We start from the raw sequence: 280,332 nt of genomic DNA on the forward strand, positions 1-280,332 counted from the left end.
GGTTAAAGACTCGGAGCCATAGGGTTTTGGGGGAATAACAACATCACCCTTTACAGCCAGGCAAACAATTGCAAACCCACAACAGCCTCCTGCCATCTGCAGTGTCACCCTGTGGCTTAGGAAAGTTGCTGATCCAAGCAGGTTTGTGCTCCAAGATTAGCAGACCCTTTACACCAGCTTACCTGTCCATCACTGGAGAAGCATTTTGTCCTGGATCCTCAGCCACTGAGACATGCAACACCAAGCACCGCAATGCAATGTGTGCTGTAAATGCATACACACAGGTCCTCTATCCTGATGGAGAGAGGCCTCCAGAAGGGGCAACCCACCCGTGGAGCAGCTTCTCACCAGTGGCAGTGGCTGTCCTCTGACGTGGGTCCCACCTCAAGGATAGGCGATGCATGGTCAGAGTCCCCTGCAAGTGCTCTTGGGTGCCCACCTCCTTCAACTTCTTGCTTGCATGGGCCACTCCAACTGAGTGGGTGCTCTGGGACCCTCCATGCCGTGTCAAAAGCTTCCTATGTCCCTTTTGGCCAGGGCCATCCTTCTCCTTCAGAGTTTCATGACTTCAGGAACATCCTCCCAAGACCTTAGTTCCTCAATGAAGGTCTTGCAGAGCTCCAGGCTGCTTCACTCTCAACTGTCTCAGTGCAGAGATGTACTCACATCTAACAAAGTAATTGTAGGGATGGCATCTTAAAGCTCTGCCCTTGGATTAGTGGGATTTAGCTCCTGGGATCTGCCCCTGCAGAACAGCTCCTTAAGTCTCTCTGCACCACAGAAGGGATAGCTCCTTTTCAGCCCTCTAAGCAGCAGAGACAAGAGCTATTTTAGGTTTGGGGTAAGCAGAATACTTGATTTTGGGCTTTATCATCCTGCTGATGTGTTACATTCCCCTTTTCCCTGTTTCTTCCTTGTACTCACCATGACACATACGCAGCTTTATACACTTCTTTCTCATTCCCTGGGTCTTCTAGATATCTCCCTATAGCTGAGTCACCCAATAACCCTCTCCATACTCCCAGACACTTTCTTTGCCCAGTGGACCAGGCAATACAACTCATGTGGAAAGACCTCGCATGTCTCAATGCCTGTCTTAGCTAGGAAGCCCCTTGAAATAATTTAGCTGAGGCCACAGAAACGCTTGTGGCCTAGAGGGAACCATTTGTAATTCAGCCTTTTTAGCAGTATTAACTTCAAATGCATCATATAAATTATACACATCTCATTGGTGTGTGTATGTTCAGGAGCAGTTCTTCATGACTAATGATTGAGGGAAGCCACAAAGACTTTCAGATTCAGTGGAGAAAGCAGCTCTCGTCATTCATCACATTAATTTCCTCCCATTCATTCATTTCCTTGCACAGCCCAGATCCAGGATGGTTCCTGGACACGTGATTCATTGAAGACTGGTACAGCTCAAGATAGCTATCAGGAATTACCAAATAGCTTCGCATTTGGAAAGTGACTCAAAGGCACGCTAACGTCAAGCTTAGAGCATTGCTTTGCATGCTATGAGTGCATTAGGTTTTGACACTGGGTTTTAATCAAACCATGGCATTCAGTGAAGTTTTTGGAGTCTGTTTTTGCTTAACTGCACTTAAAAGTTTGGTTTATCCATCTACAAATACACCCACGTCTCTATGTGTATATCATATACTCACTGCTATCTCATTTCTCTTGGTATCAACAGTGGTGCTGTACAGCTTCATTCCACTCAGAGCCAGCAACAACAAGGTCTCCTAGACTAGCTGCAACAGTCACTTCTATAGGAGTGTGAGGTGTTCCTGCCCATGGCAGGGGATTGGGACTGGATGATCTTAAGGTCCTTTCCAACCAAAACCATTCTATGATTCTATGTCCATAACATTAAAATCTCCTCTGTTGAGGGTCAGGCACCCAGCAATGAAAGACTAGAAAATAACCAACTTGGAGGTCTGTTTATCAGGGTAATTACTCTGACCCTTAGCAGTTCATACTTTTCCATAGCCAAGTGGGTTGAAACCTTTATCATTTCCTCCCTTTGCTTCTGCTTCTCGTTTGACAGGGCAAGAAAAGACCCTCCTGCAATCAGGTAATGATAGTGTCAGGAAACCACCCTCCAAAGGAAAAGCCGGTTGTTCCAAATGACTCCAAATGTCTGCCCCATGCTCAGGCTGTGCAGGACTGGGGATAACATTCTTGCTTTTGCAAAAGGAGTCCTGGCACTGCCTGATTTGCCTTATTAATTGCAAGCAAGGTAAATCAAGCAGCAGAGGCAAAGAATAAAAGGTGTTGTTAAGGTAATTCATCTGGCTGGAATTAGCATTAAGGTTTAAAACTTTGCGTATGCCTCCAAACCTTGCTTTTTTCTCACCTCTTCAGCTCATCATTCCTGCCACAGCCGCATCACAGAGCAAAGATCTCTTTGTAATCCCGTGTTGCCTGCACACCATCAGATCAATTCCCAGTGCTCTGCCGTACTCACTGGAGTGAGAGATGCGTGTGCCTGTATAGACATAACATTTCCCACGGGCAGGTTAAGCCACAGCTGTATCACTTTGCTTTAATTTTTTAGGGCAGAAGAGGGTGCTCTAATCTCTTGGTCTGACCTCCCACATCAGCCTTGGCCAAAGAGCTGCTGCTGCTCCGAGCTCTTCAAGCATCCTGGAAATGAAATGTGTTTTGTAATGAATTATACCTGAGGGTACAGCTGAATAAAGCTGATTTCTCTGGAAACCTTCTGCAGGCAGCAGAGAGAGACAGGGAAAAGGCTTGGCTCCTGTTCTGCCTCTTCCTGCAGAACGGTCTCATGTCTCCACTGATTAATAGAGAAAACCAAGGGAGAGCAGCATGGCAACACTTTGTGTTAGCCTTTCTTCGCGTCCTCTGAGCCTTAATTAAAAGCTCCAGCCTTGGAGGGATCAACCAGGTTCCCACATCTATTGTTCCAACTGTTAATTACCCTCAACATGAGAAATACCCACTTAACATCTAGTGTGTCTGGCTTCAGCTTCCTGCAACGGGCTCTCACTCCGCCTTTGCCTGAGAAGCAGAGCACCAGAAAGCACAATAAATACCACCTCCCTGTAGACGTTTGCAAACCATAATTAGCTCACATCCCAGTCATCCTCTGAGTAAAAGAAATAAACAACTCCACAAGGCTTTTGCTATAGAGCATGCTGTCAGGATCGCATCCTTGCGCTGCTCTTTTGACATTCATTTTTCATTTCCCTTCCCATTGCTTTATTAAATGCCTCGCTTTTCAATGCTGAATATTGATGTGATGGCATCTTTTATCACCTATTTGATTTTTCCCCACTTCAGTTCTATAGCTCAGATGAACACAGACGCGACATCCCTGTTTTCAAGCCTGTCTCTGCTTTCCCTCATGCAAACATCTGCCTTGGAAGCATGGCGTGAATTCTCTGTTCCCACTTGTATACAAACCCGTCTGCTTTTAGTTTAGAGGATCCTTTTCAAATCTGTCCATTTAATGAGAGCCCCAGACCAATCTGCGTGTCATGAGAATAATGATTTTTCTGTTTCTTCCAGGTAATGTGATACAGATATTGAACAGCACTGGAAAAAATGAGGTCCCAGAGGCTCCGCTGGAAAACACCACTAAAGGAGGCTCCTCATCTACTATTTTATTTCAAAACAGCCATTAATCACATTTTATTTTCCTTATGACGCAGACACGTTGACTGCAGAGCACTGATTTTCTCTCTCAAGATCACCTTTCAGCCGGATGACAACTTGTAGGCATTTAAGACAACATCACCACTTGACTTTACATGCCAGACCTGTGACTCGATCACAACAATTATGTAAAGTCATCCTGTCAAGATTCATTATCGCTTCAGCCTCACTGCCTCGCATTAGTTAACCCCTCCATCCCTTAATTCTTTACAAGTTCCTCCTCATTTTGTCCTTCCCGTGGCTTTGATTTGCTTGATGTTAACCCAATCTGACATCAGTTTCTTGGTCATGCAGCACAGTTTGATGCCTCATGGTGTTGGAGGGGCTGTTTTTTGGGTGGAAGAGTGTCCTGCTGTGCCATATTATCCTGTTTTCAAGTTGCAGCCCAGCATGTGGAATGCCTTTTCCTCCGGATTGTCTGGTTTTCATCAGAGCAGCTACATGTCTTTGCATCAGAGCAGTTGCATGTCAGCCCTGAAGAGTCCTGCAGAGTCAAGTTCAAGCGAGTCCACTTCCTTCCCAAACTGCCCAGATTTGATTTTCTTGGAATCTGATTTTGTAGCCTGTAAGATCTGAACTCTCTGGCACTGGTGTTAGTGGAATATATGACGTTGCATGTAGTTTGAATAGTCAATATTAGAGCTGGCAGGAAACAGTCTCATAGCACTAGATGAGATATTTATACATTTATTTATTTAGGCATCAAGACCCGAGTGCTTGACAGCCTTGTCTCCAGAAGCTCATTATATAGCAACACATAGAGAAACACTCCTTTTCCAGGGGACATTTCCAAACCTCTTAGAATCCAGCTACGATTCAACCTAAGAAGTGGCTACTGTTCATCATTTCCTCTACATGCAGGTTAGAGAGGCTGCACTTTAAATAAGCAAGTTAAAGCCAGATACTGAAGGAAATGGAGCGTCTCGTGGCGTTAACTGAAAAAGCACTTGCCCAACATGCCTCAAAATGTTCTTCTTGAAATACGTCAGATTCAAAAACACTTCAGATATGTCTGGATTGATGTCTGGAGACCTTAGAAACTGCAGGTGTCTTATCTGGGAATAAAGATATCAAGTAGGCCTGTCTCATAAGCAGGGAAGCTGAAAGCAGATGAGTGTTTTACACATGCTTAGCAAGCCTGGCCCGCATGGAAAAGCCTAGAAACCAGACACAGCAGCTCATTGACAATGACAATTCCATTGATGGTCTTAACAGAAAACCTGAGGGGAACAGCAAACCCACCCAGCACTTGTAAACTTCAGGAAGCTTGTACTTCCTTGGACATTTAACAAATCAATCACTTTATTGCAGTGAAGAAAACAAGAAAAAGGCTGAAAAAAAGGAGTAAGAGAAGAAAATATCACACTGAATCTCCTGGCAGACAAAGAATGATGGTTTTTGGCCAACCCTGCTCACGGTGAATGGTAACAAGACTTCCAAATGCGTCAAAGGACTCATGAATGGCTGGCTGACGTTCTGGATGATGTCTTACCCTGTGCTATGTTGCACACTTTCCTGCAACCACATAACCTCACTGAAGCATTCATCAGGTCCTGCCAGATCTGATAAATGGCATTTATGCCTAAAACAAAGCTTGAACATGACATCGAGTTGCATTTTCTTTACACCACGGCTTTAAAAACCCTACAGAGCAAATAATCCCAGACCATTTTCTGTCCCAATAGGTCTCTCATAGCCATTGGCATCTTTGACAGCTTGAAGAAAATAACCAGTTTACAGCCTTATCTAAACATCTGAGCTTTCAACTGTCTGCTGGAGAGACTTTAGCTCAAATACTGAACCACAGCACAGGCCATTCAGTACTGGTGTTACATCTTCCTCCAGCTCTCACCTTGCCTATCTCAACGTATACCTTCGTCTCCTGTTATCAGGCTACATAAACATGTAGCTGATATTTGATAGAACAGCATCATTAGCATCATTTAAAGGTTTAGAAGCTGAGGAGAGACAAAGTTTAGCTATCTAACCTATGCTGCATAAGAAATGCATGTACTAGACCCAAAATTTTATGTTCTTTTTAGTATGGGATGAAACAAGACCCAAGAGGTATATTGCCTTTGTTGTGCCTGTAGACTTCTATCATGTAGGCCAGCATTTTTAAAGCAAGGTCCCTGCATGGTCTGCCAGATGTTACATGTAAGATCATACAGGAGCAGGGAAAGACAGCACCCCAGGCTCTCAGCTGCATGTGCCTGTAACCCTAAATCATTTCTCTAACAGCATCTCAGCTCCCCAACACCCTGTTGCCTAAGAGCATTCCTGTCACAACACGCTTTATTAGCTTACCAGCTGCATATGCATTAACTTTTTATATCCCCATTTTCTAACACCACTTCATCATAATGAGGAGTTATAATACATAAATAAACTTATTAATTAATATAGAACATGATTTAGGTATGAATTTCCTTTGATAGGTGGAAGGTATAGTGGGCAGCAGCCTCCAGCAATCTGATGGCTTAATCTCTCCTGCTTCAGTTACATATATACATTAACTTTCATATATATATGTATGTATATATGATACACACACGTGTATGTATATATTTGCATGTATATATATCTTCTGGGCTGCTCTGGCAGCTGCTTTGCATTGCAGCAGGCTGGAGAGTCCCCCCCTGGCTGCAGCCTGCCTCTGCTGACTCCCTGCAAAGCCCATGGCCTGCCTGAGCCTTACCACTAATCCCCTCTGGGCCCACAGGGTTGTGCAAGTGCTCAATTTACTGGTAATTTACTGGTTTTATTTCAGGCTGGCAGATCTGCAGGAATTTCTGCTGACCTTTTCTTTTAAACTGTATTTAAATCCTTTCCGAAGGAAATAATTTTGATTTCACTTCATTTCCAGAGCCCGAACAAAACTTAATGAGGGTCAATGGACCAAGTTTCAGAGCACACCTATTTATTTAGCACCTTTTGGTTGTCATACAATAGAGATGACTATTTCCAAGGGACATTTGAGCCACACGGACTGCTGCAGATGGTTATCTTGTCATGCTGCTCAAATCACTTAACACAGCTAGAGAGACACATCTGTTAAACACATTAAACAACAAAGGGTTAAAACTCTTCCATGAAGCTAAGATAACAGAGCAAAACATCTTTTTTCTTCGCCTCCTGGGGGTAGAGAAACAACCAGTCCTAATTGCCACCCAGCCATCAAAATAACCAGCAATACCTGCAATGCAACTAACCACAGAAAGGGGAAACAGAGATGAAATAATCAGTTGCTCTCATCCACCTTCATGCCAACCGTGTGGGTTTTTTCAAAAGGAATTATAATTCAATGGAGGTGTTGCTCAAAGGATAAGTCCCAGGGTAAACACTGTTGTATTTCATACCCAGACTCTGCAGGAGTCCCAAACAAGCCTCTAGATATTAATCCCTTCATCTGAAACACGCACATCCAGGCTAACGCCTCCCTAAGTCCCCATTATCTGTTGCTGCACAGTGTGGTACCCTACAGCAGGGCAAGCGCTGCATGCCCTGGGAGAGGAGACAAAAACCAGACCAAAACTATCAGTGCAAACAAGCCCTGACCCAGAAGGATTGTGGAATGGTTTGGGTTGGAAAGGACCTTAAGGGCATCCAGTTCCAACCCCTTGCCATGGGCAGGGATATCCAGGCGTTTTAGAATAGCAGCAGCCTGCTGTGTTCTGGTACAGATGTTTAGGGTGGCCATCACAAAGGGTCCTTTCCAGACTGGTGAGAGAAGAAACAGCACATTCCTCATGGGAAAGGACATCCTTCAGTAAAATTTAGCCGTCAAAGTGAAGTGCATCTGAGGCTGAAGAGCTGGGATTTTCAGCAGTTAGGGATCAGCACAGCATCACTGTGGTTCATGGAGCAATGTGAACAGACGAGGAGTCCCAAGAGCTGCAGCTCAGTTCTTTTGGTGCCCATATAATGGAATTGATAACATCTTTGTCTCTTGGGGTGTGAAAGTGCCTCTGCTAATTAAAATTCCCTGAAGACCTACATCTTCTAAGCTGATAATGATAAGCCTCTCAGGCTGTGTGTTGCTCTGTTACCTCCAGCACTGCTATGGATGGATAGCAGGTGAGATCCGAGAGCTCTGCATGTCACAGTGGAAATTGTGGATGCTTAGAGCCATGGAAGGAAAAGGCAAGAGCAACATTCAGGTCTGGGGAAGCAGTGAATCTGCCTATGGCCAGGGCAGGCTGCAGGGACCTGAAGAGAGAGCTGCAGGGAGATTTATCAGAGGGGGGTCAGCAAAGCCCCTTCATAAACTGCCCTTGGCTCTGATGGGCTGGTTCTCGCTTTCCACGCTTCCAGTTTCATTGGCCTTTGATCCCTATTAGAGACCAAGAAGTCCCACATCTGATCCGAGCCCAGACTCCAATCCTGGAGCAGCCAGTTCTCATCTGACCTTTCAGATTGATGTCAGAGCACTTCTGTGAGGCTTGCAGTGCTCAGGGGTGGGCAGACAGAGAGGCCCGATGAGAAAACACCTTCCCAGGTTCTAGGACTGCCTCCTTCTCAGATGTATTTAGCAGGGGCAGGCCAATGGGGAGGGCAGTTTGCCTTTTCCTACCAGCACTGACAGCTTCATGCTGTGAAAAAAGAGAGCCAGTCATTGCCTTTCTTCTTCTATCACTTCACCTCCTGTGGCTGTCTCTAAACCAGACCATGTCATCTTATACAATAAGACACTAGAGCCTGGGTTACCTTCTCCTGTGTTTTAAAGAGGACAAACCCTTCCAAGCCTGAATCTGGATCAGCATCACTGCGAGAGACTGAAATACTGAGTAGATAGTGCAGCAAAAGAGCTGTCACTTCTGCTTCTTCCCTAGGACCACAGGCACACGTGCAAGCCATGTTTTACCCCATACTGGGCAACTGATGTTGCTTTTCCTGAACACTTGACTGCTTAGATGAGGATCTGCCAAAAGATTTCATACAGGGGGGATCTCAAGGATTAGTGTAAGTATTCCCTCAGGTATTCAGCTGATGGAGTGAAGATGCTCATGCACAGCAGCATCAAAGTCTGGCTCTGGGCCTATCTCAACCTCTGAGCTTTAGCTTCTGAGTGGAAAGGCCAAGGGGGAGTTCTTCTGGGCTAGGAGGAACCTCAATACAGTTAAGTACATAAGGATAACTGTAAGAATTAACATTTCACACATTAGCTCAGGTCTATGTATTGAATCTGGGCTGATAAAGGCTCTGTCTGTCTTCTTGGGGGGTTTCTGTTGGTTGTTCTACTGTGTGAAAGCTTCTATGTCGTGAGATGCAGTGGGGATGGCTGTGTAGATGCAATGCATACGTGCATGTTCTTCAATGTATAGCAAGGCAAGTCCAAAGAGGTAGAGGGTACTCCAGGAGGTGGGAGAACTGGTTTCAGGGGTTTCTGCTTGTCACAAGCCTTGTGTAAGACCGTAGGAAAATCATTTCACCCACACAGCAAAGATAAAGCTTCAAGGCTTTAAAGGGGGAGGTATGAGTCAGCCCTGAGCAAACCATCATGTACCAATTAACAGTTTCTTCTTCCCATTCATCATCTCTATTTCTTATTCCTCCTTGTGTTCACCACCTTCTCACCACCATGGACAGAAGAACACCCATCTACAGTTGCCTTGTCCTGCTCCCATCCTCAGGTGCTGGCTGCTTTGCCAAAGCCCTGACATGGGGTAACTTAGAGCAAACCCAGCGTGTCTATGCCCTGTGGTGAGCTGTCCACATGCCTCTGCAGTTCTTAGCCCCCAGCCAGGGGCATCGCATCTTGGGCCTTCCCTTTCATCTCAGCTGGCCTCAAGCAGCACAGTGGGTATTAAAAGTGGTTCTGATACCGGTGGGGCTTATTTACCTTCCTTCTTCCTTGCTTCTTCAAGATCAAAACAGCCCAACATCTGGTTGCACTTTGCTGCCGCTCTGGCTTATGTCATGTCTTCCTTCCACAGCCTTTGTTTTCTTTATTAATCACCTCTGAGCCAACTTAGCTGACACATGGAGTGCTCGTAGCCCACGAGAGTGCGCTCCCTCGCTGGAACACTGCATGCTTTTCCAACTGGCTAAGCCAGAAAGCAACTCAGATGGGGTTCCTTGATCCATTGGGATGCCCTTTGAGCCTCCACTCACACCCAAATCCCACTAAAGTCCCACCCTGGGAATCAGACATGATGCATCAGCATCTGGTCGGTCAAAGGATGGGGTTTTTATACAGGAAAGGGATTTCTGTGGGGCACAAGCACTTGTAAGTGAAACAGAAGAGCACAACAAGAGGGATTTATACTCCCAGCCACACATTTTACTGAGTGCAAATGTGATTTTCCAGTTCATCATCCAGACTAAGCTGTCACCAGCAGGATTTTGACCCTTAAAGCGAGCTGAAATCAGTGCTGGTAAAACACATTTCACCACCCTCAGCTTCTGCTTTCATAGCTGGGGACCGCCTGTCCGAAAGAGCCTCAGATACTCCACGAAGCCACTGAGCACTGTTTGTTTCTCCCATTAAGCAGTGAGAGAAGAGAGGTGAGCCTCTGTCAGCGCTTCGTTTTAATTAAGCTTCCCCCGTGGTGAGCGTCTGAGGATGACAGGCAGTTCAGAGGACTCCCCAAATGCCACACTTACATCCACTCCTGATTTGATGCTATTCTAAGGCTCTTTTCGCTGCTCAGATGATCACTGGGTCATATGCATAAGAGTCCTTGTGTTAATCAGCGTGTCAGAGCTGCAGCCCCCTGCTTACCCCACCCTGCAGCTGCAAAGTAATGCTATAAAAACACTTAATGAAGCTTAATGCCTGGAAAACACCCAGCTTCTTCCTCCAGGGAATGGGAATGCCCTCAGCTGTGATTAAAGTGATGCTCAGAGCCAGTGGCAGGGCAGAGGGTGGTGGTGTCTGCTTGGTATGGTGTGTCTCACACATGGCTCTGTGCTGGATAGCAGTGGAGGCTGTGATTCATCCATCGTCCTGATGCATTAGGAGAGAGGAAGAAAGGCTGCTGTCTCCATTGCAGTAAGGCCAAGATATCATAGAATCATTCTATGTGGACCACAGAATCAAACAATCAGCGACACTGGAAAAGACCTTCAAGATCATCCAGTCCAACTGTTACCCCAGGACTACCAAATCCATCACTAAACCATGGCAAGGTGAAGCCCCTGCTTTAAAACTGGGAGAGACGAGTGGCCCAGCACCCTAGCAGTGGAGCTGGGTACTGTCCCAGGGAGCAGTCTCTTTGGTTGAACAGCAATGGACGTGGGTTGAGAAGCTGGGACCTCCAAAGATGCCTTGGCCATTGAGTTTGTCCCTTCTTTCCTGACATCCTTTGAAACTTCCTTTCCTCCCAGCACAGCCCTTCAGCTGTAAGAAACAACATCCCAGCTGTTCCTGGTGGCAGACACATCCCCTGCAGCAGCACTGGTGTGGGTCTGAGCCCTCTGACTGGTGCCAGGACATGTTTCCATGTCCACAGGGTACCCTAGCTCCTGCACCAGTTAATGTTATTGGAGCCATCAGGGAGAAAAGTAACTCAGCTCTCCCTAAAACACTGGAGCAGCTCAATGGAATTATTCCCCCCAGGGTATACAGTGACACATATGATATCCTCTGGGCCTAACACATCAGTGTGGTGCCAGATGAGCCTCAAGTAGGAGCTGTATGCTCTGCTGGAGCTGCAATGCCCTAAACCATCTCCTGTTCCACTAAATACCCATGTGTGGTCACATAAATCAGCCTTCCCTCTTTCCCTAACACCCTCTGAGGTCCCCAAGGTGTCCCATCTGCTCTCTTATTGACTTTTCAAAACAGGCAGGGGTCTCCCATAGGTTATGTCATACCTGTCATCAACACCATGCAGATGTCTTGGATACCCCAGGGTATCAAACTGTACATGGGCAGCTCATCTGAACCCAGATGTGCTCCTTCCCCTCTTCCAGCCTATTAAAAGGCAAGATCCAAGCCAATGGCTACGATGCTTAAATCTCTTGGGAACCTGGAAGTGCCTGCAAAGTGAAGGATGAATGGCACCTCAGCTCAATGTGAATTAAGCAGCACCTGCAGATGACAGCCTGTGCAGAGCACAGCGGTGGATGGACAGACATCCACATCATTCACACTGTAATTGGCATCCCCAGGAAACTGCTGAGCAGACTGTGGAGACCAGCTATGGGCTTCTCACTTCATTAGTGAGGGAAGGAGGGGGAGAACAGGCATTTTATCCCATTATCCCCATAGATAGGTGGGGAAGGTGATAGGGGAGGGAGCACTGATCTGCCCAAACGAGTAGCACAGCAGTGACCAGGGAGCATCAATGAGGATGGGGACTGGGAAGGGTGGGATGGCAGAGACACTGGTCAGAGAGGAAAACCACCCAGGAAGAGTACGGTCAGATGCAGTGGACAAGCACAGAGATGCAAGAAGAGACCAAACAAGCACAGTCTTGAAAGGGGAAACCAGAGAGAGATGTCTTAGCTCTGGATGGTCCTCCCCGTGCTGTGATGGGGTGTAGAAAGCCTGGGTCCCTGCACTGGGATGCAGCCTGCCACCCTGCCAGGGTGAGTGATCAGCCACAGTCCTCATATCCCAGTGTAAGTACTGAATTCCCAGGGGTATAAATGGGAGATTCCTTCTGGAAATTAAAGCTGTGAGCAGCCCAGATATATGCCAGGGGAATCATCTTCAGATTTTACCAAAACCATTGTGGAAAAAAACAAAAAGATGGGAAAAATGCTGATTACTGGGTTTTGGATGGCATGGGGATGGACACTGAGAGACTTAGTTTAATATCTTGCTCATACAATGCATTATCTTGACGTTGAAAAGCTGAGGCACCATCACTTTAGTCATGGTAGTCAGTGTTCAGTGACATGGGGCTGAGCTGGGAGAGCTGCCCAGAAAGAAGGGGCTTAAAAGGAAGCTCCCACCACACCTCAGCTTGTGCAGATGGGAGCTAATGGGAGGGATATCACCACAAGTTAAACCCCCCTGAGATGCCTCCAGGTCCAAGTAGACAGGCATGTGGGTACCACTGTATCGGAGCAGTCAGGGATGTGTCAGAGGGATTGCTTTGGATCAGTACCCAACGTTGTGGTCTTCCACAGACCTCTTAGCATCCTCTGGCCAAGCCTTGCTGTCTCTAGCACTGTATTTAAAGGCTCCTTTAACTGGTAAAACACGTTACATCTGCAATTGCCCATCATCCTGAGCAGGGAGACACTGCGACATGGCAGGGTTGGGGTGCTGGTGCCTGGCTCCTTGCTGTGGACCTGGGTGTCAAAATGAACCCCCCACATGGATTAGGTGCTGAAAGAGGGGGATGAAAACACCTCTTGGGATGCCTCATTCCCCATAACATGTAGACAATACCTTCTCAACTCACAGAATACGTGGAAATGGTGAGGCACTCCATTGCTATGGCAACAGGAAACATTGAATTATGGGTGGATGGAGATCTTTATTCATTGGTGTTTCTGCCATGCACTCATCCAGGAATGGAGCACAAAATGCAGTCGTCACTCCCTGACCACGGGGCATGGTGTCCTACGAGGGTTTTATGTACCTTTATCAGGCTTCTTTATTTCTAAGGTCTTGTAAGATATACACATCTCCTCCAGAGTTTGTTTAGTTGGAACTGGCTTGTTACAAACATCCAAAGACGGGCACGCTAACCCCTATTATTTCATTGTCTGGCAGAAAAACGGGTAAACAAAGGAAAAGCAAATCATTCCCCTGAGTGGACATCTGTGCTGATGCTCCCAGCAAGAAATACAGGAAGGGTCATGCTTTGCAGTGAGCTAACGTTTGCAGTAGGACAGAGAACCGCATTAAAGCATCTATTGTGTGCAGAACTCATCCAAGCTCTCACCCTTGGAGCTGAACCCTCCAGCTGGGTGGGCACCTCTGTTCACAGCGTCCATCTCTTCACAAGGAAGCCCTGTTCCAGGGCAGAAAGCACTTCAGAGGGAAATGAACCCCTGACACCAAGCAGTGACTAAGCAAAGACATGGCATAGTTGTGAAGGAGGATAAAGTTATTGCCAGCCAGATTTCAGTGTGTTCCATCACAGGGTCAAAAAGCAGTGTGTTTAAACTCATTTAGCTAAGCGACACTTCAGAGGGAGACTGGGAGAGAGGACTGGCTGTGCAATGGACAAAAATAAATGTCTTCACAAACCACGCAGCCTGGAGCTCTGTAATGTTGGTTTAGAACTCTGTGCTACGTGAATGTGATGCATGAAGCCAGACACATCAGGCTGAGGTCTTTGGGTGTTTCGGAATGCAACAAAGACAGATTGATGTCCAGGATTCCCAGAAAATTGAGGTTTGATTAAGGGCAAGAACATGGCACACTCTAGATGCAAGAAATACAGGAAGAAGGTGAGGTGAAAGGAGGTGGTTGGACTCTTTTCCCAAGGAACAAGGGATGGGACAAGAGGAAACGGCCTCAAGCTGCACCAGGGCAGGTTTAGATGGAGCTGAGGAACAATTCCTGCCCCAGAGGGTGCTCAGGCATTGGAACAGGCTGCCCAGGGCAGGGCTGCAGTCACCGGCCCTGCAAGGGTTCACACCCCGTGGAGACGAGGCCTCAGTGCCATGGGGCAGTGGTGGCCTTGGCAGTGCTGGGAAATGATGGGACTGGATGAGCTTAAAGGGCTTTTCCAACCTGGTTGGTTCTGTGATTCTAAGGCAGAAACAGAGCTGGAAAAGGGGGAGAGGTGGCTGCCCTGCGTTGCTGTCTTGTTTCCTTTGACAGTCTGTTGTGTACATAACTGACAGATACACTTTGAGCAGCTGACCTTAGCAGTTGGTCTCTATGACTTACGTGTACTTACCAGGTTTGGTCTGCATCTATCCCAACAGTATAACCCATGCCAGGGTACGGTCTCTAGCACGGTTCTGCAGTTGCCTGGTTTGTGTTGGAAAGGACCTTAAAGCTCCTCCAGCTCCAACCCCTGCCACGGGCAGGGACCCCTTCCACTAGAGCAGCTTGCTCCAAGCCCCTGTGTCCAACCTGGCCTTGAACACTGCCAGGGATGGGGCAGCCACAGCTTCTCTGGGCACCCTGTGCCAGCGCCTCAGCACCCTCACAGGGAAGAGCTTCTGCCTAATGTCCAATCTAAATCTGAATTGTTTTTCATGCCAGTGAACAGATGAGGCAATGCCTAAGAAGTCTGGAGGACAGCACAGGCCAATGAAGCAGCCTGAAGGGGACCACTCAGTTCTGGAATGAGAGATACAAGTTGTGTGACACAGTCTGAGCAACATTATTTGACCCCAGAGCTAGGGAGTATTCGCTAGCAGAAAAGATGAAGCCACATAGTCCAGAGAGGTTCATGGAAAACCACCACCTTCCCAGAAACCTATAGAAAACTCAAAACCTTTAGCAGAAATGGCCAAAAGCCACAAGAACTAGAAAGCCATATAGCTAGAAGGCAGAAAGAATGAAGGACATGCATATATGTGGGTACCAGGCACTGATTATGGTTTTTAACTCATCCCATTGCCTTTATCAGTGGCTGGATTTCCATTTAATGTTGGTTAAAGTGGGTCACATCTCTAAAGAGCAAGGCATAAATGCCATCTCCTGGCTATCATTGCTCCATGCCAAGAGCTGCTTTACAGGCAGCAGCAATTTGCTGTGAAGTGAACACTTATGCTTACCTTTGAAGCAGCGTAATCTCCATGTATGTCTCGAATATATGCAGGGGATCATTAAATTTTGATTGTGCAATTCTGGAGGGAAAAAACCCAAACCAAACCCAAGCTAGCAAAGCAAGATTTAGACTATAAATGGGATATGCTTACCTCCCGTGTTCTATTTTGACTGGAGATGAAGCGGAGGTGCTTTGGAGCTGTTTACCCAAAAGAAAATTGAAAGAGCTTTGTTTGAGAGGAAAGAGGTGAAATCTCAGAGGTCTTTGTCAACACCCTTACCATAGAATCATAGAATGGTTTGGGTTAGAAAGCACCTTAAGATCATCCATTTCCAACCCCCCTGCCATGGGCAGGGATGGCTCATACTAGACCATATTGCCTGAGGTTCTGTCCCTTGATGGATAACTTTCCAGATGCTTCTAATAAGCCATAAGGCACCTAATGGACACAGTTCTACATTAACACCATCAGCATTATTAGAATGCTTCATCAGTTTTGGTCTGATGCATTTTCCTACAGATACAGGGAGAAGGAGGTACAGCATAACAGCAGTTAACGAATAACAGAGATGGAAAGAGGGCAGCAAATGGAGCTCACAGCAAGTATTGAGCAACACAAAGGTTTGGCGTGATTGGATTTGGCTTTGTGGCTTGGTCCATTATAAACAGAGGGGTTGTTTGCAAAGCTTCAGTGTGGGATTAGATTTCCCAGCTCTTCGAAGCCTGAGGGTTGCTTGGATGGAGAGCAAGGGTTCGGGCTATTTGCTAAATAATAGCAGCAGCTTTTAGTTGCTATGTTTGACCCAAATATTTCCTTGGAAACAAAGCACAGCAGAAGCTTTTGCCAAGTCAGATGAAGCTGATTTGAAACCACAATCAAAATGTAAGTAGCAACAATCATTTGCAGGGGAAGAGAGTTACAAAATCCCAGTTAGGTAACATGCAGGTGGATTTACCTACCTGGGCTGCTTTTAGATCATGATCCGTGCAACCATGAGCAGTGGAGGGAAAGGGAGGATTATTTGCTCTTTGGTGATGAAGACGTTCCTGCTCTCATGTTTAAAGCAAACAGGAATTGCATTTCTTTTTGCATTTGTTTCTTTTTGACTTGGTGCATGGAGAAGAGAAGCTGCATGGAGACCTCAGAGCAGCTTCCAGTGTCTGAAGGGGCTACAAGGATGTTGCAGAGGGGCTCTCCATCAGGGACTGTAGTGATAGGACAAAGGGTGATGGGTTCAAACTGAAACAGGGGAAGTTTAGATTGGATCTAAGGAAGAAGTTCTTTACTGTGAGAGCGGTGAGGCGCTGGCACAGGGTGCCCAGAGACGTGGTGAATGCTCCATCCCTGGCAGTGTTAAAGGTCAGGTTGGACAGAGCCTTGGGTGACACAGCCTAATGTGAGGTGTCCCTGCCCATGGCAGGGGGTTGGAACTGGATGATCTGAAGATCCTTTCCAATAAAACCATTCTGTGATTCTATGATTCTATATCACCCAAAAAAGAAATGTCCATGGTAGCTGCTCCTCAAGTATAGCCCATAGCCAAGCTCTAGCTCAGCAGGTCTCTAAATCTCTTGCTATTAAAAGCTTAGGATGTCTGTTAGGAAAGATTCTCTTTATCTTCATCCATTACACCTTTTTCTACAGGTTCTTAACCAGATACATCAGAGACTAGACACTGTTTAGCTCAGAAAAAACCTTCTTTAAGCATTTAAATTTTATTAAATCGCAGATCTTTTTTGTCCACATCACTACTGTAAGAACTTAAACCCATTTTTCTGGGATATGAGCTTGTGTCTGATGAATACAATGTCCTAAGAGCTGTCATTCCAGCTGGCATGTGTCATTCTGTGTCACAGCAGTTATGTCTGAGAACTCTGCCAAAATGAAACAGGGTGGAAAGATTTGACCCTGATAGGGAATTGCCAAGACATGGGAAGATGAAACTGCAGCTAACAGATGTAGTAATGATTTTGGTAATTATTAGCTTCCTTTATGAGTCTGCATTTTATACTTTGAAATGAGTAGGGCTGACATGGTGGGAAAGAAACAGGGAGCAGGCACGTCTTCACTTGCAATCAGAAATGGCATCTTGGTGTGAATGGCTAGTAAAACCAGGTTCTGGCTCACTCTTCTAGATCATCACACCCCCAAATGAACCCACATAATCCTTACTTTTGCCTTTTTAGATTGTCTGCCAACATGTTCTTATCCTATTGTGCACACTGTGTCTTGTGTTCAATTAGAAACGGGCATAATCAGTGATTATTATTAATGATGGCCATATGTTTACAGCAGCAAAGCCAGGAAATAAATCATATTCTCTGCAGTAAAATGGCCACAGGGTATTCAGGGCCTGGTGGTACCCAAGGCTGCTATGGTTAGAACACGGTGTTCCCTTTAGCCCAGAGCATCCATGGGTGCTCTTGCCAGGCTATTGACACCTACCCCACTGCTGCCCCAAATAATCAATGTGCAGCAATAGACAGTTAACCAAAGCTGAGCATGTTTCTAAACTAGAATTGCTGCTGTGGGCACCGCTGGGAGTTGCTCTGTTTGTTTCAAGGCTTTGCTGCTGTCTCAAATGGTTTTGTTTGCGCATAATGGATGTGGGCTACTTGCCTCAACCTGTGTCTTACCGAAGGGGATGTTCTCCAGCCCTAACCTATAAGTGAGCCGGTGATGCTTTGGCTTGCTCTGTGACAGATCCTGTGTTTTCTGAAGACACCAGGCTTAGTTCTCAGTGTATCAACAAGGGTGGTGTCTATTTTAGGCATTCTCATCTATCTCAGCTACTGGTGCCTTAGCTGATGGAGGAAGGATCCTTACACATGTTGCTCTTATGAGAAGGCTGTCCCAAGTACCTGAATGTACAAAGCTCAAAGCTGGTCAAAACTGGGCCCTAACATAAGAATGTGGACCTGTTGGAACATGTCCAGAGGAGGCCATGAAGATGCTCAGGGGGCTGGAGCACCTCTGTTATGCAGACAGGCTGAGAGAGTCGGTTCTTCCTGTTAATGTGGCGCTCAAAGAAGATGTTTATTCAGTTTTGTAGGTAAGGAGTGATTTGTTTCCTGGTGCTGGCTAAGGAAGATGTAGGACTAGATAGTTTATTGCACAGATGTTTGTGACAAGCAAACAGGCATGTAACAGAGCCAGAATTTATCCCTCTATAACATACCTTCTTTCCAAGGAAGGACTCTCCATTGTATCATTTCTGGCACCTTGGCATCCCTTTTAGCATGCTCAGCGCTGCTTAGCATCTTGTGGGCTGCCAAGTTGCCAGGTTGCACAGTGATTCCTGGAACTGATGTGGGGCAATGTTGTGAAATCAACCATTTGCTGGTTACCTCATCTGCCCAGTCTTATTTTTTAGGCCATGATCCTGTGGTTTCACCCTGTGAAGGTAGAAGTCCCAATGCAAACACCTTCAGATTCACTCAGACCATAATACAGACCCTATTTAACGCTTATTTTGTTTTGAACTGAAGTGAGAGCAAAATGTCAAGATTTGATGGCAGTTGTTAGAGGAGATTGAAAATGAATATTTGGGAAATGATATCTCAGCTTCTCATTATTTTGTGTGTTTCATAAGACAATTCTCTAGCATTATTATCTGGGAAGTTTAGGTAGAAATAGGTCCCCTGTTACTGGGGATTTCATCTCCTCCTGTTCAGCATCAGATGTCATATGTGGTTACTACAGCGGTGGCTCTTTCATGTTTGCAGACTGAAGATGGCAATGCACAGCAGGTTATAATCAAAAGCAATAAAAATGTTGCTCGCCCTTGTTTCCTAGGGAAATGAGTACTGTGCAATGATGCTACCTTTGCTGTTGCCTCCCTGTGTCTTTACCTGCCTAACCATTCAGTCTTTTTTTTTCCCCAGGGAGTTTTGAACGTGCTGCCCAATTTCAATCACTTTTGACAGAAAGGTGGAGACCCTGGAGGTATTCTATACCCAAAGGGTTTCTGCTCATAGTCAATGGAGAAAACCTTTACTGGTTGTCCAGAGGGAAAGTCTATAGCAAAACCTCAACTCTTACGAGGCACTAGGGAATCAACCATAAGACATGGACCTTTAGAAAGGCAGGTTAGGGTAATTCCGTTGCTCTGAGCCCACATGTTAGTGTGAGATACTACTGCAATGAATGTGGATGAGGGAAAGAAGTACAGAGGGATTTGTCTCCACTGGAAAAATGGTATTTTTAAGTTAACTCACTTCATACAATACTCAGCCATTTGCAGAAACAGTTGTCCATTTTGGTTAAGGGCCTCTTTTATACTGATGTGTAAGGCATTAGACAGCAAACAAAGCTGGAGTTGGAGGTGTGTGGAGGATCTTTGCCCATTGCTTGTTCTCACTGTTGTGGTAGTTGGAACAAACCCTGCCATCCTGAGAGAAGTGTGGTAGAAAAAGAGAACTGACAACCTAGGCTTTGGGCAAAAGGGAAGAGGTGAATACTACAGGAAAAGAATATATTAGCTTGGAGCTGCCCTAGCCAGCAAGAAGCAGGTTGCTTATAATGCACTTTGAGGCTTTGGGTTGACTTCCATTGAGCAAGTTAATGTCTGCTTAACTGTGATGTTTTGACTGACTCCAGCCTTCAGGGACAGCGGTGAGTTTTACTCTCAATGAGCCATTTGTGGGGAGTTTGTGAACTTCTAAAGGTGGATCTTCCTATTACATCTTACTCTTGAGAGTATTGTGTTGCTGTTCTCCTTACCCCATGCAGGTCATGGACAGAAGAAGTGCATCATGTGGCAGGAGGATGTCCATAAGGACATAGGCCAAAAGGGTGTCCAAGGGTTGTTTTCTAACAGCAGTCCTTTAAGCCCTCTTGGAGCACCCATCCTGCATAGGAGACCCTCTTGTCATGGCTACTGCCTGCTCTGTGACCCCACAGCCCAGTCCAGCTCCTTGCATAGCCCTTTCTTTGTGTCCTCGTAACATCTCTAATTCCTTAGGGATATCCAAGATCTTTTTGTGACACCCCCCCAATCATCTCTAAGCTCTAAAGAGTTGTGAGGCATCTGAAGAGAGCCATTCTAGTGCTTTCATCTGCAATATCAGCCTGAATCCTCCTTCATTAGGCCTGGCATACTTCTGTCTTGGGCTTTGCCTGCCCACACAAGGCATTAAGCAGTGCGTTGATATAACCTCCCCAATACACCCTCACAAGGTCCTTCTGAAGCCCTTTGACATGTTCCTCTTCCAGGATAACTCAGCAACGACAAGTCCCACCCAGGAGATACGATTGCACACTTGAAAAGGAGGGGTTGTTATGAAGTGCTTGATGCAATTTCACTAAGTAGGATATGGCAAAACAACTCATAGAAAATCAAAGAGGACACATTTCCCCCCAAGAAGCCTTGTTCAACGTGAGAGTGAGGGTTTGACATCAGCCTTTTTAAATTTCCTTTCCTGACAGTTCTGAAGAGCTTGGATAAAACTTTTCTCATCTCCCGAGCAATCTCCTAAGACATCCTTTCTAGGAAAATGCTAACGTGTGGTACCTGAGTCCTCAGCCACACAGCCTGTATTAGCCCTGGGCTATGGTGAGGGAACTGCAGGAGGGAAGCCAACGGACCAGCCACAAAAGCTGAAGCTGTGACCCTTTTTCTATGCCATGCTGACTCAGTGTAATTAGCCCCAGGCCATCTCCAGCATGCCAAAGCAAAGGAGCAGAGGTGAGCTGTACTTCACCCATCCTTCGTGCAAAGCAGATGTGTTCGCCCTATAGCAGAAAGAAAGTGGGGACGCAGGTGTTTCGAACCCACATTTCTTGCCCATTCCACATCATTGCTCTAAGAAACTCCATGGACTCTGGTCCATAGAGCTGATTTTCTGAGGTTGTTTCAACACCCACAACATGGACCAGAAGAACATCCTGCATTAAAAGGCTCTTGACCATCTCCTGGGGCATAGAAGGGTGATGGTATTGTCCCACAGAGAGGGCTCTCCTGCTCCCTGCAGCCACACTGACTCAGCATCAGGGGATTTTCAGGCTCACAATTCCCTGCAGCAGAAGAGCAGTGCTTCTTCAGTTGAATTTCTGTCCACCCTTACACTGCAGTGCATGCATACATACACTTATGTGCAGTCCCTGAGCAGTCCCCTACAGCCAATGCACCCTGCAGACCTCCCACAGGCCCACCAGGATCAGAGCTCACCGGAGCCAGATCCTGGGACTATCCCAAGCCCTCATCTATGTGCCTGACAGGTTCCTTTGACAGCCAAGCTCAAGGATTTGTCTCCAGGTAGGCAGCTTCAGTAGAGCCCTTTGAGGAAACCAGTCTGCCATCTGTCTGTGTCTACCTATGGCAGCTTAATGGAGAGTAATGATCCTCCATGAACCCTTTAAATGAAAGCCATTAACTGATCTGATGAGGGAAATTGAATTATTGTCTCAAACAATACTTCCAATTTACCTGCCAGTTCGTCTCGTCCAATACACAGTGAATACAGATGTAGCCTCTGTCGGTCACCAAGTCGCAGGCAGAAAGAGATCCTTCTTTCTGGCTACCCAGGAGCGTTAAAATCATAGAATCAATGCACAGTTTGGGTTGGAAGGGACCTTAAAGCTCACCCAGTTCCAGCCCCTGCCACAGGCAGGGACCCCTTCCACTAGAGCAGCTTGCTCCAAGCCCCTGTGTCCAACCTGGCCTTGAACACTGCCAGGGATGGGGCAGCCACAGCTTCTCTGGGCACCCCCTGCCAGCGCCTCAGCACCCTCACAGGGAAGAGCTTCTGCCTAAGAGCTCAGCTCAGTCTCCCCTCGGGCAGGTTCAAGCCATTCCCCTTGGCCTGGCCCTACAGGCCCTTGTCCCAAGCCCCTCTCCAGCTTTCCTGCAGCCCCTTCAGGCACTGGAGCTGCTCTCAGGTCTCCCCTTCAGGAGCCTTCTCTTCTCCAGGCTGACCCAGCCCAGCTCTCTCAGCCTGGCTCCAGAGCAGAGCTGCTCCAGCCCTCGCAGCATCTCCATGGCCTCCTCTGGGCTCACTCCAACAGCTCCCCATGTTCTAGCAAAGTCCTGGGTCAGTTTCTGACAGATTTTTATAACTCATGTTCTCTCCCTGTATCCGAACTGATTTGAGGTCATTTTTCCTTGTTTTCACTGGCAGGAGATGTGTCCATGAGCTGCTTTACCCCAGGCTAAGCCTCCCCGTGGGACCATGCTGAGGGTGCAGTATCAGTGGTCACAGACCCAACCTGAGACTTCCAGGGAAACTGAGTGTATTGCCTATACAAACACTAAACATGAAAACACAAAGATAGAGATGAGTGTGTGGCTTCAAGGATGTGTAAGAGCAGGGACTCTAAGCACTCCCAGCACTTAGCATGACCTCAATCCTCTGACAGGCAGAACAGCAGACTGGAAAGGAGATCTTACATTGACATTTTCTAGTTTGAGGCAATACCTAACAAATTAGCATCCCTAAAACTGGAGTACTTGGAAACTGATTTGGTGCCCAGAGCACAGGGGTGCTTTGTGATGGCTTCCCGCAATATGTAGAGGACACAGAGTAACTCATCAATGTGTTAGAAGTCATATTTCTTTCTTACTCATCCTGCATCCAGTTATGGGCAAAGGGGACATTCTGTCCTTGATGATGTTTGATGAAGTAGATTCAATCAGACAGGATACCGACCCTGATATCATAGTGTTAGCCCATCTATCATGCAGGGTTTTGTATCTGTTGGTCCTTGGATAGGTGTGTCTCCCAGATTTTCTTCCCTGTTCATTCTATTTGGTTTCATGGTCAATAACCTTGTGCTTGGTGTGTGCAAATCTCATAATAGTTTGGTCTAACAGGAAATGTCAGCTAGCATGGATCTCCAGGAATGATAGATATCCTGTCTCTGGAAATGGCAGGGCCACAAACGGGACCTGTCTGCAAGTACGAAGTTAACACAGTGTTAACAGAATTTAAAACACCCCACACAGCACACCTTTATTCCTTGTTTCTGTAAAACCACAGCAATACATGGAAAACAGCAGTAAAGAAGGAGGGAATAACATAGGGATGATCCAAGCGGGGAACACAAGGATGAAATCTTCGGTTTGACTCTGGTGTCCCTGCCCATGGCAGGGGGTTGGAGCTGGGTGATCTTAAGGTCTTTTCAAACCCAAACTATTCTATGATTCTATGATTCTATGACTCCTGTTCTTGCTTTGTGGTCTTGGTGAGAGCCCATTTTAAACATCTCTTTTCCATGCTGCTGCTTTTCTGCCTCTGCTTCCTCACCTTTCATTCTGAATGTGTGCTGAGCTCCTTCCAGCCTCCTAAAAAAGTATAGACACCATTAAAGGAGAGGATACTAACCTTCAAATACCCTCTTTTGCACTGCTGCCTGTCTCCACCAGTTGTCTCTTAACTCAACAAAGACCTTCTGTTGGGGCTGCTTGTGCGTTTAAAGGTTCTTCAAGTGCGAATGCAAAGGTTCTTCAACAGGGGGCTGAGGCCATCAGAAGACCCAAAGGAGACAACCAACAATGAGAACACACAACGCCTTCCAAAAAGCTCAGCCTGCATTCCCAGACACTGCGCAGAGCTCCTTGAAGACAACATTTTGATTTTTATTTGGTTTTTTTTTTTGGTGTGTTTTCTCTTTCTATAGGAGGTTTTCTGATGCTGTAGTGGCTGGAAAGGCTCTTGGTGCAGGCTTGTGCTGGAAAACATGCTCTATATAATATGTGCTGCTGTTGACAGAACTTACAGATGACTGAAGCTCATCAACAGTAGCAAACAGCTGGTGTTAGTCAAGATGCAAATTAGTTTTCCATGGCAGGCAGCAAGGCACAAATAATCATCCCAAAACACAGCAATGAAGACCTACTTCTGTCAGTTAGGATTGTATGCGACACCAGGACATAAAGCCTTCTGGCCATATGGGAATGTCTTGCTGGAAACAACAGCTCAACTATGATCTCTTTGGGTCCAAGGTTCTTTCTCTTGGTTCCCACAATAAACATTGGTCCCTACAATTAGGATGAAGCTAAATCAGTAAAACTGAATCGCACATGTCTATAGAGCATGAATGGTTTATTTACTGCCTGAAGCAAGTGTTTCAATGTTCACTGGCCTTTTTGGTTCAGATGCCATCGGAAGGCAGAGCTGGTCCCTAATTATAGACATCTGTGAGTAATGCATTTCACAGCTGTTGTGCTATAACAGGCATGGAGAGGCTCGAAGCTCAGACAACAGCCAGTGTTGTCACTGAGTGCTGGATGCTTGTTGCTAGGTCTCTGCTTGGCAAAGAGCCTGTGGGTTGCAGCTGCTCAGGCTGGGAGGCAGGAAGGATGCAAGTCCCATGGGACAGCCCAGTGCTTGTAGAAGGACCAGCTGTACCTGGGATAAGAAGGCAACTCTGTTTTCTACACCTGTGCCAAAGGGAGGTTCCTCCCATAGGGACACAACAGCCCATGTCTCCGGAAGCTGCAGAATTGTACAGAAAATAAATTTAGCCCAAAAATTCCCGAATTAGAGTGAATTTACCTGTAGCCCTGATCCAGCTCTGGGGCAGCAGCACAAGAGGGATGTGGAGCTGCTGGAATGAGGGCAGAGGAGGCCACAGAGATGCTGCGAGGGCTGGAGCAGCTCTGCTCTGGAGCCAGGCTGAGAGAGCTGGGCTGGGTGAGCCTGGAGAAGAGAAGGCTCCTGAAGGGGAGACCTGAGAGCAGCTCCAGTGCCTAAAGGGGCTGCAGGAAAGCTGGAGAGGGGCTTGGGACAAGGGCCTGGAGAGACAGGCCAAGGGGAATGGCTTTAATCTGCCCGAGGGGAGACTGAGCTGAGCTCTTAGGCAGAAGCTCTTCCCTGTGAGGGTGCTGAGGCGCTGGCAGGGGGTGCCCAGGGAAGCTGTGGCTGCCCCATCCCTGGCAGTGTTCAAGGCCAGGTTGGACACAGGGGCTTGGAGCAAGCTGCTCTAGTGGAAGGGGTCCCTGTCCGTGGCAGGGGTTGGAACTGGATGAGCTTTAAGGTCCCTTCAACCCAAACCAGTCTGGGATTCTATGAAATAACCGGAAAGAGACAGAAAGAAGAATATTGCAAGAAGGAAAAGTTCCTCTCTTTATCACTATGGCCAGTCTGTAAACCCCACAAGGCAGGAATGCCTGCACGTATCGCACAGATGGAAACACTCTCTAGTAAGTCAGTGATGGTTCTGAGATACCCTGCGCCCTGCCTGCCCTCTCCAACTCTCTTTTGTGTCAAGCTTTCTCTTCTTTTGTCCTTGCAGTTGTCACTCTTCAAACGTCCCTGGCTCTCCGTGACTCTGGAAGTGGCGATGCCTCTCAAATGTAAGTCTGCAGGGTCAGAAATAGGTGCAGGCTATAAATAGTGTGATAACAACCGGCAAATAAACTGAATGGCCGGGCTGCATGGCAGGGGGGGGCTGTCATCATGTGTGTAAGATGTTGCTTTCCTTGCTGCTGGCAATGCAGGAACAGCGGCTGCGAGCCATCCATGGAAAGCATCCAAGTCACCATGTGCTCAGATGAGGAAGAATTCAAGCTCAGGCCCCCATTCCTCACAGCCCCTGCTATTTCAATCTCCCTTTTTTGTGTGTGTTTTAAATAGATCGGATCTTCAAATAGCAGTGACTTCAGAGGGTAGTTTTCAAGTAAAACTAAATGATGGGCTGTGGTCTCCAGGCTTTCGAGTCCGTACTGACAGTGACTGTGTGCCTGACTCAGGGCCTGGTCTCTCATCACAACCTTTGTCTTGATCCAGCTGGATCAAAACCAAGACACTTAGGATACAGCACCTGAATTATTTGGTGCTGGGCTTTGTTTTGAATTGAGTGGCTGGGTTACAAAGCCCGGGTAGATGATGAGCATCACTTGGATGAAGCACATCCCTGTTCTTCAGGGCACCTGGAATGGACTCAGACACAAAGCCCTTGATAGCATGGTGTCTGGATGGAGACAATGGGCAACAAATGGGTCACAAAGCAGAACTTGCCTTCTGTTTTCAAACACAAATGATGGATAATAGTGTTTGTGGTATTTTACAGCTCGGATAAAGAAGCTCCAGCAGCTTTCACCTGGTTGTAAGTGTCAGATTACCCTTAACCAAAACTTCCTCTGGAGAAACCTCCTCTGTCAGCCAGAACTGATCTGTTTATAGGAGATCTGACCACATTTGTACTCTTGAATTAAAACTGAGCTTGTTAAACAGGCCAGGTCTGAGTCTCAATAATCGATCTGTTACTGCAACCATAAAACAGGGACAAGGGAGAAGAAGGACCAGCAGTCCCTTGAAAGCAAAGCCACTTTCCTGTCAGACTGTTTCTGAGTTGCAGAACCTGCTTCCCCCCGTAAGCATCTTCCAACATCACTGTCAGCCACTGAAAAAAATTTGAAACAAAAACACAACTCATAATCTCTGTTAGCTTTGCTAACCAGGACATTGAGTGATTCAGAAGCTGAATTAATGGATGGAAACTGGCTTTGAATGCTGCAAAACATTGCAGCTGTTAAAAACATCTGCAGTTCTGTGCTCTGAAGGAAGGAGGATCCAGATTTTCTGGACAGGGCGTGATGCTGACTGGTCTCAAAGCAAACATTATGATGTGCAACGTTGTCCACACGATGAGGTGCTCAGCTCCCCATGCACCAAGTACACTGAGCACAGGCTGATGCATCTTTCTCTGACAACCAGTCTTCACTGTTGCTAGAAGTAGGATTTGGACTGGAGCAATATCCATAAATTCCACGGGACTAGCTGCTTGGATTGGTTTGACTGTGTCCCTCCAGGGCTGATTCAACAGTCTGGTTCCTTCAGAGTTGGTGTGGAGATGGGAGCCTATGACAAGTCTCCCTGGTAGGGTGGAGCAAGCACATATTTTCTAAATGATAATTAAGCAAACGCAGTCCTCTGGTAATTCATAAAACAGGGAGAGTGCAAGAAGTCCTGAAATTCTTGCCTTCTGGCAGAAACACTGGAGAGCATCATGCTGTGTAACTTTATACAGCAAACCACGCCATAACCCAGCTTCCCTATGGGAATAGCTGCTAAAGACAGTATGGGAATGGATGGGTAGCTTTTAAAGATGGCATGTTAGCAACCAGGGGGGGATACTGGGGTTCAGCATCTTTTCCAGTAAGGTCCATGAGAGCAGACATGTGCCTGTCTATCCGCACATTGGTTCCCCTCCACAGGCAGAAACCTGGTTCTCCAGGGCATGTATGTGCCTGACGGTGCAATCAGCTAGATCCTGTTACACTGGCAATGCAAAGCAGGTGAAGGCAAGTCCATTCAGTCCCACCAGCATTTCCCTGTTCCTCACACATCAGCAGCTTCGTGGCATCAGAGGTTTCTTCCACTTCTGACAAGGGAATGTCTTGGGTTTAATCATTGCTTCCAAGAAATGAGCAGATGAGGGAAACCATTCGCATCACCTCCTTTCCAGGATGGGCACTGCCCTATGTTCAGCTTGGAGAGGAAATGAGGATCATAAACAATCATACCCCACAAACAAGGAATGAAACATTCTTCCCTCATAACACTGGAGAACTGAAAGGGATTAGTAAGGCAGCATGTGTAGGACACATCAAAGCTTTCAGCTCTCCCATAGCTCCTGCAGAGATGCACCCCCTGCTCTGCAGACACATGATGGAGAGATACACGGTCCTAAGGTCCTTTCCAACACTAAACATCCAATGATTCTCTAAATGGAGACATCTGGCCCCCAGCATGGGGTGGCATTGGAAATCCTTCTCCTTATCCTTGAGGAGAATACCAGCTCCACTCAATTAAATAACTCCTGCTACCTAACACTGCAGAGATTTGAAAGCCTCCCCCCCTGAGTTCCCTCCTCCTCAGGTCCCAGATCCTGTGTTGCTGGGGCCCCTCCGGTGTCTCATTAGGTTTCTTTTATTAAGGCTTGATGTACAATGAAGGACTTTGTAGTGAAGTGACAGAGGGCAGCCAGTTCATGTGGACTCCTTGTCTCAGGCTTTGTAAGAGCTGGTATTGTGAAAGCATTTGACATGCCCACCGACACAAATATAAAGGCAATTTAATGACATATTATATTTAATTGGGGGTGTGGAGGGGAAAATAAAGAAGGAAGTGCTTGGCTGAATGGGGGCCAGAGGACTCAGGTGGGAATTTATTGTAGTGGCTCCAATTGCCCATAGCAACGTATTGTGTAGGAACCCAGCATCCACTGCAGAGGTGATTAAGTGTCTAGAGGTGAAGGCAGAAGAGTTGTTGAATGGGTTGGGGAGGGAATAACAGCTCCAGGTGGGCTCGAATTCATACAGGTATCTTAAAGAGAAATTCTGTAGCACCTCAGAGCAGGCTATGGAGAGGTAGAGGTTTTCATGTTCCATCACTGAATGTTTGGTCTGCATAAACCATGAAGCACCTCTAAAGTACCTCTAAAATCATGGAGCCTCTAAAATCGTAGGATCATAGAATGGTTTGGGTTGGAAAGGACCTTAAGATCATCCAGTTCCAACCCCCTGCCATGGGCAGAGACACCTCACACTAGAGCAGGTTGCTCCAAACTCTGTCCAACCTGGCCTAGGACACTTCAATTTTATAAAGCTGAGCAGCACAAAACCACTGCTGATCTCAACACATAAGAAGCCAAAAGCTGTGAATTCAGGTCTGGACTTCATCTATGCTGTGGCTGCAGTGGAAGTTCAAGACTTGAGATGGGGAATATAATTTGGGAAATCCAGTTGGATGCTCAGGATCCTCTGTTCCAGCCCTAAAGCGTGTGGTCCTGAAGGTGACAAAGCACTGTGGTGGCCTCACAGAGACAGAGCCTCAAGAAGAGTCTGAGGGGGACTCTTCATCAGGGAGTGTAATGATAGAACAAGGGGTGACGGGCTCAAACTGAAACAGGGGAAGTTCAGGTTGGAGATAAGGAAGTTTTTCCCTGTGAGGGTGCTGAGGCGCTGACTCAGGGTGCCCAGAGAAGTGGTAAATGCCCCATCCCTGGCAGTGTTCAAGGCCAGGTTGGACAAAGGGGCTTGGAACAACCTGCTCTAGTGTAAAGCGCTCCTGTCCATCGCAGGGGGTTGGAACTGGATGAGCTTTAAGGTCCTTTCCAACCCAAACCATTCTATGATTCTGTGGTTCCATGATTCTATGATAATACACAATTGATTCTATGATAATATTCTATGATTCTATGATAACACACAATAAAACCACTGCCTTCATCCAAGGCAGTTCTTGTGCCAATGGTGGTTGTTGTGCAGGTTGATTCCCAGGAAAGAAAACATGTCTCTCCCGGGTGCTTATTGAAATAGAGGTGGCTGATAGGTGTGAAGTGATCATTAGTTGCCTAAAAGGAAGCATGTATTGCATGAGACAAAGGAGAAAACAAGACATTATTTAGAATCACAGAATCATAGAATAGTTAGGGTTGGAAAGGACCTTAAGATCATCCAATTGCAACCCCCTGCCATGGGCAGGGACACCTCACACTAAACCATGGTACCCAAGGCTCTGTCCAACCTGGCCGTGAACACTGCCAGGGATGGAGCATTAACAACTTCCCTGGGCAACCCATTCCAGTGCCTCACCAGCCTCACAGGAAAGAACTTCTTAATGCCTGCTTCCCCTTTCTGCCCTCAAAAAGAAGTTTCCTGCAACTTCATTTCAAGCTTGGGAAGGGAAAAAGCTTTAAAACCATCTTCCTGGGAGGTCCCGATGAACAGGGCTGTCAGAGCAGGCAGGCAGTTGCCCTCCTGATTTGAAATCCAGCTAATTAGCTCTGAAGCCCAGAGTTTCAGATCTGAGCAGGGCTCGAAGCTGCTGAGCTTGGTATTTCCAGGCCTGTCAGCCCAGGCATTAGAAAAGCAAAGAGCTCAGTTGCAGAGGGGGAGCACTGGGCTTAATGAGGCACCCTGGGGAAATTTGGCAGAACCAGGAAGGAGACCGCCTTGATGGCAAAGCCTCCCTCATCCGGCCTCCTGGTGGGAGACTGGGATGCAGAGCAGTGCTAACAAGGGAGTAATTCCTCCTCCCAGGGTGCCCGCAGGGATTCATGAAGGCTGGAAGCAGACAGCAGCATCAAGAAGGCTTCTGAAGGAGCACAACTGTAGAGCCAGGGCACCATCTTGAAGCAACAGCATCTTCCCAACATCCTAGGGCTTTGAGCTGCAAGAGGATGCGATGGCATGGTCTTTTGGGGATGCAAAGCCAAGCATAGATGTTGTCCCTGATTCTTGCGCTGGGCTTGGGATAGCATCAGCATCATTTGGAGACCTTTCTCTGAAGCTACCTGGATGTAAACAGCTGGACCAAGCCAAAACCTGTGTCAAACAGTGCCTGAAACCAGGACAAAAGCTGCATTAAGAGGTGTCTAGACACTTATAAGGTTCTCCTGTATCCTCTAAGGTTGGTAGGGCACCTGCCAACTGACTACCATCAACTGAGCTCAAAGTAAGACAAAGGATCATGGGGATATACCATGGGTGTAGGACATCTACCCATAGAGAAAGGACTGAGGGATTGAGTTTTCATAAGATACAAATGGGAACCATTCTAGAAATCAGGCACCTAAGACCCATTTGAGGTCCAAATTTCTCCATCAAAGAGTTTATCACATCTGGAATAAAGATGTGGAAAGATCTTCCACATCTGTGGAAGGTATGCTGCCTGTACCCAAGGCAGGCATAGGAAAGCAGGCCTGAATGTGACCAAACTACAGTACAATTCATACTAGGACGGTGTGGCAGAGAGCATCCCCTTTGTTCTCTTGCATGAGATCACTTACATGTCTGTTTCCTATTTCAAATGCTCCCTAAATTAGTGCAAGGGGTCTTGGTGCCAGGCATGGGAGAAACATTCCCTCTGGGACCTCATCTTGTGCTTGCAAAACACGTCATGACCATAAAACATAATTTTTATCCCTTAGCTCCAAAGGAAGAGATAAAACAGAGGCATGGGAGAGGGTGTTTATTGTGAAAATCACTACAACAGGGGCCATCAAGGAGTGATTTTCACTTCAATGCCTCGCTGGAGAAACCTCAGCTCAAAGAAAAGTCTTAACAGAAAGAAGGAGGAAGGCAATATTATTCAGGTAATCTAAGGTTATGCTTCAGAGAGCATAAGGAGTTTACATGGGTGGGTGAGAAAGCTGCTTTCACATGGCTGAGGGTATTGCACAGCTCACTGGCTGCATCCTGGGAAGAGCCTCATCTTCCCAATGGGCAGTTGCTATCTGAGAAGATGGGATTAAGCGGAACAATGGTCTGACTGGACCACTGGATTGTAAGAACTGGCTTTGTTTGAGTACCCATTCTCTTCCTTTGCCTCCCCTTTGAAAACACACATCAAGACAAATCACAGCTCCCAGTCCTACCCAATGTGCTGCTGCTTGCATTAAATGATAGGGCATGTACAAGCAAGTGCCAGAAGTGCTGGACCTTGCTTCAGCTGGGTGTTTGCACTGCTGTGAGTAAGTCGTGCTACTCAGCACAGCTACTGAACTAGATAAGAGACAGAAAGGAAGCCCTTATCTCAAAAAGCAATGAAAGGCACCCATGTGTTGGTTCTGCAGTTTGAACTCGGCCTGCCACATTGAGGCCAGGCTTTGTATTGAGACAAAGTGGTACCCTTCAGATTTAATAGTGCAGTCATATTCCTCTGGTCAGAAACAGTCTCTGCCTTGGCTTTTGCTTTGGAGAAACTCCTAAGCATCAGGCCAGGAAAACATTTAAACATATTCTTGATTTCAATCATGTACAACTAGTTTTTATTTTCCTTTAAGCTGTTTTCCTCTTTGCCATCAATTCCACCTTAAAAACAAGTTCCAGGGTGTCCTGTCACCACCACAACCTGCTGTTTAATATGTCCTGCCCTGTTCCTATCTTGCTCCTTCTAGAAACAACATACGTTGTTGATAGGGGGTAAATATTGCCTTGCAAGATTGCAAGGAGCAAGATTTGTAGGGAAGGAACATACCTTTCATTAGGCCAACTGCTTCAGCTTGAAAAGTAACGAGAGTTCCCAGGAACATCAAACATTTGACTTGATGGTGGATTCAAACCGAGTCACCAACATCACATTGCAGAAGCAGAGGCAAACTCTGACCTATCCAAGAGCACGCAAACAAGAAAGATATGGACCAACACATGAAATCATCACCGTTTTTAAGATCTGGGTAGACCAGAGACAGTCAATCTCTGCAAGTACTTCTAGTGTGATTTGGACATCACTGCTCTCCTAGTACTTTCTGCTCTATATGACTTAGCTGAAAACATCTATCACTCCATTTTGTATAATATGAATATCCAAAGGATCTCCTAAGTTTTGCACCAAATAACCCTATCCAAGCAGGCCACCTCCCACAGAAGCCTTGTCTTAGGCGCATCTCCCTGCGCTTGCTCTTTGCAACCAGCTTGCCATATGCCTTTGCATGATGAGCACCTTCTGGAGACCAGACTCCGTTCAGTAAAGGATTAGCAGTAATTAAGCAGTGTTTATCAGCCTGGCCCCAACTGGACCTCCCCTGAACTGAACAGGAGCCACACTGGATCTTGCCTCTTTCCATTTCTGGGGCTAATTATTGCCAGCTAAACAGCACCAGGCTTTCCCTTTTTCTCTTTGCCATGCTTGTTAGCATTGTTTCTTCCAGCAGCTTTTCATCCCAATGGAGGCAATTGTGCCTGGCTGACATTTTAATTCTTTCCAGCTGCATCTGAACAAAATGACATGAATTAAGTGGAAGGGTTTGGGGAAGAGGGGGAAGGAAGCTGCCAGCCCCCATCGTCCCCAAACCCACAGGGGGGGGTTTGTGCTCAGTGAAGGAGATGCTCAGAAGATGCCACAGAGAAAGGTTTTGGTGCCACGCTGACACCGTGGTCTGGTCCTGAGGATGAATGGAGCACTTCTCCTATGAGGAAGGGCTGAAGAGTTGGGATTGTTCAGTCTGGAGAAGAGAAGGCTTCAGGGAGACCTTATTGTGGTCTTTTAGTTCTTAAAAGGGGCCTATAACAAAGATAGGGAAAGACTTTTTAGCAGTGCCTGTTATGATAGGACGAGGAGTGATGGTTTTAAACTAAAAGAAGGGAGATTCAGGCTGGATGTGAGGGAAAAGCTCTTTACAATGAGGGTGGTAAAACACTGGCCCAGGTTGCCCAGAGAGGTGGTGGATGCCCCATCCCTGAAGACATTCAAGGCCGGGCTGGATGTGGTTCTGGACAACCTGATCTAGTTGAAGATGTCTTTGCTCTTTGCAGGGGGCTGGAACTGGATGAGCTTTGAAGGTCCCTTCCAACCCAGACTATTCTATGTTTCTATGCTTCTATGCTGTGTTGCAGCAACACCACCCCGCTGGACCTCTTCCCTTGAAAGACATGGTGGGGAAACAGAGGTGAAGGACTTGCAAGGTCTCCCAGCAGAGCAGTGGCACACATTTGCCTTTGCTTAGAGAAAGTTTCCAAAGCAATCTGCTGCTGTGGGCCCATACTTTGGTTTAAGGTCCCCTGTACCCAAATAAGTGAAGCTGAGCGAGCTTTTGCCCACCCTATGAAGGGTCTGCAGCTGAACTATGCTGGTTAAAGACACATAAAGAGAAAGCACTGCCGAGTTGTGGATCTGTTTAGCAATACATAGAAATCCCAGCCACAAACTAAGATTTCTCTGGGTAAGACATTGCATAAATACAGATTGGAAATCCTGCTTATACCCCTAACATTATTAAGAAGACCAAAGAGGTGGACTAAAATAGCGTAATTAAATATTGGGTGCTTTTTAGGTCTTAGGGTGCTTTAGAGTGATCCTTCCCCTCTACCCTGCTCTCATGAGACCTCACTCGGAGCACTGTGTTCAGTTCTGGTGTCCTCAACATAAAAAGGACATGGAACTGTTGGAACAAGTCCAGAGGAGGCCACAAGGATGCTCAGGGGCTGGAGCACCTCCCGTATGAAGACAGGCTGAGGAAGTTGGGGCTGTTGAGCCTGGAGAAGAGAAGCTGCGTGGAGACCTCAAGGCAGCTTCCAGTGTCTGAAGGGGGCTACAAGGATGCTGAGGAGGGACTCTTCATTAGGGACTGTAGTGATAGGACAAGGGGTGATGGGTTAAAACTGAAACAGGGGAAGTTTAGATTGGATCTAAGGAAGAAGTTCTTTCCTGTGAGGGTGCTGAGGCACTGGAATGGGTTGCCCAGGGAAGTTGTGAATGCTCCATCCCTGTCAGTGTTCAAGGCCAGGTTGGGCAGAGCCTTGGGTGCCATGGTTTAGTGTGAGGTGTCCCTGCCCATGGCAGGGGGGTTGCAATTGGATGATCTTAAGGTCCTTTCCAACCCAAACTATTCCATGATTCTATGATTTCAGAAGCTGAGCCCTTTAGCGTAAGCCAGGAGAGGAAGAGATGTCAAAAGAGGAATTAAAAGCAAAAAAGTCTTAGCAGCTGGTATTAGCCACAGGGAACAAGCTCAGACTGGTTCAGTAAACCACAGGACAACACAATTAGGCTTGTGCTGGATTAAGCCTGCCCTGAAACCAGAAACCGGAGATGTTTGCTTGCCACCCTTGTGTTACTGCAGCCTCATATTAGAGAGCAGGTATAGCAAAGGGTTGGCCTTTCAGTGGTTCCTCATTCTAGCACCACACTCTTGGTCACACCACAACTCCCAGCTTCAAGACAATGGGAGTCTTGCCTCCTTCCTTGCCGTTTGGACACCTACCCATCATGTTGGCCCTTCTTTTCACCTTTAGGAAGACAGATTGGACAGATTTTCCAGGGTCTTGCAATGCCTGATATTCATAGTCCTTGGTTGTTGTTTCACGTCAAATATATTAAAGCCCAGCTTCTGAGGGCAAGGAGCTTGTGCTATGGTCTGAAGATGCAGCTATGGTAGTCACCAGAGCTAGCATGAGACTACCTGACTCAGACACCAGTAGCACTGTAACTGCATCAGCTGGATCATAGAATCATAGAATAGTTAGGGTTGGAAAGGACCTCAAGATCATCCAGTTCCAACCCCCCTGCCATGGGCAGGGACACCTCACACTAAACCATGGTACCCAAGGCTTCGTCCAACCTGGCCTTGAACACTACCAGGGATGGAGCATTCAAAACTTCCCTGGGCAACCCATTCCAGTGCCTCAGCTCCCTCACAGTAAAGAACTTCTTTCTCATATCCAATCTAAACTTCCCCTGTTTAAGTTTGAACCCATTACCCCTTGTCCTATCACTACAGTAAATCCAGCATACCCAGGAGCTTCCCATTTCAGCACATAACAGGAGACAGGAGCTGGTGCAGGAGGTGGCAAGAAATTGGAGATGAGGGGAAGTGCAATGGACCACAGAGAAATCAGATGTGGGAGATGAAGAAAGAAGGTGGAATAGAAGTGATGGGCACAGACACAGTCCCCAGTGAGCCCACTGTCATCACCTGAAATGCCTGTGCTTCCTTTTCCCCAGCCTCCAAAAAGGTAACACTGTTGGGTCTGGAGAGCCCATCCCAACGTTGGACACCAGACCAAACTGCCTACATAGGGAACTGAATTGCTTAAGGTTGTGCTACAGAGTGGGGCAGCTCAGAGACACTCCTGAAAGGTGATTTGGATCTGAGCAGCCCCACATCAGTTTCTGGAGGTACCTATTTCTCGTCATTAACTACAGAATCATAGCACCATTTAGGATGGAAAAGACCCTTAAGGTCATCAAGTCCAACCATTAACCAAGTCCACCACTAAACCATATCCTTAAGTGCCACGTCTACACGACTTCTAAATACCTCCAGAGTAAAGCACGTCTGAGGTCCCAAACCCACACGCCTCAGGAATTTGAGCTGCTTTTAGTGGCAAAAGAAGGGAGAACCATGCCAGTGAAGAAATGAAGATGTTTTCCATAAAGTCTCAGTGCTAAATTTTTCAGCTGCTTTAGAAACTAATGGGAAGAGCAGACTTGCAAAACCTACCTTTGTGCCTTTCTTCCCTCTGGAGTGCAAGACCCACTTTTCTAGGTGCTGAGGGCTGCTTTCAGGTGGTGGAGTTGGTGTCTCCAGCACCAAGATGGATGTGATTCTGGCAGGCTTTCAAAGCACCCATCCTAACACCTGAGGAAGTGCCACTGAGATGCGCTGAACTGAGAAACCAGAGGGGGAAAAGGCTGTTTCCAGCCTTTCCCATTATTTTATCTTTCTTTAAAGATGTATTTGAACAGCTCTCAGCAGGGGTTGGAGCTATGAATGCTTCCAGGCTTTCATTCTGCTGCACAGCTTACAGTGTCTCCACAAATCCATGCAGATCTTGCAATAAAAACTGAGCTTCAGGGCAGTTACTTACTTATTGCATTATTCTGCATCCCTGTACATCCTTACGACTCTAACTTTGAAAGGAAGAAGCACAGAAAGGAGGAGAGGGTGAAGGAGACAATAAGCATTTCCTGATGTAGAAAGGGCTGCTTGTTTGAGGTTTTTTTCCTTGCAGAAAGGATCTCTGTCCAGTGAGTCAAATTCCTTGGGGGATTTAAAGGAATGTGACACTACCCCTCTGTTATTTCACTTAGAGGCCTTGCACCTCAGGCTGTGGTTTCTTGATACGCTTTCTTTTGCAGCAACAGCAGCTTAAACAATTGCCTCCCACCCCTTTTCCCTTACCCCTTCCCAAGTGTTTGCTCCTGCCATATCATGGTGCGGTGCCGCAGAGCTATGGATGGGGAGGGTAGGATAAAAAGAATCATGGAGACAACTGATCCCCCCAAAAAAACCTGTTTTGGCTATGCTGCTTTGTTGGATCCATTCCTTGGACCAGCTCTCGGCAGAGCAGTTGTGCTGGCAGGGGAGAAGCGATGGCATGCAGCAGCAGGAATCAGAGGCAGCAGAGGGAGGGAGAGCTGAAAAGCCATCAAAGACAACGTACCTTGAAGCTAAAGACTCAATTAGTGGCTTTTCGTGCAGCTGCTCCACGAGGAAAATGGTAAATCACAGGTCCTGCATCCTCCCCAGTATGCTGCCATGCTTGGAGCATCTGTGGTGTCGATGCAGAGCTCTGCCTTACTTTAGGGACCCTGAAGGAGAGAAGGGAGGACCAGAGCACCTGAGATCTATATAAGAACGTTTGGAAATACTCAGCTCAAGACCTGTGCACCTTTAAGCCACACCTGTGTATTTCTAAGCCCTGGGTCTAAGGAGGGTTTTGCAATGTGTGGAAAGAGGAATAGGATGAGCATTGTAACACCTCTGGAAATGTCTCCAAGCTCCTGAAGTCAGTGTAGAAATAGCCTTGGCTATTCAAACAGACCAGCAAGGTGGAGATAAATGGGTGGTAGAAGGCTCTCATGATGCTACCATGTGCTCCCGTGAAGGGCACCAATGGAGGGGATGGGATATAGTGAAAAATGATGGTGTGCAGCAAGCACAGGGGCAGTTCTGATTTAGGTGCCAAGATGAATGAGGCAGTGGTGGAGCTGTCTGAGTAGAGGAAGGACTTTCTGCCTGTCTTTTGGTGAGGAGCAGGAAGGTCTGGAGGGGGAATGAAGCACGGCTTTGCAGGATGGAGCCAGAGGTGATGCTGCTTGATCGAGAGCTGAATGTGCTTAAGGGACCCTCCAGGGATGATCACTCAAAATGACATTCAGAAAGCACCTCTGGGACACTCCCAGCCCTGCACAGCACAATGCATCTTCACACAGCGAGATTGAAGAGTGGGTGATGAATGCCAACAGTGCAGGAATTCCCTTTAAGGGCAAAAAGGCAATTAACTTTGGAAACAAGGATTGGGGCTGAATGCACTTGGGTATGTTGTGTGCAGGGCTGGATTCGAAAGGAGCTGGGTGAGATGGCCATGCAGCACCCATGGATATGTCTCCCCATTGAGCGTGAGCTGGGGGTGGCTGACTGTCCCAAAGCTTGGTGGGACAAGCCACTGCAGGAAGCAATGAAGGAAGTCCCCAGAGTCCCATTTCTGACCCCAGGAATGAAATGTGGGGGTAGAAGTTGGTCCTTAACTTCAAGCTCAAGCGCTGAGTGCACAAAGGACTCAAAGGGGAGAGAGGCTCAGCATGGCAAAGGTGAAACTGCTGCATGTCTATTGGAAGAACTGTGTCTGTGCCTTATGGTCTTACTATCATAAGGACATGGAGCTGTTGGAACAAGTCCAGAGGAGGCCACGAGGATGATCAGGGGCTGGAGCAGCTCCTGTGTGGAGACAGGCTGAGGAAGTTGGGGCTGTTGAGCCTGGAGAAGAGAAGAGACCTCAGAGCAGCTTCCAGTATCTAAAGGAGGCCTATAAGGACGCTGGGGATGGACTCTTCATTAGGGACTGGAGTGATAGGACAAGGGGTGATGGGTTCAAACTTAACCAGGGGAAGTTTATATTGGATATGAGGCAGTTCTTTACTGTAAGGGTGCTGAGGCACTGGAATGGGCTGCCCAGGGAAGTTGTGAATGCTCCATCCCTGGCAGTGATCAAGGTCAGGTTGGACAGAGCCTTGGGTGCCATGGTTTAGTGTGAGGTGTCCCTGCCCATGGCAGGGGGTTGGAACTGGATGATATTAAGGTCCTTTCCAACCCAAACCATTCTATGATTCTACTATGAGGGTGTGTTTTGCAGTTAGCACTTCCCTACTTAATACACATGAATACATAGAAAAGGAAAACATATAAAACCCTTCCACTTTATGAGAAGGCCACCCAGACAAGCTGGTTGTCTGGTGGGCTCTCCAAGCTATCTTGCATATTTAGGCATAGCCAAGGTTGCCAGCACAGGGTTTGTGCCTGTGTAAAGAGGAGACAAACCTCCTCCAGCCTTTACCACACCGTATTGATTTGGTTTTGAGACTTGCTTCAGCTGCAACACCACTCCTGTTTCAATCCCAAACTTTTTTGCTTCCCAAATCATTTTGTTTCCAAGACCAGTTTGTTATGCTAAGCAACAGCAATATCCACACACTTACTGGGAGGTCCTTCACAGAACACAAGCATTTATCCGAACAAGTAAGAATAACCTAAGGTCTTTCCCTACCACTTCTGAACACATTGTTCCCATTAAAGACCAAGGAGGATGCTCCACTGTGATGCAGTGTCATGGGGAGAGAGTTAAAAAAAGGCTTACTGGGGAAAAGCATACCAAATTTTCTTCCAGGGTTCATGTTTTAACATCTTATGACTCAAAAATGCCTTCATTGTTTTCAGGCTGTTTTGGCACCATAGTTTCCCTTTGCCTTCTGTTTTCAGCCCAAATTGATTTTGAAGCCAAAGCTACATCAAAAGTACTATTACTGAAAGGCAATCACACCTTTGCTCAGGGGATGCTGTTGCCTGTTCAAGATTCCTGGCTGGTTTTGGCAGCAGCCCTGACATTCGTGTTGGTGGGTGGACGTGAAGGAAGACACTGCTCCCATGTGAACAAGTGAAGATTAATGTCTGTCATGACAGCCCTATTCAGTACACCTATTGTCAAGCCAGCTCATGTTCCTGCTCTGAACTGCCTTCTGTTGGGCTTTCTCACTGTCAATACTTCGCGTGACTGTACTCATGATCTGAGCTAAGGTCCTGAAGAAGACAGCAGAAGGGTTCCTAGGGAAAGGTTTTGTCTGTCAGTACCTGCAGGACTCAAAGGCAGTCTCTTGGCTCATGCCCTGGAGAGTTCCCCTTGTTTCCTGCAGTCTCCGTTGGTTATTCGAATAGATGCCAGATGATTCATAACACCTAAGTCTACAAGTTTAAAGCAGATCAGTGTTTAGTCCAAGTATTTTCTCTATAGGCAAGGGAGATTTCCAGAGCATAAAATTCAGCCAATCCGATTGGGATACGTACACTAGCACAGTTTGAATCAATCTGCACAAGTGCCTTTCTCTGTCCACCCACCAGAAAAGAAGCCTTGGACACTTGGCCTTCCAAAGACAAAGCTATTTTCTCTTCTGGTATTGTACATTTCCACAGACCTTTGTTTCCTGTGAGTGCTTAGAAAGCCATTTCATTACCTTTCAGTGCAATTCTGCTATCCAATTACTCTGTTCATAAACAAAGATAGGGTTTTTTTAATGATGGGCCAGAAAAGGAAAGATTTCAGGAAACAGCAGGAGGTTTGGTTTAGGAATATGAAAAATATAATAGTTTTTCATGGTTTAGAGCATTGCTGCAGTTAAACTTCTGGTTTTGTCAGCTTTCTGTTATGTAGTTCATCATTTGGAATTCATTTGGAAATCACTTGCCTTAGAGAGAGAGTGACCAAACTATGGGTTATAGTCCTGAATCTTAACTTGATTCAACCTCTCTCTGAAGGCTGAAGCAGTTTATATCAGTCAGGAAAGGATCCCACCTCAGATACCTCGGTTAGAAATCCATGACAAGTAGAATAAACTTGGGCCTTGCTGGCTGGATTATCTCCAAAGGGCTCAACACAAGCCCATCCAAAGAAGCTGTTAAGAAATGTGGCTGAGGTTGAAAGCCCTGGGCTGGTCTGTAAAGTGGTACCTCCCCTCTCCATGACATAAAGACATGAATGACAGGACTGCAGGGGTCCAATGCTGTCAAAGTCTAGGGAGCTGTCAGCAGAACATCCCAGCATTGACAGGAAAGCCAAATTCCATCATTCTATCCTGACATCTTGGTGCTTGCATCTCAGATGGATGAAGCTGGGGTTTCAAACTTCAAAGCCTGGCTCTCTGGTGCCTGAAAACAGCTTGAGCAGGAAGTGATTCATTTAGGCTCATCCATCTCTGGATGCCTATCCTCCAGGGAATGGAAGCAGAACCCTCTGTTAGCTTGGGTCATTCTGGTCTGAACTTGGAGTGACACCAACATTACTGGTGTCAAAGAGATGAGGCTCTGGTCAGATCCTCATAGTTTCTCAAGAGGAGCCACCTGTATTACCCTAGTGGTAAGAAAATGAGACCCATCTCCTTAAGAGAGTCCTCATCCAGTGTGGCCTCTTATTTCAGCCCCATGTTTAACATGAGTTCAATACCACATTCAATGCAAGTTCAACACTGGGATCACAGTTCCCTCACCCTCCTCTTCCTGAAGAGCCAAAGCCCACCGCATGTTCCACATGGTGCAGCTGCACCTTTTTCTTCACCCCTGGTGAAGAAACCTCAATCCTACACCATGGAGTTCTTCAGTTGTCCACTTCCTATTCATTTCAGCCACTCGTGTGGCTGATTCTGAACTGTGGATACTTATTATTTCCTGGAAACTGTTTGAGATCTCCCCCTTTCAGAGCACCCAAGATCAAACCAACAGCCTCCAAGGCTACAAAAAACAAATAGAATCATAGAATCCCACCTTGGTTTGGGTTGGAAAGGACCTTAAAGCTCATCCAGATCCAACCCCTGCCATGGGCAAGGGCACCTTCCACTAGAGCAGGTTGTTCCAAGCCCCATCCAACCTGGCCTTGAACACTGCCAGGGATGGGGCAGTCACAGCTTCTTTGGGCAGCCTGTTCCACATACATTGTAAGTTGTTAGCTCTGTTGGTGGAGGCTTCTTTTGTCTGTAAATCCTTAATTTTGAGCTAAAGAATCAGCTTTTCCAGACAACCCTGAGTACCCCTACCCTCTGTGGGTAAGCAGGCACGTACTACACAGAGCAAGGACTTGCCATGCCCTTGGAAGAGGGAGCCAACGAGGACCACACACATCTTCCATTGAACCCTGCAGCATCCAGGTATGAAAGGGACAGGGCAGGGGGCACTGGGCTTTCCATGTGGCCAGTGTTGAATGGATGGAGCTGGCAAAGCCGGGTTTCACCAAGGCAGGCACTTGCAAGCAGCAGCTACTTTTGTTTATCGAGTTCCTTGCAACCGTGTGAATTAGAGACTGGATCATTAGCTTCACAATGAACCAGAACGCTGATTTATTTAATGAATGTAAATGGTCTTTTGTTAGCTAATTAAATTAGGGAAATGAGAAGTATTCATTATAAAATGGATAGCAATGAGGGAAAAAGCTTCTGTACTCCAGTGACAGCTGTAATGCCAGTCTTCCCATGCCCGTGCCTCTCTGTAAAAGCTTCCAATCAAGTTTCTGTCCTTGAGGGCAGGTTATTACTATCCTGAATACAGAATAATCTGTACTCAGCCATGGGTTACTGGAGGTCTGTAAAGGTCCTGAACCAAGAAAAGTGATGGACTAGGCTTCATTTTCGAGTTACTCCCATGTGCATCCAGACTAAGCTGAGTGGTCTCTTTGAATTCCTATCAGTGTAAACACAATCATTTGCATAATTAGTAGTGCAATGAGCTATTTGCAATCATTTCCACTGGCATCTACCAGGAGTCAGTTGCTCAATGCTTTGTAAATTCCCTGGCTTGAAAACTCCTCTTCTGAACTACCTGCTTATGAAAACGCATCATGGTCCTTCACCAGTCAAGTTCAGTACCTAGTAAGTCCAGTCCTAATGTTATAATACTTAATCCAGAGACAAAAAACATTGCCTTCACACAAAGGCCAACACAAGTGATCCCCAGCTGTGGGTTTCAGGACTGTAAAAGAGCCAGAACCACAGCAAGAGTGGATTCTGGTTCTGTTGTAGCAGCATTATGAGCTTGCGTGCTTTGGGACAACACTGTAGAGGACCTCAAGGTTTCAAAGACACTCTCTCACTAAATGATACTTGTCAATATTTCAGCTTCACAATGCTGGATTCCCAATGAGTTCCTTACTCTGTAGATACTGCTCATCTCAGGAACCCCTTCTCCCAAGTAACACAGTGGCTTTCAGGTACCACGATGGCCAAATGTTGGGCAATCAATCTTAACAATTCCTTTCAGATGAGGTATGTTTAAGATAATAGAGCTCATAGAGGAATGGCATTTATTTCATGCCAAAGCACATAACTAAAAGCCAAAGTGTCTTTTGACAGGTTTATAATCCACCTGTGCATTGCCATCCATGTAGGTCAAGCCACATATTACTCAAGACTCCTCTTAATAAGCAACTTGAAGACTTTCAACAGCCTTTTGGTAGGCTATTAGCAAGTAAAGCAATAACAGCACTATCACAAGCCACTGTCTATCCAGAGCATCAACAGATCTCTATTCTCAGGAAATAAATCAAATATAAGACTTTAAGCTCCAGGGAAATCAGTTCCATCAATTAAACCATGTAAATGACCAAGGTTTTCAAATCAAATAACTCACAAAAGGCCACTCCTCACCCAGGGGTTATGGAGGAAGTCGCCACATCTATGACTGTTATTAACAGGCATAAGTCTGTAAAGATTTAGATCTATGCTTGAGTTCTCAGGGTTGTATGTCTACATGTGAGGCAGTAATTAGAAAGCAGTGATGATTAATATGCCTGATTAACTGCACTATTAGAAGACAGGCAATGCAATTACAGAGTCTTTTGGACATGTGGGATCCTCCACTCCATCACCAACTGAATAAAATACAAACAGAATCAATCAAACGAAATGGGAAAACTGAGTTCAAGGAAATGCATGGGAAATGTCAAAGACAGATCCATTCTGGGTGGCTCTGATATCAACAACTGAAGTGTAAAATTAAAAAGCTGAAGGAGATAAATGAGGCATGTCACCAAATCAAGGGAATCTCCCAGCACAGGCTCTTACAGCTCCCTTTGGTCTGCAGACTGTGTTGTGGGGGGAATCATAGAATGGCTTGGGTTGGAAGGGACCTTAAGGTCATCCACTTCCAACCCCCTGCCATGGGCAGGGACACCTCACACTAGACCATGTCCCCAAAGCTCCATCCAGCCTGGCCTTGAACACTGCCAGGGATGGAGCATTCACAACTTACCTGGGCAACCCATTCCAGTGCCTCAGCACCCTCACACTAAAGAACTTCTTCCTTAGATCCAATCTAAACTTTCCCTGTTTCAGTTTGACCCCATTACCCCTTGTCCTATCACTGCAGTCTCTAATGAAGAGTCCCTCTCCAGCATCCTTGTAGCCCCCTTCAGACACTGGAAGCTGCTCTGAGGTCTCCACGCAGCTTCTCTTCTCCAGGCTCAACAGCCCCAACTTTCTCAGCCTGGCTCCATACAGGAGTTGCTCCAAGCCCCTGATCATCCTCGTGGCCTCCTCTGGACTTGCTCCAACAGCTCCATGTCCTTCTTAGGTACAAAGTGGATAAAGCCATACTTGAGTGATCTTAAATGAGACCTGCCTGATAAAGAGCCCTTTTCTCTGACTCTGCCTTTCCTCCCAATACCTGAGATCAGAGATGCTCATGAACTAGCTGCCAGAACTAAGCATTTGCTGATCCTTAGGATGTGTATTGAGAAAGCTGAACACAGCGAAAAGAATCTGCAGACTAAATGAAAAAAAACCATCTTCCAAATAGAATGAGACTGTTGGATGGAGCAGGCCTTCAATTTCCTGATCTTAAGAATCAGGATTTTCCACTCATGGTTCTGTTGGTTATAACTGAAGATGAACGCAGGAACCTCTTTGCAGCTGGGGAAGTGAAACCGAAAAGCAGCTGGTGTATGGCTTGTTTGGGATGACACAAGCAGTCAGCATTGGAGCCTGGAGAGCCCACACTCCTTAGATGATAAATGTCCCTATAGCAGTGTCCTTGGACAATTGTATTATGGGTGAGGAAGCTTTTCACCAGTATAGCTGGCATTCATGAAATTCCTCAAATGCTTTGAAATGCCTTAGATACTTGCATATTGCTCTCCAGCCTTGCTTAACCATGCAGTAAACAGGAAGATGGGCTCCTATTGATATCTTGGCTTGATCTGGAAGGATATTGTGATAATAATCATCCAGGGCATTGTCCCAAAAGATCTGGCTGAGCCAAGCAAATTGGGACTTTTCCCATGCCATAGCCATTCAGGCTGAATCAGCCCAACATTTCCCTGACCATAGCGTTTTACCACATGCTGTGTAGGGATAGTTGTGCCAGCATTGCCTTTCCCCTTCCCCAGGCTGGATATAAAAGCAATCCAAGCCAAGGAACTCTGGCTCTTTGGAATAAATGGGAAACGTTTTCTAAATATGGGAAAATGGATGTACTAAAAGGAGTGCAGCTGGGCTAAATATTGTGCATGATGCAACAGTACAAGCAAGGCTGAGGAGAAGGGAGGGAAATAAGAGCCATTCATATGGAAGGAAATTGCTTGCTGCCAGCAGGCGTATGTCAAAGGAGCACTCAGTCTAAAGGCATGAAGAAGCTGTGCAATTGTAAGACCCCTGTTCCTGAAGAGAATTTGTTTTAACCAACACTGACGAAACAGGGAGGGGTTTTAGCATTGAAAACAGGTTTTCTCCTGCTTCTCCAGCACCCCTCTGGAGCTGGGCCGTGGTTTGCTGTGCTCAGGCTCCTCTCTGCAGGGATACGGTACTTCCTGAGCTCCTGCCATTCCCACAATGTTCCCACAGTCACGTTCTTCTTTCTGTGTTTTTAGTGCAGGATTATTAAATCACTCACTCAGAGGCTAGGAAGCAATGACAGGGAGGGTCACACATCTGCAGGCTCAAGTCCAAGCTTCCAGCTAATGACTGGAGCAGAGGTCTAGCAGTTAGGAGAGGTCCCTTGGAGGCTGATGCTGGAACAGCAGCGGCGTTTTGCTGGGAAATCAAAGGTGTGAGACTCAAGTTGAAATCCATTCTGGTCAACCCCAGTGAGCAGGCACTTAGCTATGAAGCAAAGGAGCCAGAGGTGTTATATTGCCCATCCAGCAGCTCCATGTGTTCTTGGCTACTTTTTATCCCTTGAGGGCTTATTCTTGGAAGCTGTATTTGAGAAGGACATTTGGTTGCACAAGAAAGGTCTGCTGAATAGGAAAGAGTGCATTGACCTGAAGGTAGAGACAGAGGTAACAGAGAAGTGATTTACTCTTGGAATGCATGACCTTTTGCTTTTGGAAATCAAAAAATTGATGTTTTCTCTGAAAATATGCTTAGGCCAATTACAATTTACTGGGCTCTGTTCAGAAATAAGGGCAGGATAGAATCATAGAATGGCTTGGGTTGGAAAGGACCTTAAGATCACCCACTTCCAATCCCCTGCCATGGGCAGGGATGCCTCACACTAGACCATGGCACCCAAGGCTCTGTCCAACCTGCCATTGCCTAACGAATTCCTCTGAGATGAACATGTAGGAAATCAGGGTCTTGCCTGTTTTCATTTCCCTGGTATTTCACATTAAAGATGCAAGGAAGTGTCTGATCTTGCTCACCTGAAGGACAGCAACTGCCAATGGATGGGGACAAGTCTAGATGGCCATGAATGAAGATGGAGATGAGGAGGAAAGGAGCACTACAATGAGTTCCTTCTCATAGGTAACATAAGGATGCAGACTGGATGTTGTACAGAGAAAAGGGCAGCTCAAGTTAAGTTCTGGACCCTTTAACACAACATTATGTGACCATGCCCAGCAGCCATCAGGTTAAAACCTAACCCAGCTCCACGTTCTTCCCACTGCATTTACAACAAGCGGCTCTCTCACATCCCAGGGATGTGAGATGTGTGGCTACCCTGGGCCAGCACAATTCACAGTCAGTCAGGGTTTGATTTTGCTCTAACCAGAGCTTTCCCACACAATGAATCCTTTGACCTCACTGGGCTCCATGACGTGCACCTCTGCAATTTTCAGGGCCTCAGCCAAAAGCATGGGAAAGCTGACGTTCCCCTCAAGGGCATTCCTACATAGGAAGACCAAGGGACCTTGAATGCTACAAGAAGGCAGCACTTTTAACGCAATGAATAAAGTCTCTGTTGGCAAAGAGTCAGCAAAGAGCTCTCTGACACCGCAGGGCTTTGCTGCGAAATGAACGGCTTTGTCAGGACAGATAGTGTAGATCTGTCCCTTTTTATTTCTCTGAGTTCCCACTGGGGAGATTTCATTAAACCAATGTTAGACCACGGGCGTTAGCTGTGTTTGCAGCATATAATTAGCTGGGAAGGCTGAAAGGAAGATATCTGCTGTAACCTTGGCCACTGGGCTGCACGTGGCTGTGAGCAACTTTAAGGGAGATGCTGCATGGGCTGTGGAAATAATGATTTTCTCCCTTGAGAGCCTGTGGAAGCTGTTCTTTGCTTTCACAAGGACTTCTGGAAATGGCGGGTCTTTAATTAGCAGATCCCAAACTGGGATCTCACTACTTCACAGCACCCTGGGCTGCTGTATGACCGATGGTTAAGTAAAGGGAAAACAAAGGGCTGCCCCTAGGGACATGCCCACTGACCCCACAGTGAGGGCAGGAGCCCTAATTGGAAGCTGAGATGATTTAAGACCTGAGGGCATGAACGCCTTTGGTCTGTATTCAGGGCACACATTTGGAAACCAATTATTCTTGACAGGCACGGGTGATTCAGACCAAACCATCTCAGTCTGCAGAATGGGGTGAAGTTAGTGCCAGCCATGAACACTTGAAAAGGTGATTTTAGGGCATATCCACAAGCTTCTATCCATCCCTGTTTGGAGCAGCAGGCTGGACTGCTATTTCCTGAGGTCTTTTCCACCCCAAATTATCCTATCCTAGAACCAAATATCAGGTTGGAAGGACCTCAGGGATCATCTGGTTCAACCTCTCCAGGCAAAGCATGACCTAGACTAGATGCCCAGCACCCTGTCCAGCTCCATCTTAACAGTGTCCAATGCTCAGAGTCACCACTTCCCTAGGGAGATTATTCCAAAGGCTCATTGTTCTCAATAGGAAAATGTTCACAAGTGGGAATTGCCCCAGGAGTAACGTTTGCAAATCACCCCTCGTCTTTTCTATGTGACTCCTTGTCAAAAGGGAGTCTCCATCTTCTTTGTAGCCACCCTTCAACTAGTGGCACATGGGATCAGGTCTCCCTGAGCCTTCTCTTCTCCAGCTGAACAGTCCCAGCTTTCTCATCTTTTCCTCACACACTGTCCAGTCTTTGTGGCCCTTCTCTGTGACCCTTTGTGGATCAACTTCGTGGCCCTTCTCTGGACCCTCTCCAGCCCATCCACAGCTTTTCTGTACAGCAGGACCCAAACTGAACCCATATTCCAGGGGTGGCCTTACAAGCACTGAGCAGAGTGGGACAGGGACATCTTTATCTTTGCTGTGATGTTCCCCAGCACCCTGCTGGCTACCCTTGCCCCAGCTGCTCACTGCTCACTCCTATGGAGCCTGTGTCTCCCAGGATCCCCAGGACCCTTTTCCAGAGCTGCTCCATCCAGGCAGATCCCAGATTGTGTTTTCCTAAGTGCAAGGCCTTACACGTACCCTTATCCACTTGTACACTTACCCACTTACCCACTATACACCTATCTCCATCAGATTCTTGTCTGCCCAAATGATCCTATGAAAGGTGGGAACCTCAAGGTCAGTTTCTCCCCTACATGCAGACAGTCAGTAGGATCTCGGCATGTCCCAAAGACACCAGGGAGGGCTACTGGCATTACCTTGTGTCAGCACTATACAGTGAGTAAACAAGCCTGCGCAGGCACTGACTGCTGCTGCTGGCTATAGAAAGGGAATGGGATGACATCTCTTTATGGCCTCAAAGGCAGTTTGCATCCCATACTGCACATGTACATTCCACAGAACTTGGGGCAAATCCCTTTTGTGTTCCTCAGGCTGTTGGGTCTCCAGATATGGGCTCCTGCAGGATCAGGACTTGCATGGACATTGGACATCCTCTGATGTTTCATTATGTCTCATTTTAGGCACACCTTGTCTTAAGGATCTTTAAAAGAGGACACTATTTTCTGTCAAAATATTCCCTCTGATGCCCCTCATTTTCCTGCACAAACCAGAAGCATTTTCCACTAAAAGACACTCTGTAGTTTCACAGTTTATTACTGGTGGTTAAAGAGCTCTTGGTGCATTGGCGTCACTAGCTGCAAATATGTTATTCACCTTTAAACTGAAGCTTGCTCTCAATTTTCCCTTTGGATTCCAGAGAGGAACACCGTTTGAACTCCAGTGATACGCTCTGGGTGAACTCTCCTGACACAGCAGCTGATGGTTAAACAAACAGAGCTCCCCAGCATGAACTTTGCAAAGGAAAAAGTCCTTGTCCCACCAGTGAATAGGCAGAGCTGTCTCATAGAAAACACCCCGCATGCTCAGATCAGCCTTGAGCAAGATGCTGTATTACAACTGCTCTCTTCTCACCATAGCCTTAGCAATATGATTGTTTGATACTCGAATGTGTCATTGGCCTAGCAATTTCTTAGTTTGTAGTCAGTAGAAAGTGCTTCTCAGCAAAGAGAAATAGATGCTGCCCATGCCAAGCACTGACCAAAATCATTTTGCTGTTAGTTTGGAGACTGCTCCTTTTCATAGAATCATAGAACAGTTTGGGTTGGAAAGGACCATCTAGTTCCACACCCCTGCCATGGGCAGGGACACCTCACACTAAACCATGGCACCCAAGGCTCTGTCCAACCTGGCCTTGAACACCGCCAGGAATGGAGCATTCATAGCTTCTTTGGGCAACCCACTCCAGTGCCTCATCAACCTCACAGTAAAGAACTCCTTCCTTATATGCAACCTGTTCCAGTTTAAACCCATTCCCCTTGTCCTATCACTACAGTCCCTGATGAAGAGTCCCTCTCCAGCATCCTTGTAGCCCCCTTCAGACACTGGAAGCTGCTCTCAGTTCTCCACGCAGCTTCTCTTCCTCATGCTGAACAGCCCCAGTGTTCTCAGCCTGTCTCCATATGGGAGCTGCTCCAGCTCCTCATCATCCTCACGTCCCACAGTCAAACCCTGTTTCTTTATGTCTTCACAGCTTATGAGGGAGGTGTTGCTCAGTGTGAGTAACACGAACTGACCTTTAATGTGCTCAGATGTCACTGGGAGTCATGCAAAGTCTTGATCAGGATGGTGCTTTTCAGATAAAGCTTTGATTTCTTTAGCTTCATGAATGAATTGAATGGGCATCTTCAATGAGAGTATGTGTGCCCCGATCCAGGTCACTCAACCTGGGCACTCGCAGGGGATGTTTGGACATGTGTCCCTTCTCCCAGTAAGCCCCAGTGTCCAATAGTTCACGTTATAAACACTCCCTCTTTACTCTTTTTACCCAGAGTAGGACATTTTAATCTAAATCCCACTTGGAATCTGAACGTTTGAGGTCATAAGAGCAAAGGCAGAAGATTGACAGGGGTTAACTCCGGTTGTCTGAACACAGTTCAAGGCAAACAAAGGGCATGAAACTCCAGGTCAGCTGAGCCAAACCTGGTCTGCAATAGAAACAGTGTCTTATTTATTACCTACCTGATAAAGCTGGAGTTAGTAAGCATGATGTTGTGTGTGCCAGCTTCTCTAGGGCTAAAGTGAGAGCACCAAACCTTGAGAACAATCCTGTTGCACTTTGCTAGACTTGAACCTCTCACTTGTAGGGTAGAGGTGATGCAAATGAAGGGGGAAAAGGTGCTTATTTCCAAGAGACAGGGAAAGAAAATGATCTGTGGAGAGGAAGGCTGAGATCATGCTTGCGTCCCAGTTTAACAATGCCTGTTGGACTGGTAGAGCAGCTGGTGTTGCACGAAGCAGCATGACTGGACAAGATATATTTTCACTGGAAATCTCAAGGGTAAACCTTGTTCGCTCTTGACTTCATTTCCTTCATTCAAAAACCTTGCTTGCCCAAGAGTGGAGGCTGTGACGGCAGAGCTTTCTTATCATCCAGCTTTGTCAACCAGTCAAAACGCTGGTACATCTCCGTACCTACGTTTTGTTCCCCCTCTCACGACTCTTCGGGCTCTTCCATGACCTTTATTCTTCTATTATGTAAGTATTTTGCAAGTATTTACAAACCCAACGACAGCAGAATTTTATCTCGGCAAAGGGAGCCGCAGCAGTGATTTTGCTTTCTGTCTTTATCAGCTGACTCCAGCCTAGAAGCTTCGCAGCACGGGGTTAATCTTGCATCTCATGAACTTCATAAACTACAGGCAACAGGTCAGGAAAGTTCACAACTCTTTTTATCTGTGTGGGTAAAGGCAAAGTTCACTATGAGGCAAAGAAAAGAGCGCTCAAATAGAGTAGATGCAACAAAACTAGACTCACTGGGGCTCCTTTGGGAGTGGTTGGATGCATTGGAAAGGATAGGCAGCATTTGCACACCAGCTTTTCTGCTTTTACCGCCTGTCTGATGATCCTGAAGGATTTATTGTCACAGGAATCACTCAGGAATAACTACTACATGGGGAAAACTAGCCGGGTTCAAAGCAGGATTAGGTATTTCTAAGGGGAATGAGAAGTGACAGAAGTAGAAGAATTTAATAGGGCAAAAAGAGAGATCAGAGGGGTGCAGAAACTAAATGAAAGGGTGAAAAGTTCACAAGCACCAGAGATGCTGACATGCTTTGACCACCCATAGCTGCCTCTGTGCTGCAGGATCTGCCCTCAGGGTGGGCTGCTCTGGGATTATACCTTGGAGCAAAGCCCTGCACCACCCCTGCTTTGCCTGAAGGCATCAGGGTTTAGGTGTTATCCAGGACAAGGCAAAGCATTAAATGTGCTCTCTTATGGCAACTGCTTTGTTAATGTATGTGGAGCCAAGCTTTACCCTGACACCGACATCTTCAGGAAAGACAAAAGAGCTTTTCCTTGAGGAATAAGAACCTCCTCGAAGAGGAGGACCTTTGTCTCCAGGTATTGATTCATTCAGGTCTCCCATGGTCTTCAAGACTTGAAGGCCCCAACCTACTGTTGGTACCTTGAGGATGTTCAAGACATACCCTTAACCTCAATAATGGCATTTAAGAGGAAACCCCAGAGAGGGTCTGTGCTGTCTGCAGTGATCTTCATGACTTCAACATGCCACCCGTCTTTAGGAGACGGGGTAGAATTCCCACTCCCAGCATCTTGCCCAGGGGCATCTCATTTTCCACTGGGGCCTCCAGACATTTTCCATGTTATAAATAATAACAGAGCTTCATACCTGCAGATCCAGTGCTGTCTAACTGGACTGAGTGATGTGTGTATTCCCACTGCATCTGCAAGGACTTGTAATTACCCTTGAGTAACTTTTCCTAAGGGCATTTTGGGAAGTAAAGCCATAGTCCCACCTTAAGCTTCTCTCCTTTGGGCAAATTCCCACATATTTCAAAGGGAGGAGGGGAAAAAACTCAAGGAGAGACACTGTTATTTGTTTAATGAATCTGCAGAACTGCATTTCTTTCTGGGAATCTTATTAAAAGTCCCTTCCTCATGGAAATGTGGCTGGTGAAGTAGGTACTTTGTCAAGTCGGAAAGGAAAAGAGAACAGATCGGAAGTCTAATCACATTGAAACCATATGTGCAGCATATGTCAGCAGTTACAGAGGGCTTTACAAAAAACAACTACAAAACCTCAGCCTCTGACTTCAAAGGGGATTTAAAAGGGCCAAAATTTTGATCACTGAATTTCGGCCCCTTAGGGAAAAGTCTTGGGGGTTTTAGGGTTTTTTCCCCCCCCCTCCCGTGTCTGTTATGAATAGTTTTGCTACAGAAAACTAAGCAGACATCCCTACCATACAAAAGAAATCCTATCAGCGCTGGCTTCCTCCCTGGGACCCTGCAGATCCCAGCACACACTGAGTCAATCTTTTCACAAGCCACGGCTCTGTTTTAAAGCCCAGTCCTGCCTTTGAAAAGTGTCTTTATTCAACAACAGCACCATGGGGCTCCGTGTTTCCTGCCTCCCCTAGTTTCGATATGACATGTTCCTTGTTTGCTCTTGCAAGCGGGAATGGTCTTCAAGGTTGAGACCAAAACATCATTGTGAATTGGAGGAGTTAACACAGGCCCTTTCCCTTTTCATCTACAGCACTTACAAGGCGTTCTCTCACAACACTTCAGTGTGTAGGCTGGTTGTAACACCCCCTTCATGACCTTGATCTTCTTTATTGATGTGGGGTATCTTTATTGCAGGAAGGCATGAGTTCTGTGCACAAACTGAAGCTGTTGAATTAGGTCCTGCACAAACACCCTTGAGCTAAATGCTTGGAGACCTAAAGGCAGTCTGTAAAGCAAATGGGGGCAAACTCTTCTTAGCTCCTGGCTTAGCACACACCATATGTGTCTGCAGCAGCCTTTGGTGAAAAGTGTCAGGGTTAAGTCCTCCATGGGAGCCTTTGCAGTGCTAAAGAAGACACAACACTCAAGCATGGGAAGATCCCAGCTTTCCCATCACCTACAAGCTTTCCCAGGGAGGAGACAAACCCCCTTCCCAACAGGGTTTGGGGATAGCACAGACGTGACAGACACCGGGATGTGTGAGCAGGGAGGTGTTAAATCCCAGCAGGATGCAACTCATTGGGGAAACTGGTTCTACCGGGATGGTGCAATCCTCTGAGCTCAAACACAACCCTTCTTCCTCCCACTCGCTCCCACCATGAGGCTCTGTGGGACAGTTGCATGTGTCTGTGAGCTGGAAAGTAGTAATTAGGAACCTCTTGGAAAGGAGATGGTGGAGGAGTTGGTTCAGGGGAGGTGAGGCAGATACCTGGAGTCTGTAGGAAGCAGGGTTGTGTGGGTATGTGGACTCTGCATCATGGACCTGTGGGAAAGGACACGTGTGGGAGGGCGCACTGGAACAGACAGGATGGACAGGGAACAGGAATGAGCCTCTCAGCTAGTCCCAAGCCCACTGGGATGTTTGGCTGACCCCATATCCTGATGCCCCTGCTGCTCTGCTGAGTAGAAGACAGAGGCACAACTCAAGATGGGGTTCCTAAAGATGCCTGGTGTTGCAGACATCACACTTTGAGAAGCAAAGCTCAAGGGCAGACTTAGGGAGCAACCTGAACGTGTGGTCCCTGTACAGACAATGTACCTGTGGCCAACGATTATGGAAGGGGCCAACTGAGGGGAAGTTTCTATTAGACATTGTGAATAGAAACTGCATTTTATGCAGACCTCCTTAGCGGCAGAAGGGTGCAGGAAAAGATCAGATTCTCTCAGGGGACAGGGGCTGGGAGCAGAGTTCCTGCCCTTTCTCATGTGGAAGCTCTCCAGCAAGCCCCATGCACCATCCCCTCCTCATTTGATAGCTGTCAAATATGAATTCATCCTGATGTCCCAGATAACTTCCCCTAGAACACACCTTTCAAATCCCTACACAGCGCACACCATAGGAGAACCTCACCTGACGCTTGCTTCACTTAACCTTCATCTTTGCTCCTCTCTAGCACCAAGCTCCAGCAGATACACCTAAGGGTCATGATGTCCTACAGCCCAAAATACAACTTAGTGATCTTGGATTGTCTCTGCTGCTGTTTTCAAGGCCCATGGGAAAGCCTTCAAGCTGAGAATCCACATGGAAAAGCCCCTAACTTCTACTGACTCTTTGAGGCAAGGTACCCACCAGAAGTGTAAATTTGAGCTGGTGGGAGACCAGAAGGGGACAAAGACCTCCCTTTTAGTCTGCATTATGACTTGTCGCTGCTGTTATGCCCTTACACTTGCTGTGTTCCAGCAGTGCCAATTCATTCAGTAAAATGCATGCCATTTCATTTAAAGACAGAGCTTCTTGGTCATCTGCAAACGTTTACCTTCCAGTTCCAGAATGAAGGAGGTATCAACCATTGAAAGCCATTTACCTTCTATTTAGAGAATGAAGGAGGTATCAACCATCGAAAGCCACTGACAAAAGTTTAAAGCAGGCATTCAATGCTCAAAATCCAGATGAAGTTTTAAAAAGCATTTCTTCTTTTTACATTTCTGCTGTTTTTTTAAGGAAAAGCTGCCTTGTGGTAGCCTGACTCATGAGTTCAGTGCACCTGGGAGCTGAGCACACTTCAGCTTCGGACTGAAGATTGGGCCTGCAAGATTACAGAAAGAGTTCAAACAAGTCCAAGGAAAATGAGTTAAGGATGCCGGTTGTGACTCATAGGAGCCCTATGAAGTAATGTTGCGTGTTTGACCTAGAGAAATAAGAGCAGATAACTCCATACAATCGCTTCATGCATAGAACCGTAAGCACAGCGAGAAAGGCTGTGCAGGTTTGCCCTGGTGGATGGAGCAGGGAAAGGGGAGATTAAATTTAGCTGGCTATTAGGAACAATTTCCTGAGAGTGAAGACAATTAGGCAGTGGAACTGTTTTGCCTAGTGAGGTAATTACTGCACAAACACTAGATGGACGCCAGCCAAGATGAGATAAGTATAGTGGAAAATGTAGTACAAGGTCTCCTCTGATGAGCCCACAGGGGCTGGCTTTGCTGGCAGCACGCCCGGCCGAGCTGCTGGAGGAAACTTTCCCTGGAAATGGCTCCACACAACGAGGGCTTTGCTAGGGAAGGGAAGGCAGGACCAGCGCTGGCTGTCCCGGCCGGGCAGAGACCAATGCATCAGCAACCCCTGCCATAAAAGCCTGCAAGGAGCTGAGTCAGGAAATTAGAGTTGATTAAAAAAAAAACAAATAGTGGCTTTTGGGGGAGGAGCAACTCTTAGGATCATAGAATCAGTGATGTTGGAAAAGCCCTTTAAGCTCATCCAGTCCAACTGCTCCCCAGCACTGCTGAGCCCACCATTAACCCATGGCACTGAGGCCTCGTCTCCACGGGGTGTGAACACTTGCAGGGACGGTGCCTGCAGCCCTGCCCTGGGCAGCCTGTTCCAATGCCTGAGCACCCTCTGGGGCAGGAATTGTTCCTCAGCTCCATCTAAACCTGCCCTGGTGCAGCTTGAGGCCGGTTCCTCTTGTCCCATCCCTTGTTCCTTGGGAGCAGAGCCCAGCCCCTCCTGGCTCCATCCTCCTCTCAGGCACTTGTAGGCAGCCATCAGGTCCCCCCTGAGCCTTCTCTTCTCCACACTGAACCCCCCAGCTCCCTCAGCCCTTCCCCATCACACTTGGGCTCCAAGCCCTGCACCAGCTCCAGTGCCCTTCTCTGGCCCTCTTATTTAGGTTCCTTAAAGCCTCTTGCTGTTCCAGATGGTGCTTGGGTGTTTCTGCAGCTGTTGGACGTGCTGGGTTTTCTCTGTTCACTGACACATGTGGAGTGCTTGTAGAATCCAGAGCCAGGAGAGCTCCCAGAGGACAGGTTTTTGGAAGAGGTCACAGTGCTGGGAGCTGAGCACTCGAACATCTGGGCTGCTGCAGTGTCTCCCAGGAGGAGGAAACGTGGCTAATCCACATCATGGCACTTTGAGTGCTTTTGCCCACAGTGATCTAAGCACTGACACATCAGGGACAGAGACCTTAAACTGATATTCACACTCACCATGGAACTTGCCTGCCCGTAGCAACACCAGCACATTCCAATCCTCCAACGTGCCTAATAAAACAAAACCTACAGCTCTCCCCATTTGTTCATACGTTTCACCTCTTTAATGGATGTTTTTTGATGTCAAAATGAAAGTATCCATAGGACCATGCTATTAGAGGGGTTTCCTAGCAGGGAAGGGCTGTCTTTAATACCTCCATGCCCACCTTTTCCAGTAACTCATGGAATGGGGACAACCCATTGCATGAGGACCTCTTGCTCATGATACTCCTCTTCCTGTGCTTGCTGGAGGAGTATCATTGACGTTGATTCCCAGCCTGAATCATTAGGTTTAATGTCCTCTTTAAAATATGTTTTCCTTGCTATGACAATATATGGTAACTCCTTCTCTTGTAAGCAGAGTGAGGGGATGGGAGAGGGACCCTATCCCACTGACAGACAAGGCTTCATCTTAGCAGAAACCCCAAAAGTGCCTCTGTACCATGGCCTAAGTCTGGAAGGGAAATGCATTCTGGAGAAAAGAGCAAGCAAGTCACTTTGGGCTGGAAATAGAACACCATGGAGGTACAGAGTGATGCTTTTGGGGTACCCAGGAACACATCTGGGTACCACACAGCGTAACCTAACCCTGGGGCTGAACTTAGTCTCGAGTGTCCCTGGTAAATCCCAGGAGGACAGCTCACAATTCAGCAGCTACTCTGTTAGTGGACATAACCCTGGACCTCACTCTCATATAACCAAGTAAGAAGTTGTTCGAGCTCAAACAACTGGCTGTGTGTAAAAGGGGATGAAAGAGAGAGGAGAAGATGCAGGTATAGGACTAGGACACCTACCCACCATTGCACAGAAAGGATGGGAGCAGAGCAGTGCTCAGTCTCAGCCCTGGGTTTTATGTGGCACGTACTCTCCTTAATGCACTATATTGTCAGGTGCTTTCCGCTGGAAATTAGGCCACTTAATCAAACTGCTGTGTTGTCCAAAGGTTTGTATAGCAGTATATTTACCTGCTATATCAGTAGGCAAATACCTGTATTTATTTACCTGTCTCTAAATAGGTTCAGCCCTTCCCAGGAAGGGGACAGAAGGTGACCGTTCCCACCAGCACCACTGCTGCTTTTAGGGAAGCTCCCCAATGTGGATAAAGCCACCACTGAGCAAACACCGGGATAAAGGATGCTTAAAATCCTGGCACCACCCTTCTCTTATCCCTCCACGTTTGACATGGAGTCAGGAAGCAGAGGAACTGAAGCCCGTAAGACGTGACTAGAGTGAGCATTATGTGCAGGAGGTTGCAGCAGAGCCGCCCCACGGCGTTTTCCCCCATAGGAGCAAAGTGAGGACCACATCAGCCCAAGGAACATCCTCTCGTCTCCCTGCGGCAGCACTGTGCTGCGCCTGAGCTCTTCCTCCTGCTCCTCAGCTACTCCAGTGTGCTTTGCACAGCAGATGGGTCATAGATGATGAAGGAAGAAGCAGCCCTCAAAGTCTTAATGCTGTTGTGTAGGTCAGGCTTTGCAGGCAAACCAAGGAGCAGCAGAGCTGCCATTGTCCATGCCAGTCTGATGATCAGCAAGGATCTTGCTCCTATCAGCTTCTCCTGCTTTCCACCAGGTTACAGGAACCATAGCAGGGAAAACAGGGTAAAAATGCTCCAGGAACCACCAGCATACATCCTGACACAAGTGGCATCTGTCAATACTGATTTGGCTCCTAGTCTCAAAGCTGGTCCCCACTTGCAGGACCTTTCTTGGCTTCTAGCTCTACCAGAAGGACAGAGACCAGACTTGCACCATCCTTCTATGGTATAAACCAGGGAGAATGTCTCCTTTTGCTGGAACAGGGCCAGAGAAGGGCAGAGGAGCTGGTGCAGGGCCTGGAGCCCAAGTGTGATGGGGAAGGGCTGAGGGAGCTGGGGGGGTCAGTGTGGAGAAGAAAAGGCTCAGGGGGGACCTGATGGCTGCCTACAAGTGCCTGAGAGGAGGATGGAGCCAGGAGGGGCTGGGCTCTGCTCCCAAGGAACAAGGGATGGGACAAGAGGAACCGGCCTCAATCTGCACCAGGGCGGGTTTAGATGGAGCTGAGGAACAATTCCTGCCCCAGAGGGTGCTCAGGCATTGGAACAGGCTGCCCAGGGCAGGGCTGCAGGCACCGTCCCTGCAAGTGTTCACACCCCATGGAGACGAGGCCTCAGTGCCATGGGGCAGTGGTGGCCTTGGCAGTGCTGGGAATGGTTGGACTGGATGAGCTTAAAGCTCTTCCAACCTGGTTGATTCCATGATTCTATGGTTCAGTTCAGTGAAGCTGCTTCACTGACACGTTTAGGCAGACTTTTGCATTAATTTATTTGAAGGAGAGTTCACTATGGAACACTACACAGCTGCATTTTTCAAGCAGTAGCATCCAAAGACTTGCACATGGGCAATATCCATCCTGTGGACTGGAGCTTCCTTTGGGCAACCTTCAGGTTAGCTTGCAGAAGGCTAATCTCCCTCACCCCTGGCAGGGCAGGTTAAAGCAGCAACATGCTGGTGGCCATGTCTAACTCTAGGGGATGATGTCTCCCACAGCCTGACACCCCTTTATCCTCCACCCTCAAGCTCAGAAAAAGATGGAGGACTCCTGTCATTGCCTGTGGTGCCTTCACACCAAAGTTCCTGGGATGGAGAATGGCTCTTCCAAGCAGGATCTAACCAGTGCTGTCTAAGGCAGTTTCCACCAAGCATTTAATATACACTGTGCTGCCCTGGGAATGCAACCCAACCTCATCCCTGCTGTCTCTTCTGCTCCTAACTATGGTCTCTTCAGACATTTCAGATATTTTTACCATGATCCCACATTCCTTTCCTGACTAGGAGCCTGCTTTTGACCTTCTTGCTGTAAAGCAGATGTTTCCCTTTTGAGTGCTCTACTTCCAGCTGTTTGCTGGATGGATTCATTCTGTCTGTCTGTGTTGGCTTTGTGGGGTGGGCTTCTCTTGAAAGCAGTGATCACAGAATCCCAGAGTGGTTTGGGTTCAAAGGGACCTTAAAGCTCATCCAGGTCCAACCCCTGCCATGGGCAGGGACCCCTTCCACTAGAGCAGCTTGCTCCAAGCCCCTGTGTCCAACCTGGCCTTGAACACTGCCAGGGATGGGGGCAGCCACAGCTTCTCTGGACACCCTGTGCCAGCGCCTCAGCATCCTCACAGGGAAGAACTTTATTGCTCCTCTTTAAGCTGTTCAAACTAGTGAGGGTTATGTGAGTTAAATCAGGTTGAACAACCTGGTTTAAAGTGCCAGGATAACTGGAGCTCAGTTCACAGCCCCTCAAAACCCACAGGGAACCTTGTCCATCATCCCTGATGTCTCACTGATGCCCATGACCCTGCCATCCCCTGCTTGGGTACCCATGGAGGAACCACATGAAAGGTCCAAAGGGCTCTTCAGTCACCTCTGTTCTGCTCCAGCTCACCACACAACCCACCACCCTACATGGAGAAAGGGACCTGCAAGACCTGAGGTTGTTCTTTAACCGTTGCCTCACAAACCTGTGTTTGACTTCACTCATATGACCCCCATATCCCTTATGCACCCCTCTGGGACACGGTGATGCCTCGGTCAGGCATCACTGAGGCAAAACCAAGAAGCAAAGATGCTTCAAAACACTGCGAAGTCATCCTGAAGTCACTTATGGAAGGAAGCAAGAAGTGCTTGTTCATTGCGGGCCCCATTCATCAGTATTGCCTCAGCTCTTGCTAATCTACAACCCAGGAAGGTTGGATGGGGCAGGTTAAGGGAGTTCATGCTGTGAACTGCAGCCTAAGCAAATAAAGACTGTGATGAATAATTAACAGGAGCTGTAATATTGAGCTGTCCTATGAAGGGTGGAAAGGAGCAGGGATGATAAAGAGAGGATATCAGGCTTATAAAAAGAAGCAGTATTTTCTGACCTTGACTTTAAGCCTGGACTCTACCTGTTCTTCTCATACAAGCAGAAGCCAAAGCTCTCCTTCCAGGGTTATCATTAGAGGAGAGAGGCAGAAAGGGGGTTTTTGCAACACGCTTTGTAGGGCATCCAGTGTGGTCTGCATATACCCTGGTTTGCCTTATGCAAAGAGACACAAAAATGGGGCGTAGGGATGCTCAAAGGTGAATTAGGTACCCAAGCTCCCATTTATTGACTGCTGGTGAGGCTGAATCCCCCTTTCATTTCTCTAGAGAGCTTTTCCCCACATGTGAATTTCCTGTCAGGATATTGCTAGGAGCCAGCTCGGAAAGGCCATTGGCATGAGAGAAACGCTCTCTGCTCGAGCCAAAACCACCGAGAGGAATGTTTTCCCATTGTGTGCATTGTGCCTTTGCTCCATTGACTCAGAGCCATGTTTCCTGCCCCACTGGATAGGATAGAGTAGAATAGGATAGGGTAGGATAGGATAGGATGGGATGGGATGGGATGGGATGGGATGGGATGGGATGGGATGGGATGGGATAGCGTAGGATGGGATAGGATAGCCTAGGATAGGATAGGATAGGATAGGATAGGATAGGATAGGATAGGATAGGATAGGATAGGATAGGATAGGATAGGATAGGAGTCTCCAAATACCTAAAGGGGCTGCAGGAAAGCTGGAGAGGGGCTTGGGACAAGGGCCTGGAGGGACAGGCCAAGGGGAATGGCTTGAACCTGCCCGAGGGGAGACTGAGCTGAGCTCTTAGGCAGAAGCTCTTCCCTGTGAGGGTGCTGAGGCGCTGGCACAGGGTGCCCAGAGAAGCTGTGGCTGCCCCATCCCTGGCAGTGTTCAAGGCCAGGTTGGACACAGGGGCTTGGAGCAAGCTGCTCTAGTGGAAGGGGTCCCTGCCCGTGGCAGGGGTTGGAGCTGGATGAGCTTTAAGGTCCCTTCCAACACAAATCAGGCTGGGATTCTATGAAAATACAGGAGGCAAGGGAGGACACTATGCTCTCTCTTCAATGTAATACTAAAGAGGTATACTTAACCTACTTAGTTCTTTATTTCATTCATAGGCTACTTCATTCCTTCAAGCAAAATATCTTACACTTGCTCCTCATCTGGTGACGCATGTTTTCAGCTCGTGTATTTGACTCTGCTCCTCTGCCCAAAGACAGCTTGCCTTTTGGGCTGGAAAGGACAAGCTATGGCTCCCCTCAGATTCAATAATGTAATATTCTCCTGTATTTTCTATAAAGAAAAAACAAGGTGCTGGTGTAAGAAGTTTCCAGCGTTTCTCATACCGCTTCTACACATGTGGAGCCGTATGGATTAGTGAAGTGTTTTGATCTCGTATTACTCAGAGTCTGGTTTATGTAGTCAAATACAAATGAAATCACAACTTCTTGTGTTCTCTTTGTCCTTCTCCCTCTCTCCCTGCATCCATCCATCTCCCTCTGTACCTACCTTTCATCTGCGCCATCCTTGCAGCATCCAAATGCCTTCCCTGTAAATTCAGTGGCAATGGAGAGCTCCTCAATGAACTTCCTAAAGGCTGTGCAAAGGTTGACATGGTTAAAATACTTTTTCAGTTTCAGGGTTTGGAATTTGAGATTTAATTTATCCATTGGTTTAAGGTTTTTATAGGGTAAAATCAACCTACAGTGTATGGGAGAGTTCTATAGAGAGTATGTGTAGGTCCTCAGCATCATAAATGTTCCTATGAGATTTATCTGAGGTTCTAAACCAAACCCATTGCTGTTGGTTGGGTGAAGCTCTGTCTCATGGGATGTCCTCCAGTCTTGGATTTGAGGACTTCCTGTGCCTCTCTGCTATCCTGTTCCCTGGGGAATTTATCACTCTTCTTATTTCTTTCTGGTCTGCATTTCTCAAGTTTCAGTTTGGCAAAGTAAACCCCTTAAGCAAGAGCAACAGCTTGTTGGGATTGAGATCAGTTTACATAGAGGTGCTGGGGTAAAAGATACACATTTTTTCCAGTACTGGAAACAAGGACTGGTTCATGAGAGGGGTCAAGGCAGGGCCTTAGGGAGGAAAGATGGACGTTGGCTTCCTTTTCTTTCTCTCAGTGGGGGATAGCACTTAAAGGAGTCAGCAAGGGAAGATGTGACCCCATATGTTTCTCTCAGGGACTGTAATGATAGGGAAAGAGGTCCAAATTGAAACAGGGGAAGTTTAGATTGGATATAAGGAAGAAGTTCTTTACTGTGAGGGTGGTGAGGCACTGGCACAGGGTGCCAGGAGAAGTGGTAAATGCCCCATCCCTGGCAGTGTTCAAGGCCAGGTTGGACAGAGCCTTGGGTGCCATGGTTTAGTGTGAGGTGTCCCTGCCCATGGCAGGGGGTTGGAACTGGATGGTCTTAAGGTCCTTTCCAACCCAACCCATTCTGCGATTCTCTGACTATTCTATGTGTGTGCAGAGAGCTGCACCAAACTTGCAGATAGAGCTGAGAAACGCCCGAGGTGCCAAGCCTGAGGGACCTGGGTTCTGTCTGTAACCAGTGCTTGGCTCTGGAGCTTGGTTTTGGCATGGAATCCAGCTCTTTCTCAGCCACACTTAGGGCTTCACAGAGAGGTGGGAACCACCAGAGAGACCTAGTAGCTACCTTCCCATCCCAGCTAATCTCCCTCTTCTCTCTTCTGTCGTCCTGTTGGTATTGCAGCTCTTTCTATCCCAGATCTTCCCATCTCTTCCTCCTAAATCTGGAGCAAAGGATGGGGAAGGTAGAGGAGAACAGTGGTGGGAGTGGTGTCAGTAATGTGATGCACTAGTGTGGGAGAGGAGTGAAGACCTAAAGCTCTTTTAGCCCTCTCTAGCACACAGGGATTTAAGAGGTTCTTTCTACCACTGGTACCTCTGGACCCAAAGCACGAGCTGTCTGGATTGAATAATGCATAACCTCTGCCCATGTGGGCTTTTCTCCATGCATGTCCCCAGAACGCCATTAGACACATCTGGTTTGCCTGCAGGGTGCTGGGGCTTTGGTAGGGATATGTTTTGTTCCTGCTTTTTTTCCCTAGGGCATGATGAGGGAAGGTCAGCAGGACACGGAGCAGCATGTGATGAGCCAAGGGTGGGGTAAGAAGAGGAGAGGACAAGCAGTGCTAGGGGACACACAAGGAATTCTTTGTAAACTGAGGAATTTTGTGGTTTCAAAAGCAAAATGTCTTCACATTTGCCTTGCAAACAAAATATATGTGTGCCTGTTTCTGCTTTATTCCTGATTTGGTGTCTAGTGGCAGCTCTGGCTCTGTGGAAAGCTGGGAGCAGTATTACTGGTCCTGGTATGTGAAGATGAACTTGTGGTCGAGGGCCAGGCCAAGGAATCTGGCTCCTCTGCCAAGCCCTGCAGTGGGTTGGCTGCTTTGGATACACAGCATTGCAATGAGCATCCCTGGGGCTCAACACGTTCAACCACCAAGCAGTGTCCAAGGGCATCTGGCTCCAAGGAGAGTGAGAAGAGGGAAAGGAGAGCATGCCCCTGTCAGTTTGGAAAATGTTGAGGAATGGCTGGAAAAAAGCATTTTCCTGGTGAGTTGGACACTTTTTGTGCTGAGGATTCACAGCACCTTCTATCAAAATCTTATCCAGAATATAGGCTGAGACTCTGAGCATCATTAAATTGAAGACAAGAGCCTCTCTCAGCTCTCTTTAAAGAAGTAAGAGCCTAAGCGCAGTCAGACACATCAGATACCTCATTCTTTTGGCTCATTCATCATTCCCTGGGCGTCCTGGCTGCATCGTGGTGCTCCAGAGCTGAACCAGATCTTCTGCCATGTGGCTCATGAGCTCCCACCTCCATCAGCTTTAATGAGGAGCAGAGACAGCAGCACATGATGAGATCACAGGTTAGTGTATTTTAGCTGGTAGCCCCTGTATTGTACTTCATGCATGTGTGATGTGTCATGTTTTGTCATGTTAATGCTTGCAAAGCCCTTGAGATCCTCAGGAGTAGAAAGGATTTGGGGATCAGGTAACTGCACACATTACGTATATCCATTTGCTGAGTGGGGAATGGACTTCAGCCCAGGTTTAAGGGAATTTTAGGCTTAAATGCATCCTGGAGACATCCCAGTTTGTTGCTTTTATGTAGTTCAGCTATGACAGCACCTGCTGTAGTATTATTCACTGCTTTATTCATACCAAAACTCAGGAGAACCCCCATATCTGCAGAGTAATACAAGGTGATATTTTCCTTCTGGTTTCTGGTTTGATTCCTCCCACCTTCCACAAGCTGTTACATGTGGGCTGTAAGCTGCAGGCTGCCTGTTTTGCTGAAGGCATCACTGCTATTCCAGGTGGAGTTTTCCTTCCATACTCTCCGTATCTATTCCATTTCAGCAGCTGAGCTAATTCTGAAGGATTGGGTCTGCAGGGGTGGGGGGTGAAAGGAGGCAGCCACAAAATCAGGGAGGCTTCTGAGCCCGGCAAGCCAAAGCGATCTCTCCTTTCTGTACGTGTCCCCATGGTTTTATTGTCTCCATTGGTCTTGCTTTCCAGCTGTGGGTTTTTATTATCCCAAGAAGAATGGTTTGGCTAACAGAGACTTCTCCCTGCAGACAGAGGGAAGGAACAAGCCAAACTGATGCTGCAGATGGAGCTTCACTTGGATCTGCTCACAATACCAAAGGGAAATAGAGAAAGAAAGGAGTTTCTTAACAGAAGCATCTACTTTTTTCCCCCACGCAGTTGACCTCTTCTCTCAAAATAAGAGAAAATGTAAGTGGAAGAAAAGGAACATAAGTGGATAACTCCATAACTGTAAGAAAAGCAGCAGAAGGACAGACCTTCAAGTCCCATCAAAGGCACATTCAAATCCAGTGGCTTACAGCATATTTGGGTTACGTCCTTTGGAAGAAATGGAAAAGATACTCAGGAGAGGCACCTACAGCACCCAGTTACCATGGGTTGTTGTGAGACCTGGGATGGCTGAATGGCTCCTCACTCCTTGAGCAGAAAAGGGGATCTGAAAATGACCCTTTTGCCCCTTCCTCAGCCATCAGATAGGAGTCATCACCAACACAACTATGGGCATAGGGGGTAGGGAGGGCACCAGTTATTATGGCAGTCTGGTGATATGGGTGACCAGGACTGACAATGAGAGCTATTCTGGATACAGAAACATGATTTGATCTTGTTTGGTTTTGGTCAACTGCCTGGGTTTGCTGACCAGATTCATTCACTTCATTGTGCAAGCATTAATCCAGAGCAGCAATGCTTCCCTGTGTGGTGAACAGCCAGACTTCTGCCGTCGTATTGGGGTGCAGAATGCATAGAATCATAGAACCATAGCATAGTCATGGCTCGAAATGACCTTAAGATCATCCAGTTCCAACCCCATGCCATGACCAAAGTACAGTGCCTGTTGGCCCCAAACAGGCTACTCTGCCTTCAAAACCACCCAAAACTTTCCTTTTCCTAGATCACTCCTGAGTTATTGTGCTAATATAAACTCTACGCTTCTCCCCCAGATCCCAATTCCTCCTTACAAAGGATCCAGATGTATTCCTAGGCTCCACACATTCACTTTTCCACAGCTGCAGGACTCAGTGCTGTGCAGCAGTTTTCATTTCCAAAGTGTTTCACAAACACACACAAAGCTGACTAAGCCTTGCCAGACCCCATCCTTTGCCAATTGGATTGAAGGGGCCTCTGAGGAGCACGGCTGCAGAGGTGCAGTTTCATTTTCAATTGCATAAGCATTTGGGGGGAGGTTGAGAGACAAAGGAAATTGTTTTTCTGTCGCTGCTGAGATTTTCTGCCTATTTCTAAGGAGCATTTGCAATGTCTATTTGTTCGGAAAGGCAACAGCATCCTAGGTGCTGGTGACAAGCTCCCCTCTGAGAGTGGAAGGGCCCCAGGGGAAGTCAAGAAAGGTGATATTTAATGCCTCTCCAGTTTTAAAATGTGCGACTGTAAGAAAGTTGATATCCTGTGTTTAAAACCTGCAATCCATCTTCCTCCTTCCACCCCTACCCCTAAGGCTGGAGGGAATTAGAGCAGGGGTTGCAGCTTGCACAGATTAACAATTCTCAATGCAATAGATCCAATAGAAAAGCAAATTGTGCTCTATTGGACTTGTCATGCCATAACCCTCTCCTCTCACGTCACCTGGAAACCCTTCCCAGTAGTGGGATCCTCAATCCCACTGTCTATGCCACTGATAAAGGTGTTGAACAGGCTTAGCCCCAACACCGACCACTGAGAAACACCGCTCATCACTGGTCTCTACTTGGATATCAAGCTGTTGGCCATGACCCTTTGAATGCAGCATTTCAGCCAATTCCTTACCCACTGAGTGGTCCATCCATCAAATCCATGCCTCTCATCTCTGCAAAGAGCTGGATTTTCTATGCTCTCTTTGTATTTGGAGGTCTGTTGTATTAGGAAACACGCAACCAGATGTGCACAGGCAGCTTGGAAAACCTCTCCTGTGACTGATAAGCTTTATCACTTTTAATGTGTTTTGATGGAAAAAGGAAGTGGAAATTGCCACTGAAGTCACTTCCCATGGAAACCATGAACCTTCCTCTACTCACCATCACAGTAATGACCACTGTGATTTAATTAGACAGCCTCTGGGTACTGAAGTCTGTGGGCCAGAATATTTTGAATACAGGAGGCCCAATGGTCCAGATGCCATCACTTACCTTCAGCTCTCTCCTGCATCTATTAGGATTGTTCATTGTTAGTGTCTGAACCGCAGCTTAGGAGAAAATAAGTCTCTATTTAAAACACCATCACCAGATGTGAATCTATCTGGAAGAAAAGCTCAGTTTTATCATGGAAGTCTTGGCCTGGGCAAGAATATGTCCAAGCAAATCATGGTCTGGTCTGTACCATCTTGCAGTCTAAGCCAGTGAATGCATCTATATCTTTTCTGTGCAAGACATCACTCAGAAGCTTAAGCCACCCCTGAAGGCATAAGCAGAACAAGAAAATCACCAGGAGATGAAATCATGTGTTGGCAGCTCTCTGGTCCGACCATGGTTTCACTGATCATTATGTCCTGTCGAGCAGCTTTGGTGTTTTTATGCATCTCATTGATTTTCCTAAATGCAGACCCTGAGCTATGTAGTTTTTGAGAACTGTCTATCAGTTTCTTTCATAACTAAGTGTATACTTCTATAAAGGGATCGACTGCTCCTGTAAGAGGCTGTGAGTCAAGGAATGGAGGTCTCCTGAGAAGAAGTGCTCTGGCATAATCACTCCAATATTGGTGGACTTGATAATGAGTGAAATCATGTTGGTTTAATGATGCAGCAAGTCAGCCTGAGTGAACACACTGCTTCCTTCCAGCTGTGGGATCTCGGGATCGTTGTTGGGACGTTGGCTATGGCTGGTTAAGAAAAAGTATCATCAGTTAAAGATGGTTTTGTCCTCTACTCCAGCCCTGGCTAGGCCCAGCTGCGGGAAGAGTTTTGCAGTTCAATCTGACTGATGTCTCAAACACATGGAAATGGCCGTGGAGGCTGGAGAATGGCTGAATGCTCCACAGAGCTTCCGAGATGGGCTCCTGGTCTTCCCTCTCACCCCAGACCAGTGAGCAGCACAGCTCAGCTATGCATCCACAGCTGCCAAACTGGAAACACCCTCGAGGGACAGGTAATTTGGACATCATATTTCTTTTTGTTCCCCAGATGAGTGATACTGCCTCCATGTGCAAAAGGAATAAGGACTTCTGTGAACAACAGGAAACTAATGCCCGAGAGCATCATCACAGCAGTGATCTCTGCCTCGCTGTGATTTGATGTTGTGCACCAAAACAAGTTGCAGAGAAGGGAAAACATGGATTTTATAAATATGGAGTCTGAAACAAGGCCCCAGCTTATGAGGCAGATGTGAAGGTGAAAGCTGGGAGCACAGAGGATGAAAGCAGAAATAACAAGCACAAGAATACACTGCGCCACGTGGGACCGGGAGGGGTTGAACTGGTGAGAAGTTGAGCAGTTGAGAGAGGTGCATCGTCTGATCACCCATGGCATTTACAAGGGGTCACCAGCTGGTCACACACACAAACAGATGGGCCACATGATTATCTATCTGCTAAAAGGCACAACAGACTCACTGCTGGATGTGAAAGTCTATGGCGTTGCTGAAGGGCAGCAGCGATCCTGAATTACTTATTGGAAAGATGACAAACACATTAAAGCCCAAGGGGAAGAGGGGTGACATGGAATTTGATCCTGCTAAGTTAAAAGGCGAGTCTTTGAGAGAAGGTAATGCTTGGAGAGTGTTTCAGGCCATTACTCTGGAATGATAAAGAAATCTCAGTAGACACCAGATGGGCAATATTTAAGGAAGCAATAGAGAACACAGTAGGGAACTTACTGGGAGGCCTAAGCAAACAAGGAGCTGGACAAACATCAAAACAAGAGCATTAGAAGGGAAATGCAAACAGAGCCAAGGATTATGGGAGAGTGGAAATAAAAGCAGAGGGAGATTTCTATAGGCAAGGAAACCTTTTCAGGGTATAGAGAAGCACCGGGAAAGCAAGGTGTGAAACTGAGATGGAAAAACATGGGAACAATAGTGCTGCAGTGCTACGAGCACCAAAAGGTGGCCTGAAGGCAAATGTGAATGAGAAGGTAGAGCCATGGAAAAAGTATTTAGCTGAACATTCTCATCTACCTGGACACAGTCCTGCTAGACCAAGATCAAAAAAGCCATCAACTATGAGCCCATGTCAGATGATGAAATAGAAGGGACTACATGGCATCAACAGTCCCTTTTAGCAGCGTTATGTCCTGGGACTGTTAGAGATCCATGAAAAGAGGATGCATCAAACGAATGGTCAAAACTAATGCACATTATTACCATCAGAGAAACTATAAAGACATATTGTAGGGCAGTGGGAAAAATCATACTGGAAGTAATAGTTGGCTCATTAAAGTCAACTAACATAGGAAGCAATAAATGGGAAATGCTAAAGTGTGGGAGGGGGCTGGATTAAATGCCCATGCTCTGACTATGCGTAGAAGAGTGAGGATGGCTTTAAAGGCTTTTGAAGCTATTCCTTTATTTTATTTTGAGAGAAGCACCATAGAGAGTAACAAAATCAGCCGTGTTTCATCTAAAGGCATTGTAACTGCAATTGCTCTGTGGAACAGTGGGAGCAGGGAGAAAGTTAAGTAACAGCTTCAAGTCAGAAAGTTGGGCAGAGTGACTGTTAACATTTCATCACCTTCCCATGCAGTGTAGTAACAACCCAAGCCGAAATGGCTCTCATGGCAATGGATGTTACATCATTAAGATCCTTATCTGATGCAAATGACACCAAGCAGTCAGCAGGCAGATCAGAATTGGTGGTGGTGGTCTTCACACATAGCAAAAACACTTCTGTTAACACAAGCTTCCAATAGACACCGAAATGGCTGATGCAGGAGTAGGGACAACAATTGGTGAGAGAAAAATGCAGGAAGAGAACAAAAAGGTTGGTTTGTGTTTCTCAGGCAGCATGAGCATATTTGGGAACTTCTTTCAATGATGCTGTTGTGTAGATAGTCACAGCCTTAAAGATTAGGGGTGTCTTCATAGAATCACAGAATGGTTTGGGTTGGAATGGACCTTAAGATCATCCATTTCCAACCCCCTGCCACTAGGCCATGTCCCCAAAGCTCCATCCAACCTGGCCTTGAACACTGCCAGGGATGGAGCATTTACCACTTCTCTGGGCGCCCTGTACCAGTGCCTCAGCACCCTCACAGTAAAGAACTTCCTTATAGCTAACCTGAAGTTATGTTGCTGAATCTATGTATTTAGCTTGTTTTTCTATTAAATTCTATGATTCTAGGTTTTTGCATGACTTCTCTCTGCCTTCTCTCTGTGCTGCTGGCCAACAGAGGGGCTCGAGGGTAATTCCATTTCCTTAGGCTTCAAAACTGCAGGTTTCCCCTGGGATTCTAGTCACTCATTCACCTACAACATCTAAAATCAGAAACCCTTTGGACAATAGAGTCCAGCAGCCTCACCAAAACACTCGGTGGGAGGAGGTTATAGGCAGAGAGAGAGAGCAGAAAATCTTTGTATCATTCAGGGGAAAAGATAATGAAACATGGCCTCATTACAGCCTCCAGAGACAAACATGGGTTTAATTTAGCAGGAATAATATGTACAAGCCCCACCAGCCCAGCAAAGAGACACCTCAGATGTTCACATGTTGAAGCACAGCGATGATTCCTGTGCTTTTCTATCTCCTCGCCTTTCTATCTCAGGATAACCCGGATACCTTCATCACTCCTGTGAGGTAAGAAAAATGCAGCTTTTCCCTCCTGATTATCCCACTCTTTGCTGCTCCCTGACATGCTCTGAGGCATCAGTGTGCTTCGGAGGAAACAATGGGGCTCCAGGTTTGGGATTTGGGATTTGGGATTTGGTGGGAAGCGAGCTCCTGATGAGCTTTGCTGCAGGCAGGAGTGCAGAATAAAAGTGCACAAGCGAGAGAGACAAAACCCAGCAAATAGATGCAGTTTTGGCCATGGATATGGATTTTCCCACCTTTGGGCCATTATATCCATACCTTGCCAGCTCTATCTCACAATTTGAGACAGAAAACATCCCATTTCCATCTGTAAAATATTTCTGCCCCATCGTATCCAACATAAGAAAGCCCCAGAAGGAGAAGGATGTGGAGGGCTTCTAGAGGAGGCCATGGAGCTGCTGCGAGGGCTGGAGCAGCTCTGCTCTGGAGCCAGGCTGAGAGAGCTGGGCTGGGTGAGCCTGGAGAAGAGAAGGCTCCTGAAGGGGAGACCTGAGAGCAGCTCCAGTGCCTAAAGGGGCTGCAGGAAAGCTGGAGAGGGGCTTGGGACAAGGGCCTGTAGGGACAGGCCAAGGGGAATGGCTTTAACCTGCCCGAGGGAAGATTTAGGTTACATATAAGGGGGAAGTTCCATGGCAGGGGATTGGAACTAGATGGTCTTTAAGGTTCTTTCCAACCCAAACCATGCTATGATTCTGTGTAGCTCACTCTTTGTAAGATGATGTGAATCTCAGCATTGCTGTCTGCTTGCTTCATTATAACCCCGTCCTTGGGCTCACAAGGCATCTGGGTATTGCTGGGTACGTATTTTGGAGCATGAACAAACAGCCAGTGGATCGATGCTTGCTGGTGCAAACTTGCTGAGACAAAATATTAGCTTCATTTGTTAAACTTTAATGATTGACCTGGCTGACAAAGCCCAGAACGCAGTAACTCCCAGTTCTCCAGGCTTGTTTAGCTATTGGTTAATTACACTTTAAGCTCAATGAACATTATCTCCTTCAAAATACATCCCAGCCACTCAGTTAAAAACACATGCAATCAAACCTCAGAGGAATGCATCACAAACATAAGGCCCGTATGAAGTTGGTTTGAGTGACAACCCACTAGGCTTTGTGGCGCCAGTGGTTCTAAAGCTGCTTGCAAGGAGATGCCAACCCATGAAGTCAGCATCCATCCATCTTCTGGGGAGCTTGGCAATGAGGGAAGACTGCAGCCTAAACAGAGGAGCTATTAAAGCAGGAAAAGATGCATATGTCATCTTGTCTGTGATACATACCATGCTCGGTTACCATAGCAATGGACGTTATAGGTAGCTTCAGAGGAGGGAGTGATTAGCAGACAGATAAGGGAGAAGACTGTGCTGTACCCTCTGCAGTCAGGGTATTTTCATTCAGATTATAAGAAACAGGATCTAGATATTAAACAGTAGGTGTTCCCATTCTTGTCCTAATCTAACTTGAAAAGCATCAGCAGTGAGGGCATCCCTTGCTTTCCACGGCAGGCAATTGCACCAGATGACAGATTTTCCCAGTATTTGGCCTCCTGTTGTCTTTATTTCCCACTATATGGCGCTTAATCTTCTCAAGTGACAAGCAAAAGCACCCTGAGTCAATGTTTGCCTTTGAAATTTGGCTGCTCAAAGGCTAACTTTATCGAGTAATGATTTTGTGCTTTGGGCTAAAACTTGCTTCCAAGGCTTCAGCGCGCAGGTGGATTCTATCGTTCAAATTAAAAGGAAAACACATTTATAACCATTTTATCTTCCACTAGAAAAGCAAAAGAATGGAAAAAAATATTCCTTTTATTGGGACTGGAGTTATTTTCCTCTTTTAGCCTGGTTCCTGGACAAAATGTTGCCCGTGTGGTCTTTTCCTAGCCATTAAGCATCCACACTTTTAAGCATGCCGGCCAGTATCACCCCACTTTCAGAAAAGGGTCTTTGCCACTCTATGGGGGTAGAAAGTTCCTACAAGATTCATTAATATCAGCAACCAGGGAAAGGAGAATTAAAGGCAAATTAAAGGAACATTAAATGCAAATTAATCTATGTTAATGGGCCTGTTAATGGAAAGGCAATTCCTCACTCATCCGGCAAGGCAGCAGCCAACTGATCTGTCAGCAAATGCTTCCTGGTCCACCAGCCTCAGAGTCCTACCAGAAATACTTCAGGTTGCCCTTTCCTGACCAAACCTGTAAGGATTACTGGGAGGAACTGGGAATACTGCAGGGTGCAAATAAGCAGGGGACTAGGAAACCAGGTTTCATTGCCAGGGAGCCAGAAAAGTGTCAACAGCCTTCTCCAACTCAGCATGAAAATAACCCTAAATATACTCTATTGTTTCCTTTATTTTCCACAACACAGGTCGCTGCAGGGCTTGTTTCAGCAATGTGCTTGTACCCACACATGTAACAAAGGCCACGAGTGCTTAGCGAGCAATCCTCTGCAGAGGTGAAGTCGATGGAGCCTTAGGAAATACAAAACGTTGAGTGAGTGTTTAAGAGCTTTATGTTTAAGGGCTTTTTTAAGGTTGGACTTTGGAGTTTTAGACCAAAGACATCCAGAGGTCTCTTGCAGCTTAAATTACACCTTGAGTTTGCATCTTGAGAGATGTCCTCTGTTGTCTGTACTCTTACCTTATTCCTCCTTAGTTCTCACTGTGTAAATCAGACTTCTTTTCCAAGCCATATTCCAAGAGGATTTTCAAGTCTCTGACTGTCTGGATAAAGAGCCTCAATCCATGATTCAATGTCCTTCTGGAGGATGAGACGACCCCAGTAGGCTGCAGCATGCAAGCAGGGTGCTGGTTCCCCCAGTGCACCATGCAGACTCTTTCACTATGGATTGATGGGGTAAATATGGGCCACACAATCTGTCTTTGATTTCTACCTTCTCAAAGGGATTTGGATTCTATCCAGCTTATGGGGGAAATAAAGATGAAGGAACCTCTGAGGACTTGAGGTTCCAAAGACATGGAACTGAGCGAAACTGAAACATGACTTCAGAAAGATGCTAACACCTCTTCAATCTACAGACTGACCTGCTGATACCAATGTGAAGGTGTTAAAAACACTGAGAAGAAAGATAGAACAAAGATAAAAAACCCTGTGTTTTACTTCTTCCCTTGGGGAAGGAAGTCTTACGAACCATGCATGGAATTACCATGGTTCATAAGATGGAACCATCAGGTTTCAATCTTACAAATCATGATGACTCCAGGTAGCATTCAACAGAGCTGAGGATGTGACCTTTCATGAAGAGATTGACCTCAACCTATAGACACCATTATAGAAACAGGGTCTTCCCACCCATTGGCCTTCCCCTCCATGGCTTAGCCACAGATGACAGCAGAAAGAGCTTAGGACGCATTGATTTCATCCATGTAAACCTAAACATTTATTAACTCAAGAGCTGAATATTGACTGGTGTCAAAGGGAAGTCGATATCTGCAATGAGAGACTCAACGTCTATAGAAAGGAAACAAAATGGCCAGTGAGCAGCTTGCCAGAAAACAACCACCCACTTGCCAGGAGCAGTGAGATGGATAAAAGCCCACATTTCCCTTGGGCAAGCTATTTAGGCTCCATAATACCTGAAAAGTGGATATTTGGCCCCAGTGTGGTGATGAAACCATCACAAGTGTCCAGGCCTCCTCTGTTGTCTGTAAAGACAAGGGATCTGGGTTTGGTTCAGCGGACCTGAAGGAGACCCTTCTTTTCTGCATCAGTGGATGGGACTCAGCCGGTCTCATAGAAGACTCGGTACTCCTACACAGTATTGTTAGTCAGGTTACTGAACAGCAAGGGGGGAGAGCTGCCTTCCCTTCCTGCTGCTGGATTTTGGTCAAAACAAAGAAAAGAAGGACTCCTCAGCCCAAGGGAGCCAAAATCCATAGATCCTATTAGCTAAACCAGTGTCAAATCCACCAGGCTATGGGGCAATCGGGTGAAGGGACAACAGGGGCAAGAGATAAACAGTGAAGAAAGGACTCTCCTCTGTCCCTCTTCTTCAAGCTGGGTCACTAAGCACTAAGGAGAGCAAAACTCATGGGGAAAGGCAGGAAGAATGAGCAAGAGGAACCTGGACCCTTACCAACTGCCATGGGGCTTCCACCCAAAGGAGCTGGATTCTGCCTCCTTTCCTGAATATTCTCTGTGCAGTTTTCCTACTGGCCCTCAATCAAGAAAGCTATAAAGAGGTGACACAGTTTTCCATACGAGTCCATTGTTCAACACACAGACCAAGCGAGTTGGCTGCAGTCAATCACTGATGAGACTTCCATCTGTAAGACATGGTCCAGTGACAAAGGATAAGCATGGACCTACAGGACAACCTGCATTTTTGACCCAGGCTGTATACAGCAGCTTGCAATGTGTTTCCAAGATTCCCAGTGTCATGGGTATAGGTGCAAATGGGGTCTTAAGTCTTGCTTGTTACAGGAGTTCAAAACATCTCTATTTCTAGCTCTGACTTACCACAGGACTCCTACAAGATGGGAAACATTCCCAGAGCAACATTCCCACCTCTTCTACATATTCCCAGTGGGAATGGTGGCTGTTGTGTGCTGCTATTCTAACTTCTTGCAGTAGCTAAACCCTTCCACAAGTAATCATTGCTGGCTGCTGCTGCGGGTGCTTCCTTCTGAGAGATGCCACCAAATGCACTCAAGCTTCCTAAGACATCTGCTCTATTTCAACCTCAAAGGAGAGAGTTCATGAGCAATGCACTACACAATGGGAAGGCTCCTTCCTCTGCAGGAATACCCAGGGAGGAGGACACATAGAAACATAGACTCACAGAATGGTTTGGGTCGGAAAGGACGTTAAGATCATCCAGTTCCAAGCCCCTGCCATGGGCAGGGATGGGGGAGAAGATCAGAGCTGGGGATTGCAAGGCACCCATCTGGGTTTGTGGCTTTTCTAACAGTTTGGTACATGAGAAATCGCCTTTCCTGAGATTGCATAAGAAAAGGAAGGGAAATGAGATCTCAGGGAGGGACTCAAAGGGGCGAAACTCCAACACGGGCTCTTCTTACTAATCCAGTTTATGTCATCCTCATTCACTCTTTAAGTCCTCTTGCTAAGTATGTGTCTATTAGAATTCATTCAGGAGGAGCTCAGAGTGACTCAGATACCTTTCCTTTGGCTTAAGAGGATTTTAGGCAAGATAAACCAGGCAGGATGTTATCAGATGTTGAGAAACAAGGAACTGAGCTGGTGTCTTCTGGGAACAGAAGGTCAGAGAAAGGCTCAGAATGGCCCTGAAAGAACCAAGCTGGGAGATGTCTTATGGTATTCAGACCTGTCTCTGCAGTGGTAGTCTATGAGGGCTATTTGGAGTGCTGCTGTTACAGCTGGAAAGGACCTTCAGATCATCTAGTTCCACACCCCTGCCATGGGCAGGGACACCTCACGCTAACCCATGGCACCCAAGGCTCTGTCCAACCTGGCCTTGAACACTGCCAGGGATGGAGCATTCATAAATTTGCTGGGCAACCCATTCCAGTGCCTCACCACCCTCACAGTAAAGAACTTCTGCCTTATATCCAATCTAAACTGCCCCTGTTTCAGTTTGAACCCATCACCCCTTGTCCTATCACTCCAGTCCCTAATGAAGAGTCCCTCCCCCGCATCCTTGCAGCCCCCTTCAGACACTGGAAGCTGCTCTGAGGTCTCCACGCAGCTTCTCTTCTCCAGGCTGAACAGCCCCAACTTTCTCAGCCTGGCTCCATACAGGAGCTGCTCCAGCCCCTCATCATCCTCGTGGCCTCGTCTGGACTTGTTCCAACAGCTCCATGTCCTTTTTATGTTGAGGACACCAGAACTGCACACAGTGCTGCAGGTGAGGTCTCACAAGAGCAGAGCAGAGGGGCAGGATCACCTCCTTCGACCTGCTGGTCACGCTCCTTTTGATGCAGCCCATAAACTTCAGACCAAAACCCAAAGTTTAAAGATCTTTCTTTATCCAAATCCAGAGGTTTTAAGCCATGTTCATGTTTGTCAGTTCTTCCTCTCACATCACCAGTCCTGGCAGCGCTGATCGCTGGATTTTATCTCAGCCTGAGGGTTTATTTCCCAAATCCTCCACGTTCAGACTGGCGTTTTGCTTTCCTGAGGCCAACTTAGACACGGCAAAGGCCAAGCACGAGGCATGGAAACATGAACAAAGTGGAAAATAAAACAAAAGCTTCCAGCATAGCAGCTTCCCCTACCCACAGCTACACAGAGGAACAGTGCGCAGACCTGGCCGAATGGAACCTTAGGGCAGATTGCTCATGTCTGGAGATATCACCACCACCTTGAAATAGAAAATCACAACCCAGATTAAGGGGTTTTCTAAGGGGTTTTCCTAGGGTTTTCCCCATAAGCACTTGGCTCCGCTGAGGCCTGAGCAGAGATTTCCCTGCCCATGGCAGGGGGTTGGAACTGGATGATCTTAAGGTCCTTTCCAACCCAAACCATTCTATGATTTCCTCTGTCTGGCTCCCAAGGACGGCTCACCCCTCCTTGGCAGAGCTGATGGAGTCTGATGGTGATCCCAAAAAGCAGCTCCTTAGATGTGGATGCAGTGAGCACGTAACCCAGATAAGCCATGCTGCCCAATTCAGAGGGTGCAGAGGAAACACTGCGATCTCCTTCTGATGCCCCCAGGACCTCCTGCCTTGAGCCCCAGACCATTAATCAGAGCTGTGTTTGCTGGGGGGGGGGGGGGGGGCAGCTCATGGAGTGATGTGCTCAGAGAAAGCAGAGCAAAAACCCAGCCTTTTTGCCACCTTTTCATCACAAAGAGATGCTAAACGCAAATCGCAGCAACACGCTTGCCTGAGGTTCACAGCCTGAGAAAACTTTGATCATTGATGTGGGGCCTGTGGCGGATTTCAAAGCACCAGAGCTATGAAAAGTAAGCACAGGGAGCCTGATTGTACCTTCTTAACCTAAACTTATTAAGCAGCAAGCAGCTTCACAGCTTGAGACCTGGCACAGGCCACTAATCATGGCTAGCACATGAGGGGAGCGGCGTGGGAAAACTCATGGACCCTTGAGGTCCTTTTTGCCCTGTCCATCACCACCACACTAGATAGGTTCCTGGTTCTTTTCCCAGTACCAGCATCATGACTTGAGCCATCACTGAGCCATTATACCTGATAATCAAGAACTTCTGGTGCGGGGCTGCTCTTTCACAGCATCCTTGCAGCAGCACCAGAGACCATCCTCCAGTGACGGGGTCCAGATTTCTCTACTCGCAAACTGTGGATTTTTTACCTTCTCTTTTTCTCTCTTTCCCAAGTTTTATCCTATTTCAAGGCTTGCACCATACAATTGATAATCCCCACTCTCCTGCCTGCTGGCGTTGTTCAGACCTCGGTGCTGCCTTGTGCTCTGCATCCTAGGGTGCTGGAGCTGACATCGGCTCTATAGTCCTGGAAAACCGGGTGTAGACAGCATTCAGGAATAGGATCAACTCCTGCAAAAGAGGTCAGGGCTGGAAACAAGGCAGTGCTGTGAAGGCAACTCCGGAGTGATCCCCAGGAAAGAATAAGGACAAGAAGGGGTTTTACCCAGGGGGGATGCAGAGCATGCAGAGCAATGTGTGCGTGTGCAAGGCCTGTTTGTCACCCCCCTTTTTCCCCCATAAGAGGGGATCTGCGAGCTCAGGAGTGGCACAGCCGAGCGCAAGTCCTGCCTCTTTCTTCCTCCTCCTCCTCCTCCTCCTCCTCCCAGATGTTCCCTTGTGTGCAGCCATCTGTTGAGCTCCCTCCTCCTGCGAGGAAGGGGCAGCCCGTTTGCCCGGCCAGCTGCACGCCTTGGACGAGGAGGAGGAGGAGGAGGGAGGAAGGGGACACCCGGCCCCAAGCCCCTCTGCTGCCGGCTCCCGGCGGCGCCCGCTCCCCTCCGTGGGACCCGACCCCGGCCCCGGTGAGTCGTGCCCCCCCCAACCCTCGGCACCCCCAGTTCTCATTATTGGGGATGGGAAAGGGAGGTTTGAGCCCTCCCTGCTGCCCCCCTGCAGGTCCGAGCCGAGCGCCCGCACTGGGGGTATCTGCAGGGACCCCCTCCCTCAGCCTCCGAAAGGGGAAACTTTGGGCTGTGATGAGTTGTAGGGGCTCAACGAGGCGGGGGGGGACACGACATCGCAAAACACTTCGGGTGCGGCAAACGGGGAAGCACAGAGGTTTGGGGTGGGGGTGAGCTACTTTGCCACCACTTCTGCCATTCCCACAGCGGGATTTTGGGGTGCAGAGGGGGCGTGAGAGCTCCCTCCCCTCCCACCGGGGCGGGATGCATCGTTTCCAGGCGGGGATCCCTTCCCTTCTCCTTCCCCCCCGGTGCAATGAGGAGCGCTGGGGATTGCCACGGCTGCAAAGTAATCCGAGCAGCAGCTGGAGGCTCCGCACCGCCTCCCGTGCCCGGCTGCGGGGCTTTGATTTCAGCCAGGGCTCCGTTCTCCCCCCTCGTTCCCCGGGCCAGGCGGTCGAGGGGAAGGAGAGAAGCTCCTTGGTCGGGTTCTGGTGCTGGGAGGCTCGCTGGGGTTCGAGGTAAGGGGAGAAAGGAGAAGGGGAGGGTGGTAACGCTCGGATGGGGTGAAGAGGCTGGAAGGGGGCAGGAGGAGGGGGTCTGCTCCCCAGGGGCTGCGGAGATAAAGGCAGGGCAAAGCTCCCCTGCCTGGGAGTTTCCCATGGTTGTAAGTGGATTAAGCTGGAGGGGAAGGTGTGTTTGGGGAGAGGAGGGGAGGCAGCAGACCGGGGTTTATTTGTTCTCGTATTAGAAGAGAGAAAAGAGAGACCGAAAGAGAAAGAAAAGGAAAGAAAGAAAACGAACGAAAAAGAAAGGAAGGAAAGGATCTGGTAGTGACTCTCGAAGAGGGAGGTCACAAAGCTCGGCGCTCCCCTGATAACACACACACCCTGTAAACTTTTTAAGCAGCTCCATGGAAACTTGTTATTAACGCTGCAGTCATTTAAAAGGCGCAGACCACGGCGGGTTTGCTTAGCCCAGGGAAGCACAACACGTGCCAGCCCTCTGGAAACAAAAGGGTCCCTCAACTTTGCTCCTATGGCTCGGGGTTTGGGGTGGTCGGGAGGAGGAGGATGGAGCTGGTGGTGGGTTTTGGTGTAGGGAAGCGGCATCGCCTCCGTTAACCGATGCTGTCCATCGCGGTGAGCTAATGGGGAGAGGGGGGGGGAAACACGGGTTCATCAGCGCAGCTGGGCGAGGAGCCTCCAGTCTCCCAAGTGGAAGCATTTCCCCGTGTGTCTGCCATGATAAATCAGCTGCCGTTAGGCTGAATAACCGCATTCAGGCCGGTTACAGTAGGAAACTTGTCTGGGTGGACACTGTGCCATTGCTCTGCAGAGAGCAGCCGGGGCTGGTGGCTGGCGTTGCGCTGAAATATCGCATTGAGCGCTTGCTCCAAAGCTCTCCTGGCAGCCGCGGGGGCTTTAGAGCAGTGATAGAGAGCAGAGGGAATGCCAGGAGAGGCACTGTGGAAAGGCAGGGTTAGACCAACGCCTCGCTGATCCCCCCGGCAATGAAGGAGCACACTTGGATGTGTTAGATGCTGCAAGGACCCAGGGGGGCTCGGGTTGTCTCTGGGGCAATTTGCAGGCTAAACTTGGCTGGCTGCTCGCCCTCGAAGCTGCAAAGGCAAAGTGGGTTCGTATCTCCCATCGACCTCTCATAGGGCACAGCTTGTGTCCTTTTGTGACCCATGGAAGCCAGTCCCTATGCCGGGGAGGACATGGGAATGGGAGGTGCTTGCTCATGTGTGGGTTATAAAGGGCCCGGTGAGGTCCTGACCCGTGCTCAGCCGTTTCCTGTCTCACTCCAACACAGGATCCCTCTCTGGAGGTGGTGGGGTGAGTGATGCTCAGGACTGGGGTAGGAAGGAGGTTGGGTGGCAGCATCCGGACCATGGGTTTTCCCTTTGCAGTATCCCAGAACAGGTTTTCCCTTGCAGTATCCAGGACCATGGGTTTTCCCTTTGCAGTATCCCAGAACAGGTTTTCCCTTTGCAGTATCCCAGAACAGGTTTTCCCTTGCAGTATCCAGGACCATGGGTTTTCCCTTTGCAGTATCCCAAAACAGGTTTTCCCTTGCAGTATCCAGGACCATGGGTTTTCCCTTTGCAGTATCCCAGAACAGGTTTTCCCTTTGCAGTATCCAGGACCATGGGTTTTCCCTTGCAGTATCCCAGAGCGAGCTGTGCTGCGGGGAGACGCTGCTGGTTTGTGAATGAATCCGAGCAGCTGCTGGCGGAGGCAGTGGGGAGCAATTACAGAATGCCCGGAGGGAATGAGGATGTGAGGGACATCCCAGGGGATGTTAATATCTGGCAGCGAGGTGGAATGGAAGGGAAGGCTGCAGGGTCAGGGGGAGGGTCTCCTGCACCCGGTATTCCTTAAGACTGAGTGCAAGGAATAGCCCAGCATTGAATGGGTGGCAGGAAAGAGCTGTAAAACAAAACACCAAGCAGAAGTCTCCCATGTTTTTGAATGCAGGATAAAGCATCCTGTGTCGCCCCATCCCTGCAGTGACAAGCAGCGTGTGTCATCCCGGTGGAGACAGAGCTGGGAAATAAAGGTAAGCCATCGTTTTCCAGAGGTTTAGAGTTTCCCCTCCATCCCTAACTGCTTCTTTTCCTCCCCTTTAATCTCTTTTCCCTCCTCCTCCTCACTTGTCAGCTTTTGGTGGGGAGAAGCAGAGGCTGGAAGGTGGGATAAGGCAAGGCATCCTCACCCTGGTACCCTGGGAGCCGTGGTGCTGCCAGACTTCCCAACACCGGAGATGCTGAGAGTTGGGAAGAGATAAAGCCTGGCTTGAGCAAGCTGATTCTTGTCTTAAAACTTGGCACTGATGGAGGTGAATGGATGGAGGGCTCAGCCATTTACTGCAGGGAAACTTGGTGATTTTCAGGTGTATTGAAGTTTTTATATGTATTTCTTTAATTTCTTGGGAATTTCCATCATTCCTTATTGGAGTATTCATGATGGGGGAGGGGGAAGGAAATACATGCTCTGAGAATCATCCCATCCTCCCCACACACACACTGCTTGCAGACACTGCCAAAGATTAAACCAACCTGGCTGCCTTCGCACGGGACGTTCCGGAGTTGCATTAACCAGGCTGGAATTCTGCCTGTCGCAGCAGTGGCAAACTGGAACGAAGCACTTTATCTTTGCTGTGGCTGAGTGCAGGGCCATGTGCTGTGTGTAACAGCTGAGTGCTGACACTTGTGGGCTTTATTCTCCTTCCCTTTTCCCCTCTGCTGCTGCTTCTTTGCTCTCTGTGTATCCGTGATGCTGACTCCTCTCTTTCCCCCTGGTTCATGTCCAGCAGCTCAAATAAGGACCTTTAGGGCTGTTTTTTCACTCTGAGTAAGATAACCCTCATTGGGAAATGCTGAGACTTTAAGGCAAAGCCCTGCTGCGGCAGACGGGTCCGAGCAGATGCGATTCCTCACCCCTATCACGTCTGAGGTGACAAATGCCTGCAGAGCAATCTGAGTAGGGCAGGACTTGTCCCTGACCCCAAAATCATTCATTTTCCTCCCAACCTTGAGAATGAGATGTCTGTGACAGGGGGCATGGAGAGGCTGAGCTTCACACAGCAGGATGGAGGAAACCCTTCCTCCAAAACCCTTTAATCATACGATCATAGAATCCTAGAGTAGTTTATGTTGGAAGTGACCTTAAAGCTCATCCAGTTCCAACCCCTGCCATGGCCAGGGACCCCTTCCCCTACAGCAGCGTTCTCCAAGCCCCTGTGTCCAACCTGGCCTTGAACACTGCCAGGGATGGGGCAGGGGTATGTGTGGGGATGCTGTGATTTGGGATGTCTTCCTCCGCTGGTAGTGAAATCAGGTCAAATTGGGTCAGGAGGTGGCTTAATAGAGGGTTAAGTGGTAAAGGAATACGGCTGTGTGTGACTTTGAACATCTTTATGGTATAGCAGAAGTGCCACAGATCTGTGCCAAAACCAGGGGAACAGGGATGGGGACAGGATGGAGCCAGGGAAGGTGAGCAGCATGAGTGGGCAGAGGTCCCTGGAGAGCCAGACCTACTGTTGGCAGCCACTGGGACTGCAGCCACACTTCAGAAGGCCATGGACAGTGATTTGAGGGACACTTGGATACTTCCCCACCACAGCCACCTCCCCGGATGCCCCTTTCCCTGTCCCCCAGCCCAGCTGCCCGTTTCACAAAGGGCAAAGCAAGGGTGGTGTCTGCAGAGCATCCAGGCAAGGCAGGAGCTGGACGTGGTGCATGAAGACAGTGATGGCATTTGGCTGGACCAGTGGTGGCAGTGGTGGTGTTGTCTGCGGGCTTCTATGTGGGGTGAGACTGGGATGTCTTGGCTCGTGAGTCCTTCCCAGTTAATCTGATGGGATTTGGATCTGGGAATGGTACCACCATCCCCACATGGGAATGAGCACCTCTGGGGTTAGTCATGTTTCAGGTGTCTGGAGGGAAACTGAGGCACACAAACGGGGGGACCCATACTCATCAGCAATATGAAATGGGTCCTGCTGGGGATGTAGCTCTCCCAACCCATGTTAGATGAGTTTGCTCTCCAAACCCCTGCACCAGGAACTGCAGGATCCTGGGCCAGGGAAAGAAGGCAAAGAGCTGAGGAGGTACCACAACATCCCATCACTGGGGCAGGGAAGCGTCACCTAGGGTGGGAACCACAGCGGGGATGATGCCCTGGTGGTAAGCCCTTTGTCAGCTTTACCCATTCCCAAACCCCCCATTCCCAAACCTTTTTGGAGACCCACAGGGCATAAGGAATGTCTTGTGTGCTTTGGTGGAGTGGAGGCAGCTCCTGAAGCCCTGGCTGATGCTCTACGGAGCGGTTTCGCTGCCATTCATTGTTCACAGCATCACACTGCAAGAGTTATTGGGGGGGGGGGAGAAGAAAGGCTGGGAAGGGAAGGAGACAGGAGCCTCCAGCTGTGCTGTTTGGCACAATAATGGCCAGGATTGTGTGTATTATCTCCTCGGTGGAGGGTCTGCAGCTGCACGCTGAGAGCCACAGGCAGCAAAGAGGCCCAGAGATCATTGTGTATGAAAAAGACCCATAAAACCAACCACAGAAATAAAGCAAAAGCCCACAGAGAAGCCCTGGGTGATGGGGACAGCCTCATGTTGCCTCCTTGCTTTGCCCTCCATTATTGAAGCCAGCAGCCCCGCAGGGTTGTTAGAAGGGAGGTTGGGAGCTGCTGCCTTTCAGAGAGCTAAAGCTGCATGGGGTCCTCCTCAAATCCCTCTGCCAGGGCCCAGCTGAGGTGGATTTCTTTCCCTTCTTCTTTGTGCATGATTCTGGCTGGTGCTGCCTCTGCTTGATGGAGTCAGGGAGAGCACCACAATCAAGACACACAAGAGGCAGAATCTGGACATCTGATTTGCAGACACCTCTGTTTCAAGGAGAAAGAGCTGGAAAGCCCTTAGAGGTACAGGATCATGGAAGCATGGAATGGTTTGGGTTGGAAGGGACCTTAAACCTGCCACGGGCAGGGACACCTTCCACTAGAGCAGCTTGCTCCAAGCCAGTGTCCAACCTGGCCTTGAACACTGCCAGGGATGGGGCAGCCACAGCTTCTCTGGGCAACCCATTCCAGTGCCTCAGCACCCTCACACTAAAGAACTTCTTCCTTATATCCAATCTAAACTTCCCCTGTTTCAGTTTGAACCCATCACCCCTTGTCCTATCACTGCAGTCCCTAATGAAGAGTCCCTCCCCAGCATCCTTGCAGCCCCCTTCAGACACTGGAAGCTGCTCTGAGGTCTCCACACAGCTTCTCTTCTCCAGGCTCAACAGCCCCAATGTTCTCAGCCTGGCTCCATACAGGAGCTGCTCCAGCCCCTGATCATCCTCATGGCCTCCTCTGGACTTGTTCCAACAGCTCCATGTCCTTCTTATGTCGAGGACACCAGAACTGCACACAGTGCTGCAAGTGGGGTCTCACAAGAGCAGAGGGGTAGAACCACCTCCTTCAACTTGCTGGTCATGCTGGGATGACAGGGATGCTGTGAACTACTCAGCCTTGGTGGGCTGTGTCTCACCAGAAGGGGCAAAGGCATCACCATGGGATGCTTTACCTTCCTCCAGCACCATCCCTTCTCTCTCTTCTTTCCTTCCTTCCCCCTGCCCAGCTCATCCTCCCAAGGAGAACCCACCATGTCCATGCATGCAGCATGATCCTTCTGCAGCCAGCTGGTGTGATCAAATGCAAACCAAGTCAGGAACGTGGGGTTCATCCATAGATATCAGGCCTTTCCCTCATGGACCAGACAGCTGCTGGTGGGTCCTTGCAACCTGTGCTCTCCTGGGATGGGATATTGTATGTGGCATTCCCCAGTTGGGCACAAAGACATGGCTCTATTAACAGAAGCATCCATCACGGGTAGGTTTCCTCTCCTGTGCTGTACCTGTTGGTGCTTCTCACTGTCCCTGTGTACGGTGCTCATCCCAGAGTGCGTTCCTCTTGAATTATATCATGTCCCTGGGAGCTGGAGTGCTCTGATGCAGCATTGTCATAGCCAGAGCTGGCACAGGAACTGGCTGGGGGTCAGGTGTGGAGAGCCTCATCAAGGGCTGAAGCTATAGAAGAACCTTGCTAGGATCATTTCAGCTTTCAGTAATTGACCAGCTAAGAAATAAGGCCTCGGTTGGTTTATGCTTTACCTACTCACATCAGCTTCCTGCTCTGACACCAGCGTGTGCAACCTTGACGTTGCAGATGAAGCTTCCAAGCTGATCCTTTGCAGAGGGATATGCAGCCCTGGAGAAGGAGGGTTTAATCCTCCCAGTCGTTGCTGTGATTTGAGTAAAGCCTGAGTACTCACAGCCTCCCTCTGGGCATCACTGTGAGGCTTTGAGCATTGGTGATGATGGGGGAAGGGGATCTGTTGGTGGCTTCACCAAGTCCCTCTACGGCAAAATACATTAGAGCTGGCTTAAAAAGCAGTATAAAACTCTCCTTTTGCTATGAAGTGCCAAGCCAAAGGGCTGCTCTGTCCTCCTGCTTGTGCCAAAAGAACTCATTTGCACTCCAGTTCTGGGATGTGTCACTGGGTTTATGATAAAAGATCCTATTTGGGCAGAGTTTGAGGAGGTTAAGAAAATATTTGTGTTCCCAGCTGAGATGAGGGCTCTGTTGCACTCAGTGAGTGCTGGGACAGTGAGACCTCCTGTTCCTGGAAATGCTTATGGCGAGAAAGAAAAGAGGGAGGATCACAATCAGGGCTCATTGAGGGTACAAGGATTTGGGGTGATGCTGCAGCAGAAGAAAGCCCTGAGGTCCTGCATCCCTTGTCTGATCCCGTGCATCCCACGCCGCTAGACCCGGTGTGCCACCACAGACGCTCCCAGTTTGAGCCATCCTTCATCTGGCATAGCCAAGAGGCAACAGTGGGGCTGGGATGCTCACACCCCGTCAAGCCCCACGAATCCCCCCATAGTGCTGCCAGGAGGTGCCACGCTGCTCCAACACATTTCCCTGCCCGCAGTGCTCCAGAGGCTTGGCAAACTTCACTTCCTTTCGGGAACGCCTCCTCCGGGCACAAGCACAGCTCAGCGTGAGGCTGGTGAGCAAAACCACTTCCAAAAGCCACAGGAGACCCTTTCCCCCACCCCAATAAAACTGCTGTTAACCTGAGAGCTTCCTGGGCTCAGCAGGGAAGGGGGATTTTTGTGCTGCAGTGATTTCATTTCCCCATGCTGGAGGCAGCACTGACTTTTTCCCTACTCGAGGGGAAATTCCTGGGAGTTGAGCTGGTTTTCGCTTCCAAGATGTGGCTTTTGGAAGCACGTAGCTCTTGGGGTGGCAGAACCTGTCCGTATTTCAGCTGTGGAGGTAAATCAGCTGGAAGTACTGTATGGGTTGGCAGACCTGGCCGCACAGGTTTCCTTTTGTCAGAGCCCGAAATACACCACGCTTTGATTTCCTCCTTCGAGGGGGGATGAGGGATGCTGGAGGAGGGAGGTTGCACCAGGGGAGCAAGCTCTTAGCTGTTTAAACACTAGGATGATAAATTACCTGTTGCCTCTTGCAAAGCAGATGGGATTTGTGACACGAAGAGTTGGAGCAAAGATTATTTTAATAGGTCTCTCCAGTTGTTTTATATATAAAAAAAAGGCATCAGATTTTTCTTTCAACTTAAAAAAAAAACCCAGTGGAGCAGAGGCTGTTTCAGCCTGAGCAAGGCACGGCACATGTTTGGAAACAAGCCCATAGTGTGGAGCTGTATGGTTTGGAGCATTCCGTCTATATCCATCTTTCCTGCAACCTATGGTGGGTTGAGAGGCTGCTTGGGTTTGGCTTTGGGGTTGTGAAATGATTCTGATGCTCGACAATCTGGCTTTGCTCTTGCCAGTCTTACCTAACCCATCCCTGTGACAGCTATGTGTATATAATAGCTATGATATATAACCTGTCAGTAACAGCTACGCAAATCTCTCTGAAGGATGGGTGGGATGCTGGATAATCATGGAGGTTTTGGCTCAGTAGTTTATGTCTGGAGCAGAGAGAAAGGGAATGGAGATACCTGAAATCTGGGGAAAATGAGGAATGGTGTCTTGGTTTTTGTGTCCTTGCTCCTTCTGGCTGCCTGCAACCCAAATTCCATGTTTCCTGCTGAGATCCACATCTCATTGCTCATGCAGGGCAATGGGGTTCTTGTCCGTATCTGGGAGCAGCACTTGGACCCCATTCATAGCAGTTCTGTCCCCTCTTGAAATCACTTGAACGGGACCAAAGCACCTCCCACAGCAGATAAACCACTGGCTCAAGATCTCCTTGATTTGTCTACCTGCTGTGATCCCTGGGGACCCCCAGTCAAGGAGAATAAATCCCATCCTGAGCCCACCCATCCCCATCGCTCTGACCTGAAGGTCTGCCTTAAGCACAACCACGTCTCCACATTGCAGAAGCAGAGATGACTTTTCTTTCCATTACCAGTCTGGTGCCTATTGTATCTTATTTTTCCATAGCCTGGTAATGTAGATTCCTGATACCACTGGGTTAATTACTTGCTGACAAGTCCTCTTTTGGGAGTGGAGCTCTTGGCTGAATGCAAAAGAGGTGCTTTTACATCTGTTATTAGAAATCATTAAAGCAGAAAGAAATTAATAGAGAATTTTTTTCTTTTCCTTTTTTTTTTGGTCTTCATTCCCTGCATTTAATTCTGATTTTCCCCAGTAAGATGGAGCAAAAAATGTTCAGCACCTGCAGAGTGATTTATCTCCTGTTCAGGCCCTTGGTGTCTCTTTACATTGAGCCATAAGGGTTAAAGCCACCATCCCAGTGGCTGAGTTTCCCCCCATCCCAGTGCTTGCATGCACTGGTGGGGTAATAAGGTGAGGAGAAGGAGAGGACCAGGTTGCAATTCCCCTTCTTTATATCCTCATGGATAACTGTGACTGACTCTTCTCTTTAAGTAGCATTGCACTTCCCATTGATAAAGCCATCCGTGTGATGGGTGATAACTTACCACCTACAAGCAACTTGTGCAATGGGTCCTGATGGAGGGTCTGTGAAATCAAATTGAATTTAGAAGAGCCAAGGGGCTAATTCTCATCCTGCTGTCACTGATACCTAGAGTAACTCCACTGAACTCCTCCAAACCTGTCCATGGACGTGTTCAAGGCCATGTTGGATGGGGCTTGGAGCAAGCTGCTCTAGTGGAAGGTGTCCCTGCCCGTGGCAGGGGTTGGAACTGGGTGAGCTTTAAGGTCCTTTCCAATCCAAACCAGTTTGATTCTATGACCTAAGCAAATACAGGATCAAACTGAAACAGCAGGTACTTCTTGGATTCTCATTACCTCTCCTCTCCCTAAATCCAACAAATCACAACACTGAGTATAAAACCAGGACCAGTTCTGCAGAGCGCACCCCAAAACCAGCAGACAACACAAGATAACATATGGGTTAGAAAGCCCTGTTGCCATTCACACCAAAACTCCTTTGTGAGAAGCATTAATTGCTTTAATAAGCTTTATAGAGGGGGCAAAAGCAGCTTGTGGGGAGGAAGAGCCGGTCTGAAGCAGGCAGAGCAAAAGCCTGGATGACCTTTACTTTCAACTGATTCACACACACAAATAAGAACCAGTAACCTTGTCAGCAGCAATTCCTTTATCATGTGAGGGGTGTGTGCCTCTGAATTGAGGGATTAATAGTCTCTGGTCGTAGGCTGGTTTGAGCTAGTTTTGCTGCCTGCTCCCATTGGCCTATGGGATCTGGAGACTGGGCTGTGATTGCATCTCTGGTGTAATTTGGACTCGGCCTGGGAGAGTCCGCACTGGAAAAGTGGAGCTGTTGCTAGAGCTGCACTTTACTCAGTAATTATCCTTATTTTACAGAGTAATTCATGGGAGGAAGGGAAGGGAAAGGTGTCTGAAATGATTTTGTGCTTGGAGAAGCCACTTGGGACCATCCTGATGCTCTGCTGCATCCCAGCTGCATCCCAGAGCCTCCCAAGTATTTAAAGAGAGAACGAGCCAACTATCTCTCTGTGTTTTCCAGCCTGGAGGATTTATGGCCTCTATCAGCCTATGCAGCTTGTTTCACTTTCCAATAACTTTCCCTTTCCCCTGCCCCCAGCAGTGATTGCAGCCAAGTGGGCCTTGTGGGCCTCGCTATAAAGACTCTGCTTTTCCTTCACTTGGCTGATGCAAGAGGAAGGAGACGATCCCCAGATTTTCCTCCTGATGAAATATTGCTGTTAATCCAACTCCTCCGTCCTTCGTTAGAACAGCAGCTCTGTTTGGGATAGGTGAATTGCAGCCCTTCCTTTTTGCCTCTCCCCTTTAAAGGTTGCTCTATTTGCTGTTTAATTAATCCAGCAGAACACTTGGAAATGACCAGGATCTGTCCTTAGAAATGCACAGATTCATGTTATAGATTCACAGAGTGCTTTGTGTTGGAAGGGACCTTAAAGCTCACCCAGTTCCAACCCCCTGCTATGGGCAGTGACACCTTCCACTGGAGCAGCTTGCTCCAAGCCCCATCCAACCTGGCCTTGAGCATCACCAGGGATGGGGAATACCTGTCATACCTGATCTGCTCTAATTGTGGGGTGCTATTGGAAATACAGGTCCTGACTTCCTGATTCCTGTCTCAGAGCTGGTAAACCTGTGGCTGGGCAGCCTGATTTGCTGGAAAACTGTCCCACCAAAGGAGAAAAAGGAAGATTAGGATCTTTTTGGATGAGTGAGCTGAACTCATTCATCCTGGGTGCACTTTGTTGCTGGACAGGACTTGGGTTTGGAAGATGCAGCCAGGGATGGGGTGGGAAGCTGTACCAGAGGGAGAATGGGCCTTCTGTTCCACCATGGACAAGGGAGAGATGGGGCATTGCAGGGATGGATCTGGTCTTAGGCAGGTTTCATCTCCTTCTGAAGTAATTAGTTTCACTTCACACCATTGTAGACCCAACCTGGGGTTACTGCACTTCTTAGTTATGCACCTTAAGCTTCATGTGGTGACTTTAGGTCCTCATCCATGACTTCAGCTGCATTTCAGCTTTGGGAAGCTGAGGGGTGCAGCATAAAGAATGAGGTGTCCCCTTTCTGACTCCCATCAAACAATAAACTTTCGAACATCTCCCCCTTCTATTTTTAATTAGTCCTTGATTTTTGGCTATAGGGATTTCCAGCTTGGTGGTTGCCAGGACAACTGGAGGAAGCCTGGGTAGCATCCTCTTCATCTCTGCATATCCAAGGAGGGGACCAGTCCCTGAGGAACGGGCTTCCATCCAAGGTGGGATGTGTTAGCACATCTCCCTTGGGTGGAAACGAGGTGGAAAACTCTCAGCTGTGGATAGGGGAAGACAAGTGAGAAAAGTCTTTAAGGAAGAGGAGAAGGAGGAAATCCAGCTCAGTAAGAAGTGTGAATTGGCAACAGCGCCATAACAAGGCTTTCCTCTCTCCCACACCACCCCGCTACCATCAGCTGAGACGTGGGTTTCCTGCAGTCTGGTTCTCAAATCAGATTTTGATGGGGTTTTCTTGGGCAGGGAAGCCTCAGTGTGAGGTTTCTACCCATGTACTGCCACACAACAGTGCAGGGGATGAGCAGGGCAGGAAGGAATCGTGCATTGAAGCATCTGCAGGCTAAGGGAAGGATGTGGGATTTGGGGAGAAGGCTAGTACCGCAGTTGCTAGGAGCTTGGTCCATCACTGGGTCCCTTTGAGGTTGTCTCAGGACATTTGCCATGCAGAAAGGATGAGCAAGATAGAAAGAGCAGAGACCTGCAGCCACTCTGGGTAGCGAAATGTGGGGGATGATGCTGCACCCCAACAGCTCCTGTTGAAATCAGTGGGTACAATGAGCCCCTCCCCAGACCTCATTTATTTTACCCCTGGGATATCTCCACACCACAATAGTTATAAAAATGCTCAATGGCTGAACCAGCCCAAGGGCTGCTTTCTCCTGATGGCTTTCCCTTTACTATCCCAAGTGCTGGTGCCAGTGTTTTCTGATCCATGGTGTTTCCTCCAGGTGAATCTCCCCTGTGCTTCAGCAGGATAATTCATCTCCCTTTTACAAGGGGATACCTTGGCTTCCTGCCTTTATCTGCGGAGCAGCTCGTAGGCAGCAATCCAAAGGCAATTTGATGCTGTTTCAAAAGCATGCTGTACACAGATGAACAGTAAATGCCTGCAGCGTGTTTCTTTCCTCCTTTCAAAGAGCACTATTGATTGCTCCACGCAATGACAAAGCATGCCTGGACCTGACTAAGCTCTTCCTTGATTATCTGGCAATGCAGGAGACTCTTTTCTTGGAGTGGAAGGTGACCAGCACCTTTATTTCTCCTATCTTTTATCAGAGCTATTGGCCAAGTGGTCTATTTGCCTATGAACGCTTCATGCTGCTCCATAAGGGAGTTTTTAGCTGGTAGTAATGGATTGCAGCTCATCAGCAAAGCAATTGCAAGCAAGTAAGGGAGTATTTGGGGCAGTGCTGGAGGATGGAAGAGGCAATAGATGCTGTGCAAATAGCTTAGCTGAGCTTTATGTCCTGCATTTCATCTGTGTAATGTCATGTCTTTGACGCTGGCTGCAGCAATGTGTGGTACAGTGGGAGTCACTTTATCTGCCCACTTATGGAGATCATTTCTGTAGCTGGTTGGGAATGGAATTCCCATGTCAGAGGGGTTTAAGCAGCTGCATGTGGAACCTCTGGCTTTGATTCTTATCTCAGTTCAAGGAATCATAGAATCCCAGACTGGTTTCGGTTGGAAGGGACCTTAAAGCTCATCCAGCTCCAGCCCATCACGGGCAGGGACCCCTTCCACTAGAGCAGCTTGCTCCAAGCCCCTGTGTCCAACCTGGCCTTGAACACTGCCAGGGATGGAGCAGGTACAGCTTCCTTGGGCACCCTGTGCCAGCACCTCAGCACCTTCATTATAACGTTTCTTCCTTATATCTAGTCTGAATCAGCCTTCTTTTAGTTTAAAGCCATTCCCCCTTGTCCTGTAGCAGGGCTACAGGCCCTGCTAAAAAGTCTGTTCCTAGTTAAAATGGGACTTTGGAAGTTGCCCTCTTGCTTTTCTTCAGGTGGCAGCAGGAGCCCATGAAGGTCTTAACAGTGCTGAGAAAGCCAAGTCTCACACTGATGTGTCTTTGGACCTGCTGAGGTCTGATCCAGCTCCCATCAGAGCCAACAGGATGCCATGAGGAACCGAGCTGGGCTTTTGAAGGAGAAGTCAGGAGACACTTTCCCTGTTGCAACATCAAGTGGGAACAGCTACTGGGTAGGATTTGAGAGAACACCAGTATCATAGTATCACAGCATCCAAGGATACAAGGGACATCAAGGATCATCTGGTCCAGCCTCCCTTGGCAAAGCATGACCTAGACTAGACATCCTAGCACCCTGTCCAGCCCATTCTTAACAATACCCAGCGTTGGGGAGTCACCGCTTCCCTGGGGAGATTATTCCAATGGCTTGTTGTTCTTACTGGGGAAAATTTACCTCTTGTTTCCAGTTGGAATCTCCCCAGCAGTAACTTGTGCCCATCACTCCTCGCCTTTTCCATGGGGCTCCTTGTCAAAAAGGAGTCTCCATCTTCTTTCCAGCCCCTCTTTAACTCCTGGCACATGGGAATAAGGTCTCCTCTGAGCCTTCTTTTCTCTATGCTGAACAAACCCATCTCTCTCCGCCTGCCGTGAGACTGAGCTGACATTAGTGCAGGTGCTTCCCTGTAGCGAGACATTTAACATTTGAGGTTTCGCTTTTTGAGTTCCCAAATTGCTCCCTGCTGCTGTAATTTCCCCTGGTAATGAAACATTTCAGCGCATTCCAAGCGCAGCTCCATGGAAAAAGGAGGATTTAGTCTAGGAGGGTCTGCAGAAGGGAGCGAGTTATGGTCTGCCTGCACGAAACCAGGGGGGATCTGCCCTGATGTCGTTAAGAAAGGGGTATCTGGAGACGTGCCTGCAGAAAGGGGCTCTACCCCTGTGTCCCCTCTGCACACAGATGTGTTTGCTCAAGAAACAGTTGAGATGGGCTGGGACTGGGGCTCATCTCACTGATCCTCTGTTGTTTCTATGCAATAATGCACCCCAGAGGACTGCGCGTTGGCCTTTAGCAACGCGCCGGTTGCAAGCGCGTTGGCCGCAGTCCCAATCTCTGCTCTCTATTTGCAGGAGCTACCACCAGACAAGTCCTATCAGTGATCGGGACAATGTTTTGGCAATGCTTTGTGATCCTTTTACACGTTGGCAAGTAATCCCTGGGAAGGAGAGCAGAGCCAGTGCTGGAAAGGGAGAGAAACCGCTGCCAAAGGCTGGGTGAGGGAGGATGAAGTGTGAACTCCTAGGAAATGGCCCTGGGAAGGTGCAAGGGCTGTGGGGAAGGCGCCTCAGCCAGATCAAAGAGTGTATAGGAAAGATGATCCCACCAGGAAGTGAATAAAGTGCTTTTAAGCGGCGGTGGGAAAGGTGAGAATAGAGAGCAGGGGGGCTGAGATGGGGATGGGAACGTGCATTTTAAAGGGGGTTTATTTTCTTTGGTTAAAGGAGTGCTTGGCACGTGGGTCTCTTTATCACCATGAGCAATGATGGCTCTGCTTGCTTGGTTTGGTGGGAGATTGCTGGCCTCTTGTAAGGCATGAGGAGCTGTCACCCATGACTGCAATGGGAACCAGAGGAAAGCCCTTGTTGACCTGTAGGATCTGGCATCCAATTTAACCCCTCCAGAGATGCAGAGCTAAAGCTGTTTTAGCTGGCTGTTGAAATCACTGCTGCCTACAGTTGTGTAGAAGATGTGTTAGGATGCGATCAGAAGAGGCCAGTGAAGTGCACATCAGCTCTCTTCCTCCCTTGTCTGTGATGATGAAGGGACAGAAACACCTTAGATGGAGGAGGTTCAAAACCAGAGTTAGGGAGAGCTCCCTGCTTGCTGCCATTGTTAATCACAGAGAATTCTTAATGTAATTAGCAAAGCCTCCCCAGAGGCTCTGTATGAAACAAACTGACTCCACTTGATGCCTGTGCAGGAGGCTGGGCCCACCACAGCAGAGTCTGGGTTAGACTGAGTGGTCCTTAGTTCCTCTGCTTCATCAGGCGAGGAGCCAAGGGGATGTTGTCCCTCCTGCCTGCCACCAGCCTGAGGAGCACTGGGTTTAGCCACCTGGTACGAAGCAATGATTTTACCTACCTAAACACTTCTGTATTAGCATCTGAAGTCTAAGCAAAGGAGACGTGCAGTTCATTTGGGCAGAAGGCAGCTCCTTTCTAGCTGTTCATCCTGGATGATGTTCTGATGATGCTGTTCTCTCTCTCCTCTATAGGAAATTTGAATGGAGCTTTGGTTTTTCCTTTCCTGATAAGGTTTTTGGACACCTAAGCCTCCCACTGGGTGCACAGCCTAAATGATTTCTCTAACCTCTCAGTGCAAGACTCCCAAACGCATGCCCTGACATGAAGACCTCTGTGTGCTGAAGTTTGCCAGGCTCTAAATGACTCAATGTTTGAGCTGTCATCTAGCTCCTTCTGTCGTCCACTCAGAAGGATAGATCTTGCTGATAGGCAAGTTCTTACTGTTCTTACAGCTGATTTCCTGTTGGTTCTTAACTTGGTTATATCTTCAAGACTGTTGACCCTGTTTGTTTTCTCCATTAAGTTCCCACTGGGGTTCATAACATGAAAGACGAGGTGTTTGGCACATCTATGCTGTTTGAGGTTATACTTAATCTATCCATTTGGAAAGACAGAAGAGAATACTGTACAACTTAAACAGTTACACATCTACAGCAGTTAAATCTATTTCCTTATCTTGTTTTCCAGGTCAACAATGCAGTTCCTAGCCTGGTTCAGTTTGCTGCTTCTACTTCCTTGTTGCAGTACCACCAAGACCTGCTTCCCCGGCTGCCACTGTGAAGTGGAAAGCTTTGGTCTCTTTGACAGCTTTAGCCTGACCAAGGTGGACTGCAGCGGGATAGGCTCACACATTGTTCCCGTCCCAATCCCTCTGGATACCTCCTACTTGGATCTATCATCAAACAAACTGGAAACAATCAATGAATCGAAGCTCACCGGCCCTGGATACACCACCTTGGTGAGCCTTGACCTGAGCTACAATAAGATTGCCAAGATTTCCTCCACAACCTTCTCCAGGCTTCGATACCTGGAGTCCTTGGACCTGAGTCATAACTCTTTGGAAGTCCTTCCGGAGGACTGTTTCTCCAGTTCTCCTTTGGGCGACATAGATTTGAGCAATAACAAGCTCTCGGATATAGCGATGGACATTTTTGCTTCAAAAGGCCAAGGAAAACCCTTGAATGTGGATCTATCCAATAATATGCTCAGCACAATTACGAGACACCGTGAAAAGAGCATCCCAAATATCCAGAACTTGAATCTTTCTGGGAACAGGCTGACGTCTGTGCCAAACCTTCAAGGCATCCCTCTCCGATACTTAAATCTTGATGGGAACCCCATAGTCAAAGTTGAGAAAGGAGACTTCATGGGGCTGAAAGATCTGATCCATTTATCCCTCAGTGGCCTGCATGGCTTGGAAGAGTTCTCTCCTTATAGCTTCAAGGAACTACCAGCCCTCCAAGTACTGGATTTATCCAACAATCCCAACCTGAAGTCACTGACTGCTGAAGTGATCTTTGGGCTGAACTCCCTACAAGAGCTCAACCTCTCCGGCACAGGCGTGTCGTCCTTGCCAAAGACTGTGCTGAAATACCTGCCTTCCATCAAAAGCATCACCTTGGGGAAGAACATACAGTGTCTTAAGACCATCAAAGAAGGACAGTACCACCGACAAATCGGGCTGACCAAGAAAGAGGTCCTCAGTTGCCACGATAGCCACGGATCCGTAGCAGCAGCACCTTATGTTTTGTGATGAAAGCTGGGGAGAAGGTGGGGAAGGGAGGGTGGGGGGCCATGGGGTTTGTACAGGATCGGACTGAGAGGGTTTGCAGTGTGCCTTTTGTAAGACTGCCAATAATTTATATATTTGTATAAGCCAATATTTGATTGTTTGTGGATTTTATAAACTCTCAAACCCTGGCTCACGTCATCTGCAATGCTCCAGTTTTTACCCTTGAGGTCCTGCACGCTGCCCCTTGGCTCAAGAGTGGTGATGCTGGATAATGGGGACCGAGCTGCTCTGCAGGTCCCAGGGCAGAACAATAGTCTGGAGCAACCTTTTGTGTCCCAAAACAAGGTCATTTGTGTCCACACCAAAACACATTGACTCTATAGCTGCTTGCTTACAAACCCATGCACCATCCTTTTGTATTAACTATTACTCCCCAAGAAGTGCCTTCTGGATGTTGCCTTCATTAGCAGCACCCTGGTCCCTGTCATGCACTTTCAGTCTTGAAGAAACCTTTCCAGACAAACCTGAACACAGGGTGCTCCTAATGGGCTGGTTTTTACATGTTATTTGCATGTGCGTGCAATGACCATTAAGACAAGAACTTTCCCCACTGTTTTCTCCCTGTTTTCCCATCATTTCTTTAGATCCAACCTTTCTAACCTTAGCGAGCCGTTGCTCGGAGATGATGCTCAGCAAAGCAAGAGGGAAGCAGAGGGGTTTGCCAACAGCCACGTCTCACCCAGGAACCAGCCTCTGAGGAAGCAAATTGAGTTGCAAAGTAAAGAGATCATGTAGCCTGGCATAAAATAGTAATAAGCATCCCTCTTCCCTTTCTGGGAAAGCTTGGAAAAAAACCTGAGCAGGGATCCCCATCTCGACAACCTTATCAAACCAAGCCCCACAGGATGTGAGACTAAGCTGTTTCCATGCTGATGTTCCCCATCTGAACACAACATCTGCAGCTCAGCCGGGAGCATGTGAGGCAGTTTTCAACACCAAAACACTCTCCGGAGCATGCCAGGAGGATTGACACTGATGCCTGCGCCCCTGCAGCGCTTTGCCTATCAGGGGAAAGATCTTGTTGGGTTTTAGTTCCATGTTGTGGCTTTTCTTTCTCTCCCATAGCTCTTTGGCTGCCAACCGCAGTCTGATAGAAAGCCTGGTCCTTAGAGGTTTGCTCATGTTTTCCTTTGTTTCTGAGATGCTGGAAAAGCAAAGGGGAGCCCCCCTGGTCCCTCTTCTTTTACTGCTTTTAGAAGAGGGGAATGCTCCATCCCTGGCAATGTTTAAAGCCAGGTTGGACAGAGCCTTGGGTGACATGGTCTAGGGTGAGGCATCCCTGCCCATGGCAGGGGGTTGGAACTGAATGATCTTAAGGTCCTTTCCAACCCAATTCTATGATATATGTACTATGGTAGAATCAGGAGGAAATGAGGGAAGGCAGCACAACTCGACTCAGTGCCATGTATGAAGCCTTCAACTTGCTTATAGGAGCTCCTGCAGTCTGGTCCATCTCTGGTATGCTCTGTTCAGGGGATGGGAAGGATGGGGCTCCAACTTGGGCTTATCAACAGCATGGTCTCTAAACCCAGACTTACATGAAGTTGACTTTCAATGTCTGAAACTCATTTAGGGAGGTCCATGTAAAGATGATGCAGATATAAACCCATCCCCAAACCTTCCTTGGGAGTGCTGGAAGAAGCTCAGGCTTCATCCTCACTCCCCTAAAGGTCTTGGAAATGGAAACCCTATTAGCCAAAGGAGCTGCCTCCAGGGATGGTTGAAACTCACTGAGCCCATAAAGGAGCCAACACCTCGCTTTGGGTGCTGAAATCACTCTCCCACATTTTCATCGACCTCCTTTCCTTTGGGGACCTTAGGGTGGGATTTTAACCCTTTCCTGTCAGTGCTGGAGCTTTTTGCCCCTCTCCTGACTCTTTGCAATGCTCGAGCAACCTTCACAGGCACAAAACCCCATAGATTTTCTTAAAAAGGCAACAGGACTGCTCATAAGCAGGGGTCTGGAAGGGAACAACAACCAACTGAAGCGCAGGACGGGGGTAATTTGGGAGGAAAGGGGTGTTTTTAGTGAATTTTGCCTTTTTAAGGGAATTCTTTTCTGCTGGCAGAAAATACAGGTTTTTTGTTTTTTTTTTTTTAAGGAATTGTTTCATTTTATAGGTCTACATAGATGAACTGCTACAGACATCACAAACTGTCTTTGTGCCACTGTGGTAAGTTGAAAACCCAGTGTGACAATGCAGTTGAAGCCTGCAACCTCACAATAGCTGGTAGCTAAGCAAGCCTTGGCAGAAGCTGGCAAGTCCCGTTGCTGTGTTAGTGTTGGGCTTATTTTAAAGACCCTCTGCAGCATTGTAAGGCTTTGTGATTTATCACAACGTAATAAAGTGATTTGGAGGAGAATAAACCCACATCCCCAAGGTTTATTGCCTTAGTGCTGGGAGGGCAGTAGCTGCTGGGGCCAAAGTGCAGGACTTGCTCTGCTCAGCCCTACCAGCCTCATGAGTGTTGTATCTCCAAGCTGGGGTCAGGGTTTGTCCCGCTGTGTTTGGCTCATTGGGGTCCTCATTGGCAGAAAGGCTTGAGAGCATCACTGGTTGGTTCAAAGGATATTATGGACTCATGGCAATGAAGTACCATAAGAGCAAATTTCCTGCTCCAAAGCTTGGCAGAGAAGGTTGGACAGAGCCTTGGGTATCATCGTCTAGTGTGAGGCATCCCCGCGCATGGCAGGGGGTTGGAACTGGATGATCCTAAGGTCCTTTCCAACCCAAACCTATGATTCTATGGTGGGGAATCTCTTCATGGGTTTGGCCAATCTACAACATGGTCTGCTAGGGTTGAAAGGCTGGGTTTGCAAAGGGGGTGATGTGGGGGGAGCCCATAATCTTGTTTCATACAACCAGGGGGTTGAAAGAAGTGAGTGTTCTTTACTGTGAGGGTGCTGAGGCGCTGGCACAGGGTGCCCAGAGAAGCTGTGGCTGCCCCATCCCTGGCAGTGTTCAAGGCCAGGTTGGACACAGGGGCTTGGAGCAAGCTGCTCTAGTGGAAGGGGTCCCTGCCCGTGGCAGGGGTTGGAGCTGGATGAGCTTTAAGGTCCCTTCCAACCCAAACCATTCCATGATTCTATGATGCTATGAATGTGTGCAGGAGTGAGGCCATGGCATGGAAAGCTGCAGAGCCTTCAGCAGTGAGATACACGTGGTCCAGTCCCAGCACTGCTCTCTGAGGAGCGGGGGCTGCTGCATGGAGGGCTAAGATCATGCAGAGCCATTGCAATAAGGAATAAACAGAAGCCTCTCAGGAGGGCTTTGCCTGCTCATAAATAGCAGATTTAATTCTAAGCATTTCTCAGTGCTGTGTATAAGAGCAGAGCCGCAGTGAGGAAACCTCAGCCTCTGGGAAGCTGCAGTGTTCCCGGTCCTCCCAAGCCTGAAGGAACAATTGAATCTTCCACCCAGGCAGGCAGAGCTGCAGGCTGCTGGGAAGAGGCTGTTCTGAGTGGGGAGGCAGAGGTTCTCCATCTGCTTCCTCTGAGATGGGTCCAGGAGGGGACAGATCTTGCTCTCAGCACTGTTATGGACTATAAGTGAAAGCCCATCTCTAACTCTTAGAGGTGATTGCTCCTCTGGTGTCCATGAGGCTGTGATCATGAGCCTACACCACCATACCCCTTCTGGATGAAGAGTTCCTCCCCAGCATCCTTGTAGTCCCCTTCAGACACTGGAAGCTGCTCTGAGGTCTCCACGCAGCTTCTCTTCTCCAGGCTCAACAGCCCCAACTTTCTCAGCCTGTCTCCATACAGGAGCTGCTCCAGTCCTGATCATCCTTGTGGCCTCCTCTGGACTTGTTCCAACAGCTCCCTGAAGCTGCTGTCAGCTTGATAACAGTGCAATGGACTAAACCTTGGTGCCATGCCAGGAGAGCTGGTTAGCTGCAGGTTCCTGCTGTCCCCAGGACCAGCTCAGCTCTGTGGCCAGATACACTTGCCCTGGCAAGCAAGATGGGCGTTTTAATGAGAGCCTGAGTATATTTAGAAGCAGGAAAACCTCAGTGCAGGCCAGGCAACAAGGACAGACAGGGTTAGAGAGGGGAAGAAGTGGCTGAGCTGGCATTTGCTCGCAGTGCTGTGTCTCCGGGAGGGTCATCAGCATCTCACCCCTCTTCCGAGCACATTGGGAAAGACACCAAGGATTGCTCCCCCTCTTCTGCCTCATGCCCAGGGCAGCGTTAGGACAACCTTCTCTTTGTGTTGGGCATCTCTTGGTATCTAAAAGCTCCCATTTTCTTCTCCTGGCTGTCAGCTGTCAGCCTACAGAAATCCCTCACTGAATCATTATGTGACTGACTTCATAGCAGTAGGTGCCTTCCCTGTTAAACATAGATGCTCCTCTCTATGTTCTCCATTCTGCAGGAGAATGGAAAGCACGGATGCACTCGTGCCATGCCAGAAAATAAAGCTGCATGGCTGGGCATAATCCCTCTCGCTGCCCCGGGAAAGCTTTGGGGCAGCATCCTCTGTCCCATGCATGTAGCTAGAGGCAGCACCGCTGCGCTATTCCTGCCCTATTTCCCCATAGGCATCCCCTTCCTTCCCTTTTTGAGTGGACAAGCAGACCTGGGAAGCTGATGAAAAGGTGGAAAAGTGGAGCTGAAACTAGGCCATCAGATAAATCCTTTCCTGTAATAAGCAGGGAGCGGGAGCACCGGCCCTTAATCCCAGCCTTTGTTTCCTAGCATTTGTATGCCTGTGTGCATGCATCCCTCAGTGCCAAAACAAACCCAGCCCCTCCTGCCCCATCTCCATCCCTGCTCTGCCTTTCATTAATGGCATTAGAAATGGTTCATTCTGACACACAGCAGCACCCCTTGGAAGCAGCAGCCTGCAGTGCCAGGCACTGAGCATCCTTCAAACCCCATTGCTAGCCACAAAGGGGGTACGGGTAGGGGATGTGCTGCTGCTCTATCCCCTCCAGTGGTCCGGCCTCCACTCTGGATGCACCCCAATGGAATGAATCAGCATGAAACAACCCAAACTTCACCCCTGGAAACTTTCCCACCACTGTGGTGATGTTCTTTTACCCCAGCACTGCCCTCCTGGACCTCTGCACCATGTTCTCCCCTCCTCTTCCCCATTAGCAGTGATGTGTGTCACGGTGCTGGCTGGTAATTGAGTGGGGCCGTGCTGGGAATTTGAACCTACATTTCAAAGAGATTGTTAACCTCCTTTTCCCTTCTCTTTGAACTGCTTTGCTTTATTGTAGGTTAAAGGAAACACACGGCTTCTTCCTCCCAGGGCCTCTTTTGATGGCAGCATGGCACATTAGAGCTGGTGGGGTTTTACCAGCAATGATGGTGGCAGCGTGCTGCTAAGCAGTGTGATGATGTACTTCAGTGGGATCGAGCTGTCCCTTGATTTCAGAGCTGGATGCAGATAAAGGAGTGATCCAGGGATGGACAAAGGACTGGCACAGGCACTAACATCACTGTCCTGGCAGCACATGCAGGGGGTCTCAGCTGACAGAGGACTACATATTATGGGTCTCTCACCCAGAAACTAGGTTCAAACCCCAATGCCATGCTGGGATTTCTGGGTGGGATTGGGCACAATTTATCCAAGGAGTGTTTCCATGGATGGATTAGGAACCTGGAGAGGGGCTTTGGACAAGGGCCTGTAGGGCCAGGCCAAGGGGAATGGCTTGAACCTGCCCGAGGGGAGACTGAGATGAGCTCTTAGGCAGAAGCTCTTCCCTGGGAGGGTGCTGAGGCGCTGGCACAGGGTGCCCAGAGAAGCTGTGGCTGCCCCATCCCTGGCAGTGTTCAAGGCCAGGTTGGACACAGGGGCTTGGAGCAAGCTGCTCTAGTGGAAGGGGTCCCTGACCGTGGCAGGAGTTGGAGCTGGGGGAGCTTTAAGCTCCCTTCCAAACCATTCTATGATTCTCTGATTCTCACCAGCTGGGACAGGACCAGTTATGATGGGAAGAAAGTCAGGGATGGAGCAGAGCTCCGGCATGACTCAAAAATGAAATCTGGGGTCTTTTATGGGGCTCACAGTTCTATGGCTCTGATGAAAGCTGTAGGTCTTGTTTTTCACCTCTATTATCACCTCATTTGAGCTGTTTTTCACCTCAAATGAAGACAAATCTGACTTCATTTCAGCCGCCCTTGAATTCGGATGGAAAGTCTTCCATGTCCTCACAGCTCTACTACTGTCCCTAATTCAGCCACACCACTTGAAGTCCCATTCTGCCAATGACTGTCCTTACCTTTTTGTAGGATTTATCCATACAATAATTACCACAGCTCAGAAAATCCCTAGATTTCAACTGAGCCCTGCTCACCAACCAAACCTAAGCTCTAAGCTTCAGCTATTGTGAGAGGGAGCACATCAGCATACGCTTCAGTCCAACACTTGCATTAATACATCCTACCTCGTGGTTGCTATGAACTAAGTGCATATTGCTACCACTTTAGGCAGCATCCGTTGCTCACTGCAATTATCAAACATCTGAGGACTCAAAGTATAAATCAATCTGTGCTGCTCCATCACCTTTAGGATACTCCCAAAGAATAATATTGCTTTGCCCATAGTCACTGCCGTGATTTCTCTTATTGCTTCAGTCAATGCAAAACCCAAAACAATGGAGAGATTTCTTCCCTGGAAGAACTGGGCATCTCTGAATGCAATTCTCAGACCTGCTAATCTCTGCCTAAGGTAAGAAACTCCTGAAGAGGGAGTAGCTGTTCCTGTGAAATACACCAAGGCAAACAGATTCCTGTTCGGTGCTTACCTGCGGGAACACAAGGGGCAAGATTTTCCCCCTGTTTTGCTGCTAATCCTAATCACCAGAGTAAAAATCACCCATTTTCCCCAGAAGCACGTGTTCAGAGAAGTTTTCTCACTTCGATGTATTGTAAAGTGATTGCTTATCTTAAAACCCCCACCAAAACTAACCCAGCAGCTGCCGGTTTGTCATAGTGCCATTTGGAACCTGCATCCTAGAGACCACAGAGGTGAAAATCCCCTTCAATAAACAGGAAAGGAGGAGGGAACAGAACACATCCCATGGGAAATGCCTTTGTAATCCATGGTAGCAGTCCTCCCACAATGCTATTTTTACCTTTGGCTCTTAAATGTCCTGTGGCAGCATCCTCAACCTCCCAAGACCAATGAGCCTCCATGGGTAAATTGGGAAGAATCGTGCCCCAGAGATCTTGCAACCAGAGAAGACCTCTAAAGAGGATATTAACACAGAAATATGGGAAGAGTAAGACTGTGTTTCAGTCAGTTTTCCCAAAGCCTCATCATAGAGCTGCATTTTTGTCCTGGTTACTTTAGGAACCCACAGTGGCTCCATATAGCCGATATCTGCTTGCTTTAAGATTGCCCTAATGGTGTGTCAAGCCTTTTGACAAGTCTAATGGGCTTCTTCCTTTGGATGCAATTTCACAGCTAGGTTTGAATTCACCAGGAAGACACCTTTTCACCCCAAAATATTCCCCATAAGAATATTCTTGTCTCTACATTTGCTCATCAGTTATTTCTACAGTCACACAAGCAGTGTGATCCACAGGAGGCATGTAGACATTGGTGATGCCAGGGAAAGAGGTGCTGGGGGGAAAGATGGGAAAGATGTCTATGGGAAAGATCTCCACCAAGCTCAAAAGGGGTTTGGGTTTCATTGCTTTGGGAGGAAGAATAGTGCTTTTCTGCAGTGACTCTGCAAATACTGATTGCTGGGTTTCAGCAGCCCCTGAAAAGCATCATCAGGTCCTTTTATGCATGGAGAACATCTCCCATTCACAGCCTGCAGTCCACGGACAGCTAATAGAGTAAGGAAAAGCTCTGTCTGGAATTGCTTCATCTTCCCTCTTCCTGAAGCAAACATCAGAGATATAAAGCATGTCTTGTGCCAGCATCCCAAAGTACAGTAGAAGCACCAGAGCACACAAAGACCCCATCCTGGAGTCACCAAGGGGCTATTGGAATTGTGCTAACAGCCCCAGCAGCCTGATGGAAATGGGGTGGCAATTCCTTCATTTCCACTGTTTGAGCAGAACATAAAGGTCCCCAGCACAACCCTTGTGTCAGGACATGTCCCCATTTCAATGCTGCAGAAGAGAAGACTGTTGCCCCATGTGAAGCAGCAGTTTCACCTGGCAGAGCAGAGCTTTGTGGTTTCCAGCAGAGCTCTGGAGCCAGTCAAGCACCGTGAGCCTGGTTTTAAATCCAAGCAAGGAAGTCCTGGCTCTGGGCAGGGTTATTAGCTTTGGCTCTGAGCTCATCTGATCCCTGGCCAAGGCATTCTGGCTGCGGCAGGACCTGCCTGGCTTCTGTCCCACCAGCTTGGGTCTCTCCTCATCACACGTCCCTGCCTCCTTGGTTCAGCATGGATGGAGCAAGCTTGTGTGCCTGCCCGACTGAGCAATGGGGATAGCTGCAGACTTGGCAGTTAGAGGCTGTTCATATTCCAAACCTCTTCCTTTATCCAGCTATCCCTCATAAGGAATGAAGGTGTGACAGGCAGAAAGAAGGGACCTTACCCCAAAGATGCAGTCACAAGGTCATGAAACTAATGCTGAACAAGCAGCGATGCTGCATACCACCTACATTTGAACTGCTGAGCCCCTGATAAAGGCTGGGTCCTTCCTCTTTAACCACCTTCCAGTACCAGGCACAGCCTGGGATGCAGCAGATAGCATTTTTTATCAGCTTTGCAGGAAATTAAATGTTGGACCTGCTTTTCTCCCAGTATCTGCTACACACGGCAGGTTAAACAGGGAGCATGCACACAAAACAAAGAGGATGCTCTGCTGGGAGGAGATAAGGACAGAAGCTGCCCCATGATGGTGGCCTTGGACAGCAATTGTCCAAACACTAGATAAATAGTGCTGGCAAGAGGCAGAGCTTCTCAGCCTCAGTCTCTTTGGACTGGGACAGGCAGCAAGAAGGCTCAGAAGGGTCTTGGGGTCTGGTGATGGTGGGAGCCAATGGATTGACGCCCTTCATAGACACAAAGCAAACAAACAAGCACACCTAACTGCCAAGGGGGATGTCAGGGTGACATGGGTTACAGAATCATAGAATCATAGGATGGTTTGGGTTGCAAGGAACCTCAAGATCATCCAGTTCCAAACACCCTGCCATGGGCAGGGAAACCTCACACTAAACCATGGCACCCAAGGCTCTGTCCAACCTGGCCTTGAACACTGCCAGGGATGGAGCATTTATCAGTTCTTTGGGCAACCCATTCCAGTGCCTCACTGCCCTCACAGTAAAGAACTTCTTCCTTATATCTAACCTAAACTTCCCCTGTTTCAGTTTGAAGAGTTATATCTGCCTGTTCTGAAACTGCATGCATTCATGGGGGAAAAGAAGTGATTAGATGCTACTTCTATCTGTAAATATTTATACCTCTTCTGGCCTTGGGATAATTTTGTTAGCTACTGCCCATCCTTGTAGTGGTGGGTACCAACTTTGCTCCGGATGAGGGTCCAGTGTTAGCATCATCAGGGATGGAATTCGTTGCAAAATACAAAGCACAGCAGAGTGCCCAGAGAAGCTGTGGCTGCCCCATCCCTGGCAGTGTTCAAGGGCAGGTTGGACACAGGGGCTTGGAGCAAGCTGCTCTAGTGGAAGGGGTCCCTGACTGTGGCAGGGGTTGGAACTGGATGAGCTTTAAGATCCCTTCCAACCCAAACCAGTCTGGGATTCTATGAGTCAGATCATCAGAGAAGTATCACAGCCTCCAAATCATCCATGCAAAGAAACAGAGCTTCACCAGAGAAGAACGCATCCTTCAGGACTAGGCTGATCACTGGATGCGCTCAGCAGGATCACAGCCAGTCACTCAGTCTGTGTTTGGAAGAAGGCAGCATGAGGAGGTGGATGGAGCAGAAAGCTAACCATCTGCAGCAAGGGAGAATTAGCTGCTGTAATGACATCTTTCAAATCAATAAGCCTGGAGAACTCACTGCCAGGAGCCATCAAGAAATGACCCGAAGAGCCATTAACATTAAACCTAACAAGTCTTGGGGAAGAGGAATGGGCTGATACAGGGCTTGGGTCATGGCAACATGGGCAGAGAAGAAGGGGACAACCAGAAGGGCGAGCACCATCTGTTCTTGTTGAAACAACCGAGCAGTTAATTTGGGATTTCATCAAGGAGCTTGTAATCTGGACGAATGCACATATGTCTATAAACGCAGTCAGATGGCAGAGCAGAAACCCTTCATCAGCATTCATCACGTTTCGGGCTCAGAGCTGCTGATAGAGGCAGCTGTGGCAGTTTAATACATCACAGTTCCTCCCAGGCATTCTGCTTCTTTTCCTTCTAAACTGCTTTAGATGAGATTAACAAAACATGCATTAAACGGTGTCAGAACTGGCCCCCTGACACATCTTGAAACGTGGCTGTAAAGGGATGGGGTTATAACCCTATTCTTACCAGGGAGGGCTGAATGTAGACATCAGTAGCGAAGCAGATGGAAGTAGGTCCAGGCATGGAGGATTAAAAGCCCAGAGGCAGGCTCAAGAGGATGGGCTGGGGAGGAGGCAATGGAAGGGGGTGCAAAAGGACTTTAAGGGGCCTGAGACACGGATGGGGTTTGCAGGAGCAGTTCAGAGGTCTGTAGAATAGGATACGTATTGGGGTGATACATAAGTGAACACAGAGAAGGACAGAGTCACAGGGGTGCCAGTCTGGAGGGCAAATTCCTTGTCAGAGAGTATTTCACCTCTAAAGGGTGAGAAACTACCTTGAAATGCAGTGAGTTGGGGATGGGGTTATGTGTTTATGCCCCATCCCTGGCAGTGTTCAAGGCCAGGTTGGACACGGGGGCTTGGAGCAAGCTGTTCTAGTGGAAGGTGTCCCTGCCCATGGCAGGGGTTGGAACTGGATGAGCTTTAAGTCCCTTCCAACCCAGACTATTCCATGATGAACTTTAAGGTCTCTTCCAAACCATTCTGTGATTCTATACTTCTATAGGTGAAAGCCAGGGAAGCTCATGAGCCAGAAGAGGCCCACCAATGTCTTGGTTATCCAAGCGAAGAAAGGTCCTGCAGGAAGGACACTTTCTTGCCTTAGTAGACAGTAGGCTAGGGCTGCTAGGAGGTGACAGTGGCAACACACCAGAGGCTGGGCAAATAGCAGAGGGTCAGGGATTCGGTGCACAACCAGTCTACATGCAGATTTAGGGATGCAAACCTTATTCATCAAAGAGAAGACTGAGAGGGGCATAGGGCAAAGCTGTCTGATCGAGAGGTAGAGGTTCTTCAGCCATGCTGATAAGGGGAATAAGAAGTCACAGTGGGTGAAAGATAGCACTAGATTAATTCAGCCTTTGAAGTGGACACCAAATCACTGCTATGAAGGTAATTAACTATTGGAAGAGCTCATCAGGGAGGCTGCCAAGTCACCAGTGCGTCTTCTGTAATGAGGTATCTATGAAAGGAGATGCTCTAATCCAGCTTCAGGGAAAAATCTATTTTCTCTATACAGAAGGTCAGATAAGATGATCCTCGTGCTGCCTTTTGACTGTGCAGTCAGTGAATTTAGGAAGCACAAACTCCCCTGTGTAGGGATCCATCTTCATCTGGTACATGATGTGTCAAGCAAATCAAGGGGAAATGCATAATACAGGCTGCAATTCCAGCTCCAGAGCATGCCGCCAATGCTGGGAAGAGAGCTCAGAAATTCCTGGCTCTTACTCCATTAGCCTACTGGAAGATGGATAAACCTCCACGTTCCTTCAAACCCCAGATGAGTCACAGAACTACTTCGAGGCTTTTGGGTTTGCCTGGTATTTATATTGCAACAGCAATAAGGAGACGCAGTCTGACTGTGCTGAACTGATAGGGGATGGATGGATGGATGGATGGATGGATGGATGGATGGATGGATGGATGGGTGGATGGATGGAAAGGTGCCCTCTGCCCCAACAGGGTTTAAAGTCTTTCTGAGGACACAAAGCAAGAAAGATAGGACTCATTTGTCACCCAGCAGTGGCAGCCAGCAAACACAGTCCTCCACCAACTCCATGAGATCATGCAGCCCATGTGCCAGAGAGAGGAGGCAGACAAGCAGGCAAACCTTGGAAGAGCAGAAAAATGGAGTGATTGTGATGGAGAAAAGGGGCACAAGCCCCAAAAGGATGTGGCCAAAGCCAGGATCTATTCAAACAAGGCAAACTTCTGGATGGTGTCATCGCCAGGGAAGAGAATGGCCAAGAACCACCCAGAATAAGGGCTGGGAGTCATCCAGCCACATGGAGAAGTGGCAAAACGTGCCAGATGCACCAGCTCTTGAATGTGCTTCTTTCTCCCTGATGACTTTAAAGGGAGCCAGGGATGATTGGCCTAGATGGAGATATTTACACTTGAGGAATCAGAAGTCCAAAGTGCCAGAGGAGGCTAGGACTGAACCAGCCACTGCAGAGAGGGAAGAGCTTCTGCCTAAGAGCTCAGCTCAGTCTCCCCTCGGGCAGGTTAAAGCCATTCCCCTTGGCCTGTCCCTACAGGCCCTTGTCCAAAGCCCCCTCCAGCTTTCCTGGAGCCCCTTCAGGCACTGGAGCTGCTCTCAGGTCTCCCCTTCAGGAGCCTTCTCTTCTCCAGGCTCACCCAGCCCAGCTCTCTCAGCCTGGCTCCAGAGCAGAGCTGCTCCAGCCCTCGCAGCAGCTCCATGGCCTCCTCTGGCCTCACTCCAACAGCTCCACATCCCTCTTGTGCTGTTCGCCCAGAGCTGGATCAGGGCTGCAGGGCAGATGCTCCTGGATGTGATATATGCCCTAGAGGGGAAAGAATAGGAAAGAAAAAAGGTGAAGCTAAAACATGACAAGAAATCCAGAATAAACCCACTTTATTACGGACAGAAGAACACTGTTCATTAAGCCACAGTGAAGTCACTTTAGGTGGTTTTCATTACTTGGTGATGTGGTTTTTAATCATCTCACTGAACCCCCCCTGGAATATCCCTTTTGCTTCAAATAGAACTGACTTTAATTCTTTTTATCTCCTTGATTTTGGTCACTAAACCACAAAATCCAATTTCAATTCAGGTCTCTTGGAGAGCCCTGGTGACATGGAGGCCCCTGCTCACTGTGCGTCCTGTGCAGGTGGGAGCAGAGGGAAGGGAAGGGAAAGGGAAAGGCAAAAGGAAAGGGAAAGGGAAAAGGAAAAGGAAAGGGAAACAGAAATGGAAAGGCAAAAGGAAAGAGAAAGGGAAAAGGAAAGGGAAAGGGAAACAGAAATGGAAAGGCAAAAGGAAAGAGAAAGGCAAAAGGAAAGGGAAAGGGAAAGGCAAAAGGGAAAGGGAAAGGGAAAGGGAAAGGCAAAAGGAAAGGAAAAGGGAAAGGGAAAAGGAAAGGGAAAGGGAAAGGGAAAGGGAAAAGGAAAGGGAAAGGGAAAGGGAAAGGGAAAAGGAAAGGGAAAGCCAAGGAAGGAAAGGAAAAGACAAGGACAAAGAAAGGACAAGGACAAGGACAAGGACAAGGACAGGAAAGGAAAGGAAAGGAAAGGAAAGGAAAGGAAAGGAAAGGAAAGGAAAGGAAAGGAAAGGAAAGGAAAGGAAAGGAAAGGAAAGGAAAGGAAAGGAAAGGAAAGGAAAGGAAAGGAAAGGAAAGGAAAAGCTTTAAGCGCTGCTCCTGTAACTCCCTCTGTGTTCAGGGCTTTCTGCCACAGCAGAGATGAAATTACAGCACTGGAGGAAACTCAATGAAATAATGATTCCCATTTGGGTTTCTTTAGCATAGAGCTGAGGCCGTGTCCAACAGGCACATGTGTGCATCAAGCATTCCTCCTGGCACCAGGCAGCTCAGACCCAAACTGCTTTGTGCCAGTGGGCACAAACCAGGAGTGGAGGGCAGAGACGTGGCTGTCTGTGGTGCCAGCAAGGACATGGGGTCAGGGATGGTCCTTCAACCCTCAGATGGGTCCATGGCCGCAGGACCACTGCAGAGCTTGTCATGCTCTGCACTGCACAAACCTATCCAGGGAAACATCCCTCATCCCAAAAGATCAGGTGGTGACGGAGGGAAGATCACCCCATCACGGGGCTGCATATCCTCTATAAGGCATAGCCCTCTGTCCCCAGGGAGAGAGGGATTCCCTCCCCAAACCAAAAAGCCACCAGTTATTGACACTTCACAGTAAACTGGGATGTAGCAGGGAGGTATTTCTATGTTTGAGACATGGAAGAACCACCCCTGAGATGTCCAAGCATCTCTAGCAACCAGGTGGGGAAAGGGCAAAGAGGCAGGAAGGGATGGGAGAAAGCCCCAGACATGGAGCAGGGCTGTGATGGAGGCTCAGGAAGCAACCACAAGCTCCACCTCCGGTCTGAGGGTTCCTTTGTGCTTGCAGAAATACACTACTAAAAGAGCTGATTTCCCCTTATTTTGGCCACAGGGACTTTGCTCCTGGTGCAGGACAAGTCTCAAATGAAGAGTGCTAAAGGAGGGTGTGAAGCCCAGTGTGACCAGGGAGTCCACAAAGGCATTTATCCCCAAGTGCTTCCTTGACATCCCATGTTCTCCAAAGCCAGTGTCATTATCTTCCTTTTACTGATGGGGAAACGAACACAGGACTAAAACGTGCCCATAACATAAGGAATAAGTTCCTGCCTGTTCATTCCCAATGGACACCCTGCAAGCCCAAACCTGTCATTATAAAGGCCAGTATTGAAAAGATGGAGTAAATTAAGGCTGGCTTCATTTGCAGGCAGAAAAAAGATACTTGGAGGAAGCAGCAGATCTTGGGTTTCTGAGCTGGGCTGCTGAGAGCAAGAAGAGAAACACAGCTCTTTAAGTTTTAATTAACTCTTTCAATGTTAAAAGATTTCATGCTAATTCCTACAATCACGCCAAGAGGTTCTGCTCAACCACAGCCAGGGAGCTTTCAGAAATTGCTGCTTTCATAGAATCATAGAATCACAGAATGGTTTGGGTTGGAAAGGACCTTCAGATCATCCAGTTCCAACCCCTGCCACGGGCAGGAACAGCTTCCACTAGAGCAGATTGACCAAGGCTCTGTCCAACCTGGCCTTGAACACTGCCAGGGATGGAGCATTTGCCACTTCTCTGGGCACCCTGTGCCAGTGCCTCAGCACCCTCACAGTAAAGAACTTCCTCCTTACATCCAATCTAAACTTCCCCTCTTTCAGTTTGAACCCATTACCCCTTGTCCCATCACTACAGTCCCTGATGAAGAGTCCCTCTCCAGCATCCTTGTAGCCCCCTTCAGACACTGGAAGCTGCTCTGAGGTCTCCACGCAGCTTCTCTTCTCCAGGCTCAACAGCCCCAACTTTCTCAGCCTATCTCCATGCAGGACCTGCTCCAGTCCCCTGATCATCCTCGTGGCCTCCTCTGGACTTGTTCCAACAGTTCCATGTCCTTTTTATGTTGAGGACACCAGAACTGCACACAGTGCTGCAGGTGAGGTCTCACGAGAGCAGAGCAGAGGGGCAGGATCACCTCCTTCGACCTGCTGGTCACGCTCCTTTTGATGCAGCCCAGGATATGCTTGGCTTTCTGGGCTGCGAGCGCACTGAAGCCGGCTCATGTCAACATGAAACAGGAGCTCAAAACTGAGAACTCGATCACTTTTACCTTGATTTTCTGCCCAGTTCCTATACATGCCTCTTCCTTTTTATTACAGCTCCATTTATCCTGTGTCTGACTTTTATCCTGCAGGTATTTGGGATGATTTGGGGGAGGAAAGCAGGGTGTGAGCACCGTCCCCTAAATCATGACTCTTCCTATTCATTCCTCCCTCACCCTGACACGTGTTAACAGCTTGGCAGGGAAACTGCTGTACAAATTACTATGCTCAGCTGCATGTGCAGCTCTAGAGATCCTCACACCATGATCACAGAGCCAAACAAAGCCCACAGGACCCAGAAGCCCCTTCTTCATCCTTCTTCCCACAAGGATTTTCCTGGGATTACCCAGAAAGGGAGTGAGTTGGTCCCTACAGCTGGTTCACAGAGGGCTGGCACTAACAAGATGCTCACTGTATTAGGTTTAAAGGAATAACATTGTCAGCCACAGCTTCTGCTGGGTTCTGGCAGCTGATCTCAGATGGTGCATAGCTGTGGTCTTAGGAAAGAGCATTAAAACTGCTTGAAAACACTGCAGCTAATTGCACTGTCACGACATTAGCGCGGCAGTTTCCAAACACTCAGAACAAAAGACTATTGTCACTTCTGGCAGCTCCCAGCATCATCATGCAGGGCTGAAACGTCCACATTTTCCCATTTAATGGGCATCTAAGGAGTGTTTTTCATAGGCTGGCCGAGCACGACTGTTCTGCCGGCTCCAAATAGCCAGCGGCCAAGTGTGATTTGCTGTTGTGTGTTGCTAGGAAGGCATGCAACCTTATGAGTGGAAAGGCAGCTCCAAGCAGCTTAAATGGGCCCACATTACTCACCTTTAGGTGGGTAAGATTAAGGAACCCGTTCCATCATCTTCTGCATGGCCAGGAGCTGAACTAGTACCTATTAAACCCTTCTTTATACAGAGGATTTTTTGCTCTCTCCCATGGTAAGCAGAGGACTTGAGGCTGGAGCTGTTTCTCCAGCATCAGCAATGAGATGGATTTCATTCCTTTAAAACAAAGAGCTGCCTGCTTTATTTTCCAGCTTGCCACACTCCCCCTTTTGGAATAGATAGGATTCCACCCTGGAGAACAGGGAATCTCAATGTGCCGCTTCTTATTAGAAAGGTGTTCAGGAGAAAAGAGGAGGGAATAAATAACCTCCTCATAAATCATTTGCAATGGAAGGGGAGGGGAGGTTAATGATTTTAAATGGATACTTTGGCAAGTCCTTTAATGAGAAGGAGCAGGTAATTGCGTTGACCTTGGAGATCACATCATTCTCCTTGGGCCAGAGGAAAGAAATGATGAAGCATTGCTTCGTGCAAGCTAAGCAAGGGGAGATGTTATAGAAGACTGACACAGCCAATACCTAACCATGGAACAGGGTATTTGCTGTGTTGTCTCTCTGTTTTCCTACCTCCTAAGTGATTGTTCTTGTGCCTCAGTTTTCATTTGGATGGGGTTTGATCCCTTGCTCCTTTCTGTAGAGGCAAATGCAATGGATTGGAGGTTGGGTTCTGAGTTTTCATTGCATCCACAGGTTCATCCAGATGCCAATGGGCTCCAGTGAGACCTGCACAACACAAAGCAACAGAAATAATGCCCCCAAGTCAAGCTGCTTCTAGAAAGCAGCCTTCCACCACCCCAAAAAAGGAAGGAAAACTGCATTTTCCAATGGAGCGGAGTAGAGAAGTCCTCAGGGTTCACCTCTGAGCCTCATCCAATGCCATCATGTAATCCCTCAGCTGGGTTACACCGAGCAGGGGTCTTTACGATTTAGAACCACTTAGTATGAAACTCTGACTTCTTTGAGAAGACACCTTCTTATGACTATTGAAGGTCTCTATTCCATGAGAGAGCTGAGCACATGGACTCAAAATAGAGATAGCTCAGGAGCCAGGATAAGACACAACAGCAGGAGGTAGGGATTTATCTTATCCTGTGTGGACACCTCCATTCAAACAAGCGCTGCTGTTATGAATCAGCTCATCTAGGGGTGAAGATCTGAAGATCACAATGATCACAGAGGTGAAACAAGTCCCACTGTGGGGCTGTTCAAAGAAACAGTTTCTTCCCTTTCAGACAACTTCGGAGCAAGCGCAAGATGAAATTACTCCCATTTTCCTTCTGATTCCACTTCATTTCCACACCTTTCTCAGTTCTACCTGGTTTTCCCCATTGTAACAAAGGTGCAGGAAAAGATGGGAAGAGAAATAAAGCTATGAGCCAATCTTCTCCCCATTTCTCATTTTGCCAAAGGTGTGAGGCCAGAGAAAGAACAATTTAGGACCTGAAGCAAAGCCTCACTGTAGGATTGCCTCCTTCAGAGAGTGATGCTTTGGGCAGATGCTGTTTTAAAGGTGTCTTAAAGGTTAGGACTGACATTCTCCTCTGCAAGAGCTGCCTGACAGCTTGTCACACTGAAGTTTTGCTCTTTCTCATGTCACCTGGCAGAGGAGACAGTTTTCAGCAGCATCTATCACCTGTGTTCATTACAGTATTACCCAGACAAATGAGGTGTGATAGGTGGGCAGCAGGAAGGTGGCACAGTGAAAAGCCGAGGTTTTGATGGAAGCAGTATCTGTTATAGGATGATAGGGCAAGCCTGAATGCCAAATACACTTGAGGTATAAGAAAGTCTGCTGTTAAGGGTGTGAGAGAACGGGATCCTTGCTCTTCTGCCATTTATTTTGCCCCAGGTTGCCCCATTTATGACACAGAGACTTTCTATGACCATCCTTGTCTATGACAAGCTATGACCATCCAGTACCAACATCTGAGCTTTGTCTAAACCTGCCACGCTGACCCCTCATATCTCCATCCAAACAAACTAATTCCTTGCCTGGCAACATCCCAGTGGGAACTCCTGCTGGCTCTAAATAAAGCCCAAAGGAAGTTTGTTAAGAACTGGAAAGGGATGGTTAAACAAAACTAAGCCATGTGAAGCTTGTGAAGGAGATTGTGGGTTTGATGGGATAAGGAGCTGCTGTTCTGCAGTGTGATGGAGGAGAGGACTTGGCCTGGTGGGAACATGAGCATGCCAGCTTCCTCCTTCCCTTTCATTCATGCCAACCAAACCTCAGAGGTCTTCCTTCTGCTGCCAGATCTCAAAGGACTGATCAGTGAAGACCCATGTAAGCCCAAAGCCTTATCCAAAATATCTCTGCTACATCTGGGGAAGAAAGTGGGGAGGCCATAAAAAGTATAGCTCAATAGCTATTACTGATTAGCTACAGTGTAGGAACCTGGAGCAGGGAGGAGAACTGTAAGCTCACAGCCAGCTCATTCATGTTGGACCGTTTCCTTCCTGCTTTGGGTTGGACGTACTCTAAAGAATGGCCTTGCTGAACCTGGGCTGTAGTCCAAAGTAACTTAATTGACTGTTAACACAATTGCAGATGATAGCAGAGGGCATTTCTCAGTCTACCCTGAAGGTCTTATGCCTCTCTTTGCATCCACCTTTTCTGCCTGCCTACTGCTGTAGCAGGGTGATTACAGCAACCCGGCTCCCCATCCATCTCCTGCAGCAGAGGTTTGCACAGGGGGAATCTTCCCCATAAACCCACTTGTCTATAAGCATTTCTGCTATCAGATTCCATCCAGAGAGAGGCAAAAAGAGCTCAAACGTGATGGACATGAACAGGAGAGACTGAGAAATTACTTCTGCTATCAGCTGTAATTGTGTTAACAGGTCCCCCCAGACCTGTGAGGATGGAGTATATGATCATAAGAGAAGGAGACCAGAAAGAGGGTGTGCAAAGGTGTTATTGTGCTTATGCGGGAGAAAAATCATCCCAGACAGGTTTGGGTTGGAAGGGACCTTAAAGCTCATTCAGTTCCAACCCCTGTCACGGGCAGGGACCCCTTCCACTGGAGCAGCTTGCTCCAAGCCCCTGTGTCCAACCTGGCCTTGAACACTGCCACGGATGGGGCAGCCACAGCTTCTCTGGGCACCCTGTGCCAGTGCCTCAGCACCCTCACAGGGAAGAGCTTCTGCCTAAGAGCTCAGCTCAGTCTCCCCTTTGGCAGGTTAAAGCCATTCTCCCTATCAATCACTGCATGCCCTTGTAAAAACAGAACAAACACCTGATAGTGGAAAGGAACAGCACAAAAGTGTGTGTTTGAAGGAAAACAATCCCCAAACCCCATCCTGATTATTTTCACACAAATTCCTCCCCATTCTTGTTAGAAGGGAGCACTTGGAGCTGCCCTCCAGCATCACGGTGGCAACCAGCCACTTATATAGCATGAGCTGAGCAAGGCACCGATCAGCTCTCCCAGGGAGGACAATCACTATGGATCTAATTAAATCCTGTCACGCAGCTCTGCTTGGCTGACCAGGCTCCCTGGGAATGAGATGACCTCTGCTAATGTCATCTGACAACGATCAGTGCATCAGGGCTAAATCTCTATATAGGACTCGACACTTGCCCAGAGATGGGCACAACAGCCGGAGCTCTGAAGGTGTAGGAGACCTGGAAACCCCAGTTGTGCACATCTGGTTACCTCTTGTCCCCAGAGGCAGAGGATGCTGCCTGCTGCCATGTGTGTCAGTGAGACAGCAGGCAGAAATGGCTGGAAAACTGGGTCTCCTCTGTGCAGAAGCATCTTCTGGAAACATGGGACCACTGCCTACTTCAACTCCATTGGTCCAGCCTTTAAAAGAGGAGGTGGTTATTTGGAAATGATAACTCTTCTTAGATAAGGGACAAAATATGAAGCTATGACCTACACTTTGCTAATAATCACTGTGCTGATGTTGCTGTCTCCCTACCAGTCGCTGGAAAGGATTCTGAGGCAGATGTCTCCTCTCCATCCATGTTCCAGGGCTGCAAACAGTGTGGCTGTGCTCCTGTCCCTGTCTCTGCATAGAGTTGTGTCAGGGCTAGTTAGGGCATCTCACAAGAAAGAAAAGATCAAAGTTAATAGAAACGCCTTAGGGAGTAAAGCAGCTATTCCTGCCTGTGCCCATAACCAGAACACTGAGGAGTACCTTTTCCTTCTGATTTTATATTACTCCACTTACTTTTTCTCCTCCTTTTCCAGCCTAAAAATGTCTCATCTGTCCAGAAATGTCTGATCCCCTCAGTCATAAAAACTATGTTCCAGTTATTCAGCCTCAAACCTCAGTTTGTAGGATCCTGCCTTCCTGTAAATCTGTGCATCGCCGCACGCATAACAAGAGCACACTGCTCTAGTGGAAGGTGTCCCTGCCTGTGGCAAGGGTTGGAACTGGATGAGCTTTAAGGTCCTTTCCAACCCAAACCATTCCATGATTGTGGTAGCTATGTCCTGGCAGCTCCATACAGCTTGGAGCTCTAAGGGAGATGACAAAGAGCTGGTCTAAGAGAAGCTGCCCATTGTGGCAGAGCTATAAACATCTGTGACACTGTGATACAGCCCCTGCATCTCTGCCTGTGCTATGGGGGGATGAACATTACTGACCTCAGCTGCCTCTTGGGAATGGTTCGTGCCCTATGTTATCCCTTAAAACCTGCTCGGGAATTCAGCAGAGGTGTGAGCCAAGCCACAGAGCAGTCTGGCAGCATAGCAAGAGATAACTGAATGGATGCTCCAGGCCCTGGCACTAATTCATTGATTAAACCTGAATAATGGGAGCAGATCTTTGATCAAATTGTCCTTCATAAGATCCCTGAAGGAATGAGGCTTGCAGAAAAGGGAGAGGAATCTCCTTAACTAATGGTGCTTATTAGGAGCATTTAAATAATGTCTGTGAAGGCACATATAGCCCTTAGGAGCAACAAAGGACCAGGAAACTGCTGTCATCTGGTGGCAAACACAGGCCTGGGTGACCTGATGGATGGATGGATAAGATGGATGGATGAATAGATGATAGATAGATAGATAGATAGATAGATAGATAGATAGATAGATAGATAAGATAGAAAGAAAGATAGGTAGATAGATAAAATAGAAAGAAAAAGAAGGAAGGAAGGAAGGAAGGAAGGAAGGAAGGAAGGAAGGAAGGAAGGAAGGAAGGAAGGAAGGAAGGAAGGAAGGAAGGAAGGAAGGAAGGAAGGAAGGAAGGAAGGAAGGAAGGAAGGAAGGAAGGAAGGAAGGAAGGAAGGAAGGAAGGAAGGAAGGAAGGAAGGAAGGAAGGAAGGAAGGAAGGAGAAAGAAAAGAAAGAAAGAAAGAAATCTGCAGTGCAACTGAGGTTGAATCAGTGTGATGGACTTAAAACTGTCATAAATTCCCAGGTAAATAACAAGGAACACAAAAACCCCATTACTTTGTGTGGCAGCAAGAGCAGAACTGAAAACCTCAGAGAGCAGCTGACAATACGAGGCCTCTGCTTGTTTTTCCCTTTAGTTGCTTTTTTAATATAAAAGCTGGTTTTAATATAAAAGCTTTTAAAATAATTTTCTTGGTGCTGCATTGCAGAGCTCCCATAAATCTCTCAGGATCACGTTGTCTCGTCCTCCACACCAGCATCCACAGTTCTCTCCAATCAAACAATAACCACAGTATCAAAAGCCAATGTTCTCATTAGTGTGATCAGTTGATTACTCATGTCCCTGCAATTAATTTAATGGATGTCTGTTACACAGCAAATGCTTCACCTGCTCTGTTTCCTCTCTGCTTCTTACTGGTCCTACATGTGGAGGGTCTCAGCTCTCCTGGCTCACATCCTATGTGATGCAGGAGCTGTATCTCCAACCCATCCTGCCAGGTGAGCACTCAGATGGGTTCTGTGACACCCATGGCCTGGGGTTTTGCAGCACAGCCTTGAGTAGGAGAAACTGCAGCTGAAACTTGATTAAATCTGGTACTTTCCTCACTGTGTCCTTCTCTGTTCTCATTGCTGACGGGAGCTTCAACCCTTGGCAGTGTTCAAGGCCAGGTTGGACACAGGGGCTTGGAGCAAGCTGCTCTAGTGGAAGGGGTCCCTGCCTCTGGCAGGGGTTGGAACTGGATGAGCTTTAAGGTCCCTGTCAACCCAAACCATTTTATGATTCTATGAATCTATGAACCTATGAATCTGTGAAACTGGCCTTTTGATTTTATTGCATATCGGGTCATTACAAATGCTGTAGTCTTGGAATCCAGAATCCACTGAGGTCATTTGGGGATCTTCTTTTGTTCTGAGAAGACACTCAGAGCAATCTGGTCTTGGAATCCAGGTTGCATCTGGTGAATCATCAACTGACCTCATCAAGATGAGCACCTCCCATATGAAGATAGGCTGAGAAAGCTGGGGCTGTTCAGCCTGGAGAAGAGAAGGCTGCTTGGGGACCTCAGAGAAGCTTCCAGTATCTGAAGGGGGCCTATAGGGATGCTGGGGAGGGACTCTTCATTAGGGACTGTAGTGACAGGACAAGGGGTAACAAGTTAAAACTGAAACAGGTGAAGTTTGGATTGGATATAAGGCAGAAGTTCTTTACTGTGAGGGTGGTGAGGCACTGGAATGGGTTGCCCAAGGAAGTTGTGAATGCTCCATCCCTGTCAGTGTTCAAGGCCAGGTTGGACAGAGCCTTGGGTGCCATGGTTTAGTGTGAGGTGTCCCTGCCCATGGCAGGGGGTTGGAACTGGATGATCTTAAGGTCCTTTCCAACCCAAACTATTCTATGATTCTAAGACTCAGCCATCAAGCTGTGGGATCTCCATCTAGGATGTGAACGGATGATTCCTCAAGCTCATTAAAGCTGGTACAAGAAGATGAGAGCTTTGTTAATCTCTCAGGAATGACATGAAGACTGGAATGACATCAAAGACCTTGGGAAAACATGAAGAGCACGAGGTGCACAGCAACACTCAGTTGCTCAGCTCAAAGTCACTTGAGTGTAGCAGCATTTTCTGACTTCTGATTGTCTATCTGGGAGTGAAATAGTGACATAGTTCAAAGTCAACCAGTCTGAGAGGATCCTATGCATCCATTCAAATCCAGAGGTCTGGGAGGCAGAGCACAGCAATTAGTGGCTACTTTGATCCTTCTGAAAAGGATTTCCAGACATGTAAAACCTGTTATTGAAGAAGGTTTCCTGAGAATGCAGCTTCCAAGGAGGCTGATTTGAAGCTCATTCCTTGGTGATGGTGATAGCCCAGATGGAAGATACCCAAGTTGAGTCTTTGATACGAAAATAGGTAAAGAATGTGGGAGGGAGGGAGGGGAGGGGTTGCTTTGTCACCTTCAGGCTGCTCACTAGGAACTGGTCTCAGGAAGGAGTCCTTTTAGTGTAAGTACTCTCTCTTCAACGTCACCTTTTTGAGCAAACACACTGATTTGTGTCCCCAAATTTCCATATTTGAGGGATTTTCTTCTTTTTCCTCAGGTTACTTTTTCTTCCCAGTACCTCTACATTGTTTATTGCACCAATTGTCTCACTTTGTCCTGTGTCCCCAGTGCTGGGCAATTTGATTCTAATGCTGATGCTCTGCTGCATCACCTCCAGGTATCTTTACTGAAAACAATGGACTAGATTCTTTGTCTAATCGAAGCAATAGAGTTACACCAATAGCTTCGGCTTTTACCTTACTAGTAAACCAACCTGCTTACCCCACCTGAAGATCGAGCCATATGATGCTACTCAGGCACCACGCCACAATAGTGCAATGGAAAATCAAGGCCACCTAATACTGGTAGGTTTCATTACAGCAAAAAGATGCTCCTTCGAGTTGGAATTACAACAAAGACGTTCATGTTCTGATCTGAGCCCTCCAGCTCAATGTATTATCTCTGTGAGACAGAAAGATATTAATTCAATGTGTAAAGAATGTCTGGTAAACTGCCAGGTTTCCTTTTCTTCTTTTAATTACTGAAAAGGAAGATGGGGAACTCGCCTCCTACCTACGATCTGGAGCTAAAAGTATTTCATGATGAGGAATAACTTGAGCAAACATCCTTCCCCTCATCTCTCACAGTTCCTCTAGGCTCATTTTGATTTATTTCTTCTTAAGAACAAATCCTGTGGTGTTAATAAGGAAGGTGATAAAAAGAAATCAGTGCTCCATATCCAAACTGATGTACTTCTGCGCTAAGCCCAGTCTTGCCAGGATGCCTCTTAAGGTCTCAGTTGTCTTCCTCTCTGGTTTGTATCTTCTTTAGTGGTTGCACATCAAATAAAGAGGGGGAAAAAAAGGAGAGGTGGTGTGTAAGGTGGGGAGATGTAGAGAAGGAAAGATACAAGACAAATGAGCTCAGCAATAGTACGGAATAGGTATTGGTTTGCAAGTGTGAGAATTTCAGTCGCTGCACTTATGCTCTATCCTAGTTCTGTCCTGATGTTTAATGTCTCAGCCTGCCACAACTCTGCCCTTGGGGCAAACAGGAATTGTTCATTATCATTATCGATGCCATTGATTGAGCCCTACGCGTTCCAGCTTTGAGTTCATCCGTCTTTTCAATGGTTGCATGGATTCTATTTCCCTAGGAACAGAAGGAGGCTCCAGGGCATAAAGGGATGAGCTCCCACGTGGTGTGGAGGGGGTCACCCGGTCACCCCCAATTGCTGCCTGTGGGCTTGTATCTGTCTTCCATGAGGGTTCCCCATAAAGTGGTTATTGGTCTAAAAGCCTCTCCACAAGGACTTGCACTCTTCTTGCTTACTTTCAACCCCCAGTTAAACAAGCAGCCGCAAGCTGTCATGTTCCTAGCGCTTGAAGACACGAGCACAAGGCCACTTACTCTGTCTTGCGGTGTTACTCATCATCTGCCTGCATGCATCGCCTTTCCAGCCTGCAGATAACCAGAGGTGATCTAGCTCAGGCTCATCCTCTCTGCTAAACTCAGCCCCATAACGGTGCTTTTGCCCAACAACAGATTTACACTCAGGCAATTGCTGTGGCTCAGATGATTTGTTGTAATCTGCTCATGCAACAAGCGCCAACCATTTCCAAAGCTGTTGTAACCGCTCGCTCCAAGGACAGCAATTACAGCTTGACAGCAACACCATTTAGCTTTAAAGCATAGGCTCTTCTAGGCTCCTTGAAGAGCATCGCTGTCTTTAAGGCTGATAGCAACAGGTTCTTGACCTCCATTTGGTTCAACAGCTCTCACTGAGGAGAAATAGGGCTCTAGTGTGGTGCAGTGGCTTGGAGACACTGCATTCAGATGGTCCTTTTGCAGCAGGGATGTTTACAGAGCAAGGGGCAAGACATGGAAACGTCACCCCATGTTTAATTCACACCATAAAAAGAGAGCAGTTTCCTGCCTGCATTTCCATGAGCAGACATTCCTGACTTGAGGGAATTAATGAGCTTTATCTTGTTCTCCTGCATATTTGGTATCACGCTTTGTCCTAGGGCATTTAAAAGAATTAGGTTGGGTGGTTGTTGGGGTGGTTTTTAACCCATGAGAAATAGATGCGTCGCCTCTTTCTTTACCTTCGATTTCACCAAAGGTTTCCATTTGTTCAGCCTATTAAAATCCAGCAAAGGGAGGCATCTGAAAGCTCTGCTGTGCCTCGCAGAGCTCAGTTGCAATGGATTTCACAGGCCACGCTGCCCCTACAAAAGAGGAAGCTGTTTTGCTCTCGCAAGACCTCGCTGAAATCCATCAGCTTAATTAGGGACTGGTTTTGCAAGGGTGGGAAATAATTATTGTGCATACAAAGTGGAAATGTCCCAAAATTGCCTCATTAATGTTGATTCATTGTAGCCAGCGCATAATGAGTGGAGACCAAAGCCCCTTGATGAATGGGGCTCCCTCCACACCACCACGTTCCGCATCCATAATAGCTGAGCACAGCTTGCTTTACGGGAGCAGTGGTGTGGAGGAGGCAGGGCCACAGGCATGCACATGGACCAACATGGTGGGGCCACCCAGGTCCTGTGTAGGAGCCCAAAGGTTGGAGCCTGGGGCAAAAGCCACAAATTAAGGGAAAGGAAAAACTGGGGATTGATGTTGGGAATTGTCTCCAGTGAGGCTTTGGCTATCCTTTTATTACCACTGGCCTCAGATAGCAGTTTTCCCTAGGCCAGGAGTCTCTCTTCACTCCATGAGTCTTGGCCTGTGGCTCAGGGATAGCACATGGTCCATGGCACCTTTCAGCATCAGGAAGCACCAGCACCAGCCCACACATGCTTCTTCCAGATGGACAAATAATCAAATCCCAGCATGGTTTGGGTTGAAGGGACCTTAAAGCTCCTCCAGTTCCAACCCCTGCCATGGGCAGGGATCCCTTCCACTAGAGCAGCTTGCTCCAAGCTCCTGTGTCCAACCTGGCCTCGAACACTGCCAGGGATGAAGCATTCATAAACTGGGTGTACAACTGCAATGACAATAAGAACCAACACTCCTGAGTCTGAATCATGATGGAGGACAGGATTTCCCATCATCAGATTGCAGGACAGCCTGAGGTTGTGTTGCCTCATAGTGGTTTTCAACCTGGATTGGACAAACTTCTCCATGGAGCTACAGACTATTGCACAGCAGTTGAGATGGCTAAGCCTGTTTTTCCTACTTTCCACCAGCTCTTTGGGAAGATCTCATGGACTCAAAAGCATCTGCAGACCAGAGGATTAAACTGCTTTTCTGATGCACCACACAGGAGTGTGACCTTCAGAGGAAACCAAAGCACTACTCAATCCATCTGGGGTTAATGATTGTGTTAAACGGATCTTTATCTCCATTCTTAAATGCTTGTGAAGAAATACTTTTGCTCATTAGGGACAGGAGACTCATTTAAGTTTTAGTGGGGCTGTATCTCAGCCCTTTACAACTGGCACAGGCAACCCAAGTCAGCGAGGAGTCGTCTCATTTGATTTTAGAGGCACGATCCATCATCTGACTTATCCTAAGGCAGGCACTTCAGATGGGTTGGGGAATTGCTTTAGCAGTGGCAGTTTCTCTTCAGTGACTAAAAACGGGCACTGAGGGTGACTCAATCAAATGGAGCTGCTTGCATTTAGACGGGTGAAGGGAAATGAAGTTAATCTCACCCCATGATGGACGCGGCTTGCACAGAGCAAGTAGCAGAGGATAGCAGTACAAGGGTGATGGGTAGGGTCAGAAGAAGGAGACCAGCTAAACAAAACACAGTCAGTGCTCCAACTGCAGAGCTGCTGCTCGCTCTGTGTGTCCAAGGGCTCAGAAAGGCTCCCCAGAAGGGTACAAGATAGCAGTCTTGTACCCTTGTACTACTAGACAGACCTCTCCTCCCTGCTGTGAGATCAAAACTGACCCCTAATTCTGAGGCTTCAAAGCATGATCAAATGCCTGTGGTTGGGTCTGCTGGCATTTGCTGTCTGGATTTTGCCCTGCTGATTAAGCCCCAGTGTTGCAATGACTATTGCAAATACAAATAATAATACTCTTGTATTGTGTAGATACATCATGGAAGTAGATGCCGATGGTATCAAGAAAGCAGAGGGTGAAGCAGGAAAGAAGAAAGGAGGGATGCAACCTGCAGACCATGCTCACAGCCACCCAAAGAACCAACTGATTGCATTTGGAGCCCTTTGACACTCAAATCACTGCAATTCAGTCTTAATGACAACCAGGGCATCTTTGCGACCCTTAACGGGTGGTTGCCCCATTATTCCATGTCATAATGTCACCTTCTGCTACAGCACAGCGAGGGAAATGTCTCTACTGCAAGTGGCTTACTGGGTACAAATCTTCCTGCCCAATTTCTCCTGACATTAATTCAGCAAAAGAGACAATCTGGTTAAAAACCATCACAAGCCCTGGGAAGAGCTGAAATAAGCAGTGAGCTGCACTCTCTTCTCAGGACCCATCTGTAATCAGGAAAACCAGACCTGGAGGGACATCTTTCCTAGGGACTGAGTGTGATCTGAAAGCCTGGATCCCTCCAAAGCAGTCAGTAAATGACAGTGCAGGCTGAGAAAGGGGGGTTGGAACTGGCTGATCTTAAGGTCCTTTCCAACCCAAACCATTGTGTGATTCTATGGAAGAGATATTTAGCACTAAAATAAGATCTTATCCATCCCTGAGCCAAATGTTTCCTCACCCAAGGAGAAGACCACTGATTCTAAGGCGAGCGATGCTTTGCGTGTTTGGGTTGTAACCAATGGCAAGGAGGAATGAAAACAAGGAGAGTATGCAGGCTGCACTTCTAAGTGAGCAGTTTTGGATCAGCCTCTGTCTGACGACTTCCTCAGATGGATAGGAACTTTTAGAAGAGGCTCCTTTTCCTTCTATCCCAAGGAATGAATCCAAATGGGAGCTCCACTTTAAATGGAATCCTTTCTTTCTTCCTCTGGAGAGAAGGAAGCCCATTTCCCTCCGTAGACAGAGAGATTTATACACACAGAGGCATCCAGAGCAGCAAATAACCCAACCATCTGGCTTTCAGGCTCCACAGAGCACATGTTCAAAAATATCCATCTAAAAGAACAATTTTACATGGGGGTGCTTAGAAAAGAGGCCTCTTTCTTCCCCACTGTGAACCGGGTGTTGCTGGCAGGCCAGCAAGGCCCTTCTCATCTCAAACATCCGCGTTTCCACCTCCTTGCACATGTAATTTTGCACCTCATTGCTCCTAATTGAGTGCTTTTGAAAACCCATCCTGCAGAGCTATCCATTACCTTGCCATGGCCACAGTGTCAAAGCAAATAAGTTCTCAGACACTCCTGTCTATAAATAATTCTGCTGCTGTGAGGTTATCCACAGGGAGCGTTGACAGCTATCTCATTACTGGTGTATTTCTCCATTTTCTATCAAATTGCTTGTTTCTTCCCCATGCTTCTTCCCAAAAGGAAAGGTGCAGGAGGATCACAGAGCTTCCTAAGCAGCATTACCAGCATCTTCTTCCTTCTATAATGGATGCTACATCCATCGCGGATGGATGCCGTCTCCAGGAATGAGGCTTGTGGTCACCTAAAATCCTTCTGGAGGGAAAGGCTGTTAGCTCTGGTCACATATCCAAACCCCAGCTCTGGTAATGATATCCTGCTCACCCAAATTCCCCCTTACAGTCTCAGCAGGACGCATGGCTCTTCTCGCTAAGCAATTGCACAGCATTAGCACCCTGCTGTGGTTTAGCTCAGAGGCAGCTGCATTTTGCTGGGGAAAAGTGATTTCTGTAAATTCAGCCGTGAAAAGCAGTTGTGAGCTTTGGAGCAAACAGTCTGGTGTTGGCTTTTCTTGGGTGAGCATCAGCAGCTTGGTTTCCAGCAGGGAAGAGTTGCTGCTGAAATGGGAGCTTGGGGGACCCACAACACAATAATCAGTGCAGTCATAGCAGCTATTGAACAGAAGAACTCAGAAGCTGCCAAGGGCACAAAACCCCCAGCTCGAATACCCAAGCAACCATAGAATCATGGAATCAAACAGGTTGGAAAAGCCCTTTAAGCTCATCCAGTCCAACCTTTACCCCAGCACTGCCAAGGCCACCACTGCCCCATGGCACTGAGGCCTCGTCTCCATGGGGTGTGAACACTTGCAGGGACGGTGACTGCAGCCCTGCCCTGGGCAGCCTGTTCCAATGCCTGAGCACCCTCTGGGGCAGGAATTGTTCCTCAGCTCCATCTAAACCTGCCCTGGTGCAGCTTGAGGCCGGTTCCTCTTGTCCCATCCCTTGTTCCTTGGGAGCAGAGCCCAGCCCCTCCTGGCTCCATCCTCCTCTCAGGCACTTGTAGGCAGCCATCAGGTCCCCCCTGAGCCTTCTCTTCTCCACACTGAACCCCCCAGCTCCGTCAGCCCTTCCCCATCACACTTGGGCTCCAAGCTCTTCACCAGCTCTGCTGTCCTTCTCTAGCCCCTCTCCAGCACCTCAATGTCTCTCTTGTAGTGAGGGGCCCAGAGCTGAACACAGTAGTCGAGGTGCAGCCTCACCAGTGCCCAGTGCAGGGGCACAATCACTGCCCTGGTTCTGCTAGGACCATGCCCCAGGTAAGGCAGACAAACCTTCACCTCTTGCTTCCCCATAAATCACTGCCATAAAGTAAACAGCACAAGGTTTCTACACCGCTTTTGAGCCAAAGCATCAAGTGCTTGCACTCTCTGGTCTCCACCACTGTTATATTTAGTCCATAATTAAACAAGCAAAGAACATAAATAGGTGACAGCTTAAAAGCACTTTCTTACTCTCCTCTTCTTGCTTTGTAAACACAGCCCTTACTTCTCCCATAAACTACAGAGGGCAGCTATAACTCACTCTCCCCTTTCTCTGCTTGGGTTCAGGGTATATTGCCATCAGCTGAACTGCTTTATTTTTTGGCCTTGGAATTTGTCTTTTTCTATCAGAAAATGGCTTTATCCATCCCTGAGGAATGCCAGGGACATCTCTGTGCTGGAATAGAGTCATCAAAGTGCTGTCCTCAAGTCCATGCGGTACAAGGACACACCGATGAGGGCTACAGGTTATTTAGGAGCAAGTTAGAGGGAAGAATTAGTTGAGCTTCTCCATGAGCACATCAACTCTGATGAAAGAAGTTAATACAGTTTTCATCTGAGTTTGGAAACATGCTATTGGTACAGAAGGATAAATGGATGGAGATGGGAGATGTTCTAACACACACGACTGGAACTTCGGCTTGAGCATTTGGCCTTAGAGAAGCTTGAAGGTGAAGAGAGCAGGGTGGGAAAGGCCTGAGCAAAGAGGGTGCTTGTGCTGAGGCGCCCCTGCCCTGGGATGTGGGGCAGAAGAGCGAAATCTGGGGTCTTAGAGCACCATCTGCTGGCACCTTCCCCCACGAGGAGATGGGGTGGGCTGGGAGATAGCCTTTACCATGGCCAGGACTGCTGGGGGGGCTTTCTGAGAGCAGAGAAAGGCTGCTGGAGAAACTACGTGGTCTCCTTTGAGCCTCCATGGGGGCTCAGAGCAAGGGAAAACAGGAAAACCCACTCCTTGCACTGCAATTGGAACAAGCGCTGAGGTGGGGTGGGTACCATCTACTCCACAGAGAGGGCAAGGGATGGAGAAGGGGATGACAGCTCCTGTCACATGGAAGAGAGGGCCAGACCAGGCTGGTTTGGGTGAGCCCAATATCCCAGCAAGGGTTTTGGATTGTTTCAACACAGTGTCTTTGTTACTGGGCATCACTGGGAAGAGGGCAGACTGCTTCCACCCCATGCTGGGAACCAGCAGGCTGTTGGTAGGAAAATAGGTCTGGTAAAAATCCTTGCTGGAAAGGGGAAAAGATGAACCTCTGGACTTGATGATCTTAAAGGTCTTTTCCAACCTGGCTGATTCTATGACCGAGGTCTACAAACACCTTACAGTTGGTGTGTAGAGATAAAACTTGGTTCTCAGTAGAAGCTTAGGCCTGTGGAGATAGAAAGGATATCCTTCTCCACGGGGACCAGTGCTCCTCTTTCACCAGCCACCCATCCTGTAATATCCTTCATCAATCCTTTTCTCACACCTATAATTTAGATGGGGCCACAATGCAGGAGCATTTCTCACATTAAATAGACAGCGTTGTGCTGAAAGGAGGTAAACTTTCTGCACACAACAGCAGAGCAGGAGTGCCTGGGAGGACAGTCAGAGAGGACAGGTAAGGGCCATATTGAGTTTTACCTGCTGCATATAGTAAAAGGCAGCTGGGTTTTGATACGCTTGGATTAACAAAGCACAACATGCGGCACTGGAAGTGTTGCTGCTGCCACAAAGCTGATGATGGGACCGTAGTCTCTCTGCTTTACACACAACACAGGCTGAAGCAGCTAAATTACTGCTGTAGTAAAGCTGGTTGGGAGGCATTCATCAAATATGAGTCACCAGATCATCATCTATTGAGCCTTTCACTGTTCATCTTCCTCTCTGCTGCTGTGCATCCTACACTGTGGGAAGGTGATGGGGCAGAGCTGGAAGGGGGGTGACTCTCAGCTCTTGGAATGGTGTGTTTTATCCTCACTGTCCTATGGGAGACCTTTTAGGTAACTGTCTTCTATCTACCTGCACACAGAGTATTCCTAACAGTTGCAGTGCTACAGCACTTTTGCAATATCTCTTTCTATCGTTGCGGTGATTTCAAGTCATGATTCAGTCCCTAAGGGAAGGCACCATGTAAAGTTATAGGCAGAGCCTGCCCTGAAGACCTACACATTGTGTAGGGGATGGACATGTAAAGATTCAAGGCTACACATGTGCCCAAGATGGAACAGAAGGTTTTATGGCTGAGCTGGTGACAGACTTGATTGCTCCTGACTGTCAGCATTCACTGCATCACCCCATGATCATCTGCAATCCAAATTTCCCTCCGCAGCTGTCCCTGCCCTAATTCACTCCAGTTGTCTGTTTAATTAAAATATGATGTGTGGGACAATTTATTAACACAGGCTGCACTGTGAAATCACTGCTCTCCACTGCAAATTCCAATTTCAGGCGAAAAAAGCAAAGGAAAAGCTGTAGGCTTTTCTGTTTCAGTGAATAGTTGCCTTTTCATGCAAAGAAAGTCTTGAAGGAAAGGCCTTTGGTTTCCTCCTGTCCTGACTGCATTGGTAAAAGATGCTAAGCAGGGCTGTTTTCAGTGACTTGCTATCAGTTGCAGTGCACTGGGATCCATTCTCCCCCCATAGGATAATGCATATGGAAGATGTAAGCCATCCTGAGAGCTCCTGCTTGATGCTAGCCCTAAACCAGGAAGGGATGATGAATGGCAGGAGGAACACAGGATGGAAACTGAAGCCTCATGGAGAAATGAATGCTCCAGGGATGTGGAAAGTGCTTTGGGATGTGGAAGATGTCCTGAGATGCAGAAGACACCAGGGTTCAAAGCCTGGTCTTCGAGCTGAACTCCCTCTGCTACATCTATACATGCTGCAGGGGCCTTCTGCAATGTGGTACTTCTCTGACAAGGCACTTGCAGTCCTATCATGAAAGATAAGCCCTTTGTAATAGGAACCCATTTTCCCAGGTAACAACTGACAGGACAAGAGGAAACAGCCTCAAGTTGTGCCAGGGAAGGTTTAGAATGGGTATCAGGAAAGACATCTTCACTGAAGGAGTTATCACGCATTGGAACGGGCTGCCCAGGGAAGCAGTGGAGTCACCAATGCCTGGAGGTATTGAATAGACATGTAGATGTGGCACTTAGGGGCATGGTTTAGTGGTGGACTTGGCAGTGCTGAGTTAACAGTTGGACTCAACGATCTTAATGGTCTTTTCCAACCAAAACAATCCTATGAGTCTGTGTTAAATCAGGGCCCACCAGGAGCCCTGGAGAAGGGCTGCAAGGTCTGAATCAGGTCAGGGCACCAGGTCTTACCAGCCAGCAAAGAGAGTAAAGTAAATGCACCCAATAAATGGGTAGTGCAAGACTGGTATGTTCAGCGAGAGATGCTTCAGATGCGCAGGAAACGATCTTCAAAGCCTGAGCTCCAGCCAAGACACACTTGTATGTATGTCCTTCCCTGGAATTGCATCCATTAGCACAAACAACGTTGCTTGCTGTTGTGGCAGCTCTCCACACCATCAGTGTCTCAATGGCTTTGCAAAGGAATAGTGTTTTGTGAGTATCAGGACTTTTTAGGTGCCTCAGATTAGATAGCTAACTGAAAAGTCATGCTAACAAATTCAGCCTGGTACTAGGAGGATGAATGCAAGAGTAGCTGTTGCTGTTGTTCACCAGCATAGCTATGCCTGTGCTGCTCAGGGTTTCAGCTGCAGACTACATTTGCATCCAAATATCCCTATTTGAATAAAAGACCATGCTCTGGTATTGGCTTGAGATAACTTTGAGGAAACCCTAGCTTCCCAAATGGGACCTGACCCCACTTAGCTATTTGATCAGCTCCTTCTGCATGACCCTTCTATCCTTGCAGCAACACTACATGATTAATGGATCTTTCTAGGAAGGGTTTCCAGGATCACCTGTCTCAGGTACAGGGATCGTGTGAAGACAAAACAGTGAGCACATGTGGGCTGGATCCACATCATCTGCCTTCCAGTATCTGAAGGGGGCTACAAGGATGCTGGAGGGAGACTCTTCATTAGGGACTGTAGTGATAGGACAAGGGGTGATGGGTTCAAACTGAAACAGGGGAAGTTTAGATTGGATATAAGGAGGAAATTCTTTACTGTGAGGGTGCTGAGGCACTGGAATGGGTTGCCCAGGGAGGTTGTGAATGCTCCATCCCTGGCAGTGTTCAAGGCCAGGTTGGACAGAGCCTTGGGTGCCATGGTTTAGTGTGAGGTGTCCCTGCCCATGGCAGGGGGTTGGAACTGGATGAGCTTAGGTCCTTTCCAACCCAAACCATTCTGTGATTCTATGATTCTATGAGCAATGGATCTTTCTAGGAAAGGTTCCCAGGATCACCTGACTCCAGGACATCTCAGGTCTGCAGACAAATCATGTGCAGGCAGAACAGTGAGCACATCTGGGCTGGATCCACATCATTTCAAGTCATCTGAAATCTTAAACCAGTTCTGTCCAAGCCAGCCAGCCTGGGTGCTGTGTATAATCAACAGGAACAGAAGGAGACAGTCTCACAGCAGGATTAACGTGACCCGGTTTAGACTTCTACTTTAAGGTTAAATTATAGTCCTCACTGACAGTAATGGGCACCTGCAGGAAGCAGCCTGGATGGAAACACCTACTCTGTAGATATTTGTATTTCATCCAAAATTCGACCTCTGAAGTGTTATAATCTGAATGTTGCATAAAGGGCAAAGAGGAAGCACATCACGTATGTAGGTAAAGCCAAGAGTTTATTGTTAGTGTAATTGAAAACTTAGCTCTCTAATTCAGGAATCATTATTAGTCTCAACCTAATTATTAGAGAAAAAGAAAGAATAATTCCATTCAGACTAATTCTATATATAAAAAAAAGTTTCAGTAATAGTAATAATGCAATTAAAATCACATTAGTTTAGTTTCTATTTCTTTTTCTGGTGTTAAGCTCACTCTTCCATTGCGTTTGAGACCATTAGGTCTTAAAATCATTAACTTTGGACTGCTGGAGAGGGTAACACCATTAGTCATCACCCTCTAGTGCACTTCACTGGGAAGAATATGCTCTTTAGGTTAGTTTCTCCTGCCTCACTCTAAAATCAATTTTGGGTCATTTTCATGTGTCTATTAATACGCTTTTATACCCTTCTCTTTCTTCATTGTCTACAGATCCAGATTACATCAGGATTTACTAGTATCTTTGACACTCTTTCTTTGCTTTGCTTTCTTTGCTAAAACAAGTTTTGTCCAAGTCCAGGTTTGCATTTCTACCCCCTGGGCGAGTTGTTTACAGGCATGAATCTCCAGTGCCAGCTCGTGCCCCATCTTAGAATCATAGAATGGTTTGGGTTGGAAAGGACCTTCAAAGCCCGTCCAGTTCCAACCCCCTGCAATGAGCAGGGACATCTTCAACTAGATCAGGTTGCCCAGAACCACATCCAGCCTGGCCTTGAATGTCTCCAGGGATGGGGCATCCACCACCCCTCTGGGCAACCTGGGCCAGTGTTTTACCACCCTCATTGTAAACAATTCCTTCCTTACGTCCAGCCTGAATCTCCCTTCTTTTAGTTTTAACCCATCACCCATCACTCTCTCCATCTTTCTTATGGGTCCCTTTTTAAGTACTGAAAGGCCACAATAAGATCTCCCTGGAGCCTTCCCTTCTCCAAACTGAATAATCCTGGCTCTCTCAGTCTGTCTCCTAATCATAGACTCATAGAAGAGTTAGGGTTGGAAAGGACCTTAAGATCATCCAGTTCCAACCCCCCTGCCATGGGCAGGGACACCTCACACTAAACCATGGCACCCAAGGCCTCATCCAACCTGGCCTTGAACGCTGCCAGGGATGGAGCATTCACAACCTTTCTGGGCAACCCCTTCCAGTGCCTCAGCACCCTCACAGTAAAGAACTTTTTCCTTATATCCAATCTAAACTTCCCCTGTTTAAGTTCTAACCCATTCCCCCTCTCATTGTTACATCCCTCTCATTATTTTTGTGGCCCTTGATAATTTCTGTGGCCCACTTTAACAAGCCAGCCTGTATTCCTGGACCACCAGAAAGTTCTTCAGAGACCATTTCAGACCATTTAAAACAGCTACAAGTTAACGCCAAGCATTTTGCAATACATCCCACCTGAAAGTCTCTGTGTACAATAAAGTCTCTATACAATAAAGTGAAGATCCCCTCTTAGCAGCAGATTAATGCAGCCCTGGGAGGAAACCGCAGGGTAGTTCTCCTAATTAGAGACTCCCACACAGCACAGAAGCATAGCCCTAACGATGAGAACAGTGATGGGGGCTCCAGGGAGCCACATGTTTCAGCTCGCCCACCTGGTTGAACAGGCAGCTCCAGCGATTTCCTGCCTCCAAAAGAAGCTGTTCTCCTGCAGTTCCCCCGACAGTTCCCCTAAAAGCATGGTTTTGCCTTTGGGGAAGAGCTTGGGCTACAGCAGCTCGCTGGTTTTTCTTGGGAACCCCAGGAAAACAGGTCCTGCTCTGCATGGAAGTGCTCCCAAGGCTGAGCTAGACTCAGATGGGACATTAAGCTGTTCTGTTTCCTCCCTCACAACTTAGTAGGAACATCAGAAAGATGCTTAGTAATTGGATCTGATGAGAATCTGGGATCAGAACCTTGGATCCCAAAGTCTGTGATCAGAAAGAGCCCAGAACAGCTCATTCAATGCAGATGTCTCATGTCCCCCTCCCTTGCAGTTGGTATCATACTCAAGTTAATCTGCTAACACATTAAACCAGCTATTTCTGAAGTATCTGTGTGACCAAAAGGAGTTCTCTGCTCCAGCTGTGCAATCTCCTTCACAACAAGATTTAGGAATACCAAAGGTCTTTGTCTTCACATGCATTGGACTGTTGGGTTTAAGCCCATTTTCAGGACCAGGCTGACGCCCATGTTCTTCACAGTTACATGCATGGCCTGGGGCACAGCTATGAAAGGAAGGCTTAGAGCCTATGTTGGGTATAGTCTTGCAGGTGCCAGCTCTTCTTCATGTTAACCCAGAGGAGGACACAGGAGCTGGCAAGGGAATGGTTTTCTCAGCTCATCTATTCCTAAACACAGCATTGAAGTTTAGAACTGTTGCTGCAGGTGGGCTTAGAGCCAGAAAAGTGCCCACACTGCAAGGCTTATGAGTCTAAATCCTCTTTTCAGAGAGCAACAACAGCTCAGGAACTGCTTCAGCCTTGGAGCTGGACCCATCAAGCACTATTCACCACCACTAAACGAATGCAGTCATAGAACAGGTATCATGGAATAGGGTGATTGGCCATAGTGGGGTGTTGTTCCGCTCAATGGCATCCATTTGGTTTGTGTGGTGGTGTCTCTCCTTTGGAAAAGAAGTTGGACTGTTCACTTGGTGACACATTAAGGGGGTACTGCAGACAGCAAGATAATCTATTTTCCTCCCTTACCAGAAGCCCTAAGGAATTAGACATCCATTTTTCATCCCAGGTTGCTGAAACAGGAGGTTTCCCACATGCTGGCAGCAATCCCCTCCTTCCTATGACCAGTTTCTCTGGGATGATAAGTAAATTCCATTAAGAAACACCCCAGACTCTGTTTCCTCAACTCCTGCTATGATGTGTAGCTGAGATGTAAGCTCCAGCCACCCCCTCCTGCTTGCAAACCATACTTTCCATGAGCTAAAGCAGAAATAACAATCAGCTTTTACACATGCCTCCCCCTTTCCCTTGCCTCCCTGTACCCAACGTTCCTCCCCACACTTTGAATGAGGACGTATGTCAGGCTTGTGGAACCAAGCCTAAACTTCCCTGAGAAAACACAAGAGCCAAAGGCATGTTTTGGGAATAAGTATCAATGCTGGCAAGCAAGGGTGATGGAAGATGGAACCAGCATTGTTAGAAGCTGGTAGGAGCAAAACAAGGGGGGGGATTTGCATGGGAGTTTCACACAGGACTCAGCCTCCTGCCAACAATATCTGGGGTATATTGTCCAAAGAGCAGAGTCTGGAGCAGGGAGGAAATCAGAAGTATCTGTCTTTGCCAGTTTGATAACACAAGAATAAGAATAGAGTGGGAGAAATAAGTGTGGAGGGGGGTAAGAAAAGGAAAGAAGGAGAAACTGCGCAACAGAAAAGCATGGCAGAGTTAGAAAAAGAGACAGAGAAGGGAATTTTATTCATGAGCTTTCTAAAAGCATTTGCCATTATCATAGGCATGAGAATATTATTCTGCTGCTGTCAGGGGGCATGTGAGTGGGGCTCCAGCCGTCAGAAAATCACTGCCAGCTGACAGAAGGCCAAGCCATTGAGGGCAATGGGCCAACAGCAATCACACTGTCAAGACATACACTTGCTTGTCAAGAGATTAGCAGTCTGGCCTCCGAAACCCTCAGAGAGCTCTGGCTTTAAAATCGGAGACGGTCATGTGAATAGTGCAATTGTTGGCAATGGAAGCAGTGGGTAGAAATGCTCCCTTTTAAAAGGGGAATCCAAGAAGGAAGGTGTTAAACTGTTGGCTCTGGTACATCAGGAGTACTGACAAGTAGATAGCATCTTTGCTCTGATGGTGTTTTGGGAGAAATTAATTCATCTAGAAACACTCTCAGCCTTAATTCAAATGGGCTGATGCACAACAACAGCCTCTGCATTGCAACTTCCTTTGGGAAGACTGCAAAAAGACAGCAGCCAATCTACACTGAAATCTTCCTGCATCTTATTCCCCTTTCATCCAAGCATCAGCAGTTCCTTAATCTATGTAAATCATATCTGTTCGTGAATGAAACATGTGGCTTGGGCAGCACAAGTGATGCAGACAATTCAGTCCTAGAGCAGTATAGTCCCCCATCCTTGACCAGCAACGGTCCTAGAGAAAAGCCAGCCCTGAGACCAGCAGTGCTTATTTCTATAGGTCTTTGTCTTATTTTACAGGTGACAAACTTAGACTTGGTTTTGCAGTCTAGCCTACAAAGGAGTACTGTATCCCTTTCCCAAGGCAGTCACACTGCAGGTTGTACTAGGAAGCTACAAAGGTATTAGTATGATCCCAGAAATCATACAGCATTCATAGAGGGTTCTCCAGGTTTTGTGCTAAGCATATTGGGTCAAGTTTAAACCATGAATTAGTGTTGCCTAGCTGTTAGGTCACACCTATGGTGGCATCTGAAGTGAGAAAACCACTGAGTGATTCAGGCTGTCCACAGCTAGCACTCACTACAAGGAGAAGTTGCCTGAGACAGTAGTTCAGTGTTGTACCACACTGACTTACCACTGCAGCCATAAAGCCTTAACACAGACAGAAAACAGAACGTGATTCATGCGCATGATGTAGCTTCATAGGTTGTGATCAGGTAATTCACATGGTGATTAAACATTTATGTCACATTTCTGGACACAGCTCTTCAGAAAAGTGCAGAAGTGTGTTGTGATGGACCCGCTCTCACATACCGTTTTGGTATGACACAGGTATGAAGTCTGATGTGTTAAATACCTGGGCACTACCATGCTCAGAAGTCAACTCTACTTCATATAAATGCTTGAAGCGTGATGGCCTCACCAAGGTGGCTGAAGCAACGGCTTTCTGCAGAAGTGGCTGATGGCACCAAGAAAGCGGGGTCAGTGGTATGAAACCTCCAGAAACATTTCTTTCCCTGCCTAGTAACAAGCTTTCCTATTGAGGCTGATCATCGAACATTCACCATGGGAATAGGAACGACGATGGGACACAAATCACACCAGAAGAAAGCTGCAAGTGGAAATGTATTATTGTATTTCATAGAATCATAGAATCATAGAATCATGGAATGGTTTGGGTTGGAAAGGACCTTAAGATCATCCAATTCCAACACCCCTGCCATGGGCAGGGACGCCTCACACTAAACCATGGCACCCAAAGCCTCGTCCAACCTGGTCTTGAACACTGCCAGGGATGGAGCATTCACAACCTCCCTGGGCAACCCATTCCAGTGCCTCAGCACCCTAACAGGAAAGAATTTCCTCCTTATATCCAATCTAAACTTCCCCTGTTTAAGTTTTAACCCATTACCCCTTGTTGTATCACTACAGTCCCTAATGAAGAGTCCCTCCGCAGCATCCCTATAGGCCCCCTTCAGATACTGGAAGGCTGCTATGAGGTCTCCCCACAGCCTTTCTTCTCCAAGATGAACAGCCCCAACTTTCTCAGCCTATCTTCATACAGGAGCTGCTCCAGCCCCTGATCATCCTCGTGGCCTCCTCTGGACTTGTTCCAACAGTTCCATGTCCTTTTTATGTCGAGGACACCAGAACTGCACACAATGCTCCAGGTGAGGTCTCACAAGAGCAAAGGGGCAGGATCACCTCCTTTGACTAGAGGGAAGAGTTTGGCTGAGGTGGAAGCTGGGAAGCTCATCAGTAATTATCCGACAGCCAGAAAAGTAACACAGGTTTTTTGCCAAGTAAATAATGACCTCTTCCCTCTCCTCCTCCTTCCTGCGGTAAATGAGACAAATAGAACAATGGCTTCTTTACATGAGCAGAATGTGCTTCGTTTCCAGGCAAGGTAGGAAGATTTGCATATGCTTGGTGTAAACATGCCATATTCCTTATTCCCAGACATGAAGGAAGAGCAGCTGCCTTCCCCACGGTAGGTGCAGTGCAATGAAAGGTATTTCAAGCATTCAAACTTCTTTCAACATTTGACATTTTAATATATCTCTTATCTTCTTAAAGCTGAGGCTTTGCTCCTAGCGGTTTTCCCCTGTTGCAGAGGTTTCCAAGAGCAGCAACAGAAGGAAATTGCTTGTTCTATCCATGAGACCGCGTGCCAAGCGGTGCAAAATTGCATGGGCAAGGGTTTTATAGAGTGCGAGATGGGATAGATCAGCTCCCATGTTCAAACATGGATTGATTCATTATACAAGATACAGTGAACAAATGGTTTGCCATCACTTTCTTCCCTAAACTGAAAGTTATAAGAAAAGGGTGAGACAGTGGCTATAGTTGGTTCCTCTAAATCCATCCCCACTGGGGTTTTGGGATAAAAAAGCCTTAGCCCTTATCCACCAGAGACTTCAGATTAAGCTGCCTTCCAGCCACTTTCTTGTTCTTGACAATATTTTGGAGTGCTTTTCAAAAGAAAGTAAGGATTTGGGATTTACGACCATCTGGGATTCACTGTGAGATACTGGGTTTGGTTCTGGGCCCCTCACTACAAGAGAGACATTGAGGTGCTGAAGCAGGGCCAGAGAAGGGCAATGAAGCTGGTGCAGGGGCTGGAGCCCAAGTGTGATGGGGAAGGGCTGAGGGACCTGGGGGGTTCAGTGTGGACAAGAGAAGGCTCAGGGGGGACCTGATCGCTGCCTACAAGTGCCTGAGAGGAGGATGGAGCCAGGAGGGGCTGGGCTCTGCTCCTGAGGAACAAGGGATGGAACAAGAGGAACTGGCCTCAAGCTGCACCAGGGCAGGTTTAGATGGAGCTGAGGAACAATTCCTGCCCCAAAGGGTGCTCAGGCATTGGAACAGGCTGCCCAGGGCAGGGCTGCAGTCACCGGCCCTGCAAGGGTTCACACAACATGGAGAGGAGGCCTCAGTGCCATGGGGCAGTGGTGGCCTTGGCAGTGCTGGGAATGGTTGGACTGGATGAGCTTAAAGGGCTTTTCCAAGCTGGTTGATTCTATGACCTCATTCAACTTCATCCAGCCAAAAAAGCCAGACACCAAAACTCAATTCAGTTGTGCTCTCAGACACGAAGCATCCGAGAGTCATACAGAGTGTGACACTGGGTCTGGGGAAGATCCAGTGACCCCAGGGCATCCTGCCTTGCCTCCAGTTGCTGTTCCGGAATAACCTCCAATGACACACAGCGCCAGCATTTAAGGAAGTGAACTGAACCTTTAAGGCAGGATCCAAACTGAGATCAACACACCTAAGTACTGTTACAGAGCTCATGCAAGTCTCTTCATATCGAGCTCTGTGTATATAGACCAGCAGGCAGAAGACGACAGCTTGCTCTATTTTTCCTACAGAGAAAGCTGTTTACAAGTGTAAACAATGAATTGTTAGGGCTTTTGCTTTCCCAAGGCATGAGAAGAATTCCAAAGCACAGAGGCAGACTGATTCCCAGATTCCTTTGAAAGTCAATGAGACCGAGGCACATGCCATTTGTGCTTTTGGAAAGCCTCCCTCCCATGACAGATACCCATTTGATGCTTCATCTTGCACTGGTGTCCATTCACCATTCACATTTTGCAGCTGATAAGGGCTCTGATTCACATCTAAAGGTGAATTAAGCTCAGATGACTGGAAAAGTTACTAAGCCGAGCTCTCCATCCAGTGTAGCTGCTGCTCCCTTGGGAATGGCTGAACAGCAGGTTTATCTCCTCCTGTATTAATTTCAGCCCTGCAAATTAGTGCAAACTGACATCAGTTTTATTTATGATATATATTTATTTATATATTTTTATTTATTATACTATTTATTATATTATATATTTATTACATATTTATTACGTTATATATTTCTTTATATATATTTATATATATTTATGCTAAGACAAAGGGTTGAATGCTGCAGGTGCTTGGAGACACCTACGCATGCTGTCTGCTTCCAGGGTAGTAAGCAGTGGATGCAGATAAGCTTCAGTTCAATCCACCACTACATGAATGCAAACATCCTGATTTGGGTAGAATGGGACCTGCTGTGGATGGTATCACCTGCCTCAGCTTTTGATTTGAAAGGTTTTGGGATACAATTCCATAGACCAGATCAGATAGGGTTGTGTTAGGAAAAGGATGGAAAAGAAAAATGCCTCCCTAAAATTTGCTTTGAGGATTAGATGCAGGGCTGAATCACAGAATCCCAGACTGGTTTGGGTTGAAAGGGACCTTAAAGCTCATCCAGTTCCAGTCCCCTGCCACAGGCAGGGACACCTTCCACTAGAGCAGCTTGCTCCAAGCCCCTGTGTCCAACCTGGCCTTGAACACTGCCAGGGATGGGGCAGCCACAGCTTCTCTGGGCACCCTGTGCAGGGAAGAGCTTCTGCCTAAGAGCTCATCTCAGTCTCCCCTCGGGCAGGTTAAAGCCATTCCCCTTGGCCTGTCCCGGAGCCCCTTTAGGCACTGGAGCTGCTCTCAGGTCTCCCCTTCAGGAGCCTTCTCTTCTCCAGGCTGACCCAGCCCAGCTCTCTCAGCCTGGCTGCAGAGCAGAGCTGCTCCAGCCCTCGCAGCATCTCTGTGGCCTCCACTGGACCTGCTCCAACAGCTCCACGTCCCTCTTGTGTTGTAGAGCTGGACACAGGACTGATTATACTCTGCATGAAGGAATGTCCCATCCTCGGTAGGTCACATCTACTTTCCTAAATACCTGCACACAGCAGCCCCTGTTTCCATCAACCCTTTATAGGACTATTCAAGTTGTTGCACTTATACTTGAGCCCATCAAAGCTGGATGCCCATGGCAGCCACGGAGCTGAAATCTGGGCTGCTGTCATTCACTACCAGACCCATTTGCCAAAATGCTTACAATAACCTTGAAAATATGACCAGGAACAGTCATATTACACTTGAGAGTTGATGAATATTTATACAGCTCTAGGACCTGAGTCCTTTTGATGATGCTTTACCAGCTCATGACTCCATTTAACTCCAGTGCAAACAGTTCTGCTTTCCATAGCTATGAACAGGGAATACATTCTGCTACAGTCTGAAGTTCATAGGATCAGATCCTTCTTCACTAGGAAACAACTCCTCTTTTTCACTCATTCAGATGCAATAAGTTTCTGTGATACTACCTCAGGTGTAATTACCATCATCTCAACAACAGTGCTCATAAAGATCCCTTAGATTTCAAGGCACTTTACAAACAGTCTGATTCAGCTTCTCATAATCCTGCTCTTAGCATCTTACTCATGCTATCTGCATATAAATCAATGGGATAAATTACATGCTACATAGGATCAGGCTTGCAGGATCTAGAGGTGTTAATGACCTTTTTCTGTAACCAGTATGGACTAGACAGCTCAGAACACTGCCAATAATGACATTTTGAGCTGCAGTGACTGGAAAACAACATTATCATCAGATGTGAGGCTTTCCAGCTGAGAGCCCTGGCTCAGAATTCCATGCCTAGGATGTTGTTATACACTATACAACTATAAAATAAGATCATAGAATAGACACAGGTTCATAATTAATGTAAAATTTGAACAGTCAATTTGTAGCACAAAATCTACCTTTATTTTTGCAACTGACTCCTTTATTTTATTATTAGAACCAAGTAATGAAAACATCAAGATTTTGTGACAATTTTATCTTTCCCTTCATATCCACACACTGATGAGAGGGCTGGAGCAGCTCTGCTCTGGAGCCAGGCTGAGAGAGCTGGGCTGGGTCAGCCTGGGGAGAGAAGGCTCCTGAAGGGGAGACCTGAGAGCAGCTCCAGTGCCTAAAGGGGCTCCAGGAAACCTGAAGAGGGGCTTTGAACAAGGGCCTGTAGGGACAGGACAAAGGCGAATGGCTTTAACCTGCCAAAGTTAACGTGGAAGGTGGCCCTGTCCCTGGCAGGGAGTTGGAACTGGATGAGCTTTAAGGTCCCTCCTATTCCAAAGCATTTTGTAATTCTACGATTCTATGAATATTTACAGTCTTCTCCATCATACGCAGCCATAATGAGTTCTAATCAATCTGTTTGTTAGGTCTCATTTTACACGGAATTGAAACCAGCAGCAGCACGAGCCATGATAAAAGGGTTTACATAGAGCAAAGTGAGAGAAAAGTGCTCTTATTCAGGTGTCATTCCCTGAATTTGACAGATCACAAAGAGAAACAGCTGAACACATGTGATTTTTGAACAGCAGCCCTTTCCCATTCCCAAGTAAAAAAAAGCTACTGGATCCAGACACTAAATGTACTGGACATACCCCTCTAGTGGTGTAAACTGACATGACTCAACTAACCTAACTCATCAGTTAAGCCATGAGGTTTCAGAGAAACATAAAACTGTATGGAAAGAGGATCCTTTGCCACAGGCAACGTCAAGGCACAGGAAATGACTCCACTGGCATGTCAAGTACAGTTTTAGTAATACTGAAAATACTCATTTCAGGAACTCTGGGCTTGTTTTTCTTCTTGTTATTTCAGAAGCAAGACATTCCCTCCATAAGCCATACAGAGCAGAGAAAAAGAATCCAATATCTGGACACAGGTTTTATGGTCTAGTAAGACAGACCACATTTAAATGTAAATAACCTCAGGCTGTCACCTTACAGCCAGTGCAGTAATATTCACTACAGAGCGTAGCTCAAGGTTACAGAGGAAAAGTATTGTTTTCAATATCATAGAATCCTTCAGGTATGAAAATACGTATTATTTTAACAGCTGAAAGGGTCAAAGTTGGTTTTCTGGAAGATGAATTTACCTTCACAAAACAGCTTTGGGGGGAAAAACATGTCTTATAACAGTTTGTGGCTGCCTCTTCAATACCACCCTTCTGTGTGCAATGACTGAGATGTTTGCTTGAGTGCAGAAGCAGAGAACCAAACCACAGAGTAAGTCAGAAGCAAATGCATGCTGTGATGGCGAATACTACAGGAACATGTCAAATAAATACAGATTCCCAGTGATTCAAATTAGGGGCTAGCTAGACATTTTTGCTTGCCTATGTAGGAAAAACAGAATGGAAAATAACCCATCTTGTTGTTGCTATCTACTTCATACAATCTGTCATTAATTTACCTTGTCTGGTTTTCAAGCCTGTTTCATGTCTGATTTCCTTTCCTATTGTGGTGACAAATCTTCTCATGTCCAGCACGCATGTGACAAGAAAAGAAAGAAGCATGAATAATTGTAATGATTTATTTAAAGCCATCTGTAATTGAATGTTATACAAATTGCTTCGTTTTTCATATTGTTCCCATTTTGTACTCCTGGTGTGCAAATGGGATATTTAAGACTTATTGCTTTAGTTTCTGAACAACACTAATTTAAAGCTTTTCATTGTTAAGAACTTTAAAGCTTAAAATGGCAACCAGATAGATGAGAGCCCTACAAACGTCTTTACTATATAAACTGAACCTTCAAATGTCCAGAAAGCTGAAGCTCATCAAGAAGACTAGAATCTTCCTCACTAACAACCAGTTCTGTGCTTCTGAACCAGTTCAGTACTCATGTTGTCCTCAGTCTTTCATATCTAAATCTGGGGAAGATAATCTCCTCTGATAACATTCCAAAATCTTTGCCGTCTGACCAGTGCATGATGACTTCTAGAATTCCTGGATAACTGGGATTTCCTGTTCGAGCTCGTTGTGTAATTAGTGCAGATCACTTACTCCATGTAGCATCCATTGCATGATCATGGAATCATAGAACAGTTAGGGTTGGAAAGGACCTTAAGATCATCTAGTTCCAACCCCCTGCCATGGGCAGGGACACCTCACACTAAACCATGGCACCCAAGGCCTTGTCCAGCCTGGCCTTGAACACTGCCAGGGATGGAGCATTCACAACTTCCTTGGGCAACCCATTCCAGTGCCTCAGCACCCTTACAGTAAAGAATTTCTTCCTTATATCCAATCTAAACTTCCCCTGTTTAAGTCTGAACCCATTACCCCTCATCCTATCACTCCAGTCCCTAATGAAGAGTCCCTCCCCAGCATCCTTGTAGCCCCCTTCAGACACTGGAAGCTGCTCTGAGGTCTCCACGCAGCTTCTCTTCTCCAGGCTGAACAGCCCCAACTTTCTCAGCCTGTCTCCATACAGGAGGTGCTCCAGCCCCTGAGCATCCTCGTGGCCTCCTCTGGACTTGTTCCAGCAGCTCCATGTCCTTCTTGTGTCGAGGACACCAGAACCTGTGTGTAAATGAGATCCAGCCTAGCACAGGCAACCAGGGTGCCAGGAGGAGCTGTGCTTCAGTGCCAGTCACTTTTGAAGCAGATCCAACCCCTTCATAGGCTGCCAGTATCTCTTCTTCAGTTGGGGTATAGCTGGCCTCAGATCCTTGGCATCCCTGACTCCAAGCTCTGAATAAAAGGCATAAAGAAATCCACAGTGATTTTGATGGTGTTTTGACAATTGAAATATTTTATCATTGACTAAAATCAATTTTCTTTGAAGGCTTTATATCAAAACGTTAACTGCATCTGTGCCTGATGCTGGAAGCAATGACAGACAAGCTGAACAGCAGAAGGCAGGCTATTCTTCATGCTAAATGTATGCATGATGAAACATCAGCATTTACACGGGGAAAGGGATGTGTTTAGATTGTATTTTAGCTTACAGAAGCAGTACTGAGGAGAAATAAGACATTGAAAAGAAGTTTATATGCAGGTATAATAAATCCTGATGACCAGTAGGGTACAATCACTGTGCACAGCCCTCAAGGTCTGCCTGAAGCTTCTCATCAAGTCTTTAGACCTTATTCTGAACCAGAAAACCAACACCGTATTATTAGGTTGTGCATTTTATCCCTTTTCCCATGTGTTTCAAGTCTTTTCCTTTTTGGGCTCTATTTTGGATACCAACCCCGCTCGAAAAGCACTTTGCATATTACGGGTGTAAGTATAGTACACGTAGTAAGCACTGAGGTAACTAAATAAGGCATCAGAGGAGAGAAAACCCCCATGTAGTAGGCAGCGCTATAAAAAGACTCCTTCCTCCTCCCAGCCTACGAGAAACACTTGCCTCTTCTCTTAAAACACGGTCACAAACCCTCCCTGCGGTCTACAAGAGGAGAAAACACCTCGGTGCCACCAAACCGACCGCGGTTTTAACGGAGGAAGGGGTGAGGAGAGAACTGCCCTGATGGCGCCCATCCTGCCTCCGCTCCCCCGGGGCGTAGCGCGGGCCCTCGGGGCCATAAAGCCGCTCTTTCCAGTCAGGTTTTCCTTAAATCCGCCTTTTTCACCTCGGTATTTTCCCCCCTTCCACGTTTTCCCCCTTCTCGGAGCAGCGCGGCCCGCAGGCCGCAACCCGTCGCCATAGCAACCCCTCAGGCCGCGCTCCCCTCAGCGGCGGCTCCTCCCCTACCGAGGCGGGCCCAGCGCGGATCCCGCCCGCCGCTGCCGCGCTCCGGGCCCGGCTCCCTTCTTCTCCCTTCTCCCTCCTTCCCCTTGCGCTCCGCTCCGGCCTGAAGCGGACGCAGCGATGGCTCCGGCCGCTGACCGGGAGGGTTATTGGGGCACGCCGACCTCCACCTTGGAGTGGTGCGAGGAGAACTACGCCGTCTCCTACTACATCGCCGAGTTCTGTGAGTGGCCGCCCCGGCCCCGGGAGCCGCGTCCCGCCGCTGCTTCAGTCACACCAACCCCCGCCAGCCCTCCGTGCCTTCACCCCACCGACTAGGCCCCACGGCAGGGAATCTCCCCCTCCACCTTGCTCCATGGGCCCTATTCCCTCAGTGGGGCAGATAGCGGGGTAACGGGGCCCCTGCCCTTTAGCCAGCGCCGGTGGGTGGAAATGGGTGTTTTCCTGTCTTCTTCCTCCTCAAATCCGTGTCTTAAGGAGGGGGTGGTTTGGTCTCCTTTCTCCCCGTGTGTTATTTGGGTCCCTCCATCCCTATGGCCTGTGTCTGAAGTGGTGGTGGGGCAGGAGGAGGGTGTTCAGGGGGATGGGGAGGCATGCTGATGTGGGATGAAGTGGGGTTGGTGGGGGGCTCGGTGCTGCGGCAGGGGTGGTTGTGTGGCACTGTATGGGTGGGTGAACCCAGTTGTGCTTGGGTTGTTTGTGCTGTGGGTCTGCGGCTCTGGTCCCCGTGAGTCGGCAGCATCTGCCCAGCCATGGGCGGTCAACCCATGTGAAGCTGTTCAAGGAGAGCAAAGAGGGAGAAGGTATCTTTGTATGGAAGAGGCGCCTTCATCCAGGAGAGGCACCTTTGCCCGGCTGGCCTTTGGTGGGTCGTGACCATCATCAGGTTGCTCTGCTGCAGGTGGTGGGACTTAGAGTAGCTTGAAGAGTTGCTCTGTTGCAGGTGGTAGGCTTTTAGGGTAGCTCAGAGTGCTGGTAAAGAGAGCAGGCTGTTGTTTGGACCTCTAAACTCTGTTAGAGAGGCAGTCGGATCTATTCAGTGTGTTTTAGGGCAGGAAGAATCAGAATAGCCTGGGTTGGAAGCCACCTTCAGAGTTCATCTGACCCAGTTCCCCTGCAATGATCAGGGTCATTCTCAACTGGATCAGATTGCCCAGAACCACATCCAGCCTGGCCATGAATGTCTCCAGGGATAAAAGAAGGTTTACTATAGGGTCATTGAGTGCATGAGAAGGGGGTATATTGCAGTAGCTGGTGAAGGATCAAGCCCTGTATCACTGTTGTTTTGCTTAAAACTTGAGTGGTTTTGTACCCTGAGCAGTGACTTTAAAGGGTGCAGTTGTAGTTATGTGCTACCACCTGACAGATGCCCTGTCCTCCTAAAAGCTTTCACATGTATAAGATAAGCAGCTGCTTTTGAAGTGTTAAGACCCTAGGAAAACAGTACTGGAGTGCAGGTGCTCACCTACTCTGAAGTGCTTGGAGTGGGCAATCCAAGAAGTCCTTTTACATAGCTGGGATGCTTCAGCAGCGCTTTGGAAGAGCTTGGCATGCAGGAGGTGGAAGGTTCTGGGCGTCCATGCCAGGCTGCCGGTTACAAACAGTGACATGGGTGAAGGACTGAAAGGAATAGCTGTGAAAGAGGTTTCCAAGTGTGGGAATGGGAAGGAGGACGGGATCTGAATGACAGTAGCATAGGCGGCATAGAAACTCCAAGGAAAAAGGATGTTGGTGGGGAGATTTATGGCTGAGAGGAGACAGGGCTGAAGAGGGAACAAAACTAAACACTTAAAACCAGGACAAACTTAGAAGTCTTTAAACAGAATGAGGCTTTTGCAGAGTAGGTATTTATGTGTCTTCCTCGGGGTAAAATGTAAGGGGTGAGCTAATCCGCCCAGGGAAGAGGAAGCGCTCACTGTTGCTTCACCCATGTGAAGACAAATTTGCCTAGCATGCAGATTTTGGAAATAATCCCTACATTGTTGCCTTTGCGAATTGATACTTCTCATCTGCTGCTAGATTATGCAGAAGGAAGATGAGATTAAGGGTGGGAGGTGGAAAGATGTGCGTGCTCTGAAGAAAAAGGGACTGATTATAGGAGTTCTGCTCCCTCCTCGAGGTTTTGGTGTTTGTTGGGGTGTTGTACTGAAATAAATGTGTATGAGGGCTGTGCTGTAAATGAAAGCGTTTAAATGGCCCAGGTTTAAAAACAAAACAGTAAATAAGGCTGCTTTATTTGAGTTTTATCCTAAGAGTAGATAATTTCAGTAAAGTTATCAGGATTTTCTTTAGCGTTAATTCTATAATTGCACTTTTAAGGTCAGAGGAAATTATTACTTCTAATATGAATCCATTGCATTTTAATCTTAGGCAGCAAAAGTTGGTTGGCAATGTATCTTTCATAAAGCAACCAAGGGGTTTCATAAAGCAACGTTCCTAACTTCCTCTAAAATACTTCATCTGTAGCTAATAATGACTTTGGAAGATGAGAGAGACGTTACCCTGCAATCTAGTTCCTCTAGCAGAAGAGCTGAGAGTATAGTCAGAGTGTGTGTGGCCCAGTGGTCTTCTGTCAGTTGCTGTGTCTTTATGGCCTCCTTAATCCATTGAAAATTCAACTTCAGATGGCAAACCAACCAGAAAGTACATAAATATATATATACGTATTTATACACATGTATAGAATCATAGAATAGTTAGGGTTGGAAAGGGCCTTAACATCATCCAGTTCCAACCCCCTGCCATGGGCAGGGACACCTCACACTAAACCATGGCACCCAAGGCTCTGTCCAACCTGGCCGTGAACACTGCCAGGGATGGAGAACTCACAACTTCCTTGGGGAACCCATTCCAGTGCCTCAGCACCCTTACAGTAAAGAACTTCTTCCTTATATTCAATCTAAACTTCCCCTGTTTCAGTTTGAGCCCATTACCCCTTGTCCTATCACTGCAGTCCCTAATGAAGAGTCCCTCCCCAGCATCCTTATAGGCCTCCTTCAGATACTGGTGCTGCAGTCCCCTGATCATTCTCATGGCCCTCCCCTGGACTTGTTCCAACAGTTCCATGTCCTTTTTATGTTGAGGACAAATGAACTGCACACAGTGCTCCAAGTGAGGTCTCACAAGAGCAGGGTAGAGGGGCAGGATCACCTCCTTTGACCTGCTGGTCACTCTGCTTTTGATGCAAGCCAGGATATGGTTGGCTTTCTGGGCTGCATATTAATTCCTGTCTCTCTCTTTGTGGTCATTTTTGATGGTGCTGCTTTTAAAACTCATGCACAGCCTGTGTTACTTTAAATGTTACCTCACAGAAGAGTGAAAATTGGTTTCTGACTTCTCCCCATCCTTATACCACTTAGTTAAGCTGATGGTAAGGGTGGTGAGGCCCTGGCACAGATTGCCCAAAGAAGCGATAAATGCTCCATCCCTGGCAGTGTTCAAGGTCAGGTTGGGCAGAGCCTTGGGAACCTGCTCTAGTGTGAGGTGTCCCTGCCCATGTCACAGGGGTTGGAACTGGATGATCTTTCCAACCCAAATCATTCTGTAATTCTGTGATACTATAGTATTTAAAACTTCTGCATTGAATGTTTGGTAGAAATAATTGATAAGAAACTGTTGGAGGCCCAGCACTTGAAGGATATTGGCAGGTCCGTATGAAAAGCTATGTGTTCCTTAGGTTTGGGGCTGAAGAGAAAAATTGAAAGCTTGTTGTGCAAATTAAGTCTTTTGTGCCATTTAGCAAGTTGTTTGTAATATGCTAATTTTAGTACAAATTGCTGTGTTGTATTCCAGAAGCCTACATGCAGTTCTTTGCCATTCCCTCCTTAAAGAGCAGGTGTAAATGATGGCAGCCGATCAGTTGTACGCGTTCAGAGATGTGAAGGTGGTTTTTTGTAGCACTTCATATTTGCATTCTCTTTACGTGCTCTGAACACAATGACCTTTATTCAAATCCATTTGTTTTAATAGTGAAACATGCCTTTTGTTGCCTTTCTGAGGCTGCACTTTACCAGTCTGCCTCCCTTGTGGAGGTGGATGACTAACTGCTCCACATCCTGCTATACAATATTAAACCAATTGAAATGGAAAAAGCAGTTGAAGAGAATTATTTTACTATCATAGAATCAACTAGGCTGGAAAAGACCTTTAAGATCATCGAGTCCAACCATTACCCCAGCACTGCCAAGACCACCACTAAACCATGTCACTGAGGGCCTCATCTACATGGTTTTTGGACACTGTTAAGCCCTAAAACAACTCTTCCATCCCTCACTGATAAAATCTATTGTGTAGTGTCGTAATTCCTTTCACAGGAGCTCTGAATTGACTTCTGAGAGCTAGAGGTCAAGTAGTAGAGGTGTTTTTTGGGTTTAACTAATCTTTTCCAGCTTCAAAAGCTTGTATGCTGAATTGCTCAAGCTTTTGTACAACTTAGGCTAAATAATAATCATAGAAACATAGAATGCTTTGGGTTGGAAAAGATCTTGAGATCCTTGAGTTCCACCCCCCCTGCCATGGGCAGGGAAGCCTCATACTATACATACTACTACTACTACTAAAATTAATAGATAAAACCAGCATCCTCCCACCCAAGCAAGCAGAACAAGATCAAATGTAAGTGCTGTTCTTTAACACTAAGTGCTTAAATGTTACAGCTTACTCCTTATCTTAGCAGGACTGATGTTTCAGGGCAGTTTAGCCCACAGAGTGTTCAGTTTTGGGGGTCTGTTTTGATGTGGCAAGTGCCTTACCCTTCTTGCAATCCCTGTGATTCCTGTAAGAAAGGTTTGTCTTGTAGAATATGAGGAGTGGATATAACTAATCCTCATAGATTCCCTTTGTTGAAAACAGAGAGAGTAGTATTAACTTAAATATTTTAAATTTAAAGGAGCCCTATGTGGTACCTGAGGGCTTACTCTGAGTAAGGGTGCATCTGTTGTTATCAACCAAGTGCTGTGTTTCAGTTTGTATCAGACTCGAGTGATGCTTCTAGGTGTGTGAAATATTGCCTTGAGCTATCATTGTCCATGAGTAATATAAATCATCTACAACGTGACTGCTTTAGAGATAGTATATCCTTACGTTGGCATTTACAGCAGCAAGCACCAGAATATATATGCAGGCTTCTCAAGGAATTGGTGAAATAGTTTCTTTTGTGGCTTCTGGTACTGTCTCAGTATGTTCTGCTGCCTTCATTTAAGAAAGGATTGATTTATTTTTCTTATCATAGAATTGTAGAATGGTTTGGGTTGGAAAGGACCTTAAGATCATCCAGTTCCAACTCCCTGCCATGGGCAGGGATGCCTCATACTAGAACATGTCACCCTAGGCTCTGTCCAACCTGGCCTTGAACACTGCCAGAGATGGGGCAGCTACGGCTTCTCCGGGCACCTTGTGCCAGCGCCTCAGCACCCTCACATGGAAGAACTTCCTCCTTATATCTAACCTGAACTTCCCCTGTTTCAGTTTGGACCCATCACCCCTTGTCCTATCACTACAGTCCCTGATGAAGAGTCCCTCTCCAGCATCCTTGTAGCCTCCTTCAGACACTGAAGCTGCTCTGAGGTCTCCACGCAGCTTCTCTTCTCTGGGCTGAACAGCCCAACTTTCTCAGCCTGTCTTCCTACGGGAGGTGCTCCCAGCCCCTGATCATCTTCCTGGCCTCCTCTGGACTTCCTCCAACAGTTTCATTGCCACCATTAAATCCATTGCTTTTTGTGTTCATTAGAGCTCTGGTAAACTAGTATTTGTAACTGTGCTCTCCTTATGAGACTCTTATTTAGGGAAAAATACCAACAGATCATGAGAAACTGCACATGTTTCTGTGCGCTTCTGCTGCTCTTCACTAATCCTTCCTGTTTGTACTGAAGAGCTAAGAGATTGAGATGAGGTTACCTGTGTTGTGAGATATCTCAATCCATAGACTGCCATCCAAAAATTCTCTACATTGTGAACAGTGACACAAAAGTACTGGGTTTTGTTTTCAAACTTGGCTCAAAAAAGACAGCTGTCAAGGATGCACAGGTCTCTGTTTCGCACGGGGATCATTACTTTAGAATTTAACAACTTGTAAAATGTACTTAAAGACAAAGTCGTTAATACTGAATTTTAACTGCTACATACGTACTGTCACCTCTTCCTCCTGGGCATCCTGCTGTATTTTGCCTCTTTTGCCAGAGGCTTTGGAAAGCAGCCAGAGACCTGGGCTGGGTACTGTGAGTGTGAGTTAAATGAAGCCAGCTCTGCCTTCAAGAGCTCTGTCCTTTCAATAATAAAGTGGCAGGTGAAGGAAGAAGCATCAGGATTAATTGGGTGTGATCAGCCCAGCTGCGTGGCTGTGGCTGAATTAAAGTCACATCATGACACAGATGAGTTCTGAGGTGTGACTTCAGAGAAGACGATGTCACAACCTCACTTGAAGACTGAAAGGGGTTTGAGTGTGTAACTTAAATGAACTGACTTCAGGAAGCCACATCCTAGGTTACCTTTTCTGATTTACCCGATTCCTTCAAGGAGCCCCCACAAAATAGGGGACAATAGGGGTGAAAAGGTAAAGGGAACAGTCATCCAATTGCTGATGGCTGTAAAGGGGAGTGGGATGTTCAGAGCAGTATTCAGCTGTGGGATGCTTCTTAAGATGAGCACTTCAAGCTTGCTTTTTGTGCTGCAGACAAAAGAAGTTAAAAGAAGGATTCCGTCCTTCAAAGTATAATGCAGAGGAAGTAAACTCCAAACCCAGACGGATGGGCTCTGCTGTCATGCTTTCTTATTTAATGATTCTATGTGATTTTGATTCAGTGGCAAATATTGTTGCATTATTTCCCTCCCAGGCTGTACATGTATATACTTAAGTCTGAAGATAATCTTGTGGCAGTGTTTTGATGCGTTTTGCCACAATTAATGATTTTTTTTTTTAATTCTTCCTTTTCTTTTAGTCTCTTTGCCACTTTCTAATTCAACTTTAACTTTCATCTCATCACAGCTTAGATCACATTGAAAGCCAGGGTCAGAGGCTTTTGGAAAGTCTGTGGCATCCTGGCCTGTGTTAGCAATAGCATAGACAGCAGGGCCAGGGTCGTGATTATCCCTCTACACTGGGCACTGGTGAGGCCGCACCTTGAATCCTGTGTTCAGCTCTGGGCCCCTCATTACAAGAGAGACATTGAGGTGCTGGAGCGGGGCCAGAGAAGGACAGCAGAGCTGGTGCAGGGCCTGGAGCCCAAGTCTGATGGGGAAGGGCTGAGGGACCTGGGGGGTTCAGTGTGGAGAAGAGAAGGCTCAGGGGGGACCTGATGGCTGCCTACAAGTGCCTGAGAGGAGGATAGAGCCAGGAGGGGCTGGGCTCTGCTCCCAAGGAACAAGGGATGGGACAAGAGGAAACGGCCTCAAGCTGCACCAGGGCAGGTTTAGATGGAGCTGAGGAACAATTCCTGCCCCAAAGGGTGCTCAGGCATTGGAACAGGCTGCCCAGGGCAAGTGTTCACACAGCGTGGAGATGAGGCCTCAGTGCCATGGGTTAGTGGTGGCCTTGGCAGTGCTGGGGTAAAGGTTGGACTGGATGAGCTTAAAGGGCTTTTCCAACCCAGTTGGTTTTATGATTCTATGATTTGTCCAATCAGCAGTTCTCATTTATCCATCATGTTATGGATATGCTTAAAACTTGATGGGCGCTGTGGCAATGGACCACATGCATGTTTACTAATACTTGTTTAGTTTCTAAGTGACAATAAAATCCTTAAATACAGTTTAACAAAGTGATTACTCTGCAGTTGGTGCTTCACATTCAGCACTTGTGCAGCTGGCAGTTGGATATGTGCCACTCCAAATGGGAACAGAGCAGTAGCATTTGTACAACTGCATTTTGCTTTTGTACAGACTAAGGCAGACAGGTTTATGAGCTGCATGGTAGAAATGTACAGATGATATATTTGTAGATGGGAATAGGAAGATTAGTGTTAAATAAACAAGGGTTGTGTCAGGGACAGTAGATAATGGTTCATGGTGAAACACACAAAGACAGAAAAGTACTGTTTGTCTGCTTTGGCTCCTCCCTGGGGAGTCCTGTTTTGGCTGCTTCCCGGAAAGTCCTGCTTTGGTTCCTACCCGGAAAGTTCCACTTTAGAACTCCCTGGAAAAGTCTCAACCCTTGGAGACCTTTCTAGATATTCCTGGCCACTTCTGGCCTCCTGCATTGGAATGAGTGTGCGTTTTTGATAGTGTAGAAGCCTGAGCCTCATACGATGGGGGGAGGCAGCACCTTACCACCCAGGGTCAACATTGCCTCCGCGGGGACGCCTGCTAAGGTTGAGCCTGCCACCTCGCACTGCGATGATGATCCTCGGAGCTGGTTTCCTGATTGTCATCACAGGGTCCTTGGGGTTGGTAAGATAAGCAAACATCAGAAGTATCCTTTACTGTATCTGTTAATATCTCTATCTTTTCCTATATTAATAAAGTAGTTGTGAGTTCTCTGTTTGTGTCTGGTTTCTCTCACCCGGAATCCTCAAACTCTGGAACAAGGGTGAAGGAACACTGCTGACTTTTAAATGCCTTTAAATAAGCCTTTAGGGGGAGATAAAAGCAACTGTTGTCATAATTGAAAGACAAACATCTCTTTAATCTGGGGATTGCTATGTCTTTTAGTGTGCCTGAAACTACATAAATCATGTAATTCCATATTTGCTGGAGCCTTTCACAGATCACTTGGGAAGATGTGCTTTAAACAAAAGAAGGGTTTAATAATCACTGCAAAAATGTTCAAAGGAGCTCTGGGAGTTGTCTCCAGTCCCAGCAGCTCATTAGTGCATGGTTGGTTCATCTTGCAACACATGCAGTGTAAGAAAGACGTGGAGCTGTTGGCGCGAGTCCAGAGGAGGCCATGGAGATGCTGCGAGGGCTGGAGCAGCTCTGCTCTGGAGCCAGGCTGAGAGAGCTGGGCTGGGGCAGCCTGGAGAAGAGAAGGCTCCTGAAGGGGAGACCTTAGAGCAGCTCCAGTGCCTAAAGGGGCTACAGGAAAGCTGGAGAGGGGCTTTGGACAAGGGCCTGTAGGGCCAGGCCAAGGGGAATGGCTTTAACCTGCCGGAGGGGAGACTGAGCTGAGCTCTTAGGCAGAAGCTCTTCCCTGTGAGGGTGCTGAGGCGCTGGCACAGGGTGCCCAGAGGAGCTGTGGCTGCCCCATCCCTGGCAGTGTTCAAGGCCAGGTTGGACACAGGGGCTTGGAGCAAGCTGCTCTAGTGGAAGTTGTCCCTGCCTGTGGCAGGGAGTTGGAACTGGATGAGCTTTAAGGTCACTTCCAACACAAACGCACTGGACTGTTTCTCTATCTTAAAAACCTAAAGAGGATCATAGAAAAGTTCATGGATCGTGAAAGGTTAAGGAAATATGAAGAATTCTTTTACTTCAGAATATGTACCAAAAAACGTAATTTTTGGTACATATTCTGAATGTGCCAAATGCTAGAAGGGAACTCACAAGTGGCTATCAGGGCAAAACCACCTATCTTTGCTTTGAGTTTTCTGTTTATGGGCTCTTTCCACCAGCTTCATTAATTACAGCCTTTTCTCACTCCGTTAGCAGAGAAACTGAGCTGCTGCATGACTTAGAGTGCTTGGTTGTTCCGTGGTTGTTGAAGTACTACAATGAAGGAGGGAAGGTGTCAGAAAGAGAGAAGTTTGTAGATGATGTTACAACTCCAGAAACCACAGCGCAGCCCTGCTTTAGTGTCAAGTCTTTTACTGTCAGTACGTCTGAATATCCCATATCGACATCTTCTAAGTGATCAGCACAGTCAGTGTCTGTGGGATCATTATCTCCTTTACTGTAAGATCCATTGACTGCTGCAGAGCATGTACTTTGGGAGGCAGAAGTAGCTTCCTTGTTATTCCCAGTGGGAGATTCACCCTTTGTGCCCTTTCCCAGCCTTAGCAGGTTCCTCTCCAGTTCTTTGCCTTCCCAGCAACTGGTGACTCAAGCTGCAGAGCTTTCCTGAAGGAAATTCCAAGTTTTATTTCAAAGTTGAGACTGGTGTTCTGCAGCGTATCTGCTGCCCAGCTGTGTCCTGGGGCTTTTATTTGGGTTTGCGTTATCCCTTGGTTCCTTTGGACTTGTTTGCCAAATCCAGTGTCCTTGCAGTGCCCCTAGAAGGATGTGTGCAGAATGTGTGTCTCTTTTAGGCTCTGTAGCTCACTTTGTGACCAAGAGGGTATTTATCCTTCCAGCCTAGTCCAGGCAACTTTGCCTTGATTTTTCTCTCTAACTAGAGGAGTCGGAGAAGGAGACAAGAGTGTGAGCTGGTTCAGCTGGATGAGCTTCAGGATGTTGGTTTGAGACTGACTTTTAGCTATGAGAAGGCAAGGCGTGTTCTTCTATAGGCAGAAAAGCTGTCAAGAATTAAGAAAGACATGGTATTGGGGGTGAACTGAGCATCTACTTAATAGTAGATGTTTCTTCTATGTAAAACAGTTCCTTGATGAGGGACTTTGGACCTGGGCCTGTAGGGACAGGCCAAGGGGAATGGCTTTAACCTGCCAGAGGGGAGACTGAGATGAGCTCTTAGGCAGAAGCTCTTCCCTGTGAGGGTGCTGAGGCGCTGGCACAGGGTGCCCAGAGAAGCTGTGGCTGCCCCATCCCTGGCAGTGTTCAAGGCCAGGTTGGACACAGGGGCTTGGAGCAAGCTGCTCCAGTGGAAGGGGTCCCTGCCCATGGCAGGGGTTGGAACTGGAGGAGCTTTAAGGTCCCTTCCAACCCAAACCATTCTATGATTAAATAGGTATTTAATCTAAAATACATAAACTGAGAGTTGCTCCAGGTAATATTTTGCTTTACAAGTAGCAGAGTAAATACCAGGTGAGCATTTCCAGTTTGTATGCTCATCATGCTGGTGAACACATCTATAATAAGAATCGGCTCCATTGAATTGTGTAAATGCCTCAGAAGGCAGCAGGGAAGTGCACCCTGGTAGTGAAATCATACAGCAGATGTTGTTTTCGTTCGGTTGCACAAGCTGCTATGGCTTTGTGATCTGTGATATCACAGTTGCTTTTCACTTGGAGCTTTGGGGTTTGGTGGCTGTAAAATGTTTCAAGGCCCAAGTTTTATCTTCCTGTGGGGCCCCTCTGAATACAGTCTTCAGCACAATGGCTAATATCAGGTCAGTACTCAAATCATAAAACTCTTGAATCCTTCCCATTTAATTTTTCTTTCTCTGTTCTAGGCTGCAGAGAAATACTTTGAAGCTACTTCCTTTTATTAAGCACATTGCATTCCAAGCTCTTCAGTTCTTTTTCCTGCCTTTAAACTCTTCCATGCTGTTTTCCACATGGCTTTTGTATTAACTTCTTTCCCCCCTGCGTTTACTGAACTTTATCACCTTTCTCAAACCTGTCCTCTGAAAGTTTTCCCTCTGCCAGTCTTAGGCCATCATTTGTGCTGGGAACTTGGTTGATTTTGTGTATGTGTTTTGGCTGTTTCATACCATTATATGGCAAAACTTACTTCTGCCTGAAACTTGTCACCAACCTTATGAATTGCTATTGTGTAGGTACTATATTAAGTTATATTTATAACAAAAATCATAGAATCAATGGAACACGTAGGATTGGAAAGGACCTTAAGATCATCCAGTTCCACCCCCCTGCCATGGGCAGGGACAGCTCAGGCTAGACCATGTCACCTAAGGCTCTGTCCAACCTGGCCTTGAACGCTGCCAGGGATGGAGCATTCACACCTTCCCTGGGCAGCTTGGGCCAGCGCCTCACTACCGTCACAGTAAAGAACTTCTTCCTTCTATCCAACCTGAACTTCCTCTGTTTCAGTTTAAACCCATCACTTCTTGTCCTATTGGTACAGTCCCTGATGAAGAGTTCCTCTGCAGCATCCTTGTAGCCCCCTTCAGACCCTGGAAGCTGCTTTGAGGCCTCCACAGCTTCTCTTCTCCAGGCTGAACGGCCCCAACTGTTTCAGCCTGTCTTAAAGCCTGAACCATCTATGGATTGTGTATCTCTTCCTGAATTTGGTTTAGATTGTGAGATGCTTAAGATTTGGACTTGGATCTTACTTCCATTGTGAAGAAACTTCATTTCCCCTCTAGGTAAATAGCTTTTGTCAAGGTTTGTGGGCAAATAGGCAACCGCCAATTCTTCTCATGTTTCAAGCAAGAGCAAGAAAGCTGTCTTGAAATGACAGTTGGACAGGGACTAAAGGATAGAGTTGGAGTTGGAAGTTGCAGACCAGGAGTGACAACCTTTGAGTCTTTGGTTAGTGAATTAATTGGGTACTGCTGCCAGTTCTTGCTGAAGGTTGGCACATTAACTGGACGCTATGAAGGCTTTAGAGGAAAGAGTTGCTTACAGGAAAGAGATGGAGTTGGGTATTTTGAAGTGAAGAAGAGGATTTTTGAGGTCAGGTGCCTTTCTCTTATCTCATGTTCCAGGATTTTTCATTTAAGGCAGTCCTGCCAAAAAAGATAGTTACAAGATGGGCTTTTCTGTTAGTACTGCTGTTAAGAGAGGGAATGTCACCAGTCAGTGTTTGAGGCAGTGTTTGGTTGCTGTGTATCTGAATCAGGCTGTGGTTGCTATCTAGTTTCATTATCCCCACGTGCATTACATTTGTCATGCTATATCTCACCTTTAATTTCCTACCATCCAAGTAAAGCAAAATGCAGAAGAATGGCAAGGAGATACTTGAATTGCTCTGGGCACCCCGGGCAAATCCACACTGATAAGGAGCAAGAGGAATTGGATTTTGAAGAAAGGCTACTCTAAACTAAAGATGCAGGTACCTGGAAAGAGCACTGACAAGACTTTATTCTCTGCTATCCACCCTCCAGTGAGCATATTGGGCTCCCTGAATGCTCAGCTCTCGTATGGCACTGCACAGTGTCTGGAAGAGTCCTACCAGAGCCTCTGAGATGATAGCCACAGATTGCTGTGCCTCAAGTTGGTATCCCTGTTTGTGGTGAGGACTCCCTGATGCTGGGCTGTGTGTACTCCACTAGCTCAGCATTGTCAGAATCCACAAGCTGTGCTTTCTGCTCTGGACAGGTCCTTAGGCTTAGAGGAGTTGATGCAGACACTGCACAGGAAGGCAGGATGCTGACACCAGCACAGAAGAAGAAAGGCTGGAGGGAGTTAAGTATGATGGAAATGAAATGAATGATCACTATAACATCATATTGGCCAGTGCTTAGTGGTTGAAGAGTAAAGTTCTCCATCTCATTTTTTTCCTTCCAGTCTGACATCATCCACCTGCCTTAAAATAACATTTAAAATAGCTTTTAGTTTGTTTTCCAGTAAAAGTTCTAATAGAAGCAAATCTGCCCCTCAACAACAAGCTTATTGCATGTAATATTCTAACTTTGTATCATCTAAGCCTAATCTGTTTAGACTTTGATTGCATTTTCCAGCTGTAAGCACTTGCTTTTAGTGAGCTTTTGAGATTGATATTTCAAATGATTTGCCTATCTCAACTGTTTTTACTTGAAATTTACTTGCAAAACCCTTCCAGGTGTACTTCAAAGTAATTGTGCTGCTTGCTATCATCTTAGGTGCATGTTTATCAGGGAAATTAGGCTTGCTTTTCCATGTGTCTTCCCACACTCTAGGAAATCACCATTAAAATACGACAGGATGGCATCTGAGCTAATGGTAATGCTAGTTTATTCCTTGTAGTTCAGTTAATTGTGGATATATTGGATTGGGAATTAAATGTCATGTAAAGCAGCTGTATACTATCTTATTTATTCAGGCTGCCTTCTGCAATCTCAAGATATGGCCAAGAATAGATTCTAGCGCTTTTGTTACATAGAATCAACGGGTTGGAAAAGACCTCTAAGATCATCAAGTCCAACCTTTACTCCATCCTTAAATACTGTTATTTTTCATTCAGTGGTCCTTTCAAAACCCAAAGCCAGCTTATTAATGCTTCAGAATGCCCTGCACTTGTGACAGACATAGGTGTGATAGACATAGTAAAACTGGCTTGAAAAGTGAGGAACATGGCTTTTGATTTAGCTGTTGTTGCTATCTTTGTTCTGGCCCTTCATCTCAGAGTATTTTCCTTGCGATTGCTGTCATAACTGTCTATTAAACTTCATAGTTGGCCCTCTGCATTTTGTAATCTGCCCTATGAACCCTTTTCTGAGGAGCAGCGTCTCATGCAGATCTCAGATTTCACTCATGAAAGGCTTCAAAAAGAATCAGGCATCCTTGAAAGACCCCCATCAAGCCAAGTTCTGGGTCTTTAGACAGTTTGTCTTCATTTGTGATAGCCTTTAAGAATTCCAGGAGGAGGAGGAAGACTCCATTACACTAAATACAAGAATAGGTAACAAAACCATTTCTGGAGAGTACCCAGTTCCTACTCTGATGTATTTCTACTCTGAAGCTTCATTTATGAGAGATGTTATCCTGAACTCATTCATGTTTCTTGTGGCAGGTAAGGATGGACTAGTGACTAGAGGAACACTTCAGTGTTTCAAAGTCCTGGCTTCAGTTTTATGCAGGTTTATTTGTGACTCAGTCAAATTCCTGTAGCCTGACCTCTTCTTGCAAAGATAAATACACAGAAGACTGCTCAGACACTGCAGTAATGGAGATTAAATAGGTAACCAACACGTTGTAGAGTCTCTTTATCAGGGACTGTAGTGATATGACAAGGGGTGATAGATTCAAACTCAAACAGGGGAAGTTCAGGTTAGATATAAGGAAGAAGTTCTTTACTGTGAGGGTGGTGAGGCACTGGAACAGGCTGCCCAAAGAAGGGGTGAATGCTCCATCCCTGGCAGTTCAAGGCCAGGTTGGACTTAGCCTTGGGTGGCATGGTCGAGTGAGGTGTCCCTGCCCATGGTAGGGGGTTGGAAATGAATGGTCTTGAGGTCCTTTGCAACCCTGACTGTTCTGTGATTCTAAGAGCAAAAACTTCTTAGCCCAGCAATGAATGTTTCACCATCTTAGTTTATATCTGCATCGTGAACACAAATGTTGGAGTTCTGGGGTTGCAGGAAATCAGCTTATTATGAAGAAACATGTGGAGCTTTAAAATTTGGATTTGTGTAGTATTAGCTTTCACTCGCTTGTTTTTAGTGTAATATACATAAGAAGCAAAGTCAGTGTTAGTACAGTCTCCTCTTACGTTCTTATATTTGAATGTCTTTACTCCACAGTAGCAAAGCACTTTGCAGAAGAGTTCATGGTAAAGAAAAAGATCTCTTAATCATAACCTGGGGCAATTCAGAAGCAGTTCAATAAATGCTTTTCTGAGAGGTGCATACCAAAGAGATTTGGGCATTAGAAAATACACCCACACCTCACGGGTTTAACGTGAGCTTTCTTGCGTGTGTTTTGTCAGTCAGGAGTGGCAAGAGCTGTTCTTCTTAATCACTTTCTGATTGTTTTGGAGAAGAAAAATGTAACAGAAAATACTGTAATCAAAGGAAGTATTGGCTCCAAAAATGTTAACTGAACTCATATGATGAATGTCAGGGGAATACATTCTGCAGCTGGTGTATAAAGTGTGTAAGGCCAGAACGTATCGCTTGACACAGCCCGTTGGAACTGCTCATAAATGAGCACTGGGAATAAAACCCAGATTGTTTTGTTAATTATTAATCTATCTGTTCGTAAAACTCCCTCATTACCCCTCCCCAGTCTAGTAAATCGCTGAAGTGGTTTCCCTCTTCAAAAGGATATCGGCATATGTAGAATTGTAGAATCACAGACTGGTTCGGGTTGGAAAGGACCTTAAAGCTCATCCAGCTCCAACCCCTGCCACGGGCAGGGACCCCTTCCACTAGAGCAGCTTGCTCCAAGCCACTGTGTCCAACCTGGCCTTGAACACTGCCAGGGATGGGACAGCCACAGCTTCTCTGGGCACCCTGTGCCAGCGCCTCAGCACCCTCACAGGGAAGAGTCTTATCTCCAGCCTGAACTTCCCCTGTTTCAGTTTGAACCCATCACCCCTTGTCCTGTCACTACAGTCCCTGATGAAGAGTCCCTCTTCAGCATCCTTGTAGCCCCTCTTCAGAAACTGGAAGCTGCTCTGAGGTCTCTTCTCCAGGCTGAATAGCCCCAACTTTCTCAGCCTGTCTCCATACAGGAGGTGCTCCAGCCCTCGTGGCCTCCTCTGGCCTTGCTCCAACAGCTCCATGTCCTTCTTATGCCTCGGACACCAGAACTGCACACACTGCTCCAAGTGGAGCATGAAATGGGAGTCCCACCAAGTGGGAAGCAGCTTTGAAGATGTAGAAGCAGTCCCCTGCGCACTGCCTTTAAATCCTTCTGGTTGGCCACCAGCTATGCAGCAGTGATGCTGCCTTTAGTTTTCCTGGCCTTGTCCCAGCACTTTGACTTACTGGAAGCAGCTCTCTGGTGCGGCTGGGGCTGGAACGAAGCGTGCTCACACTGGTGGTATGCATCTGTGTTGGTGCTAGCGCAGAGGAGGAGGCTGTGTTCTGGCCTCCTTTGCTTCCTTTCTTTGCCCATGGTGGATTGTTTTCTTCCTGTGTCTTACAGCATGATTGAAACTCTTCCAAGGATTTAGGGCATCTACTGGGGGATGTTGCTGCTGCCAAATAAACTTGATTTCTAGATATTCTACCTGAACTTCCCTTTTCCTTGTTTCAGTGTGTTAGGGCTGATCAGAATGCTGCTCTTTGGTAATACATATAGCTTTCTCAATAACTTCCCTTGTGTAAATCTGTTGGATTCCATGGTGCTTTCCTCTAGCTGCTGCCTAGCCAAGAATTAGGTAACTGCTCTTGTTTTTCAAGATCTTTCTTTTCCTTTGTAGTGCTCCTGGTTGCTGTATCTGAATCTTCCATCTCATTTATCCCTCATAGTTCTTCCCTTAATAGTATGCCAGCATCTGTACAGAGCGTTAATGGAGCATTCCTTTGTAATGTACTCACTATCACATTTTTCTGTGGTGTTTTATCATAGAATCACAGACTGGATTGGGTTGGAAAGGACCTTAAAGCTCATCCAGTTCCAACCCCTGCCACGGGCAGGGACCCCTTCCACTAGAGCAGCTTGCTCCAAGCCCCTGTGGCCAACCTGGCCTTGAACACTGCCAGGGATGGGGCAGCCACAGCTTCTCTGGGCACCCTGTGCCAGCACCTCAGCACCCTCACAGGAAAGAGCTTCTGCCTTCTATCCAACCTGAAAATCTACCTTTTAAATGACTTAATACCTACGCTCTAAGTGAACTTGCGCTTTAGATTTTTGACTTTAAATACCTAGAGGGATCTCACAGTCCCTTCTAATAACCCATTAATTTGAAGTGTTACTTATTGCACCCATTCTCACAGTTCTTCAGGAGGCTTTCACATAGATTTTACAGATCAGTAATTGCTTCACTATTTGTTTCCTTCAGTATTTTTCCCAGTAGAACTGTGGTGGCTGATACACGCTGCCGCTGAATTGCTGATGGTGCAACTTCAGTTAATGTCCAGATAAACAAAATCAAGGCTTGCTTAGAGTTTGGAAAAGAGAATTGCAGGAGGTAAGAAACTGCTTTTGTAGCTTAAAAATAAGCATTTTAAACACCCCCCCTGAGCCCATTTTTTATGGGTTTGTGTTTGGTTTTGAAGTCAGCGTTGGTCCATTGCTCCAGCCTGGAGCAAGAGTCTTGCATTTCGCTGAGTAACAGGAAGTTTATATTGATCCTTCGTGCACATTAGCAAGTAGGGAGTTTAGTAATTACATGTTGGCAGAATTCCCACTGGGATGACTCTGTTTTCTCCCCTTGAGGTCCTTCTGAAATATGAAATGGAGACGGGAGTTTTCATTTCCTGACACTCTGAAGTGCAGTTATTGTATGCTTTGAAGTAGAAGATATTAAAAATGGCTGGTGGAAGGGAAAATCTAATTGCTCTGCTGCCCTCCTGGTGATAAGCCTGAAGCAAAAACAGCACAAGATTGAATTGAGTGGCCAAACCAGCTCATTCTGTGAAGTCGGGTCCTCTGAACTATCATGAAGTGCCTGTATTTGAAACATCAATGATACAAACCTGCTCTAGGCTCTGGCATAGTTATTACTGATAATACATAGCATACACAGGATGGGAACTTGTTGGATTTGATTCACATTAATTCCGCTGCTGACACTTTAAACGCTGTGGTGAATTAAGAAGTTCTTGTATTGAGAACTGCCACTTCAATCTGAATGAGAGTCTCATTCTTTACTGTGCTGGGTGCTGAGGCACTGGCACAGGTTGCCCAGAGAAGTTGTGAATGCTCCATCCCTGGCACTGTTCAAGGCCAGGTTGGACAGAGCCTTGGACAACATGGTCTAGTGTGGGGCATCCCTGCCCACTGCAGCAGGTTGGAACTGGATGATCTTAAGGTACTTTCCAACCCTGACTATTCTATGGTTCTTGTAAGTAAATACTCTAGATTCTCCAGTTTTTAAGCTGTTATTCTCTGTGTGTATTCATGTTTGGTTTCATATCCCTGGAGATCCTTCCAAGTGAAGAATCTTTTTTTAAAAGGGGGAGTACCTAATGGTAGATGGTTATAATCTAAGATGTGCATGAATTGTGTTCCTTCACCATTGCTCTAATGGTAAACCCTCCAGTAATGATCTGTAGCTCACACCAGAGCTGCTTGAGATGATTCCAGAAATAAAACATGTGAGATATAGTCCCTTATCCTTCTGGCTGCTTTCAGAATATGATTCAGGTTCTGCATGATGCCATCTGATAGGCTTTGTTATATCATTATTTTGATTTTCTTCATGCAGTGATGGAACAAGGAAAAGCTCCATGAGCCAGAAAGTGCACTAAAACTGCCTGTGCCGAGCACCATGATGCCCAGACAATGAAACCGAGGTTTTCAGCCTCAGAATCTTGTTTGTTTGCTTTACTTAAAGGGATATTTTAGTCCTTAGGTATCTATTTTAGGAAATACTTGCTACTTTCCTTTCTCTTTTATCACAGTGAGGTGCAGTTGTCCCTAAGGGGAGGCTGAAAGCTGTAATGAATATTGTGTTTGTTAGCCCTGATTTCAAATGAACTTTTAGTGTATAGTCCACTTTTTAACTGCAGAAATGTAACATGTATCTCTATTGAGTTTGAGTCCTGTAGAAACCCTAGCAGAGTGAAAGTTCCGTATTCATTTGACAGAGGGAGGAAGAGCTTTTTAACACTTAAAAAGATCCTTGCTGTTGGTGAATCTCTCAGTCATTCTGTGTACAAACCTTAGAGAAGGGATCTCTTAACACTGTGTAAATCACCTTGGTCACCCTGTGGAAAGCTGAAGCTGGTAATTTTTGCTTCCTTTTATGAAAGCACTTTTCTTCCCTCTCTGAAAACATCACCTGTATTCTAACTCCCATATTGTCTTCACATCCTGTGTATTATATCCTTATGACCATGTTCCGTTACAACTGGGGCTGTTTACAGCTTCTCTGGTTTTATCCTTTCAACTTCCTATCCACATTTATTACAGAAATGAGTTTCCAAAGTAGAGTCAACTACGTATGTGGGGAAATAGAAACTTGATGAAAGTAAGGTCCTTCAAATTGGTGTGCTCTCCATCTATAGCAAGCTGGCTGTATACCATTAAGTCCTGTGTTTGCCTGTAAATGCTATTTCCTCTCTAAGTTTGTTTTTTGTCTTTGAGGTGATCAGGTTTTGTACAGATCTTTGTGCAATTATGATGATACGCATATATTTTTTTTTTTCAGGGCCTGATCATAGAATTATAGAATCCCAGACTGGTTTGGGTTGGAAAGGACCTTAAGATCATCCAGTTCCAACCCCTGCCACGGGCAGGGACCCCTTCCACTAGAGCAGCTTGCTCCAAGCCCCTGTGTCCAACCTGGCCTTGAACACTGACAGGGATGGGGCAGCCACAGCTTCTCTGGGCACCCTGTGCCAGCGCCTCAGCACCCTCACAGGGAAGAGCTTCTGCCTTATATCTAATTGAACTTCCCCAGTTTCAGTTTGAACCCGTTACCCCTTGTCCTATCACTGCAGTCCCTAATGAAGAGTCCCTCTCCAGCATCCTTGTAGCCCCCTTCAGACACTGGAAACTGCTCTGAGGTCTCCACACATCTTTTCTTCTCCAGGCTGAACAGCCCCAAGTTTCTCAGCCTGTCTCCATACAGGAGTTGCTCCAGTCCCCTGATCATCCTTGTGGCCTCCTCTAGACTTTCTCCAGCAGTTCCGTGTCCTTTTTATGTTGAGGACACTGGAATGATGACCCTGACTTTAGGAAGATGACCTTGAATGTACCTGAATTGTCAAAAAGACTTGTCAGATTTTGCTGCTGTATTTGTAGAGCAGGCTGCAGATGTGGTCTAACCTTCACACAGCTGTAGACAGAGGCTTGTAGAAATGATGTTTTGCATAAATTTGATTTAGTTCTGGCGCTGCCTGGCATGCTGTCAATGAATAAAACAGAATCTTGGATCAATGATTTGCAGTAAAACACTCTGGAAAGACTTAGGAACTTTGGTAAGGTCAGTCACACGCTCTGCATTTATCATGATTAGGTAAATTGACATTGATTTAGCACTTTACCCAGTACCATGTATAACCTTTGTGACCGTAGTGTGGTTTACTGCTGTGACAGGCCACCACATCATATAATCTGGCTTTAAGTTTACTGAGCTTCATCCTGAAAGCAGGTGGGTTCATTGTGCTGCCCACTTCTGTTGGGAAGCAGTGGTAAACATCCCCTCTTCAGTGGGAAGCTTTACTCTCAATTCCAGCCCACAGTTGTTACTTATGGTTAGTTTATATCTATGTATTCTTTGGTCAGTGTTATCCTTTAGTTCTCTTTTGTCCTTGTCTCTTTGTCCATCCAGCTGCTGTTTTGTTAGGCTAGGTGAGCTAACCAGTTTATATCCCTACTGGTGTTGTAAGCTCCCATTCATCCCTCCCATGTAAGTGATGCTTCTCTGCACCTGATGTGCTTTCTCTTTTCTTCTATCAGTAACTAGATAGTGTAGTTACTATCTAGTATAGTCTACTATTGCCTGGCATGAAGACATTACTATTTTCCTTTCCTCTACTGGAAATAAATTTAGGAGGTTTGATGCCTGCAGTGATATCTTATGGTGAGTCACCACACCATCTTAATTCACTTTTCTGTCTCTTTAAATAGATTACTCCTACATTTGGAATAAGGGTTCATATTGACATTGGCCATCATATTTAACACTGTTCCTGTCATTGCAGTCGTCAAGTTCATTCATTTCTTCTTCTGATAAACCAGTCATCCTTTATATTGACAGATGTGCTGAAGCACAAGCCTGTGGTCACTAAAGAAAAACTAGATCACTCCCTGGACCAGCATTCAAGGAATCCAGTACTGAAGTAGAAGAATGCTGTACAGAGTTAAACCCTCATCCATCCATGTGCATTCATCTGATTTTGGATATACCATGTATCTTCTAGCCATAACCAATAATTTCTGCTTCAATTACTTTACATACCTTCTTGCCTCATCCCTTAGCGGCAAACTCTCCAATCTCTGGTTTTCCAAAAGAGAACTGCTGCTTTATTTTTCCTTTCTTTTGTAAAAACCTGATGTAAAAGTGGAGGTTTTGTCCCAGTTGAACTTTTCCCCCAGTTTCAACTTCCATATCTGTTTCCTTCCATACTTGTTTCACTTCCTTGCTTGTTGATTAACTTTCGAGTTACAGACCTGTGGTTGTGTCACCCTTTTGTTCTTTCTTGCTATTGTTTGCTAATCTCTGTGCATATCCCACTGCTGGAACGAGTTAAAAATCCTTTTAAATGAATTTATAAGCTATTCTATGGGAGGATAATCCTGTTAAAGACTAGCTGGACTTCTGTGAAATAGACCCTCAGCATTTTGGTTCTGGAGAGAAGTCATTTAGCCAGCAGCGTGCTGGAGGACTTCGTTGCTCTTCTGCCCCCATTTCCCTTCTGAAAACCTTTGCTCAACTCTCTGTATGTTTTGCAAAGAGATTTGCCTAATCCCTGCTACAAATGTTCTGCATAATATAGGCCAAAAAGTGAACAGAAGGAGTGGCAGGAATGTACAGCTAGATTAGGGCTGTGGTATTTCCTCGCAGCAAGATGGGCCTAGATTAAACACTCATAAATTACCAGTAATTTAACATGATTATGGCTTTACAGGAAGTGTGGAAACCTTCCCCTTCCTCCAGAGGAACCCCTTTCTGCAGTCTTACATCCATCTGAAAGTTGTTTTCCTGCTGCAGGTCTCTTCTCAAGTCACGTCCCTTCCCAGTTGCGGGTAAACATGATGGTATCTCTTTTGTTCAGCATCTTCACATTGGATTTTTGCCAGGTTTTTGACACTTTCATAACAAAGTGACCTTGAAAAGTGGTATTTCTGTCATGTCTAAAAGCTTCTCTTTGAGAGCTCCTTTAGAAAGCGGAAGACTCACTATCCAGACATAGCCTTTGCTCTACTTTTTGAGGCTGATGACATCTTCGCATGGCTTATGGGAGGATGGGGTAATGGTCAGTGTACTACACAGCACTGAGTTATAGTGGATTTCTTCCAAACCTGATCTCCACTGAAAGTGAATCACTGCCCATTGCAACACTGTGGGAATGTGGTAAAAGGTTAATGATTAGATCTTAGGAAGACGCTCTTCCCTGTGAGGGTGCTGAGGTGCTGGCACAGGGTGCCCAGAGAAGCTGTGGCTGCCGCATCTCTGGCAGTGTTCAAGGCCAGGTTGGACACAGGGGCTTGGAGCAAGCTGCTCTGGTGGAAGGGGTCCCTGCCCGTGGCAGGGGTTGGAGCTGGATGAGCTTTAAGGTCCCTTCCAACACAAACAATTCTATGATGATTTAACCTTTAGAATTAAACCCAAAGAATTTAAACATGAAAAAGGCCTTTTCTTTGGTATAAACTTGTTTTTCTTTGCAGAGCTGTTTTGATTTCAGCTGGGCTTCTTTTACAAGAAGGAACATAGTACAGAGCTGACAAGAAGAGTGAAGTCTCTGGCATGTCTGTTTTGCTTGTTATAACTTGGTGAAATTCATGGCTTGCAGGAGATGATGTTAAATCAATGAGGAAGGTGTGATAAGAATCAGATGTGATTTTTACCTGGTTGAGAACTGTCTCAAATTGAGATTTGAATCTACTTTGTGAGGATTTAGAAGAGCAACCTTGTTACGTAGGTACATCTCTGCTTCAAAGAGCCTTATTTCCATTTGGAACTGAATTTCTTGCAAACCTCTAAGTATGGATTTTTGATCCTGGAGGTGCTGTAATTCTTTGGGATTTTATGGTCATAGTTTGGTAGTTTCACTTTTCTTTGGGATGGATCTTCTGCAGCAGGACTCCTGAAATATAGAATCATAGAGTAGTTAGGGTTGGAAAGGACCTTAAGATCACTGAGTTTCGACCCCCTGCCATGGCAGGGAAGCCCCACTCCAGGCCGTGTCATCCAAGGCTCTGTCCAACCTGGCCTTGAACACCGCCAGGGATGGAGCATTCACAGCTTCCCTGGACAACCCATTCCAGTGCCTCAGCACCCTCACAGTAAAGAACTTCTTCCTTATATCCAATCTAAACTTCCCCTGTTTCAGTTTGAACCTCTTACCCCTTGTATCACTCTATATAAGTGCTCGTATTAAGAGTATTGGTTCAGACATGGCCTGCACGCTCTTGTGCTTTGTTTTAAGAAGTGAAACTCTTTTATTCAGCACTTTCTGAAGTTTTTTCTGCCTCTATATAGCCTCATCCATTGTACTTCTCATTAAAGGATTTGGAAATTGGTGTTTCAATGTTATAGATATCTAACCAATGGCGTGTGAAAGTGTGCAGTGTAATTTATGTAAGCAGTAGTCTGTGTTTTTTTTAATAGGTTTGATCTTTTTCCTAAATTGCATGTCATTTTATTCCCATTCGTTCTCAAAATTATGATTTGTGGTTAGGCAAAAAACAGCTGAATCTGCATCTCTTCTGCTGAGAAATGTACCATTTCCTTACGCTTCACTTAAACTTCTCAATATTTCCTTGTACTTTTGCTTAGCCAGGACAGTGAAAAACCATCTAAATCAGACTGGGAGAGTGGTCTTAAAGAAATAACCACTGTACAATCACAGACAGGTTTGGGTTGGAAGGGACCTTAAAGCTCATCCAGTTCCAACCCCTGCCACAGGCAGGGACCCCTTCCACTAGAGCAGCTTGCTCCAAGCCCCTGTGTCCAACCTGGCCTTGAACACTGCCAGGGATGGGGCAGCCACAGCTTCTCTGGGCACCCTGTGCCAGCGCCTCAGCACCCTCACAGGGAAGAGCTTCTGCCTAAGAGCTCAGCTCAGTCTCCCCTCTGGCAGGTTCAAGCCATTCCCCTTGGCCTGGCCCTACAGGCCCTTGTCCCAAGCCCCTCTCCAGGTTTCCTGCAGCCCCTTTAGGCACTGGAGCTGCTCTCAGGTCTCCCCTTCAGGAGCCTTCTCTTCTCCAGGCTGCCCCAGCCCAGCTCTCTCAGCCTGCCTCCAGAGCAGAGCTGCTCCAGCCCTCACAGCATCCCTGGCAATGTTCAAGGCCAGGTTGGACAGAGCCTTGGGTGACATGGTTTAGTGTGAGATGTCTCTGCCCATGGCAGGGGGTTGGAACTGGATGATCTTAAGGTCCTTTCCAACCCAAACCATTCTGTGATTCTGTCTCCGTGGCTTCCTCTGGCCTCGCTCCGACAGCTCCACGTCGCTTTTGTGCTGCTGCCCCAGAGCTGGATCAGGTCTGCAAGGGGGGTCTCTCCAGAGCACAGCAGAGGGGCAGGATCCCCTCCCTGAGCTGCTGCTCACGCTCTGGGGGTGCAGCCCAGCACACGGGGGGTTCTGGGCTCAAGTGCACGCTGAAGCCAGGTCATGGGGAGCTTCTCCTCACCCAACACCCCAAGTCCTTCTCCTCAGGCTGCTCCATCCAGTCTCCCCCAGCCTGTGTTTGTGCTGGGATTGCCCCGACCCAGGGGCAGGACATTGCCCTTGGCCTTGTTGAACTCCATGAGGTTTGCACAGACCCACCTCTGCAGGCTGTGATCTGTGATGGTTCACTCCACCCAAGTTGTTCTGTGTGTGCACAGTGACCAGCGCATGAATAGTAAAGCTTGAACCGGTTTCATTTGGGAATGAGTCACTTGGTGACCTTAAAGTATCTGAAGGGAGTGTGGAGGAGGGAATTCCAAGAATAGGTTTAAGAAAAGGAAAAAACAAGCCAAACAAGCAACTCTTTTAAATACTAGGCTTGAACTATTTGGGGCTTTTATCTCCTTAAGGGATTGGGGTTTAATTCAGGAGCTGTGTAGTCAGTTTAACCCCATTTTACTGCCTGTTGCCAAGAAAGTAACCACCATCCAAGCAGAACTTTTTAGTTAAATGAGGTTTTTATTACTGTCCATAGATGTGAATAAAGAAGAATTAGAGGGTTTTTAGCCTTTAAGTAGTTACATGTGTTGTACCAAGATTAAACTTTGTATTATGTGTGAAAGCCAAAAACAACATCTGAAAAGGTGCAGCTCTGTGGATGAAAACTGTTGAACCTTTCTTTAATGAGTGAATGCAGCTTTATTTATTTAAAGTACATAGTACCCAATTCTAAATCTCTGCTTTTGGTTTCTATCTTACAGGGAACACAGTGAGTAACCTGATTTTCATTGTACCTCCGCTCTATGGTGCAATTCAGACCCATAAAGATGGCCTTGAAAAACGCTATTTAGCTGCATATTTGTGTCTTACAGGTATGTGTAAAGCTTCTTGTGCTGTTTCATTAGTAAGAGAGCTCTGATGTGCAATGAATAGTATCTAAATAGGAATTAACCAAGTAGTTAAATCCAAATACTATGTGTGTTTAATGTAAACCTCCTGTTATATTTGTTAATGTTTACTGAAAATTGCTATTTGTTAGGAAAACATAGAATCCTAGAATGGTTTGGGTTGGAAAGCACCCAAAGATCACCCAGTTCCAACCCCCTGCCATGGGCAGGGACACCTCGCACTAAACCGTGTCACCCAAGGCTCTGTCCAACCTGGCCTTGAACACTGCCAGGGATGGAGCATTCACCACTTCTTTGGGCTTGTAGAACAACATGTACCAAAATGTAGTCTAAATTAAAGCCTTGGTCAGTCACTGTGGCATAATTTTGGTGGTGTATCCTGTTGCTCCCTGGATTTTGGAAGTTTCAGGGAGTAAAAGGAGCAAGTTCCTCCTTAGACTGAACAGGAACTGAGTTTTCTCTTCTAAACTGACATTGCCTGTTTGATGTTGAATATTGAACTCAGCTTAATGCACTGATGATGTTTACTGTCTTAGCAAATAACATCTGTCCACCTGTAATGAACATGAAAAATAACATCACATAAAGATAGAATTCACTTAATAATTATATGAGATTTTGAAGTGATCCTCTTCTGGCTTGAAGTCCTTCTCAGTGCATTTTAGCTTCCTGCTTCCTTTTCTGATCATTTACAGACGATGTCCTGTGTGTCCTACTTCCAAACAGTTTCACACCATATTAATATCTTTGTGACATTTGTTTGGAACAGTAGTACAAGAAATGGCTGAGATCCTGAGGGAAATGGAAGGGATTTCTTTAATGAGTTTGCATTTGTTTTCAGTTCCTCTTTGGCATGTATCACCAGTAAAATGCCATTGTGTCTGGGAAGTTGTGCAGGGGTGGAAGAACAATGTGACATTAGTGCAGAGGTGAACTTAAGGGCAGTCTATTCTTTAAAGTAGCAAAATCCAGAAAAGAACCAACTTTCTTTAAAACATTAATGGTTACTCTGTTATCTGTAAAAGCACTGAAGTCTGTTACTGCATTTATAGCTCTAACAACTCTGTATGGCTGATAGTAATTAAAATGCTGCAAAGAATGAGGTTAGTTGAGGAGGCCTTTAATAATTATTTTGTTTTCCTTGAAGGTAGGTGATGGGGTGGTTCTGCACAGGACATTCCCTTGTACATAGAATCCCAGACTGGTTTGGGTTGGAAGGGACCTTAAAGCTCATTCAGTTCCAGTCCCCTGCCATGGGCCGGAACACCTTCCCCTAGAGCAGGTTGCTGCAAGCCCTGTCTTACCTGGCCTTATGTAACCCAAAGTTATTTTCCTTATGAGGAAAGATGTTTGAAGGTGATTCAGATTTGGCAGTTGGGTCTCAAAGCAAGTTTCACAGAATTCCTGTGTTTCACAGGGTTTCTGTGTTTGCTATACCTCTTATCTCTGTGGAAAGTTAAATCCTTCCCAGTCTTCGGTGATTTATAGTAAATCATAGAGTAGTTAAGGTTGGAAAGGACCTTAAGATCATCCAGTTCCAACCCCTCCTGCCATGGGCAGGGACACCTCACACTAAACCATGGCACCCAAGGCTCTGTCCAACCTGGCCTTGAACACTGCCAGGGATGGAGCATTCAAAACTTCCCTGGGCAACCCATTCCAGTGCCTCAGCACCCTCACAGTAAAGAACTTCTTCCTTGTATCCAGTCTAAACTTCCCCGTTACCCCTTGTCCTGTCACTACAGTCCCACTACAGCAGACATGCTATCACTGCAGTAGAAATGCTACTTCTAAGAATGGCACACTTCCCTATTTAGACAAACACTGTTGAAAACCACATATCCATATGCTAAATGTATTCTTGAAACCAGTTAAACTGCAACATACACTAGGTACAACTTCATGGTCTCTTAGCGTCAGCTTTGCTGATGTGTGAAAGAGAAGCAGCAGCAACGTACAGCTTTGGATGTGTCTGAATGCTTTCCAAATAGCCATTTGTAGGCTTTTTATGGGTTTGAGTAATTATTCATTTTTGTCTTAGGAGAACAAGGTTTGGCAGCAGGAATTCTTGAAGGTTGAGGTTTACTTCTAAAAAGATGGGAAAAAACAGTGTGTCAGCGTTTGCTGAAGTTGACTTTTTGCATCTTCTTGAATCAGAGTATCCCATTTTGCTATTCTTTCTAAGTTAATGCAAATAAATCAGAGAATCATGGAATAGTTTGGGCTGGAAAGGACCTTAAGATTGTTCAGTTCCAACCCCTGCCATGGGAAGGGACACCTCACACTAGTCCATGTCGCCCAAGGCTCTGTCCAACCTGGCCTTGAACACTGCCAGGGATGGAGCATTTACCACTTCATTGGGCACCCTGTGCCAGTGCCTCACCAGCCTCACAGGGAAGAACTTCCATATATCCAACCTGAACCTACCCTGTTTCAGTTTTAACCCATTACCCCTTGTTCTGTCCCTACAGTCCCTGATGAAATGTCCCTCTCCAGCATCCTTGTAGCCCCCTTCAGATACTGGAAGGCTGCTCTGAGGTCAAATGCAAGTATGTAAAACTCTATGTTTGAGACTCAGTCCTCCCTGTAGCTTGTTGCTACCTCTGTCAGTGACACATTGTGATGGACAGAGTGTGCTGCTATCTGACCAGAGTGTCAGGCTGTCGCAGCAAGACTGGCTTGAGTGGACATTTCTCATATACTGTTTGATGTGTGGAAAACAACCCCAAAGGTCTGAGTGATCACAATAAATACCGTGGACTTCATTCAGTTTTATACTGTCCTTTGTGTCCATGAAGGGGAGCTCAGCCTGTGTATTTGACAGCAGTACTGGAGGGCAGTCCTGAGTTCCAGCTGTGCTCTGCTATCTGGCCCTGGGATGCCTTTGACTCCTGTCTGAAGTGATAAATGCTTGCATGATTTGATTTTCATCTCATAGGTTGGAACCTGCCATTAAAGGTTGCTCCCAAGAACATTTCTCTTCTGTTTTGCCTCTGCTTCACTATTCCTAATGTTTCATAGCAGTTGAAAGATGTAAAGGAATGCAGAAAGCTTTATAGTTGCTCAGTGAAAACCAGGAACAGGATGGTTTGGAATCACAAACCTTTTAACATTTGTTCTACTACAGAGCAAAAGAAGCAAATATGGAGATAAAGAGAACTTGAAATAGAGTTGAAATGTGCCAGGAACATTGGCATGCTCTCTGTGCATGTGACTGAATGAGGGGCATGCTGAAGTGGAGATGAAGTAAGTGTAGAGAAATTTCTTTTTGTAAGAAAGTACCAGAGAGAATTCTTTCCCTTACAGTAATTTGATTTATTAACAGATTTTACTCTGCTGACTTAATTTGTAACAAACAAGGGTAGATTTAATCTGGAAAGGAGCAGTGCATTTAACATTAAGTTAAATTCTAAGAAAGTTGGTGCTGTTCAGCCTGGAGAAGAGAGGCTGCGTGGAGACCTCAGAGCAGCTTCCAGTGTCTGAAGGGGGCATACAAGGATGCTGGAGAGGGACTCTTCATCAGGGACTGTAGTGATAGGACAAGGGGTGATGGGTTCAAACTGAAACAGGGGAAGTTCAGGTTGGAGATAAGGAAGAAGTTCTTTACTGTGAGGGTGCTGAGGTGCTGGCACAGGGTGCTTCAACCCTGGCAGTGTTCAAGGCCAGGTTGGACAGAGCCTTGGGTGACATGTCTGGTGTGAGGCATCCCTGCCCATGACAGGGGGTTGGAACTGGATGATCTAAAGGTTCTTTCCAACCCGAACTGTTCACTGGTTTTATGATTTCTTTGTGTTTTACCATGCTGTGTTCGGTGCTTCACTTTAAACCCCACAATTTCTTTTGTCAGGATGTATTTCCTCTTGGAACCAAATGCATTTTGCATTTGGGAAGCTCTCTTCATTTCGCATATATGCTAAGATCCAAAGTTGGCAGGACAAGAAGGGGATTTCTAAATAACTGTACAAATGAATTTCTTGTTCATACTGGTGCTGAGTTGCACTTCTCAGCAAATTCTTTGAGATACAGCCCACTGTTCTCAGCCCTTATTTCTGGTGCTTTTGGGCTCAAAGGGAATGCTGTCAATGAACTCATCAGGAACTGGATTTGATTTGTAAGCTTTAGGTTACTATGAGGAAGAATCTTAAGTTGGCTTGTTGCATCTCATGAAGTAAGTGGAACAAATCATCAGGCTGTCATTACCTTGAAGGATAAGCCATTGGGGTTTGATTTTCTCTATCATAGAACAGAATCAACCAGGTTGGAAAAGCCCTTTAAGCTCACCCAGTCCAACCGATCCCCAGCACTGCCAAGGCCACCACTGCCCCGTGGCACTGAGGCCTCGTCTCCACGGGGTGTGAACACTTGCAGGGCCAGTGACTGCAGCCCTGCCCTGGGCAGCCTGTTCCAATGCCTGAGCACCCTCTGGGGCAGGAATTGTTCCTCAGCTCCATCTAAACCTGCCCTGGTGCAGCTTGAGGCCGTTTCCTCTTGTCCCATCCCTTGTTCCTTGGGAGCAGAGCCCAGCCCCTCCTGGCTCCATCCTCCTCTCAGGCACTTGTAGGGAGTGATCAGGTCCCCCCTGAGCCTGCTCTGCTCCACACTGAACCCCCCCAGGTCCTCAGCTGTTCCTCATAAGACTTACTCTTCAGACCCTATGATGCTGTGGTATTGTATCAGGTTCTACCATATGTCATTTTCTTGTGTCCTGGGAAGCCATGAAAACCAAATAGTTGGTGTTATAAAAGAGTCTTGATTTTAAGAAAAAAGCTACTTATATATGTGTATATATATATACATGTCAGTGTGTGTGTCTACATATATAAAAGAGAAGGGGTGTAACTTCTTTAAACCTAAGAAGGCAAGAAAAAGCAGTCACTGAAGTACTTTATTAGATGCTTTACTTGGACGCTTTACTTGGTCACTTTACTTACTTAAATCTGGAAGAATTGTGTTGGTTTGTATTTCTTTGGCCTGTTTAATAGGGCTCAGTCATTTAAGCTGTGCCAAAGGGGAGGGAAAAAAAGGATGCAGAACATTCTCTACGTTAGACATAGTCATAAACAACTTACTCCATGTCTAGTGAAACCCCCTGTATCTGTGAAAATAGTTATTAGGAGCCCTTCAGTCAGAGGTAATGCCCTTATTCTTACCTAATAACTGTAGAGAAGGTGCTTAGGCCATGTCCATGTTAGTAAATCAGATGTGCTTGGGAGCACTCCTGAGTGCTGGAGCCAAGCAGCGTGGAACAGCCTCTGTGTGTCTGTTCATCTTAGCCTCCAAAGCGAGGTGACTGCATACAAATTCTCTGCTGGGCACAGCCCTGGAGCTTTCTGGCTGCTGTGACGTGCCTGGGAGCTTCTCAGGGGAACTTGGCACAGATTCACACCACCAACTGCTCTGACAAGTCACAAGCACAGAGGGTTGAGTTACAGTGTCTGGGAACAGCCTTAGCTGTGCTCCACATTCCTTGTAACCAGGTCTTTCCCATCTCTTATGCTGTGGAGGGAAACCATTACAAACTATCATCATTCCCTAAGAACTGTTCATTTAATTCTGCTTTTTCATCTTGTTTCATTCTTTGACTGTCTATGATGCAGTGTGGTGGTGGTGATCTTCAGTTCAGTCACTGTAAGTCATAGATGGGATTCAGCTCTGGATTCATACACCTAAATGCTTATCTCTACAGAGGGGTCCATCTGCCATTGCAGTCAGTAAAGCCTAGAGAATCATTTGGCTCATCCTGAAATATCCCCATGTATTTGACTTACTCTTTATAATGCCAGTTCATGTATAGATGCCTAAATAAATGTGTTAGCATCTGGAGCATCCTTCCTTTGGAATGTTTTCATACAGTACCTTTACAGTTTAAATTCAAACCACGTCTCTGAAATCCTCATAAGTAGTATTTTTTCTATAAAGGCTTTAGGCCTATGATAAGGATCTTGAATTTGATGGATCAAAGTTCATCTGAAATGACCTGTCTCTGCTTATGTGATATGTCTTCCTAAAACTATTGAAAAATCCATAGGGGATATCTGTGTCCTTGTGAGGTTCAAATCCAGAGAGTTTCTGTGGTTCATATATGGAGCTGGATCTCATGTGTAATGTCAGATTTTTCCTAGCATGGATATTGCCTTCCAGTCTTTGATGGTGTTGCACAGCCATATAGCTATGTATGAAGTACAGTTTGCAGATGCATTGCTTTTATGTCATCACTAACACATCAACTGATAGTAACTACACATTGTATTTGCTGCAGGGCAAAAAGAACCATGTTAGTCCACATACAGCAGCTAACCTGACTTTGTGTTTCCAGTCTTTTAAAGTGCTATTCTGATCTCATAATACTGTGACTTAATGTGTATTCTGTGCTTAATACATAAGTTATATGTATCCCCCTTAACTTGAGAGGTTGGTTGATGTTAAGATGCTGAGTGACTTGTAGTACCTATGCAAAGTGAGTTACAGTACTTAGAAAGGAAATGGTATTGCTTCAGGTGGTGTTAAAGCTTCCCAACTGATTCACAGCTTTCAGTGACTGAAGCTCCTTTGCAAAAGGAAACACCTAAAATGTAAGCTTTAAGCCCTGCTGGGCTGTTGATGGCTATATGGGAAAGCTCCTTCTATTGAAACTTGGTGTAATTGCAGTGGTGGTGGTCACTAGCATTTTGGAAAGTACAAAGCTGGTAGAACATCTCATTGCAATGATGGGTTTTGTGAAGTAAATACTGATAGAATCATAGAAACCCAGACTGGTTTGGGTTGAAGAGACCTTAAAGCTCATCCAGTTTCAACCCCTTGCCACGGGTAGGGACACCTTCCACTGGAGTCGGTTGCTCCAAGCCCCCTCCAACCTGTCCTTGAACACTTCCAAGGATGGGGCAGCTACAGCTTCTCTAGTATTCCTTAGAAATGCCTTGACCCTGAAATTATGTGATGAGAAGTATATCTAAAGGTAGCTGCATCCCTGTAGAACTGGAGGTAGAAGTTATATGTGAAGACATTTGAGCTCAAGTATTAAACTGTTAATTTACAGGAGACAAATACATGTCAAACCCTTTCTAAATTCACAAGTTAAAATACATGACAAAAGGGTAGTGTGCTGTGGGTATAGCAGAGGAAATAAAGATTTCTTTGTGATCCTTGGCATGTGATGGGTGTTTCTTCTTTCTGCATTGCAATGTTCTCAGCACTGAACCATGGTGCGTTAAGCCATGAGACAGCAACTCTGATGAGCACAGCTCTCGGCCCAGTGAGTGCAGTATTAGGTATCAGCTCCCTTCTGCTGAAGTTTACCAGTTATATAGTGATGTTAGTGAAGCAGAATATGTCATATGCTTCAGCTGCTACACTTCATCTCTTAATGCAGTCTTTTCTTCCTCCTTTTGGAAGAGGTTCACAAAGCTTTTTGCGCAGTTCTCTGTTAAGATATAACATCTTCCAATGAGAAACATGGTTCTTAGCTCATTCAGTGTCTACTGTAAAATGTTTATAAGTTGTGCCTTTGCAGTAAGCAGGTATAAATGAGATATGTAAAGAATCATGTTTAGTCCCTTAGTCTTCATTTAAACCATTTCTTCAAAGAGATGCTATTGTGCATAGTTACCACAGTAGTGTTTGAGGAGGTGGTGTCTGAGAGGGAAAGTGTCATCTAATGAATAATCATTAGAGTCACAGAATGGTTTGTGTGGGAAGGGACCTTAAAGCTGATCCAGTTCCAATCCTCTGGCGTGGGCAGGGACACCTTCCACTAGGGTAGTTTATGTTCTGGTGGACAGCCATGCTTATTTTTTCCAGAGAATTAAAGACATTAGTGTATTTGGCAATACATGTGTAAGTGTCACTGTATCAGTGAGGTTACATGCTTAGGTATTTCGTTTCATTGACTACATGTAATAATCACAATTCTAGTCTGATTGCATCCAAAGATGTCTAATGGACTGCCTTGGGAATCCTTTGTAGAACGCAGAGCTGTTAGAGTGAGTTATAGAATCCCAGACTGGTTTGGGTTGGATAAGCTCTAGCTCATCCAGTTCCAACCATCTGCCACGGGCAGGGACACCTTCCACTAGAGCAGGTTGCTCCAAGCCCCATCCACCCTGACCTTAAGCTTCCAGGGAGGTGTTCAGTAAGTCTATTAAGGCATCAGTGAGATCTCACTGCCTTGTGTAGACAAAGTTCAGGTCCTGCAGCACAGCAGCACTACCCAGTGATCGAGGCTTGAGTGCAAATGATTCGGCTTTCTCTGAAAGCAGTCTGAGGTAAAACATAATTTCTCGAAGGGAGACAAGACATCATATTAATGGACTTGTTCTTGCAAAATAAAAATGAGCTGGTGCTTAATGAGAGTGTTTCACTGATAACATTTCCAAGTGATGAATGATACATTAACCGCTCGACCAGCTTTGCTCTGAACAGTGAAATAACTTCCAAGAAACATTGTCCTTGTCTGACTGAAAAAGCTGTGTATAGGCAAAGTGTATATCTCATAAATTAACTTCAGAGTTTAAAAATCAACTATTTCAAGTCAATGAAAATCATTACACAGAAGGGTGAGCTTCCAAGCAGGCAGCTTGGGAATGGTGATCTCATTTCATGCAATGAATCCCTGCTGTGTGGGCTTTATCTGTTTACCCTGACCTTCTAGTTCTGAGTTCCAGCAGCAACTAATTTCTGCTTCTAGAGCTGATGACAAGCTCCTTGTAAAATATACTTTTTCAATCTGGACAATAACCAGAAATATCACAGGCCTTCAGCAGTATTGGCAGTTGAGCGATGCTTTGCCTTATAGAAGGATTAAGACAGATAAATCTTAATGTACTTGAAAGAGAAATGGAATAGTGATGTCCCATTCATTCTGGGTTCCCTCTGCTTCTGTCCTCCTTGAGATTCATAGAGGACAGTATTGAGAACCCCATAAATTCAAGCACATCACTGGTTACTAAAATGTAAAGTAGAAGGCTGGAGAGACTGGGGAGTTGTCCCTGAAATGGGATGCTGATGTTCTAATGTGTTTTGTTTTTTTTTTTTCCCCAGTAAAGTTTATGCATTGAAATTAATGTACTGCAAAGATTTCCGTATAGACTTTTATGTTAACCATAGCTTTGATTTGTTTTCAGCTGTGGGATTGGGATCTTGGTGCTTCCACATGACCCTGAAGTACGAAATGCAGGTGAGTATTCATAAATAGATGAGAATCGCTTTATGTATGTATCTATGTATAAAGTCATATTATTGTCTAAATGAAACTCATACAGCAAGAGTTAATCTACCTTAAGTATCATTGTACATGACTCCTGCTCTCAATGGGAGTAGCACAGGTCTTGTTCTCCATCAATAGGTATACAGACATATAAACCCTAAAATAGGAGCTATAAGCAATTACGTTGGTAGAAGACACTTCAACCTTTGGGAAGTTCACACAACTGTGGGTTAATAAGATTAGAGTTATTACTATTTATTGTATCCCTTTTTTTCATCTTAATGTTTTCTGTGTTCTACTAATCTAGATGTACCTGTAACATTAATAGTGAAGTCAGTATCTTCTGAGTAGCAACAGCTGAGTCTTCCTCTCTTTCTTATTCTCAAGTACAAGCCATTCTAAAGGGACACAAGGAGGCTGGTCCTGTTTTAGGTGTGAGAAGATAAGGGAAACTGATCTTTGAATCAAGTTCAAAACTAAGAAGCCTATGTTCAGAAGTGTGTGCTGGCAGTCTGTACTTCCCCCATAGTAAATGGAAATCCTAGAATGCTTTGGGTTTGAAGGGACCTTAAAGCTCATCCAGTCCCAACTCCCTGCCACGGGCAGGGACCCCTTCCACTAGAGCAGCTTGCTCCAAGTCCCTGTGTCCAACCTGGCCTTGAACACTGCCAGGGATGGGGCAGCCACAGCTTCTCTGGGCACCCTGTGCCAGCGCCTCAGCACCCTCACAGGGAAGAGCTTCTGCCTAAGAGCTCATCTGAACTCTCAAAACCCTGTCTCTGAATTAACACAATGTGAGAAGGTTCCAAAGTCAGGAACGTGCAAGCACATCACAACACACTTCCCTAAGGGCCTAAAGTTCTATTTTATCATATGGGAAAAATGCATTTCAGTTTCTCTGTGGAGTTTGTCCAGAAGCAAGAAGATGCTGCTGCTTGTATTGAGCAGTTTTATCTAGGCTGACTTCCCAAAACTAATTCTTACCAGTGTTTTAGGAGGTATGAACAGTACAAATGGCATGATCCTTTGAAGGGTGGGCTTTTTATGAGACATCATATACTAAAGATTTAGTGTAATAAGCTTATTAATGCAGGATCTTTCAGTTGGATGGGATTTGAAGTACAGTCAGGAAGGTGGATATAGAATCATAGAATGGTTTGGGTTTCAAAGGACCTTAAGATCATCCAGTTCCAACCCCTTGCCATGGGCAGGGACCCCTCACACTAAACCATGGCACCCAAGGCTCTGTCTAACCTGGCCTTGAACACTGCCAGGGATGGGGCAGCCACAGCTTCTCTGGGCACCCTGTGCCAGTGCCTCAGCACCCTCACAGGGTAGAACTTCTTCCTCATATTCAATCTAAACTTTCCTGTTTCAGTTTGAACCCATCACCCCTTGTCCTATCACTACAGTCCCTGATGTAGAGTCCCTCTCCAAATGACTTATAAACTCCTGTTTTCTTAAGACTTCTCTCTCCTTAATGAATTTACTGTGAGTTAAAAGTACTTTTCATGTTTTGATGTCTCTGCTTTTTATAGCTGTTGGATGAGCTGCCAATGATATACAGTTGTTGTGTGTTTGTCTACTGCCTGTAAGTACTTGTTATTTCTTTCTGAATATTTATAAACTAGTAACCATTTAGTATCTGTGAAGCCCAGTCTGGTGTCTAGAGAGGCTGACACCGAAGCTTCTACTGCTTTCAGTGAGATCTCTGTTTTGCAGCGTTACGATTTGGCCATTAGAGCACCAGGCTGGCTTCAGTCCTAGTTCTTGCTTATTTAGTGATGTTTCACCAGTGTTTGTTTAATAGGAAAAAGACATACTTCTTCTTAGAGACTTTCTGTAGTGTACAACCAGAGCTCAGCCTTACTTGGTATGTGAGCAGCAGCCCTAATAAATCAGTTTCAGTAACACCTCCAAAATGAATGGATTTGAGCTGTATTTCTGTGCTGTAGTCTGACTCCAAATGCGAATCTCAGATTTCTGGTTAAACCTGCTCTCCACTCATGTGGAAAATTAAAGAAGAAAGAGTTTTATGAGGAGCTGAGTGCATATTTTGGGCAGAGTGTCTTGGAACATGCATGACAGCTTAATGCCATGCCAAGACGTTTTCTCCCGTTTCATTTTGGGAGCAATGTAGCGTTTGGCAACTGCAAAGATACCGTAAGTTGGCTTTTTCCTGCCTGTTGCTGCAAGGCCTGGATTTAACATCATTTGTTCTGTCACTCGGAAAATCCAAACCATAAATCAAGTTGTTGCAGACAAAAAGACAGGAAAAGAAATTGTCTTTTTTGCTTTTGAACATAGCAAATATTCAGCCATTGAAAACTGGGGCATCTCTGGGAGCTTGCGGTGGTGATGGGATGCTGTAGGATTAAACCCACATCTGTGGAACTCCCCATCAGTTTGTGATTCATACATTAGTATGGTTTGTGCAAAGTCTGGATCAGAATTGTAATGCCTCTGTTAGTGGAAATACTTCCACTGTAGCTCCCTGTTGCCTTGAAATTGCCTTTGCATTTATTTTGTCTGGTTTGAATGTGTCTGGGGAAAAGGACAAAAAGTGGCTATAAAGATCTGTTAGAATACGAAAATCATGCTTATTTTGTGCAATGGTTACTCTGTTATCTTCAAAAGCGCTGAAGTCTGTTACTGCATTCATGGCTTTAATAAGATTCTGTGTACATATGTCTGATCGTAATTAGAGTGTTGTGAAAATGAGCTAATGTTTAGTTGAAGAGGTCTTTAATAATCATTTTGTTTTCTTTGAAGGTAGTTCTGCACAGGACATTCCCTTGTACATAGAATCCCAGACTGGTTTGGGTTGGAAGGGACCTTAAAGCTCATCCAGCTCCAACCCCTGCCACAGGCAGGGACCCCTTCCACTAGAGCAGCTTGCTCCAAGCCCCTGTGTCCAACCTGGCCTTGAACACTGCCAGGGATGGGGCAGCCACAGCTTCTCTGGGCACCCTGTGCCAGCGCCTCAGCACCCTCACAGGGAAGAGCTTCTGCCTAAGAGCTCAGCCCAGTCTCCCCTCTGGCAGGTTAAAGCCATTCCCCTTGGCCTGTCCCTACAGGCCCTTGTCTAAAGTCCCTTTCCAGCTTTCCTGTAGCCCCTTTAGATATTGGAAGACTGCTATAAGGTTCTCCTGCCTCTCAAGCTGTCTCATTACTTTGCAGAGCCATTCTGCAATGTAGCACATTGTGCTCTTGTAATTTTTTTTCCCCCAGATATTCCTAATAGTTTTTTGTTTCCTTTTATTCATCCATGACGGTGTCTAAAACATAGAAGTTTATAAAGAAACAAACTGGCTAGATGTAGCTTGGAGGGACAGAGACACCTGCCCCTAGCCCTAGTGCTCCTGTGCTTCTCACAGGTAATTTTTGTTGTGTTTTTCTGATGGAGATGCAGTCCGTGTGTGTTATTCCATCACAGCTGTGACTGAACCATAGTGTAAAGACTGTAAAGCTAATTTCAATGAGTTGTTTTACATGCTGGCAGCAATTAGCTGCTTCTACCTTTCACTTCTACCACTACCCAGTCTGACAAATTTACTGCACTGTGACTGTGTAAAGCCATAAACAATCTGCATTTGAACAGACCTCTGGAGTTCAGTGTTTTGTAAGGCAGCCCCTTTCCCACACTGCCTTTAGCTCACAGATGTAATGGGTTTTGGCAGCTGTATTGCATTTGAATGTCATTTCTAATTTGCCATCCATTATCACCCCTTAAGTGCCTTCTGAAAGTGCTTCTGATTCCCAAACTCTTCCCACTGACTCTATATGCATGAGCTTAGTGGGGCTTTTGCATTAGATTTGTTTAAAAAGACACATTTATTGGTAAAATTACGGATTTTTATTATAAAATGACACATCTTTATTGGAGGAGATACGGTTTCTTAAAGTGCCTAAGACTCATTTGGATCAATTTGCTCACAAAGTTTGTGAACATACCTTGAAAAAATGCATCCTTTATATGATAAGAGATGAATGTTATCACTCTTCTTTATATTCTCTTCCAGGTATGAATGTTTCAAGTACAAGAACACAGTCAATTATCCACTGCTTTTCTTGTTAATAACATACAGCTTCGTAGTCAGCATAGTAAGTATTTTCTAATATGGCATTTCCACCTGTAGTTTGACAGTTTTCCTGCCACTGAAGGAATGTTATAGAGGCAGCACTGGATCTCTGCTCACTTCCAGTCAAGAAGGACAAATCATTCTTTTCTGGGAAAATTGTGCTGGTCAGAGAACTGTAGAATCCCAGAGTGGTTTGGGTTGGAAGGGACCTTAAATCTCATCCAGTTCCAGTCCCCTGCCACAGGCAGGGACCCCTTCCACTAGAGCAGCTTGCTCCAAGCCCCTGTGTCCAACCTGCCCTTGAACACTGCCAGGGATGGGGCAGCCACAGCTTCTCTGTGCACCCTGTGCCAGCGCCTCAGCACCCTCACAGGGAAGAGCTTCTGCCTAAGAGCTCAGCTCAACCTCCCCTGTTCTGGCAGGTTCAAGCCATTCCCTTTGTCCTGGCCCTACAGGCCCTTGTCCAAAGCCCCTGTCTAGGTTTCTTGTAGCCCCTTTAAACACTGGAGCTGCTCTCAGGTCTCCCCTTCAGGAGCCTTCTCTTCTCCAGGCTGACCCAGCCCAGCTCTCTCAGCCTGGCTCCAGAACAGAGAGAGAAACGTGAAACCTTTCTGTCCAAACCCTGTATAGAATAAATGAAAAAGGAAAGCAGTAATCCCGTTGCTAGAATAAGAATGTAAGAAAAGCAGTCACTGCTGGTGTGTGGTACCTCAGACAAGCTGCATTCCTCATCTTCCCTGTCTTTAATTCATTTACAGAAATGAGAGTAATTCTGTTCAACAGACTGCAAAAGGTGATACACAGTCCAGGCTATTGAGTGGTGGTTTAAAACAGCAGCCAGAATAAGAAAGGAACAGAGTTGTTAAATAGAATAATTCAAACTGTCGTGACTTGATTCCCTTTCCCAGTGCTGTGTGTTCCCTTTATGACTAAAATGAGTTTATTGCTGCCTGTCAACTGCAGATGGAATTCCCTTTGTTATCTGTATTGATAGCCAATTTTTTTTAAATAAGAGGTATTATAATAGGTCATTTCTGCCATCAAAATACTGTTCTCTGCCTCCTAAGATGTTTTACACTTACGGTATGTTATGCTGAAGGTCCAGTGCCCTTCTCTCTTCCAAAGCAGGAATGAAATGTACTGCATAAACAATAGGAAAAGCTATTTTGTAAAATGAATTGATGAAATTCTAAAGCATTGTCAAAACCCATGAAGAATAGCAATTCAAACTAGAGTACATTTGCTTCTTGCAGTGCATACTGAGACTGGTAATTCCTGCATCTTAGTTGTTTTTCTGTGTGTTGCAACTCTTATTAAATGAGTTGATTCTAGATGTTAATGTCTCTGTTTGTGCTCTTTAATTTAAAATCATTCCACAATTAAACCCTCAGGTTTTGCCAGAGGAAACTATGTTTAAGCAACTTTTATAGCGCATGTATAGGCGCTTGTGTCTTGATTCCAGCAGAACAAGTCTTGGCAGTATTTAGATTAATGTTATGCTGTTCTCTGTTGTAAATCACTTCTCTTTTTAATCTTTCCAGGTTTACTTGAATTTGAAAGAGCCTGTATTCCATCAGGTAAATCTTGCTCTGCTAGAGGACCTAACCTGTGTTTTAAACTGTGTTTTATTGGGGTATTTTACATGAATTTGTACCTGAAGATGGAAGGCAAACACAATTTGCCTTTTACTGCTTCCTGTCATGTTGCCATCCCTTCCCTTGGTGACCTGTAAAACTGGAATGGTTTAATGCGTGTTGTGATTTAGCATTTGACCTAATATTCCATGTGGATTTCATCAGTGGCAAGTGCAATGAGGTGACCCTCACTATGGGCAATGGTGCGTGTAAGAGGGAGGGTTTGATGAATCCTTGTCCACTGCTTTCCATTAGCAGCTGCTGGGAAGCTATGACCTGACTTCCTAACATGGTTTGGGTGACAGCACCATGTTCTTTTCTCCATTTTAACATAGTAGTTTGGGGTCTTTTTAACTACTCCATTTCATGTCGTGTAAATTCAAGCTGAATTTAAACACAGAATGTCTTCTAGGGTTGTGGAGCAGACTGGTTGTTATGGTCTTGATTGCTTAATGGCGTATTTGGTGCCAGTTCCTTTTACAGCAGCCCAAGAGTATTAATATGCATTCAGTGCTTGTGGAGATAGGACTTGTATGACTTGCCTCTTCACAGGAGGTTAGAAATCACACTCACTTATGCGTGCCATGAGCAGTTTTCCCTCATTTATGACGTTTTGATTAGGGATAACAGCTGAAAAACTACCAAGCAAAAGCCCTGAGCTCTTTGCAGGACAGAGCTTTAAAGCCTTAATGTCTGAAATCAGTAGTGCAATCGCTTGTCAAAGCATACCTGCTGCATCAGCAGCTGTAAAACTGATACGTGGCTCCTGTTGGTGGATTAGTGAAGCACGGAGGAATAAAATGAATCCTCTGATAATAAATTCCAAGCTGCTCCAAAAAAATCTCTTCTAGAGACGTGAATTGTTACTGTACCTATAGATAAAAAGAGAAACTCACAGGGTTTTTTGCTAATGTTAATTAAATCCTTTCTGTTCTTTCCCTATACTTATATTTCCAACAGGAAGATACAGGCTGGGGTGAAAGCAGCAATCACTGATGCTTTTACTAAGCTGGTTATAACTGGTTTTGAATGAAGTGACTTAATTTTGTTAAGTACAGTGGCAGAGTTTATTGCTGATACTGGACTTTCATTTATCAGTTATCTACTCAGTCTGTGTTTATGGCAATAAATACATCACAGCTTCACTGCATTGATGCATTGGCAAAGCTATTGTCCCACATCATAGATTCAGGGGTGATAGATCATGGAATGGTTTGGGTTGGAAAGGACCTTAAGATTATCCAGTTCCAGCCCCCTGCCATGGGCAGGGACGCCTTCCACTAGACCAGGTTGCTCCAAGCCCTGTCCAGTCTGGCCTTCTGACTTGTGGGGTAAGAGGGAAATAGGGGAAGCTTTAAACTGCTGCTCCAGACCTTTATTTTTTTGCATCTGGTTTCTCTTAGTTTCAGCGTATGAATTCCCTGTTATAATTTATACATGAGGAATCAATGTAGAAAAGATTTAGACCCATAAAAGTGCTGGACTTTTTACAACAACTCTTTCCAAATTGATTTTTATGGAGAACATGCAGTTGTGGCCCCATTCCAGACATTCAAGTACTGCACTCGTGGTTTTTTTTTCACACTCTTTGCCAAATACATCATAAATCCAGAGGAAACATTTCTCTGCACAGCTAAGCAAGGTTCTTTTCTTCATACTTACCCTTTATTTGAGAGTGCATTAAAAAAGAGAATCAATGTAATTTCACTAAGTATTTCCCAGCTGATTGTATCTCATGGACTTGAAGTAAAGTTAAATATGCTCGTGCAGTTATAGTTTAAATCACAGTCTTGGTCCCTAACTGTATTGGAAAGCAGAGGTTGATTCCTTTAGGTACTTGTCTGTGATCATCACCATTTGTCAGCCTCGCAGAAAGGGGAGTAACTACATGGACAGCTTTATACTGTTTGTTGTTTCAGTGTGGGGTGGTTTTTTTCCCCCAGAAAGGAGAGCAATAAGAATGGAAAAGGATTCTGTTATATTTAACAGCCAGGTTCCAAGCCTTATTTCTCAGTGAATTACTTTCTACTTTCCTTCCCAATTTAGGCTCATAAATTGCTTAATGCCAGCAGGCATGAAGGGGAGTTGGTTTGTTATTCATGGCACAGTGGCAACACACACCAGCTTCTTTGCCTCCATCCACGTATTGCAGATCTTTAAGGGCCTTAATGCTTTAACCATAGGAGGGGTGAGATGCATAATTTGGTCTGTTGGAGGCTACACATCATTAGAAGGGGAAAAAAAAAGAACATTTCTCTGCCTGACAACTGATGTGGTATTTTTTACCGCCTCATCAGTTAAATGAAAGATAGCAGTGGCCTTTACAAGCATGTATTGTCTTGTTTATGTCAAAATCTCTATGCTAGAGCACTGTTATTACCTAATTTCCATGGTGCTAAACAACCCTACATCCCAGTTCTCTAGTTGTATTTAAGCCAGCATCATTGTCAAAGAAAGCAGCTACGCCTCTCCCTTCCCTCCTTCCCATCTGGCACACAGATTTACTTTCTGAGGGGAATTTGATTTGGGAACTCAGCAGGTTCAAACTCTCCTCAGAATTAGTTGTAAATCAGATTAGTTTCTCATCCCTGTTTACTGCATGTGTATTTGTGCTGATACAAGGAAAGGGGTGGGGGAAGAATGGCTGCTGGTGTGGAATGATCCATAGACACACAGATCGTAGAATCAACTGGGGTGGAAAAGACCTTTAAGATCATCAAGTTCGACTTTTACCCCAGCACTGCCAAGGCCACCACTGAACCATGTCACTGAGGGCCTCATCTGTACAGTTTGTGAACGCTTAAGTATCAGATTGCCCTGGAAGAAGAAGAAATTACCCTGGCAATTAAACTTTTAGACTCCAGTCTTACAAGTAGCCTTCTTTCTAACATGATATGGCCTAGAAAGCTGTCACTTGCAAAGCATTGGTTTCTGTCCTGATTTGTTTAGTGGCTGCATACCGTATGCTGGCTCTACACTTGCAGAGATCAAAAACCTCATTCATTTGGCTATGTGAATAATGTAACAGATCTAAAAGCCTGTTTTATTTGCATAGTCATCTGCTGCAAGAGTTTGAAGCAGTTCTTGAGCCAAGAGATAATTAAAAGGTAACTAGAACATGAGATTAAATAGTTGTTTCTTCTACATTAGATGTGATTTAAAAGATGCCTTTTGTGTAGCCATTTTAGAAGTGGTGTCCCATGAGAAACTTCAGTGAGCTGAAGAAGTAGATCAGGATGAGAATTGCAAATAGGGGAAGGGAGTGACTAGTGGAAGATGGCTAAAGGAGATAGAATCACAGAATAATTAGGGTTGGAAAGGATCTTATCATCCAGTTCCAACCCCCCTGCCATGAGCAGGGACACCTCACACTGAACCATGTCACCCAAGGCTTTGTCCAACCTGGCCTTGAACACTGCCATGAAAGGCAGGCTCAGTCTGACTGTCTTGGGATCACTAGTGGGACTGTTTGTATTTAACAACCCATACCAGGAAAAACCAAATCAGGTACTGATGATATTTGTGATGATACCAAGTTCAAAGGCATCACTGAGTACGGAGGAGGAGATGAAGAAATAACTGGAAGACCCTGAGGACCAGGATGACAGAATGGAAGAGTGTGCACTGATGAGCAAACACCAGCTATTCTTGTTCTAAACTGCACACAGATCCCCAAAGGAGGGAGGAAGGCAGTCTCTGGGTTTGCTGATCACAGTATAATAATATGACCAGTGAATTTTCTGCTAGAAAGTAAAATACAAGTATTGGATTTAGCAGTTTTATGTGACTTGAGGGGAGCAAAAGGTATTTCATTTGCCTCAGTACAAAAATTAATAGAGTTGTTCTCCTTAGGTGTTTCAAATGTCCAAATGCAAAGAAGGAAGTCAAATCACAACGCAATGTGTATGTCACAATAGGTACAGGAGCCTGAAACTGCATGAAGAATATGTTATGTCAAGGCACAACTTGTTCAGATTCACAGGACTCCCCATTTTGGGGAATCTGTGTGGACTCGGTGTCCTGCAGCTCTTCAGAGTCCCTCCTGCTGCTAAGACACCAGTGAGCTGTAGGCTTGTGGTGTAATGTATTTTGCCTTTTAGTGGGACATGTTCATTCTTACTACATGTTCAGGTTGCCAAGCAGTCTGTTAAAAGTGACCTTCTCAGGGCATGTCTTCACCACAGAGGTTTTTGTGCTTAGGCATTGTCCTGCTGAAGACCATGTATAAAACCAGTTTGAGTGATATTGTGTTACACAGCTTGTTTGGGGCTGTCTTTCAGTGCAGCTGTCATTCTGGCTAGTGCTTCTATCTGCACAATAGCTTAGGGAATGTGGAAGGATGTTCAGACTCTCCAAAGGATCAGCTCTACAAGGCAGTGAAGAGTAGCTCAGTTTATCCCTGCAGACTGTCCCAGAAGCTCGGGTGAGCTGCTCTGTATGATGCAGTGTGTTGCTTTGCCATCATATACATGCATCTAAGGAGGACCAACTAAAGTGGATGTGAATTAGTTCATTCAGGAGCTGTCAAAGCAATGTGTGGTACTAAACAGCTGCAGCTATGCTGAGTGTTTCAGTGTCATCATGGGGATTGTCATTCCTTCTCTCAGAAGTCTAAGAACATGTAGAAATCTGTTTTCTTCGTTATAACTTGCAAATACTGTTTCCACCTCCAAGTCCTTAGGCTGACTGTATTTTGATAGCTGGTTGGTATATTAATAGATAAGCAGTGCTTGCCAAGAACCCAAAATCTCTCAGTGCGTTCCCACTGTGTACACTAATATTCGAGGCTGATAAATGGACTTTATTAACCAAAGATGGGCAGAAGGCCAGGAACAGAGGAAGCAAAGAAGTGGAAATAACAGCTTATTGCAGCTTTCTGTACTAGAAGGGTAGATGAAGAGCCAGTTTTATATGCTCACTCCAGTCTGGAGTACCAGCCTTGCCTCCAGCTGGTACAAGAAGTGAATCTATGCGATTTGTTTAACTGCCTCCACATCAAAAACGTTGTCAGACACTGAGTCCTGAAATGCTTCTTTCCCATTTGTGAATTACCAGGATGTTCTTCATATTTGGCCCTTTTAGCAGGTAAATCCATTGTGTATTAATGTTTTTTCCCTGTTGCAAAGATACAGGCTTCAAAGCTGAAACACAAGCAGCCGTATTTGCATCTTAAACAGCAAAGAGGGAACTGTCTAGTGATAACAAAAGATGATGAGATTCTGCTGTTTCCTTTTGTTTCAGTTGTAGTGTAAGGGTGTTCTTTTGGCTTACAGGTTAAAGGCACTGTGAGACAAAATAGCACAAAACTCTGGGTTTTCATCTGTCACTTAAGTGATGTGTTAGTTAAAGAAGAAGAACAAAGGGAGGTAAAGGAATTGAAAAATCAGAGTCAACCTGAATAAGGTAGAATCTTCATTTTATACTTAAATGGGGTGGATGGAGAATATCACAAACTTCTGGCATGATGAAAATAGTGAATCCACGGGTGGTAAAGGAGTAAAAAAGAAGCACTGTTCCCTGAAGTCTAAACTAAGTTGTGTAGCTCTTGGTTTACAGGCGCAGCTCCAGCCTCTGCTTATCACAGCAACACCACCTGGGTGCTCGTTGCCTTCAGCATGAAGAGGAGGGTTGAAGCCTGCGGAGCGGAATGCTTTGTTGTTCCAGTCTTTCACAGGCCTTTAACCACGACTGTGTTTTACTGTTAACAACCTGTTTGTGTGGGGGAGCGGAAAAGGCAAGAAATGGCAGTGTCAGCTGTGGGCATATTTTAATTCAGCCACTCCAGGGTTCTTTTTTACGTTGTTCCCTTCCTCCCTCCATGAAGACTGTCTTCTTCTGCAGGCCATTAAGCAGCTCACTAGGAGATACCAAGCCACAGGCATCACAAAGAAAGCTTTTCTTAGCTATTGCTCTGATAACTGCAGAAATACAGCATTTTTAGGCTGCGTTTCAGGCCTGTAAGTCCTGTTTCTCTAGGCATAGTTTGACACTAACTCCTTTTACAAAGAACCTGAGAGTAAATTGGATAAAAGCCCAAGGGTGGTCAGACCCCTGATGAGTAGGAGAGAAATTTCTCTTCATGGGTAGGTTTTTCCTCTCCTTTTTGCTGCAGGAGAGCATTTTAGCAATGGAAGCTGGAAGAAGGAGGAGATGAGCAAGGAAATGGCATCAAACTGTGATTTGAGTTCTGGAGGAGCCTTTCTATTGAGTTTCTTCCTCTGTGTGACCCCTCTCTTAGAATAAGTGACTGGTTTTGATTAGGAAAATGAAATAGGCTGTTTCAAATGAGCCTGAGGAAGTAAATAGCATTGAACTGTTAAGTTTAGTCTGTATTTGTTATATGGTAGGGTCTTTTGAGGCATAATGATGAAGAATGACACCCTAGCCCACCTGAGCAGTCCCCTCCCTACTTGGGACTGATGAGCACTTGGTACTCAGGCTGTGCATTGCAGGTTTTGTTTGGGTTTGTCCTGATTTATGTGCTGCACCCCAGCAAGAGGACTGGCATTAGCCACCAGTTTTGTTTAAAGTACAAGACCGATTTGCCTTTCAAATAGTTGAGCTTTGTTTAGCTCTACAGAGCAGAACACACAGCAGTAGTAGTTTAGTTACTGAAATGATATGATTTCACTCTCAGTGTGCTGACTTTTTTCATAGTCAGTATTGAGGCTAATTTTTACCTGTTGTCAAACACAAGGGCTCTGTTTTCTGTCTTGTTCTGGATATATGGACTGATAATACAGTGTGTGCTATGAACCTCATCCTTAAAGCTAAAAGGAAGTTGAAAATTTGCCTTTATGGGCTTTTGAAAAGTAGGTTTCACTTTGTATTATTCCAGCTATCTATTTTATATTAGATGAGTGGACACACATGTGCTTGCAGGGTAGTAATAGGTGAATGCCCTGGTTACAGCAGAGTAAGGTAGTCATTGGGTTGAAGACACTGTAGTCTAAGGGAAGAGGAAGTACAAGAGGTCAATATAACAAGGTAAGGACACTGGTTTGTAAACACCACTCTGAGGTTTAGTTGCTTTTAAAAACAGGCAGCAAATAGTACTTTTATGTTTCATATAAAACAAAGCAGCATTTGATAGGAGTTAACTAAAAGCAAAGTGAGACAAGGAAGTTGGGGAACAAGGAAGCGAAGAACAGTGATCAGCCTACTGGAGAGAGGCAAAGAGCAGGGCACAACTGCTTGGAACAAGCTGGATTTGGCAGGGGGAAAACAGTGTCCGGGGTACAAGGCCTGGAGTGTAATTTAATGTCACCAGTGTCTGAAAGCTCTCCCTGCTGCAGTGGCTTCTGCATCACTTTTCAGGCGTGATGGGCCACATCTTTTCTGTAGTCTGTACGTCTTGTAGGTGGTGCTATGGGGATCTTAAGCTTGTGAATAACAACAGGGAGAGTGATCTAAAGATCACGAGGCAGAAAATAAATGGTAACTTTGATTTTTTTTTTTTTGTATAAATGAGGTGATTACATTCATATTCATCAAGCCTGCAGCGAGCCGGATCTTGCTTGTGGATCTTTTCAGAGCGTGCAGCCTTCCCGCTATTTAGATTGAATCCCAACATTCTGTAATAGTTCTAAAGGCTTCCTGGAAAGTTTCTTTTGTGCTGGTGCTCAGTGTGGGCACGCTGCATAGTCTGTTCAGGTGTTTGCTTGCAGGAAAATGCATTAATCAAATACCAGTGAAGGAAGTACAGCTTTCAGACACGGCTTTAGCTGATGCTTACGCAACCGCACTGATACAGAAGAGGTGATGGGAGCGAGTTACCAGTTTGCTTTCGGGTGCTAACCGAGTGCCATCTAGTGCTTGCTTTCTAATGCAAAAAACAACGGGTTTACACAGCTGACTTTTCCTGTAATTACATAAAGGACATGGTTTGCAATCCTGCTTTTATGTGACACTTTCATGGAAGACTTTCTGGAGCTGTAAGTAGAGGTGATAACAGTTTTCCTGAGACTAAGACATAAAAATCAACAGGGGCTTCAAAAATGTTGTATTCCTGTGGTGTTTTATAAAGTCTCTTGAATCCAAGTACTGAGTTTTATCTCTGTTTTTATTTCCAGATCATGTATGGAACGCTAGTTTCCATTATAGTTCTACGATCTGTTTATATAGTATTATGGTAAGTAAATGTTTCGTTCAGTGGTGTGAGGTATAACTGAGTATTTGCATCTTTCTTTTGGTGGGCTTGAGAAATCGGCAGTGGCAAAATTTCTTTAACTAGGTACATAATGCCCATGGTCTGCTTGGTTGTAAGGGGGTGGACCATCTCCTTGCATTTTTATAGGGGCCTGTAGGGACAGGACAAAGGGGAATTGCTTTAACCTGCCAGAACAGGGGAGATTGAGATGAGCTCTTAGGCAGAAGCTCTTCCCTGTGAGGGTGCTGAGGTGCTGGCACAGGGTGCCCAGAGAAGCTGTGGCTGCCCCATCCCTGGCAGTGTTCAAGGCCAGGTTGGACACAGGGGCTTGGAGCAAGCTGCTCTAGTGGAAGGTGTCCCTGCCCATGGAAGGGGTTGGAGCTGGATGAGCTTTAAGGTCCCTTCCATCCTGAAGTATTATATGATTCTATGATTAATATTAAGTTACTTCTGCTAGAGAAGCTGTGCCAAGCTGAAGGTCACCTTTCTTTCCTGTAAAAGTCATCCCCACGTGCACTTCTGGATTTAGTTCCTCTGCATTGCTAAAACATACTCCTGTCTTTCCAATGACAGTGCTAGCACATATCCCAGCCTGTCTCAACTTATGTATTAGCCTTGATTTCAGCTTATTATGTTTCTTATTTCTTTAACATACAGTAACTTCTTATCAGTCACATGTCTTAGTATGGGACTTGAAGTCGCTCTGAGCTTAGAGTGAAAATCATAGAATCCCAGACTGGTTTGTGTTGGAGGGGCCCTTAAAGCTCATCCAGTTCCAACCCCCCTGCCACGGGCAGGGACCCCTTCCACTAGAGCAGCTTGCTCCAAGCCCCTGTGTCCAACCTGGCCTTGAACACTGCCAGGGATGGGGCAGCCACAGCTTCTCTGGGCAGCTTGTTCAGCACCTCAGCACCTTCACAGGGAAGAATTCGTTCCTTATATTTAGCTTAAACCTCCCCTGTTTAAGTTTGAACCCATTCCTTGTCCTATCAGTGCAGTCGCTGATGAAATCTCAAAGAGCAGTACATTATTCCTTCCAGGCTGCTGCATCCTCCTATCCCCATCATTTGTTGCTGTTCTTGCCCTGTTTCCTTTATACTTCTCATCTCATTTGTGGGGCTGCTTCCTTCCCAAAATTACAACTTGGCAAACATCATTCCCTGTTCGCAAAGCATGTTCCCCATTAGTAAGTGATGCCAGTCTCCCTCTCATCCCTTCACAAAACACCACCATTTATTCCCTGAACAATTCTAGCTGTAATTACCTAATTACCAGCATGTACAACGTACCATTTGATGCTCTTTCATGTCCTGGGCTTGCTTCTGTCTCTAGAGCACTGAGTTGGGAGTATTACAGTGTGGTCTCTGCCATGTACTGCATGCTCTCCATGCATCTATTAGACCGAACAGTTTTGCTGGTTTATATTGGCAATGCACTTGTTGTGAACAAGCACAACTTGTACGTGATTAGTTTGCCCTGTGGAAGAAGCTCTACCTGTCTTCTTTTGCACATGTTGGATGCCTCTGCTCACAGCTCTGAAATGCGTGCTCTGTGTAACCCAGCACTGGAAAAACAGCTGGGGAATGTGTTTTAATCCAGGATCTAAACTGTGCATTCATTATGCTTAAAGATAACTTGAACAGTATTGCAGTTCATTGGAGACTTTAGGGTGGGAATTGGGTTTGATTTTGGACTTGTTACCAGGAAAGGAAAAATGGTACCAACATTCATGTAGGAAGTTTTAATTCCATGCTCCAACCTGAATGCAGATAGTGGGGGTACATTTATTAATGATGCACTTTCTTCCATATGATTCTTCAGTGTGTTTAGTGTATCCTAAAGATACCCCCCCCCCCCCCAAGTGAAACTGATATTTTTTCCATCCCAAATAACACTCAGCAGTAAACTATAACATGAAAATACTGTTTTCTAAACCATTCATTCGGTTAGTTGGAGTTGGAACTGGATGATCTTAAGGTCCTTTCCAACCCTAACTATTCTATGATTCTGTGGTGGTCTGCAATCACCAAAGACTACAGTCACTTTGAAAGACCTTATTTAACCAAGTCCCCTTGTAGAGGGATATCATGGATTGGAAAAGAGCCTCTTCTTTGGGGAGAGGACTGATTTGTAACATGGCTGGTTTTTAACTGAAAGATTACAGATGGGACTGAAGAATTCATGTGTTTTTCCAGCTTCGGTTTTGCCATTTGGTGCATTAGGAGATGGCAGGATTTAGTGGAACAGTTAGAAATACAGAAGTACAACATATAAAAGGCCAGTCTTGGAGAATGGGAAGTCAGGAGAAGGGGAGAGGTGGTTAAATATAATACTTTGATAGATGAGATTTGAAGTTGATATTTTTCCTTTTGGGAAGCAAACCAGCTTATTTGTATGTAATAGGAGTTATGTATGTCGTGTTGCCTTTAAAGCATCTGGGACTAAACTTTACATCATTTCTCTCTCTCTAGGGTATACCCATGGCTTAGAGGTCTAGGCTATACATCTTTAACTGTATTTTTAATGGGATTTTTTCTCTGGAATGTGGACAACATTTTCTGTGATAAATTGAGGTGAGTCCTTTCACTTTGTCTGCATAACTCTTAATAGTCTTCTACCAGAAAGTTTTCTTTCTTCTATGGTGTATATTCAAGTCCATCTCAAGGTATGTATTGTACACTGCCTACAAAACATTCACAAGGGTTTTAATCCAGTTTGCTTATGACCCACTCAGCAGTGGGTTTATCAACTTTTAAATTCATAGATTCAAGGAATGGTTTGGGTTAGAAAGGACCTGAAAATCATCCAGTTCCAACCCCCTGCCATGGGTAGGGACACCTCACCCAAGGCTCTGTCCAATCTCACCTTGAACACTGGCAGGGATGGAGCATTACCACTTCTTCTGGTAGCCTGTCCCAGTGCCTTACCTCTGACTTCACTTTAAATAGAGAGAAAGTAATGTCACTGAAGTAATTTTGAGGGTCTGTGGCTTGCTAAATCACCATTCTGTGATTCTAGGAAGGGTTGATGCCAGTGTCCAGAAAATCCATCCTTGACTCTCTGATACGATGTTATGCTGCTGAATCCATGGTGGACAGAACTGTCCTAGTAGGTTGCTTTGTCAGGGTCAGGTCATAGTGTGAGGTAAAGTGATCTAGTGTTCTCTATCTGTCCATTCTGGCTTTGTAGTCCCTGCGGTAGGCTAGGCCAATTGAAATAGTGCTCCAACAAAGTTTCCTTGAAACTCTTCTTTTAAAGTTTATAGGTGTGCTGGATATAAAACATGGTGCCTCATAGACCCATACAGTAGTTTGGGTCGGAAGGAGCCTTAAAGCTCATCCAGTTCCAACCTCCTGCCATGGGCAGGGACACCTTCCACTAGAGCAGCTTGTTCCAAGCCCCTGTGTCTGACCTGGCCTTGAACACTGCCAAGGATGGGGCAGCCACAGCTTCTCTGGGCACCCTGTGCCAGTGCCTCTGCATCCTCACAGTAAAGAACTTCTTTCTTATATCTAACTTGAGCTTCCCCTGTTTTACTTTGAATCCATCATCCCTAGAAACGCTTGATCCCAATGGGATATAAAAGTTACTTGCCAACTCAAGTGGATGGGTACACACTGACTTTGAGATATTGGCATCAGGGTTCACTTTTGCAGCTGCATCACATCACTGCTGAGCTCATAATCCCCAATTCACCAAGCCCTCAGATCCGTGGGGCTTTTGAACTTGTCCTAGGCTCAAAGATTACAGCAGCTGCTGAAGCACTTATTTCCATCCTCCTTTTCTAAAGGGGAAAACAAAAGTTAGTATGTTTCCTGTAATACTTGTTTTGTGCTGGGAAAGGAATAAATATGCTTGTGTACTGGTTTTAATCAGATGTCTGCAGAGCCTTGGATTTCTGCAGGTGCTATTATAACTCAGGCCTTTGGAGAAAATATACTCCAGTTCCTTGTAATTCTTTATTCTCTAAAGATCTAACCCGTGACTCATCCACCTACCTGCTCTTTTTGCTTTTAATGTTCAAAACTGCTTATCAGTTAATGTTCAGAGTTTGTTTATCCATATTTCACCAAATCTAGAGCTTATTAAAGAAAAACCAAGAAGAAGACATCTATAGCACTCAGCTTCCCTCATTAGATCCATGCACTTTTGAATTGAGCTTTGAGATCTCCTGCTCTCCAAGGGCTTGAAGGTTGTGCTGGAGTCACAATCTGTCTGTTCATTGTTTCATTCCCAGCCTGACCGAACCCAAGCTCTGTGTTCATATTTGTGACTGAGCAGTAGCGAGGGATTAGCATTTATGCAGGGGGATTGAACACTACAACATCAAGCAGTAAATATGTGTTGCAGAAGCTGCAGGTTTTCCTTCCTTAACATCTGCCCCAAGGAATCACTGTCCCTGGAAGTGTTCAGGAACTGGCTAGGTGAGGCCCTCAGTGACTTGGTTTAGTGGTGGTAATGGTTGGACTTCATTAAAGGACTTTTCCAACCTAGTTGATTCCGTGATTCTGCTCATGTTCCAACTTGCACTGTCATTCATGCCCACATGAAAGAGCAGCAGTGGATAGTAGTCTGTGCTCTTGGTAAATTGTGACACCCTCTCTGCAACATCTTGGACCATAGCTCCTGAGAGGCAGAATATCACCCATGACTCCCTGTCAGGCCAGCAGATGGGCGTCTCAGTGTCCCTTAGCAGAGTAACCCACTACAAGCACTTGTTTCTTCCTGTGGTACCCACTGTGTGCTCCTGGCACAGTTCCTATTTGCAGACCTTGCTCATAGGTGTCTACAGGTATTAAAGCTTCATATCTTGTTTTTGTTGTGATGGTGAAGGGTGGAGACTCAGAGTCCTGCTTTTGTGGGTCACCAGAGTCCAAGGTGCCTCAGTCTCTGCAGTGTCTGCTGCAGGAGCATGGATCTGAAACCACCATCTCCATCTCAGCTCCTCTAATACTGTGCAGCCTTTTAATTGTTCCCTGCAACTTAGCAACCTGATGTAAGAGATCCTCGACCTGTGCACACCTTGTGCAGGTACTTGCCTTGCCTCCAGGAGAAGGGTCTAGGCACTCATTGAAACCTATTGCTTGTACTGAAGTCTCCTTCCTTATTGGCTTTGTCGTGGTGGAAGCAGCACAAAGGCAAGCTGAGCTTCCATGGAAGCAGCAGAAAGGCAAGCTAAGCTTCCATGGAAGTAGCAGAAAGGCAAGCTAAGCTTCCATGGAAGCAGCAGAAAGACAAGCCAAGCTTCCATGGAGCTAGAGAATATAGGTGGTATGATTGCCAGATGTGATGTCTTATGAATCCCATTTCCTCTCTCAGACTTGAACACAGAATTTCATCCTATGGACAGCAGTTCATAGGGTTTTGGGGAAGAGAATGGTAGAACTCATTTGGGAATGTGGGATGCCATAAATAGGTTCCCTCATATTTGGGTCCAGAAGTAACTGATCACTCATTGTATGAAGAAGCGTGTGCTTTCTTTAAATGTGTAAGGAAGCCAGTTTGCTAGTATCTTTCTGTGTTGAAAGAATAAGATATAACTGCTATTCCTCACCCCCTGAAAGCCTCACTTGTGAGACACGTATTATGGAATTTAAGAATCAAGCACTGTGATTTGAGATTGCTTATCTTGGGAGATAACCCACCCTTGCATGGTGTTTCTTTCTTACAGAGCATTACGAGAGAAGATGCCTCCTGTTGTGGGAGCTGTGACGCAGTTTCATGCATGGTGGCATATTCTCACAGGCCTGGGCTCTTACCTTCATATCCTGCTAAGGTAAGAAATACTTCCTAAGCTGGATGTTCATCAAGTAGGAGTTTTCCCACATTCAGATTTACTTCCAAATGTGTCATTCAGAAGAGTAAGGAAAAGACTTAATAGACTTGGTGGGAGTTTGTCTTTCCTCTTTACAACTGGTCTAAAAACTCTTCATCACTGTAATCTTTAAATAGCCATGGTTCCTCGGGAATATGTAATTCAGAAATGGGAACCCCATAGCAATTAAACTGGGAAACTATTTGACAGTATATTCATTTGAAAACTTCAGCTCTTAATACCTGTCTGTTCTCGAGCTGCAATCCTGAAGTACTTCAACATGTTTAATTTTAGAGGCATAACTAACCTTTTTGATAGGCATTGTTGCTTCTGAAACCTACCCAGGCATCATGCTACAGAGCAGGAGAGTGACAGTTGAACTGGTTGGAGCAGAGCTGTTCCCAGAAGGGCAAGGTATTAGTTTTAGAAGGAGACTTAAGAGTATAAGCGAGTCTGCAGCCACATCTTTGTTTTTTTGCTCTCTACCACCATCTAGTGGAACCAGGAGCAAAAGTAGAATTTAAGCTGGAATCTGAAGGGTTTCTGTAGTTTGCTCATTATATCATGAAATGGCATTTTATCACTTAACCATAACTAAGAGAGTATTTGTTTAACAGATATATTCTATGTACTTCAGAACAGATCCATTTCATATAGTATTGTATATGTCTGTACATTGTAATGGATATATTTTATCTATGTATGAGGGCTGAAGCAGCTCTTCTCTGGAGCCAGGCTGAGAGAGCTGGGCTGAGTCAGCCTGAAGAAGAGAAGGCTCCTGAAGGGGAGACCTTGGAGCAGCTCCAGTGCCTAAAGGGAGGGGGGCTTGGGACACAAGGGCCTGTAGGGCCAGGCCAAGGGGAATGGCTTTAACCTGCCAGAGGGGGGACTGAGATGAACTCTTAAGCAGAAGCTCTTCCCTGTGAAGGTGCTGTGGCTGCCCCATTCCCGGCCAGGTTGGACACAGGGGCTTGGAGAAAGCTGCTCTAGTGGAAGGTGTCCCTGCTGTGATGCCACTGTGTGGCTGAGAAAATACTTGGGAAACCACTGCAGGGAGAGTGTGTCTTTCATTGGGGTAAGACAGAGAAATCAGGCTTCTGCATGTTCCCCAAGGGCCAGAGGATGTAAACACTGATTATCTTCTCTGTGCAGCATGGTGAACAAACCTTGCCCATGCTATCCAAACTCTGCATCAGCTTGCTTTCGCTAATGAATTTTCTTCAAAAGCTTATCTCAAGCTGTTTATGGCAGCAGACAGCCTGGCAGCCAAATGGAGCAGCTGTTTTCCACATACTCTGACATATTTTATATATATACACACACAAACATATGTATGAATATATATGCATGTAGATATTTATAGACGCATGTGTACATGTGTGCATATATACATATGTATATACAAAAAAGCTGTCAGAGCAGCTATGGGAATGGTGCTTATTTTCTGTGCATTTTCTCTTTACTAGCTATTTTTACCTCTGATAAAGAAGGAGAATACTGTGTTAGAGGTAGAAAAACAGATAGTAATTAAATTTTCTGAAGTATCATAAAATCACAGTGGTTTGGGCTGGAAGGACCTTAAAGCTCATCCAGTTCCAACCCCTGCCACGGGCAGGGACACCTTCCACTAGAGCAGCTTGCTCCAAGCCCCTGTGTCATAGAATCGTAGAATGGTTTGGGTTGGAAAGGACCTTAACATCATCCAGTTCCAACCGCCCTGCCATGGGCAGGGACACTTCACGCTAAACCATCTCACTCAAGGCTTCCTCCAATCTGGTCTTGAACACTGCCAGGGATGGAGCATTCACAGCTTCCTTGGGCAACCCATTCCAGTGCCTCAGCACCCTAACAGGAAAGAACTTCTTCCTTATATCCAATCTAAACTTCCTCTGTTTCAGTTTTAACCCGTTACCCCTTGTCCTATCACTACAGTCCCTAATGAAGAGTCCCTCCCAGCACCCTTGTAGCCCCCTTCAGATACTGGAAGGCTGCTCTGAGGTCTCCATGCAGCTTCTCTTCTCCAGGCTGAACAGCCCCAACTTTCTCAGCCTAGAAGGTCCAACCCAACCTGGCCTTGAACGCTGCCAGGGATGGGGCAGCCACAGCTTCTCTGGGCACCCTGTGCCAGCGCCTCAGCACCCTCACAGGGAAGAGCTTCTGCCTAAGAGCTCATCTCAGTCTCCCCTCGGGCAGGTTCAAGCCATTCCCCTTGGCCTGTCCCTACAGGCCCTTGTCCCAAGCCCCTCTCCAGCTTTCCTGGAGCCCCTTTAGGCACTGGAGCTGCTCTAAGGTCTCCCTGGAGCCTTTTCTTCTTCAGGGTGAGTGACCAATTGGTCATCACCAATGACCACTTTAAAAAGTGAGGTCATGCATAGGAAATGATCTCCTGAGGGGACAGGATGTATGAGAACAGAGCTGTGACACAGAATCAAGCTGTGCTGCTCCCCCCTCCTTAACATCTGCTGTATTTTGTGGTACACTGATTTAATTTCATCCTTCCAAAATGACAGGCTCTAGTCCCTGTTTAGTCTGTTCCCTAGTGGAGAGAGAATTTACTTCCCTGGGTTTCTCTCTTTCTCCCCCACATAGGCCACAGGGTAGATTAGTTTGCTAACCATAGTCTAGCACAGAGGGATTTACTGTAGCCAGTGTCTCCTATTTTGTCTATATCTAGGCAGAGTGGGTACCCTTGCAATCACAGAAGCAACACTTTCCTAGCTGGAAAATAAGACTGGGATTAGTACATCATTATTATTGTATCGACTGTCTTATACATGAAATTTTAAGCACACTTTTCTCCTTTTCCTCAGTTTATACACAAGGACACTTTTCCTGAAACACAGGCCAAAGGTGAAGGTAAGCAAGCACTATTTTGTGTCCATTAAAGCCACTCCACCATTTGGATACCTTATGCTTTGAATTTTCACTGGGGCACACTTATTGTTTGATGTCTGCTCTACATCCCAAGTAATGCAGTTGAAATGATGGTTAATAGTGTTTGGTTTCTGTTCCAAGAGACATGATATTCCAGGAAATCTTTCCCCTTCTTCCTCTTTTTCTTTTAACAGTTTGTCTTTGGAATCTGGCCTATTCTTCTTGTGGAACCACCCAAGAAGCTTTGACTGAGACCCAAGCAGTCACCTGCCATCACCTAGCCTGGCTGAATAAAGAGATTCAACAGTTCCTATGGCTGAAGTGTCAAACTTATGGATCAGTTCAAGCACCATTGCTACAAAAGGACTTCTCTGTGTTCCCAGGCCAGCACAGAGCAAAGAGTTGGCACACTAGGGAAATAATGTTTAGTACAGCTTTATTCTAAGTTGTTAAAACAAAGATTAAGACACAAATATTTTTATGTATATATTGTATAGCTGATGATACTGAGCTAATATTTCGTGCTGGTCACAGAAAACTAACCATTTTTGAAGTGGAATTGCAGATGTTTTTCATTCAGTTGTTCTTTCTGTGGTTGAAACTAATATTAGTAACTGAATGACAAAGGCAGGCCATTGATGGCCAAGCTGAGCAGTTGTGTGGCCTATAGTGAACTGAATGCTTAACCCGAACTACTTTAATCTTGCACTTTTATACAACTAATGAAGTATATAATGATTGATTTAGAGCTTTATTCTATCCTGCTTTTCCACAGCCTCCTTTGCCATTTATATTTGAAGCAAAGCGGTTGGGATACCTGTGCCATTTAGTTCCTTTTGTACCAAGCTTCCATTATCTCTTTAGTCCAACTGAATACATCATGGAAGATGTTCCAAAGTGACCAGCAGAAGATGCTTAAGATGGTGAAGCAATATAAGGGTTCTTGCTTGTGTGTGGAAACTGAGTTCCTCATTTGTTTGACCAGTGATCCACCAGGAGACTGCAGGGTGACTGTATTAACACAAGAAACACTTTTGTTATGTTTTATAAGTATTACTTCCATACTTTTCTACCATTACTTTTCACTCCCCATGTCCCATTCATACCACAGATTGACAAACACCTCCAATGTGTGCTTTGAATTCATCTCTTCCCCTTATTTGATGAGTCTTAAATACTGGTCTGACTTTCAGAAGCATCTTCTTACCCAGACATATTGAAAGAAAGAGTAAAGAACAAGGCGGATATATGAAATTGGCAGCACTTCACTTCCTCTGCATCTGTCCATCACATGGTTACTCTGTGGAAAGTTGACCACCTTTTGGAGACCAAGCTTTGGGGGATTAATGGAGGGGACAGACTCTGGTTTGTGCCATTTTATCTACCCAGATGATGAAAATCAGTAAGAAAGCATAAAGAAAACATTGAACTAACACAGTTCTTCCAAATATTATGCCTCATATTGGAAGCTGTGGGTTTGACTTCAGAGCTTGGGACAGCTATCCCACAGAGTCTATCTCTGGGTCTGTTAGCTGCCATGCTATGCTGTTGCTGTCTGCTTTTGATGCTCTGAGGGATTTATCCTTCTTGCCATGAAGAAATAAAAGGGAAATGCTCAGACTCATCAGAAACCCCACTCAGTATTGATTTAAAACATGCCCAAAGCAGCAAAGCGTGGGATTATAGCTGCAACTGTCTCCCAGACCACAAAGTCATGGCTGTTGTACAATCAGTGCTGATTCAAATTGTCTCCTCCATTAATGTTTCCTCCTTTAATGTCTTTTTCTCCTGTTTGCAGCTCAGCTGCATCTTCTGTGTCCATCAGTAGCGCTGCCACTGATGTGAATCTCCAAACAAAACCACTGCTTTTCTTACATGACTGACCCTGGACTCTTGGGATCAAACAGACCCAAACTCGGGTCTAGAAAAAGATACATAACCTTGAGTGACTTCAGTGAGCTTTAAGCACGTGCTGAGAGCAGCACATTTCAACCTAGAAAGCACTACAAAGACTCCTGAAGGATAATGTTAGAACAGATTTGTTGTCTGTAGGTTCCAGTTCCATAGCCAAGGTCAGCATCTGTGTGTGATCTTCAGACAGAAAGAGGTCGGAATTAGAGCACAGAGGAAGGAAAATGCTGCCTTGGATCAAGTGTCTTTATTTATATATTTTGTAAAGAGATTTGAGAACTGTTCTAAAAATGTAGCTTAAAAAGAAGTGCCTGCCTATTCCTCTCCAGGCTCTCAAGCATGCTTCTGCACAGTGCATCTGATTGTCTTATTTAGTCTATATTTAGTTTACATGTTTTCCTAAGTTAGGGAAAGAGTCCCATAACAGGGACATTGCAGCAAGACACATCAACAGTCAGTTGTGACGTCTACTAAGGATGAGATTATCCTTAAGAATATGAACAAACCCTTTATTTTAGTGGCCTTAGTTTTGTTACTGGAGGATGTGGGGGCTCTAGTTGGTTTCCCTGTAAATGAGGAACCAGATCATGCTGAAAAGCCACTTTATTATTGATAAAGCATCTCTATAATGGTTTATATTAAAGAAGCTTATTGATTTTCCTACACATTTGCAACTAGAAAGTGTATTTTTTCCCCAGATCCTGTTGAACTGAATTGTCAGGGTTTAAGAAACAAAGGTGGAAAAGCTCTTGTTTGAATTTCATGCTGCTGTTAGCTTTTCATTCAAGTATTGTCACTGATGCTTTTATCTTTAAAAGGAATTATTATGTAGATTGGCTTCTTTCTTCATTCCAAACAACCAAAACCATGCACGCCTCTACCACCCTTCCAGCAGCCTTTGTTACAGGTTATGTTAGACCCTGAAGAATGTAATTTCTATGTGTTATTCTCTATCCTATAAATAACCTAAAGTGATGGGTGCTTTGGTTTGACTGCCTTACTGATCTTGGGAGTGATACTGAAGCTCGTTTTAACTGGGTGTCACTGAGATTTAGACTGCCTTTTCTTGTGCCTGGAAAGACATCTTTATTCCTGTGATGTGTTAAATGTCTGTTAAATTGCTTTATATTTATATCACTTGTAAGACTTGCTGATTTCTTTCCCTACGAACCTTGGATCAGCACATCCCAAACTTTTCTTGCACTACATCTTGTATCTTTGATCCCGTTTTTTGACTAGGATTCAGACAACAGCTACTTAAAGGGGAATTAGGGAAGTAGCGTGTGTTGTTTACTATCAGTCCTATGGGATGTGTCGGACAGACTTGATAACAATGAATTCTTTTATTCTTTAACATCTATGAAGAACCAGGACATCTGCCACTTTACGACCATCAGTTTGGCACAGATCAGCAGCAAGCAGTTCTGCAGACCATGAGTTGAATAATTCTTCCTTGGAAATAAGAGGAAAACCTCAAAATTACTCTCCCAGTACAGATCAACACCATACATTATGCTGGGAATCTAGATTTTTCTGGATACAGCTCCAGACACGCATTATCCGTAACAGAAGATAAGACATGATAAACAGAAATGTGCCATCAGAAGGCATCTCATCTGTGTTTGGATGCAGCGTTGCTGGCTTGCGGTATTAGTTATCTCTGGACTTCATTTTCACCTCTGGACTTCACTGTAATGCTTTTCCCTCTAGCACAGGGAAGATGTGCTAGCTACTAGGGTCGAGAAGAGCACCCCAGAGTGAGAATTGGGACATGCAGTCGATCACTTGCCAATCTACCTCTGTCATGTGTTGTATTATACCTGTGCCCTTAATTCTATCTGCCTGAACGTGCTGACGTTAGAGCAGCCTCACTTAGACCATGCAACAGTATTATACTGAGCTGTGGCTGACTGTGCACTCTCCATAATCAGCTTGTTCAGTGTCTGCCACTCTTAGGTTGTGCTCAGCCTGTGGTTCATCTATGTGGAGAAGTCTGGCAGCTTTAGAAAGACACATGAGTAGGAGGACTTTAATTCAGATGTGTGAAGTGAAACCTTCTGGGCAGTTAAGTTACATTTAAAGCTAAGATGCAAACAGTATCACTTGGTTTACATGATTTTGGGAGGGACGTGATAAAAAGTACTGGTTTATAATTAGTTTATAATTCTCTTTTAATCTAATATTGTGCTGTGCTTATTCCTGGGCCTGTCTTGTTTTGCTGAAGCAAAATTGTATGATTTAAAAGGTGGCCGATTCTTTTGGCTGTTGTACATTTGCTTTCAACACCTGGTTTTAAACAACTGGATGAGTTCTTCAGCCAGCTCTTCCCTGTGAGACTCTCGGCAACAGAAAATCCTCCCAGATATCCCAGACTGGTTTGGGTTGGAAGGGACCTTAAAGCTCATCCAGTCCCAACCCCGGCCACGGGCAGGGACCCCTTCCACTAGAGCAGCTTGCTCCAAGCCCCTGTGTCCAACCTGGCCTTGAACACTGCCAGGGATGGGGCAGCCACAGCTTCTCTGGGCACCCTGTGCCAGCGCCTCAGCACCCTCACAGGGAAGAGCTTCTGCCTAAGAGCTCAGCTCAGTCTCCCCTCAGGCAGGTTAAAGCCATTCCCCTTGGCCTGTCCCTACAGGCCCTTGTCCAAAGCCCCTCTCCAGCTTTCCTGCAGCCCCTTTAGGTATTGGAAAACTGTTACAAGGTCTCCCTATACCACTAGTGCTCCTCACAGTCACAACTACCTTGTTACATCTGCCTTCAAGTATTCCAGTATTACTGCTGCTTTTAAAGCTGTTTGTGGTTGTGTTTTTGGCATTTGATAGCAGGCACTGCATCAATTCAATCCACCACTTCTCTAGTGGAAGATGAGCTGTAACGAAGCAGCACTGCTGTGTTCTTCAGCACACCTCCTGATCCAGAACGCACCATTTTGCATATGGAATGTGCACCCCATAATTTAAATTAGCATAGTCAGGTAAAAGGTTTGCTTTAAAGAAACCCCATCTGCACTTTGTAAGCAGGTGGTGGGAGGCTTTAACTGCCAAGTGCTGTTGAACTGTGTGATTTAGTATGGAGGGGAATAAGTGATGGAGTCCTTATTACCCAGAACAAGCGAAAAGCCAGGAGATTAAGAAATCTTACATGGGAAGAGAATAACAGAGATTAAGCACAGAACCCCATGTATTAAGACAACCACCCTCCTGGTTCCTGCACTTTAGACACTTGTGTAACGAGCCTGAATGATTTGTTATTTATACATTTAACTTTTCATGCACTCTTTACCCTAGAAGTGATGTGCTCTCTATGACATTCGGTTCACTGCAGGTTACTTAGCTGTTGTTTTATGAGGATGGATTGTTTCATACATAAATGCATTTCTTACCCATCTGGAATGTCCTCTGCCAGTTTTGGGTGTCCATAACGTAACTACAGAGAATATACTGCCTGTTACGACTGGGTTTGGGTTTCTTTGTTCAGCTTCTCGCTCATAGCTGCCAAGTGCCTGATCTCTCTGTCACAGGTCTCTTTTTGAGCAATGAGGCTGTGTTTTCTATTGGGGTCCCTAACACAAGGTCCTTGATAGGTGGGGGTCAGTTTGGGTTTGGTTAAAGTTCTCCCATTGAAGTCACAGCACTCCTGTTAGTCACTTTCCAGAGCCATATGTGGCTGCCTCTGCTTGGCTCAGCCTTGAGCCTCACTACCCCACCCCACATCCCTGATGCTGTTGCATCCTTTCAGGTTTGAAAGCTGGCTGAGGGATTTAGCCCCACAGCTGTTTATTCAGTTCAGTGATGGGCAGTGTGAGAGCACAGCAACCAAGCAAGCACTTCATGCAGAGCCCCATGACTGGAACTCCACACAGGACTGGGGACATGGGGGTTCGTATGTACCATTCTGAGGGCAGGGTTGATGCCTGAACCTCTCCCTTTACTTCAGAACTCTCCCTTTTTACTTGTTGAACGTGTTTAGATTTGATGAGGCATGGAATTGCAGATTTAAGAAGAACCAAGCTCAGAATCCAGCTAATGCAAGACCCTAAACCAGTGCCTGCAAGTGTTTTTTGCGCATGCTTCACAGGAGTTGTATCTGCTTGATGGTTAGAGCAGATTGTTGAGACATCAAAATGCAAAGATAAAAGGTCTCTTGATCATCTGTCCACAGGAATAGCTGTAAGCACAGTCTCATACATCCTTCTTTCCCTAATGCTGTGGAACGCTCTGTTTCTCCAAAACTAATGTGGAATAGAAATAGGCTTTCACACACGGTTTGGGTTGGAAAGGACCTTAAGATCATCCAGTTCCAACTCCCCTGCCATGGGCAGGGGCACCTCACACTAAACCATGGCACCCAAGGCTCTGTCCAGCCTGGCCTTGAACACTGCAAGGGATGGAGCATTCACCACTTCTTTGGGCTCATAGAACATCATGTACTGACATGCTGTCTAAATTGAAGCCTTGGTCGGTCACTGTGGTGTGTACGCTGTTGCTCCCTAGATTTTGGAAGAGGGAGTTTCAAGCAACATAAGCAGCGAGTTCCTCCTTAGACAGAACAGGATCTGATTTTTCTCTTGATCTTCTAAGTTGACATTGTTTGATGTTGACTGTTGAACTCAGCTGAATGCACTGATGATGTTTACTGTCTTAGCAAATAACATCTGTCCACCTGTAATGGACATGGAATACCCCGTGTTAACATGACCAAACTTCCTAATATTGACACTATGCTAACGTGGGGTTTTCCTCGAGTTCAATATATCATTGCAGATGGCTGATGACACTGTGACAGATGAACAGCAGTTGACTGAAAACAGCTCCATTGAGCAATGTTTATTGACCATTTTCATATACTGAACTGACTCTTCGTACCAAACCAGCTGGTGACTAACATTACCCTTATATGTATCAGCAGATCTTGTTTTGCAAAGCACAGTAGCTTTGGAATAGTTGCTGTCTTTCCTTTGTTATTCCTGCTGCAGTCGAGCACTCATTTGTGTCTTTGGAGTTGAAATTATTAAAGAGGTTTGGTTTAAATACAGCTGTTCCCAGGTGTTTCTTGGCTTTTGGGTTGCCCGGGGCTGGCCAGCGTGTGATGCTGTTCAGTGGATGAGTGGTTGTATGTCTATAGAACAGCAAGGTTTGTATGACCTGCATCGGTGGGGAAGCTGCTTGTATGCAGCTACAACAGTGTGAGGCCCTGTGGTAGCAGCACAAAGCTTGGTCGTATTGCCTACAGCCAGCAAACACAGTCAGGTTTTAAATAGAGAAGGATGTGATTGTGTTCATTTTGAAGCCTCTGGGCTCCCCCAGTCTTTGGTGCCTTGTGCTGGAGCCCTTTAAGCACTGGACCTTGCTTGGAGGTGCAAATAGTGCAGGATCTTCTCATCTCCAAATGCAAAACCCAGTGTTAAAGGGACTTCAGGTGCGTGACATGGATGGGAGAGGAAAAGGCAGGAGTCAGAACGTGCCATCACCGTGGAGGTGCAGATTGCACATCCTTTGCCTCATCCTTTCCCTGTTTGTTTCAGTGGGAGGAGGATAATCGCTGCAGGGCAGAACCTCTCCAGGCAGAACCCATGGACCAGAAGGCACTGACTTAGCCAGTTCCATCACATCCCAGCAGCCAGGCTCCTCTGGTGACCCCCAGGTGTTTCCCCCACTTCTGGCAGCAATCCCAGCCTCTCAGAGACCCCATTTTCTCCATCTGTGTCTCTGCAGGGACAGCCTTGAGCTGAATATCCAGTGACCACAAGGCATAAACCTGCTATAGCCAGTGGTGTGAATGTGATAGAACCATGGAATCAACCAGGCTGGAAAAGCCCTTTAAGCTCACCCAGTCCAACCGTTCCCCAGCACTGCCAAGGCCACCACTGCCCCATGGCACTGAGGCCTCGTCTCCAAGGTGTGTGCCCTGCCCTGGGCAGCCTGTTCCAATGCCTGAGCACCCTCTGGGGCAGGAATTGTTCCTCAGCTCCATCTAAACCTGCCCTGGGGCAGCTTGAGGCCGGTTCCTCTTGTCCCATCCCTTGTTCCTTGGGAGCAGAGCCCAGCCCCTCCTGGCTCCATCCTCCTCTCAGGCACTTGTAGGCAGCCATCAGGTCCCCCCTGAGCCTTCTCTTCTCCACACTGAACCCCCCAGCTCCCTCAGCCCTTCCCCATCACACTTGGGCTCCAGGCCCTGCACCAGCTCCGCTGCCCTTCTCTGGCCCCACTCCAGCACCTCCATGTCTCTCCCCAGAGCTGAACACAGGATCCGAGGTGCAGCCCCACCAGTGCCCAGCACAGGGGCACAATCCCTGCCCTGGCCCTGCTGCCGCACTGGTGCTGATCCAGGCCAGGGTGCTGGGGGCTTCCTGGCTGCCTGGGCATGAGCTGCTCAAGGATCCCCAGGTCCTTTTCCATGAGCGGTTTCCAGCCACTCTTCCCCAAGCCTGGAGTGTTGCATGGGGTTGTTATAACCCAAATGCACTGGGAGAACCAGTGCAACCTCCCCTCGGTTCTTGCTTGGGGATGCTGCACACAGAGGCATGTCCACACTCCACAGAGAAGCATTCCCTGAACGCTGGGCTGGGTGAAATCCAGCTTTGCATTTGGAGCCTGCGGCTAACCTGGATCTGAGTATTACTTGGAAATTTCCCTGGGGATGAAAACATTGTGGTTGTGTCAAACACCTCCTGCCAACCAGAAAATTCAATTTGGAGCCTGGCAATTCCTTTTCAAGACTGCAGATTTGCTCACAGCTTTCCTAATTTCCCATTCCCCTCCATAGTCTCCACACCACCCCCCTTGATTTTGCTTTATTCAGCCTGGTCAAAGGCCAAAATTGAAGCTATACATCTGCAACACTTCAGTTCCAGTGGCTCTAACCAGAGACCTGTGTGTGCTCGGTGTTGTACCCACAAGAGAAGCAGTTGCTGCCACTGTGGCAGAGGAATTAGTGATCCAGCCTGGACTTCTGGTGCTGCATGCATGGAGATGGAGGGGATAATGGAGGTGTCTCTGTGGGTCAGTGGGTGACTCCTTTTTGGCTGTGAATCATGGAATGATTTGGATTGGAAGTGATGTTAAAGCTCACCCAGTTCCTACTCCCTGCCAGAGGCAGGGACACCTTCCACTAGACCAGGATGCTCCAAGCCCCTTCCAGCATGGCCTTGAATGGCCTTCATCTCCTATTGGCAAGCAGAGTATTGGCCTAGAGCTTCAGGTAGGCTCACAGGACCTCTGAAACTGCCCTAACTACTGCTTTTGAAGGTTGCATTGAGTAAGGACATGTACCTCAAGAAGCCCAAGTGATCTTGGCTTGCCTCTTACCCAGAGGGACCAAGCACTCAACATGCTTCTGTTGAACATGCTTATGTTATCTCTTGGCCTTATGGAAAACAAGACACAAACTGGCTGGAGGTGGATCTGTGATCAAGTAGCTCTGTGTCCTCAGAGAACATCTTGAGGGCCATCTGCCTCCCCAACAGCTCCTTCTCCAACACCTTAGACAAGGTAAGCCTGGGTTGCACTGAGGTGTAGGTCCAACACCAACACCAGATTGGGGTTCAGCAGAGCTCCTTTTATGGGTCCTCAATGGGGACAGGACAGACAGACAACTCCACCACCATTGTGCTGGCAGCGAGGGAGCATCACCAGAAGCAGGACAAGGACAAATGTCTGGATTCAGCCGCAGCCAAGAGGGGATAATGTGGTGAGACCTGGACCTCAAGGAGGAACCCTGTGCCCTGAGCATGAGCAGACCCGGGATGATGTCCTCATTCACCTTATACCAGCATGGAACTAATGATATTTGGAGCACTATGTGTGACGGATAAAAACATCCCAACCTACAAGAAGAAACTGCATGGACTTACTTTTCAGACCTATTTTGCAGTCAATGTAGTTAATTCAGCATTCTGGCTCCTAAAGTCCTCACCAAGGTGAGACAGCCCCAAGCTGGTACCTCACCTTGCTCACATCCAAAACCCAAGGGGCTCAGTGCATGACACTTTCCAGCTGCTCCTGCAACCCAAATAGCTCCTGAAAAACATTCAACCTCATGAGTCTCCTTCACTGAGACTGACTTGGTCATTTGCATGCAAGAGGCTAACCTTGACTTAATGAAATTAGCAGTAATTAATGGCACTGATAAGCACATAGAAAGGGAGTAAATGGAGCTTGATGCGTGCGGCTCCTGTGGACCGTGCACCCACAGCACAGCACCCAGTGACACCTCGAGACATGGAGGCCTGACTCTGGTTTCTCATCACTGAGCTCAGGTAGGTGGATGCTAATGACCAGCAGCTAACATGATCACACAGAGGCTGAATTAATTGAGTTACTCTGCTGATGCAAACTGATGTCAACCCCTTGACATTGATAGAGCTGCAGTGATTTACGTGGATGCTTAACCTTAGCACTGCTTTTTTCCTCATAGCTGCTGTGTTGACTCACTGCTGAACAGCAGAACGGAGTAAAGCTGTTGAAATACTGCAGTGTTGTAGGAGCCTGGGGACAAGTCCAGCTTCTCAGGTAAGAGAAGTGATGAAGAGGACAGCCAAACCCACTCTGCACCCAGGCAAACCTGTCCAGTGAGTCATTGCTTAACAGGATTTTGCTCCTTTGAAGTCCTCCAAGGGATTTCCTGGTTTTTCCCTTTGTTTCCCTTCTACTTCTTTGGTGTTTTTTCTTTAATCTTCTTGTTTTCAACACCCCACCTCGGCTGGAAGAAGAACAAGATTAAGTTACAAGATGAAAACCAGCAATGAACCCGCAAACAACAGCATCAGAGCAGACCTGTTGTAGGAGGGATATTTTATACAGCTTATCTGAAAGGCAAACAAACTCCAGCTGTGTTTCCTTGCTGCTAGCATCAGTTGGAGACAATATGGACTTGTTTCTGCTGAAGATCTCTCTGCCACGTCCCCCTAAATTTGACAGTTCACTGTCAACCTGCTTTGCAGCCGATGCGCTCACGCAAGCCCCTCCAGAGCAGCTGTGGCTCTTCAGTAAGGCCCAGGACATTTGATTCTAGGTCTGTCAATATGCTCCCATCACATGGTGTTTGTGTTCAGGATGAAGTAAAAGACCTTCTTCCCATACCATGATCCATGTTACATCCCAGCAGATCCCTTCCTGGAGCAGCAGCCCCGTGTCAGGTTTGCACAACCATCACAGCAACAATCCCAGCCTGGACACACCATGAGATCTCAGCATTGCTCAGGCCAAGGGGAATGGCTTTAACCTGCCAGAAGGGAGACTGAGATGAGATGTTTTCCCTTGACTGGATACATGCCTTGTCCCCCCTTTGGGCTTTTCTCCTGGGAAGAAGCTGCATGGGAAGGGTATTTCCATCCTCCTCTTTTCCCCTGGACTATTGATGTCACTGAACTGCATTATTTTAATATCACTGAACTGGATGATAAACACTTCCCCATCTCTCAATTCGGAAATCCTTTTTCCCTCTCTTTTTTTTGGCATCAGTGCCCTCTATTTTGGCAAAGACATACAGCAACGAAAAGACATTGCGCTGCCTGTTTATATAATTAGACTTATTAAAATACTATGTGCAGAGAGGAAACAACCTGGACGCTTGGGGATGGGTTTATATCCTTGGGCAGTGGGAGTTCCCAGCCTCACACATGACGACTGGTCTTTTTGTGCTATATGACCACTGCTGGGTATGTTTTTTCTCCCTTTTCCCTCTTTAAAACTCAGGGACGCCCATATCAGACAGTGCCATCCTTCTGGGAACCCATGGAGCAAGACCGAAGGATGCAGCACCCAGATCAAGCATCCCAAGCACATCCCACTGGCCCCACACAGCAGCAAATACCTCTTTCCACAGCCCAGACCACCTGAGGCCCACTGAAGGCACCACAGCAAGTCCCAAGGCTGGATTTAGGCTGCAAACACTCACTGAATCCCAGCTTGGTTTGGGTTGGAAGGGACCTTAAAGCTCATCCAGCTCCAACCCCTGCCACGGGCAGGGACACCTTCCACTAGAGCAGCTTGCTCCAAGCCCCTGTGTCCAACCTGGCCTTGAACCCTGCCAGGGATGGGGCATCTATGATAGAAGAGGCTCTGCTGAGAATTTAAGGCAAAGCTCAGCATTTTGCCTTGGCTTTTCCTTACCCAATGCACCACCCACTGCACTTGCTCACTAATTCACACAGCCCCTTCTTCACAGCTGGCAATGAGAGAGATTACTCGGGTTATTGAAGAACTAAGAGCACCTCGGATCGTAAGGAGGTCCATATCATCACCTAGCTAGCTGCTGTCTCCTATTGCCAGCCTGGGGTATTAATTGCCTCCCTGCTGATTCAGAGGGAACAGAGCCAAGCAGGGAATCAGCCCTGCCATGCCTTGCAATACCTCTCTTTTCCCTCGATCTCCTCTCCCAGTCCCAGCCAAGGCTGGCAGTGCTTTGTTACTGGGATCAGGCCTAATTGCAACCCAAGAGTCAGGAGAGAACTGGAGTTAACTGCTCTTAACCAGAAAGCGTTAACTCTAACCTGGATATATTTTACCCCAAAAGATGGATTAACATTTCCCCTTCTTGCAGGATCAAAGGGTTCCTGGGTCCTGCTCCATTGCTCTTCCCATGGACTGCACAACGCTGACTCCTTTAGGAAAAGGAAGAACCTAAAACACACCAAAAAAGCCCGAATTCTGAGCTCGTGCACGCATCCCAGGGCGAGCGAAAGGAGAGCTGACACAGATTTAATGAGGCAACAGCTTCTTGGCAGCACCACGGGTCTGCTCAGAGCGGTACCGTGATTCAGTTACTTCACTGATGCAGTTATGCTGTGTGAAAGGAGGGGGGAAGCTGTGTGGAGAGCCAAGGAAATGAGGTTTTCAAACACACAGCTTACTCAGCAGGGTTTGCTGAAGCTTAGGTGGGCCTTGGGCATATCATGGTATTGGGGTTGGTAGAGAAGCCTTCCCAGGAACCATAGCACTGCATTCCAGAGCATCACAACGCTGCATCCAAATGGACTTCGGACAAGGGCCTGTAGGGCCAGGCCAAGGGGAATGGCTTTAACCTGCCAGAGGGGAGACTGAGCTGAGCTCTTAGGCAGAAGCTCTTCCCTGTGAGGGTGCTGAGGCGCTGGCACAGGGTGCCCAGAGAAGCTGTGGCTGCCCCATCCCTGGCAGTGTTCAAGGCCAGGTTGGACACAGGGGCTTGGAGCAAGCTGCTCTAGTGGAAGGGGTCCCTGCCCGTGGCAGGGGTTGGAACTGGATGAGCTTTAAGGTCCCTTCCAACCCAAACCAGGCTGGGATTCAAAGATCTGCTCAGGAAAAGCAAATCCTGCCTGAGTCCTTCAGAAAGAAGCCACCAGTTTCCACAGTGAGCGTGACTTGAAGGAGGAAGCTGTTATCAAGCAAGGCTCAGGCTCAGCTACACCAGATCAGCATTTGTCCTAACATCACAAGGTGCTTATCAGCAAGAAGAGCTGTGTGCAAGAGCCTTGATGTGTGGCTCTGCTTTGTGCAGCTCTCAGCACGCTCTTGGGAGCTGCTGGAAATGGGACCTTCAGATGTCTGCTGGGAGCAGAAGGCCGAGATGGTGACAGAAAGGGAACAAAACCAACCCAAAGGTGAATTTTTATTGTCTTTTGGGGGTGAAGAAGAGAATCAGCAGGAAAACTGCCTAAAAAGCTCTTGGCAGCGCTGTCTGGAGTCAGCATTTGTTAGGGCAGCTTCTGACCTGCCATAAATACAGAGCAGCTGAGAAGCCAGCGGTGCCCTTTGCTCCTGCCCTTCCTCTTTGCTCCAGGGAACACGGCTTGCTGGCAATCAGCTTCTTCTCCAAACCACCTTGGAAAACCCTATGGGAAACTCAAGGTCATTGACTGAACTCCTGCAATGCTGCCTGCTCCCAAACGGAGCTGCATCCCTGCCAAAGCAGCTGAGCCCTGGTCGCCTCCAGCTGGGTGGTGATGGCCAAACCGTGACCAAAGTCCTGGTGGGTTTGTGGCCAGGGGATGCTGTTGACTTCCAAGAGCTCCCATGCTGCTTGTGCCATGAGAAACACGGGCAAGGTGGGAGCTCACGGCCAGCACCTTGATCTGTGTCAGGGCTTTGGCAGAGGGCAGCACCCATGGCTGAACAATCCCCACCTTGTCCTGCCCTGGGGTGTCACGGAAGATTTAGCTCTTTTCAGCTGAGGAAGGGCTGAAGGAGCATGGTTCCAGGAGCTGTCATCACCTTCCATTAGAACAGGTTGATCCAGCCTGGCCTTGAGCACTGCCAGGGATGGGGCAGCCACAGCTTCTCTGGGCACCCTGTGCCAGCGCCTCAGCACCCTCACAGGGAAGAGCTTCTGCCTAAGAGCTCAGCTCAGTCTCCCCTCTGGCAGGTTAAAGCCATTCCCCTTGGCCTGGCCCTACAGGCCCTTGTCCAAAGCCCCTCTCCAGCTTTCCTGCAGCCCCTTTAGGCACTGGAGCTGCTCCAAGGTCTCCCCTTCAGGAGCCTTCTCTTCTCCAGGTTGAACACCGCTCACAGCTGCATCCTCCCAGCTGCCCTTTAGCTGCTCTCTCCCCATTCTGCTCAGCCAGGCTGCAAACCCAGCTGGGGCTTAGCCAGGACTCTTGCCCCAACCTCACCTCCTTACGTGCAGGTAACACCAAGTGCTGCAGGGCTGGGCTGGCACGTTTCAGTTTAACGTTGCAGCACATCCCTAGGCCAGGCTTTGCAACACCATCAGCATCTTCCTCCAAAGTCACATTCATAAGCAGTGCTCACGCAGGAGATGGATGGATGTGGGGTAGGAAAGCCCTTAGAGTAAGCCCAAAGCTTGGTTTGTGGTACCCGAGTTACCTTCTATAGATGTAATGATGGACAACCTTCCCTCTGCTCATTTACCTTGCTGGTTCCAGGAGAAGGCCAATGTCTAACATCAATCTGGGACACCTCTCCCAGATCTCAGCTACATCAACTCCCTCCTCCGGTATAATCCCCTGTGTCATCTTCCCACTGCTCTTCAAGCCAGCTTCTTGCTGTTTGACTTTCATCTTGCTTCCTAGCCCATTGAAGAGCTGCCTGATTTGTGGCTGTGCAGCAGGAAGTGCTGATACAGGCATTTAAGTGGAGGATTTAATGCTGTGGATTTCCCAGCAGAGTTATCAGTTAGCAGGAGCTGTTTGCCAGCCGGATGCTGGGTGGAGCAGGTTTTAATCAGGGCTTATGGTTTCCACCTTGCATTATATGCAGAAACAGGGAGGAAAAATGGGCCTACCCATGATGAGATGGATCTTTGGATGCAAAGATCTCTCTTCTGGCCAGGCACTGCTGTTGTTAAAGACCTGGCTGCCATCATCATGCTGATCTCCTGTGGGAGGTCATGGAATAAGCTAAAAGGTGTGGATCTGTTGGCCCCCAGGGACTACATAAGTCTTCTGAGGAACGGCTGAGGGACCTGGGGGGTTCAGTGTGGAGAAAAGAAGGCTCAGGGGGGACCTGATGGCTGCCTACAAGTGCCTGAGAGGAGGATGGAGCCAGGAGGGGCTGGGCTCTGCTCCCAAGGAACAAGGGATGGGACAAGAGGAAACGGCCTCAAGCTGCACCAGGGCAGGTTTAGATGGAGCTGAGGAACAATTCCTGCCCCAGAGGGTGCTCAGGCATTGGAACAGGCTGCCCAGGGCAGGGCTGCAGTCACCAGCCCTGCAAGTGTTCACACCCCATGGAGACGAGGTCTCAGTGCCATGGGGCAGTGGTGGCCTTGGCAGTGCTGGGAAGGGTTGAACTGGATGAGCTTAAAGGGCTTTTCCAACCCAATTGATTCTATGATTCATACCTGCCCAGCTTCCTAACTGATTTTCCTACCTTAGCTGGTCCATGGTAGCAGAGAAAGAAAAGGGGGGAGATGCCTCTTAGGGAGCCTTTAAACTGTGAGGAAAATGGTATTACAAGGTGTAATAGCTGCGAGAAGATGCTGATGGAGTTCAAATGGAACTGAAATACAAGAAGGGATATGCGGCTACTGAGCTGTCTGCCAGGAGGGGTGCAAAAGCTCAGGCAAGGACCTGTCTGCTTGAGCAACCAGAGGATCTCAGGTGCCCTCTGAGACCTCCACCCCTGCTAAGAACCTCCCAGCTTTTGCGTGTAAGGAGCTTTGCTGAGTTCAGCCCCAAGATGGGCTTTACAAAGGGGAGCTCCCTGGCCTGAGCCTTGTGGGGCTCCATGGGCTTTCCATGAGCATCAAATGCTGCTTCAACTTCTCCATCATAGAATCATGGAATCAACCAGGTTGGAAAAGCCCTTTAAGCTCACCCAGTCCAACCATTCCCAGCACTGCCAAGGCCACCACTGCCCCATGGCACTGAGGCCTCGTCTCCACAGGGTGTGAACCCTTGCAGGGCCGGTGACTGCAGCCCTGCCCTGGGCAGCCTGTTCCAATGCCTGAGCACCCTCTGGGGCAGGAATTGTTCCTCAGCTCCATCTAAACCTGCCCTGGTGCAGCTTGAGGCCGTTTCCTCTTGTCCCATCCCTTGTTCCTTGGGAGCAGAGCCCAGCCCCTCCTGGCTCCATCCTCCTCTCAGGCACTTGTAGGCAGCCATCAGGTCCCCCCTGAGCCTTTTCTTCTCCACACTGAACCCCCCATGTCCCTCAGCCCTTCCCCATCATGGTCAAGAACTACAATTTGGCTTCTTATCCCAGAGCTGCTTCCTCCAAGGCAGGAGTTTCCATCGTTCCCCTTTCCATTACCAACTGCTGGTCCTTTGGTCATGATGGCCCCATAAATAAACCACCCAATTACTGCCTTTCCCCTCCCACCAGTGATTGACTTTGACCTTGACTGGCATTGCTTTATTTCACTGTCTCCACCAGCTATTTCTGACAGTGAGTAACTCAGCATCCTTGTGACCCCAGCCTTGCCTCTCTCCTGCCAACTGGCTCTGCGCTTCCAATGCACAGCCATAGACAAATAGTTATCTGCAGAGGGACCCAAATGACTCCCATTACTGGAGCATCTGAAGGCCTGCTTAAATAAATCAAGCGAGGAGGAGATTATGCTGCAATCATGTGGAGAGGGAAAGGGGAGAATACATTAGTGCTATTCCAGAGGCTGCAACCGGGGCGAACAACTTGAACTCGGGAAGATGAGGTTTAATTCCAATGTGGATGGATGATCACAGGGATGGTCGTTGGCTCGTTTCTTGGTATCTACAAAGAGGAGCAGAAGACTGTGACCTGATGGGATCAACAGTGCTCAGGTGCTGCAGTGGGGCCATTGGAGGTTGTTCCCTCCATCTCCCATGGTACGAAGATGAGGATATGGGCACCCGTTGCCCATCTGCACTTTTCTTTGCCATTTCCTCCCATTTCTCCCCCAAAACATGCCCTCGGAGGGGGAGACATGGCCTCATAGAGCAGGGGTGGGCAGTTCTTCACCTCCCATCACCCCTGGGCAGGCAGACCCTCACCCTGCACCACCCCAGCACCAAACCTCATCTTGGAGGTCCCCTGCTGAGCAACTACTCCCATAAGGGAGGAAAAACCTCACATCTGCTTTCAAACCCCAGAAGGAAATAGGAAATCCCATTCTGAGGAATCACCGGCTGCAGTCTTCCTCCTCTTCGCTTTTTGGCTTATTCCTGCTTATTTTTAGCGTCCAGATTTAAAGGAATCCTATTTCTTCCTTCCCCCCCCCTCCCTGCAACCCTTGTGTCACCCCCATCACCGCGGCCTCATTTGCACATGGAGGAGCAACACAGCATCATTATAAATCACATTTACATAATTCTCCTTCCCCTGCTGAGCCTCGAATCCAAAATGCAACCAAAGGCAATCAGGGAGATGCGGGCCTGCAACGGGAGCCGGCTCAGGCTCCACATCCCTTTGGGAATGGCTGGAGACCTGCTCGCTGCCTTCATTCATCACAGGAGCTTTTCCCTTATGTTTCCCAGCTTTTCCCTAATGCTTTCCTGTTATTTCATCTCAAGGGTGATGCCATTGTCTCTTCTTTTTAGGTTTTCCTTCCTCCTCTTTTTAATCACCCATTGGTGACAACCCCCCCCCTTGATCCCCACGTCCCCAGCAGCAAGATGCTCCCCATTAGCAGCTTTGGGCTCAAATAGGTGGAAACCACGACAGGAATGTTCCTGTTTCCCTCCAGTGCTGTTAGAGCAAGCCCGCAGCAGTGAGCAGGGCAGGAGGTGTCTGCACTGGTGGGAGCAGTGATGGATGATGATCTTCAGTAATTAACGCTAATAGAGTGAAGCACATCGCAAATCAAAACAGGCTCCATGCTCTCCCCGCCCTCCCAGGGAGCAGCAGCAGCAGCATCCATCCCTGCCCTGCCTGGTTGCTGATGTGAGGGCCATTGGTAATGATGTGGGGTCCTAGATACAGGGTCATACAATCATCATAGACTGGTTTGGGTTGGAAAGGACCTTAAGATCATCCAGTTCCAACCCCCCTGCCACGGGCAGGGACCCCTTCCACTAGAGCAGCTTGCTCCAAGCCCCTGTGTCCAACCTGGCCTTGAACACTGCCAGGGATGGGGCATTCACAACCTCCCTGGGCAACCCATTCCAGTGCCTCAGCACCCTCACAGTAATGAACTTCTTCCTTATATCCAATCTAAACTTCCCCTGTTTCAGTTTTAACCCATCACCCCTTGTCCTATCACTGCAGTCCCTAATGAAGAGTCCCTCCCCAGCATCCCTATGGGCTCCCTTCAGATACTGGAGATGCTCTGAGGTCTCCACGCAGCTTTTCTTCTCCAGGCTCAACAGCCCCAACTTTCTCAGCCTGGCTCCATAAGGGAGCTGCTCCAGCCCCTGATCATCCCCATAAAATACCAAGGAAACGCACAGAAGGGTTTGGATTTTAAGCAACCTGAGGAAAACCCTGGCCCTAGAGGAGCTGAATCATCCCCATGGGTGCTGCTGACCACGTCCAGCTGCAGGTGAGCCCTTGGTGGGTACAGGAGCTTGTGCCAGGCCAATGCTCCATCTCCTTTCTAACCTTATCACTGCATCACCCCAGATGTGGCAAGCAGATGTTCTTAAGCATCCCCTCTGTCACTGCCAGGGACCAGCTACTCCTTAGCCCTGCTTTTTGCTGTCTTAGAGTCCAACCACCATCATTTTGAACGTGGAAAGTTTATTCCCATCATTTACAATTACATCATTGCATTGTTTAATTGTTCTTCACTTGCCATCTCTTTTTGGCCTGATTCATGACGAACCCCACCCCGAACACTGGCATACAAGCTGGTGCATCACATCCATTACCCGCGTCATTACCACTGGCTCCTTCTTGCCCTGCGGGATGCACTTTTGGGTTGGTTTTGTTCATTTTTACCTCTTTGGGTGTGTATCTGTGGGCTGGGAGTGTGTTTGACTGGGGGATGTCCCTTTTGCACCCCAGTCCTGTATGCTTCTCCCCTGCACCCTCCATGGGTGATGAACTCATCCCCCCCAGCTGCCCAGTGGCCCTGGCATGCCCAGATCCCAGTTTGCCCTGTTCCCATCCCAGTGCAAGAGCCAGTGGGACCTTGTCCCGGTGCCCAGTACCAGGGTGCTGCTGGTCCCAGTGGCTGTTCCCAGTTCCTGGTACCCAACTGCTGGTGCCTGGGCAGCCCCCGTTCCCTGATCCCCATCTAGGTGCTGCCAGTCCCCCATTCCCACGATGGTGCCTGGACCCAGGTCCCGGTTCCCAGGGGGGTTCCCAGTTCTCCGGCGCTCACCGGTGCCGCTTCCAGTTCCCACCACCGGGAGGTGCCAGTCCCAGTTCCCAGGGTTGGGAATGCGGCTTCGCGGTGCCAGTTCCTGCTCCCGGGGCCGCTTCCCGGAGCCTGATCCCGGGGCCGGTCGCGGTTCCTATTCCCGGTGCTGGTTCCCATTCCCTGTCCCGGTTCCCACTCCCGGTGCCAGTTCCTGATTGGGGTCCCGGTTCTGGTTCCCATTCCTGCTTCTGGTTCCTATTCCCGGTGCCAGATCCCCACCGGGGGCCCGGTTCCCATTCCCACTCCCGGTTCCCATTCCCGGTTCCGATTCCCTCTACTGGTTCCTATTCCCGGAGCCGGATCCCGTTCCTGCGGTCGGGTCCCAGTGCCGGTGCCGGTCCTGGTTCCCATTCCCGGTTCCCATTCCCGGTTAACATTCCCATTCCCGGTTCGCATTCCCGGTTCCCATTCCCATTCCCGGTTCCCGTTCCCATTCCCGGTTCCCATTCTCATTCCCGGTTCCCATTCCCATTCCCGGTTCCCATTCCCGTTCCCATTCCCATTCCCATTCCCGTTCCCATTCCCGGTTCCCATTCCCATTCCCGTTCCCATTCCCGGTTCCCATTCCCGGTTCCCGTTCCCATTCCCATTCCCGTTCCCATTCCCATTCCCGGTTCTCATTCCCATTCCCATTCCCGGTTCTCATTCCCATTCCCGTTCCCACTCCCGGTTCCCATTCCCGGTTCCCGTTCCCATTCCCATTCCCGGTTCTCATTCCCATTCCCGTTCCCGTTCCCACTCCCGGTTCCCATTCCCCGTCCCCATCCCCGCTGCCGTTCCCGGCGCAGGCGCGGCTGCCGCTGCCCGCCCCGTCGGGGCGGTGCTTGCGGGAGCCGAAGCGCTGCGGGCAGCGGCTCGCCCGGAGCGGCGGCAGCGGGCAGGGGCTGCGGGCAGGTAAGAGCAGAGACCGGAAGGGACGGGGGGGGGCAGCGGCTCATCCCCGGCCCCCCATCACTGCCCCTTCCATGGGGAGCAGCTCCGTGCCCGGCCCGAGGGGTCCAGCCCCACGAGGGGGATGCTCGGGGCACCTGTGGGAGCGGGGCTGTTTGTGTGTGAGTTGTGGGGTGGGTGGGGGTGAACACCCCATAACCGGTCACCGGCATCCATCCGTGCGCTGCCTTGTGTGGGGCGTGTTCTGCCTGCAGCGGGCGCTGGGGTGAGTTGGAGGCGATGCTGGAATTGGGGGTGCGTGGGGCTGCTGCATGTGGAAGTTGCGTCCCGGGTGGTTGAAGCCCCATCGCTGTTTCCCAGTCTGGCCGGTTCCTGGTGGTGGAGCCAAGCTGGATGGGAACTTGGAGCAGCGAGGCCTCAGTGCTGGCTGGAAAGTGGGATTTCTGCACCCGGAAAGAAGCCTGAGGTTTCAGTGTTATTCCTTAATCCATGGTTTTGGGACAAACCCAAAGGGCTTTTCGAAAGTCCCATGGAAAGTTAAGGCAAGAGAGAGCTCCTGCTCCTGGGGATGCTGCTGGGGCTCAGGGCTGATGGCTTTAATGGTTTCCAAGTGGATAAACGGACCTGGATTTCCCATATCCCGGGGGTGGAAGGCACCGTCCCCTTTCCTCCTACCCTGAGAAATGTCATTTTGGACCTGAGAAACCAACCTGGTGCTTCCCAATGGATGGCGTCCCGTTGGAAGCGGCTCCATCCCTCCCCTCCCACTCGGGTAGGTGCTGGGTGAGCGCAGGCTGCTCGCCTGGCTCTGCAGATCCACCTGCGTGTGATGCTTGGGTTTGATAGCAGGTATTTATTGCCAGTTCCCATCGTGTTCCTGCCTGGATGCTGCGTTCGCTCCAGGCTTGGTGGGAAGAGGGGGCAGAGAAATGGGGATGAAAGGAGGGGAGAGCATGGAGGATGCTGTTATAAACCCTCGGCTGCTTTTCTCGCTGCAGACTTTCCCCTCCTGTCATCTCCATCCACTCTCACATCCCACAGGGCTCACACACAGGGTCCCTGCGGGCGCATCTCCCACCCCACATTGTACATGGGTGGGGGGCAGGCCAAGGCAGATGCAGAGAGCCTGGCTGGGTCACTGCTCGGGGTAGCAGTGAGTTAACTTGGGGGGGGGGGGGTTAGTGTGGAACAGAGAAGGCTCAGGAGGGACCTGATTGCTCCCTACAAGTGCCTGAGAGGAGGATGGAGCCAGGAGGGGCTGGGCTCTGCTCCCAAGGAACAAGGGATGGGACAAGAGGAACCGGCCTCAAGCTGCACCAGGGCAGGTTTAGATGGAGCTGAGGAACAATTCCTGCCCCAGAGGGTGCTCAGGCATTGGAACAGGCTGCCCAGGGCAGGGCTGCAGTCACCGTCCCTGCAAGTGTTCACACCCCATGGAGACGAGGCCTCAGTGCCATGGGTTAGTGGTGGCCTTGGCAGTGCTGGGAATGGTTGGACTGGATGAGCTTAAAGGGCTTTTCCAACCTGGTTGATTCTGTGATTCCATGAATTGAGGAGGGACGAGCTTATGGATGCAGGTGGAGCGGGTGTTACGTGTTGGGAGCATCCTTGGGGCTGCAAGAACCAGGGAGGATGAGAAGCAGCAAAGTCAGGCATGGATGGAGGAGCAGCGCCTTACTTGAGCACCCTTGCCTCGTGGCTGTAGCAAGACGTTGCACCAAGCAGATCTGCCCTGCTGCAATCCATTTCCCTCCTGCCCTTCCTGAGTCCATCGGGTGCCTCCTATTTATTTGAGTCATTCTCTGATGTGAACCTCCTGGGGCTCAGCTTCAGCCCTTGAGCCGGTCCACAGGGTTATAGCACCCAAGGAGGGCTCATGGGGGCTCTTTTAATGACCCTGAGACACCCTTTGGGGATGGTTGTGAGGTCTGAATTCCCCCTGCAGTGGGTATCCGTGTACGGATGCTGCTGTGTGCATGGGCACTGCCTTGCTCGGCGCCTGGTGCTTGCCAGGAGCCATGTGCCAGAAGTGGTTGGGAAAAGCTTTCTCCTTGGCAGCAGAGCTGAGGATCAAGGCATTAGCGGAAGGAAAAGCAGGTTTTGAGGAAGGCAGCAGGGCTTGGCTGTGGCAGGAGCCGAAATCCCCTTTGTCATCCCTTAGGGACACCCCGTGTGCCACACAGGAGCAGTAATCCTCTGTGCAAAGCAATGACACATAGTGAAGGGGCAAAGCGACACGATCAAAGTGGGAGGGTTGTGGGAGGGTGAAGTCCAGCCCTGTTTTCTGCCACCAGCCCCACATCATTGCCCGTTGTAGTAAGAAATGGCTTAGGTGGGGCTTTGACCTGGCCCTGAGCACAGCGAAATCCCTGCTCTTGTCTGTTCAAGGGAGCTCTTTTAGCTGGTGATGGATGCCCATAGAATCAACCAGGTTGGAAAAGACCTTTAACATCATCAAGGTCTTCAACGTCATCACCCTTTAACATCCAACCTTTACCCCTGCCAAGGCCACCACTAAACCATGTCCACACGGAGAGCATCCGTATTAAAACCATGGAGAGCATCCTCAGGCTCCCGGGGTGGAGGGAGGTGGAAAACCAGGGCTGTTACCAAAGGGGTCTGTGCTGGAGCAACCTGTAGGCAAAGGGCTTCAGGTCTCCTGGACTTGATGGGGCTTCATACCCTAAGTGCACGTGGGAGTGCACCAATGGAGCAGACTTCTGTTGGAGGGCTAAGGGAGGTGGCAAAGGGCACTGCTGGACAGATTAACCCCATGCAGAGCAGCTTAAAGCCTCTGAGGGAAGATCTGAGCCCATTCTCATGCCAAGATTCACCTGCAAAACCAAGCTGAGAGGCACCATCTGCATGGGGTGGATGAGAGGCTCTGCTCTGGAATGGGCTGGCCCTGTGGATGAGATGCAAGGTGGAGAGATGCCCTCTAGGACTTACCTCGGGCCCTAGAGTGGGGCTTTGTGCTCTGTTTGGAGGCTGGATCCTGTTGGGCTGGGTTTGGTCCTGTGGAAAGGCGGAAAGGAACCAGGCAAAGGGTGTTTGTGGGATGAGGGTATGGAAGAGTTAATGTAGAAGGACCAGGCTCTGAGATCTGGTGCTTGAGACGGATTAACTCAGCCTGGAGCAGGTGCAGGAAACAGGGCTCTGAGGCTGATCAGAGGGATGGAGAGCTATTATGGGAGGCTATAAAAGCCCAGCGAAACAAAGGCAGAGAGGGGATGTGCTCGCTGCCTATAAATACATCCAAGGGGTGAGCACCAGGGAGGCAGAATTGCTATTTAAAGTGGAGGACAGTGTTGGTGTGGGGACAAACGGGTGTGAATTAATTCAGTTTCAGAGGCTTAGCTGGAGACTGCAATTGCATCCCATCGGAGGAAGGGAGGAGATGGGGAACTAGGGCACAGCACCTCTCATCTAAGGTGATATAAAGAGGATTTGGGGCTTGTTGGTGCAGGAGGTTGGGATTCTCTGCTCCGAACGGCCTGAACTGGTATCTCCTTTGGGAAGGGCTGTGTTAGCCAAGCAGGTCTCAGCATCCTCCTAATGCAGGGCATGGCTTGAAGCAGATGAAGCCTGGCCACGTCACCAAGATGATTTTTTGTCTTTGATTATGCCTTAACCCCCCCCATACAAATAAATAATCCATCTCTCCCCTCCCTGCTCGCTGCACAGATTAGTAACAAAGCATTGATGCTGTAAGAAGGCTTTGGATGTGATCCCAAGGGGAGATTTAGGCAGCGTTTGTGCTGGGGTATGATGATGCTAAGAACGGGCGCATCCTCTAAATCCACTCGCGCTTGTGCATTCATTACCTCCTGCTCGGTGCAGCATCTTGCTACAGGCACATCTGTCCTGGTGCAATCTATTCCCCTCCTGCCCTTCCCAGGAACATCAGCTGCCTCCTTCTTAGGTAACTCCTCAACGTGAATTGCCTGGGCTCAGCTCCAGCCCGTGAGCTGCTCCACTGGGTTGTAAAACCCAAGGATGCTCTTTGAGAGACCCTCAGGGATCCTTAGGAGCTGGTTGTGAGGTCTAAATCCCACCCTGCAGAGGTGCCAAGTCCCTTCTCCTAACACTGCATCCAAGCAGGGCAGCAGCAGGTTAATAGGTGGAGAATGAGAAGGATGGGGCTGAGTCTTAAAGGCTGGGATTGGGAGCAATCCCTCCTCATCCTCACTGGTCTCCAGAGATACCTACAGATATCCAAAACCTCTTCCATACCTACAGGAGGGTTTCAGCCCATACAGAGGCACCCATCACCCTCTGCTCATCCCCTGGTGTCGTGGGGCACACTCGGGTACCATTTACTTGCTGCTATCTTCATGCCTTTGCCTCCACCTCCTCTTCTGAGCTGCTTGTAGAGCACAAAGGCTCAATGATGGGCTTGCATTGACCCGCTTTGGGCCAGGCTGTGCTCCTCCATCCCCTGGCCCTGCGGGCACCATTGTGGATGGGGAATGAGGTGCAGTGATTGCTCTGGCTCTGCTCCCTTCCAGCTGATTACCCAGGGAGAAAGGGCCAGGCGCTGGGCACTGCAGAGAATGGACCCATTGGCTTCATGGGGGAAGCAGTGGAGCATCTGTATGGCTGCAGCATTAACCCTTCCCCTGCTCTTAGCTCTTCCCTTTGCACCATGGATGCAAATCCATAGGGTTTTCCTGTTAAAGAAGCTTATGCTGTAAGAGACACCCCCGTTTTGGTGCCTAAATATAGGGGTAACTTCTTGAGGTCATGGTGTATAGAGGAATGATTGCCGTTGGGTTTTCCCTTCCTGGGACCAGGGAAGCTTCCACAGCTTTTGCCTTTCTGCATGATGCATTCGTTTCCAGCCCATATTGCAGATCCTCCTGCTTTGGGGATCCTCCTGTGCTGGAGACGTGACAGATGATACCCCTGCAAAGCCGTGCTGGGAGCTTGCAGCATGTAGGTCAGAGAACCAGCTCCTTTGGGCCTGATCCAGCTCTTCAGAGGGGGCTGGATTGAGTTCCTCATCCTCTACCTGCTCCTGCATCCCACAGTCAGCTTTCACATCCCGGTTCAATAACACTTTGATGCATTTTACCTTAAAATACTTTTCTGGCACTGAAAAGTGCTCCTTGTCCCCTGGTTTGCCCTTGTGCAAAAAGAACCAGTTTTAGTCTTCCCACCATCCAGCCAAGCATCATCTCTGCTCTCTCATGTCCTGTGGCTTCAATCAGACATGAATGTAGGTTAAGGGGAGAGGGGACTGTAAAGCATCCAGCCACTTTAACTCTGCCCCACATTAGGAGGCTGAACCTTAATGGGGTGTGAAATGGTACATGGGATGTGAAATGGTACATGGCTCTGAAATGGTACATGGATGTGAAATGGTACATGGGATGTGAAATGGTACATGGAATGTGAAATGGTACATAGATTTTAAATGGTACATGGGATGTGGAATGGTACATGGGATGTGAAATGGTACATGGGATGTGAAATGGTACATGGGTCTGAAATGGTGCATGGGATATGGAATGGTACATGGGTCTGAAATGGTGCATGGGTCTGAAATGGTACATAGATGTTAAATGGCACATGGGTCTGAAATGGTACATGGGATGTGAAATGGTACATGGATGTGAAATGGTACATGGCTGTGAAATGGTACAGGGATGTGAAATGGTACATGGGATGTGAAATGGTACATGGGATGTGAAATGGTACATGGGTCTGAAATGGTGCATGGGTCTGAAATGGTACATAGATGTTAAATGGCACACGGGTCTGAAATGGTACATGGGATGTGAAATGGTACATGGATGTGAAATGGTGCAAGGGATGTGAAATGGTACATGGGTCTGAAATGGTACATGGCTCTGAAATGGTACATGGGATGTGAAATGGTACATGGCTCTGAAATGGTACATGGCTCTGAAATGGTACATGGGATGTGAAATGGTACATGGGATGTGAAATGGTACATAGATGTGGAATGGTACATGGGATGTGGAATGGTACATGGGATGTGGAATGGTACATGGGATGTGAAATGGTACATGGCTCTGAAATGGTACATAGATGTTAAATGGTACATGGGATGTGGAATGGTACATGGGATGTGAAATGGTACATGGCTCTGAAATGGTACATAGATGTTAAATGGTACATGGGCAAGGGCTGCTTCTCCCCAGCATGCAGGCACCTCCTTCACAAACTGACTTCTCCTTAGCCAAGTGCCTCCTTGGCTGGCTGCAGCTCATCCTCAGCCGAGGGAGGCTGCAGCCCTGGTTTGTTCCTTCAAGGTTTATCCTGTAATCCGGCCATAACTAATCCAACAGGACTGTGGCAGCACAGCGCAGGGCTATGCTTTTGCCAGCAGGGAAGGGGACATGTAATAATGCTTTCTGTGGAGTTACAACATGACAGGCAGAAGGTCTCTGTGGTCAAGGGGTGAAAAGGGCAAAGGCTCCAGCTCTGCTCCTAGAATTACAGAATCATCACAGAATGGTTTGGGTTGGAAGGGACCTTAAAGCTCATCCAGTTCCAACCCCCTGCATTGAGCAGGGACATCCTCAACTAGACCAGGTTGCCCAGAACCACATCCAGCCTGGCCTGGAATGTCTCCAGGGATGGGGCATCCATCACCTCTCTGTGCCAGGGTTTTACCACCGTCATTGTGAACAATTCCCTCCTCTCATCCAGCCTGAATCTCCCTCTTTTAGTTTAAAACCATCATCCCTCGTCCTGTCACAACAGGCCCTGCTCCCCATCTTTCTTATGGGTCCCTTTTAAGTACTGAAAGGCTGCTCTAAGGCCTCCAGGCTGAACAACCCCAACTCAGCCTGTCTCCATAGGAGAGGTGTCCCATTCCTCTGATCATATCTGTGGCCCTCCTCTGGACCCTTTCCAACAGGTCCCCAGACAGGCCCTGCTGCCTGGCCTTCCCTTAAACCAAGGTGCTCCCCCCACACTATGTTTTTGTTGTTGCTGCTTTATCTTGTTCTATCTCGAGCTCGTTCATACATTGAATTCCCTGGATGGGCAGCCACATCCCTGCCTTGCATCGAGCATCCTTCTGTTCCAGCTTCCATTCCATTTCCACTTGTTGGAGGCTCTCTGTCCCTCCTTGGTGCAGGATGCAGGTGGCTCTGCTTGCCTCCATCCCTCCCCAGCCCATCAGGAGCTGCTCCACCATTTCCCCATTCCCCATGTAGAGAAGAAGGAAGCACTCCCTGTTTGTTGCTCAGTGTTTGTGGCTGCTTTGGTTTACCTTTTACAAGCCACACCCCAGTAAGCAAGAGCTTCCTATAAGGTGTTTGCAGCATTGGAGCTCCCAAAGCCTTGCGGAGCAGGTCCTACCGGTTTGAGCATGGGTAAATACTCTTAAGGGTTGCTCCGGGATGATTAAGGGAGGTGATTTCTCTGCCAAGCAAAGTCTTGCACTGGTAAAAGCTGCTGCTGCAAACCTGCTGTTGCAGAGCCAGGCCACCCACTGCTGGTGCGTGTTGGATGGGGATGCTGCCCACTGGCTGCTTGCCCAGCAGGTCTTCATGCGGGAGCGGGAGAGCAGTGATTTATTGCGTCTAACACGGGGCTGTGGCCAGGGCTGCAGCAGGATTCTGTCCTGTGAAGGGAAGTGAAACTTGCCCACAGCACAGGGAGCGTCTCATGCGTACCCTGGGGTTCACTGCTCCAGCTCAGGGCTGCTGCAGCGGGAGGGTATCTAAAGAGATATGGAGCAAGGGCTTCCAGCAGGATACGTGCTGGGAGAGGAGGCAGGTGCTTAATCCCCATCCCGGAGCCTTGTGCTCAGCTCCTGATCCCCTGCTTGTTGTTAACTGTGTGGTAATAACGTGCCCTGAGCCACCTCCTGCGGACAAGCTGGTGCTCGCTTTGGCTTCAGAATCCCAGGGTGGTTTGGGTTGAAGGGACCTTAAAGCTCATCCAGTTCCAGCCCCTGTCACGGGCAGGGACCCTTTCCACTAGAGCAGCTTGCTCCAAGCCCCTGTGTCCAACCTGGCCTTGAACACTGCCAGGGATGGGGCAGCCACAGCTTCTCTGGGCACCCTGTGCCAGCGCCTCAGCACCCTCACAGGGAAGAGCTTCTGCCTAAGAGCTCAGCTCAGTCTCCCCTCGGGCAGGTTCAAGCCATTCCCCTTGGCCTGTCCCTACAGGCCCTTGGCCAAGCCCCTCTCCAGCTTTCCTGCAGCCCCTTCAGGCACTGGAGCTGCTCTCAGGTCTCCCCTTCAGGAGCCTTCTCTTCTCCAGGCTCACCCAGCCCAGCTCTCTCAGCCTGGCTCCAGAGCAGAGCTGCTCCAGCCCTCGCAGCATCTCCATGGCCTCCTCTGGCCTCACTCCAGTCTCCATAATGTTGAGCTCTGCCTGCACCAGGGGGTGAAGACGAAGGAGAGAGAAGAAACCCATAACCCTGGGGATGGTGCTGTTGGTGTGATGTGCGCTGAAGCTGCAGGAGGGATGCTGTGGACCAGCCAGAGGAGCAAACAGCGCAGTCAGCCTGGGAGGGATGCTCTTGTGGCATCCAGCTGCCTTGGTTCAGTTTCCCACAGGGTAGCTGCAGCCCCGTTATCTCTTCTGCTCCTCGGGTGCTCGTCTCCGCATCTCTTGAAGTTCAATTGCTTTAATTATCCCAGAGGCTGCAGGAGCTCTTGAAGCAGCGTTTGCATGGGGACCGTGCTGCCTTTGCTGTGCTCATCAGGAGTTTTGTGAATGGATTTGCCGCTGACACAAACCTCTTGATTCAGCACCTTCCGTGACCCAGGAGAAAGGCTCCGTGGGCTCCCTCTGTGACTCTTGTGTCCTTCCCTCTCGCTGTGTCACAGAGGTACAGATCTGTCATCACTCCGTGCTTTGTTTTCCCAGCTGGCAGGGAGACCAGTGCCAGTGTCTTGATGGAGGGCAAAGCTTCCAGTGGAGTCTGTGTGACTGGATTTAAAAGAGCCTGGTCCAGACGTTCAATTAGAAGCCCTGCATAAATAATAGAAATGGATGTTCAGTTCACTCCTGCGCAGGCAGCATCCTGGTTTTCCCTTCTTTTTTAGCCAGTGGTGGTCAAAATGGATGCTGAGAAGGCCCCAGCAGTCTGGTAACATCACGGGGTGGGTTCAGTGTGGTGCAGAGGGGGGGTGACTGGCCTATTGGGAAGAGAGGCTGAGAACATTGGGGCTGTTCAGCCTGGAGAAGAGAAGATGTGTGGGGATCTCAGAGCAGCTTCCAGTGTCTGAAGGGGGGCTATAAGGATGCTGGGGAGGGACTCTTCATCAGGGACTGGAGTGATAGGACAAGGGGTGATGGGTTCAAACTGAAACAGGAGAGATTTAGGTTGGAGATAAGGGGGAAATTCTTTAGTGTGAGGGTGCTGAGGCACTGGAATGGGTTGCCCAGAGAAGCTGTGGCTGCCCCATCCCTGGCAGTGTTCAAGGCCAGGTTGGACACAGGGGCTTGGAGCAAGCTGCTCTAGTGGAAGGTGTCCCTGCCCGTGGCAGGGATTGGAGCTGGGTGAGCTTTAAGGCCCCTTCCAACACAAACCATTCTATGATTCTATAAGCAACCACCCTGTGGCCAACTACAAACGGAGGTGGCTCTATTCTTGTGCATGATTTGCTCTCCCTAGGCTGTATTTCTGCATTGCCTGCAAACCTGCTCTATGTGATCAGTGCCTTGTTTGAACCTAAACCTTGCTTGGTGAGACCAGCCCCACATCCCTGGGCTGCTCCATCCCAGTTCAAGCTGCCATATATATAAACCTGGGGGAGCCCTGGACGAGGTTCCAGCCATCAGGAATGGTTTCCTCTTGGTTTTGGAAGCTTTCCCCCTGGGTGAGCTCAGGAGTGTTCACTGTTGCTGGTGCTCTGTGCTGCCCCTTGCAATCATTAACCAGGGTCATGGCTGGGGTGCTGGGATGGGGAGGGTTAGTGATGTGGTGGCTGTCCCCAGGGGCTGGGCATTGGCCAAGCCCATTAATTCACCTTCCCATGCTGGCCCTGCAGTCTCTGCTGAGCTACAAGGGGCTTTAACCCTGCTGGGGCCTGATGAGCAAGCCTGATGTAATGCGTGTCTGCCGTGGTAAGGATGGTTCAGGGGTTGGAAAGCACCTGGGGGTATGTTGGTGGTACCCAAAACTGAGCATCTCTGTTCTTCCCAAGCCATCAGTGGGTTGGGATGAGCTGGACCGTGGTGAATGATGAACATCTCCATCTCCTCTCTGTTCCCTTGGCCAATGCTGGTTGCCCGGTGGCATGTTCCATCCTTCCTCTTCCCAGTGCTTTGGGGCCTGTCCTTCTGCCACCTCCTTTTGGTCTCCTTCCACCCCTGTTCCTGCTCGTCCTGCATCTCTGCACCCCCTGCATTGGCTGGTCCAGGGGGAGGGATGCTGCCACCAGCAGTGCTTTGAGCTGGTTACTCCTCATTGTGCCAAGATGCATTCAGGTGCATGTCCTGGTCCCATCTGACCTTAAGGTCTGTGCTGAGCAGTCTGGCTGGTGCTGCACTGTGTGTGCAGTGCTCTTGCCAGGCAGAGCTTGCTGCCAGCGCAGGGTTATTATGGGTTGTGGCGCAGGGCTGCCCTTCCTTCCTGCAGCTCCACCATGGGCTCTGTTTGCACATGGTGACTCATATCTGCAAGGAATGAGGAACTCCCCAGGCCAAAGGCCTCCCTGGGGGAGTTATCCAAGCGAAAGGGGTGAGTTATCCAAGCGAAAGGGAGCTCCTGGCTGTCACTCCCCCATGGCTCCTGCAGGAGGGGGGGTATCCAAGGATGCCTAAACCCTCCATTAACCCCAACATATCCAAACACTGCCCCTCCATGCAAACCCTCTGGCCATCTCTGTCTCTCCCCGTGCTGTCTTGTAGCTGTTAAGCAACGAAAGAGCAATGCTCTGGAGGGTAAAAAGCAGGGGAAATAAAGCAAACATGATAAAAATCACTGAGCACTGATGAAAACAAGATCCAAACGTGACGTCTTCTCTGGGGTTGATGTTGTGCAGATGCTGCCGGCCAGGCTTTGCGGATAGGGAATCACTTGCACTGGGAGGAGTGACCCTGGTCCCTTCCTTGGCACTGCTGCAAATGCACCTTTTTAATGACAGAGTGCTTGATGTCTTGAGGTTCTAGCAGTAACAGCCTGCTCTCAGACAGCACCTTCCTCTGTAGGTCTCAGAGTGCTTTGTGGAAGGGACCAGGATCCCTGCAGCTCGATAGTGATGCTGTTTCCCACTCTAAAGGAGGACGCATCCACAGGGAGCATTTGCTGTACTTAAGTGCTTGCAAAAAGCCCTATGAATGCAGTGGGTTTGCTCACTCAGAGCAAACAGCCCCTAACCCATCAGGGGTTGTTTTGGAGACTAAATCCACTACACTGAGGTTTTGATGGCCTATCCCCATGTGCACACATGCAAAATTAACCCTTCAGCTAAAGATCATGGAATCATAGAATGGTTTGGGTTGGAAAGGACCTTAAGATCATCCTGTTCCAACCCCCTGCCATGGGCAGGGATGCTTCACGCTAGACCGTGTCAGCCAAGGCTGTGTTCAGGTGTCTGGATTTGGGTCCTACCTGTGCTGCACCAAATCCCTGGCAAAAAACAGAGCTTGATATAAATATAATTGAGTGAAGATGGTTGTTTCACCTTTAGCCTAGCAAAGTTTGTAGCTTAGATGAGGACAGAGATGCCACCGGATGAAGGGAAGAGATAAAGGCAGGAAAGGGGCACTCAGCCTTCCGTTTGTCAGCGGGTTTGTTTCAGCGTGTAACCACTGTTAATGCTCTTTGATCTGCATTTTGGTCAAAGCAGCTACTCCGGAAGGGTCTCCAGCTCTGCTCAGATGCATCTGGAGATGAACTACCTGTAACTTCCCATAGGAGCTGGCTCCCCTGTTAACCAGTCAGTTTCGAGTAGAAACGATGCCTCATTTCCTATGTTCCATCAGCGTGGCTTCAACTTCCAGTCCTGTGCATGGGGCTAACGGAGGATGCTGCGTGGTGCTGCTGGCTCTGGGCCATGCCGCTTTTGAGTCCAAAGCACAGCTATGGTTGATGCACAGCTTGGAGTGGGAAAGGGCTTTGGGAATGCAGCTCAGACCTGCTGTGGACCATGGTCCTGATGGCTTTTCAATGGGATTTTCACCCTATAGCCTGTGACTTGAGGCTTTTCTGTCCATGGAGATGTTGGTTAAGAGGTGTTTTGTCTGTCCTATAGGATCGATAAGAAAGGAGCCCTTTGCTCCTGGCTAGGGTGCAGCCTTGCGATAAGTCAAGCACGGTGATCCCGTGCCAGCTCCCTTGGTACAGGATCCTCCTGGCTGGAAGTGAAGGAGAGGAAGCGGTTTGTGGGGAGCAAGGAAGAGCCTTTCAGCAAGTATTTGGTCCTGGCCAACACAAGCACTTCCAATCCTTCTCCCCATTGCAGTGCTTGGAATTATGCTCATTACCAGCTGGCAGGAGCTGGATGATGCTGGAGTGAAACGGGGGAGTCCACAACACCCTGAGTCATAACTCTGGCTCAGTGCTCCAAATAAATGCTTTCCTATTTAACTGCTCTGTGGCCGGATTAAGGTTGGGCTCAAACCTCTGTTCCCAATCATTCGGCTCTAAGAGGTGGGAGTGCAGATTCCCCTCCCTGCTCAATGCACGTGGAGGGCTGTTCATTCCAACCAGGCATGAAAACACCCGCTTCTTGTCCTCCTGAAGCATCCTGGCTGGCTGCAAGAAGGCGAAGAGTCATTAGCCCTTGAGCATTTTAATGTGGCAGACCTGATGTTCAGCCCGGTAAGCATGAAATGCTGCAAATTAGAGAGAGTAATGAATTCTAACGCTGCCCTCGGAGCGCTCCCCACGGCCCCTTCCTTTTAATTATTTCCCAATTAAGTTTTGCCTTTAAATGATCCTGAACATTATCCCCTCTCCTTCTGCTTGCCATTCCCTGTCCAGCTCAAATCCACCTCCATCATGTGAGAGCAGCCCCGCAGCAAGGACGGATGGCTCTCGAGGGGATAGTCACTGTATAGTGGGATAGCACAGCGAGGAGCTGGTCCTCTTCCCCCAGGCAGATTAGGCTGGAGCTGCTTGGGAAGAACCATGGTCCTGTTCTCATAGGGATGGACGTTTTGGGTGTCTCTTGGCTGTCAGTGTTGCAAGGGACATAGGAAAACACAGCTCCAAGCTGTTGTTGCAGAGCTGGCTGGGGAGGAGCAGTCATTTTATGAATGAGCAGCCAAGTGCCAGCCCTTGGCCACGGGACAGGTTGGGAGCAGGGTGCAGCATCTCCTGCATCAAAACCATAACTCCTGCCTTAACGCAACCCAACCGTGGCCTTTAGAAAGGTACCTGCCCCATCCCTGGCAGTGTTCGAGGCCAGGTTGGACACAGGGGCTTCGAGCAAACTGCTCTAGTGGAAGGGGTCCCTGCCCGTGGCAGGGGGTTGGAACTGGATGAGCCTTAAGGTCCCATCCAACCCAAACCTTTCCATGATTCTCTTCCTCCTCTCCAGGCTTTTCCCCTGAATCTCACTGGTTCTTCCTGCACAGCTTCCCATGGAAATGCCCTTTCCCATCTGTCAGACCAGCTCATGCACAAGTCCAAGCCATTCACCTCCCATCTCAGTGAACAGCAGCATCCTTTCTCTCAGGCCGTGGTATTCATGCAGAAGGCAGCTGCCAACCACCCCTTCCCAGCACTGCCTGTGTCTCTATAGCAGTGGGTGCTGTCACTGCGAAAGTCCTGCCTGGTTGTCACTCAGAAGGAGCTCATTCACTGCTAAGCTGTCCCCAAGACTTCCCTGGGGACGGGTCCCTTGTCCTTCACCCCCTTTCTCTGCTGAAGGTCCAGAGGCTAGCTCCTCCTTTGCCCTCATAGCAGGGTGGATGTGTGTTTTGATGACTGGCTGCATTCCCTGACTGCTCAAAGAGGCTGTCTGCTCTTCTACAAGGAGTAAATCTGGTGTTTTATTAAGGTTTTTGTATCAGGCCATTTATATTTAAGGCTTTTCCAAGGGCAGGCAATGCACTCGGGCCTCTCTGCAGCATCTGGGAACTGATCCTGATGCCAAGGAGAAAATCCTGTGAGCATCACTTTGTACCACAGCACCTGGATATTCTGAGCTGTCTTCAAAGGCTCCTGTGTGTATTCATGCTTGTGTATCTGGTCCTATGCAGGAAAGGTCCTAGCCTTGGTTTCCTAATAGAGTTGGTTATACAGTACACTGAAGGCAGAGATGCTCTCCCTGGCTTTATCCTGCAAGCTAAGATGTTATAAACTATAAAATCTCAAATCAACCATCCTGGAGGATCACTAAATGCTCTTCCTCCACACTGGGGATATGGGATTAGGGAGACATTGGAGTCAGTTGGTTGTTGGCCATCCAGTGCCAATGGTCTCCTTGTGGGAGATGCATCTACCTGTTGTCCCCAGTCCATACTACAGGGTCCACACAGTTCAGATCGTGTTTAATTAAAGGCCTAATTGCCCCTTTGCACAGTCATTACCAGTCATTGCATCCCAGGGTGCAAGGCTGGGACACACTACGTGATTTGGGAAGTGATGGAATCACCATCCCTGGAAGTCTTCAAGAACCATGTAGATGAGGCCCTCAGTGCCATGGGTTAGTGGTGCCCTTGGCAGTGCTGTAATGGTTGGACTGGATGCTCTTAAAGGTCTTTTCCAACCTGGTTGATTCTATGATTTGGATAAAGGTGGCTGCCTGGCACAGAGCATCCCACAAGCTGCTTTAGCTACTGATACCTGTGGAACAGCCAACAAGGGGGTTATTTTGGGTTCACTTAAGCTCTGAGTGATGAGTGCTTGTGCTGTTAATCAGGCTGATAAACAGCATCAATTAAAACCTGTGCTTTGCTCTTCTGCTTTGCAAAGTGAAGTGTTTTCATCCCTCCCAGAGGAGAGGAGGCTGGATGGTGCTCTTGGAGCATCGCTCTGATAAGCGCAGGCATTGGTTGAGCTCTCAAACAACTTCTTCCCTTCAGCTAATCCCAGTGATGCATTAACAGGGATCTGACTGCTCCCAAACTGATGCCCAACTGTAAATGATCATATAATCCCAGGGATTTGGGATCTTTACAGATTAGCTGCTTCCAATTAGCCTTTAGTGCAGCTTCCGTGTCCCACCATATGTGATGGGGCAATAAGCATACGGTTTCTCTATGTCTCTTTGGGAGCAATGAGAGGTCAGCTTGCTGGATTCATCTGGGGCATCCTTTGTTATACCGTGAATGGTGTTGGAGACCACAGCTCTGGGATTATGGGGCACAGACCTCCACTTCTTTAGGAAACCAGACTCGTTTCCTGACTAGAGTCACTGATGGTCAGCATTTTGGAAAGGACATCCCATTCGGGGGAGAGGGAAGGGTTGTACATGGCTGTTATAAATACAGAGAAAGTAGGGAAAGAGCTTTGGAAAAACGTCTGTGATTTAGTGGAATCATAGAATCACAGAATGGTTTGGGTTGGAAAGGACCTTAAAATCATCCAGTTCCAACCCCCTGCCATGGCCAGGGACACCTCACGCTAAACCATGGCACCCAAGGCTCTGTCCAACCTGGCCTTGAACACTGCCAGGGGTGGAGCATTCACAGCTTCCTTGGGCACCCTGTGCCAGTGCCTCAGCACCCTCACTGTAGAGCATCCCTTTTCCTTGTGCCTGCTGTGGGGACAAGGTGGCTTGACCTGCAGGGTGAAGAGGTGGGGACCCGAGCAAAGGGGCTGGTACCCAGTGGCCTAAAGGCAGCGGCGATGGAGCGGTGATGGAGAGGCACTGCTCTCTCTTTGGAGGCATTTGGGCAGAGGTTTCCTGCTGTTTTCTGGACTGCTAAATTTACATCTCTGCCCAGGCACTGTCAGGACACAATAATTAATCCAGAAACACGCGGCAGGCTGCCAGGAGGCCTTTTTTAAATTAAACCCAGATCTGCTAAAGTCTGCTGAGAGGCTGTGTCCGATGAGATCATGGAATGTGTGTCCATGAGTGGAAGAGGGGAGACTGAGCTGAGCTCTTAGGCAGAAGCTCTTCCCTGTGAGGGTGCTGAGGCGCTGGCACAGGGTGCCCAGAGAAGCTGTGGCTGCCCCATCCCTGGCAGTGTTCAAGGCCAGGTTGGACACAGGGACTTGGAGCAAGCTGCTCTAGTGGAAGGGGTCCCTGCCCGTGGCAGGGGTTGGAGCTGAATGAGCTTTAAGATCCCTTCAACCCAAACCATTCTGTGATTCAAGGCTGCATGGAGGGGATGCTCTGGATAGGGCTTAGCCCCATGGAACGTGTCTTGCAGGGGATGTCTTCTCCTCCTTTGCCTCTGGGAGCTCTGTTTTTCCCAAAGGAGTTACAAATTCACTAAGAGGCAGGTCTTCTATTCTGCCTGTTTTGGTCAGGTTGGGGGACAAATGGGAATCCTGTGTGCAAGGACCAGCAAAGGTATGCTTGGGCTTAGAGAAGTCATTGGTCCCTCCTCATTTATATGTAGGATTTTCCCTACCTGTTTAAATTGGTGATGAAGCACTGGTGAGGCTGCACCTCGAATCCTGTGTTCAGTTCAGGCCCCTCAGTACAAGAGAGACATTGAGGTGCTGGAGCGGGGCCAGAGAAGGGCAATGAAGCTGGTGCAGGGGCTGGAGCCCAAGTGTGATGGGGAAGGGCTGAGGGACCTGGGGGGTTCAGTGTGGAGAAAAGAAGGCTCAGGGGGGACCTGATTGCTGCCTACAAGTGCCTGAGAGGAGGATGGAGCCAGGAGGGGCTGGGCTCTGCTCCCAAGGAACAAGGGATGGGACAAGAGGAACCGGCCTCAAGCTGCACCAGGGCAGGTTTAGATGGAGCTGAGGAACAATTCCTGCCCCAGAGGGTGCTCAGGCATTGGAACAGGCTGCCCAGGGCAGGGCTGCAGTCACCGTCCCTGCAAGTGTTCACACCCCATGGAGACGAGGCCTCAGTGCCACGGGGCAGTGGTGGCCTTGGCAGTGCTGGGAATGGTTGGACTGGATGAGCTTAAAGGGCTTTCCTGACCTCACTGATTCTATGATTCTGTGATACCTCCAGGAGGGAGCCAGGGGTGCTTCATGGGACTCCAGAAGTGGGTTTAGCAATGTAGATGAGCCGTGATGTCTTGGTCCTGCCACTCAGATCCTGCAGGGGAGGACTGAGTGTCCCTGGGCAGACCCTGCCCCATCTCATTCCCACTTTTCCCATCCTCCAGGGCCGGCGGGGAAGGATGTTCTCCTCGGTGAAGCCCTACGAGAACCAGCGCTACGCCTCCCTGAAGAAGGAATGTCAGCGGAGGAAGCAGCTCTTCGAGGACCCGCTTTTCCCTGCCAATGATGATTCACTGTTCTACAAGTCAAGGATCCAGGGCATCCAGTGGAAGCGACCCAAAGTAAGTACACCCATCCCAATGCAGCCTCCCGCCCTCCAGCATCCCCAAATGCACAGTGCATCCTTTGCCAAGGGCTCCAAGCCTCAGCCAACATTTCCTCTCCCCACCAGGGTTTATTTGCTGGGGCTTGGTGCTGTGAGCCTCTGGGATGCCACTGAGACCTGATGCACCCGGGTACAGTCTGCTTTACCCCCAGTGAGGGCCAAGAGAAAAGGAGGCTTCTCTGTGACTCAGTTTCCCCATGCATAAAACAGAGATGGTTTGCAGCCGGGTTGGTGTTGGGTACTCTTATCAAGCCTGCTGGGTCCAGCAGAGCAAAGTGTTATCTATGAATACTCTTGATGGTCCATTTGAAAAGGAAAAGCAGATAAGCTTTGGGTAGGTGGATATAAAGAAAGTCAGATATAAGGTTAGATATAAAGAAGCTCTTCCCTGTGAGGGTGCTGAGGCGCTGGCACAGGGTGCCCAGAGAAGCTGTGGCTGCCCCATCCCTGGCAGTGTTCAAGGCCAGGTTGGACACAGGGGCTTGGAGCAAGCTGCTCTAGTGGAAGGTGTCCCTGCCCATGGCAGGGGCTGGGACTGGATGAGCTTTAAGGTCCCTTCAGCCCAAATCGCTCTGTGATTCTCAGTGAGGTGATTTCTGGGTCTTTGGGAGCTGAGTGTTCTTAACCCATCCTTCCCCTCCGCATTGTCCTCCACGCTGCTCTGACTGTCATGGAGGCAGGTTCTGGGAGGCTGGAGGTAACATTGCCTGTCCCCAGTGCTGCCTGTGCCCCTTCTGCTGTCGCAGTGCCTGCCCAAAGGATGCACAGTCAGGTCTGGAGGGCAGTGTGGGGAATTTGCATGTCCTGCCATGGCCATCTGCTTGAGATTGATCCTAGAGTCCATGGAATCAACCAGGCTGGAAAAGACCTTCAAGATCATCAAATCCAACCATTCCCCAGCACTGCCAGGGCTATGTGGCCACTTCTCTGACTCCCATGAAGTAGCACAGCCCCAGAGGGCAATGATAGCTGTGGTTGCAGAGAGGCAGAATCACATCAGTGGGGTTTCCTTCTTGCCTGCAAGGAGAAGCAGATCTCTCTGCCCAGCCCGTGCTGTTTTACATGCAGGGTCGCATGAGCTGCTCTCGTCATCTTCATCCCCTCTGGCAGCACAGGAAAGCATCTGCCCTTTTGCAGGACAGAGCTGGGTCTGTGTGGGCGAGGGCAGTCTGGGGCCGAGGACAAAAAGCCTTTGTGTGAAGGGAGGGATGGAGCTGAACTGAGTTTCTGTGTGGCTGAGCCCTGCAGCATCCCACCAGGCTCCTGGTGGGAGGAGGTCGCGCTCCCCTCTGCTCTGCCTTGGGCTCTTCCACACCAGCGCTGTGTGGCCGCAGGCTTTGTGCAAAGCTCTGTATGGGGTTTAGTTTATTACCCTCATCTTCTGGGTGAGGATGCTCCGTGCACTGCTGCCTGCTGAAGGCAGGGCCCACCGTGGTTTGGTCTCACTGTGGGAGACAACATCAGCACGCTTTACATCCCATTTATACAGCACATAGGTGATGCCTGAGGCTTTCTAAGCATCTTTGGGGCTAAAGGGTAGGGATGTATTTGACACCCTCTTGCTGGGGCTTGCATTCAGACAGACACCCATTCAGACCTATGTCTAATGGCAGGGAGTTTGGTTCACTTGTAGAGGGCCAAAGTTTGCTCATCTTCTGCTGAGCATCAATGGCTCAGAGCTGTTCTCCATCTGCTTTTCTGGCTTTCAGCTCACTTGGCGTTCAGGCATGTAACATCCACTCGTGCTTAAGAGGACGTGAGGTCGAACAGCAAGGTACCATCAGCATGAAGCCTTTATAAGAAAGCTTTCTGACCTCCTGGTCTTCACCTGAATGGTGTCACGCTCATCTAATCCAAGCCCATCCCTGCTGAAGCATGGGGTGAATTCAAGCTCTTGCCAGCCAGCCAGCTCTGCTGTTTCATAGGCTCATAGAGCAGTTTGGGTTGGAAGGCACCTTTAAAGCAATTAGCAGAGGATGGTTGAATAGAGGCTTCTTCTGGCATGGGCTGGTAGTAGGAATGGGTGCTGGAAGTGAGTCCTACATACAGACATGGTCCTGTGCACTTGGCTAGACATGGAGATGGTCCTTCTTCTGCACCAGACAACGGGAACTTTGCCAGCAGCCCTGGCACCAGAAGGAGTTTACACTGAGCAACAGCAGACTCCCTGATGCTACTGTCTGGTCAGATCATTTGATCAAAGCTATCTAGATCCCTTGACCCCAAAATCATCATAAAAACCAGAATGTGAGCTCACATCAGCCCTGGTTACAGCTGAACGTTCCAGAAGTCTCTTTCCCTACGGGATTTCTCCAGGTTCTTTCTTTCAGTTGTTCATTTTGGCAAAAGTGACTGAATTTCATGGGGGAAGAACTGCTTTGTGCCGACCAGCCAATGCAAAGTGAGGTTTTGAGTGGCTGGACCCGATTCTGTCTGAATTCATACCAGCTCTCCAAAGGAGAAAGCCCAGCAAAAGGTCCCAGCATCTTCAGCCAGAATGCAAACGTGGTGCATCTGGGTGTTAGGGATTTTGATTTATATCCCTATATATGGGTATATATATGTAGGGATATAGATGATATATATATATCATATATTCCCATCATATATATATGATAAATATATATATGATGGGAAACACCATCAGCTTCTCCAATTTAATGCAGTATCCTGTAGGGTCCAAAGTGTCCATGAAATTCCAATCAGCTGCTCTCTTGTGTAGTAATTGGATAATGCAGTTACTAAGCCACATTTAAGTCCCTGCAGCATCTTCCTCCTATCACAACCAGCAAATCATTCCTTAGGCAATCCCATTTTATTCTTGCTTAGAAAAGCTAAACGGAATGATGCTCCCAGCTTTTGGCACGTGCTGCTTTGGGACTTCCTGACCCAGAAATGCAGTGTGTCAGCCCCAGGGACGCTGTCTGCAAGGAGGGGATGGGGTGTACATACATCTCTTATCTCTCAGGACCATGGCCATGGTTTGCTTTGGAGAGCCATAGAATAGCAGTTTCAGCTGAAAGTGGGTGATAAAACACAAGAGCTCCCCATGCCTCAGCTTTGCTGTGAGAGTGGAAGTCAAAGCTGTCAGCTATTAGAAGCACTGTTTGCTGTTGTCCATGATCCATGCAGAGGAGTGGAACGTCGGAGCTAAGTTCTTCGGGCAAAGCACTTGCATGTGGGAAGTAAATGTGGTGAACTCACTGGTGTGCTGGCAATGAGCTTTGGCAGAGGCAGGATCTCATTCCCGTGTATTTATCTGGCACTAGTACAGACCTAAAGAGCCCATCCCTCGTGTGTGCATCCCTTCCTTCTCAACCAGGACCTGCCCTCATCCTTTCTGCTTTTCCATGAGGTTCCAAAAACTGGGACAGCTTTGGGAACAATAAAAGCAACTTCTGCAGTGCTCCTCCTCTTGCTTAAGGTTCTTCTGGGCAGGGGGCAAAGGGGATGCTGAAGGGCTTTGTTGAAACAGCTCACGGATAACCCTTCCTAGGCTGTTTTGCTCTAGCCTCTGGTGTTGCAGCCTTTCCTGGAATGGGCTCAGCCGTATTCTCTCCAGCGGGGTGTCCTCCCTCCTTCCTTCCCTCCCTTCCTGCCTGCTATCCCCTGGCCTTGAGCCCTGCTCTGGATGCCAGAGCTTTGCAGAGGCAGCAGCTGTTTGAGCCCTCTCATGGGGCTTTGGCTGCAGTGGTTGTTTGCAGGATGCCTTCGTCATGCAGCACGGGGAAGCCAGAGGGCTGATGCTTGAGTGCATTGGAGGGAGAGAAACCATAGTATAGAGTTATAGAATCAATTGGGTTGGGAAAGCCCTTTAAGCTCATCCAGTCCAACCATTCCCAGCACTGCCAAGGCCACCATTGCCCCATGGCACTGAGGCCTCGTCTCCACGGGGTGTGAACACTTGCAGGGACGGTGACTGCAGCCCTGCCCTGGGCAGCCTGTTCCAATGCCTGAGCACCCTCTGGGGCAGGAATTGTTCCTCAGCTCCATCTAAACCTGCCCTGGTGCAGCCTGAGGCCGGTTCCTCTTGTCCCATCCCTTGTTCCTTGGGAGCAGAGCCCAGCCCCTCCTGGCTCCATCCTCCTCTCAGGCACTTGTAGGCAGCCATCAGGTCCCCCCTGAGCCTTCTCTTCTCCACACTGAACCCCCCAGGTCCCTCAGCCCTTCCCCATCACACTTGGGCTCCAGCCCCTGCACCAGCTCCATTGCCCTTCTCTGGCTCTGCTTCAGCACCTCAATGTCTCTCTTGCAATGAGGGCCCTGAACTGAACACAGGATTCGAGGTGCAGCATCACCAGACATCAGCCTGAGCTGGGAAGCGAGTCCTGAAGAGCGCTGGTTTAGTGCATCCACTTAAGTGAGGTGGCTGCTCCCTGCTGAGACAAAGCAGGTTTTGGAGCTGGTGAGGGCAGCATCAGCATCTCTTTCTGGCAGCAGCGCTTGGCTATTGCATTAGAAATTAAACCCGGCTTTTTGGGCTAAGCCCAGATCCCAGTACCTTACTTGAAACTCCTTTCCCTTGGTATCATACAAAGGAGAGGGAGTTCTCTGTATTCAAGCATAGAGAAAGTCTTAGCCTGAACCTCACAGCCCTCCCTGTTTGAGACAGGAATCGTGTCAGTGCAGCACAGGAGATGGAGCTTTAGTCTGTGCCTTAGGTGAGCTGGTTTGGGCTTTTAGGAGCTGGGCAAATGGGAGGGGGTGGCATTGAGAAGAGGGGAAGGGGATGGATGAGATGCAGGCTGGGTGGCAGTGATGGGGGGGATCTGGTACACTTGGCTGTGGCTGTTGATGCCCTGGGGTAAAAACAGTGGTGGTCCAGTATTATTCATCTACCCTGTGGGAAAACAGCTCATCTCTTCTAGTCATCACTGTCCCAAACCCTCTTCTTGGGTACAGGCTGCTTCCAATGGTGCCATGGGATTGGTACAGGGTTAAATTAGGGTTGTTAATATCTCCATTAATATTAATAGGGCTTGTTTTCCCTCTGCAGGAAGGGACAGGGCATGTGGTTGAGGTTCAGTCCACCCAGCAATGACCTGCTGCTGAGACTGGTTTAATAGCCAAGAGAAATTTGGGCATCACTATGCACCTATGGGAAGCAAATGAAGCCTGGATGGAGGCTTACACCATGCACAGATGTGATGTTGAACCATGTGAACTGCGCGCTCTGGTCCTTCAGCTCTTCCTAGGGAGCAAGGTTGAGCCTGGAGAAGGGTTTTACTCCCTGTCCCCCAAGGCAGATGGGGCTGTTGTGTGCTGAGTGCTTCCCTGGGCATAGCAGTGTGAAACAGGACCTTGCAGAAGAACTTATGGTGTTCCCTAGGGTGCAGAGTGGTTGGGACAAAGATGCTTGGAAGGGACCAGGTGGCAATTCAGTGATGAGCTGCACCAAAGGTGGGGATTAAACAGCATAAAGGTAGAGTCTTGCTAAATGGCAGTGTTACTTTATGTGGGTGAAGGCAATGCCATTTGGAGCGGAAAGTGATAGAGGAGTTCTGGGGAAGAAAGAGAAGTCAGGCGTTTTGTGAAGGGTTGTGGGAAGCAGGAGGACTTAGGGCAGCAGGGCCATGGCAGTTTCGAACCCTACTGTGGCACTGGGGATTGATGCTCTCATTCACAGCCCAGTCTTGGGGGTTTTATCCAGCCAGACAAGAGGAATCTTGGTTTAGATATGGAGAAAACACTATTTTCCAGTAGCCACTTCCCTGTCAGCCTGACATAGATCTAACCTGACCTCTGTATAGCATTTTTGTCCATATATCTGTTGTCTCCTGAATCCCATGCTGTTGTGGTTGGAGGATGAGGAGGTGTTGCACGATGGGAGCATCTCTCAGATCCTCTTTCCCTTGCATTATTAAGCACTGAGTTCCTTTCACTTGCAGAGTAAGGGTTATACAAGCATTCCCCAGGGAGTTTTCCTGGAAGGGGAAAGGAGTCAATGAACTAATTCACTAAAAGCAAGACCAGCCTCTAAGATTCTGCATTAAAAGGTCTTTTCCTCAGTGCACAGCACAGGCTAGAAGCTGGCAAGAACACAAGGCTGAAGATAATGGGAAGACAGAGGTCAAGTCCTTGTGGTTCTTTGCTCTGAGGGCTCACTTGAAGCAGGCACATGGAGGCAATTAGGGTGGTAATGGTCATGGGGAGACAAGAACCTTATGGTGCCCCACTTGGAGCTTCTGCCAGTAATAAGAACCTCTGGCCCTTGGCTCCAGGATGTCTTTGCTCAGCTTTTTGGTGTGTCTCGCTCGGTTTTGGTCCAAAGGATGCTCATGGTTACACTGGTGCTGCTGCTCCTCTGTGCTGCTGGATGGACTGAGGGATCGTCTCCTCCGAGCAGTCAGTCTGTGATCCATCACAGGAGCCGGAGTCCTTCCAGACCTTTGTGTTTCTCAGCTTAGGAATTTATGAGCCTCTCTCCTATTAATTCATCTGCCGCTTGCAGGACAGCCTGGAGCTGGTTGCCAGTCTGGTCGCTCCTTGCCAAGAAGGGATTTGGTCTCCACTTAATGCAAGCTCTGAACTGACCTTGATTGTGTGTTACTAAGCCATTCACAGGCTTCCCCTTCCCTTCCCCTCAAGGATGGACAAGAGAAGTTTTTGTTATCATTTATCTGAAGGGGCTACAATGATGCTGGATGGGGACTCTTCGTTAGAGACTGCAGTGATAGGACAAGGGGTGATGGGTTCAAACTGAAACAGGGGAGGTTTAGATTGGATATAAGGCAGAAGTTCTTTACTGTGAGGGTGGTGAGGCACTGGAATGGGTTGCCCAGGGAGGTTGTGAATGCTCCATCCCTGGCAGTGTTCAAGGCCAGGTTGGACAGAGCCTTGGGTGCCATGGTTTAGTGTGAGGTGTCCCTGGCCATGGCAGGGGGTTGGAGCTGGATGATCTTCAGGTCCTTTCCAACCCAAACCATTCTGTGATTCTATGCTTATTGTAAAAGGTGTCTTTTCTTACTAAATGTGATGCTGATGCTGGCTGCATTTTGGCAGATCTCACTGGATCCTCCCATGGTGCCTGGGTGAGGATAAGGGATAATAAGCTACCTGGTGTGAGTATGGCTCACATACGTCCAGCCTTTGATGAGAACTTATTCATCAGTCTGTTCTGTCCTCAGCATTAGAAGGACACAGCCTTAAATGCAAAAGCACCATTAAAATCAGTGAATTAGATTCATTGCTGCTTCTTAATGCAACTGCGTGTCGACATCTAGAAATTACTGTTCTGGGAACAGGGAATAGCATAATGATAGCAGAGGGTGTTGCTGAAAGGAGCCTTGAGCCCTTGAGCCCTCTGAGCTCCAAGGGAGGGAATGGTGCAGGTCTTCCCAGATATCTGAAGGGGGCTACAAGGATGCTGGAGAGGGACTCTTCATCAGGGACTGTAGTAATAGGACAAGGAGTAACGGGTTCAAACTGAAACAGGGGAAGTTCAGGTTGGAGATAAGGAAGAAGTTCTTTACTGTGAGGGTGCTGAGGCGCTGGCACAGGGTGCCCAGAGAAGCTGTGGCTGCCCCATCCCTGGCAGTGCTCAAGGCCAGGTTGGACACAGGGGCTTGGAGCAAGCTGCTCTAGTGGAAGGGGTCCCTGCCCATGGCAGGGGTTGGAACTGGATGATGTTAAGGTCCCTTCCATTCCAAACCAGCCTGATTCTGTGATTACATGAAAATAAAACATGAGGTTTGGTTAAACCAAGGGCTGAGTCCAGCTGCTGCAAGAAGTAGTTAAGAGGAAGGAACAAATAGGAGGAAGCGTTGGTGGGAGGACAAAAGCCGGAGCCCTGCAGCTGGAGCAGAAAGGGAGTTGTTTCCTTGGTCTGGCAGATATGAAGGCTGAGGGAAGCACTGTCGATGTGTCAGCTGGTTTCTGTGTAACAAGAGGTCACTTCCTTGAATTAACTCCCCATTGAACTAATCCTGACCCTCTTCCTCTAAGCACCAGCCGGTTTTGTTCTTCCAGGAGAGGACAACGCACTGTGGCTCCGTCTCACTTGCTCTAATGACAGGTCACTGCCTCAGGATGTGCTTTTTTTAGGGGTTGGGGTATTTTTTGGTGTGAATTTGCTTAGTTTTGGCATACGCTCCTTGATTCTTTGGCTCATTGCTTCTGCATTCCTGTTCTCTCTAACTATATGGTAACCCCATAATGCATGTGTGGTTGAGGCTGAGGGATACCTACACCTGTAAAGAAACAGGGACAAACCCTCTCTCCATCATCTTTCCTTCTTGCCTCATTCCTGTCTAGTCCAGGACCATCAATGGCTTGACCAGGGATGAATCAATGCAGCTTGTGTCTGACTTTATAAACCCTCCAGGGCAAGGGCTTGTCCTTTCCTTGCTGCCAAAGCACTTGATACCACCTGAATTATTTGTGCAGAGCAATAAATTCTTCAAGTCATCCTTGTTTAAAATAAAACCCCAATGCCATTTGGGAGGGAGTGCAATGGCACTGGTTCTCCTCTGATAGATATATAGATATATATATATAATACAGAAGCTCATGGCCATCTGTTCCCAACCTGCATGCTGTCTTGGTGCCATGTATGGTTGTAGACATCCAGTGCATAGCTTCCTGCCATGCCTCAGGCACCCCTGTGGACAAGGTAGTCCTGAACTGGGGCACATGGAGAAGTGAAGGAGAATCATTGAATGGTTTGGGTTGGAAGAGACTTTCAGAGGTCTTCTTGTCCATTCCCCTTCCAATGCAAAGCATCCCTGAGAAAGCCTTTAGGTGTTGGCATTGTCCTAGAGCACAGCGCCTGGTCCTTGGTAGTTGAGCTCAACAGGACCAAGCCTTCATAGTGGGGTGCTAATTTGTGTGGTCTGTTGACCCCTCACATGAGCATCTGGATGCTCATTTCTGTGAGCCCACCAACAGGTCACTTTTAGACTATCCTTGAGCATAGAAATTGCAGCCAAAACCAGCACCCCAGGGTGATGCTCCTATGGGAATTTAATAAATGCTCTGGCTTCCCAAGTGCCCTAAAGATCAGCGCTTCAGCCACTGTTCCTGGTCCCTGTGGGGCAGAGACAAGCTGACACCACTTCTCCAGCCCCTGGGGCTTGTAGTGTCTTGCTTAGATCCCACAAGAAGAAATCAGGTCAGCAGGGATGAGCTGAAGCAGTCACCCTTTGGGTAATAGCTGAGGCCAGCAGGAGCTGCATTGACCAACAAGGCAAGAGACTGCAGCATGGGAGGGGTGACCTGTGTGCTCACATAGAGCTGAAACAAAGCATCCCATATCTCTGGTGTTCCTGGATCTTTGGGAAGAAGCCACCGCTCAGTGATTCATTCCTCCCACTTCCCCTCCAAGAAGGAAAAGGGTGGACAAACCACCTTAATGGAGAGTGGTGATGGATGGTTAAAGCTTGACTGTGGTCTGAGACAAATACCACTAATAGAGTTATGGAGGAATTAATGATGGAAAGCTTAAACAGAGTGCTTAATAACTGGAGAAACTGGCTAAAAGTCTAACCATAGATGTTTAGGTTGTATACAGCCCATGTAGTGAGTTTGTGTGGAGACCTGGTGCTACCTGCTGCTGGGAATGCTGGTGCACGTTCCTGTCTTGGAGCTCCTGTGTCTGCACTGTTGTGTCTCTCAGTCAACTGGCAGCAAACTGAGCATGAGTTGAAGGCTTCGGAGTCTCATCTGGAAATGCTGTGCATTGCCTGTTGTTGGGAATGTCGAGCAGGTCAGGAGGAAATCACTGTAAGGGAAAGTGATGTTCTCAAGGAGAGGTGAAGCTTGCTTGGATCTGATGGCTCTGAGATACCAACACCCTCAAAGAAACAAGGACAAACCCTCTCTCCATCACCTTTCCTTCCTGCCTCACTTAGCAGAGCCTGAACTCCTCTCCAGGACCATCAATGGCTTGACCAGGGGTGGTCATGTCTGTCTTTATAAACACCTCAGGGGAAGAGCTTGTCCTTTCCTTGCTGCAGTTTCATGCCTGGAGCCCATGGCTTCCTTGGGAGATCCCTGTTTGTTGTTAAATGCAGGCTTCATCCTTTTTGGTGATCACCCCATTGGAGGTGGCTGGATGCTTATGGCCAACCCTGCTGCCAAGTTCCTCTCCACTTCCTTCTCTTAACAGCAGCAGAGCTCAGCCTTTTCCTGCTGGCCACCTGTTGGATCACTTTATATAAGGCTCCGTTTGGCTCCTTCTCCCAGCTAACGGGAGCTGCTGAGCCCATATTTCTAGAGGGTGGTTTCCCAGGGTTTGGATAACCAGAATAAGTGTGGGCTGGGAGTCATTTCTTTCAATGGCTTGGACTCATAATAACCTCTTCATCGTCATTGCATAGTCAAGAGATTAACTCAGACTGTGATGGGGGCAAGTCCTGGTCTTGGATTGAGGTGATGTTGTGCTATAAATGTGACACAATGGCAAACCAAAGGGCAATTCCTCATTGCTCTAGGGGGTATGGGAGGTATCCCCATGGAAAAGTAGTTAGGAGGTTCTCATCTGCGATATGCACGTGGAAAGGGTAGGTAATTTTCCTTTGCAGCTTCAGGTTCTTTGTTTTCCCATCAGTAACTTGGCTTTTAGGATAATTAAAAACCAAACCAAAACCCCACATGATGTGGATTCCTAAATCCTGTTTTAGAAGCTTGGCTTTCAGGGAGACACGGGAATTGGGATGCAGGCAGGGCAGCGTTCAGCCGGCACAAGTGCCAAACCTGTATTATGTTGCCTGGAGGCAGAAATGATGCAGCTGAGATTGTGGCCACATCATTTTGCTCTGGGGTGTAACAATAGCTCTGTGATGAGAGGGGGAGGTGGGACTATTCCTTCCCAAATACAGTGGTTTCTCACAGCAGGGCTTACTTGAATAGGTTCCTCCTTTCCACCAATGCATCTCCACCACCATGTCCTCCAGGATGGGGACTGATGGCTCTAAAGTGGTACAAGCTGTGGAACAGCCTCATGGCTCATGCCTGTGGTTCATAGTCCCTCACTTGTACCAATGAGAACCCCAAGAACAAGTCTGGGGGCTGATGTAGATAGTTTCAGGCCAAAGCAGTTCCTCTGGTTGAGGTTAGACCCAACAGCTACAAGTGCTGGTGCAACTGAGGGTGCAGCGTGCCATGGTAAGAGGATGGGCTTTGGAGGGTGGGTGTATTTTGAACCCATGATGCTTCTAAACCAGGGTTGTTCCTCACCCTGCAAGTTCTTAGCACCATCCCAAGGGAGCTTGGTCAAAGGAAATGCCTAGGAGAGCTCAAGACTGGGACAGGATGGAAGATAGAGGACTTGGGAGAAGGTGGCCAGCAGCACTGTAGTGAGTCAGAGGGGTGTATCTGTCATAGGATGTTAAACAGCCATGGGAGCTTGGTTTTAGTGTGCCTCCCTCGAGTCCATGCCTCCATGGATATGATTTAAGGGAAGGAGATCCAGGTGGTGCTCTCTGAGAGCTGATGGGTTTGCTCTCCTTCCCGTCTCAAGGCTCTAGTTGTGTGCACTCAAAGGGTCAGATTCAGATGATGCAGCATGAAAAGGAGCCAGGTGGCATTGTTTCCCTAAAGGAATGATGATGGTTTGGGTGGTGATCGGACCGTGCTGGGACTTGAAACCGAGAGGGACCACTTGTGCCTATGGATGGGGTAACCTGGTGCACATCATCACACTGCTCTGAGCATCCCACCCCCAGTTTGTCAGCGAGGCATGTGAAGACTTCCCTGCTTGGGCACGGAGATCTGCAGATCTGTCAGGATCCAGGAGATGTTTTTCCTTAGCAGCTCTGCAACCAGACGCATCAAAACAACTCAGTGGGAGAGGCAGAGTGGGGAGGGCTGTGTCTGAATGCGTGGAGATGCCCTGGTGGCCTCTGCATCAGTCTTGGCTGGGTAGAGACGGAAGAAGTCCTGGGCTGAGTAATGATGAGGCTTTCCAAGAGTGCATCCCTGGAGAATGCGGGCAGGAGGAACGGGAACAATGGGTCCAAGGTCTCTGCACTTGTTCCTCCTCCCCACCCTCCCTCTCCATCTGCTCCTGGCGAGGCGCAGTGCTCACAGCAAGTTGTGTCTGTTCCCATCTCATTGCTTTAACAGAGACCTCTTTGCTGCCTCTGTACCTCGGCTATGCAGAAGGTAAAACCACAGAGGGACTTGTCAAGGCTGCTAAGCCTGCAAATTGACCTTTAGATCTTGTTTGCCACCGTCCCCCGCTCTTCCTGGTGCCAAAACAAACGGCACGGCGTGGTGCTGAGCTACACAAGCAGAGTCATGGCGTTGGTGGGGAGGGTATTTGTGTGATGCCTTCTTTTACAGGCGACTCCTGTTTGCTGTGGGTGGAGTGCCCAACGCCCTGTGCATGGTGTGGGAGCTGATAACAGATACGAATGTGTGTACATTGAGATATAATGGGTGCACTAGCAGGAAGGATGTCTGGCTGAGGCAATAGAAACCATCTCAGTTGTCCAGGGTGCAAGTATTACCAACCAAACCTACCCTTCCATGTGTGTAATTTTTAGTAGGGGCTGTCGCAATAGGACAAAGGGGAATGGTTTTAAACTGAAAGAGGGGAGACTGAGCTGAGCTCTTAGGCAGAAGCTCTTCCCTGTGAGGGTGCTGAGGCGCTGGCACAGGGTGCCCAGAGAAGCTGTGGCTGCCCCATCCCTGGCAGTGTTCAAGGCCAGGTTGGACACAGGGGCTTGGAGCAAGTTGCTCTAGTGGAAGGGGTCCCTGGCCACGGCAGGGGTTGGAGCTGGATGAGCTTTAAGGTCCCTTCCAACCATTCCATGATTCTATGGTTCTATAATAACCCCCCTTTAAACACAGACCCCTGCTTTTCTAACCTCACCCTATTTCCCTTCCCTATCACCCTGGTGCAAAATCACTTCCCAGCAGCCAAAGAAGACCTTTGTGTCAGCACCGTCACCGTTGCTCACCGTGTTTGGATACCACCTGCTCTCTGGGTTGTGTGAATGACATTTAAAACCCAGCATCCTTCCAGTTGCCCGTTGCCCAGGATGGGGGGAAGCACAGCCACACCAATAGATTGTATTGCCGATGCTGCAAGGCTGAGTGAAATCACTGCTCCTGAATCAGCCGGGCTCTGCGGTGCAATTACACTCGTCTGCTCCTTGCAAAGTCTTGTTAGCAGAAAACGGCCCTGGCATGCAGCAGATGTTGTCTCTCACATGGTTATTTCCCCCTCTTAGCTCTTTCCCTCCCTGCAGCTGGCTTGACACGATCCAGATCCCCAGTGACTCTGAAGCGCAGTTCTGCACTGAGAAGCGTTTATGATAAGCAAGTCACCGCTTATAAAGGCAATTAAAGGGCGATTTGCTCATTACTACCCCAGGTGGACTTGGACTATCAGGAGAAGATGAGGGTGATGTTTTCAGGTTTAAATGCACTTGTGTGTGCTGGGGGAGAGAGTAGCAAAGGGGAGAAACGCACAGTCTATTTGGTGGGAAGCAAAAGCACACCAAGTGCAAGATAATTGCACTGATTGAGTCTTTTTCTTCCCTTTAATGGACTTCAATAACCCAAAGCCAAACTGGCCTGTTCTGGGCTCCCATGAGCCAGACCTGGTAGCTCTGCATCAGCCTCTCATCGACAGGGACCTCACAGTCCTCTCCCAGCCCTGGCTCTGATTTCCACCTCTGTCCCACATCCCCTGCAGGAGGAGGGATGTGGGAAGGAATATATGAATCACCAGGGCTTGGAATCACTAGGTTGGCCCTCCCTGTGTTATCAGGCTGTATCTTTTGATAGGACCATCCACACAGGCTTCCTCTAAGCTGTATTTTGCTGCCTGGAGCTCAGCAGCCATTTCAGCAGCGATTTTCAGGGAGGGAAAATCATCTCTGATGGTGCTTAGGGTCCTCCAAGACAGGTTCTGCTTGAGGGTAAAGAGGCATGGCTGGCTCCCATGGCCAAGGTGGTGCAATGGCTTTTGGCTTTACCCTGCTGTTCTTTGCTGTTCAGAGGATTGGAACTGGATGAGCTTTAAGGTCCTTTCAACCCAAACCACTCTGGGATTCTATGGACTCACTGTCTGCTGAAGCCTCGGGTGTCAGGGGCAGTTTGAGCTGGTTCTGTTCTAGCTGATACCTGAACCCAAAAGGCCCCCTTTTGGGGTGTGTGTTTGTGTTCATGCTGCCCTTTCCTCTCGGGGTCCTGGTGCTGGGAGGGTGATGTGGTGTTTGCTTGCTGGAGAAGCACCTGCATGGGTAAACTTCATTGCTCACCTGGTTTCTGTCCGCTGCACAGGAGGGAGGGGAGGGAGCCAAGGTGGTGACCTTCTGTGATCAGAGCATCTCTGTTTCACCCCTCCCTTGCACATACAAACCCCAGCCATTGTAATTCAGTCTAACTGCAGAACAAGATCTTTATCTTTATGAGACATCTCTGTCCATAGGAAAAGGAAAACTTAGTTCAGTGCTTTTATTAGAATCCCAGACTGGTTTGTGTTGGAAGGGACCTTAAAGCTCATCCAGCCCCAACCCCTGCCACGGGCAGGGACCCCTTCCACTAGAGCAGCTTGCTCCAAGCCCCTGTGTCCAACCTGGCCTTGAACACTGCCAGGGATGGGGCAGCCACAGCTTCTCTGGGCACCCTGTGCCAGTGCCTCAGCACCCTCCCAGGGAAGAGCTTCTGCCTAAGAGCTCAGCTCAGTCTCCCCTCGGGCAGGTTCAAGCCATTCCCCTTGGCCTGTCCCTACAGGCCCTTGTCCAAAGCCCCTCTCCAGCTTTTCTTGGCTCTTCTTTACCTACTTCCCACTGGTCCCTAGTTCATCACCCACCCCTGTACGGGGTAGACATGGTGCTCCACGGCTTTTGAGTGTGCTTCGCACCCTGAAGGTGCTGAATCAAGGTCCAATGTAGTGCATGCAGTCCTGTGGGTACTGCAGCCTTACTAAAGGTCCCTTGCTCTGTAAGGGCTGCACTGGACCAAAAGCACTTTAAAATGCCACATCCAAGTGTGTACCTGAATGGGAAACACCTACTGCAGCATCTGAAGAGCTGCCTGAGTGAATCCTTCAAGAGCAATATGCCCTTAGGGTCCCATCTGGGGTAGTGAGAAGAGGAGCTGAGGGAAATGAGGGCTGTGATTTGCAGAGGGAGCCTGCCCCTGATGAGTGTTTCCAGCCATAGCACCTTGATTGCTGCCATGGATGGAAGAGTAGGTTCTAATGGTTCTACCCCTTGTCTGTCAATGCAGGCTGCTCTTTTGATGATTACAAAGGGCTTCCCTCTAGTAAATGAGCAATCAGAGGGTTTTAGTTTGCAAAGTCTTTCCTGGTGATGGGGAAATCACAGCTAACTGCTGCTCTGCTCTGGGAGAAGGGCCCTGAACATCCGACGTGCTTTACCCTATGCTTTCTGCCAAGCAGGATGTGTTCTTCATGCTTTCATGTTCTCCCCTGTTGATCTAATACCAAGCAACATCCTTTTTCTACACTGCAGATTCACCTACAGGTAGAAAGGGCAGCCGTGGTCCTCAGATGGGGCAAACCCAGTGCCTCTGCCCCCCAGAACAGGATCACTGGGCACTGATCTTGCGGACATCCCCATCCCCAACACACAGGAGGGATGCATCCCCTGCTGCTGGGAGCTTCCTCGGTGGTGTGAAGCAGGAGCTAAACCCCACTGCTGCTCTCCCATCCCTGTCAGCACTCGGATGCTGGGAAGCGCAGGCAGCTTTCGCCTTTGCTGGCTGACAGTTTACCTCCCTCTAGTGCTTATCCCGACCTCCTGCACCTGGGAGGGGATTACTCCTCTCCCTTGGGTTTCATCCCTGCTCTGTTTGCATCCGGATGGAGCTCTGGTTATTTTTCAGGTGTATGGTGCTGCCTGGATTAGGTGGGAATAGCAGGAGGTGCTTATGAGGCAGCAGTTCCTGATCCCCCCTCGTGATGGGCAGTGGCAATACAAATCCCCATGTGCACAGTTTGGGGGGAACGTGTTATTCTGGGTGCAATCAGCCTGAAAACCTGGGAGCAGAAGGGAAATCTGCTTTTCCTTTCCCCCCCATCCAATGAAGTGTAATAACAAAGGGGAAACAATTCCTGCAGCTCTTGGGCCCATCTGCTCCCAGCCTCCAGACATACAGGACCTTCCAACATGGGCTGATAAGAAGAAAAGCTTAAAAGAAGCAGTGTTTCACCTGAAGCTTGCTCAATACCCTCTGTTATCTTAGTGCTTTCTTGGCCAGGCTCTAAGTGGGAGTGGGAAGGGAGGGCAGCCTGGCAGGAGCGGAGTGGAGTAACAGGGATGTGGTTGGTGCCTTAATGGTTGGAGGGATGAACCCAGCTCTTAGCTACCTCCTCCCCAAACTTCTCCATTCGTGGTGCCCATGCGCTATCCACCATCCTGCTTTGGGGGTCACAGTGAGCATTTAACCATCCTGGCCCAGCTACAAAGCTTTTAGCTCACCAAATTCTCCCCATCTGCTGTGCTAAGACCTAGAAGGTCCGGGGTGAGGATACTTGTCTTCTTGCAACCAAGGCTGAGCCCTCAATGTGTGTTGAGCTTTCCTGGGTGCATGGTCTGATTTAGGCACTGTGATTCCTCATCTGAATGCCTGGCTCTGCCCTTCTGCATGGTTTTAGTTTCGGATGGATCCACAAGTTCCAATATGGGAGATGGTGGGTTTGAGTGATGCTCTCCAGAGTAAAATAGGAGAGGGAGAAGCTTGTAAAGCACTCACTGGAAAGAGAGAGCTGAGGGGCTTATAGGGAATAACAGAGTGGATTTAGAAGAAGGGCTGGTTTGAAAATGCGCCATTTCACCAGGGATAGTTACAGCAAAGCTGTGCTGATGCTGGAACGGAACAGGGAATAGGTTTGGTGTCACTCCAGCAATGATGCTACCCATGTCCTGGTGAGAGCAGAAGGCAGGACAAGGTCCTCCTGCCACCGAGCATGATGAGAGAGGCCAGCAGAAAGCTGCAGGTTTAAATGGAGCCTGAGGAAGAGAGGGATAGATTTTCCTTTGCCAAGAAGCCTGGATCCTGGTTTCCCTCTCGTCCTTTACTCAGTGTGTCTGTTTCTGTTCTGCCCCGCAGGAAATCTGCAATGATCCACACCTCTTTGTGGACGGGATCAGCTCCCATGACTTACACCAAGGGCAGGTTGGGAACTGCTGGTTCGTGGCTGCCTGCTCCTCCCTGGCATCCCGGGAGTCTCTGTGGCAGAAGGTAAGTGATTCCCCATGGCAGGGGAATGCCTGTCTTTAACACCTTGGCTTTGCGTTGTGTTTGGCCTCAGGGGTGCCTCAGGTCCCCAGCACGGTTCATGTGCACAAACCTCCCTTAAAGGACTGTCCTTCAAGGGCAATTTGTCGTCATCACTGCAGTCACCTCACACTCAAGACAAACCCTTGGGCGGTTTCTCTTTAACCAGGTAGATCAAGTCCCATCTTCTCCTCCAGATCCCAAATCTGATCCTCGCCACTCCAAAATCGCCTAAAAGACAAGAAGAGCAGAACTTGGGATGCTCCGCTGCAGCATTTGGCCCTGTTTCCTTAATTCCCATGGTGTTACCTCTCTTTGGCTGCTCAGTGTGTGCCCACCTTGGCAATGAGATACCTTGCACTGAAGCAGGTAGAGTGATTGGAGGACGTTAGCCTCTTTCCCAAGGCACTGCTTCCCTACAGCATCCATCCCTGGCATGCCCCATGGTTGGATTGCACCTTGTAGCAGGGATCCTTCAGTGTGGTGCCCAAAGGGATTGGGTTAGGGGCCAGAAAGCCACCAAAGAGCTGCACTAGAGCAAGGGGCTGCAGATCCAGGGAGCAACCACAGAGGTACAGGGAAGAAGGTGCTCAGTGCCATGTCCTTGGACTGTCTGTGCCTGAATACACTGTGTCCACTGCTATAGAAGTCAGTCCTATGAAAGCAAAAGCAGGAGGGCCTCAGACCGTGGTATGGGCATGCCTGCTTGTAGGACAAGAGCCCAGCAAGTTGCAATCACCTTTACATAGATTTTAGTCCAAAAAGCCCCCAAAGCCCATCAGTGTGTGCAGACAGCATCACTGCTTCACACACAGCCTCCTGGTGTGGTGGCAATGGACCTAAAAGGGGCCCCTCCACCCTACACCTTTGCATCTGCTCTGCGTGCTGCGGTACCTGCAGTCTCTGTTGTGTGTGGTTTGGGGATGATGAACGTTAAGTTCATGAGTTTGTGTTTGTTGCAGCATCCCCATTGTCTCAATGTTTTTCTTCATATGGGAACAGGATAGCTGTTGTTGGTTTCTGGATAAAATGGTGACTGTAGTGGCACCAGGGATTGTTTAGCTCCTTCCTCTGCATTGACATCTCCCAAGAGGGAGCAGGCACATTTTCTTCCCTCCTCACCATTCACTTCCAGCCCTGCCTTGGGAAACGCCAAGCAAACAGAAGCCGGGTCCCTTGGGACACCTCATTATTTCAGTTTGCCCCCAGCATTGCTTTTCCTCCCTTGGCACTTTGGCTGTGGGTGTTTGTGCCTTCTCAGTTTCCATCCCTTAACCCTCAGAGGCTCTTCTTTGCCTGCCTCCTCTTTCTAACTGAAAGCCTTGTTTCCTGGCCAAAGCTGCAGTTCTCCCCAGGCCTTCCCTCCCAGGGATGTTCAGTTTGCTGTGGTGTTGGAGACCTGTGCATTAGACAGGCCCTTTGCTAAGACTTTGCGTGGTGCTTCGAGGGCTTAGGATGAATTGGAAGGAGAAAACGTGGCTGTGAACTGCAGCAGCAACTTTTAAACCGAAATGGAAGATGCCAAGTGCGCAGATTAACCCTTTGGTCCAGGGAGACACCACATCTGCTGGGATTAGAGCCTGGTCCTTGCTGAATGTCTGAGGGACCAGAAATGATCATAGAATGGTTTGGGTTGAAGGGACCTTAAAGTTCATCCAGTTCCAACCCCGTGCCACAGGCAGGGACACCTTCCACTAGAGCAGCTTGCTCAGTGCCCCATCCAACCAGTCTGCAAATACCTAATGGGAGGGTATGGGATAAGATGGAGCCAGACTCTTGCTGGGGATGCACATTCACCTGACAGAAGATAATACCACAAGCTGTATCTTATCTTCAGCACTGGGCATGGTCAGACAGTGAAACAAGGGCCCAGAGAGTCTGTAGGATCTCCATCCATGGAGATACTCAAAGACAGAGTGCACAAAGCCCTAAGCAACCTGACTTAACCTTGAAGTAAGTCCTGCTTTGAGCTGCAGGTTGGGCCAGACCCTTCCAGAGTCTCCTTCCAACCTGAATTATCCTTCTTACAGAGAAAACCCTGCTGCCCAGACCTGTTGGGTCACACCGAATCAACCAGGTTGGAAAAGACCTTGAAGATCATCATCCCTGGCTGCATGCCTTCATTTTGGGATAACGAGCTGTGGTTGTCAGGCAGGTTGCCAGGGAGGCTGACATCAGACATCCCTTCCCTATAGATTATCATGCACAGTAGCACCATCAGCTCCTCATCTGCAAAGAGACACCCAGAGGAAGCCCTGGAGGGTGTTCTGCGTCACTGGCCCGGGTTGCTTAGCACCAGTGGGCCATGAAGAGGTGGCTTGGCAGCTGTTTTCCTCTGTGTGTCCTATCGGAGAGCCAAACATAGCAGCGGAGCAGCCGAGGTGATGGCAGTGCAGGCAGGGATGCTCGAGCTGCCCTTCATCCGTGATGACCAGCTCACCCGGTGCATGAGGCTGCGATTCCAGAGCCTGCAGCAGAAGAATGGGAGGCCCCAGGATGGTGAGAAGCTGCTGCATCCCAACGAGCACGTCTACAGAGTGGATTTCATCCGGCAGCACAACCTGCGCTTCCTCCGCTGGGATATCCGGCTGGAAAGACCTGGGAAGGTCACAGTGACCGGCACTTCCCAGCACTGGACTCCTGATCTCACCCACCTTATGAACAGGCAGCTGCTAGAGCCGGTGGGTATCTTCTGGAAGAAGCCAGGGGCTGAGGATGTGGAATGCAATGAGGCAGATGCCCAGGAATTTGGGGAGCGGATAGCGGAGTTAGCCCGCATCCGTAAGGTGATGTATTTCCTCCTCGCTTTCACCGACGGCCTCGAACCAGCTCAGCTGAAGGGCTCCATTGTTTTTAAAGCCTGATCCTCTCCTGCTCTGCCCTTCCTCCTCCAGCTGTGCTTTTGTCTTTGTATTCCTTTTAGTTTGGTTTCTGGTTCAGTTTTTATGTGGTTCTCTATGAGGGATGGCATCACTAAAAAGCGAAGGACAGCACTTCTGGAGCCCCTCAGCCCTGTGAAACATTCCCCTACGTGCTGTCCTTTGGATGATGGGGAGGAAGGGGCCATGAGCTTGCTGCTGTATTTGCCTAGTGTGTGCAAATTCAGCATGGATTCTTCAGGTCTGACTGGTGCAGGGTCTTGCTAGCTTGGAAATACGAGGCTGCTTTAAGCCCTACAACTGTGGCGACTGCACAGCAAAAACCTGATGGAAAAACATGGAATTGCCATCCTAGGAACAGGAGAGGCAGCCTGGAGAGAGCCCTGGCTTCCAGTTTCCATCCTACCTATTACAAAGGAAAGGCTTGTGTGAGATGCACTGCTTCTCCTTGCAAGGATGCTGAATGCTGCGACTGAGGCTGCTTGGTGTCTCTGAAGACCAGTCCCGTGGAGGACCGGCTTGCCGTGAAGCTGCAGTACATTTGGACACGCTGTGCTCTGCAGATGCCAAACCCACTGGAGAAACCGGTGCAGGGGGGCTGGAGCACCCTTTCTCTGACAGCCACCACCATTTCTGGCTGGGGGTCATTGTGGGGAGATGTACTGCAGCACCTTGCTCACCTCGGGCTGCCTGGACACTGTTGGTCCTCAGATGGGTTGGAGCAGGCGTTCCTGTGTGTGCAGCAGCTCGGAGCAGGCTGTAGGTCTGAGCCAGCAGTGACTGCCCTGCAGCAAAAGCAATCTGTGCATTGCTGTGGCCTTAAAGCACCCATGAATAGGTTTATTCTGAAGCATTTAGGGAGCCAGGATGCTGCAGGGCACATTGCAAACCACAGAGCAGGAGCCTGCTGCTGCTGTCTCCTACCCACTACAGCTGCTGAGCTTGGTGAAGCTTCTTGAGATGCACAGATAGAAATGTCCTTTGAAAGAGTCAAGTATTCCTACAATTGGTTCTTTGCTAGGATTGCACTCCAGTGTGGGTGAGTGCTCCTCAAGGTATGGCCTGACATTATCCTGAGGTGTGTAGAGAGAGGGCAGTGGTGGGATTTTGTACCCATGGCCTGACTTAAGTGGACCATCCCCAACAGAGTCCAACCTCTTCAAAGCCTCCAGAGATGCAGGCTCCATGCCCTCCTCAACACAGCAATAAGGTGTAAAATGATGAGCACAAGCTAATCCAGGCAGAAAGGAGAAGGAAAGGAGGAAGATCAGTTACTAGCTGAGATGGTAGGAGCTTTGAGCCTTACCCACAACCAAAGCTCAGCAACCACTGAGTCACACAGCCATGGACATTGCTGGAGAAACTGATGTCTTCATTTAGACCCCAAGCAATGCTGGACTCAGTGAGGAGAGATAAAACTGGATGTATCCCATCCCTGGCGGTGCTCAAAGCCAGGTTGGACACAGGGGCTTGGAGCAAGCTGCTCTAGTGGAAGGGGTCCCTGCCCATGGCAGGGGTTGGAGCTGGATGAGCTTTAAGGTCCCTTCCAACCCAAACCAGTCTGGGATTCTGCTTGGCCATAGCATGGACCCAGTATGGGCCAAACCCACTTCTAGGATCCTGACAGACTTTCCCATAGGAGACCTTGCTTGTATATCCCAGACTACAAACCACATTAGACCCAATAACAGGAGCCACTTCCAACATCCCAAGGGGTTTTTGCATTACAGGTCTCTCGCTATGCCATTGCTATGCTGCTGGTTGCTGGGGTAGAGTTCTTGCTGCAGATACCTCCCTGGGTATTGATGTACCATAGTAAATAAAAGCCTAATGAACAGGGTTCCCCTTAAGGACTGAGGCTGTGCATGTCTTATCCTAATCCTGCACACAATAAAGCACCAACCACCAATTTCAAACTCACTGTTGGTATTTCTGAGCACCTTTTCATCTCCTGTAAACAGTAAAATGAGCATTTACCTTCTGTTTTTCTTGGTGCGAGAGGCTTAATGGAGCATTTAACAGGTTTGTGTGGTTTGGGAGGGGTTTGAAGGGAAATGGTCCTCAGGTGGATCTTCCTTTCCATGAGAGCTGAGAGGTGAGCGGGGCAGTGTGATCACCCCCCTGCTGCAGGGAAGATGATCTTATACCAGCCACTGGAACTCTCCCTACACAGTTTCAGCATCCCATAAAAGCTTTCAGATACACCACTTCCCCATCTCCCAAAGGGATTTCATCCATGGTTCAGCAGATTGGCACAGTAGGGTCTTTTCCTCCTCTTCCTGAGCTAGCAACTTCCCAGCAGAAGAGCCCCTGCTTGGAGAAATCAGCATCTACCAAGTCCTCCTTCTAAGCAGGGACCTTTTCCCAAGATCATAGGTGTTTCTGGGCTGCCAACTTACCTATTTCTGACCCCTTTCACTGTAAATTTGTCCCACTGAAGGGTGTCACAGCTCTAGATTTTGTGAACCCCTAAGCAAAAAGCACAGTTGGGTGAATGAGAATGGTGGGGACCAATATATCCACTGCCTCAGTGTCACCCAACCGAGTCAAGTCTGGGACTCAGTGGGATCCTGGGATGGGTGGTCCATGGCATGTTCTCCAGCATCCACTGGGGAGGGATGGAGATGCCTGAGGAGGTTTCCTGGGGGTGGATGGGAGCTGTGGACCTCAGTTGCATGATGATCTCCATGAGGGGTCCAGCTACTGCTGGGGTTTGTGGATGTGCCCCATGTTAATCCTCCAGGTAACACGCAGTGTCAGGTCACAGGCAGGGGCTGTGCTCTATGTCTTGAAGTGTGGTGTCCCAGTAGGCACCACATCCAGCACTGCCACCTCTCCTATACAGCCAAGGGAGTCACAGACGCCTCAGCCAGAGGTAAGCAACAGGAGGGATCCTTGGCCTGGGTGGGATGCTGTGCTCTGGGGGAGAAACCTGGTGTTTGAGCTCACACGTTGCCCTTTGGGATGCTGAGGACAGATTGGACTCTAGGGATCAGGCTCCTCTCATTCCCCTTGGGTTGGTGTGGAAGTACATCCAGTCTTGGATCCTGGTCTAGTGGTCCAACCACTTCTGCTGCCTTCAAGAGGATGATGATGGGGACCGCTGTCTCCTGCCACCACTGACAGTAGTGGCAAGCCTCAGACCCAGCCAGCTGGAAGCTGGCCCTGCTGCCTCTAATCAATGCCATCATAATTTCTAAGCCCACATTAATAGCAAATTGATTAGCACAATGGTCCTCTAGGACAATTCATTGGGATGAGCTCCAGTCAGGAGGGAATCGATGGGGACTGACGGAAGCTTGTCTGACCATGCCTGGCACTCTCCCATCGGGAGTCTGGGACATGGTTGTTAACACTCCTGGAAAACACCAAACCCTCCAAAAGCAGCTCTTTTCCATGGCTCTGTCTGCTCTTCTTCCATTGATCCAGACAGCTCAGGAGTGCCAGTGAGTGAGGGCATCATTAATATTGCAGCATAGGAGCATTGAAAGCTTCGGGCTGGATTGTTGCTGGTAGTTAAGGAGTCAGTGAGCTCTCCAGAGAGAAACATATGTGCAGGGTCATGGCTTTGTGACAGCAGCCAGAAGATAAAAGCCAAAGGCTCTGGCAGCTAGACCAGGACCAAGGCACAATGAATGGGGTCTCACCGTGGCACAGGGCTTTCTGAAGAGCCTTTTACCATGCAGTATAGCTGTGTCCTGGCCTATCTCACCCTAATACCCACAGCTGTCTCCACAGGACAGTGGTTATTTGGTGTATTGGAACATAATTTTCCCTATAGGAACGTTGGGATTGTTCCTTGCTCAGGTCATGATGCTTTGGGAGCAGGTAAAAAGCAAAGGTGTGGACAGTTGGTCACATTAATGCAGCTGAGTGGGTCAGGACTTGTCAACTATCGACTGCTTTATCAACACACGGCCTCACAGCCCACCCTGGCCATGAAGTGAAGCCACGTTGCCTTCACCCTCAACAAGAGCTAAACTGCGGTGGGGCAGTTCCTGACTGTGTGCTTCTATGTCCTGACTCTAGATAAAATACTGATCCTTCTATATGGAGCATCTGCGCACGGCTGTGCCCCTTTTTGTCCCATCTTTTGGGTGGATTTTCCATCCAAAGCAAAGCTGGTGGTGCCTGAAGCCAGGAAGGACTGTGGGCTTTGTTACCCCTCACTCGTGCCTGTCCCACTGGCAGTGCAGATGGCAGTGACACCAAACCCCCACTCCTTCAGCCCCTCAGCTGCTCTAGGGTTTCCTTCCATCCAGGCTCTCTTTTCCCTGTCCTTGCTTGGATGAATATGGTAGCTCTTGATGGGGAAGAATGGAGACGTTGTGGGGATGAGAATGTTGCTTTTCCCACTTTAGCAGGGTATATGTACACAGTGTGTCTGGTCTCTGTTCATTGCCAACAGGTAGATGAACACAGCACTTACTCTCGGGCCCTGCAAGTCACACCAGAATCAAGTGACAGCATCAAAGAAGGTGCCTTCACTTAATGGTACCCTACTGACAATACAGTTAACAAAAATGTGGTCATCAAAATAACCATCCCTGGTAAGACCAAGGACCCTCTGCTCCAATAGCCTGTCTGCAGCTGTAGATGGCAGAAGATGTCCAGGGTAGAGTTGTAAGAAAGAGGAGCAAGGATCTTTACCCCCATCTTCCAAAGTGAGATGAAGTCTAAGCTATTCCAGTACACGTTAATCTAGCCTGCATTGGAGGAACCAGGTCCAAAACCTGTCCCCAGTAAGATGTAAGCAAGTCCATCCAACTCATACTTTTCCTTCTCTTTGATATTGGGGCCTACAAGGATGCTGGGGAGGGACCCTTCATCAGGGACTGTAGTGATAGGACAAGGGGTGATGGGGTCAAACTGAAACAGGGGAAGTTTAGATTGGATATAAGGAAGAAGTTCTTCCCTGTGAGGGTGCTGAGGCACTGGAATGGGTTGCCCAAGGAAGTTGTGAATGCTCCATCCCTGGCAGTGTTCAAGGCCAGGTTGGACAGAGCCTTGGGTGACATGGTCTAGTGTGAGGTGTCCCTGCCCATGGCAGGGGGTTGCAACTTGATGATGTTAAGGTCCTTTCCAACCCAAACTATTCTACGATTCTATATTGCCTGTGTTAGTTCCAGAATGAGAGTCAAGTCCACCAAGGTGCACGTGCCTCCTCTCTTGCAGGTCATCCCAGACTGGAAGGAGCAGGAATGGAATGCTGAGAAACCCGAGAACTATGTGGGGATCTTCCACTTCCAGTTCTGGCGTTTCGGTCAGTGGCTGGATGTGGTGATCGATGACCGCCTGCCCACACTCCACAACCAGCTCATCTACTGCCACTCCAACTCCAAGAACGAGTTCTGGTGTGCCTTGGTGGAGAAAGCTTATGCCAAGTAGGTATCTGGGTGGCTGCAGGACAAACTGGGACCTGGGTGCCCTGGTTTTCATCTCTGTTCATTCACCAGTTGGTTTGCACCAATGGAAACAACAGGTTTCCTGAAGGGAAGTAGGACATATCTCAAACAGACAAAGATTGTGAGGAAAAAGCCTTTTTTGTAGCAAAAGATCTTCCAATTCGACATTGGTCTAAGTAATACCTATCCTAGAGATTTCAAGTTCCTATTCGTCCCATGACAGCAAGAGTGCTGCATGCAGCATGGGTCTTACGTTTTTACCCTACTTTACTATCTTCACCCACTGGAAGTTTTATTACAGATCTCTCTTCTCCAGCCTGCCCCAAGAACTGTCCCAAACCCCTTCAAATGTCAATGCAGTGTTGTCATGCCATCCCTGTCACTCTCTTTCAGGTTGTCAGGCTGTTATGAGGCCCTGGATGGAGGCAACACAGCTGATGCCCTGGTGGACTTCACTGGTGGGGTGTCTGAACCTATTGACCTGACCGAAGGGGACTACATTGCTGATGAAGCCAAGCGAAACCTCCTCTTTGAGCGCGTGTTGAAGGTGCACAACCGGGGAGGCCTCATCAGCTGCTCCATCAAAGTAAGCAATGTTACTTGTATTGTCAGGGTCTCATGGGATTTGAGTGGTCTTATACTGTGGGAGACTTCTGAATTAGGTCAGATAAATTATGGCCAAGGGTCCCTACTTCTTATGGATGGCAAAAGGAGTCGAGCCTGGATGCCCACCCTTATTCATGTGTTGAAGAACCTAGATTCATTCCATCACTCTTCAGATGTTAGGAGGGGATTTGCTCCCAGAGGAAGGTGTTTTGGTGTCTGCCTGTAGACATCTCCACAAACACTGGGTGCCAAACCTCCCATTATAACCACTAGAATGAGATCTATTGGTTGACACTATGAGAGCTCAGAGGCCTCATGCAGCAGATGGAAACCAGGAAGGATTTAGCACCTGAAATTATAGAATCCCAGACTGGTTTGGGTTGGAAAGGGCCTTAAAGCTTATCCAGTTCCAACCCCTGCCATGGGCAGGGACCCCTTCCACTAGAGCAGCTTGCTCCAAGCCCCATGCGTTCACATCCCCCTGGTACAGTGTCTGTATCTCCCTGCCCAGGCCACCTCAGCAGCAGACATGGAGGCCCGCCTGGCCTGTGGACTGGTGAAGGGCCACGCGTACGCGGTGACGGACGTGCGGAAGGTGCGCCTGGGCCACGGCCTCCTGTCCTTCTTCAAGTCGGAGAAGCTGGACATGATCCGCATGCGCAACCCGTGGGGCGAGCGGGAGTGGAATGGCCCTTGGAGTGACACGTGAGTTAGGATGGGGACCAGCAGCGCCTCTGTTCAGGGGGAAAAGCGGATGGATGGGAGCTGGATGGGAGCAAGGCTGTCCCACGAGACAATTCGACTACATCCACACCTATAGGATAACCTCGTATGGGATACTGCTTCAACCCATGTCCTAAACCTACTGTTTCACTAGGGTAGATTCATTCTTTGCCTTGGGGTCTTGGAGGTCAACAGAAGGGTGGTTGAGCTTGACAAACCTTCTCATTAGTGCTCTGGTGGGTGTTGTGGTGAAATTGCAGTCATGTAGTACTCTACATTCGCACTAGTGAAGGATGATTATAGCTCACCTTTCTGCTCCCTGTCTTGTTCCAGCAAAAATAGCACCCAACAGAATCAATCTCTGCCACCACTGACTGCTGTGGTGTCTGTGGATGGGATGGAGAACCAAGGGCTGGTGTAACCAGAGCCTTTGTCAAGGGTTCAGTTCGTTATCTTCATTGATAGGGTTGTGATTGTACTGGCCAAACAAAGTCTTGCCAAGCTGGATTCAGATCCACTGGTTAGGAATCTCCAAGCCATGCTGCACTCCCCCCACGTTTGAAAGATGAGCTAACCAGTGGGAGGGAACTGGTTTATATAGACCTTGTGCCCTCGACAGGTCTGCTGAGGCCACGTAGGCCCTTGAATTCCTGTGTGTGCCCTTGCCCTCACAGTAATGATCCTGAACTCTTCCCACAGCTCTGAGGAGTGGCAGAAAGTGAGTAAAAGTGAAAGAGAGAAGATGGGGATGACGGTGGAAGACGATGGAGAGTTCTGGTGAGTCCCTCCTGGGGTTGTTGCCATGGGCCATACCTACAAAGTCCTCCCAGGGAAGCACGTGAGTCATTTCCATACATACAGCTATCAAGAACAAACCGCCTTCCAAGCCCTAGGATGTTTAGTGATGCTTCCTCTCTGAGCCCATGGGTGTTAGCTTTGAATGGCCATGACCCTAGGATTGCCGGCTGCTCTGTATCACACTGGATGCAAGCTATTTCACCAGGGTACTTGCAACCTGTTATGGATTAACTTAATATCCTCACCAGATATGTTTCAATATAACAGGTACCCATGTGTATAGGAAGGGCCACTCCTCTGCTTCTCCCACTCCAAAACACGTAACTCTGCTGTTTAAACTGAACAAGTATTTACTGCATACATGGAGAAAGGTATCTCCATCTCTTCCATTATTCAGCAGGCATCAGAGGCTACTCAAACATGGTCTCTGTCTATGATAGGGTGCCTGTGATAGGGTGATCAAGTATTGGAACAGGCTGCTCAGGGCAGGGGTGGAATCACCATCCCTGCAAGTGTTCACACACCGTGTAGACAAGGCCTTCAGTGTCATGGGTTAGTGGTGGCCTTGGCAGTACTGGGGTAATGGTTGGACTGGATGATCTTAAAGGTCTTTTCCAACCCAACTGATTCCATGATTCTATGATCCTTCAGTGTACTGTTGAGGGGGATGGAGCAGCATAACCCAGCTCTGCCCTTTCCTGACTTAGGATGACCTTTGAGGATTTCTGCAAGTACTTCACGGACATCATCAAGTGCCGTCTCATCAACACGTCCTACCTGAGCATCCACAAGACCTGGGAGGAGGCAGTGCTCCACGGGGCATGGACCAGAAGCAGTGACCCCTTGAAGAACCGCTGTGGAGGCTGTATCAACCACAAAGACACCTTTTTGCAGAACCCTCAGGTAAGTCATGGAGCAGAGGAACTTCTGGAGCCTCTACACGTGTTTCTAAGTGCTTAAATCTCCTACAGGGACCTAGAAGGGCAAAACAGCTACCAGACCTCTGGTTGATTAAATGTGCTCATGAACATTCTCTGGCTGAGACCCCTGGCACAGCATGACCTGCATCCAGGCCAACTCTGTTAACCTTGTCCCTCTTATGAGGGAGAATGCATCCAAGTGCCTGGTGTAGAGCATCTTGGCACAACCAAACAGCAAGCTGTGGCACAGGGTAGCAGTGTTAGCTGGGGCCAGTCAAACAGAGCTATTTCCAACAGTTTGGATGCCTGAAGGATCAAATTCCAGTTCTTTTGTCCAAGCCTTGGCACTAATATTCACCAGGGCAGGTGTAGTCTGTAGGGGCATTTCCTTCTAGCTTGGCCTTCAAAAAGGTCCTGCTCTGAAGTTCATCTCCTGGAACAAGCTCTTCCATTCTGTACTGCTCTGAACTGGGGTTCTCAGCAACATGAGACAAGTTCTTGTAAGTCCTTCATCTAACAATGAAGGATGAAGGGTGGTCTAGTCCATTGCAGGAATTGTGATCAAGGATGTGGCACAGTTGTTTCCTGCTTCCAGCTCTGTATTAGTCTTCATCTTAGGTGTCTGTGAGCATAAATTCCTCCTTCCATGCCTCATAGGAGGACTTGTGGCAGACTGCAAAGGGTGAAAATCTCTGGTATGAGACTACATCTAGACTCCTTGGACTCTGATGAGCAATTGAGAGACTGGATTTTCCAGTCTATTTATAAGATGAGCCTAAAAGGTCTTGGCAGGATGATGCCAGTTCCCAAGAGGAATGGGTATAGGCTGGTACTGAAGCAATGAGGTGGGTGAGGAGAAGCTGAGGTTAAACCTACTCTGTGTCACCCACCCATACCCAGTGATCCTGTCTTAATAGAAGTCCTCCCTTACCTTCCTTCTTTTGTTCCTAGTACGTATTTGATGTGAAGAAGGCAGAAGATGAAGTGCTGATCTCCATCCAGCAGAAGCCAAAAAGGACCAGTCGCAAAGAGGGCAAAGGAGAGAACTTGGCCATAGGTTTTGACATCCATAAGGTAGATCATGGTTCCTGCATCTTGGCCTGAATACCCCAGTGCATTTGTTAGTGGTGGAGTGGTACCTCTGTCCTGCATGACCATCGGTATTGCTCATTTAAGCTTTATCTGGGTGCCTCTGGGGTGCTTCAGCACAGTGTGCCCCTCTAGAGATTTCAGAGGTGAACAGCGACAGCATGGACAAGTTCTCCTTGCTAAAAGCAATGGTCTGTTACCTCCAGATGCTGAAACCCATTACAGTTATGTGTCCTTGATGGGCCCCCAGTGTCAAGCTGAGATACAAGAGACAAGAAGTTCCTGAGCCAACCAAGTTGGGAGAACCACATCCGTGCTTGTTTTCCACCCAGCCCAGTTGGGACCATTTTGTTGGTTGCCTCAACTCTGCCTCTCCCAGCACTGTGGGGTCAGTCCCAGGGTGGATCCAAATCCATTGTCATACGTTGTGCTGTCCTTCTGACCACCCCGCTGTGGTGTCTTCCCAGGTGGAGCTGAACAGGAACTACCGGATGCACACCCTGCAGCAGAAGGTGGCCAGCTCCATTTACATCAACTCCCGCAGCGTCTTCCTGCGGACAGACCTGAAGGAAGGTCGCTATGTCATCATCCCCACCACTTTTGATCCCGGTCATGTAGGCGAGTTCCTTCTCAGGATATTCACAGATGTGCCTTCAGACTGCAGGTAAGGAGCAAGAGCAGCCATGGGGAGGAGATGACTGTTGGGGGACGTGGTTTTCCTGGTTGGAATTGGTCATAGCCTTGCCTGGAGATGGTGTTTGGTTTCCTTTCAAGAGACAGGAAGAGAAGCTCCCACTCTGCTCCTAAGCGTGACATGGGAGAGCGTCCCAAACCCCGGTTGAAGAGACAGTGCATAGTTCTCCCATCCTGCTAGAGCAAACTCTGGTGTGCCCGTGGGGTAAGACTGGGCACCTCTCAAAGGGCACATGTCTCTCCTTGCAGAGAGCTGACACTGGATGAGCCACCACATACCTGCTGGAGTGGGATGTGCGGTTACCCACAAGTGGTATCCCAGATCCATGTCCTTGCTGCAGCCGGGCTCAAGAATCAGGACTCCCAAGGAGGTACTGGTCTTTCCCTGTCTAGTCCTGTGGGAGCTGGGAGGTGGTTGTTCCAGTGGGAAGAGGAGGAGGTGGTTTCATGAGGTGAGAGGTTGCTGAGATTTGTTATATCCTCAGATATGTTTTTCAGTGAACAGCCTGATTCAGACACCAGAGGAGAAAGTCCATGGGGAATCAATGTGGACATGATCTGGAAGCTGTTATATTTAAGCTGCTGTGTAAGATCCTTGGAAGATCCTCCCAAAACTTCTCCAATGCCCTTAGCAGTAGTCCTGTAGAAATCCAGGCTTTCTTCCTGCGTATAAGTAGCTTTAAAAGTCAGGGATCATATATAAAGGCGTTTTAGTAGGAAGGACAGAGGAGCAATGGGACAGGCTGACGTGTTGGGGTAGTGTCCATCACCAGAGGCTGGATAAATGTCTATTAGTAGAGGGCAGGTCAAATTTAGCTCTTTGGGGGATATTGTGGATGGAGAACTTTTTACTGTTTCCAGTAAGTCCCACTCCATGCATGGCTCCTAGGAGCCCTCTGAGATGACCTGAATTGGGTGACATGGTTTAGTTAGGGTGCCATGGTTTAGTGTGAGGTGTCCCTGCCCGTGGCAGGGGGTTGGACCTGGATAATCTTAAGGTCCTTTCCAACCCAAACTATTCTATGATTGTATGAATTGCCACTAACACAGTGCACTGGATTTTGCCTCCTTGGTCCTCTAAAGGTTCATTTTGATGCAGTTTTGACATCCAACACTTCTGTTTCATGAAAAGCAGCAGCAGCACCATGTATCACCATGTTCTGCACCCACATAGAAACTCATGGCAAGAGCCCCATGCTCAGTCCATCCTAGGGACCAAGAAACCCAGGGATAGTGAAGACTTGGACTGGAAGATCATTGAAATAGGGATGAAGGGTGTAGAGATTGTGATTAGAGATGCCTTTTCACCAAGGGAACAGACCGGATCCAAGCCTTTCTCCTCCATTTCCTAAGTCAAGGACATATTTTGGATGTGGCAAGGTTTAACCAGGCACTTCCAAGCCAAATTTCAAGTGTAAAACTCAAAAACATAAGATTTAAAAGATCTAAACAAAAAAGTTATCTTTTTTTTTCATCCAAACATTATTGTAAGGGCTGTGCATCAATAGAGCCCTGAAAGTAAAGACCAGTATCCTTCCTTAGAGCAAGGATTAGCCCTGTTTGCTTATTTAACACATGCCACAAAGGGAGCCCTTCTATCCTGTCTGCTGTTTGGGAAGGGAATTTGACCCTAGGGAGGTTGTTTTCCCTGGGGTTACTCACAACATCCCAATGTAGCTTAGCAATGAAGGGAAGTCTGTAGTCAAAGGTCTCTGAACTGTTCACAGAAACCAGGTTTATCTTTCCTGCAGGTAAAGATGGATTCTGGAGCCATAAAACAATATTTTTCAGCCAGAAGCCCTTGGGAATGGCTTTTTTCCAGCTGTTCTCCAGCTGTTTTCCAGCTGTTCAGCTCCCACCAACAGCAACCTGCATTGTGCTTTCCAGCGCAATGGCATGACTCGCATCTCTCAGCCCAGGCTTTGCACACTAGTTTGGAAGCAGTGATTTCCAGTTGGGAATTTGGCTCCGGCTGATGGAATATGAGGATTCACTGGGACATCCCAAGTGACAAGGCCAGTTTGGAACAACAGCTATCAAGTCCAGCAGCTGCATCTCACCAGGGAGCCAGATCCTTGCAAACAGAAAGCAAGGAGGTGGTCTGGCAGTCAGAGATGTGGTTCTTAAATCCCTGGTGCTCTGAAGGGGGTTGTTTGTTCCTCCTCATTTCCCCATTTCCCTTAGAGAAGAACTTATCCACCTGGTTTGGCTTTCCATTATACCTCATGCTGGGAATTAAATTCCCATAGCAATAGCTCATTCTCTATTGGAATTCCCAAAACAAGTGCTCATTTCTTAAGGGGAAAATGATCACTAGTGAGGGGCTCTTTCCCTTTCCTGGAAGCTCAGGTACCATCCAGCTGTGGTCTGGTAGTCTGTGAACTTGGCAACTTTACTCTTCATCTTTGTGGCCTGCTTGTTCCCTATGACTGTATTTTCCCATCTAGGATATTGCAATAACATTCCTTTCACGCTTCCTCATCCATTTCCCACTCTATGTCCCATGGTTGCCCCTCAATGCCCAATCTTTCTCTTCCCCATTTATTTCACTACCACCAGTGATCCTTTTTGACATTTTGATCCTCTCCCTGAATTAGAATCATGGAATAATTTGGGTTGGAAAGGACCTTAAGATCATCCAGTTCCAAATTCTTGCCCCCAGCAAACACTCTTAAGAGCCATCTTCACCTCTTTAAATACATTTCCATCCTAAGGCTCCCTATTCACTGGTTGCTCACCAAACCTTCCCAGTGCCCAAATGAATTCATTTTGCTCATAAATGAGCACATCTTGGCAGTTTTGGTTCAGCATTGTGGCATCTCTCATCACATAGAATCATAAAATCATAGAATAGTTTGGGTTGAAAGGGACCTTAAGATCATCCAGTTCCAACCCCCCTGCCATGGGCAGGGACGCCTCACACTAAACCATGGCACCCAAGGCTCTGTCCAACCTGGCCTTGAACACTGCCAGGGATGGAGCATTCACAACTTCCCTGGGCAACCCATTCCAGTGCCTCACCACCCTCACAGTAAAGAACTTTCTCCTTATATCCAATCTAAACTTCCTCTGTTTCAGTTTGAACCCATTACCCCTTGTCCTGTCACTACAGTCCCTAATGAAGAGTCCCTCCCCAGCATCCCTATAGCCCCCCTTCAGACACTGGAAGCTGCTCTGAGGTCTCCACGCAGCTTCTCTTCTCCAGGCTCAACAGCCCCAACTTTCTCAGCCTGTCTCCATACAGGAGCTGCTCCAGCCCCTGAGCATCCTTGTGGCCTCCTCTGGACTTGTTGCAACAGTTCCATGTCCTTTTTATGTTGAGGACACCAGAACTGCACACAATGCTCCAGATGAGGTCTCAGGAGAGCAGAGCAGAGGGGCAGGATCACCTCCTTCGACCTGCTGGTCACGCTCCTTTTGATGCAGCCCAGGATACGGTTGCTTTCTGCACTGTGAGTACACACTGAAGCCAGCTTATGTTCATTTTCTCATCAACCAGCACCCCCAAGTGACCCATGCTGACAGCTCCTGCAGCATTTGAGTTTCACTAAGTCTAGGAGTAAGATGGTCCCATGATTTACGCATTGGAGTGAAAAGCACAGTCCTACTGAGGTAGCTATCATCACCTTAAAGTAAAACCAAGGTTAGGCTGGCTTGGGTGTATACATGCTGCAAGTGGGTTCTTGCACCTTGAAGGCTCTTGCCTTCCTGGTGTTTCCTTTCACAACCTCTGTGAGCCTGTTTCTCTTCTCCATGGCTTGCTTTCTGCCTGCCTTCAGCAGGGCAAATGCTGAAAGGAGCGTTGAGCAGGATGATGTCTTCCATGAAAGATTTATCCCATAGGTCAGGAGGATTTGGAGTGATGAAAGAGTGTTTATGTAGAATATGGGGGTCAAGGAAGAGGCTATTTCATAGCAGTCCATCACCACTTGTTGTCCAGTGTTGCCTAATAGAAGTAAGCTTGAGCCCAGCAGCTGAGCTTCGTGGACATCATCTGGGGTGCGATGAGCTCTTTATCAGATACCCATCTCCTCTGTCGGGTTATGGAGGAAAAGTGCTGTGTAACAACCCTGGAAAAGGGCTCTGAGGAATTACAGGAGCTATAACAAAGCAGAAATTCCCTTTTCTCTCCCCAGGAGCTGACCCTTACGTGATCATAAAGTGTGAAGGGCAGAAAGTTCGCTCTCCCGTGAAGAAGAACACGGTGTCTCCAGAGTTTGACGTGAAAGGGCTCTTCTACCGCAAGAAGCCAGGACAACCCATCATTGTTCAGGTACAGTGAGCCAAGGATGGAGATCCTCTTTCACTTGAACCCCCCTACCTGCCTCTTCTCATGCTGTCCACAGCGGGTCTGTCCCCCAAGGCTGAGCGTCATCAGTTTATGCAGCTCAACCTTCCACCACCACGTGCATCGGGTAAATGCACATCCTTCACCCCTCTCACAGAGTGAACCCCGAACCTTGACCACCTCCATGCCTCCAGCTCAGAGCAGGTCCCCAATAAACCCTTCTCTTCTCCAGTGCATGAAGCTTGGCTTCACCCCTCAAAGACCTGCCCTCATTTCTGCTTTATTTCCCCAGATCTGGAACCACAACTTAATAAGTGACGAGTTCTTGGGCCAAGTGGTGCTCACAGGGGACCCCAGTGACCGGCAATCAGTGCACACACTGCACCTCCAGGACAAGGGGAACAAGAGATCAAATGATCTTCCTGGAACCATTGCTGTGAAGCTGCTCAGCAGTAACATCCTCACCAACGTCTGAGTACTCAAGGACTCTTCTTCTGGTGCCACATATGTGTATATAACATGCACACATACATACATATATATACACACACAGAGCCTACCTACCATCTGCAAAGTGCATATGAACCATGCATGCATTCCACTCAAAGGAGCCAATCTTGTGTTTTCAACGTTGACAAATGGTGCCTTTTTGGGGAACCACAACGATCCTTCTGCTGGCATCCTCTCTCTTGCAGCCTCCATTGCCTCCGTGTGTCCCATGGGATCGCTGTGTGTCCTGACGGCCAGAGCACAATGCCCTGTTTGTTTACACAGGCTGCACGCACGTGCCACCGTGTACCATGGGTCCCACCAACTTGCTTCAATGCACCTTCGATGTATCTGCTTGGTTTAAGAGTTGTCATCTGCCCTGAAACTGCCATTTTAGTGCTTGTCTTCGGAGGCACCGCAGTGCACGAGAAGTGGGAAAAGAGATTGGGACCTTTTGGATGTTCTCTGGGTATGGGTTTGCTTAGTGCAGCTGGAAGGAGAATGCACCAAGGCAGTCCCATATCCCAAATCCACATGGCCAGCAAGAGTAAAGGCTCCATCATTTTAGGGACAAGCTGTCTCCTCTTGAGTCTTGCCAATTGTTCAACCCCGTGCAACTCTGAAGGATACAAAGATGCCAACAACCATGATGGGACAACTGGAATTGTTCTGGTCTCAGCTCCTGTGTGTGCCTCTCGAACTGCCATGGTGCCTGCTGTCTCCATGTCTTCATGCAGACCCCATCCCAAGAGCTCACTCCCATAGCTGGGGTGGGTTGTGTGCTGGGGCCATTCAGTGTTTAGATAAGGGGAGATCAATTCCTCTGAAGGCCAAAGCATCAGGTCCAAGGGATGGGGAGCTTCACTCAGTGGGCTCCATCTTCACCGCTGCATCATTTCTCAGTGCCTGGCTTTCCCAAATTCCTCTGTAAAACAGTGGGATTTTAGCTTGTGCTAAAGGAGCGCTGCTCCCAGTGCAGCCTGAAAACGCTGGGAATGTTTCATTCATACCAGTGTCCATCTCTCACCTTTCGTTTCCAGTCTCCTGGCCTGGAGGATGAGTTACACAGTGCTAGAGCTGGTCTCACAAGCACAACCCAAACGCATCCTCAGGGCCGTGGTCTGCTCCCGTTTGCCATGAAGTTGATCTTGATTCCACTGGGTGGCAGAATCCGGCTCCTTATAAAGCATCCCAGATAAGCCCAACAGCAAAGCCTTGGCTGGCCTTGCAGCAGGTTTCAAAGCAGGCGCTTCTCATGGTGTTTAGGTTGGGTTTGTTTTCTTCACGTGCCTTTAAAACGGGGCAAATTAAGGGATTTCACATTTTCTATCAAGCACTCACTGCATGCAAGTGGAAATGAATGCATATGATGTAATCCTGGTAGGAAAAGGAAGAGTGAACAGCAAAGCCCTCTTTTGCCATAGCAAGTAGGGTTTCTGCTTGTCCTGCTAAATGCCCATGTTTGTGCTGCAAGCTGGTACAGCTTCATTGACTTGTACAGGCCCTTTCTTCGTCTTCAGAGTTTGCCTCCTATAGTAAAGAATTGGGGTTTTGACCAAATTGCTTTTTTAGGTCTTGTTTCCCAGGCAAGCAGTGGCCCAAAGGAGGCACTTTCCAGGTCTCAGTTATTACAGGCTTGCACTGAGCATCCTTCAGCTCCTGGTGCTGGGACTTAGTTTAGTTCAGCATCTTGCAGGATTGGCTAAAACGGTCCTAGTTTAGTAAGTAACACTTTGACCCAAACAAAACTCAAAGCAAATCCTTGAAATGGGGCAAATTCATAGAATTACAGAATCCCGGACTGGTTTGGGTTGAAGGGACCTTAAAGCTCACCCAGTTCCAACCCCTGCCACGGGCAGGGACCCCTTCCACTAGAGCAGCTTGCTCCAAGCCCCTGTGTCCAACCTGGCCTTGAACACTGCCAGGGATGGGGCAGCCACAGCTTCTCTGGGCACCCTGTGCCAGCGCCTCAGCACCCTCACAGGGAAGAGCTTCTGCCTTATCTCCAACCTGAACTTCCCCTGTTTCAGTTTGAACCCATGACCCCTTGTCCTGTCGCTACGTCCCTGATGAAGAGTCCCTCTCCAGCATCCTTGTAGGTACCCTTCAGGGATAGGTACCTCTTCTGGCAGGGGGAATAGGTAAAGGAGAGCATCACAGCACCATCACAGGAGCTTTGCGCCATCAGCAGCAGATGGGGGATAGCCAGCCTGCCTGCATTAGCCTTGTTTCCTCAGGAAATCAGGCTACTGAGAGCTTCAGTGGAGGAGACCCATTTGGCAAGGAGTGCCCTGACATGTGCCAAACCACACCATGATCCCTAAGGAACGGCGCTGAAGCTTGCTGAGGAGTAGCGGTGCCTTGGTACCCATGAGCAGCCTCCTTCCTTCCTCCAGAGAATCAAGCCATAAAGAGAGGAAAGGCAGCTTTTTAGCAGCTTCTTCTAATGTATAACAATAATCACACTATATCAGGACCAAAATGTCTTAATATCAGTAATGCTTGTTTTTCCCCACAAACTTTAGGACAGTTAGAGCAGGAGCCTTCATGCCCTTACATTCCAATGGAATAACAAAAACTACCTTTGTTGCTTTCTTCCTTTCCTTGTTTGTAGCGCAGATGAGGGAGGGCAGTTATTGAAATGCCATTCCTAACACTGATGCCTTTTCCCTTTGAATGAAGTAAAGAGATGTCTGAGAGGAGGGCAGGTCCAGGAAGCACTTCCCAGTCCCTCCCAGGTGCTGTGGGGCATATCCATGATTTCTTTCCCATGTCTTTTGTTAATCATTTCAACGGTGGCAAGCAGCCTGCCTTTACACTCTGTGGAATCCATCTCTTTGGGGTGTCTGCACGTTAAAGCAGGCTGTGACTTGTCTTCATCCCCAAAGGCACTGGGGTGTCGCGCTGCACAGGTTCAGAGCGTGGTCCAGCCAGGAAGCCAAGGTTGTACAGCTGTAAACCTCCTATAAATAAATTGTGTATATTTTAGTCAGCCTTTAAATCGCTTGGCTTCTTCCTGAGCGCTTTTGATGGGCACAAGGTGGCTCTGCGGAGCCGTTTGCCATTGCCTGATTCACTGAACTCCATTCACATTCTTCTCTCTGTGGACTTTGAGACCGAAGCAAAGGGATCTGCATGAAGGCTTCATGCAAGGTTACACTTAGGAAAAGGCATGGAGGGGAAGGGGGGCCTCCTTTGGCTATCAACCCTTTGCATCCCATGCCACAGAGTCACCACAATGCAGGGAACTTGGGGTTTTGAGCCTCACGTGCGCTGCAGGATGCTAAAAAGGGAAATATGATGGGCAGAGCAGCAGGAGGATGTGATTTGTGGATGGCTTTCCCTCACGGAACAAGCCTGCACATTGGGAGCATCCGAAAAGCCAAAAGCCCATCGCTGCCCCTGGGAGTCTCCAGTGCTGCTGCTGTATCCCAAAGTGCTGGTGCTGGGATCTTGTGTCCATGTTCCCATCTTAGCTTCCAACTCCCAGTGCTCCAGGTCTTGGGAGCATGGAGGAGCTGTGTCCTTCAGCAGCCCATCCTCAAAAGCCTGGAGCAGGTTTCTGGAAAAAGACTTCTTGTTGCAGGGTGGGATCATATCCTGGGGCAAAGTGTGCCTACCAAGTGCTAGACATAGAAGGGAGCATCCTAATCCTCCGCCTCCATCACTGTAAGGGCTTGTAAGGACCATTCTTCAGGGGAAGGTCTTACAAACATCCTAATACCCTCCTGGAGGGTGTCAGGAGCAGTAGACATGGCCGAGCTATGGGGCTTTGATACTTCACAGAATCATAGGATCATAGAATGGTTGCTGTTGGAAAGCTCATCCAGTTCTAACCCCTGCCACGGGCAGGGACCCCTTCCACTAGAGCAGCTTGGGCACCCTGTGCCAGCGCCTCAGCACCCTCACAGGGAAGAGCTTCTGCCTTATATATCCAACCCTGTGACATGAGGTGCACACTGACGTGGGCTGGCAGCATGGGCCAGGCTGCTGGAATTGCTGCGGGACCCCAGCACATGGGGACTTGGTGCATGTTCAGAGACCAGCAGCAGGTAGTAGAGTGATGCCCAGCTCCAGGCAGGATCCAGCCCAGGCTCCTCGAGGGTCCTGCAGCATCTCCTCATGCCTCCAGCTCTGCTGGCTGCAAGCAGTGTCTGCTCACTAAGGTTAAGGTAAGTAAATTGACACTTCAGAGTGTCCTTTGACCTGCAAGAGCGTCTCCATGGAGAAACAGGCATCCCACCATGGTTGCGCGGTGATGCTGGAATAATTCTCCTTTGCATCCCCTACAGCCTGCAGTTTCCCACCCTAATGCATGTAGACATTCCCACTGTATGGATATGAGCCTCCTGCTGCTCAAAAGGACCAGGGATCATTGACAGGCAGGTTGGAACTAGATGATTTCTAAGGTCCCTTCCAACCTAAACCTTTCTATGATACATCATCTCTTGAGCTTGAAGTCAATGGAGTCTATTCAAAGCTGGCTTCCACAAGAGGACTGGGCAGCAGTGGGGACTGAATAAGGGACAGAGTGGCTGCGCTGTGATTTCTCCCACATTCCATGTCCCTGGCATGGCTTTGAAGGAAGCAGGTTCTCTCTCATCACTTACTTCTGCAGTATCACCAGGAAATTCAGCCATCCCAGTCCCCAGGAGGGTTTCAGGCCCCTTGGTCCAAAGCAGAGCCTAGAAACACCTTGTGTGATCATACTGCAAATAAAAGGGTGTCTTTGGCACCATTCACTACCTAAAATGCCTAAGGAAAAACCCTTTGTGATGTTTCATAGCACAACTAAAAGCCAACCGCACCTTTCTCAGCAGGAAGGAGGAAAGACACTGGCTCAGATTTGGGCAGGGAGTCACCAGGTCAGAGTTAAGCTTCCGGGCAAAACCTCAGCTTTGAATTTCCTGGTCCTCGAGTGTTTTTCTGTCCCAACTTTCACATTTACAAGCGCAGTCTGGTGCATTCAAAGCAGAATGCCTGTCAGCTCCTGGCCCCATCCCACAGGACTTCAGTATGGTCCTTTCCACAGCGCTGAGACCTCTTTGCATGGGGTCCTCCCAGCCACCCCTTTGCCCAAGCAGCCATCAGGGCTCTGCTCAATGAAGGTTTGAAAATGCAGCATAACTTGTACCTGGGCTCTCCATGGGTACCATGGTCTGGGGCAGAGCACTTGGTGAATCCCAGAGTGTGAGCAGCAGCTCAGGGAGGGGATCCTGCCCCTCTGCTGTGTGAAGGGGAGACCCCCCCCCTGCAGCCCTGATCCAGCTCTGGGGCAGCAGCACAAGAGGGATGTGGAGCTGTTGGAGTGAGGCCAGAGGAGGCCATGGAGATGCTGCGAGGGCTGGAGCAGCTCTGCTCTGGAGCCAGGCTGAGAGAGCTGGGCTGGGTCAGCCTGGAGAAGAGAAGGCTCCTGAAGGGGAGACCTGAGAGCAGCTCCAGTGCCTGAAGGGGCTGCAGGAAAGCTGGAGAGGGGCTTGGGACAAGGGATGTAGGGACAGGCCAAAGGGAATGGCTTGAACCTGCCCGAGGGGAGACTGAGCTGAGCTCTTAGGCAGAAGCTCTTCCCTGT

The 280,332-nt window shown here is 47.8% G+C and overlaps 4 protein-coding genes and 1 long non-coding RNA gene across 7 annotated transcripts; 4 read left to right on the plus strand and 1 right to left on the minus strand.

Annotated features, from left to right (window-relative positions):
* Positions 1-14,585: 14,585 nt before the first annotated feature.
* On the minus strand, positions 14,586-161,396 carry LOC130598784 (uncharacterized). The gene is made up of 3 exons (XR_008972073.1): positions 161,329-161,396; positions 84,061-84,098; positions 14,586-14,631 (listed from the first exon to the last, which is right to left on the minus strand). It is a non-coding gene; the product is annotated as an uncharacterized LOC130598784 (long non-coding RNA).
* On the plus strand, positions 80,167-96,170 carry TSKU (tsukushi, small leucine rich proteoglycan). Of its 2 annotated transcripts, XM_057408565.1 has the most exons (3): positions 80,167-80,398; positions 81,048-81,122; positions 94,832-96,170. In XM_057408565.1, the coding sequence occupies exon 3, from the start codon at positions 94,839-94,841 to the stop codon at positions 95,895-95,897; it is 1,059 nt and encodes a 352-aa protein (XP_057264548.1). In that variant the 5' UTR covers positions 80,167-80,398; positions 81,048-81,122; positions 94,832-94,838; the 3' UTR covers positions 95,898-96,170. The 2 variants fall into 2 exon arrangements, with proteins under 2 accessions (XP_057264548.1, XP_057264549.1); XM_057408566.1 differs by lacking the exon at positions 80,167-80,398 and having other exon boundaries at positions 81,041-81,122.
* On the plus strand, positions 144,351-205,919 carry ACER3 (alkaline ceramidase 3). Its single transcript, XM_057408568.1, has 11 exons — positions 144,351-144,500; positions 169,850-169,960; positions 179,116-179,168; positions 180,737-180,789; positions 183,221-183,302; positions 184,822-184,857; positions 192,987-193,045; positions 195,535-195,636; positions 198,735-198,839; positions 201,689-201,734; positions 201,947-205,919. Exons 1-11 carry the CDS (start codon positions 144,398-144,400, stop codon positions 201,998-202,000), a joined length of 804 nt encoding a protein of 267 aa, XP_057264551.1. The 5' UTR covers positions 144,351-144,397; the 3' UTR covers positions 202,001-205,919.
* Positions 205,920-222,490: 16,571 nt separating this feature from the next.
* CAPN5 (calpain 5) lies at positions 222,491-274,937 on the plus strand. 2 transcript variants are annotated; one of them, XM_057408553.1, is made up of 14 exons: positions 234,531-235,029; positions 235,192-235,267; positions 239,454-239,630; positions 256,703-256,834; positions 264,925-265,133; positions 265,548-265,740; positions 266,272-266,465; positions 267,183-267,260; positions 267,989-268,184; positions 269,153-269,275; positions 269,758-269,954; positions 270,233-270,354; positions 274,120-274,256; positions 274,564-274,937. In XM_057408553.1, exons 3-14 carry the CDS (start codon positions 239,469-239,471, stop codon positions 274,744-274,746), a joined length of 1,926 nt encoding a protein of 641 aa, XP_057264536.1. In that variant the 5' UTR covers positions 234,531-235,029; positions 235,192-235,267; positions 239,454-239,468; the 3' UTR covers positions 274,747-274,937. The 2 variants fall into 2 exon arrangements, with proteins under 2 accessions (XP_057264537.1, XP_057264536.1); XM_057408554.1 differs by lacking the exons at positions 234,531-235,029; positions 235,192-235,267 and adding an exon at positions 222,491-222,534.
* On the plus strand, positions 258,559-259,991 carry OMP (olfactory marker protein). The gene has a single exon (XM_057408573.1). It carries the CDS (start codon positions 259,255-259,257, stop codon positions 259,732-259,734), a length of 480 nt encoding a protein of 159 aa, XP_057264556.1. The 5' UTR covers positions 258,559-259,254; the 3' UTR covers positions 259,735-259,991.
* Positions 274,938-280,332: the final 5,395 nt, after the last annotated feature.

This window comes from Pezoporus wallicus, unplaced genomic scaffold (genome assembly GCF_028554395.1).
Source record: "Pezoporus wallicus isolate ANWC-B61680 ecotype Strahan unplaced genomic scaffold, APGP_CSIRO_Pwel_v1 contig_7461, whole genome shotgun sequence".
Classification (NCBI taxonomy): Eukaryota; Metazoa; Chordata; class Aves; order Psittaciformes; family Psittacidae; genus Pezoporus; species Pezoporus wallicus.

Coding starts and splice junctions, on each gene's coding strand:
- TSKU (XM_057408565.1), top strand. CDS start 94,839: ATGCAGTTCCTAGCCTGGTTCAGTTTGCTGCTTCTACTTCCTTGTTGC.
- ACER3 (XM_057408568.1), top strand. CDS start 144,398: ATGGCTCCGGCCGCTGACCGGGAGGGTTATTGGGGCACGCCGACCTCC. Junction 144,501..169,849: donor CTACTACATCGCCGAGTTCT/GTGAGTGGCCGC, acceptor TCTATCTTACAG/GGAACACAGTGAGTAACCTG. Junction 179,169..180,736: donor CCCTGAAGTACGAAATGCAG/GTGAGTATTCAT, acceptor TGCTTTTTATAG/CTGTTGGATGAGCTGCCAAT.
- CAPN5 (XM_057408554.1), top strand. CDS start 239,469: ATGTTCTCCTCGGTGAAGCCCTACGAGAACCAGCGCTACGCCTCCCTG. Junction 239,631..256,702: donor TCCAGTGGAAGCGACCCAAA/GTAAGTACACCC, acceptor TCTGCCCCGCAG/GAAATCTGCAATGATCCACA. Junction 266,466..267,182: donor AATGGCCCTTGGAGTGACAC/GTGAGTTAGGAT, acceptor CTCTTCCCACAG/CTCTGAGGAGTGGCAGAAAG.
- OMP (XM_057408573.1), top strand. CDS start 259,255: ATGGCAGTGCAGGCAGGGATGCTCGAGCTGCCCTTCATCCGTGATGAC.